At 52.9% G+C, this 272,727-nt stretch overlaps 20 protein-coding genes and 2 long non-coding RNA genes across 50 annotated transcripts in view; 12 read left to right on the top strand and 10 right to left on the bottom strand.

Moving 5' to 3' along the window:
- Positions 1-1,857: 1,857 nt before the first annotated feature.
- camkmt (calmodulin-lysine N-methyltransferase) lies at positions 1,858-36,243 on the bottom strand. Its single transcript, XM_052080667.1, has 11 exons — positions 36,015-36,243; positions 35,180-35,349; positions 35,038-35,102; positions 10,694-10,754; positions 9,822-9,873; positions 8,610-8,673; positions 6,944-7,010; positions 6,705-6,779; positions 5,252-5,315; positions 4,440-4,571; positions 1,858-2,045 (listed from the first exon to the last, which is right to left on the bottom strand). The coding sequence occupies exons 1-11, from the start codon at positions 36,096-36,098 to the stop codon at positions 1,962-1,964; spliced, it is 918 nt and encodes a 305-aa protein (XP_051936627.1). The 5' UTR covers positions 36,099-36,243; the 3' UTR covers positions 1,858-1,961.
- An 81-nt stretch (positions 36,244-36,324) lies between these two features.
- Positions 36,325-42,100, top strand: prepl (prolyl endopeptidase like). Its single transcript, XM_052080620.1, has 15 exons — positions 36,325-36,563; positions 36,669-36,788; positions 36,883-36,949; positions 37,233-37,380; positions 37,465-37,526; positions 37,616-37,742; positions 38,100-38,316; positions 38,573-38,764; positions 38,837-39,055; positions 39,270-39,438; positions 39,507-39,724; positions 40,094-40,243; positions 40,441-40,543; positions 41,084-41,166; positions 41,265-42,100. The coding sequence occupies exons 1-15, from the start codon at positions 36,456-36,458 to the stop codon at positions 41,340-41,342; spliced, it is 2,061 nt and encodes a 686-aa protein (XP_051936580.1). The 5' UTR covers positions 36,325-36,455; the 3' UTR covers positions 41,343-42,100.
- On the bottom strand, positions 41,381-45,976 carry slc3a1 (solute carrier family 3 member 1). Its single transcript, XM_052080631.1, has 10 exons — positions 45,370-45,976; positions 45,090-45,269; positions 44,861-45,006; positions 44,565-44,690; positions 43,870-43,989; positions 42,986-43,110; positions 42,670-42,871; positions 42,411-42,593; positions 41,946-42,071; positions 41,381-41,862 (listed from the first exon to the last, which is right to left on the bottom strand). The coding sequence occupies exons 1-10, from the start codon at positions 45,710-45,712 to the stop codon at positions 41,431-41,433; spliced, it is 1,983 nt and encodes a 660-aa protein (XP_051936591.1). The 5' UTR covers positions 45,713-45,976; the 3' UTR covers positions 41,381-41,430.
- Positions 45,977-46,815: 839 nt separating this feature from the next.
- On the top strand, positions 46,816-47,127 carry LOC127610493 (uncharacterized). Its single transcript, XR_007964875.1, has 2 exons — positions 46,816-46,911; positions 47,018-47,127. It is a non-coding gene; the product is annotated as an uncharacterized LOC127610493 (long non-coding RNA).
- A 680-nt stretch (positions 47,128-47,807) lies between these two features.
- On the bottom strand, positions 47,808-54,606 carry ppm1ba (protein phosphatase, Mg2+/Mn2+ dependent, 1Ba). Of its 5 annotated transcripts, XM_052080659.1 has the most exons (7): positions 54,224-54,606; positions 51,370-52,278; positions 51,169-51,286; positions 50,466-50,580; positions 49,714-49,771; positions 48,698-48,714; positions 47,808-48,228 (listed from the first exon to the last, which is right to left on the bottom strand). In XM_052080659.1, coding segments are annotated over exons 2-7 (1,197 nt in total). In that variant the 5' UTR covers positions 52,258-52,278; positions 54,224-54,606; the 3' UTR covers positions 47,808-48,227. The 5 variants fall into 5 exon arrangements, with proteins under 5 accessions (XP_051936619.1, XP_051936616.1, XP_051936620.1 ...); XM_052080656.1 differs by lacking the exon at positions 48,698-48,714 and having other exon boundaries at positions 54,224-54,605; XM_052080657.1 differs by lacking the exon at positions 47,808-48,228 and having other exon boundaries at positions 48,235-48,714.
- Positions 54,607-65,381: 10,775 nt separating this feature from the next.
- Positions 65,382-67,338, top strand: znhit2 (zinc finger, HIT-type containing 2). Its single transcript, XM_052080645.1, has 2 exons — positions 65,382-65,460; positions 65,650-67,338. The coding sequence occupies exon 2, from the start codon at positions 65,704-65,706 to the stop codon at positions 67,240-67,242; it is 1,539 nt and encodes a 512-aa protein (XP_051936605.1). The 5' UTR covers positions 65,382-65,460; positions 65,650-65,703; the 3' UTR covers positions 67,243-67,338.
- A 409-nt stretch (positions 67,339-67,747) lies between these two features.
- lrpprc (leucine-rich pentatricopeptide repeat containing) lies at positions 67,748-109,044 on the top strand. Its single transcript, XM_052080604.1, has 38 exons — positions 67,748-67,959; positions 69,110-69,312; positions 69,456-69,578; positions 69,838-69,959; positions 70,111-70,169; positions 70,626-70,712; positions 71,041-71,167; positions 71,244-71,388; positions 71,472-71,629; positions 71,981-72,086; positions 72,166-72,273; positions 77,397-77,515; positions 77,868-77,958; positions 78,935-79,004; positions 80,906-80,933; positions 81,010-81,067; positions 81,691-81,797; positions 82,496-82,573; positions 83,006-83,056; positions 83,150-83,263; positions 83,991-84,121; positions 84,384-84,469; positions 88,411-88,618; positions 93,023-93,147; positions 93,641-93,747; positions 96,273-96,341; positions 96,420-96,510; positions 96,733-96,875; positions 98,954-99,077; positions 99,679-99,805; positions 101,895-101,983; positions 102,063-102,267; positions 103,373-103,500; positions 103,579-103,694; positions 105,035-105,109; positions 105,708-105,792; positions 107,179-107,321; positions 108,826-109,044. The coding sequence occupies exons 1-38, from the start codon at positions 67,781-67,783 to the stop codon at positions 108,892-108,894; spliced, it is 4,254 nt and encodes a 1,417-aa protein (XP_051936564.1). The 5' UTR covers positions 67,748-67,780; the 3' UTR covers positions 108,895-109,044.
- Positions 109,045-109,599: 555 nt separating this feature from the next.
- Positions 109,600-115,797, bottom strand: abcg8 (ATP-binding cassette, sub-family G (WHITE), member 8). Its single transcript, XM_052080630.1, has 13 exons — positions 115,684-115,797; positions 115,334-115,438; positions 115,097-115,244; positions 114,385-114,623; positions 113,515-113,647; positions 113,164-113,433; positions 112,923-113,088; positions 112,121-112,225; positions 111,852-112,051; positions 111,487-111,563; positions 110,596-110,863; positions 110,388-110,515; positions 109,600-110,290 (listed from the first exon to the last, which is right to left on the bottom strand). The coding sequence occupies exons 1-13, from the start codon at positions 115,726-115,728 to the stop codon at positions 110,153-110,155; spliced, it is 2,022 nt and encodes a 673-aa protein (XP_051936590.1). The 5' UTR covers positions 115,729-115,797; the 3' UTR covers positions 109,600-110,152.
- On the top strand, positions 110,728-121,508 carry abcg5 (ATP-binding cassette, sub-family G (WHITE), member 5). 3 transcript variants are annotated; one of them, XM_052080619.1, is made up of 15 exons: positions 110,728-110,847; positions 115,975-116,163; positions 116,785-116,906; positions 117,023-117,159; positions 117,965-118,063; positions 118,199-118,331; positions 118,693-118,832; positions 119,028-119,157; positions 119,235-119,448; positions 119,580-119,785; positions 120,041-120,179; positions 120,252-120,325; positions 120,390-120,501; positions 120,734-120,846; positions 120,919-121,508. In XM_052080619.1, exons 2-15 carry the CDS (start codon positions 116,015-116,017, stop codon positions 121,101-121,103), a joined length of 1,953 nt encoding a protein of 650 aa, XP_051936579.1. In that variant the 5' UTR covers positions 110,728-110,847; positions 115,975-116,014; the 3' UTR covers positions 121,104-121,508. The 3 variants fall into 3 exon arrangements, with proteins under 3 accessions (XP_051936579.1, XP_051936577.1, XP_051936578.1); XM_052080617.1 differs by lacking the exon at positions 110,728-110,847 and having other exon boundaries at positions 115,727-116,163; XM_052080618.1 differs by lacking the exon at positions 110,728-110,847 and having other exon boundaries at positions 115,727-116,163; positions 120,737-120,846.
- Positions 121,509-121,544: 36 nt separating this feature from the next.
- dync2li1 (dynein, cytoplasmic 2, light intermediate chain 1) lies at positions 121,545-124,608 on the bottom strand. Of its 3 annotated transcripts, none has more exons than XM_052080662.1 (13): positions 124,293-124,602; positions 124,059-124,188; positions 123,919-123,953; positions 123,771-123,840; positions 123,474-123,562; positions 123,205-123,403; positions 123,063-123,131; positions 122,875-122,952; positions 122,706-122,785; positions 122,414-122,484; positions 122,222-122,319; positions 122,063-122,155; positions 121,545-121,646 (listed from the first exon to the last, which is right to left on the bottom strand). In XM_052080662.1, the coding sequence occupies exons 1-13, from the start codon at positions 124,307-124,309 to the stop codon at positions 121,584-121,586; spliced, it is 1,092 nt and encodes a 363-aa protein (XP_051936622.1). In that variant the 5' UTR covers positions 124,310-124,602; the 3' UTR covers positions 121,545-121,583. The 3 variants fall into 3 exon arrangements, with proteins under 3 accessions (XP_051936622.1, XP_051936621.1, XP_051936623.1); XM_052080661.1 differs by having other exon boundaries at positions 124,059-124,191; positions 124,293-124,599; XM_052080663.1 differs by lacking the exon at positions 123,063-123,131 and having other exon boundaries at positions 124,059-124,191; positions 124,293-124,608.
- Positions 124,609-125,088: 480 nt separating this feature from the next.
- On the bottom strand, positions 125,089-126,056 carry lyrm7 (LYR motif containing 7). 2 transcript variants are annotated; one of them, XM_052080679.1, is made up of 5 exons: positions 126,003-126,056; positions 125,830-125,902; positions 125,597-125,667; positions 125,439-125,501; positions 125,089-125,334 (listed from the first exon to the last, which is right to left on the bottom strand). In XM_052080679.1, the coding sequence occupies exons 1-5, from the start codon at positions 126,018-126,020 to the stop codon at positions 125,305-125,307; spliced, it is 255 nt and encodes an 84-aa protein (XP_051936639.1). In that variant the 5' UTR covers positions 126,021-126,056; the 3' UTR covers positions 125,089-125,304. The 2 variants fall into 2 exon arrangements, with proteins under 2 accessions (XP_051936639.1, XP_051936638.1); XM_052080678.1 differs by having other exon boundaries at positions 125,439-125,520; positions 126,003-126,045.
- A 55-nt stretch (positions 126,057-126,111) lies between these two features.
- On the top strand, positions 126,112-127,320 carry hint1 (histidine triad nucleotide binding protein 1). Its single transcript, XM_052080677.1, has 3 exons — positions 126,112-126,278; positions 126,876-126,980; positions 127,072-127,320. The coding sequence occupies exons 1-3, from the start codon at positions 126,168-126,170 to the stop codon at positions 127,234-127,236; spliced, it is 381 nt and encodes a 126-aa protein (XP_051936637.1). The 5' UTR covers positions 126,112-126,167; the 3' UTR covers positions 127,237-127,320.
- Positions 127,321-129,276: 1,956 nt separating this feature from the next.
- On the bottom strand, positions 129,277-145,419 carry cep170aa (centrosomal protein 170Aa). Its single transcript, XM_052080682.1, has 21 exons — positions 145,291-145,419; positions 140,354-140,491; positions 139,082-139,171; positions 138,585-138,666; positions 138,439-138,494; positions 138,143-138,353; positions 137,948-138,070; positions 136,624-136,770; positions 136,220-136,519; positions 134,694-135,032; positions 134,245-134,531; positions 134,021-134,113; positions 133,762-133,849; positions 132,095-133,561; positions 131,089-131,359; positions 130,567-130,777; positions 130,239-130,406; positions 130,073-130,161; positions 129,908-130,001; positions 129,768-129,819; positions 129,277-129,547 (listed from the first exon to the last, which is right to left on the bottom strand). Exons 2-21 carry the CDS (start codon positions 140,456-140,458, stop codon positions 129,306-129,308), a joined length of 4,515 nt encoding a protein of 1,504 aa, XP_051936642.1. The 5' UTR covers positions 140,459-140,491; positions 145,291-145,419; the 3' UTR covers positions 129,277-129,305.
- Positions 145,420-146,408: 989 nt separating this feature from the next.
- rtkn2 (rhotekin 2) lies at positions 146,409-150,473 on the top strand. The gene is made up of 12 exons (XM_052080634.1): positions 146,409-146,601; positions 147,132-147,331; positions 147,488-147,534; positions 147,621-147,674; positions 147,772-147,889; positions 148,269-148,457; positions 148,629-148,723; positions 148,924-149,030; positions 149,129-149,266; positions 149,447-149,615; positions 149,698-149,808; positions 149,873-150,473. Exons 1-12 carry the CDS (start codon positions 146,467-146,469, stop codon positions 150,451-150,453), a joined length of 1,944 nt encoding a protein of 647 aa, XP_051936594.1. The 5' UTR covers positions 146,409-146,466; the 3' UTR covers positions 150,454-150,473.
- Positions 150,474-153,478: 3,005 nt separating this feature from the next.
- On the bottom strand, positions 153,479-179,277 carry arid5b (AT-rich interaction domain 5B). 2 transcript variants are annotated; one of them, XM_052080608.1, is made up of 11 exons: positions 179,005-179,277; positions 178,635-178,726; positions 178,085-178,342; positions 169,958-170,192; positions 161,040-161,270; positions 159,151-159,275; positions 158,761-159,061; positions 157,686-157,738; positions 157,503-157,600; positions 155,292-155,457; positions 153,479-155,184 (listed from the first exon to the last, which is right to left on the bottom strand). In XM_052080608.1, exons 2-11 carry the CDS (start codon positions 178,653-178,655, stop codon positions 153,622-153,624), a joined length of 3,051 nt encoding a protein of 1,016 aa, XP_051936568.1. In that variant the 5' UTR covers positions 178,656-178,726; positions 179,005-179,277; the 3' UTR covers positions 153,479-153,621. The 2 variants fall into 2 exon arrangements, with proteins under 2 accessions (XP_051936568.1, XP_051936569.1); XM_052080609.1 differs by having other exon boundaries at positions 178,635-179,277.
- Positions 179,278-184,208: 4,931 nt separating this feature from the next.
- LOC127610492 (uncharacterized) lies at positions 184,209-187,103 on the bottom strand. The gene is made up of 2 exons (XR_007964874.1): positions 186,956-187,103; positions 184,209-184,477 (listed from the first exon to the last, which is right to left on the bottom strand). It is a non-coding gene; the product is annotated as an uncharacterized LOC127610492 (long non-coding RNA).
- On the top strand, positions 184,313-189,352 carry LOC127610466 (transmembrane protein 26-like). Its single transcript, XM_052080665.1, has 6 exons — positions 184,313-184,509; positions 185,123-185,219; positions 185,473-185,565; positions 187,082-187,281; positions 187,395-187,474; positions 187,774-189,352. The coding sequence occupies exons 1-6, from the start codon at positions 184,313-184,315 to the stop codon at positions 188,067-188,069; spliced, it is 963 nt and encodes a 320-aa protein (XP_051936625.1). The 3' UTR covers positions 188,070-189,352.
- A 1,461-nt stretch (positions 189,353-190,813) lies between these two features.
- Positions 190,814-195,237, top strand: perp (p53 apoptosis effector related to pmp22). The gene is made up of 3 exons (XM_052080673.1): positions 190,814-191,126; positions 192,450-192,590; positions 193,790-195,237. The coding sequence occupies exons 1-3, from the start codon at positions 190,922-190,924 to the stop codon at positions 193,999-194,001; spliced, it is 558 nt and encodes a 185-aa protein (XP_051936633.1). The 5' UTR covers positions 190,814-190,921; the 3' UTR covers positions 194,002-195,237.
- A 2,833-nt stretch (positions 195,238-198,070) lies between these two features.
- Positions 198,071-211,448, top strand: tnfaip3 (tumor necrosis factor, alpha-induced protein 3). 2 transcript variants are annotated; one of them, XR_007964850.1, is made up of 10 exons: positions 198,071-198,401; positions 199,776-200,143; positions 202,648-202,838; positions 202,936-203,077; positions 203,621-203,791; positions 203,974-204,154; positions 204,394-205,295; positions 205,935-206,209; positions 206,763-207,337; positions 207,421-211,448. XR_007964850.1 is itself a non-coding variant. In XM_052080616.1 (9 exons), exons 2-9 carry the CDS (start codon positions 199,837-199,839, stop codon positions 207,051-207,053), a joined length of 2,460 nt encoding a protein of 819 aa, XP_051936576.1. In that variant the 5' UTR covers positions 198,071-198,401; positions 199,776-199,836; the 3' UTR covers positions 207,054-211,448. The 2 variants fall into 2 exon arrangements, 1 of the variants encoding a protein (XP_051936576.1); XM_052080616.1 differs by having other exon boundaries at positions 206,763-211,448.
- Positions 211,449-212,475: 1,027 nt separating this feature from the next.
- sdccag8 (SHH signaling and ciliogenesis regulator sdccag8) lies at positions 212,476-236,024 on the top strand. Of its 9 annotated transcripts, XM_052080621.1 has the most exons (18): positions 212,476-212,688; positions 213,126-213,296; positions 213,840-213,907; positions 214,074-214,145; positions 214,267-214,395; positions 214,654-214,728; positions 215,424-215,488; positions 215,571-215,768; positions 216,025-216,163; positions 216,734-216,886; positions 217,356-217,490; positions 218,111-218,227; positions 219,118-219,260; positions 228,935-229,062; positions 230,876-230,984; positions 232,341-232,472; positions 234,988-235,032; positions 235,882-236,024. In XM_052080621.1, the coding sequence occupies exons 1-18, from the start codon at positions 212,622-212,624 to the stop codon at positions 235,964-235,966; spliced, it is 2,031 nt and encodes a 676-aa protein (XP_051936581.1). In that variant the 5' UTR covers positions 212,476-212,621; the 3' UTR covers positions 235,967-236,024. The 9 variants fall into 9 exon arrangements, 8 of the variants coding, with proteins under 8 accessions (XP_051936581.1, XP_051936584.1, XP_051936583.1 ...); XM_052080624.1 differs by lacking the exon at positions 232,341-232,472; XM_052080623.1 differs by lacking the exon at positions 214,654-214,728.
- Positions 236,025-236,735: 711 nt separating this feature from the next.
- On the bottom strand, positions 236,736-259,371 carry LOC127610458 (RAC-gamma serine/threonine-protein kinase-like). Of its 7 annotated transcripts, XR_007964858.1 has the most exons (16): positions 258,992-259,371; positions 257,110-257,437; positions 248,371-248,496; positions 247,220-247,331; positions 246,046-246,190; positions 245,766-245,897; positions 245,302-245,367; positions 244,685-244,753; positions 242,950-243,072; positions 242,726-242,854; positions 240,310-240,524; positions 240,027-240,114; positions 239,854-239,956; positions 239,084-239,632; positions 238,686-238,813; positions 238,433-238,613 (listed from the first exon to the last, which is right to left on the bottom strand). XR_007964858.1 is itself a non-coding variant. In XM_052080648.1 (14 exons), exons 2-14 carry the CDS (start codon positions 257,153-257,155, stop codon positions 239,547-239,549), a joined length of 1,440 nt encoding a protein of 479 aa, XP_051936608.1. In that variant the 5' UTR covers positions 257,156-257,437; positions 258,992-259,371; the 3' UTR covers positions 238,433-239,546. The 7 variants fall into 7 exon arrangements, 1 of the variants encoding a protein (XP_051936608.1); XR_007964853.1 differs by adding an exon at positions 236,736-236,862 and having other exon boundaries at positions 238,504-239,632; XR_007964855.1 differs by lacking the exon at positions 238,686-238,813 and having other exon boundaries at positions 238,433-238,643.
- A 7,987-nt stretch (positions 259,372-267,358) lies between these two features.
- Positions 267,359-272,727, top strand: part of zbtb18 (zinc finger and BTB domain containing 18) — an 8,851-nt gene continuing 3,482 nt past the window's right edge. The window contains exons 1-3 of one of the 4 annotated variants that reach the window (XM_052080642.1): positions 267,361-267,856; positions 269,904-270,012; positions 272,366-272,727. The exon at positions 272,366-272,727 is cut by the window's right edge and continues 3,482 nt beyond it. In XM_052080642.1, coding sequence (XP_051936602.1) covers positions 269,997-270,012; positions 272,366-272,727 — 378 coding nt within the window. In that variant the 5' untranslated portion in view covers positions 267,361-267,856; positions 269,904-269,996. Of the gene's footprint in view, positions 267,857-269,645; positions 270,013-270,609; positions 271,305-272,365 lie in introns of those variants that run through there. The other 3 variants (XM_052080643.1, XM_052080644.1, XM_052080641.1) reach the window with 3 other exon arrangements.

The following is a 272,727-nucleotide window of genomic DNA, read 5'->3' on the forward strand; positions in this document are numbered from 1 at the left end:
GAAAGAAAAGGAAAAATGCTTTCAGGGACATTTCGGCATTCCACTCCGTGAGCACAAACAAACGGAACCAAAAAGCCATTCGGAGGGGAAAGGATGCTGCTTGTGCTGTTGTGTGTGTGTGTGTCGGGGGGGGGGGGGTGATGCGGAGGGCAGATAAGAGGAAGTAGGCAAGCAGACCTGAGCAAGTGTCAGTTGGAAGCCCGAAAAGGTTGAAAAGGTTGAAAAGGGGCCGCTTTCATGCTTTGGCTTGATTTCTTTCACATTTCAGGATTTCAGATGTGTCAACGTTTTGGTAGCAATTCCGGATCGTTATTTTTTTGGGGGGGGGAGGGGGGGGTCTAAAGAGCAGATGGACCTAATCAAGGTACCCATCGGCAAAAGCAAAATCTGAAGCTTCTCCTTTGACTTTGGTCTTCTCTTCTCTCTCTCTGCCCCCCCACACCCCCCCACTCCCTCCATCTTGACACAGCGCACTGAGCCTAATCGCGGATAATTGGGTGGGCGTGGCGATGGGCCGGCCCTGCCTTTGTTCGCAAAGGGCAAGTGGTCAAGTTAATGGGGCCCTTGTGTCGAGTCGGGGAGCGCTCTGTCTCCCTTTTCTTTTTTCCTCCCAACCCCACCCCCCAAAACCCCCCCGCGTTCGATCACTCACTCGGCCACTCCATCGCTGGCTTTCGCTTGCATTTATTGACTCGCGTTTCTTCCTACTCGCAGTCGGTCTGGCCATTTCGGGCCTCTCTCCGCTCGGTCGGGTCCGGAGGGAGGAGAGTGCGCGCGGAGCTCTTTCAAATGTTAAAAGACGGATCAGGAGGCCTCGCCGTAGCTCCTCCCCCGCCCCACCCCCCTGACAAGTCGCCCTCCTCCTTCCTCCTCCTCCTCCTCACTGATAAACACAAGAGTGAGGCTGCAGGATTAGCTGCACTCCCTCCCTTCTTGATCCCTCTCTCTTTTATTCCCGCCGAGTGGAAGACGGTTGACTGGGCTTGATACGTGCGTGTGTGGGTGTGTGTGTGTGTGTGTGTGTGTGTGTGTTAGCTTGTCTGGCAGCGGCTTAGCCAGCAGGAGGCCATTGTGTCGGAAAGGCGGGCCGCAGCCAATCGGGGGGCCCGATGAAACTTTATTACATCTGTAAGCATTTAACGCCTTAATTCTTGACAAAAAGAACAAACGCGAGGTGCTGACACGGCGCTTTTGCCACTAGGGCGGCGCTGCACAATGACCGACGCTCGCTCGTGGGCTGCAAGTCAAATGTGACAATTGCGAAGGTGGGTGGGACAAAAAAAAAAAAAAAAAAGACTGCAATGCTCTGAGTATGTGTTGCGAGTTGTTTTTATTAAGTGACAAAATGAGATATGGCGCTGAGGGTCAAGAGTGAAAAAGTGCAAAAAGTGCACACGCAGACGTGAGAAAAGGCGCGTCCACGATGCGGGCTTCCGCGTGAATGGCGGCCCCCCCCCCCCGCGCTCATTCCAGGTTCAAACGCCTTCAAGAAATGGGATGAAAACAAGGAGCTCTTGCAAATGGCAGAAGAAATACAAGATGCAACAATTTGGGACACGGCAAGTTTCCACCCGACACGATTCTGCCGCTTTACCTCACGCCACCTCTGCGAAGAAGGCATTTTGGGGGGGGGGGCGATTCATCCATTTCCATCTTCACACACACACACACGCACTGGTTGGTTCAGCAGCGTACAGCTATGACGTTGTTGCAACTTTCGCTATTTCCTGCGTCACGACTGCATTAAGTCGGCCTGTAGTGTGAAAAATCAAAAATTATAATAATAATAATTAGCGAGCTGCGCATTATGAGGAGATTGGCTTCCTTCAAGTTGAGGGAAATTAAAAAAGTTCTCGTGCCGGGTGGAATCTTTTCCGCGTCCGAAAGGAAGAGACGGATTTTCACTTGCCTGGCGATAGAGCGGAAGCCGAGGCTCGGCGGGGGGGGGCGGCCGTCTTTCGCTAAGCCTGAGCTCCTTTACTCAAGGTGATGAGCAGAGGGTAGTGGAGGTTCTCGTCGTAGGCCTCTTTGCCTTCTTGCAGCATCTGAGCGCGGACACAAGACACAAGCGGCGCCGTCAGGCCACAAGCCCGCCCCCCCTTTTCACTCGCCCTCCTTTTTTTCTGCTACTTTTGTTCAGGGTGGCCTTTGCCGCTTGCCGTCATTTGCAGGCCTGAAAAATTGCCGTCGCCCGTTTGCTATTCCGAGAGGCGTTCTGCAGCTTCTGTGCCTTTCCGGGAGTAATTGCCAATTGTTTTATTTTGGGAGAGGATGACATCAATCTTTTGTTTTTTTTGGGGGGGGGGTCGGGGGGGTCGCTACTTGCTGCAAAGTTGTTCAATGTCCTTTTCAGAAGTGGCCCGTAAGTGGCTACTTTTGGGCGCTGGGCTAGCTTGCAAGCTACCCGCTCATCCGGGCACCTGCTGAGGCTGACCACTTGCTTCACTCAATAACGCCCCCCCCCCATCCTTATATAGAGAGAAGAATCGAGCAGGGGGGGAGAGCCTTCAGCCACAAGGGCTAATGGGCGTGGAAGGGCAGCTGCCTGTGTAACCAGCCCGCCCCCGCCCCGCCGGAAGAGCACCGTGTTGAGCAGCTTTCACAATTAAATGCCGGCGGGCGGAAGGAGCCAAGGGGGAGGGAGGGAAGGAAAACAGGTGAGGGAGGGGGCCAGGATGGCTGAGAGCTGGCAGAGGTGAAAAGTTTAACAAGCAAAGCTGTTCCTCCTGATCGCAGGCTGCCTAATCAGCGTCATGGGTGGCTGCCCAAATCGCCTCCCCGACTCTCCCCGCTTTTCTCTCCGACCCCCCCCCCCCCTGCCCTTTTCTGCCCCTTCTGCAAGGTGCAAGTCATTTCTTTCAGTGCCACTTCTGTGCCCCCTCCCGCTCTCTTGTGCGGCCTCGTCATTTCGACGTCTCCTCTCGGCACAGCGGGGAGGAAGCGGAAAAGGCGGGACTACGGACGAGGGCGTGGGGGGGGGGGGGGGGGTTGGTCTCTATTCAAAGCAAAAGTCATGTTTCGACCAAACGCTACCGCTCGGTTCAATGGGGCACGCAGCCGTTACGGCTGCACGTTTGGTACGCCGAGAGAAGGTTGCCCCCCCCCCCCCCCCCACTTCCCCGTGACTTTTCCTTCTTGGATCACTTGCTATTTTGGTCTCTAAACCGCCAGGCTGGTCGGGAGCGACTGCAGAATTTTCGGCTTGCTCCCGTTCGTTTCGAAAACGAGGTGCGAGCAAAACGAATTCTGCGACGGAATGACGCGGATGCAAAAAGGCGTCGCCGTGAATCAACAGGTGCGCCGGGATAGAGGAAACGTGCGCCGGAGTAAACGGCAGCCTGAGTTAAGCGGCGGCTGCGGCAACTACTCCTGCTCCTGCAAAAGACGGGAAGGGGAGGGAGGAGGGGGGGGGGGGGACAGGCGCTCCTGAGCGAGAGGGAGAAATTAAAATTCATGACTCTCTCTTCACAAGCATTGCAGTAACAAGATTAAGATGGCGGCTGTGAAAATAGCGGCGGCATTATCAGGCCGCTTGCAGTCCCCGCAGCTGCTTGCCTCTGTGGTCGGCGAGCGCGGGGATAAGAGGATAAGGCAGCAAGCGGGCCCGCTTGCCGCCCTGTCGCGCACGCACCGGCACACACGCGCCAGCGCTTACAATTTGGAGGCTTACTTTTGCCACTAACGACGCCAGCTTGCGGCCCGCCGCCGTCGCAAAACGTGCATTCAAAAATGGAAAAAATGAAAAAAAAAACCCACCAAGATAAGGCCACGAGGAATTTCCCAGGAGGGATGAAAATGAAGAGCCGCCACGTTGGGGAAGGTGAAGCAAAGTCAGCCAACGGCGCAGGCGTCGGGGCTGCCGCTGCCACTTTTTCGGCAGTTTTGCTTTGACTTCTTCCACAGAATCGAGCTTTTGGTTCTTTGATTGTCCGAAGCCGACGTGACGCGCAAATCCCACTGAGTGTGTGTGTGTGTGCGCGTGTGTGTGTGTATTCCGCTGCAGGTTGTGAGATTGTCCCGTTTTGTTTCTTGGCCCTCCCACTGCAAGTAAACACGTCAAGGAAAGGAAAGGAAAGCTAATCTCAAGTGCAAATGAGGAGCAGCAGCTGCTCATTGGCGTGCGTGCGTGCGTGCGTGTTTTACCCGGCGTATGTTTGGGCGTGATATCATCGCGTGGCACGTTTGCGTGTCACGTCTGGCCAATACGCCTTCAAAGTCATGTCTGGTCTGTGCGAGCTGGTGATATCACTTTTTCGCCGTGTGTCCAAGTGTGTAGGGATGGTCAGTCGCACGCACACACACACGCGCGCGCGCACGATTGGAGAATACATATGTCCACGGCGCACGCATTCTTTTCATTCAGTTATCACAAGATAGGCAGAGGAGACTTCATCACCTTCAGACACTCCAACTTGTCCTCACTTTTGAGGCCGTCGTACCTTGAGATGGACGTCCCACACCTGCGCGTCGTACCGCCGGCGCTGATCCACCAGGAGGCCCGCCCGCCCGGCCAGCCCGCAGAAGCTGGCGAGGGTGTCGCCTCGCTGCGGGGCCAGCACCAAGGCCACGCCCTGGACGGGAAGAAGAGCGTCAACGGCGAGTTCCGGCGGCGCGCGCGGACTTTTCATTTGCTCAAGGCGGCAAATCCGAGCGCCCAAAAGCACGTGGCCTGCGGCGGGATGAGAATCGGCACGCTTTTTGACAAGCGAGCGCTTGCGCGGCCAATCCGCGGCGACCATTTGCAGCTAATTGAAGCCCGGCTGTCGGCGGAAGGCTTGAAAGGAAACGTCTTTGCGTGTGATCTTCCCTGCGGTCGCTCTTCAACTTTCAAGTGTAATTGGCGCGGCGTTTTTCGTCTTCCTTCTCCTTTGCATCCGCGGCGTTTGTATTTGAATCTCTCCCTTTTCTCCAACTTCCCCGCGCCGGCCCGGGCCTCTGTACTTGAAACGCCTCAGATGAAGAGAAATCTCAAGCGTATCTCTTGCGACCTTTTGCCACCAGAACAAGCCGGTGGCCCCCCCCATAGAGCGCGGTCTTATCGCGGTGGCGAAAAGGGAGAAGTCAGCGGGGTTGCTAGCATGAAGGGGAGGCCGGGAGGCGGAGCCGCGCAGATCAGAGCGCCCGCCCGAGCATGAAAGCGCCACACGATATGAAGCCCGTCGCACGATTAATATGCGGCGAGGCCTAATTAGGGCCGAGGAGAGCGCAGAGCTGATTTGGAGGAATCGACGGCAGACGCGGGCGCACTTACGTTGGGGCGCAGTAAGCTCCTTATGGCACCCGCCAGGCTGCTTCGGTATTGCTCCAGAAACAAACTGAAAGAGGGAGAGGATCTGATGATCAGTATGTTCATTTTCTAGACAAATCCATTGGCAGGATGACACAGCCCCCCCCCCCATTTGTTGAATTTCTTTCGGAGGTGCACTCTGATCCTCCGAGCATGCTGCCATTTTTTTTTTCATGCTTGCAGCGCACCAATTGCAGCGGCCATCGAAAAACACAACATCAAGTCCGTGTGTGTGCACTCCATTGAAATCATGTCTACATTTTTTTTTTTAAACCCTCCGAAGCAAAAACGCCCCCGCCCCCACCCCTAAAAAAAAAAAAAACTAACCATCATCTAGCCAAATGAATGTGACTAAAATGCAACAATACAGATTTGGCATAATCCGGCACATCCCACCGCAGGATGCCACTGCAATCTGGACCCTACCCCCCCCCCCCCCCCACCCCCCACCCGTCCCATACCTTTGGTTGAAACATTACATTAGTGTTTCCGGGCGGGACAGCAACGCGGCACGAATAGCGCTCAGCGAGCGGCGGCTCTTACGCAAAACCAGGATGTGCGCAAGCCGGAGTCACGCCAAGTTTATTATTGTTGCCGGGGCAGACGGGGGGCAGGGGGGGGGGTGGCTCGAGCTGGATTCGCCTTGAAAGGTGACAAGTTTGCGTTTGCTTTAGTTTGCCGCGCGGATCCACTGGCAGAGGAAGAGCGGGCGGCGAACAACAACAAGGAAGCGAGCGAGCTCGGGCGGAGGCGCCACTGCCGCCTCCGACACGCACGCACGCTACAGTGCAAGGGAAGGACGGCGGGTCACTGGGGGGCCACCGGACAAAATGACTCATTATTGCCCTTTACTAAAAAAAAAAAAAAAAAACAGCGTTGGGGAGGGATGAAGCAAAACCAGATTTGTCACACGGCCTCAAGAAGCGGGCGTTGTCAAATATAGCGGCCCCGCCCCTCGAAGACCACCCTATTGTCTCCCGGGCGGGACACGCGGACACCGGGCGGTCCCGGTCAAAGTGCACGGCCGGCTATCTTTGTCGCCCTTCGGCCGGAGGAAGCCGGTGACGTCGTCGGAGGATCCGAAAAAGGGAGCTCCGCCTTTGGACGAACCGCAAGGGAAGCGTCGGGAGGGAGGGGGCGGGACCGACAGGGCGGCAACTTCAAAGTCTTTGGCCTTTCCAATTGCTCATACGAATCGTATCGTTTATGTCGGGCGAAAAGCTGACGCGACTTCACGATCCGTTTGAAGCTTCGGTGAGAGCAGATCTCATCCGCCCCTCCGACTCTTGCCGCATCGTCTGGTGCCCGCGCCCGCAATGATTTGCAAAGGTGAAAAGCAAGCAATTTGGTGTCAAACGGAGGCGGACGAGCGCGGCGGCGGCGGCGGCGGCGGCGTGTGAAGGTGTGAGGAACCTACCAGTCGGCGCAGATGACGACGTCGAAATGGCCTTGGAACGCGGCCACATGCGGCTCCCGCTCCCACCTCAGCACCCTGCGGCACAACCGGGTCAAAGGTCAAGAGCGTCTTGCAAACGGACACTTTTCTGCCTCTTTTCAATGTCGCTTTGTCAAACGCGTTGCGACGAGATCATTTGGGTGGGTAGCGGCAAAGGCGAGGCGCCCCGGTTGGCTGGTCTCACTCCAAAGTCTCCTCACCTGGTCGAGACGCGCGTCGAGCCAAACTTGCCCGCTCGCTGGTTTCTCTCGACGATCCCTCGCACGTCTGACGAGCAGCAGTCAAGGACGCTTCGGAAACGGGGAGCAAACCGCGTCGGCATCCGACGCTCGTTGACGCTCTCCTTCCAAACGTTCATTTTCAAGCCCGAGGAATGGCCGCCGTTTTTGAAGTCGTGCACCAGCGGGCGTACTTGTTGTCTGTGTCGTTTGCTCCAAAGCAGGCCGTCAAGCAACGTCGTTTTGGCTCCGCCCCATCGCGCCGTCTTTCCAGCGGCTCCGCGGCCGACGCCGACGGGGAGGCCAAACGCGGGGAGCCCCGGACCGCCCCCCCCATCGCCGGATCAATCGAAAAGCTTTTAACCCGCACGTGCGCGGCGATGGATGCGGACTTGCCTCTAAATCCAGCGGCTTGTGGAGTGGCGCCGCCATTCAATTAGGATTTGCTTGTCTTTAAAGCCCACAATGGGACAAATCCCATCCACAAAGATGCCGCGCGACCACGCGAGAGCCGCGCGAAGGCGCGAAGACAGCATCAGAAAGAAAAGGAAGGAAAAAGACGAAAGGAAGGCCTCCTCCTACAGCGGCGCCCTGACTTCCCAACGCGACGCCTTCCCTTGCCTTCACATCGGCCTTTGCTAGCGCTTTGCTAACGTCTCATTTTCTCATTTTCTCTGGCGCGCCAAAACATCTCGGGAATGAAAATACGGACGTAAACGTTTCAAACCAATCCGGCGGGCTGGAATGAGGGCGTGGCGGTCGCGAGTTACGGCTCCAGCGTACGCCACCCGAGGCCGGGCTGGCCTTTGAAAGAGCGGCGCCCCACCTGCGCCTCGCCGTGTCGTGCACGCCCATGACGGCGGCTTACTGTAATCCCATCACCGGCGCACCACTGGGGGAGAGGTCGGCGCGCGTGCACCCGCACACACAGTCACCCGGAGTGCGTGTGTGGGGGGGGGGGGGGCAGCTTTTGCGACAGCAACACGTGCGGCCATCTTTTCAGAGCCGCGGAGGATCGACCGTCAATCGCGCTGGCGGGAATCTTTCCATCTGTTTTTCCAGATGATCGATCGTTGAAGGTCGCGCGCACGCTACGAATGAGGTCAAAGCTCGATGACGCTCCTCACATCTGCCGCCATCGTGGCCTCAAAGGGCAACCGTTCGCATGAGAGCACAAAGCCCGCGGACCATTTCCGGGTGTGTTTCTGTTCTGCCGAAACAAAGCGGGCGGGTCAATGGTGCATTGTTGCCGCCATTGTTATTGTTTTGTTCTTCGTGCGATTGTCGCCGGCCGAGACACGGAAAGGTATTGTAAGCACGGCTAAATGTGGAAGGGCCGTACGGGTGAAAATGCGCATTTTTGCACATTTCCTGCTTTTGTGGCGGCGGCAAAAGCGGCTTTGCTTGTTTGCTTTGCTCCGGCCAAACGTGAAGGCCACAGCGGAAAGGCAACAGGAATGATGACCACGCCGGCGGCCGGCCCGCTCGCACTTGCTGGGAAAGGTCGCCGAGACGCATGGACGAACGACGGGCCTCCGAGTCGAGACAAACCGGCAAGTGCGGAATTTAGGCGCGATTCAGTGGCAACGCCCACCCCCCAAAAATGAGTCCGGATTGGCATCAAAAGAGCAGCTGGAGCAAAGGATACTGTCGACGCACTGCTCGTTGCCGTCCGACAGCAGCACTTCCTTGGCGTCAGCACACGCGGCCACCTGAAATCACCGGGGCAACGTCAGAGCACCACATGGACGCCAGAAACCCTGCGATGCCCCCCCACTTCCCCCCCGCCCCCCCATCTTTCCCCACTTCTATCTTCAGCCCATTTCTATGTCTGCATTATTTTAATCATTCAATCAAATCAGTCAATACTTTTATCACGCTGGCTAGCGGTGGGGGCCGCTATCTTGCTATCATTCTGTTCCGTAATTGCATTGTGACAGGAGGGGGGGGGGGGGGGGCGGGGGGGCGGGGGGGGGGGGGGTGGATGATGGCAAGCGCTGAGCCTTTTCATTTGACGGCGGCTGTTTATCGGGCCGAGCCATCGCTCCCGCTCGCCGCTGTCACTCTGCGCTCGGCTCGCCGGGCCTGCCTGATGCCCTTCACGTAACTTTGCGGCGGCGCCTGCGAGAGGCGTCGGAGGAGGGAGATGACAAAAAAAAAAAAAAATGGAAGGGAGGCAAGGCGGAGAGTGGAGAGTGCGCACGTGTGTGTGTGTGTGTGAGACAGATGTAGATAAAGAGGTGTGTGCTTAAGTCTAAAAGGCCTTTTTGCGTTCTCTCTCCTGCTTCCTGAATACATCACTCACTTTTGTGTCAGGCTGTCACTTCGGCTGCGCGCGTTTTGCTTTGCATGCATACAAAGCCCAGGCGGCCTTATCTGGCCGCGCTGGCACGCCGACAAGAAAGAAAAGTCATATGTGAAGCATGCGGGGAGACACACACACACGCACATGCTCACGGCCCGCAGGGTGTGTGTGTTTCGCATTTCTCAGCATCCGCACCACTGCAGGAAGCGACCTGCGGGCTCAGCTGCGGAACGATCCGGAATCCGAGCAAGAGGGGCGGAACCGCGAGCCACGGCCGTCATCCGCCGGCAAATTTTCCCCGATTGCGATAGCCATCGCATTTGCCAATCTTCCGATTGCTCACTCACGATGAATGGTGGACTCATCCGGCGAGTATTTCCCATCGGTGAACCGACAAATTCAATTCGGAGGAAGAAAACGCTCCACATTTGCCACGAGGTGTTACGGAGAGCGCGAAGGGACACTGCGGGGGCACGCGGGCTGCAAGGAGCATTTTGCGAGGGCCCATTTGATTGGCCACCCCCCCCTGCCGACGGGCGCCCGCACGGGTCTTACCATGAGTCCAGCCAGACAGGTCATGCCTCCTCCTAACTCGCAAACGGCGCCCCTGAGAGGACAGAGAGGGGAAGACATTCACTTTGTTGACAAGGCGACGTTGGCAGCTTGATCGACGGCCTTTCATCCGCCCCCCCCCCCCCTCCTCCACCATCTCAGGCCTTGTCCACTTTCATCCCGGCCACCTTCATCGCTGCCTCCTTTTTTTTTTTTTCTCACTTTCTGTCTCAATGACCTTCACTTTGCCGCCCGATAATCTATAGCTGTCTTTTCCATGAGCGCCCCCCACACCCCGCCCAGCCCAGCACCTGCAAAAAACAGGATATCAAAGGGTGATGCTCCACCTGCCATCATCTGTCATAAGTCATATGAAACTTGGGTGCTCAAGGGCCACCACTTTGGATTTGATTTATTGGCAAAAATCAAAACCTTTTTTTTTTTTTTTTTTTTGCTATTTACCAAAAAGCAGTGAAGCAATCCGTTTGTGAGCTAGCTGAATTGTAAACAACAAAGGGCATTTTGATGATGTCATTTTAGCAAAGCATATTTGCGGGCAGGCGTGAATGCTAAGCGGCTAAACAAACCAAGAGGGGCGGGGGGCATGTGTGGCCCCCCAGGCCTTCATTTACACGCCTTCCTTCCTGTTGTACAACGACTTGGCCGGTAAATGGAGGAAATCAAAAAATAAAAGATTGGACCAAGGGATAAAAAAGGAATAACTTAAGATTTAGACGCAGCAAAAAAAACAAAAAAACAAGTCACCGTTTATTGGAGGTGACGTGCGAGCTAATTTTTTTTTTTTTTTTGGTACACTGGTCCATCCATTCATGCATTCATGTATTCATTGTGCGACATATTGGTGGCAAACTTACGTGAACATGTGGCGGTTGCGCAGGCAGTAATGAGCCATGGCCTCCTCGGATGGCCACACACCTGGGAACACACACACACGCACACACACACACACACACACACACACACACACACACACACACACACACACACACACACACACACACACACACACACACACGCGCACACACACAGCAAGAGTCAGCCAAAGCAAAGCGATGACGGCTTCCAATAAGACGTAAACCGACAGGATACATGGTTTGTTTTCCAGCGCGCCTTTTCCTGCCGGCTTCCGCTTTGCCTCGTCATCCAAGTCTTATTCTTTGCACGTCTGTCTGTCTGTCTGTCAGTCTGTCCTAAATCCATGCGGCGCACTCCCGCTCTCATTATGCACGTGTGTGTGTGTGAGAGAGACAGGAGGTCCACTGGGTGATAATCACAGAATGCAGGCCTATCTGGCTTATCACCGAGCTTCAGCCCTTCTCCTTCTGCTGTGCATGTAACACACACTTGGAGGCTCCGCTCAGATGCGCCATGTCAGTCACTCTCACGTATGCACACACACACACACGCTCATACCTTGGCACTAGAAGAAGCAAACATTCATTTGAATAAAAATTTCGCTTTCTGGCTTCGAAGGAGTCGCTTTGGCTTCAGTACCTCGGTGCATTGGCGTCTTTGTGTGTGTGTGCGTGTGTGTGTGTGTGTGAGAAGTAGTGTGAGAGGAGAACAAGATGTGAACGCTTGCTGCCGCTTGAAAAGTGAGCGAATGAAGAAGAAGAGAGCAAAAGGCAGCAAGGGAGGGCAGGGCGTCTGCTGGAGAGGGGAGCCGCTCAATAGAATAAGCGGCTTACCAACGCTTGCATCTTCAAGTCATGTGCCGGACAGCGGCGAGCGCGGGGGTGTGTGTGCGTGTGTGTGTGTGTGTGCGTGTGCGCATCATCCCCGCTTGCCAAGATGAGCCGGAGCAAGCGGGATTTAATAACGCCTATCGATAAAGTGTCCCGAACGTGCGACGTGTGGAGATACGTCCGAGCAGCTCGAAGGCGCTGACATTTGGAAAGGCGCCGGCGCCTTTCTGGCCTTGGAGCGGCGGCGCATCGATCGGCGCGCAAATGTGTCGCCGCTCTCGCCGTTGATATGCAAAGGCCACTCCCGTGGCAAAGATTTTTCTTTTGGCTCCCCGTTTTTCAAGGGCCCAACTCAAAGATGGCGACTTGTTTTTTTTTTTTAGCTCCACCCGGTGTCCCAGACATCCTCTCGGGCGAGGGAATTAGCCGCTAAGCGAAGGCCGTGCGGGGGATCCCGGCGCAATTGAAGGGACCACCGGCAGAAATAAGGCGGATTCTAAGCCCCCGCCGCTCAGGACGTAGGTAACGCGCCTCCCCAGAAGTATCGGCGGCTCGTTTCGACACCTCGTATCCCATCCCTGCGTTCACTATTAAAATAGTCATTCAATGACATTTTACAATGAATGCAATCCAAATGTAATCCGAGCGACTGTCGTGATTTTAAAATCGCTCAATAAAGGAAAGGGGAGAGAGTGAAATAAGCAAGATATTCAATGAGAACAACCGCAAAAGAGATGAAGGAGCACATTCAAAATGGCAATCAAAGATACCACGAGTTGAAAATCAAACGACGACAAGAGGAAATGATGAGACGGCCGCTTCGTCATCATCAAAACGTCGCTCGCAAAGACGTTCGACGGCTCCAACGGGAACGAGCGGGGGGCAGTTCCAACGGTAGACAAGGGCCCGGCGCGGGCGAGACGGTGTCAAGATGGGGTTAAGTGTCGCTTAGCGCACCCGCACTTTCATGTGGTTCCCGCCGGCGCGCGCGCAGGCGCAGGCACAGGCACATATCCGCCGTCTCGGTCTCGGGGCCCGCGCGACTCCCCGCCGCTCATCCGACGGCACATTAAGCGAGGCCTCAGATCATTCCTAAGCCTCCTCGCCGGCCGATCCAATATGGGATAAGGCTGCGGGCTGGCCATGATCAACTCACAATCTGTCCTCTCACACGCCGACTTTAGTTGCAGGCCGGGATTACCCCGGGCACGCCTGCGCGGGGGGTCGGGGGGGGGGTGCACTTCACGAGACGGCCAAGTGTGTGCCGAGGCGTCAAAAGAAAAAAAATAAATGAAGCGGTGCACTCGCGTACAGTAGGCGGGGTCAAACGAAAGAAGGTCCGGGGATGGTCGGGGACGGGCGGGGGGGGCCCCGCCGGTGCGTCGGATGGAAATATTTTTGCAATTTTGCAATCCAACATGCGCAGGAACATTCCAACAGGCCATTTGAATTTGATGAACGGGTGTGCTTGGCTTTTGTTTGGAGGGCTGCCTCGTATCGCATGAACCTTTTTGGCGACGGCGTGCTAAGTGCAGTGTGAAAAGGCCCTTGACATCCACGGTATGTGGCCACGACTTGGGGGCTGGGGGGGGGGGGGGGGTGTTCCGCTGCCATGTCAGCTTTGCGGCCCTTTACATGGTCGCGTTCAGACGCCACGGGCTAATACGACCGGCACGAGGGCGGCGGTGTTTTTCTTTGCTGATGTCAGAAGGCCAAAGGAGAGCCGGGGGGGGCTCTGGGATCTGCATCTTAAGCCCACCACCGCAAACAATCTTGGCATCCACGCGCATCTATGTGTGTGTGTGTGTGTTGTATTCATAAGTAAAGAGGTGGGGGGAGTCACTGCCTTCAGGCCGCTCGTTTCCCCAGAGAGGTGCTGATTGGGAGGGGGGGGGGGGGGGGGGATATGAGGGCAAGCATCCTCGGGTGCTTTGGAGCTTTATCGGAGCCGAAATGACTTTTAGCGCTCCGTTTTGGAGCGCAAAGCTGGCAGCCATGTCTCCCGACACGCTGTCACCTTCCTGTGCCTTAATCCCTCCTCTTGCCCCCCCCTCACCCCGGCCTCCTTCCATTGTCACTTTGAAAGCCACTTTGGTCTGACCGTTCGCAACTGCTGTCTTGGGACGCGCAGCCGTTGCGCAGACAAAGTTGCACGTCCCGGTTGGGATTTTTCTTGGGCGGTGGAGCGGCGGAGCGCCAAAGCACCCGCGTGGAATAAAGTCGGAACGGGGCAAGAAGTGCGACATCATCTTCCTCCGTCTGGCGGTCATTGTTAACCCCCCCCCCCCCCCCCACCACCACCACCACCATTTAAAAACAGCAAATTCAGTCCTACTGAGTTGTCAAAAGTCGTCCAAAATCTCCCTTTTGTCATCCCCTCCTCCCGTTCTGGTGTGCCGCAGGGCTTCAGAGACACTTTCAGTCCGAAACGGCAGAGAAAGCGGCCCAATTTCTAGCCAAAGGCTACCTTCCTTAAAAAGAGATTGAGAGTGAAAATGTCTTGGCCACGCGGCGAGATTAGGCATCCCGGTGGCGGGGAAGAGAAAAGGGCCGCGTGAATAGCCGACGGACAGATATCATCCATTCATTCATTTGAAAGAGTGTGCCTTGCGCATGCACGCGAGGTGTGCGTTTGCATTGTGGCCCTCGCCGACACTTGGACACAAAATAAACACAGCTCCATCTCCCAGCCCGCCATTGCCGAGCCGGTGTCAAGATAAGTCACGGCGGGCCGGTTGGCGGGCGAGCGCGTCGCGGCCGCCGCACAATAGAGGAAGAAATGAAGACGTGGCAGATTGGCGGCGGGCGCACTTTGCGCCGCCTCGCGACTGGATTCCGAGCGGTCGGTGGCAAATTGGACGCCGTGTTTATGACTTTGAAAACAGGACGGCTTTCTGCTCCGAATGTGGACATTTGACGGGATTACGATTCAAACTCCTTTTGAATGGGATCCATTTCCCTGAGCGCACAATAGAGATGGATTGATAGATGCGGACCCTCAAGCTTCCCGGCTGAATGTGGGACAGACGCCACCCGAGGGGCGAGACCAGCAATTTAGAGATACTGGCGCACTCACACAGTACCTGTCCAACCATCCATTGATCCCCGCAATCACCGCATCACTTCACGTATTCGTTGTTTCCACAACGCATTGGAGGAAACCCGCAAAAACGTCCGTCACCATACCTGGCAACTTTTCGGAGCGCTAAACTACCCCCAAAAAATCCTTATAACATACCAAAGCATTTGATATGTCAAAATAACTGCAGAAAAAACCTCACGAAATGTTCAATGATATTTCTTGTAGATCTCCATAATACAATGTGCGATACGGATACGGATATGATTTGTGCGATACGGCCATATACGTAAGATTCAGTGCAAAATCCGAATGAGCGACGGCTAAACCGTACGAGTTGTGACAGGTATGCATGGGGCGCGACGTCGGCACGTAAGTGGGCCGGGGCTCGATCGGCCAGCGGATCCGTCGGGCTCTTAACCCGCGGCGACGGGTCCTGAGCCGTAACAGATGCCCGGCTAAGTGCCTGATTAAAACTTAATGTGCAGAAGGAGCCACGCGAAAGCGCGTGTGTGTGTGTGTGTGTGTGTGGCACGAGAGGAGATGGGCGCCAGCCCCTCCAGCGAGCGAGGGGCCGTGCCAGCTGCTTCCCCTCCCCAGAGACGGAGCCCCGGAGCTGGGCAGCGAGGCGGCATCGTCGGTGGAGCACTCGACCGGGGTGCCGCTGCGCACTGGCAACATGCAAGCCTTTTTCCTTTTTCTTTTCCTTGATAGCCCCCATGTCCCCCATCACATCTCCAGACTCGCTCGCTCTTATTTCCCGGCCGGCCCGTACCCGACAAGCTCCGGGCACGTCCACCCGTGAGCCGCCAGCGCTTCTGCGGGTCAACGAGCCAACGGCCCGAAATGGCAGAAGATCTCATCCGCCGCCGCATGGGTCGGTGGCATCCGACATCGTTCTGCCGCAGCCGATTATGCCGTCGATGCGGCGGGCGGACGAGAAGAGCGCACCATTGACCGGGCCGGATCGATATCGGCTAATAAGCACGTCGGCGGAGAGGAGAAAAGAGCAAGCCATCGACCCGGCCGGAAAGGGACGCGGGCGGACGAGGCGAGGGGGGGGACGGGGAGCTCTGATCCAATTGGGCCGGCGGCGGCGGCGGGCGTAAGTGGCGTGATTGCCGCGTTATTGCCGGTTTAATGTTGGGCAATCAGAAGCCTAGTGGTGGAGATATCAACAAACATCCATCAAATTGGCCCTTCTTCATCTTGATAGCACCTCCTCCGCCCGACCCCGACAAACGATGCCACGCCACAAAGAGAGAACAACAAAAAGAACGAAATACAAAGAGCCCAGACGAGCGGGCCCGCTTGCATTCGCGACGCAAAAGGCGCTCCTTGGCTTCCTTTGGCTTTTGTTTGTGCCGCCGAGAGAACAGAAGACAGCGTTTTGCATCACGATCGCCCCCCCCCCCTGCCAGACGAGCGCCCCGTTGTTGATGCTGATATAATAACGAAGGCGGGTGTCGCCGCGCCGATTCACCGCCATTTGGAATTTTGCGTAAATCACCGTGTATTGTTCTTTTCTTTCCGCGCACCTTTCTCGTCGCCGCCGCCGCTCCACTTTCCTCCCGGAACTCCCGGAGGTGTCATTTTCTCTCGCTCAAATTACCCTCCTTCCCCCCAAAGCGCCACGATTGCCGGCGTCGTACCGATGGCGGCGGCGGCAACTTTTGGAGTGTCAACAACGCGGCGCCAGACGGTCCAAATGACAGAGCGAGCGCGACAAAGCGCTTGGAGCGGCAATTGCGTTTGTTTCTTTCTCAAACGGGGCGGCGCCGCGTGCGTTCCTCTGGCTCAAACCCGCAGAGCTTTTGGCGGGAACTTACGGGTGCGACCCTCCGCCCGCGTTCCGGAAATACTCAGCCAAACCCAATTGGGCAATCTATTCTCCGTTTTAGAGATCTCTACTGTATATATACACGCACATATACCCCCCCCCCATCACCACCACCACCAGCACCACCACACACGCACCCACGCAAAATTTGGTGAAAGCAAGCTGTGCTTATCTGGTGGGAGAAACGGGTTGGGTACGTCATGCAATGTGTGTGTGTGTGTGTGTGTGTGTGTGTGTGTGTGTGTTGGGTGGAAGCCAAAGTGCCTCGAGAGAGCGGAGCGAGTGAACTCCCCGAAAGCCACCGTAGCATGCGCCATATGTCCAACACGCAAAGCCCAGCATGCCTAACGCGCTATTTCCATGTTGATGAAATGGCAACCTGTTACCGTGGCAACGGCGATGATTGACAAGCGAGGGGAGAGGTTGGCCGAAAAGGAAAAAAGGGGAAACAAGTGCAGCAAATGCATCTGGTCAAACCCAGCGCCTGCACAACAGTAGATCGAGGACAAGCATTCTCCTTGCATACGGCCTGCGGTGGGGGGGGTGGGGGGGGGGCCTTTGGAAGACTAAAAACAAACAGACAAACAGAGAAATGACTTGCGGCGGACGGAAAGGTGTCGATGACATCTGAGCCTTGACCTTTGCTGTCAAGAAGCGGCGGAGCGCCACATGCGGTTGGGGTTGTTTTTTATTTTTCACTTTGACAAGCTCGACAAACATCCGTCCGTCTTTAACCGTTTTACGAAAGGTGAAAACCCGGTGAGAAAACAAATGTTTAATGTTGTGAGTCCTCAAAATTGGATTTATGGCTCACGCACGCACGCACGCAATGCACGCAACGCACATGCGAATGAGGAAGAGCCAGGAGCTCATCCACTGACGTGACGACGCTGGAAGTGTAAACAGGACCCGGGGAAAAACAGCTGCGTGATTGCCGTCGACGGGAGATAAGGCCCGCGCCGCCCCAATTGCGTCGTCCCGACTCCCGCACTTTGTTTGCCTTTGATTCCGCGCGCAAATTGGACTAATGTGCCGATGAATCGCTCCGGAGAAGCGGGCGTCGGCGGCGCCCGATGGGGCTTCCGAGTACTGCGCGACCAAACAAAATGCTCCGAGCCGGCCCTAAATCAACACCGCGCAAGCGCTCCGTCATCGGTATGAGACCGAGCGGCGCGTTTCGTCGAGCGTGCCGTTCCGAGAGCAAAATCATCATTTTGGGGCACTCCAGAGTGCTCCACATCCGAGGCGCCCGAGTCGAAGAAATGGGGTCACGCCGGCGCACGACGTAACCGCCGCCGAAACAACGAGGCTATTCACGCTAATGCGGTTTGCGCGTCGACGCGACGGGAAAACAAAGGGCGGACTTTGAAACGACGGAAGCGCGCACGTGCGTTCTGGCCAGTCGGCCGCGGGCGACCTTTTAATCCGCGCGCAGACAGTAAACGGCTTGATGCGATTGTGAGAGGGCAAAGCGGGGGGCCGAAGGGGCAACCGGCAAGAAGCTTGGCCGCCGCACGTTTGGTGGCGGCGTCAATAAGGGACGGCCAAAGCCTTGGAACGCCATCCCGACTCATTTTCTTGGAAATGCCACTCGAGTGACATTTCAAAAGGCTTCCGTTGTCTCCAAAATGGACGCCGGCGCGCCAAGTGGCCAAATCTGCCCATGCGCGACTTGGACGGCCGATGACCCGGCGTCCCGACGCGAATGGCAAGAATCTCGGCTAACGCGAAGCAAAGCTGCGCCGCTCGGGCCTCAATGGCGAGTCACGGAAGACGTATTTGGCGACATTTGCGCCGGACGTGCGCTCCTCTGACACAAACAAACAAACAAACGCAGCGAGGCACGGCGGGGCGCCGGCGCAATGTTTCTCCCCGCCCGCTTCCGCCGGGCCACTTATCTGCCTACCGCGGAGAAAATCGAGACGGATAGCGGCGCGCAGATGAGCCCCGCCGCACGAGCGCGTGTCCACGTATCCCGACGCGCTTTTCCCGTGTGCGCTTGCCTCTCTTTTTCCACTTATCTTCACACGCAACCCCCCCCCCCCCCCCCCCCCCCCCCGTCCCCGAGCGCAAAGGCGTGAGATGCGAGGAGTGGCGTCCGACGGCGAGGAAGATGCGCGAGCGGCGGCAATATTCCGCCTTTGGCGTGGCGCCCGCTCTCGACCCGGCCCGCCATTGACGGCCTCGATCCAGATCGCGCGGCGTCAACGCCTTTTCATGCTGCCGAGCTTTCCACGTCACGGCGACCGGAAGAGAAGCCGCCCGTCCTCGCGACATTTCTTTCTTGTTCTTAAAAAGGGCCCCAATTTAAGCTAAGTTAGCGTGAGCCGTTCTACAGGATGACATATGAGCTCCTTATGCGGCAGGTGCATGATTGCTTATTCCCCCCAAAGCGGAGCAACTCGTCTTTTCGTGGGACAAAGAGCGCAAAGCGCCGTTGCGCCAGACGAGCGCACCTGGGAGAAAGAAAGCGGGAGCGGCCGCGGGTCAGCCGTCCACCTGTCCGCTCAACGCTCGTCAGAATAGCCCCATTGAGTCGGGCGAATGGGCGGCGGCCCCGCACAAAACCGGCGACTCGGCCGGAGCCCATTACGCCGGCTGAATAGGCGCGCGGAGGCGTGAATGGGTGCAGAGGGAGACGGCAAAACGGGGGAGGATAAGCGTGGGGGAGGCGGCGCCACGCGACGCGACGGGTGGAGGTGATCTCGCAATCGAGGGAGAGAAAGACGCCATTGTGCAATCTTATCTGGCCGACGGCGCACTCGCACCTCACTAAACCACGTCCGATTGAAGGTCTCTCGGGCATCGCGATGAGCTCGGCCCCGCCCGGATGCGCCGGTCAATGGGAACGCGGCGGGGCCTTTCACGCCCGCATTCAAATTCGGCCTTCCTCCAGGCGTCTCGATTCCTCTCTCGGCTCATCCGTACGCCGCTCATCTTTTTCCGACTGCCATCAGAAGACAAGGCGCCATGTAAACCGGGCTACCGACGTTCATTAGCGTTAGCATTAAGCTAGCGGAATTAGCGTTACCATTAAGATAGCGGAATTAGCGTTAGCATTACGCTAGCGGAATTAATTAGCATTAGAATTAAGCTAGCGGAATTAGCGTTAGCATTAAGCTAGCGGAATTAGCGTTAGCATTAAGCTAGCGGAATTAGCGTTAGCATTAAGGTAGCGGAATTAGCGTTAGCATAAAGCTAGCGGAATTAGCGTTACCATTAAGATAGCGGAATTAGCGTTAGCATTACGCTAGCGGAATTAATTAGCATTAGAATTAAGCTAGCGGAATTAGCGTTAGCATTAAGCTAGCGGAATTAGCGTTAGCATTAAGCTAGCGGAATTAGCGTTAGCATTAAGATAGCGGAATTAGCGTTAGCATTAAGGTAGCGGAATTAGCGTTAGCATAAAGCTAGCGGAATTAGCGTTAGCATTACGCTAGCGGAATTAATTAGCGTTAGAATTAAGCTAGCGGAATTAGCGTTAGCATAGAAGCAAAACAAGTTTGCGCAGGGGGGCAGGGGGGGGGCTGACTCGCTACACTTCAGTGGCCACGGTGAAAACTTTTCGCCCGCTCACATAAACACGCCGGCGGGCCTGTATAAATACAAACGGACATTCTGGTGTAAATGAAGCCCAGAGTTATGAAAGACTCTTCAGTTGACTTGAAAATAAACTTGCCTTCTCTCGCCGTTAACGCTTCTCGTCTCCCCTCGTTTTTGCCTCGCCACCTCGGGGCTACTACACTCTTCATCTCTTGTCATCTTTCTTTTTTCTTTTTCGCCTCTCCCGCTACCACCCCGCGCTGCCTCGCCCCACCGCAGGGCCACTCCAGTCTAAATGGAGAGATTAGTCTAAAGTGGGTGCTGTCACGGAGATCAACCCGAGACGGAGTCCGATCCGGAGCGACCCGAGCCGACAGCGGACCGGCTCGGCGCGAGGGATGCTATTAAATGGAATATTTCTGACAGCCGGCTCGCGGCGGCGGCCTCTGGCGCGCGGCTCCCCCGCGCCGGCCCGGCGTTGAAGCGAGGTGAAGCCGAGTAACAGCCGGCGCGGCGCTTTAACCTAATAAATGGCCACATATGATCACAAATAAATACGGCGGCTTAGGCGAGGAGGCTTTGGAGTCCCCCACCTGTCTGCGGCACGCACGTACAGGAAACGGGACCGCGGCAAAAAGGCCCGCGGAGGGGCGGCGGCGGCCGGCTGACAAAAGCCATTTCATCATCACGCGTTCACCTCATCGACACGTTAATCGACCACAATAGCTTCCTAATCGCGTAATCCGAAGAAATGAGGCACCTTTAAATTGCGATTGCACAGCTGGAACGGGAGGGCGGGAGCGTTTGGGCTTTGGGCATTAGCGCTTACGCTGCTAAACGTCAACGCAAGTAAGCCTTTGATCCCATTTTCACAATTCTAATGATGATTAACAGCTAGCCAGTGCGGCGTCGTAGCGACGTTTACGTGGAAAATTCAGCGTGTGTGAAATGTTTTGGACATAGAGAGATATAAAAACACGGAGACGTCAATGTTAGCCAAACGGCATCGGGGCCAAAATGTTTTGGATGAAAAATGGACGGATTCATCGTCTTCAATGTGTTTCCACAAAGGCGATAGCAATCGGATTCTTGTCCTTTGGCTACACATTAGAGATCAGATTTTTTTTTTGTTGCCCTTTTACATCTGGGAACCGAAGCTCAGAGAGGGAATGCTCGCCTAGCTTACACAAGCCAAGTGTTGACGCGCACCATCGATGCCGAGCGCTCCGTCCGCTCTGATTTTTGCACGTATTGTTTGTGGAGTGATGGGAGCACTCGAGCGGCGTGCCGTGGGCTGTGCATTGTGTGGAAAGCGCAGCAAAAAAAAAAAAAAAAACCCCAAAACCTGGGCTCCTGTTTACACCTCTTTGCAAATGAAAGTGACTCCTCCCCACTCGAGCGGCACTAACAACGCGGCTGAAACGGCTTCACGCGTGCGCCGCGCGCCTCGACGCCGCCGCCGCCGCAACATGAATAACTCGAGTGTTTTGTTATAGCGAATGCCACCTCGCATTAAGGTCGCGTTACAAACAGCAATTGACCTCGGAGTGCCGGCGTTGACGCGTTTGCGCCTGCAACCAGACCCTTCAGTTGGACGAGGTGGGATTAAAAGCGCCCAGAGAGAACCCATCACGTATGCATTGGAAAGAAGAAGAGGGGGGGGGGGGAGAAAAAAAATCCTCCTCACTGCAATTATTCAAGAGCGGCTGTCGGGCAGGAAGCGGCGAAGAGCCAAGCGGGAGGAGGATTAAGGCCGGGTTAGGCCGGCGAGGGCCGCCGATGAATAAGAACGACTCGCCGCGCGTTTGCGGTCGTCGCAAAGGACGGCGTCATGCGTGATGGCGAGCGCAAAAGGCTCCGGCAGAAAACAGCCGTCGGGGAATCAAAACCATGCGAGGGCACCGAAGACGCCGAGTGTGCGCTTGCCCCCCCAATAAAAACATTGCCCGCTTCTTTCACAACAAGTCCGCCAAACATGTTTGCACTCGTTGGGCCTCGGCGGAGGTCTGCGTTTCCATCGCGCGTCGTTCTCCTCGCCGCTAAGAGGGGCCAAATGGAGCGCAAGTCAATGGAGGAAGTTGTCCGCATGCCGACAATGCGGCAAAGACCTTGAATGTACATGAGGCATTCAGACACGGGGGGGGGGGGGGGGGGGGGGGGAGAAGTGGAAGAAGAGGAAGTTGAAGAAAGGGACAAAGGTTTCATATCAGAAAATCCACAATGAGACGGAGTTTCGTAGAGATGCGCCACCTTTCACGATCAAGCGTTTGCCAAAAGATTTGCGTGGCGGTATTTCGAGCGCCGTCTTTCAAAGAGCCGATGACTATTATCCGCCGAGGTTCCAGGCGGGCCGACCCGGGCCAGTTCTACGCGGATTCATTGTCGCGGGCGGATCGGCGGCGCATTGTCGTCGACGCAGAGAGGGAATATTGTGCGCGGCGGTCACAGGTCGGCCATACAAAAGCGCGCGCCAGAAGTGCGCGTCTCCGCAACGCGGCCCCCGCCCGCGCAAACATCCTCAGCGCTTTTCACAAAAATGCGCACCGGGTCACGGGTGATTTCCAAACACTTCCCTTCTTTCAGCGCGGGGACAAATACGAGACGGAAGGCTAAAAAAACACCAGCGCTGGAGTCTCGCTCGCCGGAGCTTTGGGAAGCGTGATGCTCGGATCCGCGCTCGATTGAAAAAGATTCACCGGATCGACCATGGGGAGAAAAGATGACGGAAAACACGGCTTCGGCGGGGGCGGCCCGGCCGAGAGCGGCCGAGCGCGACGCCGCGGGCCGTCCCCGCTATTCGGACGGACGTTTCCGGTCCTTGCCATCGGGTCCACACGAGTGTCCTAAAATGGGCGGGGCGCGCGATGAGCTAGCTTAAGCGGCGGCGTGAGATGACGCCGTCATGTGGCAAGTAAAGGCCCAATGGTCCAAATGGGAATCTTTTCTCGTTAACGGGATTGCGCTCGCTGCGGGCCTCGCCTCCGAACATGTGGGGGGGGGGGCCGTGCCCGCGCCCAGGCTAAAAGCCCGACTTAGTCCTCGTGAATATTGCATGGCGCTAATGTTTCGCAGCCCAGTGCAGATTGGCAACATCTCGTCTCACGGGTGGGCCGCGGGAGCGAAGACGAGGACGGCGGGGGGAAGAAGAGCGGCGAGGTGGACTCGTCCGTTTGCCGCCGCCACTTGAGATCGAGGACGCGGTGGAACATGCGCCGGCGACGGCACACGTGTCGCTCGGCCACGTCAAGGCAATCGTGCGGTAAGCGTCGCCTCGCGCGATACAAAGAAAGGCAACAAGTCAAAGTGGTTCGGGGAGTCTCCAAAAAAAAAAAAAAAAAAGGGATCCACGACATAATATGAAAAAAGGCGCAGTGCAGTATTGTAGTACTCTCCCCCCAGCCCCCCCCCCACCCCCGTTCGACATGCCGTTCTAGCATCAATGGAGGTCTTCGCACAGACTTAACAGCGACACATCAGATAGCGAGCGAGAGAACGCGAGCGACGGATAAGACGAGAAATATTAGGGGGTGTACCCGCCCCCCCCCCATGTTTTTCCCATTTTGCCAAATGGACAAATGCCCAAAAATGCATTTTTCGGCAAAGACTGGCATCCCTTCTTTCTCCGTCGCGCGGAAACGCAAATGACGAAGCGTGCAAAGCCGCCCCCCGTTTCTTCCGAGTGACGCGCACGCGTGCTGCGGCGCGTCAACCAAAACAGTTTGCCGTTGTCGAAATGGGACGGCGGGATCTTGACAACGTCGATTCGGAGGCCGCGGAGAGCGCCCGAATCAAGCGGCCACGCGCAGCAGGGGGGAGGTCCTCATCAGCGCAAGGTGCGTTTGTTTTACCCGCACACAAATCACATCAAGTGATTAGATGGCGGCAAGTCCCCGCGGCGACACCTTTGGGGGACGGCAGAACAAGACGATAACGTGGGGAGATTCCCTCGGCAAATCACACAAAAGGCACTCGGGCAAATCACGTATGCACAAATGCCAGCGTGCCGGGATCTCAATCACACACACACACACACACACACAATGAGAGAGGGACGCCACCGGGAAATCAGCAACCAATCAGAATAATTTGACTGGGATGATGACAGGTCTGTCCACAGGACAATCTGAAGCCGCTGTCACCCAGAGAGCAGCTTTATCACCCCCCGCCCCGCCCTCCCTCCCCAAACACACACACACATATGCAATCTCACACACATTACTGCGTCTACGCGTCCTCACTTGTCACCTTCCTGACGAGCGCATGCGCGCGCAGCCGCTCAATTTCCTCATTTCGATATCGAATCCAACGAGACGTCAGTCATACGGGCAAAGGCGTCGGTCTCCTCAACCGCCGCAGCGGGTGGGGGGCGTTTGGGAGAGCCAAGGTGGCGGAAAATACCGCGAGACGAGAGTGGACTCTAGTGGACGCCGTCACTGGCGCGCCAACGGCTTCGTTGTGCGTTTTTCTACGCGAGCCGTTTCACGGACGGCGAATGAACTGCAACAACGTGCAAAAACAAAACATTGATGATGACGACGATCAGATTTGGAAAAAGTATTCCCGGAAGCGGAAGCAAATCCCAACGCAAAGCGGCGTTTATTTGCGACAAGGGAATTGTCATGAAACGCGCGAGACAACAAAAGTGGGCCAGGCCTGGAAAGTGAGAAGATGTCGAGAAAAGCCAATCGCAGTTGTCGATTTTCATCAAGAAATCAATTGGATTGACGTCTTGAAACGCGCGATATGGCCGTTCCACTCGCGCCGACTTCCGATGGCCGCGGCGGCTAAAACATAATCCGAGAGCGGGCGAGGGAACGGCGGCCGTTTTGGGGCGGCGGCCGAAGGGGCTTACGCTTTGCTCCCGCAGCGCTTTGAAGCAACGCTAAGATGTTGTCGAGCGGGAACGTTATTGACGTTTCTACGGCAACCCGGCGGCTCCAGCGGAGGATTATGTCGCCGCGCGAGGACGGGAGAGCGGCCGCAGACGACGACGATGGTGGTGGTGGCGGAATGGAAGGAAAAGGTTTTTTTTTCTCTTGAAACGCTCCTCAATCGAAGGGGGGGCAGGGGGGGGGGTGAGAGCCACTGGAGCGCAACTGTCTCCAAAATCGGGCTCAAATGTTTTCCTTCCCTCCATGGCCAAAAGATGGCGACAAAGGACAACTTGTGTCCAAATGAAGCGCCTCACTTCACTTGAATAGCGCAACATGGAAGAAAGACGCGGCGAGATGGAGTCCTTTTCGTGCTTCGGCTTCATCTTGGCCAAAACAAAACAAAAAAAAGCTGATTGGTCCATTTTTTGGCGCATAACAGAATATCGTTCCGAAAAAAATCTGTGAATCGCGAGTAGGACCCAAGGAATTAATTGCTGTGATTTTTTTTTCTTTCCTCAAATGTGCTTGACTATAACAGACAGAACCCCCCCCCCCACCCCCCCTGTCCAGGTGCACGAACTGAGTGAGTTTTGGGGCTCGTCGAGGCCTCCCGAAAGACAAGTCGTACGTGAATTTTTCGGCGGCCAAGTGTCCACACAAAGCTCGTCCTTTCAAATGTTTGCTAGCCCGGTGAGTCTCTCTCACCAGCCAGCAAGGGGGGGGGGGGGGCTAAAAATAGGCACACGTTCTGGGCTTGCCTCGCTCGCTGTCCCGCATCAATCAAATCTACTCCCCAATGATCATCTGTTTAAGGCAGATTATCTGAGGGAAAGCAATCTATCGAATTACAATAGCACCACTTTATCCACCTCGCCAGGCATCATAACCCCCCCCCCCCCCCCCACACCCCGCCCGCATGCGCATGCGCGCGACTTCCACAGAACAATGTCCGGCGCATGTTTTTGGCCCCGCGCGCACAAGGACAGAGGAAGCAAAGCCTCGTCTCTTGTCAAAAGCGGCAGCCAAATCGTTTGCGGTTGATTTTTGAGTGGGCCTTTCGATAATTGCATGCTATCTGTGCGGTTGCGCTCTGGTGCGAAGGGGCCGGGGGGGGGGCAACAAACAAGAAATTAAATAGCTCTCAAAGAAGCACGCATAACATACTTGTGAAATGCAACAACAAGAAAAAATGTCATTCGTTTGTTGTTCAATTCAAACAATGACAAAATACATCCTCATTATTTTTGAAAAGTCATTTTTGTGATACGACTTTCGTGATGCTCATCATATTTATATAGCGCCAGCCTTGCGGCGCAATGGTTTGAACTGACCGTGGCAATATCAATATTAAACAGCAATGCCCCCCCCCCCCACCCGTCCCTCAAAACAGCACTTTTCTTCTTCTCAGAAAAATACGACACTTGATATTTGGTGGAGTATTGCGCCGCCGGTGTATTATTTTGCACATTTGTACACCGTATGAGATGACCTATATATGCATCAGTTCATTTTTTTTCAACTTGATTTCTAAACTCTACATCCGGATGTAAAGTTTTCAACCCTCACCTGGTCAAGACCCGACAAGACGCAACCCGTCGCCGTTAGCCGCCGCCGTTAGCACCGAAGCGGCGATCGCGGGGGGCGACGAGCCGCGCGACGCTGACAACCGCTCTCAAAATGGCTTCGTGCGGCGGCGGTCCCGGCGGGAAAGCCTCGCGGCTAATCTGGGCTGCGACAACAAGACGCGGAAAGCGAGATTAGCCGCGCTGAGACGTTAAGTCGCGCGGGAGTGCGCCTGCCTGCCTGCCCGCCCGGCTCGCGCAGACACCGACTTCTTCTGACGAGTAATTAAAAGAATTTCCGCCGCCGTTGCCAACTCCACTTAATAATACAAATACGCAGTGCTGCCCGTGTGTGTGTGTGTGTGTGTGTGTGTATACTCCTCAGCCGCGGGGGCCTGCCATGTGCTGCAGGCACTCTCGCTGAACAATCAAAACAGCTCAATTTAGGCTTTATCTGCAGCTCAAGCATGCAAATAAACACACACACACACACACACAGGAATGAGACAAAAAGGACAAAGTGGCAAGAAGAAGAAGAGGAGGAGGAAGAGGAGGAGGAGAAGAGCGGCATCAGCAGCAGCGTGTGCGCGTGGCTGATGATGCCAGCAGTTTGGAAGGACGGGTAAACTCGGCGACGCGGCTGCACATGATCAATATCTTCCGCCTCTTAAACGGCCCCTCTCTCTCACTCTCTCTCCCTCACTCTCTCACACACACACACGCACGCGCTTTGCCACCTAGGAATTCGAAGGCTTGGAGGTATCGACTGGGGCGGGGGTGCGGTAGCCGAGCGAGAGGCAATCCATAACGAGGGGTCAATCAATTAAGAGCGTACATCACGAGGCGAACGCATCGAGGGCGACCGTGTGTAATCAAGTGTCCTTTTTTTTTTTTCTTTCATGGACATCACATTCATTAGAGGAGAAGTGAACGGATCCCAAAATGGAGGACAGGTGACGACGGCTAAACGCTGCAGCGCACAGATAACCAAGTCGACTGTTCAACGCTATTAACATGCAGCCGGCGTCGGAAGCCCGAGCCGGCGTTCTTCTTCCTCGACAGACGCGGGGCGGTCAAACGCCAGCCTCCGCTGCCACCCGAAGGCCACGCGCGGCACTGCGGTGTCAAAAGTGCAGCCGCCTCGGAGCCGCGCGGGCCTCGCCCTTTCTCCACACATTTCTTGATGAATGTGGCGGAAGCGCGGCGGATTCGTGGTGAGCATGTCGTGTCTCGCAGTTGGGAGGTCTCACTTTTGCATGCTTTGCCCCGACGTGCGCGCTTCGCCTTTCCCTCCCGCGTTACAAAACGAGCATGTTGGGTTTCATGGCAGAAGACCAACTAGACCGACGGTTTTGGGTTTACATTTGCTGAGCACGTCATGGGCTTGCAATCCCCCCCCCCCCCCCCCCCCCCCAAAAGAGCCACCGTTTCCTTGCTCTCAGTTGATGCGGCCTTCCTCTGCCATCTAGTGTCGCAACGGCTTCAACTGCTCCTCCGCCATCTGCTTTTTTACGGTCCCAAACGAAACGGGGGCGCTACCCTGCGGGCCACCGCTTCCATCAAGTGACAGAAAGTCGGAAGGGAGTCAAAGGCCCGCGACACCGCGCGCAAAGAGAGATTTCCAAGAGCCAATCGGTATGATGGCATCGTTCCGAGGCGATTTTCCACAGCTAACTGCTCATTTCTAAATAACGGACGAGCCGAGCACTCGGCGTTGGGGCGTCCGCGCGACGACTGCGCCGACGAGCGACTTGCGCGCGACGACTGCGCCAACCGAGGCCGCGAGCCGGTTTGAAAACAACCTTTGCCAAGAGCAGCCGCGAGCTCCGATCAACAAAAAGAAAGAAAGAAATAACAATGGGAATCATGGTATTCGCCCAGCCGATCGACTATGGGGCCCGGAAAAGACAGCGGCCGCGCGTGCGGCTCTCGTGTAAATTGCAATCTGTGGAGTCGATTCTTTTCCGGAGGCGGCCGCAATCTTTTGTCAAGCCAATGTTCTCCATAGCCCGCCTGAGGGCGCACGGCGCTCCCAATTTCGTCGGCGCAGCTGGAGTCTTTTCAACCAGACTGTTCGCGGCGAATAGCGTCGCCGACAACTGGGAGAGCGCAGTTCAAACTCAAAAGAAAAAAAAAAACCTTACAAACTCACCAAGGCGCAGACAAGCGAGCGTAATGGCGGCAAAAAAAAAAAAAAAGCCCACGGGCGGGTGTAATGACAGGCTCCTAACAACAGACAGACTAGCGCCACCGACTTTGCGTTGGGTTTGGGAGGCCAGAAAGAACCCGAAGCATCCCGACAGCGTTTCTCCACCAGATGGCGCCCCGGCCGCATTCGATCCGCACGCTCGGCCGCTTTCCCGAGTCTTTTTCTCACCCCGGCCAGAGGGAGGACTGCACATCACGTTTTCCGAAGAAGGTTTCGCCGCGGCGTCACGGCGGACAAAGACGGCCGAACGGACAAACAAAGCCCGTCACCCCAACAACAAAAGACGCTGTCGTGTGTAACCTCCCCGAGCTTTGCTTCCGTACAAACGCCAAGCGCGGCTTTGTTAGCGACACGCTCCTTCCTGTTATTGTCTTCCGATTGTTTGGCTGCACTCTGGGGCCTTTGGTTTTTTTTTTTTTTTTTTGGAACTCAATAAAGACGACCTTGTGTCTGCAATTTGCCGTCTAATGGGGGGAAAAAGGAAAAAAATCACAGGAAATAAGGGAGGGGGGAGCTTCATTTCACCTTTCGGATAGTTTGTCAAGCTTGAATCGAATCGCTACTCGGGTTTACGTCGGGGGGTCGGCAAAGCAAGACAACGGAAGCGCTGCGGTTTTCTCCCGTCATCTTGACATAACCATCGGCAGTTTGCCAACGAACAGAATCCAGGGGGGGATCGATTGAGTTGAAAGATTGCCGTTGCGCACCGTGAATCGGTTTGGGGTAAACACCGGGCAGCGAAAACAGCGCGCGAGACTGCGAAAGAGGACGCTAACGGCGGAGAGAGCGGCTGCGGACGCAACGCTCGTTGGTCAAGCGGAATTATTGGAATGGCAATCGGGGCCGAGCCGCGCCGCAACGCTCCTTTTGGCCGACCGGGAGCTTCGCTTCATCAAAAGCGCTTCAACCTATTTGAGAGCAAACAAAGCCGCACTGCTTTACTGGACTCATAGTGCGTGCGGCGTGCGAATACTCCTTTTCGACGCTCTCTGGACATTGCGTGTGTGTGTGTGTGTGTGTGTGTGTGTGTGTGTGTGTGTGTGTGTGTGTGTCCTGGTGCGGCTAATGGTCCCTGGAGGCAGGCCAAGGTCCATCAGCAGACAGCAGGCATTAGTGTCCAGCCCGAGTATTGATGGAGCGTCGGCGCTCAACGGCGGCCCCTCCCTACTGCCACCGAGCGGGAGGGGCGCGTGCGCAATAGCTCTGCGTGTGTCCTCACGAGTGGCAAATGTGCACCAAGTGGCGAGCGCAGTCCCACCTGGTGGGACATCACCAATCGGCGTGTGATAACCGCTGTAGCCCTTTCCAAGAAAATGGCCGCCAACTAGGATGTCCGCACTGCCTCCTGTGGACACTTATGGACGGAAAAACACAAACGCGTCTTCGAATGTAAACGTGTCCATTCCAAATACGCCGATACAATCTGCCAATCTTGCCGATTGGTCGTTTCGACCGAGCGTCGGACGATTTCAGCCTTCCGGCAACATTTGCTCGCCCGCGCTGTACGTTTCCCTCCTAAGCAAAGTCGCGGCGGCAGTTGACGTGCCGCGGTTCCACGTCACCGAGGACTTTTCATTATTTGCTGGGGAAAATCTGCTCGTCGTGATGGTGAAATTCAAGTTATCAAGGCGTTTCGTTGTCAGCACAACGGGCACGTGGAAAATGAAAGACGTGAAATTGGGACTGTGTGAAATGTTGTCAACAGGCTACGCTGCAGAGAGGTCCCGTTGGACAAATGAAAGACAAAATGCTGAAGAGGGGCCATATAGCTGTGCGGGTGTGCGTGTGTGTGCGTGTGAAGGATAGCACATCTGACATTGATCTCACACACACCAGGCTAGCACTTAACACTTGGACTGTAGCAACTAATATACTCACCCCCGCTATTACAGCCCCACTGGAGGCACAGCATGTGTGTGTGTGTGTGTGTGGGGGTGTGCCGGCGACTCCCAAAGCCATGCCGCTACAGCTCAGACAGACAGACACACAAGCTAACGCGGCTAAAAGTGTGATGATAAGTGTCCTCTGCGAGATTTGTGCACTTTTGAATGCGCCGGCGGCTGGCCACAGTCGCTAACCGCTAGTTGGGCGGCAGAATGCGCCGGCGACTCGCTAACTGCTGGTTTGGCGACACACGCTTCACGCCACCTCCATTGACCACCGCGGCTCCATTTGGACTCCTATTTGGGAGCGTATCACTTTCAAGTTTCAAAGATGGATGTCGACAAATAAATAGCAGCTAGTCGGAGTCATTTACACCTGCCTGCTTGCTGGCTTGCTTGCTCGTGGGGCATTTTGCCTCCAGTTTTGGCGCATAAATTGCGCCAAAACTACCAATTTTGGATAACTCGACTGTTAAAAACTTGAGGTAGCTCTTCATTGGTTGGCGTTTTTTTCCCCGCGTCGCTTCTCCACGACATGCGAGCGCACGCAGGTGTGCCTTGTTTACATCGCAGCTCAGAGGATGCCCATACCTTATATGGTCATCGTCACGCCGTGAGATTTGCATCCAAGCACAGGAGGTGCGAAGGCCGGGTGAGGCTCTCGCACACACGCGTGCCGCGGCCAAATGTACCCCCCCGCCGCCGCCCCCACTCAATGAAAGAGGTGCAATTAGAGCATCCCACTCCAATTAAGCAGCTCTCTAAACAAATCCGCATTAGGCCCTCCATTGTGGCCGCGCTCAAAAACAGCCACTTGGGAAAACAGCATAAAAGCTTCAAAAGTGTTTCTTCTCCGGGAGGTGTGAGCGCACGCACACCCGTGTCTTCGTACACCGGCACAGAATCCGCGATTGTCGCGGCGACGGCAGTCACCGGTGAGCGGCGGAGCGACCCGCCGCAAGAGGGCAACGGGAGGCATAAATCATCATAAATCTGTTTCTGTTGATTGAAAAACATAAACACTTTGTTTTGCATTTGCTTGCCTTCGCGTAGCCAAAGCGAACGGAGCCACCGACTTCAATCCGAGTAAGCCACTGAGCCATTTGGCGTCGCGCTAATACGTCTCGCGCCGCAAACAAGTTGGACGCTGAAGGATCACGGACACGTCAACTATTTATGGAGGCTTAGTCCGCGGACTGCGCGCATAACAAATATTTGCTCTCGTTCAAAAGCAACAGGAAGGCGATTAAGCGGGGCTAATGTCGGGGTTGGCTGACTTAAACGGAGAAAAATCCAATCGTCGTAGCCGTCCGGAGGGGGGGGGCCGGCTTTGCTTTTAAGGGAGGTGGGAACGACCTCTTCTTATTACTCTTGCTTTTCCGCCACACCTAATTCCACGCTGAGCGGATTTTCTATGAGGTCTGAGAAAAGGAAGGAGACATGCTTGCTGTTCAAGTATGTCCTTGTAATTAGCCCAGTATTAGTGGCGCTCACAATACAACGGCACTGAGAAGGGAAGCCCCCCCCCCCTTTAACGCTCGACTCATTTCCTGAGCCCGCTCCCCGCTGCTTGCTGGTGCTAGCGCACGCACGCGCATATGCGCACACGCCCACAGACAAGCTCAACTTGCGTATCCCATCAACTCTAATGGTGGGGGGGGGGGGCGGGGGGGTCTCCGGGGCAAAGCTACACCCAAGCGCTCCCCTTCAATCCCTGTTGTGCTTAAAGCTGCATGGTGGTTTAGTGCAGGGACTTTTTCAGTGTGTGTGGGTGGGGGGGGGGGGGCTGTGGGGGGGTTTCAGGGCGTCAGATTGCATTGAGCGCTAAAACATCCCAGAGTGCATGAGGACAACCCGGCGACGACAGGCGAATCCTTGCCCCTCGTCGCTTTGGGCCTCCGGAGAAAAATCAATTACTTTCAATTAAGTCAAGCGGCCCGACTCTTTCTCAACGTGCCCCCGAGCCTTCGACGCCGCCGCGCTCCACAGATTCACTTCAAGCGCGCGATGCCGCGCTCGCCGACGCACGCGGGCGGCAAAGTCATCGCGGAGGCTTGGACAATGTCCGCTCAATCGCCAGGTGAGGTGAAGTGGGGGATTTTGTAAATGGCCTCTTCCTGATGGCAAACTTGGAGATTCGAACGTAAAGCAAAGTTGAAAGCGCCCTCTTAGCTCCTTGCCAACAGGAATCGGAATGAACGTCGGCGGCGGGCGTTGACACCTTCCACGCGGGAAGAGCGGACTGCACGAGCACAAGCGCATCGGTGAATTCCAGTGAGCGATTGCGACCCGGTCACGGTCGGGCATGTGATCTTTGACTGGAGTCACCCCAAAGCCCCCGCCGCCGACCTCTTAGCCAAAAGCCTCGCAAAGTCAACATGGGCTCAGCGCCTCAAACACTCACGCAAAAATAAAAACAAAGACCCACACGGGGTGTATTCTTAGCGGTCCGAAGCCTCGGGGGAAGAGTGACGCGTCGGCCCCGGTCAGAGTGTGCGGGCAGGGGTGGGGAAGGTGCGGCGGCTCCAAAACGCACGTCGACGGCGCGGCGGCGGAATCGAGCGGAACGGAGGCGTCGCGCTCTCCGTCGCCCGCCGCTCGCGCTGGTGAAACCATCGACTGCGGCCTATTGTCGGCTAAGACGTCACGCATTGTTCACGTCTGCGCTCGGCGGCGGCGCAAACACAAAAGCGCGAAGGGGAGAGAAAGAGAGCGACGGGGTCGTGTCGGCGGGGGGCAGCAATTTAAAGCCCAGTCGGCGTTTTAGGGCCGGCGGGCCTAATCCGGCCGGCCTTTGGAGTCGGCTATTGAACGGGACGCGGGGACCCCCAAGGATCCGGGCTGGTCCGCACCTCAGGGCTGACGGATTAGCGGGACGGCGACGGGAAGGTGGCCGAGGTACGCCAGGTGCGTCGGTGCGGGGGTGGGGGCGGGGGGGCGGCGGCGCGTCGGTAGCCCCGCGTGGACTTGGAAGGGCTCCTCTCCCGTTTCCAGCAGGAACGCAAGCGTACCCCGGGGGCTGCCACGGGGTCACCTCTGCTCCTTTCAGAGCCTCCTCTCAACCAGCTCTAATTGATCTCACGCATTGCTAGTCCCAAACATGGGATGGAGAGCGGGGGAGGGGAGGAGGGGGGGGGGGGCGGCTCATTGTCTGAGGAACTTGCTCTCCTCCACGCAAACGCACAGTGAGGCGTGAGCGGCGTCCGAAGCGCGCTGCGGTTGCGCCCGGCCGAGACGGCTCCCCGCTTCTGTTGATCGGATCGCAAAAGGCTTCATGGCGTTCCGATTGCGAGAAACGGAGACGGCAACAAAGCTTGGCAATTTCGGCTCAGGTAGACAGCATCGGAGGACAAAAATTCTTTTGCGGTGGAGCGCCGCCCTTATGTCATTTGGGTTGATTTGTCGGGCCAGATTCTGGCACCAACTAGGTCTTGGAAAAAAAAAAAAAAACCTACGTTCACCCGATTGGCTCTCAATCAGTCCAACTGGTGTCGGGGTCTCATGTTTTTGCCGCCTCTCCAAGGAGCGTCCCTCCCCGAGTTTTACAGCTGCGATTTTCGGGACTCTCTGACCGGTCGGTTGCCTTAAATGCGAAGTGTGCTCTCAAGAAAGTTTGTTTTCCTAAGATGATCTGCAAATGACATGCCCATTATGGCGCAAGCATGCAGAGTTCAAGAAAGACGGGCCGACGGCCTCCGGCCCCCGCCCGCAGGCTTCCTCTCCCCCGCCCCCGCCCAAGAGATACTCTCATCTCCGGCTGCACTGGTCCACCGGTTGAGTCGGGAACTCACTTCCCCATCTGGCCAAGCGTGCCTCCAGCTGGGAGGAAGCCGAAACGCGGGGGAACACTGAAGAAAGCGGACGCGCACTGGAACAAGCGCCATCATCATCATCATCATCATCAACCGAGGCACGATGAGGACCTTCGTCTTTTTATTGGACGCCATGGTCTCCCTGGCCGAGTGTACGCGTGTAAGTGAGTGCGGTCGCCGTGACGGTGAAGTGGGGGAAGTGGCCTGGAGCCACGGCCTTCACCTTTGACCCGGACCCCCGCGGCGCCATCTGGCCGGTTATGGCGAACCTCTCATCGTTGACATGGCTTGCTTTTCAAGCACGGTTGGGCACAGAAGGAGGCTCTCGATGAACGGCGAGTGCGACCGGCCAACTCGGGCTTCCGCGTCCAGAGCGCACCACTTGGATTACTGTTTTGGGTTTTTCAAATGAATGAACAGTGAAAGTTTGTAAATGGCTCTAGTGTCCCTTGGATCTGGTGAAACTCGGTGGTCATACACCAAATCCGATTGCATCGCTTGATGGACCCGTTCCGGCCCGCGGGCCGTATGTCTGACACCCCCGAGGGCGCATATGTCACACAATTCGAGAGCAATATCCACCGCAAGTATGAACAGCACTTTCATACAATAATAATCAACACAATTCTAATCCCTCCAATCAAAAGTGACTTTTTAGGAGGGCAAAAAAGGAGGACACGCGGGCGAGTGAGGAAGTCAAAGGGTACTCACAGACATTGCCGGTGTTGTCGAAGCTGTTGAGCACTTGGCTAACTCGCAGCGGGCCCGGGTTGTCCCTAAAATATGGAATGGAATTACAGCACGCTCGCGTTCCAATCGCGACGTGCGCCGACGTGGACTCAAGAGCGCCTACCTGAGAAAGACGCCGTACTCGGGAAAGAAAACGCTTCTGTATTCCGCCCATTGCTCATCTGAGGAATCGTGCGACGCCGGCCTCGTCCGGCTGAAGAGCTCAAAGGTGGCGAACCTGCGGACGGATGCCCGTTTGACCTCCGGGTTGTCCGACTGCTTCCCGCGCAAAACCTGAGGAGGAGGAGGAAACGGTGAATGGCGTGAGCGTTTCGGCTTAGCCCAGTAGCGAAGGAAAGCCGCTATTAGCGCATCCTCTTGGAAAATAATGTCATTTCTAATCTGGAAATCTGGACCTGGAGGGTGAAAATCAAAGGGTAAGCAGAGCTGCATTGAGCTTTGGCAGACTCGGTTAAACGGGTCTGCGTACTAATTGGAAAACGTGATTTGTCGGCTTGGTGATGAAATGCTGCCTCCACGAGGGCAAACGGACACCAAGTTGGATTAAAGGGGCTCGCGTGTGCATCTCAGGTCTCAGCCCCCGTTAGGGACTCTCGGCGCAGCCACGGCGCCCGCAGTTGATTTTGCCCATCGTCATGTGGAGTGGGATGAGGGCCGCCCAATCCAAACGGGCTCGTTTCATCAACGAGTCAATTGAACAATTGAAACCATTCTTTATCCTTGGGGTATAATCGACGAACCGGGGAATTGTTTTCGATTGTACAGAAGGTAATCATCGAAGAATGTCACGTTTCAGCAGGAACGGCGGCTCAAAAGAATCACGGACCTATCATGCTAATTCTCCTTCCGTTCCACTCGGCTCCAATCACACACCTGGTCTTAAAATCCCCTGTTAATGGTTTTGGCAGCGTTGAGACATTTTGAAAGGGCGCCGTTACCTGTCTGAGGAGGCTCCACCTGGCTCGGGCGACACCATCGTGAGACGTTTGGGAATTAGCAGCACAAGACGAGCCCTCGTTCATGTTTCTCCCCTCAAAGCGCCGTTGGAACGTGTCCAGATCACTAAAGCAGTGATTTTCTTTCGTTTTTTGAACAATACAAAGTACACCGACGCGAATACGACGGGCTGCACTGGCGTGACCCGTTCAAGATTCCCAACCTCACACCACTTCCGTACACTTTGGACACTTGAGACATACGAGTAGTGTTCAGAGCGGTCGAGCTCGATTTTAAGATGGAAACAAGCCACCCATCAACTCTGGTATCGACTAACTACGTCTGAATTTTTTTGTTACGTCATTCACCGCAGCCTTTGTTTAGGGAAGCGCGGACGCCGATAAACTTCCTTCGAGACGACGCGTGAAATGTAAAGCAACGTAATGGCTGTCGCCGCCGCACTCCGTTTAGCTGCACGTTCTGTGACATTTCGCTCCCGATTGCAGGATGTTTTTGTCACGAGGCGTGTCCGTTGTCGTTACTACACGAAAGTAAGTGTGGCCAAAAAACGGGATGCTTCGTTTCTGCCCGCTCTGAAACCGGAAAAGTCCGCAATGGTTCTCTTTGGACATGTTGAAACAGTTGTCACTTTTCAGAAAATACACTCGGACCGTTTCGGTCGCGACCTTGAGCGGTACAAGGACTTGAAGGCGCGTTTCAAGAGACACCTGAAGGCAACGTACGGCAGGTTCTCAGACCTACCCGACCACTCAGTGGTAGTTAATCGATGCGGAAGTGTATCGCCACCCCACTTGAATGTCTCCAAGTGTCTAAGATGTTGCGCGATGGATTCGATCTTTCTTGACACAGGTGTACGGTCGTCACCATGTTTACTTTGTGGAAAGAAACGGCATCTACAGAATGGAAAAGACCAAAAGTAAGCAACGTTCAGTAACAGTTGACGTCATTTTGCGGTTGTCGCCAATTGATGCACAATTCCGCAATTTCAGAGGATCCAAAGTACCCGGAGAAACTTGGTCAAAGATGGATTCGGTTCAGCATTTCAACATTTACATATCGTTTCTGTCTAATGCCTTGCTATTTTTGCTGAATAAGATTGAAATGTTGTCTTGACTTCTCTCATTTTATTTTGCTCACTGATCCGAAATGGCCGTCGCATTCCGTGTCCATTGCGGATAAAACCAGCATTTTGCTCGCAGGCGAGTCAGAACCAGAGCCGGTTCACGACCTGGGATGCGTCGCGACGGGCGAGGAGACGCAAGCGTGGACGGTGCAGAGAATACGCCTTTCCCCACAGGAGAAGCATCTCGCCGCCACTCTGAAGACGCGGAGCACAGAAACAACAAGGTCAGTACCGGAGAAGAGAATCCCGACACGTTTGTCCGTTTCCTTTCCAATGAATGCGTGAGGTCACGTGACATCCAAAAGCAGGTGCGTGGTGGTGAAGCTGGGCCAAAGACGCGGACTCACGCTGGACAACGTCGTTAGCTTCGGTACATTTTGAAAACAAAACTTCTGAAAGCGGCTTGGATAAGTCCAACGATGGCAGCGAACGTCTGACCTGATGTTTGTGTCTGGAAAGAGTGGGCCACGGACGAGGTGTTGTTTTACACCACCCGGGAAGGTCTGAAATGCCGCAACGTCTACCGTCTGGACCTCACGCAAAACGGAAGCACGATACGCTCCGTGTATGAGGAATCGCAGCCGGAGTGAGTATCAAGAAGCATTCGAGGGTGACGTTTATGGCCACTCTTTAAAAGTCATCCCCATGTTAGTCGCTTATTTGCACTTTTCTTTTTTTTTTAACCGTCAGGCCATTGCTCGAATGGAAAAGTAGTGCTTAGACACGATCTTGTGGCATTTAGGCTCATTTTCAGAGAAGCGTCAATTCCCCGCAAATTTTGGACAATTTCATTCAGAGGTGTACTCACCGTTGATTTAGCCATGAAGGCCGCTGTAGGTGGCTTTACGTCGTTCGACGCTGCGGCACACTTGCAAAAATGTTGATCCGAAGGTCACAATACGGGATGCCAAGTGTGCCCGACCCCCCCCCCTTTTAATTTCAGTATTTTCGTGGAGGTGTCTCGCTCAAGAGACGGCCGTGTGCTGAGCATCGCCTGCAGCGGCAGGAGCAGCTCCGAGGTGTTGCTCGTGGACGTCTCCGACCCCCGTCTGGAACCCGTCCTGGTTCAGGAGCGCCAGCCGCAGCTCTTGTACTACGTGGAACACTGGAGGCGCAACGCCATCATCCTCGCCAACACGGGGCCCGGACGGGAATATCAGGTAGAGAGAAGCTCCACGCAAGCATCCGTCCGTCCGTTTCCGGAGCCGCTTCTCCTCACGAGGGTCGCGGGGCGCGCCCGAGCCCGTCCCGACTGTCTCGGGGGCAGTAGGCATTTCCAATATAAAAATGGGGGTAAAAAAAGCACGAGTCCAAGAAAAATGCAAATGAAGGACGAACCCAAGGTATCTCCGCAGGAACGAGCTCATCAACAATATGGATGGCCCCCTTGACCTTATTCGCAAAACCCCCATTCAGGTGGTGAAGGCCCCCATGTCCGAGCCCTCCATGATGTCGTGGGACGCCATCTTCACCCCGCGTCCCGGCACCGTGCTCAAAGACATGGACGTGGTGGGGGACCACTGCGTATTGGTCGCCGCGACGACCAGCGACCAGCTGGAGCTGATCGTCGTTCCGCTCTCCCGACCGAGGGCAGCCTATACTCTGCAGGTCAAAAAAAAAAAATTCAAACAAAATGTTTGGTGCCATAGTCCACTCACTCCCTGACTGTTCCGCTTGCAGCTGCCCTCCTGGGCATGCGCGGTTGAAAGCCAGCATCCGGGCGTTGCAGAGCCATGCGGCACAGTGGACTTGCTGATCTCCTCTCCGGTTCGTCCCCCGGTATCCTACCGGCTTGGCCTGCGGGAAGGCCTCCTTTCATCGGGCGCGGGAGACGGGCCCGCTCCCTTTCCAGCCGACCGGGGGAATGCCGTCACCGCGCGCTTGAAGGCCCGCAGCCAGGTGCCAACACTCAAACCTTCAGTGTTCAGTGTGACGTTTTATTCAGCAGTTTCATATTAGCGGTATTTTTTGGGGAGGTGGCGATTGCCTAATGCATTATTGATACGGCATTTTGTAATTTCCTTTCTCAATTCTTTTCAATATCTACATTTGTTAATCGTAGTCCAAAACACGTTGACATTGGCATTGAGAATGGCATCCATCCCCGCTGCAGGACGGAACCTTGGTGCCGGTGACGCTGCTTCGCGGCGGGCCGTGCACAAAAGACACGCCTCTGCTGGTACACGTCTACGGAGCTTACGGCCGGGACGTCGACATGCGTTTCCGCCCGGAGAAAAGCTTTCTGCTGGAGCAGGGCTGGGCTCTGGCCTACTGCCATATAAGGTAGCATCCGCCGCCGCGGCTCACCGCCCGATTGAAGGCTTTACTTGAGTTTTTTCGATGTGGCGTGGAGGGGGAGGAGAGCGCGGGCTGGCGTGGCACAGACAAGCTCAGGTGGAGGGGAAGCGCAGGAGCGTGGAAGACCTTCAAGCCTGCCTCGCTCACCTCTTCGCCTCGGGGGTCTCCGGCCCTCGGAGGACCGTCCTGACCGCCCGCAGCGCCGGAGCCGTGCCGGTGGGGGCGCTGTGCAACCGACGCTCGGACATGATGCTGGCGGTCACGCTACAGGTACGCGTCACGCGTGGACTCCAGAGAGTGCTGCCCGACGGCGGCGGAGGACTCCAGTTGACACGCAAGTCGACAATAAGCGGCAGTTTGTCGAATATCGAACGAGTCCTCGGAAAAAGAGGCTGCGAGCTGCTCCGTGCCGCTCCCGGTTGGAGTTTGCGCTATACTCTGATACTGCTTGGCATGTTGTGGCGCAACACTAGACTACGCTGAAGGCAGACGACTCTAAAGTCCAACTTTTGTGTACACCGTAAAAAAAAAAAAAAAACAACAACAACAACAAATGACGTTGAAAAATCTGCTGTGGGGCGGGGCCGCAAATGCAGAGGAGTCCTTTTCACACACTGGTGTTTTCCCCGCCTTTGACAGAGTCCTTTCCTGGATGTACTGGCAACAATGGAGGACCCCAAACTGCCCCTGACGCTGGAGGACAGGGAGGAGTGGGGGGACCCCCTGGGAAACCCGCAACACAGGCTCACCATCGCCTCCTATTGCCCAGTTTGCAACATTACTTCTCAGGTAAAGAAGCGCACAGCTTGAAGTTGACTTTTTTTTGTACAATCGGTTGATAAGGGAAAACAAAAGAGGTAAAAAAATGAGTCTAGTTTCACCCCCCCCCCCTCCCCCACACACACACATACATTCTGGAGAGTGTTCACTCGATTTTGAAGGCGAGGCGTTTTAATGCTTCTCCTTGTTTCCCGACCCTCCTTTAGCGTTACCCGTCGATGCTGCTCACGGCCTACGCCGACGACCAAAGGACGCCTCTGGCGGGCGTCCTGAAGTACGCGGAGAAGCTGAAGGAAGCGGCCAAAGCAGGTACATTCCGCTAACGTGTTGGGTCGCCGCAAACGGTCCCGTTCGCATTCGCCAAGCGTCGGCCGTCCGTCACGCGAGTCGTTTTGGTTCATGACCGACGTGAAGCGGAGGTCACCTTGCGCTCCGGCGCGTGCTCGCTAATTGCACTCGTTCGTTCCCCCACAGAGGCCCCCCCCCCCTCGCTTCTAATCGGACCTCATCACATCACTCGGTCCCGGTCGTTCACCCGCCCGCAGCGGCGTCTGCGCGCATAATCTCGGCTCTCCGGAGTCTATTTGATAAAGTGCTGATGTCGCGGGGGCCGGGCGGCGGGGGCCCATTAGCATGCTTAAGAGATAGTGTATCGGAGCCAGAGATTAGACGCCGCGGACCGGGGAGCTGTCAAGGTCAAGACCGCGCTTGTGAAACAGCCGCGACCGCCGAGATGGGGAGGCGAGGGTCAGGGCACTCGCATCGTCCACATTCAAAGAGGATGGACGACGAGTCGAGCGAGCGGCGGAGAAATTCCTTCACCTTGGCTTTTGTCTCACTTTCTTCCAGACCCGGAAGCTAATATTGTGGTGAATGTCCAACCCGGAGCCAACCATGGGGGACCCGATGACTGGGAGTCCGTGCTGGAGGAGGTAAACGCCAAAACCGAGGCTGCAACGCGGGGGGCGGGGTCTCACCTTCGCGCCGATGTCCACCAAGGACAAAACGCTGTCTTTCCTGCCTAACGCAGGAAGCCCTCCAGCTGGCGTTTCTCTACAAGGAGCTGGATGTGGCACCGCCCGGCGCTCGCCGCAGGAGGAACAAATAAAGCTGCGAGCACGACAAAAAAGGGAACAACAAGCCACGTGACTGCAGTGTGGGTTTCTTATTGAGCATCGCGCAGCCCAGCGCATCGCTTAGCAGGTGTAGAGAATGTCCAAGGCGCCAAAATAGCAAGCCTTCTCTGAGATGTGGCACAGGTCCGGGTGCTTGGCGTGAAAGCGAGCGTGTGAGGAAAACTCCAGCATCAAACCCTCTCCCGCCTCGGTGGCGATCCGAGACTTGCCGACCGCTTCGCCGTCGACGGCCCGCTCGGTGCTCATCGCGACCCGCAAGCGCTCGGGCAGCTCGGCGACCGCCGAGAGGTCGGTGACGGCCGCCCGGCTGCCCAAGTTCAGCACCAGGAGGAAGGCGCGCTCCAGCCCGTCCAGCTCGCGCAAGTATGTGAAGACGCCGCGGTCGGCGCCGACGTGGCAGAACCAGCCCCGTTGCAGGGCCGGCTCCCGCTGCCGCAGCCCGCTCAGACGGCGGTACTGAGACAGCGCCGAGCCTTCGTCTCCCTTCTGGACCTGGACACGGAGAAGACGCGTGGGAAGCGGTCGGCGCGCGTGCCGCGGAAAAGGGGAGGCGGTCGGGAGGGGCCGCCGCGTACCTCCACGTTGACGCGGCGGTAGTCGGGATGCACGGGCAACCACGTCACGTTGGTGCGGTCGTTGAAGCCCACGTTGGCGTCGGCGCTCCACTGCATGGGGGAGCGCTGAGGGGCTCCGCTCACGCTCTGCGCCAAATAAAAGGGTCAAAGCGGGACTCCGAGTTTGGAACAAGCCTCACTGGTGGCATTTTAATCTCGTTCTCTGCTCCTTTCCCAGCGCTCAGTTTTCCTTGTTTCATCGCGGTTCACGTTGCCATGGCGATTGGAGGAAAAAAATACGATTGGGATCGCGTAGTGCGGCACAAAAGGGGCGACCGAGTTGAAAATCTGTTCTCATTTTCAACAGATGCGGCGCCCCCAGTGGCACTGGCGGGTTTTGCGCGGGCATGAGCAGAGTGCGGTATCGAGACGACGAGCGCAAATGTCGTATGGCATCGCAAAGGGATGAAGCGGAGCGTGTCTTACCTCGTCGTAGCCGCCCGCCGAGTCGTCCGGCCGACCGTCGGTCACGTTGATGTTCTCCATGCCGATCTCCTCGCCGTAGTAGGTGATCGGCGTCCCGGGAAGCGTCAGCAAGAGCATGTTGATGAGCCGCGCGTAGCGCCGACCCAGCGCCGAGGCCACGCGAGGCGCGTGGCGGCTCCCGACCTGACCCGGGGGGGGGAGGGGGGGGGCGACGGGCCACGTCAGCGAGGCGACATCATAAGGCGGCCGTGCGACTCACCAGCCAATTGGGCCAGCGTCCCGCCGGCATGTTGGCCATCCAAAGATCCACCAGATGTTTGAGCCGCGAGGCGCTGCCGTTGTGAGGCAAGTCCAGAAGGTACAAGTTCAAGGGGAAGTCGCTCTCTTTCACCAGGGGGGTCCCGTAGTACATCATGGTCTTTTCCACCTCGCTGCCATCGTGTGACTCGGTCACCATTAACCTAAAGGCCGCATGTGGGGGTCGAAAATGGGACGCTGGCATTTCCTGGGCTACGGTTCCCTTTCCAACAACGAACTAACTGCAATGGGGGTGGGGGGGGGGGGGGGCGCCATACCTGTGTCTGCCCGGCTCTCGGCTGAAGACGTCCATACGAGCCCTCCACTCCCTCAGCAGATCATGCAGGCCAAGCTGCGTGGTGGTGAAGTCGTGGTGGAGGTCTCGCTCGGAAGTCGCCCCCTCCTGCAAGAGGGCGGAGCATCCTGCTCAGTCGTCTACCGTACCGACCCCCGGACGACCATTCAAGAGCCATCTTTTCTTTTCGTTTTCTCTTACGTTCATCTTCGGGGCCCTAAGTCCCGTATTATATTGAGGTTCGCGTCTTAGGTGTTATTATGTTGCCATAAATCCAGCAGGATAAAATCCCACAAAGGTGGGCAGGACATATTGGTGGAGGACGGTGGCCGACACTGGAGTTCTATTCCTAACGCCCAACTATTTTTTTTTTAATATGAATATTTTATTGGATCTCATGAAATGTTCAAGGATATCTGTAACACGTGTGCAGTATGTGTGCGGTGTGTACGCGTCTTCTTTTAAAACACACAAAAATCAATCATTAAGGAAACTCGTTGAGGTTCTGCTGAGACAGCGGTTGGAACCGAGAATAAAGCGGCCTGCTATCACGTGTAAGATCTCATCGCGGCCCGCCTCCGATTGGCCAAATCGTTTGATTTGACAATAAATACACGTGCGCGCAGGAGTGCCTGTTGCGTTTGGAAATAGCATCAACTCCTCATTGCGTGCGACCGGGGAGCCATCACACTCCAGTGCCGTGCAGCTTGCCCCCCCACCCCCACCCGCCCCCACGAGTAGAGATTTGAGCGTAATCCTGCCTGCGGTCTAATGGTGCCGCCTCAGGAGTTCATCTGCTGAAATCGCCACGGCAACGCAAAAAAGGCCTTTGTACTTTTGCGCACAACGGCTGGCAGTTCGACTCACGGGGGGCATATTGGGGTCCACCTGGGGCTCGTCCCGCAGGTGCGCGGCCTCCAGCAGGTGCTTGACCGCCCCCAGCCGGAAGCCGTCCACTCCCTTGTCCAGCCAGAATTGGATGATATCCTGTGGAGAAAAAAAACAAAAAACAAGGACACTTGCACTTTGAGCCTCGTAAAAAGCGCACAAGCTCAAGTTAATGTGGAATAGCATGCGGATGTCTCAGCAGTTGACAACGGCGGCGGCGAAAGAGGTTGCTAAAATGTTTGGCGAAATTGCCCACCGCGACCTCCGAAGGGCAAGTCAAGTCCAAACGTTTCTTGACAATACGTTGCACAACGGCTCCTCGGCAGGGGGTCCCCATTAACGTCGCGTTTGTGGAAATTTGAATCGAGCCGAAAAAGCCACCTCGTTATTTGGCGGTCTACGGGGGCGGCCATTTTGCCTCGTGGCGCCGCCCGCCGTCGACTGCAAATGACACGGCGGAGGAGCGCTGCGGCTCACTTGCTTTTTGGGTTTGCAATTAGTTTTCCCGCTCGCTATGACAGTTTTACTCGGGCGCCATCTTGCGATGTCGGCATTGAGGTGAGGGAAGAAGCGTCACACGTCATCCGGCCCAAATGGAGACGCTGCGGCACCTCGACGTCAATTCGTCACAGCGACGACACCCCCGACGCGTGCGTGCGCAGCGGCGGTCTTACGAGCATCTCCTGACGGACGCGAGGGTTTCGAAAGTTCAGGTCGGGCTGCTCCTTGAGGAACTGGTGCAGGTAACACTGGCCTCGCACCGCGTCGTACGTCCACGACGAGTTCCCAAACACGCTCACCTGGAGGAAGGGAAGCAGAGTTTCAAAGCGATGCTGACCTTTTCTTCTACGTGCCCCCGCCAGTCCCCCGACTCGAATCGAGCAAATGAATCCAAGCGTTTTCATCTGGTCTCGGGGCGCCGCTGGCAACTCGGATATTTCCACTTTTCGCTTGCGCGACGGGACCCCACCCAGTTATTGGGCTTGGGTTGGGCGGCACCACAGTCAGCCCAGACGTAGTAGTCGGCGTAGTGCGGATCTCTGGCGCGGCTCAGGTTGAACCAGCGGTGCTTATCGCTGGTGTGATTGGGAACCAAGTCCACGATGAGCTTCAAACCTGGCGGGAGCAGAGACGGTCACGCGGCGCCAAGCGGGCCAGCGACCGCCGCCGTCTGTGCGGCAAGCGGGCGAGGGCGTCACCTAATTTGTGCATCTCGGCCAAAAGGTCGTCAAAGTCCTGCATGGTGCCAAAAAGCGGGTCGACGGCCCGGAAATCTTCGGCGCCGTAGCCCGCGTCCTTCGTGGGAGAGCGGTAGAAAGTACTCAGCCAAACCGACTTGATGTTCAGGTACTGGAAATGGCCGAGCTTCTCCCGCACGCCTGTCGGGGGGGCACGTGCGCAAACGATCAAAGGAAAAGCCGACGCCCCTTCCCGACGAAGCGGCTCGGATCTCGGTTCGGAGCGGAGCGGCCGACTCACCTCTCAGGTCTCCCAGGCCATCCCCGTCCGAGTCCTTGAAGGAAGGGAGGTAGACCTGGTAGAGCGGGGACACCTGCCACCAGCCCAGGCAGCGGGGCGACAGCGCCACCAGGCTGATGGTGACGGCCACCAGCGACAGCACGCACGCCACCATCAGCCAGAAGAGGATCTCCCGCGGGACTCGGTAGCGGGGCCGCGACGAGTAAAGCAGCAGCACCTCCTTGGGCATGCCGGCGTACGGCTTGATCTGCGCGTACTCCTCGGCGGGGGGGTCCGCCGTCTCCTCCGCTTTCTTGCCAACTTCCTCGTCCTGAAAGTCCGGATTGACGATGGCCATCTCCATGTCGTCGGGTGACTTTTAGCGTTTGAACGCGCCGGCCGTGTTGCGTCTCTCTTGATGTGTGCGTGAAGTGTGGAGGTCAGGGTTCTTTCCGTTGTTTTTATTGGTCGCCGCACGCATGCGCGCACTGACATCCCCACCTGTGGAATGTGAGCGTTAGAGATTAGTTTGGTCAGTGATTGCAGAAGGCTTCTGAGCAAAGGAAGTCGGCCCTTTGGAATGACCCGCATTTATGCATCAACTGCTCACAGGAGGCATCATGGTTTGGGGCTGCTTACTGCCTCAGGGCCTGGACAGATTGCTTTCAGCCAAGGAAAAATGAATTCCCATTTTGCAGAAGAACTTACGTGTTCATCAATTTAAGCTCAACAGAAGAAGCTACTACGAGTTATGGAGCGGCCCGGTCAGAGTCCCGCCCTCAAGCCAATAAGAGACAGCCGGTCACACCAACAGCCCAAGAGAAACAGCTTTTGCTCTTTCCAAAGCCGTTTCTCTGGTTCTCTGCAAAATTCCTCCTGACCTTTGTGCAGCTCTGATCTGCAACGACAGGAAACGTTCGGTTGAGGTTAGCGCCGCCAAAGGAGGGTCGACCGGTTATGAATTCAACCCCGCACGACGAATGCTTACGTAGTTCAAGCAGACCGTGTTTGTCTCTTGCCGTGTCACAAAAAGCTGGCTTTCTCCACTTTTGGTCAGAAGTTGGCTGTTTTGGAGAAAGAACAAAAAAAGGCAAAGGCTGCTCCCTCTACCTGGTTTTAAACAAATCTTTTTATTGACGTTTCCGCTCAAAATGACAGATAATACAGAAGGACTCGTCAACTTTGCCGTCGTCATATCGGCCGGCTGCGGAAGGTGGCAACAAGGGGAGCGAGCTCGTGCTCGTTTATCTCCCTGCCCGAAACCTGGAAATCGACACGCGGGCGTCTTTGGGGCCATTTCTGACCGGCGCGGCCAGATGGAGCGACATACTTTGAAAACGATCACGCATTCATCCCAAGATTCACGTCAACACAAATAATGCGCACAAACAGAAAAACAACAACAGCAACATTGCAACGTCATCCCATGTTGGAATCGTGACCGGGAACAAAAATTCCTCTGAGTGGAATTTGTTTTCACATCTGCAAAACAAAAACGTTCTCAATCATTCAGTTGAATACTATGCAAATAGTGCCTTGTTATGTTGGGGGGGGGGGGGGGGGGTAGTACAACCTAAAATTTTGAAAAATGTTTCCTTTTAAAAACATTTTCAGTAACTCTCCGATGAAAAGCACGTATGCCGTCTCCAAATTCTCAGTCGTTTTCTAGCTGGGAAAAACAAAGACATGGGCGGGTGGGGGGCATAAGTTGGAAATGGGTTTCTCTTTGGATGACAGCATTTGGAATGTGTCAAGTACTGCAAATGGTGAAAAAATAAATACATTAAAAAAAGATTAGCAGTCATCTGATTTGTAAGCAATTTCTCTACAGTGTAGTGTTACGATGCAATGTTGGTTTCCTCCAAAACTCCTCAGTGTCGGGCATGGTACGCAGCTTAACTTTGAACCCCCCCCCAAAAAAAAACCTCTATAAAGCACCAATTCAAAGTGGCTTTGGGGAGGTCAACTAAGTAATTTATTAACATGACAACTCACATAAAAAAAAGGCAAGTGGCAGCACAAGCAGGATGGAGCATGTGTCAAAAAAGGCGCGGGCGGATCGCTCTTGGCCTGGCACGGCCGTGCCCCCTTTGGAACGTTGTGGCGACGGAACGCCGTGCGCGACCTTGTGCGTGTGTGTCCAAAACCAAGTGGCGCGGCGCCACTTTTGCACTCAGGCAAATTGCATATCAGGCCACAAGGCGGAGTTTGAAGAAGGAAAAAAAAACACCCTCCAAATCGAAGTAGATCATTGGAAACGTTGGATGTCGAAACTCTTCTTGACAACACTAATCGGATGTAAGACAACAAAGTGTGTCGGGTCCATCAACATCAGCCAAGTGGCGAGCTGAGGAAGCACGTGAAAAAAGGATTGACCACAAAAGGAAAGCACACCTGACTGTCCGTTTGGACTGCAGGGGAAAATTTGGACCACACCCCCCCCGGCCCCAACACACACACACACACACACACACACACACACACACACAACCTGGTTCAGGTGTGGCAGTCTTTGGACTTAGTGGCGGAAACAAAAAAATTGTAATCAAGGGATTTCAAAGTCCAGGAAGCGGTTTTCAGGCAAACCAAAGCTTAGCGTTTCAACCATCAGTCCGGTCCGGAGTAGCCAGGAGCTTCGGAAGTCGTTGACCGACACGCTGGGCTTCTCACTTCTTTCACGGTTCGTGAGAGTGGCGGAAGGCAGGGGCCTTAACTGGCACAAATCCAAAGGTGCTGCCATCATCAGCTTCCTATTTTCAACCGCAGGTTTTCTTCCTGTGAATTTGTAGTGGTAGAAAATGTGAAGAAACTGAAGATGGGCGGGGGCGGGGGGGGGGAGATCAGGAACTTCTACCAGTGACACTCCAGGTTGGCGCCACTCTGGAGGAGGACGGCCACAAAGAGAGAGGGGAGGAGAAAACAAAAGGAGGAGAGAAAGAATTCACATTAGGGACAGAAGGAGGAAAAGAGAGACTTTTGGTTATCAGACGCTGAGCAACCTGGACGCTAAATTCAAAGGAAAGCCAGCGGGTCACACTTGCAACAGAAGAGCTGGAAAGGACGCCGCTCTCGGTGACAGTAAGTGAGGGACAGGGACTGCCTCCGCTGTTGTATGCGTGCGTGCGGTTGAAGAGCCCGCCAGGAGGGCTGGAGGCGTGGGGGTGGGGGTCATGCATGCGCACAAAACGTAAGGGCAAAAGGGGGACAGTCCATTGTAGGCACACAACGCATGCTAGCGTTAAGTGGACACGGATGGAAGACGTGGCCGGTGGGCATGCCCGCAAGAGGTAGCGCGCGTGGAGGGAGGGGTGAGGGCCAGTCGGAGGGAAAAGGGCCAAGCGTCACTTACCAAATGAAACAGGACGGCTGCGTTAAGCAGAGGGTGAACACAATTAGACGCTTGACATCCCGCTACGGCTCCATGCGCGCCGCACGCTTACAGTGACCGTCGGGATTCTTTTCCCGCTCTCAACGCCACGCAATGACCGCCAATCAATGACCTCATTCACAAACAAGCTCTCGTGTTCATCGCGTCGTCATTTGCCCGGAAAAAAAAAAGAACTATGCAACTTCCAATATTTGTATCCTTTATTTCCCTTTTGTGCGGGTGTTGCCAGTGCACACTGTTGACACACGTGAAGTTATTTTCATACAAGTCTGACATGTCCGCATGCGGGTGGTTTCATTGCGTTCCGTCAATATCAACTTGGGCATGTCAGACGCGGCTCATTTGGAACGGACAGAGAAATTGATTGATGAGAGGAATGAATTCAATTGGAACTGGACACAGTGCCTCTGTGCCTTTGTGTGTGTGTGTGTGCACGCACTGAACACAGTTTCTCCTCCAAAGTAGATAACCGAGGAAGGCCCAAATGTTGGCGCTCGGCATGTGTGAATTGACAAATGGAGCAGGTGTACCTAACGCGGTGGCGACCAAGTACAAAAGTGACCCCATCTGGTCAGACGACGCACTGGGATTCATGTCAACCGTTTAGAAGCGGGAAGAAAAACGGACTCGCTTGTCCTGCCGTTTGTGATGGCGCACAACCAAAAAGTGAGAACTTTGCACAAGGGCAACAAAAAAATGTGGACCCAAACATTTGGAAGCATTTGAGTGGAATGCTGAGGCAAATGTGTGTGTGTGTGTGTGGGGGGGGGGGGGGGGGGGGATTAGCGCTCCGGCTTACGATGATGTGACAACAATGGCGGCACAACAACTCACTTCAAAACGACACACACTAAGGGGGCGCGACCCTTCCGAGTGGAAACCGCCAACGGTCCCCGCACGCACCTGCGGCGCTCTCATTTTGACTTGTCAAATAATGATGACGCTACAAAGTCTCGGATAGCGCGGCGGATACTGACCCCTTCTTCTTCTCTGTAGGGACATAGACTGTTGTAGACGGCTTCGATAACGCTTTGTCTGCAAGAAGAACAGTGGAATGAAAGCAAAACGTCAGGCCGCTGGCAAACGTCATGAAGACCACCGTGGCGGCCACAATTTCATTTCCGATACTTGAGTCAAATGCTGTTATGGAAAACGTCAATTAGTAACCGATGGCATGTGGCGACGTTTAAAGGGGATATGTTAGGACATTAAAAAAAATAAAATCCCCAGGTCTCTGAAATTCAAAAACACGTCGAGAATCCAACGTCAACCTGCTTCAAAGCAGTCGATTGACTTTTCTCCATACGTACTCCGGAACCAATACAAAGTACGGCTTTGTCTCCGTGGCAGCTGTGGCGAACTTCGGCTGTTGCGACGAGACAATTGACGAGTTTAAAGGCATCATTTCTATTTTCACTGGCGGCGCTCAATCAACTCGTCTATTCGCGCTCCGCGCACAGCACGTGCCGCATATGACGCGCCAAGCCCAAGCGCGGCCCGACCCGCAGCGGCCAAACTAGCGGCTAATTGTCTCAATTGGCCGTGTTATACGACACGCCGGCAACGCTCGAAAAGGTAGCAAACACCAAAAGTACTTTGTCGTGTCACTTCCCTCCAAGACTGAACCATCGGAGCAATTTCAAAAGTCCATTTCCCATCCATAATATGCCCCCGTAAAGCGGTGGCGCGTTGAAGATAAAAGCCATTGGGGTGGCGGAGGGGCTCTTACTTGCTGGCGAGGCCTCCCCCCGGCGGCAGCGCCGGCATGCCGCCGTCAGCGGACAGGTTCCTCATCACCGTCGCCAGGTCGGGAAAGCCCTCGTCGGCCGCCCGCGACAGCATGGCTGAAAACCACAGCGGAGAGAGCGTTACGCCGCGGAGGGGGGGGGGGCTAATCATGAGCACACCGTGTCAAAATGTGAAGAGGAGACCAATGCAAGTTAGTTACTGGTGGCAAGTTGCCACTACAACATTCCTGTCCCCTTTTTTTTGGGGGGGGGGGGGGGGTTGCTCTAAAAGTAGGATATGGCCGAAGAAGGCTTAGATTAGCACGATGCTGAGTGACTTGATTCCACTCCGAGGTGCCAATAGATCCATTCGGTGAAGGTCTATTTGTAGGAATCGAGCAGAATGTCAAAGAGCCCTCGTTGCCGGGGAGAAGAGCTTCCAAGCAAACGAGCAAAATAAAAAGGCGTTACAAATGAGGGGGAGGCCAAGACACGGCGCGTCTGAGCCAAGGAGAGGAGAAAAGCATGTCGGAGGGACGCGAGGGGGAACAAGCTCGCTGGAATGGAAAAGGAGGTCACGACGGTGTCAATCTTCCGCGGTCGGCGCGCTGCGACCGCCTTTGACAATAGAAGGCGGCCAAGTCGGGTCGAGGGCGACAAGCCGGAAAGATCCGAGGGGAATACGACGCGGCCGTTCAAGCCCACCTTCCACGCGAGACTCCAGGTAGCGGTTGAGCTCGCCGTCCCTCCTCACGGCTTCCTCGGACACCTCGGGGGTGTTGGGCAAACATACGAGGACGACGCTCATGTTATCCCGGCTCCCCTAAGGCGGAGGGGAGGAAAGAGGAAGCGGATCAAAGTCGGGCGAAGGCACGCAAAGGCACGCGCGCGCACTCGGGACCGAACCTTGTGCAGGCAGGTGTCCACCACCTCGTTGCAGATTCGCTCCAGGTCGTCCGACACCTCCAGCCTGGATTTGACAAACTCGCACAGCTCCTCGTTGGACATGACGTCCCAGATGCCGTCGCAGGCCAGGATGACAAACTGGTCCCGCTCGGGGGTCCGGAGCATCTCGCAAACCTCGGGCTCGGGGCTGACCAGCTGCTCGGTGGGGCCCCTGCCCACCACGCACTTGTAGTCGTAGTCCCCCAGGGCCCGGGAGACGGCCAGCGAGCCGTTGACCCTCTGGATCATGACGGATCCGCCGGCGTTCTGGATGCGCTCCCTCTCGCGCGGGTTGCAAGGCTTGTGGTCGTGCGTGGAGAAGCACACTTGGGAGTCGCGGTACAAGACGGCGCGCGAGTCGCCGCAGTTCATGAAAAAGAAATGCTCGGGCGACAGGAGGACGCCCACGGCCGTGGAGCCGCTTCGGTCCATGCCGTTGCGCAGGTCCGAGAAGCCGCGCATGTGCTCGTCGATGCCCAGGAAGCCCGCCCGGATGCCGGCTTTCACCGCCTCCACCGTGGGGGCGCCTTCCGCCGCGGGGGCCTCGGCGGCGCTCTCCGAACCGGCCGGCGAGCTCCGCTGCCCCGGGGCCCCGAAACTGGCGCCCATGATGTGCTCCAGAAGGTGCTTGGCGCAGTAGTTGGCCACCCTGGAGCCCGCGTGGCCGTCGTAGACGGCGAAAAAGGACCAGTCCGTCAGGCCGGGCGCCGGCAGGCCCAGCGCCGCCGTGTGGGCGTCCTCCATCTCCACTCGCCAGCCCTGCATGGAGCTCAGCCCGTAGCGGATGCCGTTGCCTTCGCCGTGGGCGTTGTGCTTCTCCATTTTGGGCTTGTCCAGGAAGGCACCCATGGCGGAGACCCGCGCCTGCCTCTGGAAAAAGGGCGCACGAGACAAGAGGGCGGTGAAACAACCGACCGGGAACTCGCATTTCAAGATACCGACCGGGAGACTTCATGTTCGCTGCAGAGTTTTGGGATGCAGCAGCTAGCGAGCAGCTTCGGCGACTTTTCATCGTTAACAATTTGGAATCGGATATAAGGAAAAAGGAAAGGCGGTCAAGTCTGGCCTGGGACAAACTGGAAACTTTTTGCAACCGTGTACACGCTCATCCTCCCTCCATTGCCGCCGCTACGCTCCAGCCCACCAAGACCGAGGAGGGCCGGCGGACTCAGACAAGCGGGGCCGTTTTAACGAGCTAAGTCGATTTAGCGGTTAGTTAGCTGCTGGAGGATGCGCGCAGGCCGGGATCAGCCCGTCAAACACGGACTGTCCGACAAGCTCGGACGTCGCCGATGCTTACTGCCATTAAAAGTACATTATGTGAAAAGTCCTGCAAATTGGACTTTAGCCAGCTTGAGATAGTGAGAGACGGAGAGAGAATGCTTTTACAAGCAAGGAGGACTCGCCAGGGATATCATAAATGGCCCCTGGTTGATGACTCATCACAAGTCCAAGCTGCATCAGAAGCGGTCGACTTCCTGGAAGAGCAGCGCTTGGAATGAAATAAAATAGTGTTGCATTGCAATAAGTGATGGAGGTGTAGCTATCCTGGTTGCTCAGTGTAGTTTGGCTCAAGAGAGAACATATCCGAACAACGCCGGGAACCCCCATCAAATTGCCGTTGGCCAACTCACAATTTCTTCCGTAGAACTGATTCCATTTGTAACGAACAACCAGCTCCTTCCCATTCGCATACAGCGGCCTATTTTGCCGCGTTTTCTTTCAGCTCTCCGAGATGTTCTCTGACTGCCACTACTTCGAAGGTGTCAAGTTTGCGTCGGAGAAGTCAGGGTTAGCCACAATCTAATCTGTGGCCAGAATCAACCAAGCAGTCGTTTGTCTCAATAAATGCATTTGAAAAGGTTGTACGTCTCACTTGTAAAATACAAATGAAAAGAGTCGTGTTAGGAAGCTTTACAAGGTGGGGGAGGGGCATCCTTTATTAGAATATTTTACATGGGTGATGTTCATCGCTAACCTCACGCCAAAATTACTCCACGGTAGACAATATAGATTTAGCTCCCCCCCCCCCCCCCTTCCATCCTTCGCTATTTGGTACACCACCGGCAGGTGGATAAAAAAAAAACAAGGTTGGATGCCAACCACACTGGTCGATAAATGTGCAACCGATTTTCAAAGAACACACTTGAATGTTCATGATTTTGAAGACTCCATTACTATATACTTGCCATTTTTTGTTGTTGTCATTCAAATTTGGCAGGGGCTGAAACCACTCTCCTGTGTGGTGTGTCAAATTCTCAAGCCCTTTATTTTCACTTTATATCGATGCTTTCAATTGGCATCATTTCCCAGTGGGGGCATTTGTGGAGGATTGGACGGTGTTCCTGCATAAGACAGCGTGTGCGCGCGTGTTCTCGTACTAAGCTAACGTGGAACCCCTGCTATCAAGGCAGCCATTCAAACGAGCCCCTGCTAACTATATTATTGCCTTTGCCACCAATAACGTGAGGTTATAGAGACCACAGACGAAACCGAATGCAAACACATTAAAGGCCCCTTCAACGCGGCCGCAGACTTGGCAGTGGTCGGCTCCAAACTGCATCCAATTCATATCAAGGTGCCAACACGAACACGGTTGAAAGCTAGGGATGTAACGACCCGAGTCCACAAAGTGAACAATCTCACTTGAAAGCCGCTAGCAGTGAGCAGAATGCTTCTATTGGAAGGCTAATTAAGCCCAGGCTGGAACGGACAATAATTAAGACGAGGCTCACTTGACAGTCGTCAAATTGCACACACAACACTAGCCGTTGTTACGTTTGTATCAGGAAGGGTGACCCGGCCGCGTACTTACTGTTAAAAGACGTTGAGCCTCTTTCGAGTCCTTGTTTGTGTGGCTCCAGAGGCGGGTTGCGTTTAAGGAGCTGGGCTTGTTGTGATAGGCTTAGCGGCTCTTGAAACGTTAGCGCCTGTTGTCCATCGGCCGCTAGCACGGGATTGAAAGCTAGCCAGTCAGGTGCCCTCTCCGCCCGTCTCCGCGTGGGCGTTTCGCTTTCAAAGTCATGTTTGGAACGAGTGTCAACTAAGTGAGTGCCGGCGGATTTTCGGTTAGCGAGGGACACACTTGTTTAGAGAGCACGTAAGCGCGAAGCTAATGTTGGCTAAAGCTAAGTTATATGTATGAAGCTCATGACGTTCTTTTCGACGTCCACGGGAGGGCGGAGCCACACGCTCACCTCACGTCTCTGATTGCTCAAGCACTGATTTGAGATTGCGTTTCAATTGGTCGCAAGAGGTGTCGCTCACGTGTTCTCTCGCGTCCTGTAAACACTCGATCCTTGGCTTGGTTGGACGAGTGGGTGTGTGGACACAGAATTAGGTACACGTTTACAATTCGAAACATTTGTCGATGTGCGCGTTCTGTGTCACATATAACGTAGACTGCCGACGTATCTATTATATATGCAGTAAACGGTGTCTTAATATAACAATTTGGAAAGTCGTTTACGTCGCACTTTCCCACAGAGTACTTAAAACGTGTTTTACTAGTTCTAGAATAGAGACCATACATTCACCTTTACAAACACCTTTATTTTTTTACAGTTAATAGAAGACAAATCACAACTCGAAAGGAAATACACGAACATTACAAAATAAATAATATAGCAAATATAAAACCTTGAAAACGTGCATATTTATGTCTGTGTACTCTATGTACTGTACTCCTGTATACATGTGGAGATAGATAGATAGATAGATAGATAGATAGATAGATAGATAGATAGATAGATAGATAGATAGATAGATAGATAGATAGATAGATAGATAGATAGATAGATAGATAGATCGATCGATCGATCGATCGATCGATAGATAGATAGATAGATAGATAGATAGATAGATAGATAGATAGATAGATAGATAGATAGATAGATAGATAGATAGATAGATCATCAAGTACTCAACCCACAGGACCACGAGGCTGCTTTCCTGAAGCCGTTCAACTCAGCTAGAGTTCAGTAGTCCGACATCAGAGACCACATCATACTCTGCCCACCTTTGTTCTCAGATCCCCGTTTAATTGTTGGAACACGCTGCACTAAACTTCGTTTTCTGCACCTGATTGTGTAGATGTACATCATGTTGTGGGTAGTTCCCTAAATGTACATGTATAAAGGTTTCTGCTGTTACATTATTTAGATGACATTATATTCCATGTTCTATTTCAGTTGGCCTGCAATACTTGGGAGATAAGTGAGATCCCTCATCAGAAGGCTTTCGAGCTATTCTTAGCTGACCGGGAAGGAAGGTATAAGGTGATCTCTCTGTATGAGCCAGATGACTGACAGATAACAAGCACGCATAAAATAAAATAATGTCCGCTGCAGCAATACCGTTACGCTCCCCGTTCGGGGTCATAAACGCTCACTTATGTGATGCTCAGATCATTGACTGACATCACCGTGTGGTGATCATTGAAGAGGTTTTTCATGTTGGCGCCTGTGTGTGTTGTTTGCAACGCTAAGTAGGTCATCAATAATAGAGGATGGGCCTTGAGTATATGGCGTAAAGTTAAGAATGGGCCAGACATTTATTTCACACACCATAATAACTCAAGAATTTCAAAATAAACCTTTCGCAACCGCAAACCGTCAAACAAGTGTGATTGCTTGTAATCCAAGTTTGCTTTGCGCAAATGAAGAGTTCCGTATTTTCATCCGCGTCGGGGCCACCAATAGCAAAAATTGCTCTTTGGATTTAGTTTTCTCTGTGTTTTATCAATACACTTCTTCAAATACACCCTGCTCCTCCCTCCTGCCTGCTTTTTGGGGTCCACCACCACCTTTTGCTACGTGACAGAATACAACTAATAATTACCTAATGACCAACAGGTGTGCAACTGCAGGGGGAGCCCTACAGCGCCACTGGTTGGTCCCAAACCAAATCATGACACCACGAACCATACTTGTATCATTTGTGTGCACATTTTGAGCATGACGTCTCTGATCCACTGGTTAAAGGACACTTTGATTCTCTCCTCTTTCATCTCAAACTGCTTCAAACAACAAAGCGTGTGACGGAAAAGTGGTTAGGACTGCACGACTGTCTGTGTTTTATGTTATGTGTTGTGTTTATTTTACTTTATGTCAAGTGTTTTGTTAAGCGCTTTGTTACAGCTGCCGCTGTTGTGAAAGCACTCTATAAATCGGCATGTATTGTATTTGTGTTTTGGCAGTAAACAGTCTGCTTGGATTAGTCCAATCTCCGCCACTGCGTTATTAAGATACAACATATACAAATCCTGTATGCTGTACTCGCCGTGCTGCTTTAATTAACCACCGTGTGCGGAAGCAGGCGGCAAGATCAATTTTCTTGATGATGTTTCCCTAAAACAATCGAGTGGCTCAACAGAGAGTCAAGTGCTCTTTCTTTGTTTATTGCGCAGTCTGTTTGTGTGTGTGTGTGTGTGTGTGTGTGTGTGTGTGTGTGTGTGAGAGGGAGAAACCCGCAGGCGGTCGTGAGGCTTCCCTTCCACTCGGGCCTAATCACCGAGCAATCACGCCGCCTCACCTTGCCCTTTCGCTCTTCAAGCACAAGAGCTCTTGAAAAGCTGATTTCCTGCCTCCTCGGAGGGCGCGCCTTGCTTTTGTCTGCCGAGGAGACGGGTTGAAACGATAATTGTTGGCAAATTGTGCACGCAGATTTATAACGCTCATTTGATTTGCATGACATTTTTCCAGGTTTTTTTTTTTTTGTACTTGCTCACTTGACTCTTTTAATGAGTGTGTGTGTGTGGGGGGGGCAAATCTACTTCTTGGTTATATGGTTGAAAAGTGAGGTAGCATACATTTGAATGCATGTTATGGGAAGGGGGCAAGATGCTCCACCTTCTTCATGGAATTGGAGTCATTAACTAAGTGTTTACTGAATATCAAGGAGCTCTCTCTCGCTCGGTCGCTCTAATTTCAGGCATGTCCAGCTCCTCCTCCTCACTAGCGCCACCTCTGAAGCAGCATTAGAACGATCCGGATTATTTGAATCAGGTGTGTTGCTTAGGACTGACTTTGGACACCCCTGCTCTAATTTCACACGAGCATTCACACCAACACCCTTTGCATGGCTTGGAGCACAGTGAACAACATCAGACATGCACACGGAGCCCAAAACCAGTTTCACAGCTGTCCAAAACATGGGATCGTAACACCTTACATAATGATAGGTTCCAAATTTCCAAAATTCAAGCCCCCTATATGTCCAAGGAAATATCGAATAGAGACTTAGGACACAAATAAAATCAGCCCAAGTTTATAACGTGAGCACACAGTTTATTTGAAGCATTATTAAGTCCCACTTCGATCTGTAGCAAGATGGTCCTACATTCTCCTCACTGAAATCATGCAAAACGTGTCATTTAATGAAACACTTTCAACAATTTCCAATCACCTGACCTGTGAAACACGCGAGAGAGCCTCATGTAAGGGGTTCGTAACCTCCGCCCTAGTTTGGACTTCCCGAATGGAGTGGCCTGAGTGTTGCCTCGAGCGTCAGCGGTGGTGAGTAACCCATTCGAGTGGATTGGCAAGGCGATCGTTTCTGACAACACCAATCACCAATGGGTGCCAGACCTAGCGACCCGCCGACTACATCCCTCCAGTGGGCATCTGATGTCCGTTCAGTGTCAATATGACATGAAAATCCGAATGTCATGGAACATTGATATCACATGACAGCTGCGTACCCCAGGACCGGCCGGGTCTAGACAGGGGCAAATCAACGATGTGACCCCCCCCCCCCCACACACACACACACACAATACATGATATTTCACATATTTTTATGATCTCCTGCCTCTCTCCTCCGCTCCACTTGTTCCTGTCTTAATTTCTCGCTTGCCCCCGCAAATGTAGAACGTATCAAGCTGTTTCTCGACTCGGCTCCATGTCCCCTTTTTCGCTCTGCTCAGTGCTCGGCGTTATCGGCCTGCTGCCGGCCTCACTGAGTGGGACGGCCGTTTTCCAATCAGCCTTCAGTATGCAAATGAGCCAGTGTCAGCATTCTCCCAGCAGTCAGCTGCAAATGCGAAGCAAATGAACGTGGTTTAAACTTTTGTGGAGTGGCCTACATCATTGCGAACAACATAATGAAAGCAAGAGTTCGTATTTGTCTTGAAAATCTTTATTTGTTCAGTCAAGCACAAAAAGCAAAACCATATACAGCGTAAGCTTATGTTAAATTAGTAGTTATTTTCATTTTATATTTGAGCATTATATTCCTTTATGTTATATAGTAGTTACCTAAATTATATTCTGTTTAATAATTCTTATGTTGCTTGCGTCTGATTGGCTGAAGAGAAGCAGGAAGTGTTTTCGTTACCGGAAAAGGTTGCGTTCGTACTTACTCACCCATCCTATTCGAGCCACCTAATGACAAACATTTTAACCTACCTACCTACCTGTTTATCCAAACCATACAGTATATCCTAACACCTGGCTTAAAATATGCACTTTGTACTCTTTTGCGGCGGAGTGTAACTAAACGCCCTCGGCTCCTACCGAAGGAAGCACGGTCATAGCACCGTCCCCGGCAGTGTCACTTCGCGGGTTCACCGGCATCGTCTTGTGTCATCATCGCGGTCACAGGATGGCCGGTTGCTCGAACAGTGGGGCCACACTACCACCTACAGCCAGAGGGCGGTACTGCAACTCGGCTTTAGCGAATAAAGGAGTCCAAAGGTGCTTCTTCTTCGTGACTGGGCAAAGAAGTTGGAAGCAGGAGTAGGCCAGCCTCTGTGCTCCAGGGCCACATTTAATTTTTGAAACGGACAGATGGGGGCCGGTTCATTCGTAGATTTTTTTTACATTTTGATTGGGAACAATTGAATCTAAATGTTTATTTTATTTTAATCGCTTATATCGTTTAATGATTCAGCTTTGTTGAATTGAGTATTTTACGACATTGCAGTCACAATGTCTGATCCGATCATTTTGAGATCGTAGAATTTGTTCAAAATCAAGCAGTTTCAATGGACTAATTTGAAGAAAAAGTAACTGTTGGCAACAAATAGTACAAGATTCTTGATCGTGCAAACTTCAGTGAAGATCCTTTACCTCTCGAGTTGGTTCCAACTCTCTCGCTGTACCAAGTGGCTTCGACCATGTTTGCGTCCAAAGTTGAAGAGGGACCAGAGCGGCGCTCTGCACAACCTCTCGTGACAAGAACAACCTGAATGGCAAGTCAGATGGCAATAAAGGGCATCGATCGGCTGACTGCCTGAGCCCCGCCGGCCAAGGTGACCCGGGGAATGCCGGCGCTCTACAAGCAATTGGTCCCCTAACGATATCGGGAGGAACGCTTCAGCCGGAAGAAAGCATTCACCAAAGCAAGGGCGATCTTCTCCCTGAGCAGGCGAGAGGAGAAGGCCAGCCAGCGATTCTTCCTCTTGCTCCTCATCCTCACGCTTGTGGTCATGCTCTGTTTGCCCCAGCTTGAGCTGGCAGTGTTTGGTCCGTCGTACTCGAGGGAAGGAATGTTCATTTTGCTCAGTAATGACATGCTCAAGAGCGACTTTGCCTTTTGAGTCCTTCAAAGTTCATGGTAAATAAAGACTTACTGACAAAGCTGGCCACCAACCTAACATCACTTGCGGTGACTCACCCGCTCACCTACTGATCGACTGACCTAGCTTGCTACCTACCTACCACACCTTAGTACCGACCTCTGTATCCAACCCACCTACCTATGTAACTACCTCACCTACTTAGCAAGCCAACCAACCAACCCACCGAACTACCAAGTCACGTCTCTGCCTCCCTATCTCACTTCTCTAGCGACATACTGTAACTATCCACCACCTGCTGACCTAACAACCCACTGGCCTACATATCTCCATAGCAACTAACCTACCATGCTTGCAGTATACCGAAGCACTCCGACCAATCATCTTACATGCCTCCCTACCTAACTACCGGTAATCCGCCTACTCTCTAGCTCCCGGCCGACTGACCCACCAGCCCACCCGCCGACCCCCTGACCAATGCACCAATGTGTTTGCGGATGAATTACATGAAGTTCTCCATGTTGATGTGTGATGATTGGGCAGTTCAGTCAGTTTATTGAAAATAAATTATTCATGTGAAGCATAAGTTGACTCTGAAGCGTGTGTGTGTGTGTTGTGAACTCAGTACGCTGTGATCTAACTGCAGCTGACAGGCAGGTTTGAGGCCTCTCTCCAGGGTCCACCGTGAGTGTGTGCGCACGTGTGTGTGCGTCTAATTAGAAGCTCAGTACGAAAGGCAGCAGGTCTCTTGCAAGTGCTTGTGTGCATATGTCAAGTCGGGCTCTCTGTCATATAAAGAGCTAAACAAGCACCCGCTTGTGGTTGTTTTGCCTCCCTACATATAAAATGAGTCCAATATGCGGCCTCGTCACTTATTCATCTCTCGGCCACCTCCGGGGCCCGCGCTAAGTCGAAACGACAGCTCCGTCGGGCCTGACGGAGACCCGCCGACCTGAAGGAAGTTAGCCGGACAGAATGGTCCAAAACAGATCAATGATACGCGCATTGGTTTTGAGAAAACCCAACAAAGGAGTCCTACCTACCTATCGACCTACCCCAGCGGTGACCCACCTACCGGCCTTTCGGTGACCAACCAAACTCAACTCAGCTATATTTCTCCAGCACTATAAAGCAAACAATACATAAAGATTGGTGAGCCAATTACTTCAAACGCGTGTGGCACAATAGTTTTGCTTACAAACGACATCCTTTCCATCTTTTCATTTTAAAAAAGGATCAAAAAAGCAAAAGTGATGTGTGTGGTACGCGCTACTGGAAAAGGAAAAGGGGCAGGGGAGGGATGGGGGGGTTGGATGCCAGTTACTTTACAGCATGTCTGACAGCCATCATATGATCCTGAGACAGCGTGACAGCTGTCTTCACACCCCTTCTGCTTACACACACACACACACACACACACACACACACACCATTTTTGTAGCTACACGCATCGACAGCAGGCCAGAGGATGAAGACAAGAGCGATGGACAGATTGGAGGAGCAGACATAGGTTAGGGACGGAGCTGCTGGAGGCCAGACAGGAGACAGATACGCAGATGGACAAGACACCGAGGGGCTGGTGGACGTCAGAAAGTCAGCTGACAATCAGGAGGATGGCCTCCCAAAGGAAGAGCACACGAGGTTGTTGAGCATGAACTGAGGAGAGACCAATTGGCGCTCGCTTGCAAGCGGCTTAAGGTCGCCGGTCGGCGCCCCCTATGGTGCCGACGTAATCTACCCACGGATGTCAGATAAAAACCCAGTTGCACTTTGGTCCTGACCAGATCCGGAGTGACCCCTGAAGATGGCCAAAAGCAAGTTTTGGGGAGTGATGCTGACCAAAATGTTGCAAGACCAAGGAATCAAGCCCACTGGAACACCCAACTCGACGACTTCGAGGCCCAAAACCTTGATGGCAGGCGGTTTCCTCTGATGCCAGGCGACATTCCACGCCCTGGCGCACACCAGCTGGCATATGCTAACTAACGATACGAAGTCTCGAGCTATTTGCCGCTCGGTCCGTGAGCTCACGCGCTACCATGACGGCCGTGCGTCTGTACTCTCGTTTGTTTGGGCTTGGCCGAGCACATCCGTTCGTTCCGTGGCGGCGGATGTGTTGAATGCACAACTCCATTGGAGCAGATTATTTGGGAAGCTTAGGATGCGCTACCCGCACACCCCCCCCCCCCTTGCCCCCCAAGCTCTTGCTGTGCTTTGGGTGATGTGTCCCCATGCACTAGCGTCAACATCACAGCCAGGACTGGAGCGCTGTCAAATACGCTAACGCACAACCTTTTTGAGGCGACACTAACACAGCAAGAGTGTGTGATGACTGCGACCAAAAAAACGCCGCCCGCCTGCACCTCTTCTCCCGAAATGCCAAAAGCTTCCCCGTTCCCCCTGAAAATGTGACGCGGTTACCCTATTGTGAGGCTGCACCGTGTGATCTTTTCGCGTAGGATATCAGAAGCACTCGCCAAAGATGTTCTGCCATATTTTACCTTGCAGTCATTTTCTATTTTCCACCAGCTAGCCTTCTATTCTATTCTTTTCTCTTTTTTCAACGCGTGTATAAAAAGCGGAGTTTGCAATTTGTCAAAGGCTAAAAGGCAGGAATCTCAATGACTTGGCGGGACATGAAAATGTTGGGTTTTCGCAGCAAATTGGAAAAGCACATGCTGCGTGAAGCCGGCCGAGGTAGCTTTTAAAGTCCCGGCAGACGCAGGACAGATCAGCGCACGCTTCTCTGCGCCATTTGGAGCATCCGGCCCACTCGCCAGTAGCGCGAAGCTGCGATCTTCACACGTATGACACCTCCGTCCACCGAGGCCCAGTCGGTCGCCGCGCATAACAGCCTTCCTGCTGTTGGGCCGCCGTCACATTCTCACTTCCTGATGCGTCGAGACAGACACCCGATCTCTGGGACACGGATCCACTTTTCTCCTTTGCTTCCTCTTTGCGTGTATGCGGGGAGAGGGAGGGCCCGAGGTTCGGCGGTCGGAGGTACACTGGTACTCCGGTGCTCTCGGGTCGTCTCCCGCGGGAATGCTGTGATGGAAGAAGCGACGGAGGGAAGGCACGCATGACAAGATGTAGAGGAAACACTTGTATTGAAACAGATATCTTAAAAACAAAACAGGTTTTTCAATGTAAAACTGCCAACTTTTTTTTAATTTAGCCCCTCACTGAGGTTTTTTTTTGTGTGGGTGGGTTAGGGGGTCATCCTTGTTTTAACCAGAATGCACACATTTGCAACAATTGTTGAATTCTTGGCCATGTTGCCAAAATGCAAACCGTTCTTTAAAAGAATCGTAACCGATACGATGCTTCGAGGCCACTTGTTGCGAAGCAGAATCATTTGTGCCCCAAATAAGTCATTTGCATCTTGCAGCCACACCCATGAGGCTGTTTAAATGGAAAACGAGTGGTCGTGCAGTCACGTGAAGTTACATCATTTGAAGGAAAACAAACAAACAAAAGAAAACAAAAAGGAGAACGATTTATTCTGTTAAAAAAATCAGCCATGAAGCAGTGAAACTACCACCAATGTCCTGGGGAAACCCTGCACAGTTCCAGTGTCTTTTTATGTGTTTCAGCTGAATTCACTTTCGTGTCTTTTCCTTTGCCTTGCTCTTTGGTAAATTCAAGGTTAAGCCCCTTCCACTATGAAGAAGATCTCCCCACCCCCCACACTTTCCAAACAACATTTTACCAAGTGTGTCGCTTGGGTCGGACGTGCTATTCCCAAAGCTTTCAAGGGCTGCACCTGTGAAAAGTACAGCTGGACACCCAACGCGTGATCATTTGCGTCGCCTTTCCATTGTGTTGAATGGAAAGAGCCGTCTGTATGCTGAAGGGCCATCGGACGGTGGAACGCGCCCAGCAAACGCTGACGCCATGCTCCGCCCACATCCCATCGGAGGTCCACAGCGCCCGTCCGTGCACGCTGCCCCTAAGTGGGGCTAATTTCAGTCGGAGTTGGTCATTTTGTAGGGCCTAGAATACATGTATTTTGAGTTTGAGGCCATGTTGAAAGTCAACTAGATCTTCAGAAGGATAAGCAGCAATCCAAATTGGGTGTCCCTCATCTTCTGGCCGATCAGCACACATCGCATCATCCGTTTTCCATGTGCTTTTTGCATTTTCTGCCAGTTTGGGTCACTGAGAGGCCAGCGCTCTTTCCACCTGTGTTTCAGCACATCTCACGCTACTATGCACGGGTGCATGAGGGGGGCGCTTGGCAGGTGGCAAGCGCGGCCAATGTGTTTACATGTGCTGAGCTTGTCAATGGAGGGAAGGAGCACCGGGAGGTTGTGCATGCATGAAGGCAGGAAGGGCAAAATATTAAGTGAATAATGGATCCGGGTGTTTGAATTATTGACGGTGTGCATTGATGCTTTCATGACAGGGGGTTGGGGGAGGGAGGGGGGTTGAGCTGACATTCCAGGCTTCATTCATGAAAAAGGGCGGCAAATGGGAGTGACTACTGCACACGCTACCGTCCTCCATCCATCCATTTTGTAATCCACTTCTCCTCATTAGGGTCGCAGGTGTGCTGGAGCCTCTCCCAGCCGTCTTCGGGGCACACCCTGAACCGCATGCTAGCCAATCGCGGGGCGCACACGTAGACAAACAAACATTCGCCCTGACACTCACACTTTGGGACAATCTTAGTGTGTTTATCTTTTAATAATCTTTTAGAGACATCCAATATTTGCAATATCTACAAACACATGTAGACACATGTAGCCTCACTGAAATGTGTTGACAACTTATTGCGCTATCTGCCAGTAACCACGCTTCTGCATCCCAGTAAGATGCAATGTCACAGGACATTTCAAAGAGGGACAAATGGGACACAAGAAGGCAGCAGTGTGCCCAGGAATGTTTGCACAGCTGCCAGGGGCAGGGCAAGCGGGGGCAAAGACAGCATGGCACACGTCAACCTTTGCCCCCTTTGTCGTATTCTGTCTTCCGCCCGCAGGGGGTGTTAGGCATCACGAGGACCCGTTTGCCCAGTGAGGGGTGGACAACCATGTGACATCCCCCCACCTGCTTGACCTTTACTGCGGTTGACTCCCCCGGCAGGAGTCCATCACCTCCAAGCAAAGAGCCCTGTGGGAGATGTGGACACAAAGAGGATAAACATGGACAGAGATAGAACTGCGTGAGACAGACTGAATATGTTTCAAAGTGTGCTTATTACTCTAAAACTAGAGGCCACATTTTAACGCGATCCCGATATGCATGGTGCAGTCATTCTGAATAGACCAAACCCATTGCGAATTGTGACGTAATCAACGCCCATTCCCGCGAAATGTTTATAGTTGCTTATAACATGACTTTAAACCCGAGATGAACGGTTTTCTTTTTATTTTTTGTAGGACTATACGCTGTACTACCTACTACAGTACATGTTCGCGGGGCAACAGAAGGGTGACTGTTGCTTTAAGAAAACGTCATCAAAATCCGACATGGCGGCTCGCTGATTCACTGCGACAGTACAGCACAGACGTGTTTGCTAATACAACTTGGTAAGTGAAAGATCCACTTTAAGTGCCCCGAGTGGGTGTAGAAATGTCACAAACGGCATGAAACGCGTTTATGCTTTGATTTGTAGCACTCGCCGAGTTTGCAACTGGCGTTAATGATTTTTAAATGCTTCTTTTTGACTTGGTTACGCGGCACCTGATCTAGTATGTCTCCTTTGTTTTATATCGCAGGTTTTCGGTTCGAGCGGTTCGGACGCCGCTTTCTCCTTCTCTGTTTTGACTGCAATGAATCCAATAATTAGACGGACACTTCCTCGGTCAGTGAGGACTCTTCTGACAGACATCGGTCCAAAGGACGAGTGGCCGGAGGAAGCGGAGGATGCCTCGGCGGCCAGCAGAGATGGCATCCTGCTCCCCGGAAGAGGGGCATCTTCTGGACAGGAGGAATTTATCACTCAGGCTTCGGCTGATGGAAAGATCTCCAAAGTGTGCATGCTGTGCAACTGCAAGCCTGCGTGTTACACTTGCCCTAGGTGCAACTTGCATTACTGCGGCGTGGCTTGCTACCGCAGCCCAGATCACTCGGTGTGCTCAGAGGAGTTCTACAAGGAGGCTGTCTTTGAGGAGTTGAAAAACATGGCGGCAACAGACCAAGAGGGAAAGAAGAAAATGCATGAGATTCTTCTCGGACTGAGACAAAAGGCTCAAGTGACAAATGGAGGAATAGAAAGCGTGTTAAGAGAAGCCGAGATGGAGCAAGACGACGGTGTTGAGGCTGTGGAGCTGCTGTCCAAATTAGCTGAGCTTCAGGAATCGGGAGAAGATAGTATGGGGGAGATCGAGAACTTCACGAGAACCTTGGAAGATCAGGAAGCAGATGAGGAGCCGTCGGAAAGCGTGGGCCAAAATCTGTCGGAGCTTGACCTCGACAAGCTCTCAGAAGAGGAGCTGTGGGCGCTCCTTGACAACGGGGAAAAGGAGAAGTTCACCGGTTTGCTTAGGCAGGGCGCTCTGAGCCGGTTGATCCCCGTGTGGAGGCCTTGGTGGGAGGAACACGACGAGGCAGGGAGAACACTGGTGGAGTTGCTGGAGGAGGGAGTTCAGAATCCAGACCAACAAGTGAATAAGAGCAAGGATAAAACGCCAAGCTCTGCGGTCTCTGGTGTTCCTGCGATTTTTGCAAAAATCCCCAAACTGAGTTCCTTGTGTCCAAATCCATCTCCATTGGTCTGCTACAGTGTGATCAACGCTCTCTATTGCTATACTTTCACATTGCAGCTCCTCAATGGTGACGCTGACTCGCTCCTCTTTGAGTTCTGTGACACCATGCTCGCGTTGTCTGAGGCCCTGAGCTCCAGCAAGGTTTTCAACTCCGTTAAAGAGGCCATACACAGCGGAGAGACACTCATCTTAAGAGGAGGGTATCTCAACAAGCAAGAATCGCACGCCACAGACTTGGCGGTCGAAGCCACCGCTCACGTCCTGACGGGTAGAGACAAAGAGGACGCCACGGGATACATCCTGGCGGCCTTGAGTCAAATACGATCGGCGCTCTCTCGAGCCAGAGCCTCTCTCTCAAAGAAGGGAGAAGAAGGAGCAAAGAGACAGAAATACTTCCTGGCTTCCAAGAAGTGTGAATTCCTTCAGGCTTGGACTCTGGATCATTCGTGTCATACTCGTGGGTTGGCTTTGGAGCTGTGGAACGAGCACAGTCAGCGAGCGAGGCGAAGGAAAAGTGTGGAGGAAACAAAGATGCTAGTTGCGGAGAGCTTTAAAAAAGAAAAGAGGAAAGTTCATGGTACGTTGATACAGGAGTTAAATTAGCGGCTTTTCTAAAGGTTTGTGATATAATAAACAAAAAAAGTGTGAATAATTGTATGCTTGTATGGATGAATAAAGTGCATAACTGGTGAACCCTTATTTGTTTTGTGGCATCCCTTGTTCTAATTTTATAACGATCTAAGTTTAATTTCAGTTTGTATAATTTTTTTAAGAATGGCTTGAAAGTACATTTTACTGACATAAGTGAAACATGTCATACGGATCCGGTAACCACAGGAAAATGCTAATCATTTGGCAAAGTTCATTTCGCTTGTGTATGTGATACAGTACTGTATTCACATTTTTTGAGATGGTGAATTTGTTTTTTTTCTACAATACGATACAATAATGAATGATTTAATTCTGTATTTAGTGAATATATAAAATATTTGAGTTGTTCAGCTGTAAAAATCTCCTGAAATAAATTGGCGTTTTCCATACTGCTTCCATGGCAAGTTCAACTCGCGTTCCAAATATCGTGATGCTTTGGTGACGTAAAACGGAAGTCTCGCTTGTCTTTGCTTCCCGCGACACAGCAAACATGGCCGCGCTCTTGAGATCTGCCCGGTTCCTCAAGTTTTCGCCTTCGGGCATACTACAAATCGCGGGGACCAGAAGAACCGGACCGCCGCCCAGTCGGCTTTTTAGCGGAAGAATTGGTGTCGGCAGGACGGGACTTGTGACCCGACAGACGCACCCGAGTGTGGACAACGCGTCCAGGTAAACCGCTAGCTTGGGTACGCGTGAACCACGCGCCTTAGCCGGATGCGCGTATGTCATTGAGGTTCAATGACAACTACAAAACAAGCATGATTCGTACTTTTCCTGAGAAATATGTTCTTGTAATAATGTTACGATAAAAGTTTTTCTTGTTACTGTTGCTCACGTGGCTTAGTATCAAGTAAATCTAAAGGCACCCTGTTGGGTAATCGGGTTAACATACGTAACAAAAATTTTGGTCCCTCGGAATAATTTTTTTGGTGGACGTTTACACTCGCATAGTAGTTATTACCATCGTTTTTAGATTGCGTATGAACCGATGTAATATAGGGTTTAATTTCCACAGACTAATTATCATTGATGTTGCTTATGTCACGCAGCATCCATGAAGCCAAAAAAACCGCCAGTGGAAAGTCACTGATGTGCCGATCACAATTACGTTCATATTGTCTCCACGAGGAGGAGAGTTTTTCACCCAGTGACGGAGGATAGGTTAAATAAAGGCTAGATTTGAAGGCCTGTGTCCTAGTGGTTACCATGTCTGCCTCACAGTTTTGAGAAGTGGGCCTTTCTCTGCAGTTTGCGCCCACATTCCCAAAGCATGCATGCTCGGTTAATTGAATGCTTTAAAGTGGAGTTTCTTCACCTTTGTTCACCAAGGCACACATCTGACATTAGCTCAATCAAATGACACACCACCAAATGAAAATGTCACAAATTTACGTCATGTCAGGAGATACTGTTTGTCTTGTCTGAATTTGCTTAAAAAATGTACTTATGGTGCACAGAGTGAAGTCTGCCTGTCTGGTTCACCATTCTGTTACATGAACTTCACTATGACCTGAATACTATTGCCAACTAGAGGAAAAGTATGTAATTTTTATTCTGGTCACTCTACGTCCCTGGCATAGATAGATGAACAAAGATACATTGTTTTGTAGGAATTCCAGTGTTTGGACCAGGTAAGTGAACTGTCATAATTTCCCACTGCACAACTGACAAGCTCTCACGGGACAGAAATGTGCCGCAGCTGATCGGTATCACTGCTTTAAATTGTCCATTGGTGGGAATGGAAGTGTTACTGATTGTTGTGTGTCATATTCTTGACCGCTGAATGTAATTGTTGCTTTCCTCCACTCACCCCCTTCAGTCATGCGCGGCCACATGCAGCGGGATGCGTCCGCAGCTACGCAGTGGCCGCGGAGAAGAAGGAGGAACTTAGCGCGGCCGTGCGCACCAAACAGGCCCAGCAGTTCGACTGGGCCTTGGCCAAGCTGGACAGTTCGGTGAGGAGGACCGGTCGCATCACCAGGACTTTGCTGCTGCGCATCTTCCACGACATCTCCAGGGCGGGTAGCTATGGCAGACATACACACCTGCAATCTAAGAGTTGGATCAAATACAAAGAAGTGCAAGTAGAAAGTTGGACCGTTTTGCTTCTTTATATTCACTCCAAAAACGCATGTTGCCTTTTCCATGCCTCCGTTTGGTTGCAGGTTATCCGAGTGGTAACCAGGCCCTGCTACTGCTGCGGAGCTGCGGCTCTCTGCTGCCAGAAATGGGCCTGGACGAGCGCACCGAGTTGGCTCACCGCGTCTGGGAGAAGCTGCAGGAGCTGGGTGAGTGAGAGGAATCGCACAATGGACTTTTTTGCTGAAATCTCAATACATTGGAACGACGACCCGACCGTTCCATTTAATTGGCCGATATTATCGCTTAAAATGAGCAAAAATCAGCCAGGTTATTTATTTATTTATTTATTGCTTCTTTTAAATTTTGTTTTTTATGTTTTACCTATTTATCTACACATGACATTCTGACTAACCTTGCTCCCCCTGCCCGTTCCCAAATTATCGGATTATCTCATTATTCCCCAAGGTGCGCAATATGACGTGAGTCACTACAACGCCTTGCTGAAGGTGTACCTGCAGAATGAGTTCAAGTTCTCGCCTACTGACTTCCTGGCCAAGATGGAGGCCGCCAATGTCCTGCCGAACCGAGTAAGACGAAAGCACGGAAAAAACCACTGACATGATGGATGTTGTTGTCGCCGCTAGCATAATAAGGACATTTTAAAAAAATTCTTGCACATTTTCCAACATACTTTTAATGCACACAGCTGTTCTTAAGTTTGGTCCTTTGTGTTTATAGGTTACGTACCAGAGACTCATCGCGGCCTACTGCCAAAATGGAGACATCGAAGGTGCCAGGTGAGCTTGTGGATGTGCCAAGGGGCTCACTCAAGGGGCCATTTTTTGGAAAATTCATTGCTGGGCATCAGCAGTGGCTGTCTGCAACAGCCAAGTCAATCCTCTGTTCAATGTGCTCGAGGGAGCCCTTCTGATGTGTTTTTTTTTCCCCCAGATTGTGACATCAGAGTGGGTTAGTTAATATATGAACAGCCCCCTACATCAAACATCTTTGCCCATGATTTGGCACAACTAGGCTATGTGACGAAGTGCTCTTTTCAAAGTGTCTAAAACACCAAAGCCAAAAATGAAGCAGAGCTGTCGCCGTGCTGGGCCTCGTGGTGGAGGGCTGTAGGGTGGTCAAAAACAGGCTCCTCGCACCTGTTATCAACTCAAGCCTTTGGAATTGTTGAGGATATTTTGTGTACGTATTTCAGAATCGCCAACCATGAATTGTTTTGCTCGCTTCATTGCCAGCACCATTCTGGGTTTCATGAAGAGCAAAGACCTCCCCATCACCGAAGCTGTTTTCGACGCGCTGATAACGGGGCACGCGCGGGCAGGGTGAGTGCTGCTCCTCTTGTCATTGTAATTATCCAATATTGTCAGAAACAAACAAAAAAAAAACTAAATGAAATAATTGCTTTTATGTCATTGTTACCACAACTTGCAAATGAAGTGAAACAAACCCTTGTACGTGTTGATGTGTGGAACAACAACATTTCTGTTGACTTGAAATGAAACGGTTTGACTGGCAAGATCACAAAACGCTCTTGTGCGCATGGGAAAATGGGCTCCAAACGTGGTGTGTGTGTGTGTGTGTGTGTGTGTGTGTGTGTGTGTGTGTGTGTGTGTGTGTGTGTGTGTGTGTGTGTGTGTGTGTGTGTAACAGCGACATCGAGAGCGCAAAGAACATCCCATCAGTCATGCGGGGAGCTGGAATGGAGCCGGGTCCCGACACGTTTGTGTCACTGTTGAACGCCTACGCCGAGAAGGGAGACATGGACAGTCTGAAGAAGGTGCGTCTGTCTGTCTTGAAATCGAACACCCTACCCTTGAGTATTTGAATCGATAAGGATGCCCGGTCCGCATCAGACGCTGGAGGAGGCGGAGAGCGCCGACTGCAGTCTGATGGACCGAGATGTCATGGATGTGATCTTCACGCTGGCCAAGGCCGGGCATCAGCAGCACATCCCCGAAATGGTGGCGCTCCTGAGGCACGAGAGGGGTTACGTCCCAGGTGCGCCTGCGATATACCACGCCGCGCGCATCTTTCAACGGGTATCTCGGCAAGTGCATCTTCAAATGCTTCTCACCTTGCAGATGCCATGAACTTGTGTCTGAGCCTCATCACGCGGGGCCACCACGATACGGCCTTCCTCATCCTGAGGACGTTTCCCAGCCTGCAGGCGGACGACGTCAACGCCGACTCGGCCAACCTGGGAAACTTCTTCCTCAGACACTGCATCAACATGGACACGGTGCTTGACATCCCTCGCTCACTGAGCCGGCTCATAGGATGTTGGCACCGGTCACCCTTTTGAAACTAAGCTCCCTTCTTCTTCTTCAAATTGGACCATTTTTTGCAAAGTACCCTGTCCAGACACTCTTGTCACATCTCGGATCCTGTTAGTGTGGCGCAGTAAAATGACGCTAATACATTTGACCTGGTGACCAAGCGGTGGCAGAAATGAACGGCTAATGACATGAACTTTTTGCATCCTTTTCGCTCTCCAAATGATCATGGAAAGTCGCTCATTGTCGGGCGCCTGCGCTCTGAATGCTCCCGTCGCACGTCGTGACCCGTTTTGTTGTTTGCGTTTGCATTACAGCCACTGGAGAAGATCAGCCGCTACTGCAAAGAGCTGCAGGACGCCCAGCTGCACGCCTCGCCGCTCCCCTTCACGCTGTCGTGCGCCCTGGAAGCCAAGAAGACCCGTACGACGCCGAAAACTCGATAGCTTGTGAAACGCCAGACCGCGGTCACGTCGTTAAGGGCTGCTTTCTTTTCTTGCAGATGTGTCTCTGGAGCTGATGAAGACGATGAAAGAACACAACTTGCCCATCAGACCTCATTACTTCTGGCCCCTGCTGGCACAGCACACGAAGGACAACAACGTAGCCGGTAACACGCACACGCGTGCACATGCACTCATGTAGGGAAGACATGAACATTGTAAATGCTCTCTTTTTATTGATCGTTTAGGTATTAACAGTCACACACAACACACACACATGAATAATCACAGTGACTTCTATATGCACATGCACACTCAAATGAGTAGAAATGTGACAATATTCCTCCCGCCCCCAAATGACCACCTGTCAGAATTCTGCATCTGGTTGGAAGGGCCACTTAAACCTGAAATGGGATCCCTTTCGAAATGTTTTTTTTTCCACCCATCTGTGGTATCTTTCCATATCGATGTCCCCTTTCCTCTGGGTTGTTTCATGTACATTGAATCTCGACATTTTGGCAAAAAGCTATTGCTTGGGTTGCGTTTTTTAAAGTGACTTTGTCTGCTAGTTGTAGCATTCAAGGAAGCGCTGCAATGACAAAAATAGACGGCGAGCTGCCAAACGTCTGTCTGTCCGTCCCATCTGAAAAGCAACCATTTGTGTTGTTTTTTGCAATGTGGACGGGGGGGAATATGAGAGGTATTTTCTAGCAGAAAGAGCTTTTAAAAGGAGCGCTTCACCTCAAATATTAATGGCACCACCCCCCCGAACCGGGACGGATTTCAACGGACCGGGGCAGCCGAGGGCAAAGAGGTCTGATCCCCCTCCCGCGTGAGAGCGTTTGAGCGAGAGGAGATGAAGCAAACACGCGCGCTCTCTGGAGGGCTCGGGCAAGAGATGGCAAAGTTTTTTTTTTTTCCCCAGGAGCCCCCAACTTCCCAATCACAAAAAACAACAACACGCTTGACTTTGAGGAAATGTCATCGGTGTGAAACTGTTGGTGGCTTTGTTGAAGCCCTCTGATCTTTGTGGCAACCTGGATCGTGGACTTGACCGCCACCTACAGGGCATCAGATGTTTGCGGCAGTTCTGAGACCTCGCTGGGTCTTCTCTGTGAGTTCACTGAAGGATGGGCATTTCAGCCCCCCCCCCCTCGAGTTTGGTTATTTTAAAGCCAAATTTCTAGGGCTCCTGTCAGGGAATTTGCCCCAGTCTGAAACAGGTACGCTAGACGGATGGACAACGCCAACTTGGGAAGGTTTCTTGCCCGCGACGTTTACCTGCCAGAGAAAGGCATCAAAGTTTGCTTATCGTTTTTGACGATTCGCCATGTGAAAAGTGGGCGCCAAGTCCGTTCGTTGATGGCCGATTTTTCTTTTCAGGCTGCTTCACTTCACCTCTTTGTACATTTTCATTTGATACACGACGGTATGATATTTTTGCCGGTGACCGCGAGCTTTAGATGAAAAATTTTCACCCTCCTTGATTGTGAGAAACATTGTCAAAGCGTCATCAAAGTTTCTCGCCTTTTATTCCCGCTGACCGTTTTAATGGCTCGCTCCTTTTGGAGACGATTCCTGCTGCCACTTGACGGCTATTCCCCGGCCCAGCCTCGTGTTTTTGTCCAGCAGGAGCTCGGAGGACAAAGAGGGGAGGAAAAGGAGTCGGGTTGGAATCGTCTCGGTGACAGATAGCCGACCGACATTGTCAGAATCCACCGCTCGTTAGCGGACTTGCTGTCAAACGCGCATCGGTGGCTTGGCTTTTAAGTGCTTGATGTTTGCCAAGCGCCATCCTGCCTCTCTCTTTGGGTTTTTTTAGAGCGATTAATAAATGATGCATTTTGCCACTGTCAGCTAATTGACAGGGACGCGGCATCAACTCCTCTTGTGCGGTCGAGACGGCTCGTCAATGTGAGTCTTTGGGGCCTGACTTGGTGGCGTAGAAAAGAAGGAGGCATGATTTGAAACCACACACGAGTATGCGCGCGTGCACAGGCCTAACCGCAGCTTCTGAGGAGACGCGCAAACGCCAGGACGACGTCCATTTAGTTGTCACGGTGTAAAACGGAAGGAGGCAAAGTGGAGAAACTGCTCTTTCGTTCACTCGCTGGTCTGCCTTAACCCTCATGAATGATGCAGCCGCTTCCCCTCCGCTCGCTCTCACACACTCCCTAGTTGCAGGAGGTGTGTGTGTGTGTGTGTGTGGACAGAGAGGGTCTTACAGAGGGAGGAAGCGGAGGGCGGGGCGGGGGGGGGGGGGTCTTTGCAGGTGATGTGACTGATGCAGAGTGACTTGATTTCATGTAAATGCGAGCGCTCTGAGGGAATTCACTTTGGATTACGCGCCCCACTGTGCACGCTCCATGAAATATTAAGCGCCGTGTCACTTTTTGTCCACAGGTGTCACTAGCGGGCAGAGCGGTCCGAAGCTGCGGAATTGGGAGGGGAGCGCAAAAGGACAGCGCGGGGTGGGGGTGGGGGGTGCATTTTGATCAAGTGTGGATTTAGCGGAAGCATATGCCGACCCGCACTGCCCACCTGCCACCAGCTAGTCATGGCTTGTCAGCACTCGCCACTTTTGATCACTTCTGACACGGTAGAACAAGGGGTGGGGGTGAGGATTCTGCTGAGGAAAAAAAAGAGGGGGAGGTAATATTTTGTGCTAGTGTTGTGCGGTCTGCACCTGCCTGCTGAGGCGGCCTCACCTTGAACTCTCTGATGCTGTCCATCCAAATTTCTCACAGTCACGTTTCCGCTCAGGTCGTGGTTGGAAGAAAGCTTTGTCGCTGTACTTGATCAGAGTTTTCCGATATCTGCACTTAAGTATTTATTCTTCAGCCGACTTTTTTCCTTTTTACTCTCTTCATCTGAAAACAGATCAAGCTATTTTCTATTCCTTAGAGTAGGCTTGATACTATTTTTTTTTATCCCCCAACCGGCAAAACAAATGGTGAAATCTTCTGGTTGAGATCTTGATTGATTGAGATCGTAGGGGGGAAAAATAGGGACGGCTGCGATGGTGAGAAATACGAAACGGTGAATGTTGGTGACGGCAGTGGGTTTTTTTTAATGACATTTTGCTGTCATAAAAGTGGACACAGTGAGGTTGCCTCCTCTAAAACGTGACAAATAATCCCCACCCACATCACCCTTCTTCTCAGGATTCCTGAAAGTAAATTAAAAGTGGAAAGTGCAGATGTTTTGTTTTCTTGTCGTTATCGAACGGGTCTTGTATTTTTGTACATTTTCAGACTTGGTACTTTTTGGACCCTTGTGTAGGCACAGGAGGTGGACATGTGAAGGTCGCGGCAGGGATTCAAACCCGGAACCTCACGGTGTTGCCTTAATAGTAGTCTGTGATCCCCAAGCTCCTGTCAAGAATGTGCCATTTGCTTGCGCGCTTGTTGTTTTCTGCAGTCTTGACCTCGCTGCAAGATCAAGCGCCCCCTTTGTAGAGTCACAGCCATAGAGAAGGGGGGCGCAGGGGTTCGAAGAGGAGAAGTGACAGGTACTCGTGTCCAAGGTCGGGGGCAGAGATGACAGCGAGCGGTTGGCTCCGCCGCTCCTCTCAGGGCTCGGCGCGCACTTCTCATCTTTTGACAGTTAACCTGCAGACATGAAGCTGACGCTGATATCTTGTGACCGCTGCCATCCTTAACTCACTACTTTGATACTTCTCGCCCGGATTTGTGTCAGCCTTCACGCTAACAGACCTGGACCCCCTCACCGCACTTCGCCCCCCCCCCCCCCCCCCCCCCCCCCGCCTCTTCTGGACTCGCGTCTAAGCCCTGTGCAAAAACCAAAGTTGTTCGGACAAGGCCCGAAGCTGAGCGCGTGTGTCACTTGCATGAGATCTAGATGCCACGTGAGCTTGCGCTATGTTTCGCATGTGGTCATAATCTGCCCCCACTCCCGTGTAACTTCCAGGTCTTGTCACCCATACTTTTACAGCAATTTGCTTGTGGAACTGTTTTCATCTAATGGAATGGAAGCTTTGTGTTTGTTTTTAAATTTGAAAGGAGTTTGCAATTTTCAAACCGCTAGCAGGATTTGAATGTAGCCTCACCTCAGTTGGTCTTCAGTGGATACGAATATCTCCTGTTCAATTTTCCACAGTGGCTTGTGTGTGGACTTGGCGCCCCCCAACCCCCGCCCCAGGTCTCCATTCACTTGTTTGCTGTTTGTCTGTTGCAGCGGAATTGACGATGGATTATTCAGCAGCTACTGCTTCTCTTTCATAAAAAGAAATAATTAAATAAGCAGCGGGGAAAAGCGATGAGAGGGGGGATAAGAACGGACGAGCCGATGGCTGAATGGAGCGATAGTCCATTGAGAAGGAGGAAGATTGCTTGTTTTTCTTGGAAAAGGGAGTGAGTGAGAGAGAAGAAGATGGATAGCGAGAGGACCCCATGAATGAGCGATATGGAGCGGAGGGGCATAAATTGACGGCGCTGGTTCAGGTAGCCGTACCTGCTATCAGGCGGACACAGGTTTTAATGGCGTGTAAAAGCCTGCGACTCCTCTATTATTTAGCTAAAGAGCGAGACCGCCAGGTGAGCACGTACATCCCGGGAGGATACGGAAACGGAGCTCCAGATACCAGTGTGTGTGTGTGTGTGTGTGTGTGTGTTTTGTCAAATCTGAGTGGCGAGCAGAAATACACACGGCATGTTGAGGTGTGCCAATTCTAGCACTTTTAGGTAGTTTGCAGAAGGCCGCATGGGAGGTTGCCATGTGCCGGACGCGGCCGTATAGCTGCGGGGATATTTCCGTCTCAAAACTGCACTTAAAAGTGAATGTATGTGTACACGCGGAATGTGTTTGAGCACTCGTTTTAGATCACGCGGGCACCCTCGCTGACATGTGCAAAGCGCTGCTGCTGTTGCTGCCTCTTTCGTACTTCTGTGGGGGTGGGGGGGGCGGGCTGTTCCATATGCATGTGGCTGTTTAGGCCTGAATTCCCTTGGGCAGGACCTCAGGGCTCTGCTGGAGAGCAGGGCAACACTCGCAAAAGTCCACTTCAGGCCAAGTGTGCGTCTTATGCATTCCACTCTAGTCCAAGGTGGAGCAGTTGGCATCCATGAGCGTTTTGTTGAGGGGGGAGGGACGGATATGTTTTTCACCGTAGTGCTAAGAGTATTGTGCGTAGGAGTCTGCTGATTGCTAAGCTGCACTTTTCTGCAGCTTCCACAGCTCCAGGCTTGCGCTTTCGTGTGCGCAAGACGTGAAAGCGTTCCTCATTTGTTTGTCGATAAAGTTGATGTAGGATTTTCTGTGTGTTTTGAAGGTGTGGTGGAGGTGATGAAGGGCATGCAGGCGCTCGGTGTCACCCTGGACCTCGACACCGTATCCACCTACATCCATCCGGTCTTCTCCAGCGTCGAGGCTGCTCGACAGGCTCTCGAGGTACTGTGCGTGTGGAGATAGTGTTACCCCCTCCCCCGCTATACCACCGTTCCTTGTTTGCACTCCTGCTACATTACAATTTTTTTTAGGAGGGGGGGCAGGGATTTTACAGCACAGGTACTGGCAAGATGGAATTTACAGTTGTGCGCCTTGTGTGTAGTACCACGCTGAGCCACGACATGCTAAGTGTCACATAGCTGTAGTGCTGCCGCAATTGACAGCGAGAGGACGACACACCATAGTTTGCCCTTTGAATATTTGCTTTATACATGACCCAGTGCGTCTTGTGCGGCAGTTGAACAGTAAGAACTTTTGTACTCTCTTGAATGATTTGAATATTTGCATATTTCAGGATGCAGGCATTTCACTGCAATCAGAGGGCTTCTTAACTTCGGAGATTCGATTGGTGGCCACAAGCAACTTGGCTCAACTCTATACCTTGTGTATGTACACACACACACACACACATTCTGCCATGTTTATTCCTCCCATTACGAACAAGCATGGCCTGCATCTTGATCACCCGTCATTATAAAATTTGCTGCTAAGCCTGCGGGCTAATTGGCCCAGTGCGCGCACGCGCTCACACACACTCGCATACTCTTTGGCGTTCATCGGGCTTTTAAAGAGATTAGTGTTTGTGAATATGTAAAGAGCAAAGGACAAGAGGCGCCTCCACTGGGCAGAGGAGTGTGGCGTAAAGGCGGCCCGCTTAAATAATAGATGACGCTTGCCGTGTTTCTCGTTTTAGCTGGTTTTCGTCTCCTTTCCTCATTTTCGCATTTGTGGTCGGCTCTGTGTCCCGTTTTACGCATTTACTGCTAACTGTCAAGTGACATGTATGGGTAGACTTCAGATTTGTTTAGTTGAATTAAAAAAAAAAAAACTAACACTCACAGTGCCATTTCGAGCGGCTATCCACGCAAAAACCAAGACTGAGCCACAAACACTTTTTGCCATCTGAAATGATGATGTTAGCCTTCACATATGCTCTGTGTGCTGCGCGCGCAAGCATGTCTGTCTGCCTATCAACGCGTGGATTTGAAGTGGTGAAGGTCAGGAGTGAAGCAGGGAGCTGAGCGTGTCAAAGAGACACTTTGGAGTTTGAAGGGGGCTAACGACTTTCTGCTATTTCACCTACAAGTTGACCACCTTCAACTTGACGAATCCAACCTGATCCATGCCCGCTCTCCCTATTTCTGAATAAATCAATAAATATTCGAAATAGAATAATTAAAAAAACGTCCGCAAACTCATCAACCCATGCGCAATTCCCTCATCCAGTTCTTCTGTTGGAAAAGTAAGGACTCCATTTTTCATCCAAGTAGAGTTAAATGTCTATTTGCCGACAAATCAACACCGCGGATTAAACAAACGGCCTCCTACATGTATTCATCTCCGCTTTCCTGTCTTTTCCAGTGTCGGACCCTTCCCACCCCCCACTGGAGCTTGGGATTTTCCGCGGCAGCCTCATCCAGGGCTTCAGAAAGTCAGTCAATTAACCTGTTGTGCGCTCTGGCTGTTTCTCCTCCATTTCCATATTTTGCCACGCGACTGTGGACTCATGTTTTAGGGAGGCCTGTAGCACTCTTGGAGGTCACAGCGGCATACGTTTTGCATACGACATGTGCTGCCTATCACACCATCGACGGAGCCTGGGCGTGTATGCGTGCGTGCAGCTGCGGGGAGAAACGCAGCATACGCACCCGGCTGCCTCATGCATATGGAGGCTTCATCCGCTGGCCCTCGGCCCAAAGCACCGTGGGAGATATGCAAATGGGCAGAGGCCCACAGCTGCCCTTACCCTCTAAGTCCCCCCCGCCCCTACCAAATAGCCTGAACCAGCCCCGCGGTCTCCCTCCATTTCATCCTAGCACGCAAAGAAGCCTCGACCCCAGTCACACTGGCGGGCTCCGCTTGAAACGGGGTCTTTATGAATATTTAGCGTTTTAACGCGACGTTGTTGCACACCAATAGTGCTCCCCTACCCTCTTTGCTAATTCATGCAGAGCCAGGCTGGAGGTGAGTCGCAGCAAAGTGCCGACTTGTCCGCCGGGACCCAAACAAACCAAAAGCAAACTTCACCAAGTTCAGCTAAATTTCATTTTCGGCCAGTTTAACCGAGAGGCCCTTGAGAACTGTGTTCAAAATCACAAAATTTCATTTATGACTCCGTTCAATAATACAGGTCAGATCCATACCAGCACAAATATTTAGTTAAAAATAATAATAAAATAATATTCATAATAATAATACAATTCACATAAACTTTTTCTAGCCAGGGAATTGATGGAAACTTTTTTTTTTATTGTGAAGTCACATTTGTGTTAGTATTTACTTGACAAGAGTGTATATATATATATTTTTTGTCATATTCCATATTCGTGGCGGCCTGGTAGTCAACATTTTCGCACGTCCACCTCGGGGTGCAGAGTTCCGGAGCCCGGAATCAAACTCCGGCCTCCTGTGTGGCGTTTGCACGTTCTCCCCGTGCCTGCGTGAGTTTCCTCCCACATTCCAAAAATGTGCACAGCAGGTTGATGGAACACTCGAAATTGCCCTTAGGTATGAGCGCAGATGGTCGTTGGTCTATGTATGCCCTGCGATTGCGTGGCAGCCAGTTGAGACGGCCGTGATATTTTCATCCATTTTGGAGTTTGGTTCTATTCCTCACCTCTTCTTCCGTCAAGACACACACACACTCACACACACACACACTTGTGCACTCCATAAGCCTCCCTGACAGGGTAGTAATTGGGACGTGCATGTGTGTGTTTTTGTGTGTGCGCTCACCCCATTGTGTTGCGGGGACCTGTCAAAGACAAGGTCAAGGGATAATTTAATCATTAAAGACCTCTCCTCTTCTCCTCTCTCCTCCTCTCCGGCTCGCTGACAGCACCAGAGATGTCGCGCGTCATCATTTAGCGCGTGTGTTTCTTTTGTGGTTTGACGCGCTTTTGTCCCGCTGTCTCGTCTTTCTTATCCTGTGGGCCGGAGGGCGTCGAGCCTCATCTGCGCCTCGCGCGTGGCCTTTAGTGTCATACTTGTCACTTTTGTTGCCATGGTGATGTGACTGCAATTTGCTAGCCGCGCAGTCAACAAATGGAGTCGATTAAAACAACTGCTTATCAGTGCGTTGCGATTGAAATGTTATTTGGCGGTCAGAAAGGCACGACCAAGCAGATTCTTCTCAGGATGACGTTTATGTGGCGTTGAAAAAATGAAGAAAGACACCAGTGACTTAAATGAAGCTATTTCCTCAGTAGACTCGCGTCATCTTTTTTCTTATGCTCCAAGAGATAAAAGTATCTCAACTTGCTGGTGTGTGTTTGAAATGGCAGCATGTGGAATGAGAGCTAATGCCTTGTCCTCCACTGCCCCCTACTGCAGGTCTGATGACATGGAGAGTATGGTGAAGGTAATGAGCTCCAGTGCAAACTAGCCGAGCCTTTAGTTCTGATGGAGATCTAACGGCTCTTTGTTTCTTCCAACAGATAACCAAGCTCTTGTATGAAGACGAACGCTTCAGCAAAGCACACACCAAACCGGCAGGTAAACTCTTGGCGCATGTCGGCGTTCACCTTTACGGCGTCGGCGGTTTGCAGCTATAATTCAACTGACATAAAAATGGTGTGTGTGTGCATGCATGCATGCGTGTGTTAGAGTGAAAGAAATGCGCTTGTCCGCCATAGGCGGAAACACAGCCTGACCGCTGACACAGCACTGAGTTGTGACCGTGTGTGTGGCCAGCATGTAAAACGCGTGAAATGTCTGCTGGAAAACGCACATTTGTGAGGCGTTAATGTCACTGTGCGCGTGCGCATGTGAGAGCGAGGCCTAGACCCAGTCCCCCCCGCCAATGCTGGAACTGGTGTGCTGGTGCAAGCGATGGAGATTGCTATCCATGTCACATCCCGTTAGACAACATCTGCGAGCCTTGCTTTGTATGCGAGTGGGGCGAGTGGGCCCGTGTTCACATCCGCATGTGTCGAAGTTAGCCACTGCTGTCAGCGCCAGCCAGCCATGGCACGCGCCGCGACCCCAAAGCAGCCTCTGTCAGCACGACCGCCACGAAAATATAAACTCACAAATGGAGGCACTGACTGATGTGGTGGCAAATGAAATGTATTCCCTGGGCTGCTACTCAATGGGCGCGTGTGTGTTTTCTCATCCAGACACAGTCGCCTACTTCCTGTACAATCTGATGGACAGCATGTCAGAGAGCAATATGCAAGCGCAGGAAGACAAACTGAGGAAGTACTTCAACCAGCTGAAGGCGCAGGTACACACCTGCACCCACGTGTAAGACATAAAATGTGAACCTTTTTAGAAAAAAAAAATATTGGTGGGAAAAAATGCTTGGATATGAGGTACTGAAAATCATGATTTAAAAAAAAACAAAATTATTACACAAAAAAATGTATTGACACATACAAGAAAATAATTCTGATAAAAAAATCATCATCACCTCCCTGTCTTTAAACTCACTTTGACTTTATTTCCAGTGCAGCCAGATTACCCGCTGCGTGCAAACTCTGAGCTGAGACTTCCAGACGTGTTCCGATAGATTAGTTCATGTTTCACAAGCTGCCTCTTAGCAATTCGGCTCCGTCTGCAATCCCGATATAAATCGTACAGTAATCCACACCGTAAACATCTTGCCCTTAACATCTGCAGATTTAAAAAAAGCGTCTCGAGATACTTGGTCTGCTTCCAATGTCATTTCATTTTTGTTCCCCTTGTCATCTGCCCCAAGAGCATTTAAATCCACCTTTTAATTTCCATCCTCATTCATCCTTTAATTTAAATGCAAACTCTGTGGCAGCCCCGAATTGGCCCTCCGTGGCTGAAGTCAATTAAAGCTGGACCAAATGTAACCACTTCTTACTTCTGGCTTCATTAATCTTCACCTCTTTTGCCCCTTCCTTGAACACACGTGCTTTTAGCTTGATCAGTTGGTCGTTTGTTTTGATTTGACAGAACATCGTCATCTCTGCAAATATCTACAGAGGCATCAGAAACCTGCTGGAGGCCTGCCACGCTCCAGAGCTCATCAAGGTACAAACGCACAGCACTTGATCACCGAGCCGCTGAATGGCGCCGCCGTTCGCGAGTGTGCTGATCCGCATCGGCGCATTCGCCACACAAACATTGACTGAGCGGTCGGGTATGTGCCGCTACTCGGAAGTCAGCTAGCGCTGTTGACGCTAATTTGCTCAACCCAATGCGGCTCTCCTCACCGTCTGTCATGGGGGGAGGGGGGCAGAATTTGGTGCGGGGGTGTTACTAACTCCCTGTTACATCACAGTGGGGCAAAAGGACTTACCGGTACTCATGGTCATATTTTGGGGGGCAGGGGGGAGCAATTGACTTCCTAGTGTTTTTCCACACTTGGTGGGCGCTCGAGTGAGCAATCCGTTTGTATGCAAAGAATTAAAAAAGGAAGTCTGACCCGACTCTGCATATTGACCTGGTGCGTCTTTATGTCAGGATGTGATCGCGCTGGTGGACCCAAACGAGCAAACGGGACCCCGCCTGAATGTAAGTGGGACAACCGTGTTTGGCTTTTGATTGATTGATTTTGTTTTCATCTCTTTCTGAGTAGAGTTAACCTTTGTGTTTGCTAACCGACAGGAACTTGAGGGGAAAGTGCCTTTTCTGGAGGCGAAACTGGCCGAGCTCAAAGCGGAAAACAAACCTCTGGCTTTGACGCTGAAGCAGGTCATCCAGGCTCTCTCGGCTGAGGAGGTACACTGCTTTAGAGTTCTTTTTTTGACATCACTTTTTGATGCCGGCAACATGACACCAATGGTGGACGTCTAACCAACAGTTGGCCGGAAAAAATACGTTGCGAAATGTGAACACAAAGGAAGACGGCATATACCATACCATGTGCAAACTAAAAGAGGAGGCAAATGTTGTACACTTTTCGGAAAAACACAAGAATATTCAGAATACAAATATGATGAAAGAAAAACAAGACTTCATCAAAAGTATCGCAAAGTACACAAGAATATCAAAAAAATAGAGAACAGCCTTTCGATGAAAAATGGCCCGTGGAAGTCATTCTCAAGATGATCAAGAAGACATTCATGTCTTCACGGCAGAACTTGATTGCGGTGCTAGTCATTTTTTTATTCAAAGAACTTTTTCTCCGTTTTAATCACGACTAATAAAGTGCTGCACCCCTCTTCAAGATTGTCGTCATCCTTCTCACTGCTTTTTGCGTTGATTAGCTGGATGAAATCGCACAGTTGGCAGCCGTTCGGTGGAGCCGTGTGGTCCATTCTGCCTCCTCAGCCTTTGAAGGGCCTCCACTTAGTGTTTGAATAGATTTTTAAAAAATGTATTTATTTTTGGGGGGGGGGGCTTTTCAAGGTAATTAATGATGCAAAATGCATTGCATTGTGCTGCGAAGGTCTGCTGTATTTTTAATGGTTGGGCTCTCCTCTTAAAAGCCTCCACCTCTTTGCAGAACCTGCAGCGCGCCCTCGAGCTGAAGCGGCAACACCAGGACGAGATGAGCCTCGGGGCCTACGCCGTTCTCATCAACCTGTGCTGCCGCCACAACGATGCGGAGGAGGCGCTCAACCTGAAGAGGGAAATGTGCGTCAAGCGGGATACGCGCGCGCCACGCACGCACACACATGACGCCGCAACCATTAAAGTTGAACTTGATCGCTATCGGGAGAGACGTTAATGCAAGGTCCGGCCGGCCCGCTCTGTCGACTGCGTCAAACGCAGGAAAGCCCCCGTCCCCAGCTTCCCGTTTCTTCCATCCGTCACCTGCTTCCCACAGCTGACTACAATACGACGAGCAGAATACATGAATCCCCAATGTCCGTCTCTCTCCGTTCTCCTTCCTCAGGAGCCGTCAGGATTCATCCGTGGCGCTTGATAGCAGTAAATACATCGCACTTGTCAAGGTGCTCGCCAAGAATGGCCGAGTGGAAGGTAAGCTTGTCGCCAGTGAGTTCTCTGTCCCAGTCATTTGGTTACTCCCGACTTCCGCATCCTTGCACTGACACGTTGAACAGTCGCCCTTCGTTTTCAAACCGTCGCAGCTCTTTTCTCACCAGACTGATAAAAGTAGTGATGTTGAGTTGCATCGCAGGTGCAAAACCAGTCAAAGCAAGAAGTGGATTGTATCCAACACCAGATCTTGGATTTAAGATTGAAGTGTTGTCACAACCCCCCCGGGTACAGTTGTCAACCAGGGTTAGCGGGAATGTCCTTCATGTCAGAAGAAGATAAAATAGCATACGTAGCCGCCGTCACTGCATGAGCAAGAAAAATAATTCAAAAAGTTCCAAAGATTGCAGTTGCCTTGCACTGCAGGAAATGTACAGGTTTTGAAAGCTATCTTGAGTTGAGGTTTTTTGGGAGGGCGGGATAGTCTAAAAATGCAAAAACAACAAAAAGTATACAAAATATTTGGCCCCAAAAATCGGATGGATCATTTGAGTTTGACAACCGGTGTGTATTTGACAAGAATATCAAACAAAAATGCGGCAATCGTGAATGAAAAATGCAAATAAAAAATAAAATAAAATGCATAGAGAAAAATGCAAACATATTACACGTATAAAACCTGGAGCAACACATAAAAAAAATTAACATCCTAAGATATTAGACAACACAACATACACAAATATTAAAATAAATGTACATAAATAATTTGGTGAAATACAAAGATACAAGTATTGCATATTGGACAAGAAAACAAATTTTCTCCTTGAATTGATTCAGCCTAACTTCAGTGACGATTGTTTTGTCAGTTAGATTTTTTTTATTTTTTATTTTTAATCTGGCGCAATGTATGGCGTGTGCCCCATCAAGTCATGGTCATTTCTTGTCACTACCGTATAGGATTTGTAACATTTAAACACCAAAGAGACCCTTGCTGTTGTCTGGTCAGTCTTGCTAGTCACGAGTGCTCTATGGAAAAATGGGAAAAGTGTGCGAGTGCCTGTGCGCGCCTGTGCGCCCGTGTGTGTGTGTGTGTGTCTCACCGGTCCGCCTGCCTCCCTCAAAGCATACAAATGAGCCAAGCATTTTCACAATGCTACGGTGAATTTCCTTCTGCTCATCGAGGAGCCAATTACCATCAGTGCTGCCGCTTTGCTTTTTATTTTTTTCTCTCTCTCTCTTTTTGTTCACACAATGACAGCCAAATGTTTCCCGTGTCTGTCCTCTGTCCTCCCTCCCCGCACGGCCGTTTGACATCTCTAGATACACGCGCGCGCGCACGCACACAATTGTGCACGCACCCCTGCATCAGAGAGAAATGAGAGGGGGAAAATTACAGGACTCTGTGCATTTTTGTGGAATTATTGAAATCCGCCTTGATGCTCATGGCAGATCATGTCCACCAAAGTGCCTGAGTGGTGTGTACACTCACACACACACACACACACACACACACACATTTGCATGTGAATTCAAGCAAAAGGTATTTGTTGGGCGCGACAGTTGGAGTGTTCGTCTGCGCGTGGCGGCTTGTGCATAGGCCGCGCTAAAGCGTTGGCCATTAGCCTGAGTGCGCGCAACGGGTGAGACGCTTGTCGCCCACATTAGCACACTTGGCTAACCTTGATGTTAGCAGCCCCCCTCACCCCCGCTCAAGCACCGGCGGGCTTCCCGGCTCGCAGCGCACACACCGGGCCCCAGATGACGATCATGTTGACCGGCGTGGTTTCTATCACGGCACCTCTTTTGCTGTCGTTCCACTCGTGCCTGTTAACATCTTCACTTTTGACTTTCCTCCTCATCTAATCAACGAACTTACGTCTGCTGCGTCTTGGCATCTGCTTCAAGCCTCTTTGTCTGACGATTGTATTTTACATCCGGATGCCTCGTTCATCTAAGCGGCCGTTATGGCCGTTGCTCATTAAGGCATGCGCGTGTAAGTGTGTGCGTACGCGCGCCTGCGGTCACGGGTGGATCGCGGGAAGCTGGTGGATCGAAAAATAGAGCCTCGGTCAAAAATGGTTGGGCAAAAAAAGCATTTCATCATGAAGGCTTTTGATTGAGCTAACACAGATACATACAGCATGGGTTGCCTTCATGATGAGGCTTTTCATTTTTCGCGGCTCCAGACATATGTAGCCGACCCCGCCAGAGATGAAAGTACATAAGACGGAACGAGCATGTTTTGTGACTTTTTTTTGCCGGACCTAACTGCCATCAAGCCTTGAATTTCGCATTTCATAAACAACCGTCAATGGGCCGTAGGTTAGAAAACGATTCATGCCTTTCCGACGTTTTAGTCGATCTTTAGCCTTCAACTCTGTCAAGCATGCAGTCTACTGCCAATAGAGGAGTTGGGAGGTAGTCCCCCTCCCAAACGACTCCAAGAGGTTATGGTGAAAAGCTCACAAAATAGGAGACACTGCCTCAGTCTTCCGCTTGTCTTGCCTTTCTCGATTTAACTACACCTCTTCATCACCACTTGTCTCTCTGACCTGCCCTTGGCCTTCACTCGGTCTGTCCTTCTTTTCCGCCAGGCGCTGCCAGTCGGCCGTCTTTGTCTCTTTTCGCCCGCTCCCGCGTCAGGGAGCATTAGATGAACCACCGGACTGTGTGATGTCAGTTTGCCCGTCCTCCTCCCCGTCTCCCGATGCTCGCTCGCTCGCGTGCACGTGTGAGTGGTCCGTCTCACTTTGCCGGCCCAGATGCTTGGCCGAGCTGATGGTTATGCATACTGGCGAGACGGACGGGCGGGTAAAAGCAACGGCGGATGCCCGCCCGCCGGGAAGCGCGGGGTGGCTTGAACGCTGGATGGACCGCTCCATTTGGCCCGATCAGCTCCGAGCCATTGGCCTGGGTGATTAGCGGCTGTGTCACGGGGTGATGGAGAGCGCCGATCGGAGACCGCGGACTTTAGTTGGGGGGTGAGAACTGAGGGAGTTGATCCACCAGCAACACGCGCGTGACCGTGGAAATGAAAGGTGACATCCAAGGGAAGGGCTAGAGTTTCCGTCTCGCTTATCCCCAATGCATTATAATTGCCATTTTCTACACACATATGTATATGTATATGTGTGTGTGTATCCTCCCCCTTGCCCCCCCAAAAAACGGAGAAACCGCCTGATAAGACAAACAGCCAGCAGGTGATTATGTTGCCAGTTTCACTGTCAATGTTAAATCTGGTCCTGTTCACACATGTCGACCAAACTGAGAATTTTGCTGTATCTTGACGTGCTAAACAACGCTGTATTCCCAGTTCAGATGCCCGGCATTGCGTTTTCGTGTTCAGCCACATCTGCGTACGGGAATCCTCACAGATATTCGGCGCACGTTGGCGTCATGGCCCTCGGTCACGGTGTATAGATGAGTATCTGGTTTGGAAAGCGGCTGTATCGCTATCAACCCATTAGCAGCTGTCTAAATAGATGGTAAACGCATCTTAATGACTTTATCCTCGTAATACGCACGCATGTGTGCGCACTCCCCTGTTCGGCCCCCCCGCCCCCTCCTGTATTGGCCAGATGGGTGCGCGGCGAGGAAAATAGCCCCGCATTTCCATGCAAAATGGACGGGCCCCTCATCCCGTTTCCAGAGGTCTCGGCGCCGCGTGCCTATAATTTAGCCCGCCCCCACCCCTTCTCCGCCTGGCCACGGCGAAAAGATGGCCTTCGTCGTAGGGGTCCCCTAATAGTGGTCTCGTTTCGAAAACCGCACGTAGCAATTAGAGCGGAGTTGGCATTATCCCGGGTTGCATTCGCATCCCCTGCTGCGAGCAAAATGCTGTTTTGATATGGATTTGTTTTCCCTGCGTGGAATTAGCTAAGAGGGCCTCTTAGGAAAGCATTTGCGCACCCCACTTTTCCTTTGTTTCGAATCGCACGTGTTCACGTGTTGCTCTTTGTGTCGTCTGGCGGCTCGCTCTCCAGAGGCCGTGGACATCCTGAAGGAGATGAGAGAAAAGGACGCGGTGCTGAACGACGGCCACGTCACCATGTTCTTCCACACCCTCAGCGCCGCGGTGGCCAATGGCGGCCCCCCCGTGGTCCAGCGCCTTCAAGACACCATCTTCACGCTGGGACTGGCCAAGCCCAGCGCCAATCTCTGCGCGCCGCTGGTCAGCGCCTACTTGAACAGGTAACGCCAACTCGGCCTTTGCTCGCAGCCCGCGGTGGCGTGTTGGATGCGCGCGAGTGCGTACCTGGGCCCGCCGCTCATCCCTCCCCGTGATCATAGCCGAGGTGACGTTCCGGTTCAGCGCCTCAGGCGGATGAGAGGATGTGGAAATTGCTCATTTGCGTAGGTTTTTGTGTTCCCGAGTCCATGTGGCTTTGTTGTTTTGGACTCGGCAGCTGCAACCTCTCCCATGAGTCCCCGCCCCTGCTTGCCCACCCACTGCTATATTCCCAAGGTTTGTGTTGTTTGCGCGCACGGCCTTCTCTCTCGATGTCAAATGCAGATCGGTGTTATCAAACATTGGCCGCGGGGTCACTCGTATTGGCCCGCCTCTTCGGCTTCGCCTCATGCGCACGTGTGTGCGTGCGCGCGTCCGTGTGCTCTATTTGTCAGAGGAGCTTCTAAGTGGAGCAACTCATTAGCATGTTAATGATGTACAGAGCGCTAATTGCCAGATTTACCCCAGCCGCGCCGTTCGGGGACTCGCAAACACACAGACGCCGTACACGTACTTACATCGCGTGTTTGATTTGGAAGTAGTACTTTGCAGGTGCTCCCCCGCCACTGTTAATCTTTGAAGTAATTTCGGCACAAGCAGTTGCCCGGTTCACTTGTTAATGGCTGCCTTGGCGAGATTAGTGGGCTAATTTACTCCCGGGTCATCAGCAGTAACCCAAAACAAACGCACGCCGACGGCTCTCATTCGACGCGCAGCAACAGAACGCAGGTAGCGTTTCATTCTCGTTGTTGTTTTTTGCACGTGGTCCTCTGGATATGAGTTCCGTTCCCACGGCTTCTGGTACCTCCCGTTCTATTTCTTGGCTTAGGTGGTCAGAGCAGGTTGTGCCCTGTGTGTCGCATTCCACTAAATGTTTTATTTCACCACAGTATCGTTAGGATCTGTAAATCCTGAACTAGTTTGAATTTTCCACTGGCAGGCTTCAACCAAACAATTGGCGTCCAGACCCCACATAGGCTACTTGGAATTCTTCAGACATATTTCCCATCCAATGTTCCATTCAAAAGTTGTGAAAAATATCATATCATCCCCCACGCCCCCTTGTGTCGGTGGTTGGCAATGCAAGGTAAGCTCATCATCTTTTCGCGGTCCGATCCAGCGCCAAACATTTGGCTCAACCTTCCCCGATGGGGGGAAGTCCACTTCCTATCTTCTGTTGTTTTCATTCCGTCACTCGACGGACAAGCCGATTGTCGGGACGAGGCGAAGGGAGCGCGTCGATACAAAAAAGACAAAGCATCGGTCCCGCCCGCGCCAGTCTCATCCGCCGCGTCGCCGCTTAATGACTTAATGAACACTTGTGCGGCAGATTAGCCCTTGACAAGCCCATCATATGCGCCGCCCCGTTAACCTTCCCGCCCGTCTTCTGCGCATTGTCTGAGCTAACCCGCTTCCACTCTGTTTGGCAGCCGGAGCCGGGCGCCACTTGTTCTGGAAGTGACGAGCGACAGAAAATGCCAATGAGCGGGGAGAGGGCAGGACGCGGACAGGAATGATAATCATCCGAGTTGGAGACGCTCTCGCTGCGACTAATGTATACTTTTTAGGTTGGCAAGCACGCCAGCATCTCTCCTCGAGCGATACCGTGACAACATTTTCGTAGTCATTCCGGAGCAAATGTCGGATTTGGAATCATTTGTTGCACATTCCAAACGCCGTCATAAAAATTTGCCCCAGCAATAGTTTGGAGTCGATGTTTTAACTTGACAGAGGATTGCCAGGTTGTGGCAGCCTAGGCCGAATTTGGACGTTTCTTTTATTTTATTGATTTATCGTCCGAAGCTGGATTTATGTCAGAATTTCACGTGTCCGTCATTGTCAGGAAAAGCCTGCTAGAACAGCTGATCAGACTCACTTGAAAACGGTGGCAGGTGGGGGCGCGTTTGAATGTGATTTGTTTGCGTTGAACACCGCCACTGTCCCGAGTTGATCCAGGGTGTGCACATCTGTGCAGCCGCATCATCTCCAACGCGTCTCATTTCCCCTCAGGAATTGTAGTAAGTTGTGTCACGTTATTGGTGGAAAATGTTTTGAAAGGAGCTCTCTTGGTCTCCCTTCCTGTTGGGCGAATTTGCTCTGCACTTCTGTAGCACGGGCTTTGGAAGAGCCTTCTTTCCTGAGGCGCCAACCGTCATTTTTTTGACAACAATCTCTTTGATGGCATGTCTCTCTGCAAATGTCCCTAACAGCAGGCTGGTGGTGTCATGATCAACAGCTCATTTGTCTTCTCCAGACAAGCACCCGTCGTCTCCGGTGCGAGGACAGCGGCTTGATCACTGGCCTGCCCGTCGTCTTTGTTGCGCAAAAGAGGGCAGCGGAGCAAGGATGAGGCACAATTAGCTTTCTTGTCTAATCCTTCAGGTTTCCACCAGCAACCTCGTGTGTATGTGTGTGTGTGAGACCTCAGCAAGTAGCTGACATGCAAAGCTAAGGACAATAACAGGGCTGTGCTATGGTAAATTGTAATGCAAAATGACATTTAAATTGTAAGGGAGGCAGAAGGGGTGGTGGACGATCCATCATTTGACCTGCTTAGCTCTTTTTTTTTTTTTTTTTTTCCGGGAGGGGGGAGGGAGTAATTGCAAGGCCGGGCCAAGCGACGGCTCTTTTTTGGAGGTTTCCTATCAAATGATGGCAGTGAGGCGAGCCCCTCGAGGAGAAAGAAAAGGAGCGCGTGGCCAAAATGTCGGCGCCGTATTGTTCGATCGCTCGTGAGTGACATTGCTGAAGAGAGTTGTCCTCCTTCATCTCCCTCATCAGACATGCACTCGCCGTTGCCTCTCCAGTGGTGGCACAGAAGGTGAATTCAAGGCCGTACCTGCTTGCTCTCTGGTTTATTTACGAAATGGCGCACGCACAAATCAACCTACATCACTGTATCGTTTGAACGTTTCTCCTCACTTGCCATCCAGGCACTTTCCACGTTGACCTCTGTGTGATTGACATGGTAATTACCCAATCAACAGAGTGACAGCGGTGCTGTCACGGCAGTGCCGATCGAAGTGAAGCGGTTCGACCCCCCCGTTCCCTCCCTCCCTCCCTCCCTCCCTGCCTCCCTTCCTCCCTCAGCTTGTCTTCGGCTCTGCCGCCGCGCCGTTTCTTGATCAGACCATCCATCGGGCAAACTTGTCCCATCTGCTGGTTGTGAGTCCGCATGCCAGGCCGTGAGTTGAGTCGGGAAACGAAGGCATTTTTGAAACACTAGCCACATTTTTGATGAGGGAAAACAAGCCTCCGATTCACAAGATTGATTGAACTTGAATGATGTGTCTGGTTTATTTGAATGACGTTATATTTTTTAGACTGAACGATTTAACTGTGTTGCTTTGTTTTACTAATGTGAATTACAGTGCACGTGGGCTCCTCCTGAAATTTCCCCCGAAAGCCGAATATTCCCAAACTTTTCGAGATGAGCGTATTGAGCCGTTACAGCTCCGTCTCGCGAGCGAGCCGCCGCGGATGCCAAAGGTTAACGACTGCCAAATCAAAGTGGAAGTAAAACGGAGCGACAGACTTATTTTCGCTCGCGCAGCCATGACATCCGCCGCCTCAACTGCTGCCTGCTGTCTTCACCGTTCACCTGTCGGTCGATCGCCGCCCTCCGTCGCCGTCTTTTATGTTCCGTCGTCCTCATCGTATGTGAGAAAAAGCCAAGTTTGCTTCACACCTTTGTCTATGAGTCGAGCGCATCAAGAATAGAAGAGAATGGCTTCTGTAAACGGATATGGGACGATACGCTTTACGGTTGTTTGAATGGGTGCAAATAGTTCTTCTGCCGAGGCTGTGACATCACGCGCGAAAGGTGAATATTTTCGCTTTCCTCTGTGATGAGAGCTTTAATGCTGGTTTTGAGATGAAGACGTTTCAATTCAATTTCCATTGCCATCCTGTTAGAAATCAAGTTTTTGAATTCCAACAAATCAAAGGTTGTGCCGGCGGGAGCAGACGTTACAGCGAAGGTTTAAAAAAAAAAAGCGATGGTGGCAATGACAAGAGAAGCAAAAGCTACGTCAAGAGCAGTTGGAGAAAAGCCGGGAAGCTCAAGAGCGGCCCTTTTGTCTACTTTCAAGCCAGTCCGGAGAGACATTAGCCCCCTGCTCAGCGGTGCACCATTGTGTGAGAATGATGTATTGAGGCCAAAAGGCCTCGTCACCTGTAGTTGTGCTGTCACGCATTAAACGGCCCCGTATTGTTGCGGCGGGTCATTGCGCTTGAATGGCGGGGCGCGGGGTTAATGCTCTGTATTTTCTCCCCATACATGCTCAACCGATTGCGCGGCTAACACCCTCGTTCTCTCCCTCTCTCTCTCTTTTCCTTTGTGTGTGTTTTGGATGGCACGCCGACAGTAATGACCTGTCGGGCGCTCTCGACGCAGCGCTGGACTGTCAGAAGCGCTACGGCCACCTGCCACGCATCCACGACATCATCGTCAGCCTGGTGGAAAAGGGAGATACGGAGCTCCTGCAAAAAGGTGTCCAGGCAACATTTTCTAGGAACCTCCCTGACCATCATTCAGGACATTGAAGAACTTTGAACGTGACCTTTGTTCAAGTCGCTCGTTCCATCGTTGGTCTTTCTTTTTCAATTCGAAAGCACCCAGCTGGCAGTAACAAAAACAAAGTGTTCAGTGTCCTGTACAGGGATAATCGGTGTCTAACGTGAATGGGCGGGAGTGGTGGCTGTTGAAAATGAAATCTCCAAACGCTAGTGTGAGCGAGATACTTCAGCCGGGACTTCCAGAAGTCGCTCAATCATTACGCCCCGTACTTTGACATAAATCGACCAGACACCCAACTTGTGTTTATTTGAGCAGCTCAAAATATGCTCCAGAGTTTCTGTCTCTGCGGAATACACTGTCAGCCACAGGACAGCGAGAGTGTGGCAAAAAAAAAAAGAGCAAGAGAGCACCATTGTTTTGTTTTGTTTTTGAAATAACCTTCAGCACTCTTGTCATCCTCCCTCAGCCATGGACGTGGTGAGCCAAGAGCGCGGCGAGATGACCATGCTTTACGACCTGTTCTTCGCCTTCTTGCAGACGGCTCGCTACCGGGAGGCGCGCAAGATCATTGAGGTAGGAAAGTAAAAAATGTCTTTCCTGTTTGAGGGATTGTTTTTTTTTTTGTAGGCCCCATTATGACCTAGATATACATGTTGCATCCACATTTATGCAACCGTGTCCTGTCAGAAAGCTGAGAGATTAGTGTAAAAGAGAGGAAAGGCGGGCCGATGAGAAGCGAGTGACACGCGGATGAACTTGCGTGCTTACAAACTGGGTATCGGCACAGGGAGATTGACGAATAAACAGATCAGGACATGAGACATCGGAGGGAACAAGGCCATTATGTTGTCTCAACAGATTGAAGAATGTCCCCGCTCGTGTGCACTAAAAGAGGGATTTGGGCCTCTTGAGGATTTCCCCAGCCTTTGAAGCGCTATTGACATGCTATTGTGTCTATACAGCCCTTATCCTACTTACAACAGCGTGAGCTCCATGCCAAAGGGGCGAGTGTGTGAGAGAGCCAGAGTGGCAAAGCCTTATTACAGATTGCAGATGAACATACAAACTGTCAAGGATGTTGGTGACAGACATCGCTTTGAACCCTCAGAGATGGCTCCCCCAACCCTCCATATGTCAGGCTCAAGGTTCATCACATTCCCTCAGAGGGTATTGAAATATGCTGCACCGGAAAGAATCAAGTGAATAGGTGGCCGCTCATTGAAGAAGGGAGTACAAGCAGCTTGACAATATATATTAAAACATTCATTCTTTGAGTTGTGCTGGATGTTCTTGTTGGTGTTAAATAAGTCATTGGTAACAAGTGGTCAGGTAACTGAAAATATGAATATACGTATTTGAACGTAGCTCATGAAGTAATCGGCACACAACAATACGCAACTGTCTGCTACCATAACCATTCACAAAAAGGTTTCGAAATCTCTGGTCAAGCAAACGCAGCTCTCGGCTGTCATCTATCATATCTTTAATACTTGAGGCGATAATGGATAGTTGGGTTGCACTCATTAAAACGGAAAAAGCACAAAACGTGCGGCGAAGCACAGATAAGCGGCGACGTCGACGCAGAGCGTGTCAAGTGGCGGTCCCGGTGAGTGGTGGCTCTCTTCGAGCTGTGTTTGGTATAATTGCCAGCTGATTAATCACAGCTAATTAAATGTAATGATAGAGAGAGGTGGCCAATTTTGTGCTAAATGCTCACGGTTAGGTAGCGGATGGTCATTATTGTGGCGTGTGCATGGGTGCGTGCGCGTGGTCGGGGTTAGGGAGCATCGGCAAAGAGCGGCGAGTCATTATGTGTTTTTATGCAAGCTCGTGTGATGCTGCGGGTGCTTAAAATGGTCACTGTGACAAGCGGAAATTAAAACATTACAACAGGAAGCAAAGATGGAGAGCTACTGTGAGGTGTAGGGGAGCCGAGAGTTCTTTCCTTAGACGGAGACGCATTTCGCACAATTTGAACTCAACATGTGGATGCGAACAGAACCAAAAAAAAAAAAGTTGCCTTTTCAAAATTAATTACAGATTAGACCCGAGGGCCTGCGGGATTCCAAACGAGGTTGTGTGCGTGTGCCTGTGTGTGTGCGTGTGTGTGTTTGCACGTGGAGACCGACAAATAAAATAAAAAGGAATTGAAAAGAGCACTTGCACTGGGCTTTGGTCTCTAAGAAGATTAGACGGTCTGAGGGAGAGAGTGAGTGCGACACATTTTAATTTGTCCCTTTGGCTGCTCGGGTAAGCGCATAATGCTTCTGCCTGGGACGGATGGACGGATGGATGGGGCGGGGGGCGCAGAAGGAGGAGAAGGAGCAAGGCAGATTTGCAGGAAGAGGCTGGGATTGAGAGAGATTGGGAGAGGAAGCAGCAGTAAGGGATGAAGCCTGCCAATCTTTTCTGGATGCTGCTCCCATCAAAAAGGGCCAGCAGGAATTGAGCACCGTTGATCCCCTTCCTCCCTCGCTCCCTCATTCAGATTAATTTCCTGTCTTTTTTTTTTTTTTAAACCCCCCCTGCTCTCAGATTACCACTGAGAGAGGAGAGGGCGGTCTCTCAATCCTAGTCTTATTTGGATTTTATTCAGGCCCCAGGGGACCGATGAAATCCTGATCGCTGTTCTGTCGTAATAATCACCTTGTCACTACTCCACATATCAAAGTCAATCTGCGCTACGCCGACACCGAGATCAATCTACGTCAATCCGTCGGACCGTGTCGTCCTGCTCCCAAAACGCAACGCTTTGTTTCAAATATGATTTCACGTCCACATTTGAAAGCTGCCTCAAAAAGCTTGGGGACCACTGATATAAAGCACATCTAAATCCTATTAATAACTCCATGGCATTTCGGGTCATGAGTATTCTATGTTGAAGAAAACAAAATGCAATTATATACTTCTTGAACCTTGCCTGAATGAAACACCTTGAAATTGGACCGTTATTTCATTCCCTTACGTTTGTTTTCTAATCATCTTAAGGAGATTGTTTTTTTGGAGGCGCTCCGTTTGCTAAAAATGGATCACTGCTCTGGTCACCATAAAAGTGCATCACTACAGTTTTTTTAACCCCCCCACCCCTCCGTTCATAGACTCCTGGTTTGAGGGCGAGGCCAGGGCGTCTGCAGTGGTATGCTGAGAAATGCATTACCAACCAACAGGTAACGCAATCACCACCGCACCGGAGCACAGATTCCGTGCAAAATGATGATGAAACTCGAAATGTTTTTGCCCCCGAGATGGAGGTCTTGGAGCAGATGGTGGATATGACCTCCAAGTTATTTGAGTGCGACCGTGATGAGATGTACAGTTACCTCCTCCGTCTCTGCAGTAAGTCCCTCTTTTATTTGTTGTGGTTGGGGACCGAAGCAGAATCGCGTGGCGTGATCACAGCCGATTGTCAACAAATTGCCTCCACGACAGCATAGACAAGGATGAGTCCGTTGATCAGATTCGTGTCTTGATTACCCTCGTGTTAACATGACCCTCTTCCGCCAAGGCCAGCACTCCCCTCTTTCAAATTGAATTCTTTCATTCCTGCCCCTCCACTAGAGGAGACTAACGACTGGAAGAAGGCGGAGGCCGTGTGGACCAAGATCCAGGAGGAGAACGTCATTCCCCGGGAGAGGACGTTGCGCATGCTGGCCGACGTCCTCAAGAATAACGGCCAGGAGGTTCCCTTCGAGGTGCCCCGGGTAAAATCGACACTGCTTCCAGACTTCTGTGTTCTTTGCATGTGTGTCACTGGCAAAGTTTTCGGTTCATCACTGCAATTTTAATATCACCCAGAGACTACCCAAGAAAATATAAAATGCACTCAAAAAAAATCCCAAACTACCTGTTCCTATGGTAGTTTTAGATGTTTCAATCACAAATTAACAGTTTTGGGAAAGCCAAGTTCAATTTCACAGGCAACACCCTAGCACCACATTTGTTGAATCAAGAAATCACGTCAAATTGAATAAATGAAATCTTTGTGTGTGATAAATATGCAAAGAGCACCGAAACGAGGAAGGGTGCAAAGACTGTTTCACGACATGATATGCTGTAGCCTGCGCACGGCGCTAACTGTATTAAGGAAATTATTCAGAAGAATAATAGCCAGAAGGCTCCTGGTGGGGAAGGGAGGCGACGCAGTAGAGAATTCTTGAGATTCCTCGGAGCATTGGAGGAATTGAAAACACGCCTGCGGTCTAATGTGACACATGAACACCAAGTTGAACACACATTGTACTGTAAATGGAAAAAGACAACTACTTTCAGATGGAGTCTCTCACATGGTGCCCCTGCTGCATTTAGTTGTGGTTTTGAACATGTTTTGTGCTCGAGATTTAGCACAAAATATGTGGCCAGGGATTTTGCCGTGAATTACTGTAGTCAGTGACCCGGCTCTCCACCTTTTCTGAGTCAATTCAATTTTGTGGTGACGACTGCAATGGCACGCCATGGAGCGCAGACCCCCCGCCCAAGTGGAAAAACGTCATTGAAAAAGTCTCGACCGGATGACAACTAGCGTAAAGACGGCCAGAAATATCGAACACCACACAAGTAATTGACACAATGGTTGAGAAGTGTCTATGGAATCCTCAAGATGGCAGGAAAGCACGACTGTTTTCTGATCGATGCTCCTCGGCTAACCTCAGGAGTCCATGGCACCAAGATGCCAGAAAATGGCCGCCTTTGGGCTGACCACAAAAACGCAGACTAGGTGAGTTTCCCAGGAGATAACCCGGCGTAGGGCTGCAAACTTTTGTCAATTTGTGAATGGCCAATTGCAACTACACACGCATTCATGAGATGGGGATGGGGGGGTCACTGCCCTGTCTTTTGTCCCCCGATGCAAGTGGACTGTAACATTGAAAAGTGTCCATTGATTTGTTTCAGACCGCAGGCGTATTGCAAGTACTTATCTTACAAAACGTGTCCTCATACCGATGCGCGTCACAATCACTCATTTCAATATCCAACCGTCAAGTTGAATAATTAGCGGCCAGCTAACTGAATCACTGAAAGAGCATGTTGACCTCACCCCCTCTTGTCTGTATCAAGAGAGCCCCTTAAAATGTGAGGGGATGTGCCTAAACCCTCTTAGGAATTGCTCCGCATGCCCCTAACACCCCGTTTCTTTTTTTTTTTTAAACCTCTGTTCATTACATGAAGCGGCGCAAACAGGATTGCAGCGTGGTCAATCAGAGCGGCCGGCTGGCGAAAGGAATTACAGCTGCATGTGTGGGTGCAAATCTGTAATGCCCAACTAATTAAGCCAGCAGCTAAATGCCACCATATGGCTCGCTGGCTTGCTCTTACGTGTGCGGGAAAGCTGTCAAAGACCAAATTAAGACGCTTTAGGACGACAAGCCACGAGAGGGCTGGCTTTTCCATTTGCTGAATGGTTTTCCCCCTCTCTCCACCTTGCACTCCAAGCTTTGACGAAACGGGAAGCGATCGCCGTTGCCCCGAGCGATGAACTAGATGACCCCAAGGGGCACTCCAGTTGACGTCCCCGCTCGCCACTCTACTAACATGAACGCATCTCTTTGCCTATCCCCACCCCCGCCCGGTGTCAGCCCTAATTTGCCCCCAGCCAATACAGCTTAACCCCCTCCCCTCGCTGCTACACGGGTGATCGAGCATCAGGGGACCCTGGCATGGCCGCTCCACATCTCTCTCACACAAACACACATGCAGAATATGTGCAGCAACTTGTGAGAGCCAGGGCAGTGTTTTGATGGAGACATCAGTCTGAGTTTGATCTCGTGTGTGTCTTTTACAGACTTGGTACGAAGAAGCTGCCAACACGCAGCAGGTCAAACCAGAAACACCCCGCAGAGGTGCGGGAAATGACCCCCAGTATCAAATCCGACTTCTGGCCCTCTGCAAGAAGGGAAAAGCCGACGGTAAGATGCCGGAGGTCGAGATCCTCCAGTTGCTGACCAATTTGTTGAATTTGGCCAAATGTTAGTAGCAGAATGCTGGGTCAGCAAAAATGGCTCTCTGCAAAAGGTCTTGATAGGTCCAGGCACCATTGTTGCTCAGATAGGTGGGGAAGTAGATGCACGACAGCCATGCAATTCCCAAAAGGACATTTGAATTCAGAGGAAATCTGCTGGAAGGATTTCACAACTTGGAACCGACTCGTTTCAACCAAACATGGCAGAAATGTCCATTGCAGTAGTTGAATTCAAAAAGGGAACCTTTCATCAAGATTGATTAAAAGCATGTGAAAAATGCCTTTCAGATGGCAAATTCCTGCATCATTTCCACACGAAAACCACTTTAAGTAGTTTGTTATTGACTATTCAATCAACAAAATGATGCCAAATCGTGAAATATTTTAGGCCGTGGTGACTGACTGAAATTTCCCATGCTATTCGGCTAAGTTTTCCTCAACTCGTCTATGTTCTCCTCTGCGAACTCCCTCCAAACTGAAATCGTCCGAGTTGGCTCCAACTTCACCGGTGCAGCCCATGATAAGTCTGCTCTTGCGCTCGCTTCCAGAGGCCTACAGGATGCTGAGGGAAGCGGACAAACGGGGCGTGGCTTTGGGCGCCGCCTCGTACGACCACGTGATCCGCTCCCTGCTGGCCGGAGGAGCTTTGGAGGACGCCGTGGCGCTCAAGGATGCGTAAGTCGCCTCACCGTCACATGTGCCAAAAGCGTCGGCGGGCAATTCGATGCGTCTGCCAGTCAGTCGGAAACTGCCCACTGAGCGTTTCCACTGATGGGAAATGTTGCGCTTTCCTCTTGTTGTCGTTGCCCTGATGTTTGTTCCAAAGCTACCATAGGAACAGCTAGTTTGGGAAGTTTTATTTTTTGGTGCGTTGGAGCTTGTAGAGCGATATAGGGAATCAGAGTCGAGTGCTGCCAATCTGCCTTTTTGTTCTTTGTCCTTCAGAGGAAAACAAGCGAGCACTTACTGTGCAATGCTATCACTAATTTGTACAGGAACAGAAAAAAAAAATACATCTCCGTCTGTGTTTTTATCAGCCTACATGATTCTGCCTCCCGTGTTATGAGAAATAATCGCCACGCTTTAAGACCTGCGCAATACGAGCGATAACCCATCTCTGCTCTTGTTTGAACTAGTTTACGGCCCCCCCTGCGCTGCGTGAAAGCGCGCTTGTGTTTTTTCACATTTTATCTGCGCTCGCGCCCAGGAGTGAAATGAGCCGAGAGGCCAGTCGGTGCTGGGGAAGATGATAATGGCGAGAAAGAAGGAGATAAAAAAAAAAAAAAAAAGCTAAGTGGCGGGTGGGGGGGAGAAAAGGCGAGGACGTCTAGATTTAATCACGCAGGAGGTTAATGAAGACGCTATAGGCATTAATTCTTTGTGCGTTTGTTTCGAGGTAATCTGGACAGAATTGAGTAGCGAATGGGGTGGGTTGGGGGGGGCGTTTGTGGCCAGATTAAGGGATTGAGGGTGTGGTGATGATGCATTCATTGGCTGAAGTGCAAATATGCCTGGAAGGAGAAGCTCTCAGGGAAAGTGTGCGTGCGCCAGAGAGCCTCTTGAGCTTCTCTCCCACCTGATAAGCGTAATGCAGACCCCACCGCAGCGACCCCGTTCCCGCTGTGACCCTGTCGCAAGCGGCTCCCGCGCCCCACCCCCGGTGTCGCCGTGGTGATAAGGACCGCCTCGCCGGATGCTCAATTGAGCGTGCGGATTAATCTGCTTGTGGGGCTCTAAAAAGAAGTCAAAAGAAGGAAGAGTCTGATTGAGGCTTCGGTGGCAAAGAAATCAGGACAACATGCCTATGGGATGAGAGCAGATGATGGAGGTGGGGGGGGCATTGATCAGATGCAGAATCACACTCCGACCACATGCGGTCCACGTGCACCGTGGCGCACGCGGAGCAAGACGTCTCCGGCATCCATCAAGCCGTTCACGTCTTCGCTGTATTATTGCCGGGGTGACGTAAGAGGCTCAGACATGGCATCCTTCGTGGAACTTGCATTGTCTCTACTTGGTCCACAGGATCTCCCCCCCACACCCCAAATGCGATGCCTCCTTATTAACCGTCTCGCCTCGGCTTAGGGGGGAAAAAAAATAGATTTGCTTTCATTGCTGACAAATCCCTGTCCCTCGGTCATGTTGAAAGCTAACAGGCCTCTCGCTTGAGCTCACCAGGGTACGCTTTGGAGCGATAAAGCTCCATCTGGAGGGTACTTGCCACTATCTTGGACGACGACGTTATTTCTTCCCTGTCCCACGTGTACATGATGATTTTTCTTTTCCATTGGCCCGTGTAACAATGTGTTTAGGACCAACCCGTTATTTACTGTAGCATTGCAGAGACTAAAAGCAAAGGATTAATTTCCCCCCCTGCCCGAGCCTCGAGGATCCACTTTTTTTTCCTTTTTTTCATCAATGTACTTGATGAAATTATTATATATCGTTAGATTTAGCGATTTTGGTCACTATAATTGTGACGGTACATTTTCGTACCGTTTTATTACAAGTCCGCCTGTATAACCCCAAAGTTGTGGCAAAACCACATTTTATTCCGGTGAAGTTGGGATGTTGTGTTCAAGGTCACTAAAAACAGTCGACAATGATTTGCAAATCATGATCAACCGATACTTAAGTGAATAGACGACAAAGACCGGAGATAGTTGATGTCCAAACTGATCAACTTTATTGTGCTTTATTGGTGGGTGGCTTGCTTTTGAGTCTTTGGAAATGGTCACATACAGCAACCTATCAACTATTTCAGTGCCCAGTCTCGATTTCCAAGCTTCCAGCTGAGTGACATTGCCACCAATTTGCTGGTGGTCACACAGAGCAAGCGAGGCCAGACCGAAGGTAAAGACCATGCACATGCGCACACACACACAAAGTCTTGCCAAACACGACACGGGATCTGGTTTTCCCGTCCCCTCAGATGCCGTGGAGACATTCAAGTCGATGCTGCGTCAGGACCACGTGCCCTCGCAGCTCGCCGTCACCAGGCTGGTGCAGGCCCTCGGCAGCCAAGGCGACGTGGCGGGAATTACCGAAGTGCAGTCGCTCATGGAGGGTCTCGGCACCAGTCTCAACCTGTCCACCATGTTGTTCACCAACAACAAGGCCCTGGCTCACATCAAACGGTAAGTCCTTACTGGGTTCTTTTGAATATCACGACTACTCGGCGGGATTCCGAATTGAGAGACTCGAGATCCAGGCCCGGGCCAGAAATAGGATCCCTTTCCTTAATTTTGACAGACTTTTCAGGGAACCCCTGGCATAGTCACGGTGGTGGGGAAAATCTCCCCGCTAAGAATATTGCTCATCAATTAGCCGGTCGTCGCGCAGGCTGTCGCAGGCGTCGTCGGTCTGTTGAAAAACTTGAAAAACAAACTTTGTTTCTGCCAATGAGTTTGTAAAGAACAAGGCACAAGTTGGTTGACACAAAGAGCAACAGTTTTAACACATGAGCGCGCTGACAAGACCTGTTAGGACACGCTCGTAGCATAAAAGCTTAGCAAGCAGGCAGGGCGTCCGGAGCAAATGGGAGACACGGGCATGGTCGGATGATTCCCGGCTTCTTTTTAATGTCTTGAAAACAGCCGCCCTCCACCGTCGTCGCGTCGCCTCTCAAACGAGAGCGGCCGAAATATAAGAAGGCGTTGCGCATCGAGCTTTCATGGCGCCACTCGCCGCATTAGCGCGACGGGCGTCCCCGCGCCAACCCGAGAGCGCGAGAAACGGCAAGACGGCCTCACGCCCGGTTGGCCATCGTTGCTCGGCCCTGTCGGCTTGAACCTTGACCTCCGGGAGCGGCGCCCTGAGCCGCTCTGACACGTGGCGTCCCCGCTCTGCCGGAGTCAAGCTGACTGGTTAAGAGCCCGGGTGGGGAAGCGAGCGGGGCCGGAAAGCGGAGAGAACCGCATTTACTGCCCCCCACCCCCTTCCCCCGCTGAATTATTCAGACGGTCCCGGTTGCAACAATCAGGGTGGATATGTTCACCCACCTCTGGACACTTGCGCATCGGCGCGTGCGCATGCCGCCGCAGTTAAATATTCATCGCATAGGCAAGCGTGGAACAGTTAAGTGTAGTCGCCGAGGCCGGGTTGCCAGATTGAGTTGGCTGATATTTGTCCGGCTTTCACTTTGCGTGCGCCAAACATTTCACCGAGCGAACAAAGCGGAGGAAAGTTTACACGGTCAAGAAAAAAGGCTGACTGTCTCTCTGACCCGACTTTTGTCCTCAGGGGCGATTTGGAGTCAGCGGTCGAGATGCTCGAGGAAGTTTACACCGGTGCGGACGGCAAAAGCCCCAGTATGGCCTTCGTGTTCCGGAGGATTTTGGAGGAAAAGGACGACGAAGCCTTCGACAGGTGTAAGCCAAGACGCGCGCGGTGACATTTTGTGATTGGGCAAAAACGCCGTTGACCAAAAGGTTCCCGTTGCCTTGCAGTGAGCGCCATGGCTGAGCGGCTCGCCAACCACTTTGCCTGTTACAGGCCGGCTTCCGATCTCTTCCTAAACCTTCTGGATTTGGACAAAGTAGAGGAAGCCAAGTTGATGCTGGCCGTAAGTCTTTGTGAACGCGCATGCCTGCCGGCCTTTGAAATGTCCTAGTGCGTACCGGCCGTCAATGAACCGTCAATAATCCTGGGGCTCAATTGCTCTACTGTCCGGGAGCTCGCTCTTTCTCTCTGGAGATCCACAAGGAGCTGTCCTGTGTCTCCTGTCACTGTTTGGACCCCTTGGGCGTGTCTAATCTGTTCGCCCTGGAGCCCCTCAAGACACAATCTGGAATATGGCGGTCTTTGTTGACGCCAGTCTCGAGACTGAAGTCTGTTCCTTAGTTTCTTTCACTTCTTGACTCTTTCCAGGGCTGTGTTATTCTTTGCATCCCAGATCACTTTCGACACTCGATTTCTCATGTTCCTTGTTGCATCTCGATCCTTCTGCCGATCATCTGCTACGCCGGCGACTCCCTCGCCGGCCTTCCTTGACACTCCCCAGTTTAAGGCCTTTGTGCTTTCTCTGTGTAAAGCCAATAAGAATCATTCACCGCAGAAACAAAATGGCAAGTGGTGATGATTTCTTTTTCCCAACTCCTTCATGCTTCTGGCCAGTCGTCAAACCCTTGTGATGGCCGGATGCGTTCGCCACCACGGGTTTTGACTAATTTATCCGACCTTTTTCAATTGCGTCCCGCATCCCACGGAGTCTGGCGCTCTGCGGTCGACTGACTCGGGCTTCTACTTCACTTATTTACACGCAGTGCCTGAGTTAAAGCTCGACGGCTTTGCGGCGAGCTCTGGGAAATGAAAATGTAGACGCTAGATGAGACGGTGAGAGAATGGCCAAGAAAGAGGCGATAGGCGGGCGGTAAATGGGAGAGGCTTGCTGCCGCTTCACGGCCATTACTTCTCGCTGGCTGGCTGGGTGATCACCCCTCTCAGTCGTTTGCTTGCATGTGTCACTTAAGTGCACACTAATGAAAACGCATGTTGCCGCTGCACGTCATCACTATTTCAGCAGGAATAGAGCAGCTTTTTAAAAAAAATTTTAGTTTAAGTCAACAACGCAGTTTTTTGCGACTAAATTATCATTATCATCATGATCACAATTTTCACCTCCTCAGTATAGTCATGCAATAGAACTTGTAAAATGAAATCAATCTCACCATGTCTGCAGCCCCCCCATTTTTCTGACATTTGGGGCGATTATCCTTTTCAGTAATTAAACAGCCATGTCTGGCATGATGGTCTTGAATGAATGAATGAGATGCATTCCTCCCTCATCACTATTTAACAAACTATGGATTACATGACAGCATGAAACACTGTAATGCCGTTCGTCCCCATTTAAAATGCCACATTTGTCTCCCCTGAAGCCATATTTTCTGTCTCTTCTTGCAGAGGGTCAACGCCTTGGCTGAGCAGAAGGAAGCGCTGGTGTCCTACGTGGCACGAGCGTCTCAGCGGCCAGGACAGGTCCAGTCACGTTTTTGGGTTTTGGTTGTTGCTGGGTTTTTTTTTTTTTTTAAAGCAGCTTTTACCCCTAGTGTTGTCTTGCGGGTCAAAATGTTTAGCTGAAGAAAAAAAAATATAGATATACCTTCAACTGTCTTTTTCCATCTCGAAATGTTCTGACTTTTCCAAAATGGACCCATTGGCATTTTTTGTTTTTGTTTGTTTCCTTATGGGCGGTCCAGCAAAAATCCTTTCAAAATCGTATTACTTTAGTGTCATAAAAGACTGACTCATCCATTTGTAAATATTGAAACATTTTGCTCTTAATGAAATTTAGCACGTGTGGCTCATCCCACCTCAAGTCAAGTCAAGCTTTATTGTCAAATATGCTCGTTGTGCAACATACGGCAACAGATGAAATGACTTTCCTCTCAACCGCGGTGCAAACACGCAGTGCATTGAAACACACACACAGCTAAAAATAAGGGCAGCAAAACTGAACTGCATAAAAAAAGCATAGACGTCAATCTCAACAAATAAAAACAATAAATAACAATGTATTACTAAATTAATAAAAAAGCACCTGATGTGACAATTGTTCTTGTGTGCGATTTGGTAGGTGGGCAAAATCAAGACCTTGCAGAGCCTGATCCCGGACTTTGCCGAGAAGGAAGTGCTCTACCCTTACTTGATGAAGTGCCACGGTAAGAGCCGCGCCACGACACCGGCCGGGCCCGCGTGCTCAGCCTACCGTAGTTGGTGTGGCTGAATTAACAATGCATACAGGTTTTGGCCATCATTTGTACACCGTTTCTTTTCTAGGGTGATGTACGGTGCGTTTCAATTGTCCATAAAATCGTGATAAGTACACTTGTCTAGAACATTACAGTACTGTATACCCATTCAAGGAGACAAAAAAAGGGAATGTAGATCAATTTATCACAAGAACTTTATTGACCTTGTTTTTTAGTCTAACACAAAAGATTTGACGTGCATGAATTTTTGCCCCCAATTAAAAAATAGACACATGAGAACGCCACTGCCACCTACTGTCGTGGATGTCCAATTAGACTTTATTCTAGTGTTGGGGGGGCCCCCACTGCAGGGGGCCGGCCCTACCCGCCCCTCGCCGCAATGGGAGAAGGACTGATTTAAGTTCTTAAAATTGGTCAGGATAAACACTTGATTTGCATTTCTTGGTCCCCCACCCCTGCGAATGGTGAGCGCTCATTTCAACGTATGCGCGTGCGGGGGCACGGTGTCAGAAAACATGCTGGCCTTTTTGAAGAAGACATGCCCGCTAATGAGTTAGCTGTCCTGCCTAGCCTAGCGTGCTAATCGCGACACGACCTGCCACTCAGCACTTCTCTTGTCTTCCGCCGGCCTTTGAACTATAATCCCGAACACCCCCCAAGCCGCCCCGTTATCACGGCAAAGACGAGCGCACATGACTATTTCATTCGCATTAGCCGGCTGCTCAAACGCGAGGTGCTCCGAGGGGACTTGCTTTGGCGCACTTGGGCTCGCTTTCTCTCTTGCTTAATCGACGTAACCTGGTTATTTTCCCTTTTGGTAGGAAAGAAGTGGCGGAACACAAGCGCAGCGCATTATTGGATGCGGCGCTAAATTTTACGCTGCGTGACAAAAGGAGCCGTTTGCGCATCCGAGTGATTTTTTAATGTCCGTAAAAAAAGGGCATGTCGACTGGCGCGGGGTTTACAGGGTTCTTCGATGCTTCCGATTGTTTCTCATACTTTGTTCAAGGTTCATAAAGTGCCGCAAATGTGGCTAAAGTGCTTTTAAAGTGCTTGAACTTGGAGCAAGCAAGGTCTGCTAATGGGTTTTCCTTCCAAGTTTTGTCTCCCCCGTTAAGTAGATTTTGAATTCATTTTGATAGACTACTTGAATTGCAATCAAGTCCTTCTTCATATCGGCGGGGCGCGGCTGTAAGTTGCTCTAAAAGTTGGCAAATTCGTCTTGGAAGTTGATTTGGACTTGAGGGCACCTTTCCAGTGTTCTGAAAAGTCACGAAAGGCGCAGCGTTTCCATCTCAAATGTGTTTCTTTGTCGCGCATCGGATCCTGCGGCAGTCGCGGACAAGGACCTGGCGTCGGCCAAGGCGCTGTACGAGCGCGCGCTGGAGGAGGGGCTGGTCATGGACGAGCTGTCACTCAAGCGGCTGGCCGTCTTGCACCGCGACGCGGGAGAAACGCCGCCTTTCCCAGAGCCCCCCGTGAGTGCCGCCGCCGCTAATTTGATGAAAAAGTGAAAGATGTTCTTTTAAGGAATCATTTTCCGAATTCGTTGAAATAAATGAATGAATAGATGGTGGGAATGAGTCACTTTGCAAATCAAACATGCTCTTGAGCTTCTTCGATTGGTCATTTTAACTGCAGGCAGGCCACACGTTTCAAAAACCCCCTGACCCCGATAAAGCCCGCGACGTACGTAAATGTTGTGCCTCTCTACCAAATGACGTCTATTTTCAAGTCGGATTTGGTATTCGATCAGACGAGCGTGTTTTCAAACTTCACACTCATCAAACATTTGAGCGCATCAGCTACTTTGAGTTGAAAAGCACCCGACATAATTCAGCAAAATATATATGTTCCGATTCAAAAGTGGAGGTATTTATGCAAGAAAATGTTTCAAACGTCATTTCCACGCAGAAGCGATTGAGCTTTGAGTGCCGTTTGGCTTTTTTCTGCTACTCGGGAGCCTTTGAGCACTTGTCAAATGACGTCAGTGGGCGCGGGCCTATTTTGGGCAGACATTTTGTATCGACACACACTTTAGAGGGCTCTTGTGTTGCCGCCGAGACCCCCGGAGGCGGGCGCACCGGCGGCCTGACTCACCTGCGGGACCAAGTTAAGAGAGGCTCTTGTATAATTCAACATCTGCCACATCAGGAGAGTGAAGTGATGCTCGGCCTTCGGGACGCGGGCGGACCCGAGCGCCGTCGTAAAAACTCCACAGCGGCGCTCGAGCGGCACTTTGCGACCCCCGCCGGCTTGACGCCATGATCGAAAGCCTCCCTGATCTTCGCCCCTTTTTTAAGGGGTCGGTCCTGTCTGGTCTTCCCCACTTTATAACCGTGACGATTGGGGGCGGAGCTCGGAGCTCGGAGCTTGAAGCGTCGCCGCGAACGAGAATAAAAAGCATTTTCCTTCCTGACGGAACTTCACTCGCGACAATTCAAATGACTGTCAAGTAGGGTGGGATGCCATTTTCCCAAACCTCACTTGACTTGGCTGTTTAATTTGACTCCTCCCGGGCCTCGGAGGTGCAACTGTGCAAAGTCTTGAAAAAACAGGCTGGTGGATTCATGTAATTTCAGTGTGCTACGTTGCTTTGGCCTTTGTTCACGGAACAAATTAAGTTCTTCAGTCAAGGTACTGCTGTACTTTCCGTAAAAGCCTTTATCCAGCCAAACAAGAAATGCGCGTGTGCATGCACACACGCACACACACAAAACACCTGGCGTGGATCAAAACAGCGATTAATTAACCGAGAGGAGGCTTTCTCTGTGTGCAGACCTTACGTGTGTGTGTGCGCCCGCGTGCGTCAAATCCCTTCTTTGTGTATTAATGGGGATTTAAAGATGAAACGAGACAAGCTGTTTGGAGAGCGCAAGCTATTTAAGCGCACCCAGGAGGGGCGCACTCTTTCACAAAGGCCAAAACGGCACCCGAGTGTCATTTTGGGTTTCACGCCGACCTCTCTTTCTTCTTCTGCAGGAGTCGTTCAAGTTCTACGCCGACAAACTGAAAGAGAGGACAGTCAACGCTCAACCCGTCAACGAATAAAGACCCAACTTCCCCCCGACCCCCAGTTAGATGTTTTGTTTTTTTCTTTTTCCATACATGATGTGAGTGGTGTTCCGCTGTCCTCTGCTATCAGTAGGACTGTGGTAACCGTGTACAGAAGTATTTATGCTAATAAATGTTCGGGATCCATGTGTTGCATTATCAGTGCTGTGCAACGCAAAACACAAAACTATATCCTCTATATGTGTGTGTGTGTGTATATACAGTATACACACACACACACACACACACACACACACACACACACACACACACACACACACATATATATATATATATATATATATATATATATATATATATATATATAAATCTAATCACGTCGGGTTTGTAAAATATGAGGGCTACTGTGCCTCATGACTCAGCATTTCAAATAACTCAAGTCAGATGAGTAAATGCAGTCATTCTGCTAGTCAGCAGCCCATTTTCATCAGAGATGGCTTCATGTGACCCTCACCGTCTGCTTGAGGCCGATTAACTTTTTTCTTGCACGTTGGTTTTGAGAGATATTTGCATTGACCTATCAAAGCTTGCGTGATGTGGATTTTTTTTCCACCAACGGTAAAAAAAAAACGTTTTGCTGTAATGCATATTACGATTTTTAAATGTGCTTGAGGAAGTACAAGGGCAGATTTGGTGTCGGTGCAAAACCATCAGAAAAGTTGACTTGCATCTCTTTAAAAAAAGAGAGAAAATGTGGAGCAGTGTAATTCTACTTCCAACTATTACAAAAGAATTCCATTGTTAAGAGAAATAAAATTTGCGTCGAGTCAAAACTCAGCGGGAATTTTAGTATTTGTACTTCTGTCTTTGTTACTAATCAGCGGCGGTTGTTTTAAAGTGCTCGAGAAATAGAGTACACATATAAAACAACCAGTCTACAAGTACAATATTTTTTATTTAGGGAAGAATTATCTTCAAGGCCTTTTCCTTCAGTGACTTGATACTGATACGCACACACACACACAGAGTTCATAGGCATCCACAGAAAATGAAACATGCAAAAATCGAACGTGACTTCAACGTTACTGCGGTGCTCTGCTGCCATCGAGCGGCAGACTGCGGTACGCCAACATGTGGTTCGACTGGCCAAAAAAAAAGGGTAATCGCGTCACTTTTTCCACCATAGTTTCTTGTTTTTGTGAAAAGCATAATATGTGATTATTTCCCACAGCTGGCTTGCGTGGCGTCGAAATTTGCCAAATGTAAAACCGTCGCGAGCTGTGATGAATCACATTCACCAGTCAAGACTGGACTTCTGCTTGATGAATTTGAGGCAGATGTAGTAGAGCGCCATGAAGACCAAGCACACGGCCAGCAGCACCAGGTAGCACGAGTACAGAGGGTACTGGTTCATGTTCATCACTTCCACGACCTGACCACACACACACACACAGGTGCGTACAAAAATAGACGATTTATTTGAACGAATGATGAATTCCCTTGGACATTTGTAGATCTGTCGCACTTACGTGTATACCGTCCACGTCCAGGGTGAAGTTGCCGATGGTGACGGGGTATTTGTTTCCTCTGAACTGCACTAGCAGAAGCCCCTGGAAGCCCCAACGCATGAAGGAGGTGCGAGAGAGCCACGACGCCACTGCGAGACGTAGGAAGCCAATTTTACAATACAATCCAAACGTCCACCGGGACGCTCCCGACTCGGCAGCCTCGGCTCACCCAGCCACATGTTCTCCAGGCTGATGACGAAGCCCCCGGTCAGGTAGAAGACGGTGAAGAGCGCGTTGCCCATGAAGGCCGAGGTCTGCAGAGTGGGCAGCGCGGCGGCCACGAAGAGCGCCATGGCGCGGCTGCAGTACACCATCAGCCACACCAGCAGGAAGTTGAGCAGGAAGCGGTCCGGCGCCTCGTTCAGGCCCGCCAGCCAGTAGATTGGCAGAGCGTAGACCAACGTGAACACGCAGTGCTCAGGTAACTCCCCCAGAACCTGCGGACACAGCCGAAGCCAAACGTGAGCAAAACAATTGGATTCCTTTTGAGTTCTGCAGGGCGCAATGCACAAAATGCTTAGCTCTGTCTGCCCGAGTTGCTATCTTGCCAAATGGCGGCATGTTAGCATTGCATCCCAAAAATATCAGGGGCGAGTCGGCGGCTTTTCGTAGCTTTTTAATCAATTCTCATTCATTCGCGGCGGACTCCTGAGTCATCCAGGATAAATCCCTAAATCCCCTAGTGCACCGCTCTCAAAGGCAAGGCGCGGGGGCCAAATCTGGACCGCCATATCTTTTTATGTGGCTCGTGAAATCCCATTTAACATGCCAACTTCCATGATGCTTTCTAAATTCTCACATGTAATAAATAAGAGAGCGAGTCAAAGCATTTTCTTGTTACCAAACCCCTCATGATAGTAACTTGAACAAGTATTGAATCTACGGTCATTCTTGACTCCTTTAGATGGTTTCAGTCATAACGGCCCTCCAAGGTCAACAAAAATGAGTTTGACAGCCCTGCCCTAGTGGTTGGGATTACGCAATGTTTCAAACAGGTTAACCCGCTGTGGGTGCGAGGTGGAGCAAGGCTGCACCCTGCTGCTGATTTTGTGTACTGTACCTTAGCAAAGAAGTAGGAGGTCACCGAGTACATGCCATCTTCCAGCTCGTGGTAGAGCATGGCTCTCTCCGCGTGACCTACAAGTGACATTTGCTCAGATCTCGAGGCATGTTAGACTTCAGTTAGCGCCACCGATCTAATAGCTGAGTCGTATTATTCTCGGTGTGAAGTCTTGGCCGGCAAATGAATCCTCCACAGAGTGGGTGGTGGACCTTGGTCTCGAGACTTGCTGGCTCCTCAATCAAATGATTATCTGCACTTTATCAAAGTCCATCATCTTTGATTACCGATATGACTCGCCAGAGGACGAGGAATGACCTTGACCTATCAACTCAATTGGGCGTTTGATACGAACGGACGCTCACATTTCGCTATGACGTCCAGCACCACGGCGAAGGGCGTGAGCGCTCCGATCATGTAGAGCAGGGCCACCGTGTCCTGAATGGACAGGGGCTGCTCTCCGGCGCCGTAGTACAGGAAGCCCACCAGCAGGGACATCAGCAGAGCCTCCAGGCCGTGCACCAGCAGGGTGACCAGGTCTCGGTAGTCATTGTACATGTGGCGCCTGGCAGATGAGGAGATGGTTGGCCCCACGAGGCGTCTCACTGCTTTGCCGCCTCTTTCCTGCTCTCACCTGATGAGGATGGAAAACTGCTGGAGCCGTCCCGGCGGTCGCTCCCTTCCCTTGGAGGTGACCACGACCTGGTCCTCTTGCGTCTCGTCGGGCGGCGGAGAGCTGCTGTCGATGAGATGCCGGCATGTCAGCCGCTGACACGCTAACGTGCGGCCAGACGGCAACCTCATTGCAAGATAGCGGTACGCAGTCGAGCGGTGGCCCGGACTCTCAAGGATTTGACGTCTCACCCTGTAGACGGCCGCTATTTCTCACGGTTGTTGATCGAGCGCGAACATTTGCAATCTTAGCGTTTGGGATGCTAACCGGGTGTAAGATGGCACCGAAATCAGTAAGGCGGATCGATATTTGACTTTTGCCCGGCACTTGGGTACGTTTCAGCAAATACAATCATGCTAACCGTTAGCGTGCCGACATACAAAGACCTGCATACGAAAATCGTATGAATCTGGATTTTTCGGTCGGGGGACTATTTTTGAAGAAATGCTGACACATAATTGTCGAGCAAGATAGCAAGATCATTCCTAATGAGAGTTGATCGGGTGCAAGCGGGCAGAATGCTGACGAAAAATAGTAACTTCGGTGTGGAAAGCACCGAGGCCGATCATTTAGGCTCCTGACTCGTTTTAGGATCTTTACTCTGGTCCTGTCGGTAGGTAATATCAAATGGGAACATTTGATATGTCGACATATGATGAGATAAGCAGGGTACAACATGCTCCGGCCGTAAGATAAGGAGGATGGCATCTTGCCCTGCCATCAGGTGCTCTTTTTAATGACGGTTGTTAAAATGCTAACTCACTAAGTACAAAGCAACCTCTCAGGGTGCGCCACGCCCGTCCCGCCGTTCCACATGTGGTCATCGGTGTCCCGGACCTTTTCCGAAAATTGCTCCGCCAACACCCGGGCCCGCTCCAGACACTGGGCCTCTTGCTCCGGACTACGGCGGTCTATGCTGATCAGGTCCACTGGCGCGCAAAGGCAGGGAGGCTTGTCAGAGACGTTGTATGCGCTTACGGGGCAGAGAAGCCTCGAGGTCCTACCGTAGAAGTCAGACGGATTGCAGTAGCGCGGGCAGGGGTGGCCCAGCGCCGTGAAGTACGGTACCATGTCCCTGGCGGCACCGCAGTACACGGCCGAGCCCGAGGAGAGTAAGACCACCAGGTCAAAGAGCCGGAAGATGTCCGAGCGAGGCTGGTGGACCGACAGCAGAACCAGACGGTTCCCCTTGGCCAGGCGGGACAGCGTGATTACCAGATTGTGGGCCGTGAAGCTGTCCAGACCTGACGTGGGCTCGTCCAGAATCAAGATACCTGGAAACGTAAATGCTTGCTTTGGGGATTGGTCTAATAGCTGAGCCAGGTCCGGGAAGGGACGAGGGAGGGGGTTCTTACCCGGGTTCCAGAGGAGTTGGACTGCAATGCTGACCCGCCTCCGCTCCCCTCCGGACACCCCCCTCACGTAGTCATTTCCCACCCTGGTGTGAGCGCACTGTCTCAGTCGCAGCTCAGCGATGACATCGTCCACCTGAGAGGAAACACGGCCACGACCTGGTCAGACCGCAATGGACCTTTTGAGATCCGTTGACATCCACCTGACCCGGTCAGATTTGGGCTTGGATCCACCATTGTCAGAAGTCAAGGCTATCAGAGCAAATGATTTTTGGAACCCCACTAACTACTCCCAGGATGGACGATTGTCACAAGTTGTCAAGACTACCAGACCAACTACTCTGAGGCCGCTTGTAGGAACTTCAGCCTCTGCTCGACTAAGTCGGACTTGAATGGACCATTGTCCCAAGTTTGCCAGGGGTGTCAGACTCACAGCTAGGGAATCTCTTTCAGAAACTACATGCTCTTCCTTACCTGGTCTGACTTGGATGGACCATAGTCCACGGGTGTCAAGGGTCCGGTGACCGAGAACTCTGGAGCCCGTTTTACAGACCGCACACACTGCTTGACCGAGTTGGACTTGGATGGACCGTTGTCCAAAGTTGTCGAGGGTACCATATTGACCTATTCCGGCACCGGTTTCTGACACCAAACCCTCTTTCTGGTCTGCCCCAGTTGTCAAACGGTATCGAGTTTCCAAGACAAACTACACAGGGACAGGTTTTTGGAATCCGACCACCGACAGTAACTGGCGGAGCCGTGGGGTCAGGTTTCACAGTTCATCTGTTATGTTTAGGCGAGGTGAGGCAGCTTTATTTGTGTGCTTCATTCACACAAACAAAAACACGCGGTCCAGTCGGTCGACTGCCTTACCCTCTGGTCGCGCTGGGCCTGCGTGAAGTGCGTGGGCAGCCTGAGTTTGGCCACAAAGGCGAGGGTCTCGCGCACGGTGAGGTGAGGAAGGAGGCGGTCGTCCTGGCGCACGTGCGCGATGCTCTTCTTTACCAGCTGAGCCGTGTTGGGGCGACCGTTGATCAGAATCTGGCCGGATGTCACGCAGCCGCCCTCGTCGCGACACGTGATGATGTCCAGCAGCGAGGTTTTGCCGCAACCTGCGCCGGCGCAACCACAAGGATTTCTGTCAGGAGTAGTGGCAATGGTCGTACTCGCGTACAATACAAGGCTTTACGTTGGCTCCTGCTCAGCCGCAGAAGATATTCTATTTTTTTTCCAAAGAAATTGGGATGCCGATCTATCGATCACTGTATGTTTGGGTCCCGATTGAGGATAAACCCGGGAGAGCTCTCCAGACTCGGGTCAGTAAGTGGAGCCCAGAGTTCAAAGCAAACATGGTGAAGGCGCATTTAGCTGCTGTGCTGCGCACAAACGGAATACGCTGCCAACAGAAGTGAAGCCAGCCCGGCGTGGAAATATCTTTGTTTCAATCAGGTCCTGGGATCATCATCATCTTTCTTCTTGTCATTTTAGAAACCTACTTTGATTTATTGTCAAAGTTTGGAATGTTTTTGCAAGCTGGTTTTGCCAGCGCAGCGCAGGTGCGTTTGGTGTCTATTTTGCGTTTTACCCGAGCTCCCAATGACGGCCAGCATCTGGCCGCTGCGGACGCGCAGGCTGAGTTTGTCGATGGCTGTCCGCTTGTGGCCTTTCGCGGCCCAGGGCAGCTTGAGCGCCGACAGCCTCTCATACCAGGGAATCTGCGCCGCCGTGTCCACCTGGGATCAACGCACACTCAGTGGCTCGGAGGCCCGGGCGGAGGCCGCACGCGTGCGGCGGTGCCAGGAGGCCACGTTGAAGTCGTCACCTCGTAGCGCAGGTCGTTGACTTCCAGCCGGTTGGGCTCACCGCCGTACGTGAAGTAGAGGCCGCTGTCCTCCTCCGTCGAGAAGGGCCCGGCGTCGGCGTGCGGCTGCAAAGCAATCCGAGCATACGCTATGACGTTTGGCCCTCTGGACTTTCCTGCGCTCCGATCGGACGGCCGCGGCCAAACATCTCCGAATGTCGTCTCGACTCGGATTCCTTCCTTGTTCCGAGCTCACTATTCCATTTGCAAACGCTTCCGACGATACGCGCGAGCGAGTCAACTGCGCGCAACGGCGAACCGACCTGAAACGGCCACAAAACAAACATGAAAGGAGGATGTCCGCGACTGACCTGCGAGGGTCCGTCGGCGCGAGTCAGGCTACTGTTTGGCTCCATGATGACGCAACTTGATGTTTGTCCGGTCCGACGGTCGGGGCGCCCCCTGCGCGCCCCTCTTCTTGCCGATGTCCTTCCCTCGCTCCTCCCCTCTGCCCTGCCACAAACGTCTCCTGCGAAACGATGTGCCGTCGCCTCGGCGGCTTCCGGGACGCGCCGCTCGCTTCTGCCCGTCCGCTTTATACGAGCCCGGAGCAAAGTTCCCCGCGATAAGCCCGTGGCGTGTTTATGGCTTTGCGCTGTTAGCGTGCGGGGGAGCTGCAGCTCGGGTGGACGCGGCTTGAAGATGAGCGGACAGGACTCGGCGCCGCAGGAGCGTCCCGGCGGGGACGGACGGTCCTTCCGCTTTGCGCCGGAGGCCAAGGGGGACGGCGCGGACGAGGCGGCCGGGCCCGCGTGCTGCCTCAGTGCCAGCAACATCAGCTACGCGGTCAGGTGAGCGCCGGCGCGACCGCGGTCCGGTCGGAAGGCCGGCCCCCGGTTGCCTCAAACCCGCCGCTGAGCCGGTCTGACAGCGGGGAGAGGTCTCCATTCCTCCACCTTTTTTTGCTTGTCCAACTCGGGCTCAGTCACTTGACCATACGCGTTTTATTTTCGTAGACGCCGCGCACGCGCTTGTGCGTATCTTGATTTTCGCGCAGTTTCAGGGAGCGAGAGGAGCCGTCTCCCTTGGCCGTGAATCTGGTCGGCCGTGTGCACGCCCACAACGGCGCACGCAAACGCCTGTTTAGGAAATAGCAAAAGAAAGAAAATGCCACGCAGCCACAGTTGGTGCTCAGAATCAAAATATGTTCCCTTGTATGATTCATGTACTGCATACATTTATGGTCTGCAGCTAAGGTTATCTGTTTTTTTTTTTTTTACTCATTATCGGACATCAGATTTTTTTTTTTTGCCAAATTGGAGTTGGCATCAGGCTTAAAAAACCCAAAACCAAGTCCCTATCAGAGGTCTTGAGTCTTAAGTCCACTTCTGTGCCCGTTAAGTGGCAACCATTTTGTTGTTCAGCCTCGGCGCGGGATTTGAGGTGTGAGGAGCACTTTTGTTTCCCTGCAGCGAGCGCGTCGGCCCCTGGTGGGACTTGCCCTCCTACACCAAGCGACGGACTCGACAGATCCTCAACGACGTCTCCTTCCACGTGGACAGCGGGGAGATTATGGGCATCCTGGGAAACTCAGGTGGGCCGCCGGCTCGGGCGCCATTTGTTGCTGGGCGGCCATTTTTTGCAATGTTCATCAATTCCAAGAAGCAAAATGGCGTCACCTTTCGGCTGCCGCGTTTGCGTGCGGCGCAGGTTCCGGAAAGACCACGTTGTTGGACGCCATCTCGGGAAGGATCGGCAACTCGGGAACCCTGTCGGGCCAAGTCTTTGTCAACGGCACCAAGCTGGCGAGAGAAGAGTTCCGGGACTGCTTCTCCTACGTGCTGCAGGTGACACACGCAACATGACGGCCTGTTGCCATTTGGGTTCGCAAACTCCAGGAACAAAGTTTGTTAGTACGTGGGCAAACTTTTTTTCTTTTTATTTTTTTGCTCCTCCATCGCCTCCTCATGCTCCTAATCCATCAGCCAGAGGTGCTCAAGTGTATCCAAGAGCCGAATTAAAAACAGCCCCTTTCAAATTATCTCCCGGCCGGCTGATAAGGTGCTTCTTGGTCCACTTTCAAGCTTGTCATTAACTTTGGCTGCTAAGCCGCGGATGAGGAGTCGATATGAGCGCCTGATATCAAAGTCATTCACATGAGAGACTCTGCCGAGGATTGCGATTGGACGGCGCGTTAATTGAGGCGGGCGTGAGGTTCAAGCGGCGCCCGCGTGCGTGCGTGCGTGTCAGACACACGTGTGGGTTGTTTTTCTTGCTTAAAGACACAAAAGTACAACAAAATACATTTCAAGAGCCAAGTTGAGTTTGAGTTGATATTTTTATACTTCAATCAAAGCGTGCATCGCAGCACGCTATTTTCCTCTCAACAAACAACACTTTAGATCCATCTGTTCCGTAGATTGGGATGCATTTATTTTTACGGAGCGTCTGGACGCTTTTCATGCATCCGCATGTCGTCATGGTGACGACAACATCATCGGCGGGTTTTCCCCCTGGCACCAACAGTCACATTGATCACCGCGGGAGATTGAGCCTGCCCTTTATTGACCATGCGTCCGTCCACAGAGACCAACAGAGAGAAAAAAAATCTCTCTCTGAGAAATACTCTCTTGGTTTCGTTTGTGCTACCAGAGCGACAACCTGCTGAGTTTTCTGACCGTGGAGGAGACTTTGACCTACACGGCGCAGCTGGCTCTCAGGAAGCACTCGGCCGAAGGCATCCAAAACAAGGTGGGAGCGAACGCGGGCGCACTTTCCAAAGAGGGACGCAATCTGACCCTTTTTCGGAGAAATGCTCATCCTCGATTTCAAATGTGAAGTCAGTGGAAAGGCGCCGGGTAAAGATAAGATGCGATGGGATTGCAGGTGTCGGCGGCGATGGCCGAGCTGAGCCTGAGTCACGTGGCCGGCAGCGTGATCGGCGGCCGCGTGTTCCCGGGAATCTCCGCGGGCGAGAGGAGGAGGGTCTCCATCGCTAGCCAGCTCCTTCAGGACCCCCGTAAGTCCGACGCCAACGAGCCGGATCAAGCCCAACGTCACGTTTGCTGTCATCCAAGCGCAATGAGCGCGTCGGCTTTGCTTTTTCGCGTCTGCGTAACTCCTCTGGGGACGAAGGCCCTCGTCCTCAGCGTCCTCGGCGCCCTCAGCGTTCAGGATGAGAATGAGTGAGGGGTTCCTGTTGGCTTCCCCCGCAATCAAGCAGAAAATGAATTAATCTCCGTTTAATTGCAGCTTGAGAGCCAATCTTTGAATTGTCTTCACGAGTCTAACAAAGTTCCACATAAGCGGGCGCTTATCCGCCCCCCCCGGGCAGGCGACTTTTCGAGTTTCAAGCCGGCGCCTCGTGTCGTCGCGGGCAGGGGTCATCCTGCTGGACGAGCCCACCACGGGCCTGGACAGCACCACGGCCAATCGGATCGTGGCGCTGCTGGCCCGGCTGGCCCGCAGGAACCGCATCGTCATCGTCACCATCCACCAGCCTCGCTCCGAACTCTTCACGGTAACAAAATGCACCCGGACCGCCCGCGCCGGCCGTCGTGGTGATTGCATCACACTGTGCTGCGCTACTTTGCAAAATCAAAACAAAAATGCCTTAAGCCTGTGTAACTATGATTTCATCTCGTTTGAAAATGAAGAAAATGACCTTGGACAAGGTCATTTTCTTCCAAGGTCATTTTCTCGTGCGTGTTTGCAGGTGTTCAGCAGCATCGCCTTGATGAGCCGCGGCGAGTTAGTTTTCTGCGGCCAACCCGACGAGATGGTGGACTTCTTCGGCCGATGCGGCTACGAGTGTCCGGAATACTGCAACCCCTTCGACATCTACGGTACCGGTCCCGCGCGCGCCCGCTCGCTCGTGCCAGACAAGCGCACGCCGGCTGACGCGCCGTCCCTCGCGCAACAGTGGACTTGACGTCGGTGGACACACGCAGCGGCGAGCGCGAGGCGGCCACCTTCGGCCGCATGCGCGACGTCGCCCGCGCCTTCCGCAAGTCGGCCGTCTTTGAGCGCACGCTGGCCAGGACGCGGCGGAGCCTGCTCGCCCGCCCCAAGGCCGCCGTCCCCTTCAAGAGCAAGGAGTCGCCCGCGGGCGCCGCCAAGCTGGCCGTGCTCCTCAGGTCTCGTGCTCGCTCGGACCGCTTTGTCAGCCCAACCTTGTCCATTGTCCAATGATTGAGTGCGAGGCAGCCTCCATACTTTTTGAAAGCGCCCGATGTCGTGACGATTTGTCCAATTGGATTTTGCCCAGGCGGACCGTGCGCAACCTGTCGAGAGACCGAATGGGGGTCCTGATGCGCCTGTCTCAGAACTTGATCTACGGCCTCTTCGTGGCCTTCTTCGTCATGCGTTTGGACGCCGACGTGGCCAAAGGCGCCGTGCAGGACCGCATCGGCATCATCTACCAATGCGTCGGCGCCTCGCCCTACACCGGAATGCTCAACGCCGTGGCCCTCTGTGAGTCGCCCCACCGCATTCTGAGTTGCTACTCGTAGTCGTACGTTGGGTGGGGCTACGACCAATTTCGAAATGCTCAGAAATCAAAATGGCTGCTCTGTATGGAAACAACACGGCGCCGTCTCTATGCGAGTATCGCCGAATCATTTTGCACGCACGTTGGTCAGCGGCAGCGTTGGCGGCGCCCGGTGACGCAAATGTCGTCGCTGCACCGTATTGAGACGGGTCTCTTGCGGATCTGCCGCGCCGCCGCAGTTCCCGCCTTGCGAGCCATCGGCGACCAGGAGAGCCAAGACGGCTTGTACAGCAAGTGGCAGATGTTCCTGGCCTACGTCTTCCACATCCTGCCCTTCAGCGCCGTCAGCGTGCTGCTCTTCGCCTCCTTCCTCTACTGGTAGGCCGCCGCGCCGCGAACGCGCAGACGGACGCGAGGTCGTGACGTGCCGATCCGTTTCCCCTTTCACAGGACGGTGGGGATGCACGCCGAGACGTGGCGCTTCGCCTGCTTCACCGCGGCCGTGATGGTCCCTCACATCACAGGTGGGCGCGCGGCCGGCCGCCCCTCGCCCCCGAGCGCCTCGTCACCTCGTTGTGCGTCTTGCAGGCGAGCTGCTGACGGTGGTCCTGCTGGGGGTGGTCCAGGACCCCAACATGGTCAACACCGGAGTGGCCCTGCTCAACATCGCCGGGATCCTGCTGGGCTCCGGATTCCTACGGTAGATCCGTTTTTAAGGCTCCGACTTGTGGGGGGCGAGCGTGCGTGCTGGGGTTTTTTTTTTTTGTGGGGGGGGGAATTTTCTAGTGGCGTACGCGGCATCTTTGGCACGTTTCCCAGTCGTCGTCTGTTGCGGGCCGTGCTATTTTCCGTCGCCAGGGGGCGCATTTTGACGGCGCGCGCAAGGGACTCCCGCAAGAACCGCTTTCTTCTCTGTGTCGCCCGGAGAACAGTAGCACGGCGCAAATGCCCGCCGTGTTCCAGTGGCTGAGCTACCTGACGTTCCAGAAGTACAGCTGCGAGCTGCTCATCGTCACCGAGTTCCACGGCCTTCGCTTCACGTGCAGTAAGCTCCCGTTTGACATTTGGGCCGACGCGGGCTTTTGGCCGGCGCGCGTCACCGCCCGCTTGTCCGCAGACCAGTCGGGTCCCGCGGCGGAACGCTGCCTGATCACGGAGGGAGACCAAATCGTGGAGCGAGGCTACCCGGGCGCCGTGTCGCGCTACACGCTGGACTTTGTGCTGCTCTACTCCTTCCTGCCCGCCCTCCTGCTGCTGGGCGTGGTCAGCTTCAGGATCCGAGACAGGCTGGTGCTCCACTGACGCCGCGCACCATCTCAAGTCGAAGGTCGGATGCGCTCGGAGCGCTTTCGTGCCTCCCCGTCCATGTACGATGCCGCCGCCTGTCCGATTGTCATCGCCGGATTGAGGCCAAACCACGGGGGCGCCTCATGTGTGGACCACTGGACCATTAAATCCATTGGCTTCTCCGCAGCGCCCGTCGCCTTCTTTTCTGGCCACATTATAGCAAGAAGTCCGCGAGAAGCGCTGCGTGCACATTTCGTCGCTCACCGTGCCATTTTTCATTTGGGACGGGCTTTAAATTTGGGGGTTTAAACTAGAGTTAGGGTTTCCAACGAGGGTTAAGGTTTCATCGGCCGACAAACCGCCCCGCGTTGGTCTTTTCAAGATACGGCATGATCAAATAGCAACAATTTCCTTTTTTTTAATTTTCTCAGTAATTGTACAAAATATGCCGAGCGCATTTTCTCTCGGGGAAATGCGATGACACGGTCCGTCTGGCTACGTGTCCAGTTGGAGGCCTTTCCAGGACTTTGCTGCCTCCTTCTTGTAATCCTCCAACTCCTGCACACAGAAAATACGTTTTTAAACGCCACCATATGGATATTCCTATGAATTCTCATTTCAGGTTGTAGAAAACAAATGGATGGACGATTTATTTTTTATTTCGGGTTGATATTCATTGATTTTTGGGGATCGATTGATTGATTAAAAGTAAAATTGATTGATTTTACTTTTCCTACTGTTGCGCAACTAAAGCCGGTTTGAATTTTGCCAGTGCTGCTATTGGTCACGGACTTCATCCAACGACATACCGGGGGAGCGGAAGTCAAGGTCAGCGTCACGTGACTCCCGAGAGGAAACCTCGCCGTGATCATGCTCGTTCGTACAGTTCGGCAATTGTAGGAGTGCTTTTGTCACTTTATGATTGATTTTCATAAGAACGCGGTAGGGCAAACTGTCGCCACGTGCGTCTTGACCTGGTCTTTCTGCGCCCGCATGGCGTCGATCTGCAGCTCGGCGTACTGCGGATCCTTGGCCGGATCCTTGACTTCTTTCTTCTCGCCGGTGTTCTGCACACGTCAAAATGAAACGGGATCAAAATACGGCCGGCGATAGGACGCCGATCAAAAGCTGACCTCTGGAGGGAAGATGCGCTCAAAGACTTTCTTCCAGAGGTCTTTGGGATTCTTGGCGTGCAGGGAAGTCATGTCCACGTCCGTCGCGGGAGGAGAGCCTACCACATTTTCCACGTCAAACCATACAAATGTCGCCAGGGCAATGCTGCGGGGTAGTTCAGGCGCGTGGCCGCCAGAGGGCGCCGGGCTCACCGATTTGGCTGAGGGAGTCGGAACCTGCTGGAATGAGGAGGGGCTTGCTCGAGTCACACGACAGCGTTCTCCTAAAAAGGGACGGCACAAGAAATCCCATCAGAATAATAATTTATTTTCATAAATATCTAAAAATTATTCTCTGTATTCTTTACGTCATATTATTGCCACTTAGTCAAGTGGCTTTCAATGTATTTTAAATAACATCGAAACTTTCAATCTGAAAGTCACATGATAACTTATTTATGATGGTAGTTTTTAACCACAAGATGGTTCCGCGTGCCACGTTCACCCTGTGTCCACGTTGAAGGCCAGGTGGGAGAAGAAGCTTTTGGTCTTGGACATGAGGCTCTCTGACTTGATGCTGCTGAACTGACAGCCAATAAAAACCAGCAAAGAAGAAGAAATGAAGCACGACGGCGGTGTGAACGTGAAGTCGCGGATGTGACAGGTCATCTTACAATAAGCGAGGCGGCGTGGTAGTGGGCAACAAAACGCAACGTCTTGCAAACCACTTTCCTCTTGTCTGATGCCAATTCCTGCAAAGGCACATGCTTTTTTTCAAAAGAAATTTGACGTGACTTGTTTCCAAAGAACGTTTTTTTAATACAATTTTGGGTGTATGTTTGCGTGTGTGTGTGTGTTTTACCTGAAAAAGGTCATATTTGCTGCCGATGATGAGCAGAGGAACTGGAAAGGGGCTAATCAGCTCTCGGTCCTGTTCAATCATCATGACGGGTGTGTGTCATGGGTGTGATGCATAACAAATATTGCAAGATGTGTGGACTTACAGGGAAGTCTTTGGGCAGGACGCGTGCGGCGAAGGCCATGGACGGCGAGTGCTTGGAGCCCGCCCGGCTCTTGTTGACAAGTCGTGCCTGAGAAGCGGCTTGTTCCACGTGGGCCTGCGCCACCTGTAGCAAGGTCTCCATGGTGGCCCACAGGGCGGCTGGAGCGGACAGATCCAACACCAAGACCACGGACAGGGACCTGCAGGGCATAGACGAATGAACAAATCAACGCAGGTAGATTTTAGCTGTCCATTGTACACCTGAATTACCCAATGCTGGCAGCGGTGATGGGGATCTGCACCAGATCTGACAAGGAAGTCCCGCCTCCCAGCTCCCACAGGTGGGCGATGTCTTTGGGCTGGACACATTAAATGTCAGTGGACACAGTCACAGTAGAATAATGGGGAGAAATGCAATGTCAGGTTTCAATGCGATAGCTAATTCAGATTTGAAAGTCACCAGGCGGGCATATTAGCACTGTATTTAATCTGTTGTGATAGCGCTCTATGAATAAAGATGTATTGTAATGTATTATTTGGGTTTTGGTTTGTTTTTTTTGTACACACCGTGTTGTGGCCTGTGGCTCTCCTGCCAAATGTGTACTCCAGAGCCAGAGTGGGCTTTGCTGGTTCATCCCTGGTGTGTACACAACACTTTAGCTTTAGCAGCATCTCTAATCAAAGGTGTTCACAACAACTGTATTGAATTACTCGCCTGTCCAGGCATCGGAGCAAAATAGACGTTTTGCCCTGTAGTGACGAAAGATAAACATGTCACATTTAGCCGAAGAGAAAACAAACTCGGTTCTAGTACATGTAAAGTAAGACCACCAGCCCCTCCTCCCGCAGACATACCCCAGCCTTGCTTCCCATGAGAAACACGGTCCTCTCCCCGCCCGCTTCTGCTCCAGCACATGCGTCCTCTCCTGCGCTTCTCTCCCGACTCTGGACCTCGGCGGTGGCCAAGTCCCACAACTTGTCCGTGCTGCTAAGCGTGACACAAACAAACGTCGCGTCACTTTATGTCCAATCTGTTGTATCGTAATCACCGCAAAACGAGCTAATATAAATAAACTACCATTCCATTACCATGCTTTTGCCATCATTGGTCGAAAGCTAACATGTCACGGCGAAACAGCAACATGACGCCTCGCAGAAGGGTCGTCACAGCAACGCGCGCATGTTGATGACGTATTCTGTGCGAACCTCCCACGAGTAATAAGGAACTGTATCGGACATTTTATGAAAGAAAATGTACAACTTTGGTTTCTTCTAGACTGATAAACACATTTGCCTTTTTACAGCCGTCAACACGGAAGTAGTTCTAGTGAGTCATTCGGTACAAATATATGCTCCGTGTGGGTACCACGGACATATATAATAGACTAACAACAGGTCCCTTGTGGGTGAAGCCAAAGGGCAGCCATCTTACGTTGCTGGCGCAACTGTTTGGTTTTCGCTGGGAAACAATTATCAGTGCGTGATTTACGCCAGGATCTATGAAATGAGTAATAAATTCTCTATAAAAGACCCAAACAAACGTCACTTTTTGCATCAACAAATCAGCACTTATGTCATACAGGGCTAATGTTACATATTAGCTGATATATTACAAAAAGAACACAGGGGGAATGAGAAATAATATTTTAGCTCAAGCTATTACAATAATATATATTTTTGTATTTTTCTAGATTTGGAGGCCAATATTTAATATCTTTTAAAAATGAATGGGGTTTTGCACTTTTGTTCATTAAAAAAGATTATTTTCCAATGTATATATAAATTTTTCTCCAACCACTGTTTTAGTCCAATGCTTTACTGTGCCAAATGTTCCGCAAGTTGAATGCTAAGGCATAGGGGGGAAAAAAAATCAAGATTGAAAAACTAAAATTTGAATATCATTTAATTGCACATGACACATGAAATTGCAACCTTCCATGTAGTAGCCATATCCTTGTTTGGCAGATCTTAATCCAAATGAAATGTGACGGATGGATGGATGATCAGAAGTCTCTCAACACGAGTCTCTTTCCTTGTTGGGTCATCCACCAGATGCTCCGTCACGATTTTTTCCTGGGCTGATCACAATAGGGAACGTTTTCTAATAAAAGATCCTCCCTGGGTCGAAGCACTGTGAGAAAAATTCAAATAAAAATAATCAGCAACATCTTTGGCAATGCAAAGACTCCGTTAACGTTTGTCATGTGACAATTGTGTGTGAAAACAGGGACTCACAGAGTCTCTCGGTGCCAAGATGCTCCATTTGAAGTACACCTTCTCGTAGGACTGTTTCCACATCTGAGCCCATTTTGATCATCTGCAACATCACAACAAATTTTCAATGGTCTCCAAACTCCTCCAACAGAGTGGTCATTTGACTTTAGGCACTTCACCTTCTCAATGTTTTCTTGTGACGATTCATGTTTGTTTTTACGGAACTCCTCGTTGATTTTTAATTTTGCAGCTGCCCGAAAGAACAAAAGTTAGGAATTGGATACCGCAGAGCTTTACATTGGCTCCACGTTATTCAAAGCATGATGTGAAACATCGGTGTTAAGTAAACAAACTATGGGGACCATTAACAACTACTGTACTGTAAAGCCTAACAGATTCGGAGCAGCAAGACCTGCCAGTGCTCTCTCGTCATCTTTGAATACAGCCATCCTCGTTCTGTGCAGCGACTTGAAGACGCGTAACACCTGCACGAACATCAAACACGCGTGTTAGCCGAACTAAAAATGACAAATTCATTTTGGTGAGAGTAAAGTCGAAAACACTGTGTTAATGTTTGCTGCTCACCTTCACGCGAGTGCCCATCTTCCTGACTCGTTCGCACTTATTTCCGCCTTCTGAGTGTTACGGACCAATCAGAGCAGACCTTCCGGTGACGTTCCGCAGCTGTCAGCGGGCTCTCCGACGCCCCAATTGGAACGCCGGTGCGCGTCAGTTTGCGACAGCGCCAACATGGCTGACGAAACGGCGAAAGCACAGTTGGCCCGACCTGGCGGAGACACAATATTTGGAAAAATCATACGCAAGGAAATCCCTGCAAAACTCATCTACGAGGACGATCAGGTAGACTTTTTTGAGCCAGCCCTAAGGCGCACCCGAGGCACTTTTATACTGCGCCGAGGCACAAACTCAGAGAATGCTAATGCTAACTTCCTGCAGCCTCTGCGCACACACACAACCAATATTGGCTCAGATTTCTGGCTAGAATGTGTCTTGCCAAGCAGAACACACGCCGTGTGTGCGCATATTGAATGTTTTCATAAACATGAAGATCAAAGCCAGCCAAGTTCATATTTTATCTTACTTGTTCGGAGTCTAATTTGTAACAACAATACATCCTGCTCTATACTGTAACAAAGCGCTTACTGTTTTTCAAACATTTTTATCAGTTCATGTTACCCCCCCCCCCACGTTTGTTTTGGTCAATATGTAGATTTAAAAAAATCATACAAATTCTATTTTACCATAATTTTTAAACATTTACCTTTTTGTTAAACGTTTTCAGATATCGTTTTTGTCATATCGTACCTCCCTCCCCCATTTGGCGGAAAATTCTAATTATATTTCATTGGTCTATTATTTTGGCATGTTTCGATTTGTTTTGTTAGTGGTTTGTAAACACTCCATATTTATTCCTAGTGTATATTTCTTCTGTTACAGTGTGTGGCCTTCCCCGATATCTCCCCCCAAGCGCCCACTCACCTCCTGGTGGTCCCCAAGAAGCCAATCGTCCAGCTGTCCAAAGCGGAGGACGCCGATGCTGCAGTAAGGATTAGCTTTAGCGCATGTATGACAAGATGGAATGCTCGTGTTGTTGTTTGACCCTGTGGAACCCATCCCCCACTTCCCCTGGCAGCTCCTGGGCCACTTGCTGATCGTGGCCAAGAAATGCGCCGCGGAGGCGGGCCTGGCCAAAGGCTACAGGATCGTCATCAACGACGGTCCCGACGGCGGCCAGTCGGTCTACCACATCCACGTTCACGTCCTGGGTGGCCGCGGCATGCAGTGGCCCCCTGGCTGACCGCTTCCACGTCTTATGTCCTGTGGATGAAGTCAAAGTAAATGTGGTCGTTCAACAGTGGTAATAAAATGTGATCCACTTGCAGTGAATGTTTTCTTGATTTAGAAGACATCTGCTTCTCACCGCTGGGGTCAACTCAGTTTAGTCATATTACTTTGGATTTTTTTTTTTTATTTTCTCTGGCTGTACTGTAGTTTTGGCACACTTGTACAAAACTTCGTAACATCCATATTGCTGCTGCGCAGCCACGGGCCAGGTGGGGGCATGTTTGCATGACACTGCGGTGATCGTTGTCATTAGACAATTTCAAGCTTGCAGTACAACGGTTTCAAATTTGAATTGTCGTTCTGAAAGTATTTGGCATCTCAAAAAAGTAATGTGATTGCCTCTTCGGGTTCTCATGTTCACATCTGGTGCATGAAGCAGTAAAAAATATTTTCATCTTTTTTAGAATAGCCATTGACTATATTTGTATTTTTCCTTCATCTTAATAGTGTATTCAATCTTACAAAAACATCCCAAATGATTGACGTACAAGTCCCTTGAAAAGAAAAAAAAAGTAAGACCCGCAATGAGAGTCGGCATTTGCACAATCCAAAAGAAGGCGAGCCCAACACCGAAAAGTGGATGGCTCTTGTTTTATTGACACTACAATTGCCGGTTGAACAAATATAAAATACATAAAACATCCACAAAAATATTAAAAAATAAATAAAATTGCTTTGTTTTCTCTTTACAAACAAAATAACGAACCGGACAACAGGGAGAATTACAAACAAATGAAAACGTACTAGTACCAATACCAAATATTCGCTTCAAATGTTTTACTTAGAAAAAAGAAGAAAAAAAAGGGCTGCGGAATTTAAAGTGAAACCTCGAGACCAAAAAAAAAAAAAATCTTTTTTTCCCCTTCAGTTTCTGCATGACATCTCATCGCAGTGGAGCACTTCTGGGCCGCAAAGCTTCTCCGTGCAACCACTCGATTTTATAAGATGAGAAGCAATTCGGAAAGTGGTTTAAGACCTTAAAGTGGATCAGTGTGGAGAAAACTGCTACAAAATCTTCGTCGACCCCTTGAACACAACAACAACGTCCGTTTGGACACAACGTGAAGCAACCAGAAAAGAGGGACGGAGCAGACGGGCCTGAACACAAATGCCCAGCGGCTTCTTTGACACAAATAACCATTAAAATGGCTACAAAACAACATCGGTATCCAAATCGTATAAAACAGGAAGTTAAAAGCCACCCCCCCCCCAAAAAAAAATTGAAATGGAAGTACAAAAAGTCCAATTGCATAGCAAACACTTTCAGTGGTGCTACAAGCTTCGGGGCACCGCATCACACAGGCCTAATCAAGATAAGGCAGCAAGAACAAAAGTTAATTAGCCGAGCTGCGCCTGAGCTCATTCACTTTGGTCGGTGGTGATTTAATTGGGATTATTATTCTTTTGGGGGACCGGAAATAGGCTCCACACTCGCGATATGCAACTAGCAGGGAGACCAGGCTCGGTTCTTTGCATGCTACTCCAAGTCCGATGACTGGGCTAGTTTAGAAAAAAAAAAGAAAAATAATCTTGGATGGGAGGACTGTCAAGTGTCGCATTGTGTACAAAACTGCATGGGTTGACTTGTGAAAGAAAAGGAGCATTTCCTGTACAAAGTGTCGGCATTTCAATGTCTCGTTAAGGCCGCGGCTGTTTTCAATACTCGAGTGCAAAAGCAAAGTGGTGAAATATGCATTCCGTTTGCCTGAAAAGTTTCTGGGGGAGGCCCGTTGGAGGGACGACGTTTTTCCAGGCAGCACCTGAGCGACCCGACGCTTCACAAACCAGGAGGACGAGAGCAAATGCTGGCATTCACGCGTTGGCCGCATTCCATCATTGCTTCTTGTCGTTTTCAGTCGACGACACAAAAGCTCTTCTCGTTTCTCACATTTTGTGGCCAACTTTTTCCAGTTCATATTTTTCAGCTGAGCCTAAAATGGAGGATGGATTATTAAAAGAAAAAGAAAATCCTTGTCATTTTTTGCCAGCCAATTTCGGAATATGGCAGCGCTTATTTTTGGCTCACTTCTGCACAAGGGCCTCCTTGCCGCCGGGCCGCACGCGGCCGAAAGGCGGCGCGCCGACGGAGGCTACGCCGAGACCCGCCGAGCCGTCGGACGGCGGAAGGATCTCGGGCGGGAGCTGCCGGGGTCCCGTGTCGGAGGAGGGCGGGGGTGCGGGTTTGACGCCTTCGGCCCCGGCGGGCGAGACGGCGCCGGCTGCCGCGTCCAATGCCCCGGCTGGGTCTAACATCAGATTGATCACTGGGACACGCGGGCACAGACACGCGCAGGATGAGGATCAGCCGGTTGGCGAGCAAGCGCGGGACACAATATGAGGGAGGAGCAACAAAGTTCCTTCCTGAGGACGCTTTCAACTTGGGTGAGATTTCTCATTTTCATTTCTTTGGTTGAAATTTCAAACCCGCTAGCAGGAAGGAACGCGTGTCGTGGCGCGTCGCGTGCGTGCGAGCGGCGTCTTTACCTTCCAGCTGCTTCTCGACTCTTCTGAGCTCAAGTAGCACGCAGGAGATCTCCTGCACAAAGCGACAACAACGACACCATCACTCGCCTTCCCCCGAGACCCGCCGCATTGCTTGCGAAATGCCCAAGACGCTCGAGTACATTGCCGGAGGACTTCAAGAGTGGCGCGTCGCTTTCGGATTTCAGTTTCCTTTCGATGTCCTCCCAGTTCCTGTCCCGGTCCTTCAACAAGAGCCTGGACAGCAACGACAGCATCAGGCCCAAATCCGACGCAGTGGAAAAGGACAATCGTGAGAGTATAATGACCGGATTTTTGCCGCCGTTCTATCGGTCGACTGCCTGATCTTGGTGGACAGCTGAAAGACCGAGTGGATCAGGAGGCTGTCCAAAACCGCCTGCAAGGACACGCCCATACAAAGCGTCAACACGCCGTGCGTGCGCAGGTGGTTGGGGATGCGGGGTTCTCACTCACCTCCTCTCGGTTCCACGTGCGTCTCCTGAGCGCCCGGGGCTCGTGGCTCTCGGGGGCGCGGGGGCGGAGCTCGGCCGGCTTGCCGTTGATCTCCGGCGTCTGGGCGCCGTCGATGACGGGAGGGACCTTGCCGTATTTCAGGCTCTCGTCAAACACGCGATCCACCAGCTGACCGTGTCAAGAAGAAGCAGACGCTTTGACTTCACATAAATTCAAAACGGCAGATGAAAAAATGGGACATTCAACAAAATGGCACACTTTCAATTTGGGAGACGTGGTTTTTTTTTAATGAAACGTAGCACAGCGCAGCGTGATGAAATCGGCGTACCTGTCTCACGCTGTCCTGCAAGCGGGGCGGCGGCGGGCGCGGCTCCTCGCGGGCGTCGACGGCCGAGCCCGGCGTGGTGGCGGCCGTGCTGGGCGGCGTGTCGGACGAGCTGACCGAGTCGATCTTGCCGGCCACGTCGTGGATCTCGCGCGCCAAGGTGGCCAGGTCCTTAGCCAGGTCCTGGCTGATCCTGCGCACACAGGGGAACAACCTGGTAACCGGCAGACAAGGTGGTTTAGAACAGCGGCAACCACAAGCGGCGCTCAGTTCCGAGTAGGGCTGAACCATTCATAACATTCATCCGATTCCCCCCCACCCCCCCGGCTCCCAGCCTCAACTTAGATGACAAAAACATTTCTGGATCATAAATTGGATATGGCTTCATTGATTGCTTGTTTAGTTCAATACAAGCACATGAGATGCCGACTTGGGAAATGGTTTTTGTTATTCAATTGCAATAACGAGTGAAATCAGGGGTGCGGGGGGGTTCAGCCCTACTTTTGAGCATTTGCAGATCAATACCTGGCGATTTCCTCGCTGTGCGCCGTCCAGTCTCTGATATACTCGTCTTGTTCCTTCATGCGGTGTTTCAGCACCACCGCGCCCACCCCCGGCAGCGACCCGGAGCCGGCGGCGGGGGCGGGCCGGGCGGCGCGGGCCGGCGCGGCGTGGTGCGGCCGCGCGTGGGGGCGCCCTCCTCCGTGCTTCCAAGAGTGGCGGCCAGAGCCCGCCTCTTCCTCCGAGGTGGACGCGTACTCGGGGGGCAGGCGTCTCCAGCGGTTGCTGCTGGCCACTGGCAAGGCGGAAACGGGACGCTTTAGTCTCACCTCGGTTATCGTCTCCAGAAATGAGTCGACTCGCGTCCTACAACTACGTTCGACTTCTCAGTCTGTGCCGTTCTCATTCCTCTTGGAACATTAAGAATGGAGAGCAGCTGCGTGAAGCAAAGTGTTGTTAAAAAAGCTGCAAAAAGCTGCCTGCAGCACAATGAAGGGTGCCTAGAACGCAAAATTCCACTAGGGGGAGCCATATTCCGAAGGCGGTGACTCGTTTCATGACTTCAATGTTGAAGTGGCAAAAGTGCAAGGGGAGCAATTTGAGCCTTGATCGCAGTTGCACACCACGCAAGAACCCGGGTCGGCATCACATTTGAGTGGCGACTTTGCGGGTGTCAAAAGCCTCGGCAGGAACGAGACTGTCAGTGGCGCCGAGTGGCGTATGGGCACCTGGTGAAGTTGTATGGCTTCTCGCAGCTGCTAAGCTACTCCTCACCCGTGTCTTTTACAATCCGATTCAAAGTCTTCAAAAAAGTCTGGCTCCTTACAGAAGCTGTTCCTGCGGATGCCACCCAGATCTTCACGCACGACACTCTGCTAACAAGATTCTACAGTGGCAGTACAGTAGCAGCGAGTTTTTCATCGGGCCCCCGGACGAGAGCTCTCCAGACCATGAAAAGCGGAAAGGAGTCGACATGCTTCACGACGTGGCGAGCGCGAGCGCAGACAGACAAACGGTCTCGGTTCCTCACCCGTGGGAGAGCAGTAGCCGCCCGTAGCCGTCTTGGTTCTGGCCTCGTTCAGCTTGGACACGCTGTTGGCCCTCATTCTGGGAGCCAGCTTGCCGTCGGCGGCCGCCGACGAGCGCAGGCCCAGACGCAGCGCCGTCTCGGCCGAGAGGCGCGGCGAGGCGGCGGAGACGCGCGCCGCGCCGCACTCCGAGTCGCTGCGCGCCGAGACGGAGCCCGTCCGGTGGCGGCGCGGCTGCGCCAGCATGTCCAGACGCGACGGCCCCCCGCGGCCCGACGGAGGCTTGGAGGTGGAGCTGGTGGTGGACACCTCGGACGCCACCGACGCTCGGTCCGCGTCGGCCACGTCCGTGTCCGAGGTGTCCCCCAGTCGCGCTCGGCGCAGGAGGGAGGCCCGGGTGGGCCGCGGCTTCGGTGGCGCCGCCGCCTGCTTGCTCAGGAAGGACGACGCGGCGGCCTGCAGACCCCGGCCCGGCTTGGAGGAAGCGCCCCCGCCGCCGGCGCTCTTGGCGGATCTCCCCTCGTATCCCGAGTACGTCTCCTGGTCCGAGGAGAGGATGTCGGAGATGGGAAAGGAAGAAGTGTGCTCGTCGTCGGTCAGATCCAGGGACGCCTGGCGGCCCGCCGAAGAAGAAGGCTGAAGCGAGCGGCGCGGCGCTTCGCCGCTTCTGCCTTTGGTCTTCCTCTCCAAGCGGTCTCGCGCGCCGGCGGGGACGGCGGACTTGGAGGCGGCGCCGACGTCGCTCTTCTCCCGCCGCGCGCCGCCGAGCGAGCGCCGCTTCTTCCCCTCGGCCTCGTTGGCCCCGCGACTGGCGGCGCTGGCCGTGTCCACGTCCGACTCCGGCGAGACGGAACCTGTCCGAGGGCGGGGGCCGTGGCCGGAGACCCGGCCGCTGGCTCGAGGGCTTTTGGGCTCCAGCTTCTTCTCATCCCTCAGTTTGGCCTCCAGGAAGGCCATGACGGCTTCGGTGTCCTTGAGGAGCGTGGCCGTGTCCACGCTCCCCACCGAGTCGCTGCGGCCGCGGCCCCCGCCGATGCGTGGGATGAGCTCGGCGGGGACGCTGCGGCTGGGCTTCTCCATGGTGAAGCTGCCTTGACGCACCAGGGCCTTGCCGGGCGCGTCCCCGCCCCCACCCCCGCCCCCGCCCCCGCCCTCTTCTCCCTCCTCCTCCTTCCTCATGTCGGAGCCCTTCCCGCGCGCGGCGGCCCGGCAACAAGAGGAGGCGGCTCTCGGTTGGCCGTGGCCGCTCGCGCCGCCGTTCTCCCCGGGAGGCGGCCGAGACTCCCCGTCGCCCTTGTTCTCCTTCTCCTGGGCTTCCGTGTCCTGCTTTTCTCCGATCTCGGACCTCACCGTCTGAGATTTGGCGCCGTCTGCCGGGAGAGGGGGGAGGGTCCTGCGCTTGCGCTCGCTGAGACCCGTCGAGGCTTCATCTCGGTTGAGGGGCGTGCCGGACCTGGACGACTCGCATCCTGAAAGGGTGGAAGGCACTTGCCGTTCAGTCGGTTCATTCGAGACGCGGGGGACATCGACGGTATCTGCAGTCACCGTTGACGTCTCAATTGTTGAAAAGTGCGCATGGGTGACGTCAGAGTCGAGCCGAGTTGCGCGCGGGCGACTTAAGGCAGACCCGAGTCAAGCCATCGACTCCGGCGTGTGGGCGCCTACGTACCTCTTTGTTTGTCCAAGAAAGTCGCGGTCTCGGCACCGGAACCTTCCGGGTCGGTCCGGGTGTGGCTGAGAGAGACCCGGTCGGAGTCCTTCAAGAGAGAAGAGGGCGCGAGTGTCAGTCAGGAAGCAACTTGTGACGCGCCTCAAGAGCGCGCCGAACGCGAGAGCTGCGTCGAAACAAAGCCCGTGACACACAAAAGGCTCGTTTGCATGGCGGCGAGGACGCGGCGAGCCCATAAAAGCATCGCTTCTCTCCTTACCTCCTTGCCAGTCTCGCTTTTCTTTTCTTTTGCTCTCGCCTCCCCTTGGAGCTCTGCTACGGAGGAGTCTGGCTTCTGCCCCAGCCCAAATACCTGCAAACATAAACGTCGGGGTCACGCGTCAAGCGAGCCCATCCAAACGGGGAGCAAAATCCACGTCGGGAGTGAGCGTCAAAAGCCAGCCATGACCCCTCGCCAAGAAGGCCGCGAGGCGACTTCCCTGCCTTGTCAATCATGCGGCGGGCCTCCTCCTCCTGCTCCTCCAGCTCGCCGTTTTCCAGCTCGATGGTGTAGGTGCCGTTGTCGCTGTGGTCGTCGCCGGCCTCCCCGCCGGCCGCCGGCCCCGCGACCGAGGCGTCCTCGCCGGGGCTGGCGGGGCTCCCGGTGGCCGGGCCCGTGCCGACGGAGCTCCGCCCCGCGCCGGGGTCTTCCGACCTCTGCTTGAGGAGCAGGCGGGCCGCCGTGGGGGCGCCGGCGGCCACCGTGGCCGAGATCGGCGCCGGGACTTTCCCTGCGGCAAATCCAAACCGCGGATGAGAAAGCATCGGGCATGGAAAGCATGGAAAAGCGTCGCGCGGCCACCAAGCGCAATGTCGTCTTGATCAAATGATCTCAAATTTCTGTGAGGTGTAAAAATAGAAACGGCGGATGTTCGGGGTTGTTTTTTTTTTACCTGAGTCGGAGGCGGTGCCGGCGGAGGTGGAAATGCTGAAGACCTTGGGCTGGGAGGGGGGCTGCGGACACAGCCCCTCGCCGCCGGCTCCTCCCAGCGGCGGCGCAGTTTGGGAAAAGGAATACGAGCGCCGCTTGCGGGGGTTCTCCTCGTCGTAGAGCTCGATCATGAAGGCCGTGCGGCCGCCTCCCCGAGAGCCGCTCGCCGCGTTCCGGTCGGCCGCTGCCGCTCCGGCGTGGGCGGCCTTCAGACGTTCGTGGAGGGCGTGACGGCGGCTGGCGAAGCGCAGGCCCGGCCCGTTCTCGGAGTCGCTCTGAGTGCCGTCTTCGTGTTTGCTTCCTACGAGGATGAGACGCGACACTTCAACATCAGCAGACGCTCACTCTCCCCGTTGCCGTTCACTGCGGCGCTCCTGACCAGGCAGCGTAGACTAAAAACCAACTGTGAAAGGGCAAAAATGAACAAAAGGTAAAGCAGATGAGCAGAGGAACAAACGCCTCCATTGTTTTGTCCCCCGACGCAGACAAAGAAGCTGTGAGTGGAGAACAAAGACGTCACTTAGGAGACGCCGGCGCCCTGCGCCGCTTGTCACCATTTCAGTCGCGGCGGCCTCTGCAACTGCGATGCAAATCCACTTGGACGCCGTGGCAAGCGCGCTTTTTCCTGCGCCGTGGGAAAACACACCACCGAGAAAGACAAGCTGGGAAGGTTTTCCGAGGACCTTGGCTCTCCGTGCATCATACATGTCAAGTGGCAGTGGGGCCAAATGGGCCAAATGGGCCTTTCCTCTCTTGGTCGTCTGCTCTTGTTGGTGTGCCGTTATTTTGGGGCTTCCGTCAGCCCCTTTTGCCACCGAGCAATTCTGACATTCACCGCTTGATAGTCGGACTCACCGAGGCACCGATGTTAAGACAAAGGACGCATTTCGGCCGGGTTTGTGCGCACACAGCAAGCGCGTGACAAGTGATTGACAGGTGCCCTAAATGACTTACTTGCGCGCGCTCCCGCGTCCGACCCCGGTGGAAGTGCCGTCCTAGGTCCGTGTGGGTCGTTGCTCCTTTGCCTCTTCAGGCTCCCTTTCCACGGCGGAGCAGCCCGGGCGACTAACCTCGCTCTACTTTCTCTCCTCGGCCAATCGGCGCGGGCGTTCTTGTGGCCGTCAGCACTGCGGGGAGGTGCGTTCGCCGCCCGCTTAGCCCCCCCAGCCCCCCGACAGCAGCAGGCAGGCCTTCATACGCGCCCCCCTCTCCGCCTTCATTAGGCCGATCGGACTTGGCCTGATTTGCAGACAAATGTCGCCTCCGCTTAAGCGGCTTCCCAATATTAAGACATGTGGCGCCCCCCCCCCCAAGTCAGCAAGCAGACATCAGCACCAATGGGAGGAGACTCGCCGTCAGCCACCTGACACGCATGTAGTCCAACCTCTCCCTGACATTCAACGAGCATCCACTCAAGCCATTTTCATCAGCCCCCCCCCCCCCCCCACCCCCCAGGTGGGTGCGATGGGCGCCATTGGAGTTGCTCACCTTTCAGCCTTTTGAGATGCACGGGCACGTCACTCTTGTTGCTCTTGCCGTCCTCCTCCGCGGACTCGCCGCGGATCAGCGCCGGGTCGTTCTGCGCCAGCCAATCGGCCACCTTGCTCTCCGACGCCATCATGGCCGCCTGCAAGGCGCTCAGGTCCCCGCCGCCCGCCCCCGCGCCGCCGCTCCTCTTGGCGCGCGACCGCTGCTGGCCGGGCACCGCCTTGGAGACGTGGTCTTTGATGGTGACCCGCCCGGGGGACGTGCTGTCAAACTCGATGGTGAAGGAGGCGTGGCCTTGAGCTGTCGAGCACACGCGGTTTTTGCGTTTTCCCTTCCGGCGTCGGAAGCTCGGGCTTCCTTTCGATGCCGATATTTTGGATTTTTTGGGACATGCGCGGCTTCACCTGCGCCGCCGCGAGAGGCGGTCCCCTCCGTGTCCTTGGTGGGTATCTCGTGGATACCGTTGGTGGCGACGTGATGATTTTCCTTGGTGGGGATTTCCATGTAGCCCGGCTGGTGGCCATCCTCGCCGCGACGAGCCTCTTTGCCCTCTGCGGATTTGCAAAAAAGACGCCGGCGAGTCGAGTTGTCGGCCCGACGAGAAACGGCTCCCGTGTCGAGCGTCAAATCGCTGCGCAGCCTTTCAGATACATCATGGCTGCGTGTGCACTGCGCACGGGCCGATCATTATCTTCAGAACATCCAAACAAAGTGCGGCTACGCACAATAAGCAAAATAAGCCGTCAGGGTCCCTCGAACCTCGAAGGGATGGCAAGACGATCCGCGACGCGCACGCTAAATGACGGGGCCCGCCCGCTTCTTGCCCAGGAGCAGTTATGGCACCTCAATCAAATGAAACGGTCGAGTATAAATAACGAGTCGGGTCGTTCGGGCAAAGGCGACGCGTGTTGATGGTGCGCTGCGGCTTTTGGCAGCGTAAGCCTCTTTGTGGGGATGACTGCAACTTGGACTTTATGTCCCCCCCCCCCCCACTCTTGATGCCAGTCGAGAAATAATTTGCAGAAGTAAGCCTAGAAATCTTTCAGTGGCGTGGTCCTAAACACAGGCCATTGACAGAGGAATTTGAAAAGGCCGTGCTGAACATCAACTAAAGGCACGCATTCGCAATCGCTCTCCCCGTTTTCTCTTCACTCGGCCTCCAAGGCGGCTTCGGTCTATCGGAGCAAAGCCAACTGAGCAAGTTGTGACGGGTTTCAAACACGCCTCATTTTGAAGTCTGCCAACCTCGCCTACTTGTGGCGCAGACGTCGCCCATCCCGTTCTTCCGTGCCGCTCGTCCGCAAACAGCAGCAGAAATATCCAAACTGCAGATGGTGGCAAGAAAAGCCATCCGCCGGCCGAGGATGCCGGCGCGAGTATCCATCCAGATGTGATGAGAGATTTAAGGCCCCCCCACCCCTCGCCCACCAAACCGGGCTGGCCAAACTGATTTGGTATTGCTAAGCTTCTTTGACCACGGGCGCAGTCCTTAATCCCGCCCCCCATCCCCCGGCGACGCGGCCTCAGCGAACGTGAGCCATCACACGGACGGACGGCCGGCCATCTTTAGCGACTTCTGTGAAACAACGACGGCTTTATGTGCACTTGAGTGTACATCACCACGGCGCGCGCAAACACGTCGTCCGTCCGAGACCGCAAACGTGCCACTTTTGGTCACGTCAGCTGCGATATTTCAAATGGAAGGCTTGACTCGCGGACACGTCCTACCTGTCAGCGGCTGCTTTTTTTGGTTTCGCCGCTGGAAGGAGTTCTCGTCGTCGGCGTCCCCGTAGCCCCACCACGCCGGCTGGCCGTACAGGGGGGTCCCGCGAGGCAGCGTCGCCACATCTCCTGGAGACAGCACGGCCGCGCGCTTTAATAGACCGGCTGTGGAATGTGCAAACACATCTCTCTGGTGCTCACCTCCAACTTTTTCTTCCGCTTTGTGAGTGTCCACCATTTTGGGTGTGGGGGGGAGCCCGTCTGCGGTCGTTTGGCCAGGCCTGGGGCCACCGCCGCCGTCGCCGGGAGACTTTTGCGTCTTTGACGGCGTCTTACTGGGGGGCTTGCATGCAGCGCTTTCACCTTTGGACGGCTTCTTGCTCAGCTGGAGGCCACTGGTGAATTTTTCATGCTGCAAAGGGGAGACGACGGGTCACCGCGAAAGCTCTTTTGCGCGGGGGGGGGGGAGGGGGGGGGGGTCAAAAAAGGGCTCTCACCTTGAGAGCCTCCTCAGGCACGGTGAGCTGACCCCTCTCCACCGTGAACCAGTTGGTATGTGAGAGAGCCCGGTTAAGGAAACGAGCGAGCGAGCATTTCTCCGGGGGCTCACGAAATGACGGAGCGCGCGCGGGTGGCTGAAGGATATCATATCCGAACCTCAGTTTGTCCTCCAACTTGAGGGTGACGTACACCTGCTCTTGAATGCGGACGTCGTTGACAAAGGTCTGCGGGGAGAACAAGGCGGACGTCAGAGCCCTCCACAAATCTCCCGAGTCAGCAGCCGCAAAGTTCACGCTTACACGATCAGACAATTGTCAGTCTTGGGTGAGCAGAACATAGAGGGGCTGGTAAAAAGTCGACACGGCGCTGTTCAAACGCTAGCTCCATATGATGGGGCACAAAAGCCCCAAAACTGTTCCCACCATTCGTTTGATGTGGGAGCAAATAGCAAAATACACTGGCCCCGGCACTCTCTCCTTGCAAAGCAGTGCATTGTCGCCATCTTGTGGCATCTCTAGGCAATCCATCGATAGCAGAGAGGCTTTCAGTCTCCGTAAACCAAGACGTCATCCCGCAGCACGCCGCGATTCTTTCATTTGTATTCTTGGGGCCTCGGCACGTTTGGTTGGAAACACTCACCCCGTTCAGGCTGCCCAGGTCCTTGACCTTGTGTTCGTCTGAGCCTGCCTCGTAGTTGATGACGGCGTGCTGCTTGTCCACACTGCGCGACTGCAAAGCACAAAGAAGCTCACAGGTGAGGGCTGGGGGCTGGGGGGGGGGGAATATGGTTCCCGATCATGCCATGACATGACCGCAGAAAGGAAATGATATCGGACAAAGTGTTTGAAGGTCACGTCATCTGGGGAAGGCTGCGAAGAATGCCGGCATTCTCATTATTCCTCAAGCACGTCGGGGTCAAATGGAGAAATGCATTCTGGTGGCATTTGGAGAGCGGACCGAAAATGAAGCAAGGCCCGGCGGCCTCCAACACCCACCCGCGCCTTTCTTGGACGCATCCGTTCTCCTTGTGCGATGGAAAGGTTTCGAGATGCCCAAGAAAGAAGAAGCGCCTCTCGCCGGCCGACCGCAACGCAGTTGACTTTAGCGGACTTTTAGTCGGGGCGGTCACATGGACGACGACAAGAAACGTGTCCGCCATTACGGGCCAAATGAAGGTCCGGGAGAGAGAAAAAGAAGAACAAAAAATCCCAGCCCATCTAAGCTAGCGCAGAGCAGGACGGAAATGGGGCAGAGAGACATGGAGAGCAATTTCTTGCATGCCGTCGCATCAGAGAAATGATGGCAGGAAGGCACCGGGACAGCCTTCAGGCCAGCTGGGGAAAGAAACACGGCGGGCTGTTTTCTTCCATCTGCCGACAAGGATCCCTTTTCGTTGCCTTCCGTGGGATTGCGCAAACTACTCAAGCCATTTTGGTGAAAGTGGGCGTAGGCTCGGTCGAGGCAAGGAAGAAGCCTTCCTCTTTTTTTTTTTTTTTTTTTTACAGTGTGATGACATTTTTCACTGGTGTCAGATTATCCTGCAATACTTTTGTTTGCATTTTCCTTGAACGCTCTAGTGCGTGTGTATTTTTTCCATCTCCACTTCCAACGATAAAATGTAAAAAGCGCAAGTCTAAAATGAGGATGGCAGAGAGCGCGGCGGCCAGAAAATCAATGGAATCCACTTTCTATGACTAGCGCAATGACCACAAGTATTCATAAGCCCCGCGGGCAAGAGAGTCTCTCTTGCGGCTCCACGGACCTCGACTGCGTGCGCTTGCCGACACCTTTTGTGGTTGCGCTTGCGCTTAGCTGGAGCGTCCAAAATCCCTGTGCGCGTGAAAAGGGAGCGAGCTCGAGCCGACGTACGCCCTCGCGCTTCGGAGAAGGCGGCGGCGGCGGCGTCCTCACCTGGAGCATGAGCTCGCAGTCGTCCCGCCCGACGAAGATCATCTCGCGGGGCAGTCGGTGGCGAGTCCCCCCGCTGCTCACCAGGAACCAGGAGGTGACGCTCATGTCTGCGCCGCCGCGACCGCTTGCGCTACACACCTACGGGGAGGGTGACAACAGGGGGGCAAGATAAGCCACTTTACAAGGAATGCCTGCGCGGAGACAGCTACCGGGCACCCGACGAGGCGTAGACTCAAGGGCCACCATTCGGCATATTTGATTGGGCAGAAAGGGGGATGGGGGGGCTGAGATTTCAGGTATGTGAAGGGCATGTGTGGGAAGGCCAAAGCGGCGGCGGCGCGGCTCTCGTGCACGGGCTCAAATTCAAAGCCGCGCTCATCCGCATGGCGCTCGGCAGAAAGCGAAGCAGCGGCGCCGCAATCCGACGCCCCGCTGAGTGGCCCGCTGACTCCGAGTCGGCCCGGGTGACGCATCCTGCCGCTCTCTCTCTCTCTCTCTCCTCCTCTCACCCTGATCACTGCCAGATGTGGGCGGGGAAAGCCGTGGCGGAATGTTGGCCGGCCTTCCAGTTATCCCCCCCCCCCCCTTTCACATGAGCTGGAAAGGAGGTCAAACAAAATCTCGCCACATGCGAGAACCCACAAGGCCGTTTGGGCAATCGTCATCTTTGACGAGTCCTAGATTTGCCCGCCCCCCCCTACTTCCTTTCCTTTTTGAGAGATCACTCCTCATACGGTGCATGTTCTTTTCTGGTGGGCGAGTCCGGAAGATAAAAGGCATTGACGGGAGACGTCCCACACGTCACTCGCCGCAATGAAAATGACAAGGAGAAGAGATTGGAGCTCGCGCTGGGCCCGAGAGCAGCCCATATGGGTCTCGCCTTTTACCAGCAGTTTCAAGGACACGCATAGCAAATCGCTCCGCGCACTCGACTTTAGCTTCTGCAGGTGCACCTCACAAAAGCGCTTTTGGTACAGTGGTGCTCCACCTCCATTTTGTGCAGCCGTGTCAGCAAAGTCATATGTTGGCGAGAATGAAGAAGAATGGCCATCTCGTGCTTTCGGCAGGAATCCCCCATCCCAGAGAGAGACACACACACGCACACACGCACGGCGGGGAGTGAAAGGGCGGGATTATTCCAAGATGACTGAATTCTTTGTGTATAGAAGCTGAAGAGTCAAGAAGTAAGAAGAGCGCTTCCTGTCGAGGGGGACGCTCATCTGTGTGGAGCTTTTCCGCTTTGGATCTGAATGGCAAACCAACCGCTCAAGTCAATCTTGTGACAAAAGACGCGTTGAATAAAAGGCTTCTGGGCTCCGACACATCTGTGGCGCAGCACCGCGATGGAAGAAAGAAAGAAAGGACAAGTCACCGTTACAATCACACGCAAGAAACCGAGTACCGCATTTTCACAATCACAGGGCACCCTGAAAACTCTCCGATCGTCTCCGAAAAAGAACGCCTCATCGCGCGGGTCGCCTTGCCCGCGCACCGAGTTCTTGCAGAACTGATTTAGAATCCTCGAGAAAAGCCCAACTCAACAATGTCGGTGGCTGAAGCAAGAAGCCCAACGCTTTGAAAAAGACAAAGACTTTGGTCCATGTCCACCTCAAGGCGCCGCTTCAAAGCAATTCAAAGGTGAAGCCGATCGAAGGGCACCTACCAGGGAAAATACTGCCCCCCGGGACCAGTTTCCGAGATGTGAAAGAATGGACAAAGGGATTGTCTTTGTGAGCGCTGATGTTCCGAGAGCAAAAAAAAAAAAAAAAAAAAACAGAGACTAGCCCAGGCCCCGAGGGGCTGCATGCGCCGCATCAAAAGACTCAACAGTCTGCGGCCAGGGGGGGCGGACGGACGGCGAGTCAAGACTTGGGCACAAAGAAAGCATCGCTACAATGGAGAGCCTTGAAATGATGGCTGACCTGTCCAGGAAGAGCCTGGCTATGCTAGCTGGCCATTTTCAGGGCCACCCGATATTTGACGGAGAGTTTCGTGACTGGCGCAGGAGCTGGCGCTTGACTGGGCGCGCGCTTCATTCCATTGGGCAGTGGCAGCGGCTCAACGGATCCTTGAATGACGCCGGCGTCAACGGGAGACATCAAGACGCGGCGGGCGAACAGAACCATGCCGGGAGACAAAGCGCTCCGGTGTCAGTGTTGCCAGCACCCGTTTCCGCCGCCGTCGCCGCGCCGGCTGTAAAAGCCAATGCGCCGCGTGCTCAGTGACCTCGCTGCACCTCATGACCCACCGATGGAAATATGCCCCTTGGCCCACTCTTTACTGGCGGCGAAATTGAGGTTTAGGCGCAAAATGTACTTTTGGTTAACCTGTCAGAGTCGCCGTTGTCCCTTTAGAATTTGACAAACGCAGCAGCAGTCGCGCCAAAGGTCCTCGAACTGAGCGGCCAAAGCGACACCATTTTGACCCACTTTCGCTTCAAAGTAACACGACGCGCATACATGCGGCCTCCTTTGAGGTGTGGCCAAATGTTTGGGCTGACAGCCCAAAAAGAGCTGCAAAATATTACCCGGCATTAAGATAAGATAAGAAACCCTTTATTACTGGGGCCGCGTGACATTTGTTGAACAAGAACAGCGGAAATATCTCAATGCTCATCTGGCAGCGTTCGGCCAACAAATGAGGCGGCCGCTTTCCTTTCAGAGCGTGCGATCGCTTGGGTCAAAGTTCACGGCCGTAATGGCGTAAAACTCAGCGGCAGACCCAAAAAAGAAAATCGGCACACACACGCTGCAGGGCAACGTCAACATGAGCGCAACAATCCTCACAATACGACTACAACCGCTGCATGAATAAGAGATCAATATCTGGAACGGAAAAAAAAAAAGGCGTGTGTCACACCCAGAAACAGATGTGAGGGTCACTTTTGTTTTTCATGGAGTTAAATGCAGGAAAGAGGAGCGGAGGAACGCCCACAATGTTCCATAACAAGGGCGCTCCAAATATTGAACACGGCTGACTTTCCAGTTCATCAGCGTTGTGGAACAAAATTGCGTTCTTGAAAAACCTTCTTGAGCATTTCGACTCGGGCAGAAGTGAGAGTCGCCGTTGCTATTTTTAGTCGAGGAGAAGCTTATCAACGACATCGGTTCTACCTCGGGCCAAAAGACATTAGCATACAGAGTGGAAACCTCCAAAACAGAGTCCATATTTTGAGGACAAACAAAAAAAAACAACCTTCAAACTAGACATGCAACTCTAAACCGTGGCCGTGTGTGAGACTTGAGCTTGGTGAGCATCTCCTACTTTGGGGCTTCCACTGTATTGTGACGCTCAAAAACAGACATCAGCGTCATCATCAGAAGAAAACTAAAGTCACTTCCTAAACTTCCTTTCACGCACAATGGCCGTGGGCAGGCCACACAACAACAAAGTCCTCCACTCGGTGCCAAAAACGCTTTCTTAAGGAGCTCACAAATTGTTATAAAGCGACGCATCCGCGTGAACTTCAGCTACGAGTGGTCTTTGGAGCTATCGCCTCCACTCTTGTGCGATCAGATTTCCACGGGAAAGATGCAAGAACTGTGACGCTGCTTTAGGTTTTGTCGGCGCCACCCGGCCTACCACAGGCCACATTTGCAGAGGAAAGGAAGAGGAGGGGAAAAAAGAACGGGAAGGGGAGGGAGACATTGAGAAGAAAGTGGGACTGGACGGTACTAGCTCAACATTCTGTGCTAGACATTTGTTCTTTGGCATTTTGCTAGTGGGTGCAGAACGTGGTTTTCATCACACTACGGCAAACCTCCATTTTCAGGGTGATTTGGCTGCACCTCGATCCTTTTTCATCCACTGGAACTCTGCACTTATGTGATTTTTTTTTTTAAAGGCACCTTTGGACCCATGATTGTTTTTGGGAGGAAGACTCTCATCTTTCTGTCTAATGGCGCAGAGAATGGCCAAAAGAGCAAGTGCTACGTTCACAAAACTTTATAAAAGTTCAGTTTGACGATGGCCCAGCCTGAGCCCAGAAGACAACGACGTCATCTGACCGATTTGGAGAGCTACGGGGAGAATATTGCAGATTCTAGATCAAAACGCTTAGCCTAAGTGACATGGCGGGGGGGAGGGAGAGATACATACTGTATATATTGAATGTGTTCACTCCCCATCGACGTCATATTTACACACTACACGATGACAAGCATCACAAATGAGACACCGTGCGACTCTTGAGTGCATATCGTGACAACAAATATGAACACGAAGAGGAGCGGGTGCGTGCGGGCCAGTTACAGCAGCTTTGCTCCACAAAAACAAACCCACCCCGCCAATATAAACGGATTGGGGGCGGGGGTTATCGCCAGACAACATCTTCCCGTTAAAATAGATTACATGTAAGAGGAAATGGGGACGCTATCGCGTGTCACATCGCACAAAGCATGAGCGATACGCCCCGACCGTTCTTGAAAGTCCATCCATCCATCCACAGATAAACCGGGGAAGTGCAAATCTTGGCCGTTGTTTTGTGTGAAGCGTTGCGAGAGACGATGCTTTCTTTTGGCCTGGCCATCGACACCACAGTGCGTATGGGGTCAGCCATCGCGCGGGGCTCCGTGTTTAGCTAATCCATTGTTTGCTTGCTTGCTCAAACCACCCACCCACCCCCCAGCAAGACAAAAGTCAGCATCTGCCGTGATTTATCTATTTTAAGGAGGGTAGAATTGATTCAAGACGCGTAACTTGTCGGAGGCTTTGCTAATGAAATCGACGTCCATGGGTGAGCATCTGCGAGGCGACTTTCCTTGTCGTCCTCCGCCGATTTTCGCTGTGGTCAACTTCACGTGCGCCTCGGTACTAGACTCACAATAGGACGCCTATTTGTTTCCATTTAAAGGCTAAAAGTGGGACGTTCTGGTTCGCGATATGGCTTTGCCGTCCCGCTATGTGTGTTTGGTTGCGAGAGTGGAGCCCAGCCCTACCGTTGCTGCCGCAGTCACGCCCGGCTCCGGCCTCTTCTCCCGCGGTTGCTACTCGCTAGTGAGCCGGCAACGACCACAGAGGGCCGTCCTGCAGATTTCACCAAATTTCAACACGTTCCGGGTATGGCTTTTCAAAATGAAAGTACACTGAACGAAACAGCACAAAGGATCCGGTCGCCGTGTCGGATTGTATTCGCGACGCTTTTGTTTTATTGTGAAAACATCAACTTAATCGTTTCTTGTTTGTTACGTTGAACTTGACACGGCTCTTCCGTCGTCTTCAGCGAGCGCCTGCGTCGACACTTCTCGCCGTGGCAGGGATGCTTCCAACTCAAACCAGAAGTTCCGCCAGACAGAACCGCGTGGGCGGGTTTCCTGCTCCATTGGCCACGTTTAAAACCCTCGTAGTACAGTATTGCATCTCCGACTGTGAAGCCCCGCCGCTTTCTAATTTGATCAAAATAACCAGTAAACATGTAGACAGTTTTCGTATGGGTGGCTCTACGTTAAGAATGGGCAAAAGGAGAGATGGACTTCGTTTGAACGTATAACAAAACGTATCAGTAGTGATCCACGAGTCACCACTCAATAACATATTACGATACGTTACACGCAATTGTGACTTTTCACAACTCTGTACAATTGCGTATTACATTTATATTTTAAAAGATGAAACTCAAATCACGTCCGTTTTGTTTGACGGTGACGGAATCACGTTAGCCAATTGTAAGCGTCGTAGCACTCGGTGTATAACGGACGTTCACGTGCCGGCCGGAGGGCGGAGTGCTTTGTTTGCATTCAATGTGTCACGTTAAACTCCAGTTTTTGGGGCAAATTTGTTTTGCGGTATACCGTAGCGGTGTTCAAAAGAGCTATCCAGCTACTTGGACATTCACGTCTTCATTTCCTTATGATGCCCGTCAGCTCGACTGTACCGACATTACAATCAACAAATTCGATACTTGAACATAAAAACTCGAAAATGCTTACATTTATCTATGGCAACAATACATCAACGTGGTCCTCACGTGTCTGTAATGAATAAACACTCTTTCGTTTGAGTATAACCGGTGATCCGGTAGACCGTGCGGAGAAATCGAACGTACCCGTCGAATTTGAAGTCGGGGGGGAGGGGCGTGTTCGCGCTCTCCGAGCAGCGAATGAACAAACCACAACATGGACAACCTGCGGGACGTTCAAAATTCTAAACGAAACTCAAATCCCACCCGCGTCATGTCGGGTAGCTCCGCGGTGGCCATGGAGATTAAAAGGAAGAAAATAGGACAGAGCGTATTATTCCAGGAAGCAGAGGTAAGAAAGAATGCAGTATTGTCCAATTCCTTCTGTTTGATTGGACGGACACAGGTTGACTGGACCGAAGTCAAAGGAAACAAAACGAGCGCCTGCTATTTGAATCGCGAACAACATCGCCCCGACATAAAATGGTGGTTGAGCTCCAGTCACTCCCAAGGAGGAATTTGGTTCGTTCGTTAAACTCACAAATCCAACACCGTTGGAAGACGCCCATGTGAACTAACTCAGAGCGAGCCGAGCGTATTCATCGCCCGTCTTGGACATTCTGTAATGTAATAACACGGTAACAAAGCTCTTGACATGACACCGAAGGATTACACGATGTCCAGCGAGGCTTGTGTTGGCGAACACTCTAGCGAATGCTTGAATAAACTCGCGCTCTCTCGCTATTACGCATATATGAATGCGAATGTTATTTTATTGTCAAACGTTCTATGAAGCGCCCTTTTTTCCCTGTTGTGAATGCGCTAGATAAATAAAGGCGTCTTGTTGTTGAACTTTGGCCTTTTTTATGGTTCTCCCGCCAGAACAGCGACGTTCAAGCGAAGCTGGACTTTGAGGTGCGGATGCGAGAGGGCGCCTACAAGCTGCTGCGGGCCTGCAGTAAGACGGAAGCGATGCTCAGCGCCTCCAAGAACCTGCTGACCTGCAACGCCAGGATCAAGGCGTACATGGGCCACATGCGGGAGACAGAGGACAAGCGCAATCTGACGGGAGAGCTCAGCGGGTACCGGATGCACCTTGCAATCATCTCCATTTGGTCTTTAGTGGGGTTGGCCATTTGCTCCGACTCTGGACGCCGAGTGACCCTCTGCAATCGCTGAAGCGTTTTCTTGCCTTTATTGTCATATTCATTTTCAAATGTCTTTTTCTTTTTCTTCAGCGATTCAGATGCGCGCGTGCCATGTGGAGCCACACTCGCTCTGTCTGGTGAGTTGACTTTCTCGCCTTTTTGTTTGTCAAAGAACGCTCGATTTCAGGCCGATTCCTAAAATGGAGGCTCGCCTCTGTCGCAGGACTTCGTATTCCGCTCATGTGGAAGGATCAGGATCACTTCAACAAGAGGGGAAGTGAGTGGCTTCTGCTTCTTTGATTGCCTTTCCTACTTGGAATGGGTTTGGGTTTTTTTTTTCGTCCCTAACTTTCTGCGCCCCCGCTGCGGCGCAGGCTCGCGGCGGGTGGCCGTCTTCTGCCTCATGCAGATGGGCTGCCAGGTGCTGGACACCAAGATGGCGCTGGTGGACAGATCGGTGACGGACGTCTGCTTTGAAGAAGTCGCCGTCTTGTAAGCGCGCCGTTGTCGCCGCCTGCAAATGGATGTTTGGTGTCAGTTTTGGTGGTGGTGGGGGGGGGGGGGCGAAGGGTCCCATTTCCCATCACAATTTGCTCATTGTGAAACGGTTGCCGCAGCCAACCGGATCGATTCCCAGACGGTGCGGCGTCAGAGATGGGGCGGACTGCCACAAATTGCCCAATTTCACTGACATGGGACTGAAAATGTCCTTGGAGGAAGATAGCTTTGTTCCTCGGCCAATGCCAGCCATCTTTCGAGATAGCAGCGGGCGCCGCGGAGGACCATGGCTTTTTGTTCGGCCGCGAGAGATTTGTCCCGAAAGTCTTATTTCTCGCCTGCAAAGTTTCCGTTGCGCCTCATGTCGCGGCAGTGAAGACGCACCTCCCGGCTTCACGCTGCGGGTGGAGCTGTGGAGCTGCGCCGCGGAGGACGAGCTGGCCCCGGTCAACACGCCGCGGAAGCTGGCAAAGAAGCTGCGGAATTCCTTGGGCAAGAAGTGGCGCCCTCTGCCGGACACTCCCGACCCCGACGACTTCCTCCAGTCCAACCCGCTGCCGGCGTACGTATGGCCTTCCCGCGCGCACACCCTCTCGCCGAGCGAGACAAGCGACGGAAAGAACTTCCGAGCTCGTTGGGTCTGGCTGATCGCAAGCGCTGCGCTTATCCAAAGCCAACCGGGGGATTGTGGCTGCCCGGAAGCGCGACGCCGTGCGTTTGTTGTCTGTTGCAGAGGTGCCGAGTTCCATCTGCTGGCCTACTCCACCATGACGCTGGCCGCCGCCGAATGCGCCTTTCAGTCCCACTCGCTGGTCGTCCTCCAAAACTGTAAGAAATGCATTTCTATGATCGATGTTTGTCCCACGAGCGACCAGTGCTAGGTCGCTCGTGCTTGTGGATTTGGTTCCCGCCCCCGGCCGGCCCTCCTCACGTCCACATGAAAAAATTGATTGCGCGCGGCCGCAAATGAACTCGGGTTGCAACCGAGCGTCCGCTCAGAGACTTTTGCCGGCTTTGCTCGCCCTCAGCCGATCGGTCGTCGTGGCTTCCCCTTTACGGCAACCTGTGCTGCCGCTTGGCGGCCCGGCCGGCGTGCATGACGCGACGCGCCATGGCCGGATACCTCCACCGCAAGGTAACCGCCGCCGCATTTTGGATTCTGCGCGCCGTTTCTTTCCGTTGGGCGCCCCGGCGGGCGTACGACGTGAATGCAAATAGTTTTTGTCTTGGCAGCCGAGCGCGGAGGGCCCCGAGCCCCGCCGCCTCTTCTGCGTGCTGAGCGCCGCCACCTTGTGGTGCTACTCGGGCCCGGAGGAACCCGAGGAGCCGGACGCCCGAGCGCGGCCGGCGCTGCGCCTGCCCGTCAATAAGGTGGGCCGCTCACCTTGGCCGTGGACACGTTTGTTGACTGAAAATTGGGGAAAAAAATGAAAATTGGTTCGGGGGGGTCTGGATGCCATAAAACCTCCCAAAACCCAGACGCAAGAAATTGTCATGAGCGGGCCGGAAAAGCCAAGTTTGCGGTTCATTCCTTTCGCCCCCCCTTTTCAGGACACCCGCATCCAAGTGATGGAAAAGCAGTCTGGGGGGAAGAAGTTTCGGAGCCTGTCCATCATCAACCCTTCGCCGGAGGGAACCCGCAGCCAGGTCTTCACGGCCGACCCCCCGGAGCAGCTGGACCAGTGGCAGGAAGCGCTGCACCAGCACCTCTACGATCAAAGTCAGCCCCCGTTGGGTCCCTTCCAAAATGGAGGCGGGGCATCGGCGCGCTCCCACGCCCGTCTTGTCCTTGTCCTCCGCAGGTCGGTGGCCGCACTGCTGCGAGCGGCCCGCGAGCGTCGAGGCGGCGGCGTCGCCGCGGAAACCCTCCCTCTTCCTCACCAAGCCGGCCGACCGCGTGTACAACGAGCTCAGTGAGTGGCGCCCGCGTCCGTTCTTTCGAGGGACGCCAGTCTTGAGCGGCTGTGCTCCTCGCAGGCATCCATTCTCCGGGCAAGTGTGAGAGTGTCACCGACATCATCCGCAGCGAGATCCGAAAGTCCGACGGCCGCTTCCCCATGGGTGAGCGGGAGGCCCGGGAGCCTCCCAATTGGGCCGCTCTCTTTGACGGCTCGCCCTCCTTTGAATGGCGGCGGAAGACGGCGGCCGCCGTTCTGTCCCGGAGTCAAACTCGCAGCTCGCCTTCAAGCCCCGAACCGCGTTGCAGTGCCACGCCTGACAGCGGCAAGAAACGGCGTGCGCCGCTTCCTCCCGCCGTGCCTCCTCCCGCTCACGTCCCTCGACCCGAGAGACCTCCTCGTCCTCCTCCTCCCACCCCTCCGCACCCGCAAAAGGAGAACACTTTGCGGGCCAAGTCCAAAACCGGAAGGCGGTCCCTGGATGCCAAATTCTCCGCCATCGTCCAGCAGTTGCAGCGCAACGGCAAATACGGAGGCGGCCTTCCGGCGGCCGGCCGCAAGAGGGCGCCGCTCGCCGTCGGCGGCGTCGCCGTGCCGGGGGGCCGTCCGAGGGAGTCGTCCCGGGAGAGGAGCCGCCTCAAAGCCGGCCTGGAAAGCTGAACTGCAATTCGTCCTGCGGGATGCCATTTTAGTTTTGTCCCGTTTACGAAAGGAGAGGCGGGACGGACCGCGCTTCACACAAACATGTGAAGTGCTCGACAGCGGACAGCGTTTCACTTTTTAAAGGGGGAGGAACAGAAATGCAACAGCAGAAATTCTGGAACAAGCAGGGAGAAGCTGCGCATCCGTGTTTTACACAGAAAACACCCCCCCCCCCCAACGACAGAAAAAGGAATGACCAATCTGCAAATCCATGTGTGCCATAGTATGCGGGGGGTCCACTTTCAAATGGATGTCAAGTCATTGATTTAGATTTTTAGTGTGCATTATTTGTACTTGAAATTCATTTGGCAGTGATTATAGTGGAAAAAGTCCAATTGTTGAGTGCGCTCTTCCATTGACGGGCCAGAAGCAATTTCTGTTCAATGACATGAATGAATAAATACTTGAGCACTACAATAGTCGAGGACAAGTCTTAATTGAGCAGCAGAAAACACTTTGAAGGCGCAGCACAAATACCAAAGAAAAATTGTGGACATGAAGAAGAAAATCCGTTGATTTGATTATTTACGACAGGCTCATTCATCTGCCCTTTTTTTTTGGGGGGGGGGGGTCAGTGAATCAGATCAACAAAGAACCAAAAAAGGACATTGTTTCAAATTGACAGTTACCTGTTGGTCAAGGGGCTGAGGCTGGGTTTTCCGCGGCTGCGCATCTTCATTGATCCCGGGACGTTTTGACGTTGGTTGTGTCTGTTGGTTGGGGGGTCAAGAAGAAAAAAGAAGACATTCACAGCCGCTTGTCTGCACTGAACGGAATTGCTTCATGTGCCACTTACCATGTTAGAACGGGATACTTTGAGATTTTTTTTTCTTTTTTTCCTCCTGCCAAAGGATCAGTGGAAATGCTCGTTTCAGCCACAGGGCGGCGACAAAAGTCCTTTTTCACCTGTCACTCACAAAGAGCCACAATCACAAAGATCCACTCGTCGAACTTCATCAATTAACAATCATGGACGCAGCCCATTCACACACCCACACGGAAGCCTTTTAGATAGTAAAATATTTTAATTAAATATACAGGAGGTCATAGCATCAAAAAAGTTTCTTTTTTTTTGTCTCTGCCAGCTGGCTGATTGGTAAACATATGGCTACTGTATCAAAAACACTTTTTTGAGGATGCACAAACAAAAAGGAAAGAAAAAGTGAAAAAAGAAGAACAACTAATGCTTAATTGCAAAACGTAGTGTTTGTTAGAGGCTAGATTGTGTGTGTGTGTGTTTTTTTTTCCACGCGTACGCACCGATAGATATCGCCTTTGATGCTATTTACAGATTATACCAGTTGGGATAGGATCAGCGCCACTCTCGCCTGAGCGCGGCGCGCTATCTACAGTGCTATTTATTTACACACACACGAAGACAAGATGGCGACAAAGACAAAAGAAAAGGAAAAGGTCAAATTGATTGATCCCGTGTACGGATTTGGTCCCCCCCCCCTTCAGCCAGTGCTGCTTGATTGTGAGAAACAACACAAAGATATTCAACATCGTGATGAAGCGCCATGTCCTCGCAGGCATTTTCTACTCGCTGCTGCCAGTAAAGTACTACTTGTCAAGTGCTCCACGTCAACTTGCGGCGCGCAATTTTGTCGAGCGGCACGCGGCTCTGCTTCCATGTCGGTTGAAGAATACTCCATGTCCATCTTTACAACCGCGAGCACGACTACGCTCTGTGCGTGCGCTGGCCGGACAAACGAGGGCACCGCTAGCGCAAGCGTTTAACCTTAGTGGCAATTGCAAGACTCGTATGGCCTCGGCTCAACTCGCACACAACCGTCGAGGCTCCAATTCAACGTGCCGATTTCGGGCAGCGTAGCCACGAACGCGGCGACGCCAATTTCACACACACGTTTCGGGGAATATGAACTCATGTCAAGGGGTCGTAAGTGTAACTGTGACGGTTGTGATCGTAACCGTCACAGTCAAATGTTGGATCTCGGCGCAGGATTTCCAAACGCCTGCAATCTCCCGCCATTTAGTGGTTTGAACATTAACGGCAGAGATGGCCAAAAGGCACAAGTAGATCATCTGAAGTGACCACATTCTCATTAAAAAAAAAAAAACCCAGAGTGGATCGTTTTCTTCTTCAGCGTGTTTGGACTTCTAAAGTAAAAGTCATTTTCAAGTCATGAATACAAAAGGCGATGAAATAAGCCGAGCGTTCCGCAGCAGGCGGCTGCTTCACGACGCTCGTGCGACGCCCCCCTCCCCCCCAAAAAATATCCCACGACTAATAATCCAAACGGTTGGCCACATTCATTCATGCGAAATGAATTTGGACATGTCCTGCCCCACAGCACCTCAAGTGGCTCCTTTTGCCAATGCGCTCTAGCGCACGGTGCCAATGGAGTCGCTACAGACGCTTTTCCCTGCGACTACAAGCCCCGCCCCAAACCAGACGAAGCGCTTCGTCGCTGGCTCAGTAGACTCGGTGGTAAAAACGCCAATTGCGGCGACGCATTCTCAGCGTGGCTGCGTGTTTATTTTCGCCGGTTTCAAGTTGCCGCTACTCGAGCGGCCGTTGTCGCTTTGTCCGTCTTTCCGTCCTTGTCCATTTTTCTCACTTGACGGCGGTTCTCGTTTCCCAACGGCACTCGATTCGTTTCCTGCGCCGCCAAAGCGCAAACCGCGACCTTACGACCGTACGGCGCAGCGGAAGGGCGTGGACAAAAGCGGCGACGACCAATTTCGGCGACTCCCGGTTCGGCAAGTTCTCGTCGTAGTGTTTCAAGCGACGCGGTTTTAGCCCTCGGACGCAGGAAGCCAAAACTCCCGCCGACGGAGAGCCCCAAGCCAAAGTGAGCACATTCGCGTCAGAATTGTGCAAATAAGGACACAAACAAAAAGAGACGGACAGTGGTGATAAAAAATACGGAACAGTGCAAAGGATGTGAACCAACGTCTCAACTCAGACCAAAAAGCCAACAAAAAAGATCCATCTGCATGGAGATGGACCTGGATCTGGATCTGGATCTGGATCTGGATCTGGATACAGATCGATAGAAATGCAATTTGTGCGTCTGTCTCGCAAAAGAGTTTGACAATCGGTCCGGGCCCATCCGGCGACGGGGCCGCCGCCTTTGCTCGGCGACGGGGGGGTGGCGGCCCTCACAGTCTGGTGCTGGGGTGTACCGAGGACAGCTGCGGCGGAGGGAGGGTGGAAAGCGGGTACAAGTGGTGCAGCAGGTCCCCGTAGAGGGCCGCCCCGCCCGGGTGCCTGAAGAAGTGGTGCGGGCCCGCCGCCGAGGCCAGAAGCTGCCCGTGGAGCAGCGCCGAGTGGAAGGCCAGGGGGGGCACCAGGGGCGACGCGGCCGACTGGCTCTTCAGGTACTGCAGGCCCGGGTGGCGCCCGAGTCCGTCCCGCGACAGCGGGCCGCCGGGCGGGTACATGCCGGCGTAGAGGGGGGCGGCCCGGGGCGGCGGGTAGGCGCCGGCCGGGTGGCCCCCGGGGAGGCACCCGTCCGTCAGGTGCGCGGCGCGGGCCGGCTCGGCCGCCTGCAGCTCCTCGGGGTCGCCGCGTCGGACGGCGGGCGCCGGGTGGAGGGGCGCCACCGCGCGGACCTTCCTCTCGGCCGGCTCCCCCCCGCCCCCCGCCTCGCCGAGGCTTCGTTTGCCGGGCCGGACCGGCCCGGGCGGGGACGGCTCGGGCGAGGATTCGCCAGCGGCGACGGGCGGCGAGATGCTCACGGGGGGGACCCTGCAGGCCTTGGGGTAGGGGAGGCCGCAGGCCAAGGCTTGCCGGCAGAGCCGTTTGGACAGCGTCAAATCCCGGGGCTGGTCCTGGTCCTCGCCGCTCTGGCCTTCCCGCTCGGGGCCAACAAAGCCCCGCCCCGCCTCGTCGGCGTAGGCGCTCAGCTGGCAGTTCTCCGTTTGCCTGTACAGGCCGTGCAGGTGCAGCGACGAGTAGCGGTCGCCGGCGAAGCCCCGCGCCCGCAGGAGCTTTTCCGAGGCGCTCTCCTGCGTCCTGGGCAGATACGGCTGCCAGGGGGCGCCGACGTGAGGTTGCAGGACGCGGCCGCCACTCCTCTCCGCCACCGCCGCCGGGGGCGGCCTGCTGCTCTGCGCGTGGCGGATGACCGACGGCCGCGACATCACAGGCGCCGCCTCGGGGACGCCGTCCGACTCGTGCCGCCACCGAGCTTCCCGCTCGCCTGCGTCCGCGTCTCGCTCGGGCGCGAGGGCGAGGGCCGGCCGAGCCAACGACGCCGCCACGGTGAAGGACGCCGACTCGCACGCTTGGGAGAGGAGCTTCTTTTTGGCCAGTGGAGACATGACGCCTCGGGCGACTTTGCGGTCGGCGGCCATCTGCGTCCGAATGGCGCCGTGGTCGTCCTTCCCCGCCGAGGGATCGGCGCTCCAGTCCGGGGAGCGCCTGTCCCGTTTGCACGCTCTCCCGCCGCGGCTCTCCGACTCCGGCGGCGCCACGTAGGAGCTTTGGGCCGCCTCCGTCTCGCCGCCCATCCGTCTCCACTCGGGCCAAAGCGCCACGACGAGGGGCCGGGGGGCCGGCGGGGCTTCTCCGGGGCCGCCCTCTTTGCGGCCCGGCGTCCGCCCGCCGTACGACTCTTCTTTCCTCAGCGTCAAGTGAAGCTCCTCCTCTCGGACGACGACGGCCTCCTCTGCGGCCAGCGCTTCCGGCTCGCCGGCCGCTTCGCCTTTCGCCGCGGGGTCCTGCGGGCGCAAACCACCATCGCCGTCAATACATCATCGTCACGGTGACGGCCGGAGCGGCGGAGAAAGCGCCACGAGATGGCGGGCGGACGTCCGCCGCAACCAACCTGTGACGGGGGCCGGCCCCCGGCCGCCTCGCCGCGCTCCTTCCGGGCCGCCCGCTTGCCCTTGGCTTTCTTGGCCGACGGCGCCTTCTCCTGGCTGCGGGGCTTGGCCGGCGGGAGGGGCTTGTCCTGCTCGCCTCTCAGGTGCCTCTCGTACGGGAGCAGAAGCCTGCGGGGGGGGGCGGACAGAAGGAAGGTCGTGGTCGCCATTTCACCCGAATGGAGGCCGTCGCGGCGAACGGTGACGCGCGAGTCTAAAGGGCGGCTTTTGAAGAGAAGCTTTTGGGGGAAGAAGTCATCCTGATTGGAATGACGCAACATGACGGGAAATGCGCTTGCGCGCGAACGCCAAAGAATGCGCGCGCGTTCGCCGACACACATTGCGCCGCTTCTTATTTGAACCTTGAGAGAAGAATCAACGCTCGGCTTTATTTATTATGGGGTGGAGGGGTCGGATTCAAGGCTTCAGCTGGTGTGCGGCTGCTCCTGAAGGATGCCCCCACCAAAGGCGCCCCCACTCGCGCAAATGTGTCTGTCGCGGTGGAGAGAGGGTGCTCGGGGGACACCGCGCCTCATCGTCTCCTCCGTTGGGAAGGAAGTCGGCCTTTTCGAGAAGCCGCAAAACAGTTCATCCGCCAGGCTGAGATGTTTTGCTTGCCCCCCCCCACCCCTGGCCCAAAAAAGAAAGACTGAGTGACTATGTGGGAATTTTCATGTGCTTGTTCGCTCTTTGAACAACAAGCAAAAAAAAAAGCAGGCAAAGGACATTTGATCCAGCTGCTGCGGCGGCCTGCCAACAGAGGAAATGCGAGCGTGACGTCAAAGCCGCAGCCAGCCCAGGCGGCGCAATGGCAGCGCAATGGCAGCGCAAGGGCACATTTGGTCATTTGTCTTATTCTCAAGTGTCCTTAGGTGTCTTGAAAGGAGCTTAGAAAGAAAATGGATTGTAAGTAGTCGTATTCGGCCGGAGAAGCAACCGCTGAAAAGAAAACTCAAACTAAAACTAAAACTAAAGAACAGCAGTTCCTGCTCCAAATCAAAAAGACATTTTTGTCGCGCCCCTCCCCCCAAAAAGTGGCACTTTGCACCGAAGCCGCTTGGACAGCGTGTGGGAATGACAGCGGCTGCTTTGAAGGAATGTCAAAATGGGATGAAAGGGGGGGCGGTGGGGGTGCTGAGTGAGAAATGTGTCTAAATCCTCACAAATGGAAAAGTCCAACATGCTATTCTGGTCAGAGAGAAAAAAAAGCCCCCAAAAAGTCAATGCCAGGAAGTTCCCAACGTTGTGGGAAGGATTTTTTTCTTCGAGCTGGCCTCCAAAACGGCCCCCATAAACGTCCGTCAACTTTTTGACCCCCAATGCAAATGCGCTTGGCATCTGGGCTGGCTGCTCGTGACGGCTTCAAGGGGGGAAACGCCTTTGTCGCGCCGCCATTTGCTCCATTTTGGGCGTGGCTTGCTCAAGTGGAGAGATTTGTCCCGCTTTTGCTTTGTGCTTGTTTTCATTTGTCATTTGTTGATCTGCTCCCAATTTTCATTTGCTCTCTTTTGTTGTCCTTTGACTGCGCTCGAAAAAAAGAGGATGCGTTTCCAAAAAAGCATGGGGGTGGGGGGGAAACAGCTCGGGAGAGGTTCATGTCAACTCGGGTCAAGCGATGAAGGCCCCGTTTGTTTTCGTACGCGGTGTAACATGAAGCTTCCTTTGGACATTTTCCCCAAGGGGCCAAAGTCTTCTGGAAACTCGTCTGACGGTTGCCGAGGCGTCAAATCCAACTGCCGGTTCAAGGTGAGGACGCACGAGCAAAGAACGCTCGGCAAAAACAAGGCGCAACTTTACCGGCAAGGCGCCGCCCTGGTCTGCGTGTCGGAATCCAACAAGTCACCAAATATGAGGGAAAAGCCCCCGGGCTGCCCCGCTTCCGCACCCTCCCCGCGCCATCTGCGCCCCAAATTCATTCGAGCTTCTGAAACGCGTGAAGATCACAAGAGCGACCGCGTGGCGGCGGCAGAGACAAAAGGAACAGAGGACACCCCCCCCCCAAAAAAAAAACGGAAGACAGAAAAGGACAATTTAAAAACAGCGAAATCCAACGCGCAGCACACATTGCGCCTCCGCGACAGAACGTCGTTCGTCCCCTCCCCCGAATCTGCGCACATGTCCATCTGCAGGCCCCCTGCGCTTCAATCAACTCTTCGCGACTCGGCGCCACTCACCTCTCGTAGTGGCGGCGCGTGCAGGTGGCGGCGCTGGTGCTGCTCGGGTTGCCGCCCAGTTCGTCGTACACGTGCTTCCACTGCCGCCGCGCCGTGATCTGCGGGGAGGCGTGAGGTCATGTCACCCGGGGCGGGGGGGACGGGAAGGGAAATCTGACAAGAAGGACGGATGGGGGCACTTACCAGTTCATATCCTCCCAGCTTTTGCGCGGCTTGGAACATGGTCCAAAGGTTGACTGCAAAGGGGGGGGGGGGCAGACAAACAAGGACAAGTCAGCAACTCTGTCTCCTGACAATAACAATAAAACTTGGTGGCCATTTTTAAATAAAGAACATTTCTTTTTTTTAAAACAGGAGTGCATGAGCACTCTTGATGGGGCCATCATCAAATCCGAGCGCAAAGGAAAAACAAGGTGGCAAGCAAACGCCGGCGCTTACCATTTGAAGCAGTCGCCGTCACAACAACCTCATTCGGTGCACAATTTTGGGGTGGTCTCCCTTTTTTATTCTTTCCAAAAAGCTTTTTTCCCCGGCGTGGCCGTAAGTGGCGCATTTTCAGCTGCCGATTGGATGAAAGCGCGACTGGCGGAGTCGGGTCCGCTTTTCAAAACTCGATCGATTTGCCAGCACAAAGGAGCGAGCAGGCGCACGCGATGGCGTTACAAGTGTTGCGTAACGGGCTTCTAAAAATAGCCTCCTTGGTGGCCGCCCGCCCGCGTCGGAAAAAGCTCAACCGCAATTTCGTTGCTCAACATTTGGATTTGCTTGCCGCAACATCGTGGCCTCGCATCGCCAATAAATCGCGCAGGAAAAAAGGAGAGCGAGAGAGAGAGAAAAGAAACGAGGGGGGGGCTGGGGGTGACTCCATCCAAACTCAATCTGTGCTTACACAAAGCCTTGCATTTTCCTATCTGTGCCTTTGACAGCATTGATTCGCCCCCCCCCCTAATTTCCTTGTTTCCTCCTACTTGTCCCAAATAACAAAGGCAGAAGGCCAACCTTTGCGCGACGGACGACTTGAGCAGCTCGTTCTATGGAGCGCCTGCAATGACCTCGCTGGGCCGGGGGGGGCGCCGAGCGACAAAGCGCGCGGCAAATTTCCAGCTTCATTGGTCACCCGGCGGGCGTTTCTGCCTCGCGGCCTTCAAAACTGTGAAATTGCGGCCGTCCGTTCGCCTCTTTGCCCCGACGGCTCGGCTTCATCTAAGCCGCCGCGACGCCGGCGCGAGGAGGTGAAAAGCGAGCGTCGGGGACTCACTCTGCTTGAAGCCCAGGAAGGGGATCCTCTCGATGGGCGTGTCCCTCTTCTTCATGAACTTGTAGAGCTCCACCAGGAAGGCCTGCTCGTCCTCTCGGCTCTCCTCGCACGAGGACGCCGCCGCCTCGGCCGCTTCCGCCGCCTCCTCCGCCTCCTCCTCGTCCTCCTCCTCGTCGTCCTCTTCCTCCTCCTCCTCCTCCTCCTCCGGGGAAGCCGTCGAGGAGAAGGAATCCTCCGCCGCGTCCTTCTCCTTCCCGCCGGCTTTGTTTTTGGGGGCGGAGCTCAACGTTCGGCAGCTGGCCTTGACCCGGGAGGACCAGAGGGACGGCGGTGGGGTCGTACAAGAACGACACGCGGACCCAAAACGACGGACAACGGTGCTTTGTCTACCTTGGAGGAACTTTTGGTCTCCGGGCCGTTGGCGTCGCGGGCGGCGAGCGGCGCGCGGGCCGCCGAGTCCCTCCGCTGCGAGCCCGACAACTTCTTCTTGCGGGGTCGCCCCTTCAGGTTGGGAGCTGAGGACGGCGGCGGGACAACAAAGATGAAAGCATCCCAATTTGCAACCGAGAGAGCGGGGGGGGGGGGGGGGGGCATGCTACCCACTTGTCCACCGGTGAGACTTTGCATCAAGTGGTAGATGTTTTATTATTATTATTATGATTATCCCAATTAGATGTTTTTTTTTATACGATATATAGCAAAGCAAAAGCCTCGCAAGCTAGCAATGAATAGAAATGCAAATGAAAAGAAAGAAGTCAAACGCGGGTGTATTTATAGCAGCAGCAGCAGCAGCAGCACTGCATCACTTTGCCAAAACGCCGCAGCCTCCTCGCTAGAGGAAGTCCAATTAGAGAGGACAAATCCTCATTTGGCCGCTCCCGCAGAAACACAACTTCCGCATTTGGTCAAATGTAGACACGCATCTCGCTCATGTCGCTCTGCCACCTTTCAAGTTTTAGTCGTCAATCTTCTTCAATGCTAACACGCTAAGCGCACGCAGGCGGGCGGCAGTTGAAATGAAGGCGATTGAGCAGAGCGCGCGCTTCCTCGTGAATTTCTCGCCCCCATTATGAAAGTCATTTGGGAGGGCGAGCCACAGAAAAATCTTTGGAAAAAAAAAAAAAAAAAAAAAAAGCAGTTGTGTGTTCTTAATTCATTAGTTGCGCGCTGTTGTGCCCGCTCCCCCTCCCCCCGGGCCGATGGGGGGATAACATTACGCTTTCATCAGATGAAATGAAGCAAAACTGCTGTTCCAGGAAGGGCCAATTAAGGCCTTCAAAGAACTTTATTACTGCAACGGATTAAAAAAAAAAAGGAAAAAAATTAATCATTCTCATCTGATTCATTGGTGCTCTGCGTGTGTGTGTGTGCAGGCGGGGGAGGGCTTGCGAAGGCACATGCGTTCCCTTTGCAAGGAAGCTTGTTCCAAGCGGAACGGGAAGGAAAAGCGCCGCGCTACGGCATTGGCGTCTCACGCGTGCCGGCCAAACACCTCAAGCGGATGCCTCGAACGGGCACGGCCAGCGTGTGATGCGCGACCCCCTCCACCTGTGCTGCGTCGCCCCCAAGGAGCTCGCGACCACAACAAAGCCCTCCAATGTTACATAACGCGCCGCCTTTGCTCAGACGGGATGGCCTTCAAAACATCATCGAGGGCGTCAGACTGCGGCGAGGATTTCAATTTGAGGGGGGGGGGGGGCTACAGAGCAGCTTGAAGGCTTATCCCACTCATTACTGGCGGAGAATGAGAGAGAGAGAGACATCTCAGCATTGCCCCGGAAACAAATGATCAACACATGAATAGAAGGCCACGTATTGGCCACTGGAAGGGATTGCGGCCGCCCCACGAGCCCGCTCGATCGCACCATTTTTCTCCCTTTTTCTTTTTCTCTCTGCTTCCGTCGCCTGCTGCAGAAAAGAGCAAAGTCGATGATGTCCCAGCTGGGGGCCATTACTCCAGCGCCGCTATTTATCCCAATCAAAGCGGACGCGCAGCCGGGAAATGGCGGCTTGCCTCCGTGGAAAGCTCATAGAAGAAGAAGCCAGATGCCCTCGGGGGGTGGGGGGGGGGGGGGGGGCCTTGGCAGCGTGATGGAAATGGCGCCGCTCGTCAAGCGCAAACAGGTGAGTGGAGAGAAAGCTATGATTTTCAGATCAATTTTTCCAATCAAAGGGGCTCCTGGAAAGGCCGGTTGCCATTTGCCGAACGCCACGCGCGTGGAGAAGGTTTTGGCCAAAGGCAAAGAAGGTTTGTCGGCGACGCTCGGGCCGCAACTCACCAAAGCGGTCGCAGACGCTCTCGTTGCGCAGCAGCGCGGGATGCTCGAAGGTGTCGCGGCAGTAGAGGACGCGCGTGTCGGCGCCCGGCGCCGCCACGCCGCCCAGCGCCAGCACCGTGCGGTCCAGCAGCAGCGAGCCGGGCTGCCCCCGCAGCCGCAGCAGCACCGAGCGGTAGCGGCAGTACTGCGGGTAGCTGAGGACCAGCACCTTCCCGCCGTCCTCCTCCTGACCTGTACCGAGCCACAAAAGGCAACGCCACAACATTAGCGGCATCCTTTCCCAAAAATCATCGTCCGTCATCAAATGAAAAATACCGAATGGTGCCAGTGGTCACTGCGCTCCGGCACGCCCGTTAGCTTAGCGCCTGTCCTTTCTCGGCCCTCGAACGCACTTTGGCTCCGGCGCACAGTTCGGAACGACATCCAAGTCGTCACGGAGGTGAAAAAAGGAAGCGCGCTAACCTCGTGGCAATGAGATGGACGAGCGGCTGCCGAGGTAAGCCGGTAAGCGAGTGTCAAGCCGACTTTTTTTCTTTTTTTTAAACCTTCATTTACAATAACAGAAAGTGAGAAAGTGAGGAAAAGACTTCCACAATAATCCTTTTGTGCTGTCTAATATGCAACACAGCATATGCAAGCAATGTTTGATATTTCGCGCAGCTCGAGTGGAAAGCGTGATGTCATTCTCGGTCCCGGAGGTATTTTGACAAAAGCCAGAAAGGCATCTGCAAAGTTTGGAAAATGATCCAGGGCGGAATTGTAGGGAGGGGAGGGGCCACGCCGACAAATTCCCCCGTCTTGATGATTTAGGCATGTTATACACAGAAAAAGCCGTCCGCGACGAAGAAAAGGATTCCTTTTCACATTTGGGCCACATTTACACAACATGATTCAAGTTGTTCAATTCTGATTTACTACGGAAAAAAAAAAGTCCGACATACGCGGTAGCTGACGGCAAGAGCACAATGAAGAGTGCTGATGGACAGGCTTCGTTAACGAGGGCGCCGCCATTTTGGCCGAGCGCCCAACATCTCACCGTATTCAACATGACCAGCCTTTTGACCAACACAGTACATAGATACATAGATATACACAGTATACGTACACACACACATAAGGCATTAGATGCTCAGCTGTATGCGCATCACCCCGCAAACACGCCTATCATGAGCAGAACAGTCAGAACATTTCGTATTTGTAATTGTTGAAAATAATTGAAACCGGCTGGGCTTTTTTTTTTTCATTTTTAAACGTGAACCGTTTTGTTAAGAGCATGAAGCAGGATGTATTGGACTGCATTGTAAAAGGCGGACGGCGGCCTCCGCAGAGGGACTCAAGCAGATCCATGCATCCGTTTCGGTCCTATTCCGTAAACACGAGCGACCTTCTTGCAAAAAAACGACGACCTTCCACTTGAAGCATTCCGATTTGCGAGTAACATCACGCCCACCGTCTCCGACCGCCAATGCAAATGACGTAGCGCTGCGAGAAAGCGCGAAGGGGGAACGACGGCCAAGCAGCACTGCGCCGGCACTGCGCCGGCACCCGCGTGCAGGAAATATTGCCACAGTTTCCACCGGCAGGTGCGCATTTATTCTTCCCCCAAATGTCACGGCTTCGATTGTCTCTCTCGCTCGCTCGTTCTGTGGCCCGCATTGCACTTGATTATCTTCAATTTGCACAGAGCGCCGCGGGGCTTTAATGAGCACACAAAGACATGTGCCCAGGCCCTTTGGAAATGTCCCCTCTTGGTCCTTGCGACGCAACGTTTGCCAATTCAAGGCCGGGCCGTGCGTTTGTCTCGGCGTCCTAATTGGGCGCGGCCTCATAAATGGCGGCGCTGCTCCATGGCGCACTCGAGCGTCAAACGTTGTCACGCAACTGCATGGTGGGACGTTGTCGAGCGTTGACGCCTCCTACAGGGAAGGCGCCACGGGAAACGGCCTTTTTCGTTGCTCCGATGCCAAGCGTCAACCCCGCCCGCCGCCCGTCCATCGAGTTTGAAAAGAAGCGGCCTCTCCACACCGCCGTTCTTTCGCGGTACGTCCCCGTGGAATTTGCCCACCGGACGACGCCGTCTGAAGCAGTGACGTGTTCGCGCCGCAAGGTAAGCGGAGCTGCGGTGAGATGCGCCCGCCGTGAAAAACAGAGAGCGGTCTCCGCGTGACAAATGGACGCTTGCGAAAGACGGCTCAGGTCACAATTGATCGCAGTTCGTATTTGAGCAGAAATTCTCCATTGAGTGACGGATGGCGCTTTGTTTACAGCGGCGCGGCGCGGCGCTCTCAATCGGCGGAACGTTCCGGCACATTTTGTCTCGTGGCAGATTGGAGCAGCGTTGACTCATGCAAATTTCATGAATCCGTGTCATCGTTTATGTAACGACGCCTTTGCGGGAGCAGTTGCCGTGAACGGCCCCCGGGCCTCTTTCCACGTGCTGTCGCTGACAGATGCCGTGCACCCCCCCCCCCCCCCCCCGGTCGCCTTTCAAGAACAGCAAAGCCCAAAGCCAGAAATCATGTGGCTATGTGGCGTACCTGCGAGCGCGAGGATGACGAGCGTGAGTCACGCGGGTGTCACATGGGATGGGAGGGGGCTCCATGCAAAGCGGGAGCGCTCACCCATTGGGCCGCTCTCACCCATGTGCCCAGACCACCGCGGAATAGTCCATTGCTGGCACTTTGGCTTTACGCTGTGCGTTTCAAGCCACATTCTTCTCATCCAATTCAAATGTGCATCTTTGAGAGAGAGAGGGGGGGGGGGGGGGACTCGCAATCAGATTCCAGCTTCCCATTGAACTGCTTTCACATCAAGTTTCCTTCAGAAGTGCAAAGCTTGCCAACGGTGCATGTTTCTTCGATCGCGAAATATTCACGACTAAAATAACCATTTCCAATTGAAAGACAGAAAATTTTTTTTTTTTTTGGAATCATCATTCAAACAAATGGTAAATCTCTCAGGTAGGGGTCAAAATATTTTCATCTTGAATAACTCAAATATATGCAATGCTAATAATACCCCGCGCTACTAAACTAAACTAACTCCATGTTTTTTTGTTTTTTTTGGTCAATTAGGCGGTGAACAACCGGTTAGCACGTCCGGCTGACGGTGGGTTGGAATCCGGAGCCACGCAGATGTAGCTTGAGCATCCGCAAAATTTCTGTTGGGATGTGCCTTGAGCCCGCTTGCCGCCGTTATGCCGCGATGAATAAATCAAGAAGACGGCGTCTCGCTCTCCTTTGTTTTTCCGTCGATGGCCGCGCTTGCGTGAAATTGTGCATTTCTCTCCCCACAACACAGCGACATGTGTGGCTAATGACTTTCAGGAGCTTTGCATGAGGAGGAATAATTGGATGGCGCGCGCAAACGTTTGCCGCGTCTATGGAGCCGTTTCTGTTACGGGCTCATTCGGTTGTCTTTTATGAACACGCTGCCTTCATGTCACGGCAGCGTGCGCGGCTGCCGATGACAGAAGCAAACGCGGCTCACGTGGCTTATGACTAGCGCTCTGCTCTTCCGCTATTTGGTGATCAAGTGAGAGGACAAAGGTTTGATCAAAAGGAAACTCGCGTTAGCGTCAAACAGCATTTGGGCACCAGGAACAACAGCTGTGATTACGTGACATCATAGCGTGTACCACACGACGCAAACTCCCTTGCAAAAGGTCCGCTTGGCAGAGGCGTGCGCGTAAACAAAGACGTGGAGTGCCACGCGTGGTCAGCGCGTCGAGGTTTACGGTGAGGACCCGCGCCTGCCATTCAGCATTTATTTGAGGCGAGGCCTTTATCTCGACAGTACGCCACGTCAACACGCTAAGCGCTTTCACGTCCCAACCGTGCGGCTAATTGACTATTTTTGCGGCCGCGGCACCCGGGCAAGGGCGCACGCGGGGCGCCGGCGCTTGCTTATATCGAATGCACTCGTCCTGATGCTAATGGCGTGCGTCCGACGAGAGCCCTCCATGCGTGTGGGCTCCCGTTCGTAATTGCGGCAAAGCGCTATAGTGCTCTCCTTTGTTTTGGCACGGGCGGGAGGAGGAGTAGAAAAAAAAAAGGAAATGTTTTTTTTGGGGGGGGGCGCAGTTTACATGGCAAAGGAGCGGCAATTCACCTCGGTTGGCCGTGTAAAACACCGACATGAAACGCGACGTGTCGGCCGGGGAGAGAAGAAGAGAGGCGCTTTTCCTCCAGTTGATTTATGCCATTTCATTACATGAAACACCCCCCAACCCCCCCCCCCCCCCCCCCCCCCCCCCCGAGCGGGCCAGGATCCCTCGCAACCGGCGCTGGCGGCGGCTCTAATGCGCCTGGCGGCGGGCCAGCCCGATGCCGCCTCGCTTTATTGATTGCCAGATTGAAAAGTTTGCGTTTAATAGGCCCTGTAATACATGGAGGAGTTATTCGGCGGGGCTTTGCTTGTCAGAAAGAAAAAAGAAAAAAAAAGAAAACAACACTCCAGGGCTCCTTTTCTGGGTGGTTTGACAGAGGAAAAAGGAAAACGCGGCCGCGTCGGACCAACGCAACTTGCTTTTGACGAGCTCGGGAGGGACCAAAATGTGCCTTTGGAGTCACTTTGCGTGTAGTCATTGCGTCGACCTTTTTGTTGTTTGGTTTTGTGTGTGTGTGTGTCCCCCCCCCCCCCCCCCGCAGGACGACTGCCGAGTTTGAATCCTCTTCTAGCACGGCCACTTGGACGGGAGGAAAAAGGAGCCGTGAGCTAGCACGAGGGGCAAAGCCAATGACTGGCCACATCCGGCGACAAAATGACGCAATTGGCGCTCCAATTTTCAGATGAACCTGAAAGCCGCGTTTTACAACACAAGAAACTCTGGACTTTTCCTCCACGCTCAATTTTTTTTCTCTTCATCTTCCAGTACCCTTTTTCAGCACTTGGCTCTTCAACAACATGCTGGCATGTCTGCGGAATTCTACACAATAAAAAGTCACGGCGCAATTTTTTTTATCCCAGAAAGCAGATGCAGCCTTATTAACCGTTCAATCTGTGCCCCCGTTAGCCGGCAAAATCTCAATGCGAAATGTCACGCGCGCCAAAAGCCGCGGTCAGCCGTTGAAATATTCATGGGGCTTTTCTATATGGAAGGAGAGAGTTGAAAAGATTTGCCTGCCCATGTGAGTCAGAGCCCCCCCCCCCCAAAAAAAAAACCAGCGTTTGCAAGAACAACAAATGTCATGAATGCGTCGTGGATTTACGCAGGCAGCAGATAAGCGTATGGCGGAGGCGGCTTTGCGGCTCCGTGTCTATTTGAGGAGGCGTCGATAGCTCTTCCCTTTTTCTCTTCTCTCCATCCGCACGCCATTCCAGACCCGACTAATGGAGAGACGAGAGATGCGCAACCGCGAGTTGAGGCCTCGCTTAATGGAGACGGACGGAAGGAGCATTTTCCTTTCACGGGAGGCCAGCCGCACTCATTGTTTAAGCGTCCCCCCCCCACCCCTCCCACCTTCCCCCCTCCTCTTCCGTGGAAAAAAAAATAGCACATGATGACACATTCCAGAAATCAAAATAAATTATTAACCGACATCGCAGTGCAGCGACGCTGAATTTGATTAGGATGCGAGGAAACATCTCTTTCGCTCCGTCGTCCCTGCGCACGCCCCCCCCCCCCCTTTTTCCTCGATTCAAATTCAAAGCATGCTCGTACATCTAATAGATTTTTCCACCCCGGCACACAATTTACTGCTTACGGATTTAGAATTGGCTGGCTTCCGGCCAGCAGTCAGAAGGGAATTAATGATATGAGAGGGGGGGGCCAGGGGGGACTGCTCGTAATGAAGATTATAATGAAGATGCTGCCATGCGATAATGGCAGCGATATCAAAGACGACGAGGTGTATGATCAAGAAAGATTTGGGGATAGCAGCAGTGGCATCCATGTACGCTGCTGAAAAAGGTCGTGAGGAAGAAAAAAAAAGCTCGGGCTCGCTCGCATACGAATTCAAGCAAAACCATCCGGCGAATCGAAACGCTCGTTTGAAAGTCACGAATAGAGCCGGCCTGGCTCATGCGTCGTCATGCGTAGCGAACCACCCGTCCTCTCCACAAAGCTTCATGGCCACGGCCACGCGCGCGCACTTGTGGAAACACATTTGAAGCCACGCAAAAGGTCCAAGCGCAAAAGCCATTGACAACATTGGATGTTTTGGAGCCTCAGGGGGGGGCGGCACTCGGGCGCGTTCAGCGAAAAATTTGCTCCCTTTGAGATGATGCCATCTGGTCGGCGTGTTATGTGTCCAAATGGATGACCAAATTGTTCATCGCATAAATCAATTGAAAAAAAGAAGACTGTGTCTCTTCGAGCGTGACGTGCTCAAAGTGATCTTCATCACTCACCAAACATGGCGGCGTTTCTTGAGGTCAAATTCTGCTCAACACCAGCTCGGTGACAGCAATCGGATGGAAAAATGATTTGCTCAACGGACAAGCAAAGTGCAATCATTCTTCTTACGAGCACTTCAACACTTGGGGGGGTGTTTGGAATTGGGGAGAAAAAAAAATATTAACAGCAAGAGGCATCGTTTGAGCACGCAGCTCATTGGCCGCCGCAGTTTGCCCATCCCTTTCAAAGCCAAACCGGCCCCCCGTTTCTTTTTTGGGAGCCGCGTGTGCATTTTGCGACGCCCGCGGCCAATCAAAGGCGCTGCGCCGCGTCTTCATGATGACAAAGCTGAATTGTAAAAAAATGAGAAATCAACAAACAAACGCAGCCAGCGAGATGGAGTCACAGCGCGTGCTGGAAATAATGCGGCAATCTGCTATGATGTCATGCCCGCAGCAGATGGGGGACACGCCCGCGGCAAGAAAAATGCTAATAGGAATCTGCAAATGCTGGCTTGCGTTGTTTTCCCCACCGCTCGCTCTCTCTCGCTCTTTTTCACATCATCAATGGCGTTGAAAAGACGTCGTTTCATCTGCACAAAAATGCCTTTTTTTCTCGTCGCAGTCATTTTGCCATTCCAATCGACTCTGTTTGAAATGAAAACAAACTCTTTCACGCCTCCCATCATCAGATGACGATGACTACGCACGCGCGGGCCGCTGCTGCATCCAGGCCATCTTTTCATCCCGCGTCCAATGCGTAGGTCAGCCATTTTTAAGCGGCGTGAGCTCGGCCGGCGCACGTCCTCGGCCGCGATTCACCCAAATTGACACCGCGAGTCCCCGTGCATAAGAGCGACGTGGCGCTCCGTTAATATCACGCGGCAAACGGATCCATGAAAAATGGCAGAGAATGGACGTTGTAAACGCGGGCCGGCAGAGGAAGCCTTGTCCCCCGCTGCCGCCGCCGCCGCTATGGCATCCATCAAGCCGTCTGTGGGCTTGAAAGGTGGAGTGCAAAAAGTGAAGGCTGGAGCATGTTTGGAGTTGACTATTACGGCGTGTGTCTTCACGCCCATGCGTCGACACAATTTCCTGTTTGCTTGTGTGAGCCTGCCCGCGATGGCGCAACACTGAAGGCGAAACCGGGCCCCAGGACACACATGACCTCATATCTTCCAAACAAGATAACAACAACAAGAAAAAATGGGTTGCTCTGTGGGCCGCAGCTATTTGGGTTTTTTTTTTTTTGCTATTGCGCACCTCGCTCGAGCCGCTGTCTCAGCAGGTACAACTTTGCTGACGTTCCACCTCGTACGCCGTACGAGCAGAAAGCAATTTCGGCAGCCGGCAATAAATAGAAAAAACAAGAGAGAGAGCGAATCAGGCCGGTTCTCCGGGGAGAGATACAGGGGCAGCATGTAAAGTTGGCCGCTAAGCCGTCCCCGCTGGATTGGACTGTAAAAAAAGAAACCTTTTTACTGACGACACCAAAAAGAGCCGGCGTGACTCGATTCAACGAAGGGCATCGGACATGTCGTCAGCGCTGCGGCGGTTGGACGAGTGGACGTTTCAAAGGTGTTACTCAAGCAGCCCGAATGAAATCCACTCGGGAAACGTTGGATACACAAAGGTGTGCTGCTTTGATCTTTTCATGCCCCGTTTTCACGTATGGTGACGCCGCCTTTTAGCACCCTCGTCGCCCAGATCAGAAAGCAAAACCAGTTCTTTCACCTGACTAAATGTCCACGTCGCTACATGACTACGGAACGAGGCCGCTAAAGTCCCAGTTGGCGGCTTGCCGGGCGGGAAAACGGAGGCCACGGCGTCGGGGCGAGAAAAGAAAACGCAGTCCCCCCCAACGACAACAGGGGGCGCCATCGCTGCCGGATCCGCTTGCGGCGGCGGGACGAGAACGCGCCCGTTCCTCACGCGCAGAATGACAAACAGCGAATGCATCATTCGGGTGGTCACGCGGCGCAACGGCGTCAAACGTCACCACGGTCAACGCGCTCCTGCTCTGCGCCACAGCAATATTTTTTCAGCCGAGGTCGGCGGCGGGCCACATTGAATATTTTGATGCAAAAAGCCAGCTGTTGTGGTGGTGGCGGCGGCGGTGGCCGTGTGTGTGTTTTTTTTTTTTTTTTGGTCCCTCTCCAATCTCACTCGTTTCCCCACAAAGACAAATGTTGGAGCGTCCAAGAGGTCGTCAGTAAGCCCGACACGAAGGCAAACGCAATCAAATGCCGAGACCCTTTTCATAACAACTGAGTGACCGTCAGAGTCGGGAATTGCCACTTCCATGCGAATAACCAGGAGCGTAGTTAGCCTGGCTTAGCGCAAAACTATCTCAAAGGTGCAATTGCATAACTACAATGGCAACACGTCTTTTGCCACTTGCAGAGCATTGTAGTCTAGTTTAAAACATAAAGCGAATGGGCGCACACGTGCGCTAATCATCTGGCAAAGAATCACATTGCGCTATCTGCTAATAGTAGCCCACTTGAGCATAGCATCACTTAGTCCAGGGAACCCATTGGAGACCCGAGACGGCGGGCCGGTGAAATGCGGCGGCCACTCACCGAGGTTGGCCCGCTCCCGCTGGACGTCCTTGAAGTTGAGCCCGCTGGTGAGCGTGCTCCGGCGGTAGCGATGGAGGGCCTCGCGGCGCCCGTTGGTACCCAGCTGGCGGAGCGCCGAGGCCTGGAGGGGCTCCGCCTTCAGACCGTGGGCCCATCCCGAGAAGTCCGGCAGCGTCCACTTGACCAGGTCCCGGAGGCGCACGATCACCTTTTCGGACACGGCGATCACCTCGTGCTGGGGGCGGCAAAACAACATTTGAAAAACAAGTCGGGCAAATGGCGCGCGAGACGAGCGAGCGCCATGTCGGCCTTACGTTCTGGCGGTGATTTGCAACCTTAACTGAGCCAAGGCTCACCACAAAAGGCAATTGTCTCGTTCCACCGAACGCATATTTGCCAATCGTGTGAAATGTCGAGGAAATTGTCTCGCCGATGAGTTGAACGCCAAGGTCAAACAAGGAGCGCCCTTTGTTCAGAGTATGTGACGCATTGCGCCATCTATCGCGCCATGAACGTACGTTTCCTGCCGCCGTCTTCAAATAACGTTTGACATCTTTTAGGGAGTAAAACCTGGGCTTTGGTGATTTTTTTTTTTGGGCCTTCTACTTGGAGAGCTGGGATTCTTTTGAGGTGGCGCTTGGTTTGAGAGCCTGCTGCTACGGAGAACATCAAAATGCGCAGGTAGGCCTGGCGGGCTCCGCCTCCTACGCGACGTGGGGACTCAAATGTGTTTGGCTTGATTTCATTACGCAAAGAAGCGCGGCTTCGTTTGAAGGCCTCATAATGGCGGCCACGCTTGGGACTGACAAAAGAGTCCAGCGGAAGGCGGCGATTACCACAAGTCTGGAGGACAGATGTGCTGGGGGTGGGGGGGGGCAGAGAAATGCAACACACATCGCAGCGCAGCCCGATTCCTCCATTCGGGCTGCGAGGCAAAAGCAATAACAAATAAATACATGTGTCGGGGGGATGAGGGGGGGGGGTGTACCCATGTATGTGCAAGCTGCATTTTAATGTGCCTCAATGGACTTTTGTGGCGACGGCGCCCAAAACATTTTGCGTTACAACGTTTAGCGCTTGCTTCGGCGTGCTAGGAAGTCGGCCGGTAGACACGTGCTTCCGGAAGTAGGCGCACTTGGCATTTCATTGGCAACACGTAGCTCGGTGGCGGTTGGCGCCATTGGCATGTCAATAGGTTAGGGAGGGGGTTGGCTTCGCTGGAGAAGGCGGGTGGCTCCGGAGACAATAGCTAGCTTGCCAAGAAGATTCCTCGTTTGCTGGCACGAACATCTGTCTTCCCCAACATTTTCTGGCCCGCCTTTGCTGGGTCAGGTCTTACGGGCATGCGTATTTCAGTTGCCCGAGGTAGTCCGCCGTCGAGTTTGGAGCCTGGAAACCTTTCCGCTTTCTGACATCCTCCCTCATATTTCCGTCAAAGCGAAAAGGGCCCGCTGTCAAAACAAAGTCGGCGGCGCTCTCCCCAAGCGCTCCGTCCAAACAATTCCCCGTATTCAGTTCTCACATGAAGCCGCGTTGCAAATCCCGGCCCCCTTTTGCAGCCGCTATTGCCTTATAAAGGAAAGGGGGAGAGGAGGGCCGGCCTGATCCAGCTGCCGTGCCCCCATCGCTGGCTAAGTCCAAACATCAAAGCTGGCTCGTTTTGCTTCTCCTTTCGCCCGTCTTCTCATGAGCTGTCCGGCGCTGGCGTTTGGCCGCGGTTGCGAGTCGCAATGAGTTTTTATTTTGGCTGACGGAGGAGCGGCCTTGTCGTGAAGCACGACATCAAGACTTCTTTCCGCTAGGAGAGTCCCGCTTTCACGAGGGCTGGACCGACGCGGATTTGAGTCGAGGCCGAAAATGAGTGAGAAGCGACCACTGAAACGAAATACAAATGTCCGTCGTCTCCTGCCGTCGTGAGAAATGACCGCCGCCCCCGGACAAAACGGCTTCCTTGTACTCTTAGGACTCGATTGTCATAAACGTGCGCTTCCTTGAGAAAATTGCACAAGGAGCCACTGAATCCATCTGGAAAAGAAGGTCGGGCCAGTCAATCCCGCCGACCTATTTTTTGTCGGACCGGGAAACATTTCACAAGGCGAGAGTATTCGGTGACCAAAGGCCACCGGCGAGTGGCTTCCTCGGGGAAAACGGAGGCCGTTTCGGATTTCCGCCATCTGCGGCGTTGCCATCGGGTTGTAAATCAGCGCAAAGACAAGACGACACCCCGTTTTACTGTCGTGCATCAAAAGGGGATTGATTTGGAAAATAAAGGTTTGGCCGCCAAAATCCAGGACGAAGCGCATCTTGGAAGATCGACAAGAACAAGAACAAGAACAACAACGCTCGGTGGTCCACTTCCGAAAAGACGTCGCACACAAATGCGACTTGGGGCGTCTGATCAACACTCGGGCCAATTTTGCAAACCTTTCGCTCGTCCTGCTCAAGTGGAGATTTCAAATCGAATCCAGAAGGTACAAGATGTGTTCCCAGAGGCAGCCTCTCACTTGGAGGCCGTCTTTTCTCCCGTAGACATGCGCACCAGGTGCGGTCACGCTGCGGAGGTTCGAGCCCGCTGAACTTTGCAGAGGTCACGGCAGGAATTTAGCAGGCCGAGGGTCATTAGCAATCCAGTCATGGTGACACCGACAAGGAGACGGACGGACACAGAACGAGAGAGAGAGAGTGTGTGTGTGTGTGTGTGTGAAACACAATCCGAGTTGATTATCTCCTCATCCACATGAGCGCCCTTGGCTCATCTGGCCCAAAACAAACTTTTCTTGGGATTTAACAAAGGAAAAAAAAAAAAACGGGGGAGGAGGGAGGTGGAGATTCTTCTCATCCACTCCACTCCCATCAAATGGTGAATGTTTGTCAGTCAAGCGACTCTCTTGGCAAATGCCGCTTGAATTCTCATCACATCTGCTCTTCAAACTCATCCGAGTGTCACCCAAAGGCCACTGGATTCTCTTCAAGTTCAACTAGGACACTTTTTGGTGGGCCACTTGCACCGAGGACCACTTGGTAGCCGCCTGAGCCCGCCTGGCATCTTTCCGTCCGACGTCTTTGTGACAAACGGGGGGTGGGGGGCGGGGGGGGGGGGGGTGAAACAACAAATCAGAGCTTCCCAAGGACACCTTTGCCGCTCCAGATGGAATCTAGCCAAATAATGCGGTTCAATGGAGCGCCTCTTCCAGAGTCATTGCATGCCAAACGCGGTGAGCAGCTGAGCCGTGGAGCCACACACACAAACGCACGTCTTGAAGGGGCGGGGGGGGGGGGCAGATAAAGATAATAAAAGGAGCAGCAAATGAATACAATCTCACATCCTTACAAGCATTGTGGAACACGTGCGTGGAGGGGGGGGGGGGGGGGCGGGTAGGACGTTTGCCACGGCAATCAATACAAAAGCGCTGCTGCAGTCACGGGCCTGTCAGTGTGTGTCGGCTTCGAGAGCGAGAGAGAGAAGGAGGTCAGAAGAACTCAAAGATTGAAAATGCACGGATGGAGACGACCGGACTACCACCATTGCTTCGCCGACTGTGGACTAAAGTAAAAATAAAAGGCATCATTTCAAAAAAAAAAAAAAAAAAAATGAAACCCCAAAATGTCAGTGACATTGATAAGCTCTCATTGTTTCTGGACACAGTGTATGAAGGCCCAAAACTTGTATTTAAAAAAATGTTCCATACCATTCTTACATGATTGTGAATATTTATGATTCATTGTCGTTCGTATTGATGTATTATGCTCAAGTGCTTTTTCAACAATATTTGGGAGCAACATTTTGCCGTGGGCGAGCCGGCCCGCTCCCCGTTCTCCATCCGACGCCTTTTTCTTGCGTGCGCGTGTACCTTCTCGGTGGTCTGGGTCACGCTCATCCGCAAAGGTGCAACAGAACTGCGACTTGGACCAGTTCTTATTGGCGCGTGGCCCACTTGTATGATCACGCATGCTCGTGACCGGCGCTCACTGAATTGTTGCCATTTTTTTTCATTTCTTTTTTGCCAGCGGCAATGAATGCGGGCAACTGACCTCCAACCCTGCGTCTGAGGAGTCATAATCATCATTAAAAAAACAACCCACACTGCGTTTGGTCATAAAAGCGACGCCGTAAAAGAGCACAAAAAGGAGAGTCGAGCGAAACAAACGCAGAGGAAGTGACATCACGGCCGACTCCATTTTCAAGTCCCGTGCACAAATGCAGAGAAGAAGGCAAGCAAAACAAACAACCAATCATCGGAATCCAAGTTTCGAGAGAGGGCAGTCCATTCCGTTATGACCCTCCACCCCCCTGCAACTTATTGACAGATGCGTCAGCTGTCTGGAGACTTTGGACCCGGACCGCTGTGGCCTCGATCCTCGAGACCGGAACCACAGCAGAAAGCAGCTTTAGAGCAGGCGCCGTCAGAAAATCCTGCGACCATTTGGCAGATGTTAGCATGTAGAAGCGCTCTCGTTTGCTTGCTTTTCTTTGTTTGGGGAAGCCATGATGATGGCCGTGCTTGAGTCGCGGACCAAAGCGCGAGCCACCCGATCCCAGCAAAAACCCGGCGTCATTTTTTTCCCAAAGAAGTGATCTTTGCCATCTAAAGCCACTTTTTCAACTTGAAGTGTCTCTCTTGTGCGAGGCGCAGGACGGCGCTCAGTAAAGTCCAGTCTAACACCCCCCCCCCCAAAAAAAACATGCACTTCCTGCAAGACACCATGCTGTCAAGCCGATGCCCGCGTGGGGGGTCAGCGTGCAAATCTCAGACGGCCTCGGGTTGCACGTTTACACGAGCCGGCTAAAAATGTCATTCCTCCCACTGCCGTCGTCACATTTTCCCCCACACGGATAGGCTGAGAAAAAAAAAAAGAAAGAAAAAAAGCAGAGCATTTGTTTTTGTTCCCCCAACTCATGACGTTATTTTGGTCACGTAACTCATTTCCCAGCAACTGGAAAGTGAGCGCTCCATACTTGTATTGCAACTTCATGACCGACTTTGTTTTGGTTTTTTGCCCCCCCCCCCGGGATTTTTCTGAGAGATGACTTCACCCGCATGGCGCATCTGACACGATTTTTGTGCCCGGATGGCAACTTAGCAGCAAACGTGCGATTGCAGACGCCCCCGGACGGACGAACGGACGCCACATCAGTTGTGGCGGCCACGTGAAAAGAGCGGGAATGTGTCCCCGACATGTGGAAGCGCCGCAACTCATTGCAATATCACATCTGCTTTCCACTACTTTTCTCGGACATCCTCCTTAAAATCCCCCCCTCCCCCCAGACAATTGCAGGCCATTAACACGCCCTCGTGAAGACCAAACCTGAGTAATGTGAGCTTGCGAGGAGCTGAAAATGTAATCTCCCCCCCCCCCCCCCGCCCCCGAGCAGTGTTGACATTTTCCCACAGTGGCAAAATTCAACAGCCCTCCCCCCCTTCCCCACTCATGTTTGTTTTTGGGATCACACGTCGCATCTGTAAACACTCGCCGCCGACTCCGATTAGCGTCAAGGCGCGAAGTCGGCGCTTTGCCAAGGTCGCCAAGGTCGCCAAGGCCCCCTGCGCTTTTTCCAGATTGATCCTTGCGTTGTAATCCGGCTGACGGTAAAGTGGCATCCCTTCCCGTGAATGCACTTCAACCCCCCCGCCCCCCCCAACCCACACACAGACACACAAGCGCATACACGCACGCCTAAATGCTGGTGAAAGCAAGAAGGCCACGTGATGCGAGCCGCTGCATAATTCAGGCAAAGGCCTCCAGAGGAGGGAGGAAATTGCTTTTTGGCATGCCACGGCATGGCATCGCATCGTCTGCTTGTTTGCCCCGTCATCGGTTTTCCCTTAAAGAGGAGGAGGATCCTTTTCTCTTTTCTTGCCTTCCCGTCAAATGCACAGGCTTGGCCGATAAGATGGTTGACAAACACGCGCACGCACGTGGCAAGGAACGTAAACCGGGCTGACTTCTCGCCGGGAGCCGCGCAAAGCGGGCAAAAAGACAGAATGGCTACTTGTGTGCATGATGGCGACGGCCAAGCGGGAAATGCAATTCATGCAATCCAGCGCCTCGCGCTTGCCAAAAAAAAGCCCTCCCTGCTTTCGTCATCCATGTCCTTCAGGTCACATTTCCCACAATTGGCGTTGCCAGTTAGATTTTGCCCATTTCATCCAATCAAAGAAAACGAGATTTGAGATTTGAGGACAACTTCTCTCTCTTTTTTTTATCCAATCAGTGGATGATGAAGTAGCTAACATCAAAACGTCTGTCGACGACCAGAGGTCGCCGGAGGATTTTCCATCCCACTGACCGTAAGCAGGACTTTGTTGTTTTTTGGGGTTCTGGCGACAGTCCGAGCACGGCAAAGATTCTTCCCGTAATCTTACCGGTCTCGGTCCCCCCGTGGCGGGCGGCGGCCATATTGCGCAAGTGTGCCCTCGAAGCGATGGCGGCCAATCGGACGTTTGGAGGGGAGACGCTACCCGGGGCTCATCGGAGCGACAAAGATGGCTCGCGTAAGCTGCGGCAGGGGTGGGGGGGCTGGGGGGCCCATAAATAGCCATGTTTCTCATGAAAGGGAAATGCGATCGGCGCGCTTATTACTCAAGAGGAAAGAATGCAAGTAAACCTTGAGCGGAAGACTTCCAGCACAAACACGGCTTTCTTTGTGCAACGCGCACGCTCGAGCGAGACGAGAGAAGCGGCGGCGAGAGGAGGAGGAGGAGGAGGAGCAGCAGGAATGTGCACGCAGAGGAGCTCCATTAAAGTGCTGTTGCAATACGAGAGCCAAAACAAAAACATCAGTACAGTCGTGTGGGGGGAGGGGGCCGCTGCTTACGTCAACCTTTGGAGATTTGCGCCCACGCCACAAAAAGACGCTCCGCGTGGGCCAAACTCGCACGGCCCGCTACACAATTGGGGGCAAATCCAGGGTGCCAATTCTGTTTTGGCTAAACGGTCGCTTCCCTTCCCCGTTCGGCGGCCGGGGCGCTACCCGAATGCCGATGACATAAGTCTCAACTTTCTGCAGCGCGACTTTTCAGGCGCAGATCGACTTGGACGCTGGAGGTGAACATGTTTGGAGCCCTGTCCAAGCGCTCATCGGCCTCTGGGGGCTGATTCATCTTTCCTGAAAGCGGCCCGATTATCTTTGGCCAAATCCAAACATCTGCTTTGACCGTGGCCGAAAACCGTCACCGAGCCGCTTTCAAAGACGACGTTGTGTCATCCTGCCCATTTTTTTGTTGACTGTTTCAACGATCGGTACGCTGGTCTTGAACATACAAATACAAGCGCATGGCCGCAAGAATCCCTCAAAGAATCAAGTGCAAAACGATTCCAAACTTTCCATTCATGAACAAAATAAAAGCGGCTGCCTGTTTTTCCAGGCGTGACTCGGGCCCATCTCAGGCCCATTTCAATGCTAGTGATGCGCTTGTGAAAGTGGGTGACGATCGGTGGTGGCTTTCTGACAGCAATCCGCGTTAAGCTTTCTTTTTTTTTTTTTTTTTTTTAAAGACGGTCCCCCCAAGATCCCGCTCGCTATTGAAGAATCCGCAACGTGGATTTCATCGTCAGGCGGCGAGAACGCGATATATGACGACGGACGACTGTACCGTACAAGTGTCGTCGCTATTTGACGTCGACGCTCCTACATACGCCCGAAGACACTCAACGGCGCCAAATCAAAACAACAGAGCCGTTACCACGGCCCCGACGTACGCCACAAAGTTGGACGTGAAACAGACGGACGGCGCCGAAGACGTCACGGGCAGCGATCGCTTCGACGTCTCCCTTGTGCGGGCGCGCGCAGGTTATTGACAGGACAACTCCGCGTTCCGACTTACGTCCAACGGTACGTCGGTCGCGAGCTCGCATCCGCGCCATCTGCGTAAACCATGGAGCGCATTCACATCTATTGTGCAATTTCCGCCCGACTGACGTCCGCAGAACGGCCCGACGCGGGATGGATTCCCACGCGGGGCAACGGCGAGGAAAAACGGCGACTCATTAATGCACTCGATATGCCAGGGATCGGAATGGAGAAGGGGAGGAGGAAGAAGAAGAAGAGGAGGAGGAGAGTAGAGGGGGGGGGGGGGTCGGAGACAATTAAGGCCACCGCTAATGAATAAACATTCGCCCCCTTACCTCTCCGTGGGAGACGCCGCGTCCCTGGGGAGTGTCCTCGGGTAGGAAATAAAGTTTGGAGCTGGACAAAAGTTGTCTGCTCGTCCTCTCCTCCCAGAGAAGCTGCAGCTCGGCGACGCACACGGGCTCGTCCGGCTTGCAGCGCACCAAGAAAAAGTCCCCCAGCGACAGGATCCGAGCCTCCGCGTCCCGGCTCGTGAATTTGAAGGCTTTGTAAAAAATGTAGGGTCCGTGTAAGCCGCAAGACGAGCCCACCCACTGCGGAGAGAACACAAAAGCGACCAGGGGGCAGCGGAATCAACGAGTGGCTCCACAAACATGTCATTCGCGCTCGCTCGTCGTCGTCGTCGTCTGTTTATTTTGCCCGCATCATGCTAAGCTATTAATAGCCGTTGAACGGACGGCGACGTTCAACGCCGAACAGATGAGAAATGGCCAAGTTTGGCGGCGGGCGAGTGCGGTGGACGGGGGCGACCGCGCGGCCAAGGCGAAAAGCCGAAGGGCTTCGAGGCGGAGGCGGCGGCGGCGGCGGCGGCGACGGTTTTATTACCTTGAGTGAGTTCGGCTCCATCGCGACGTTCTGAATTGATTCAAGTCAACACGCTCCCCAAACTTGCTGGCTTGAATGGATCGCCGCAGGTCCTGCAAGGTGCCCGCAGCGACACACTTCAAGATAGCACCCGTTGGACTTTCGACAACCGTTTGGAATGTCTTCTTTACACTTCGCGCGAGGCGTTTCGACCGATTTGCCATGTCGGCTTCATTTCCTGCCGCGTTGTTGCAAATTACGCTCAATTTCCAAGCTTGTTAGTCACTCGTACGTCAAGCCAGGCGCCGTATCACGCCCAAATCGAGACGATTCGCAATGCATCCGAACAATCCCACCACGATTCTGCTTGTTCTCACTAAATGTGACTCACCGCAATCCATCCGCCTCGAAAACCGGAGTTGACGTCGCTTGTGCGCCGTCTTTGCAGCGCCCACCGTGTATGTGCCTTCCAGGACTTGTGTAAAAGACACCGAGTATGAAAGCCCATTTCTCACATAATGACACGCGCGTGCGCGAGCGCGCGCGCACACAGGCTGTAGATGCCGACAAGAAACACTGTTACATGAAAGTTAATAGGCCCATCAAATGGTTCCTCAAAAGGCAATGAGAGACTCGTGATGTTCCGCCTTTCTTTTGCCCCCCCCCTCCATTGGATTGGATTGTACTGGCAGGAAATAAACAGCTTCATATTTCCGGCAATTGGTGTGAGTCAGAAAACCTTCACCTCCCGGTTGGTTAACCGGGCTACGATAACTAATGTATCGTTCCTTCCAAATCGGATTATCTGTCCTTTGACATTTATATAACCCAGTGTGAGGCGTGTCACGTTTGTTTGATCACAACGGGATGATGTATTGGTTGTTTACACGGCAATACTCACTGTGTCCACAGGGCGGCGATGTTTGCACACGCATCCGGGCAAACACCGGCCCTCGGCAATGTGGATTATGCAATACAGTTTTTTTTCCATCTCAGTCAATTGACCCAACATGCAGGATTGTGATGGGTGGATGGATAGAGAGTCACATATCGTCGGAGCATCACTGATACGATATGCAATTGGTGCGTCACTCCTTTGAAGCCAGGGTTAGGATTTCGAATCAAGCACAAGCTAGCGCTGGCTCGACTTGCGTGCTATGTTTGGGAATTTTGGAAGAGGAAAGGGGAGCCTCAATCCCTGCCAAGTGAATGAGAAAGTAGCGGCCTTTCAATGCAACCACACATGGGACTCTTACCTCAGGCTCATACATTGCTAACGAGCCGGCTTTATTCGTGCGCTTCTATTTTGATTTGTTTGGAGGGCCGCACTTTGGGAAAGGAGCAGGATCTCACGCCAGAGTTAAGGACTCAAATTGAGCCTTTTGCTTTCCATTTAGCAGCGCGGCGGTCCGCTGGTCAGCGCGTCGACCTCGCAGTGCAGAGGTCGTGGGTTCCATTCATGCTCCGGCCTCCCTGTGTGGAGGTTGCATGTTCTCCCCGTGCCTGCGTGGGTTCAAGAACCACAACAAGGAGACCTCGTCGCTTAACCTGAAATGAATTGCCCGAACCCGTTTGTGGAAAGCAAGCCGAGAGGAAAGAGAGCGAAAAGCAATCACCCAAAAAAGAGAAAGGGGAGCCAAAAAGCCAGCGGCCAAAACACCTGTTTGCAGCTGCTTTGAGAACACGGTGAGGAGCAAGGAGAGGGGGGGGGGGGGGGCAAAAGACCGAGCGCTTGGGGAATGTGCACATCAAACAAGGAGACGAGAGGGAAAAGCCCAAAACATATTTGCCATCTCAAGACACCGTTGCGACGATGGCGGGATAACAAGCGGGGGGGAGGCGGGGGGCATAATCCAACAATCCCTTTTCAAAGCATATTTTCAAAGATGACTCAGTGGCTGCGTCGCACACGTAATCTCCTCTGCGCATTAACCATTGATCTCCCTTTATGAGGCAATTTAGTCATCGCTCGGGGTTGCTATGGCGACGCCAGCCGTACTCGCAGGCAACCAAATGACCTTATGCAAAAAGCCGCTCGCCGTTTGGGACCGCGTTGCCGCGGCGAGGTTAATCCCCGCGCCGCTTCTGCTGGGGACAAATGAAGAATGTGTTCACATCCATGTAAAACATCTGTGGGCTGTTTAACGCACATGAGCCAAGAATAGGGGGCAGGGGGGGGGGCAGCTGAGCACCGCATAACAGCCTCTTGTTTTGAATGCAGAATCCACAGCACTTTTCCAGCTTCCAGTGGGGGGAAGACAGAAAGGAAAATGAAGGCAAGGTTGTTTGACGGCAAATCTCCTCATTGTCTGAGATTCCACCGTGGAAAAGCTCCTCGGCGGAGCTCGGCCGCTCGCAGCTGTCGACACAGAGAACGAAGGAGAGAGAATGAGTCACCTCGTAGCCGTTTCAAGTGCAATTTCTTGCATTGCGAATGCCTGACACGTGTGACCGCGCGCGGGCCAGCCGGCGGTTTTGGGAACAAGCGCTTATTTGAGACACCTGCTTCACTTTTCACCCCGGCAACGTGAGCCTTTATCGGAGAGAACAAAATAAGAAAAGACGACGGCCAGAACATCAACTGCGGATTGATGAGGGAACGTGGGCATGAAAGTCATCGAGGGGCAAAAAAAGCAATCCCCAAAAGACAGCGGCTTTCGGAGGTCGTTTCAGAACAGGACGGAATGTCGTCAAAAGCAACGGTTCAACATTCATCCAATGACTTCTGGCTTGGCTCGAAGATCTTCAAGGAAACAATTCCTCCACTTTGCCACATCCAATATGGCTGCGGCTCTGAGGCATTCTACTGTCGCCTGTGTTTGTAAATGTTATCAAGAGCATCGAAAATGTGAACCAAAGGAAGTGCAGGGTATTCATAATTGGGCCCGCTGATTGCTGCGTTCATTTTTCGAAGCGAAGAAGCTTTTTTATTTACCTTTACAGGTTTCGACCTGAACTGGCCCCTTTTTCAGAGGTTTTCAGCTGGGCGCTCTGATGTTCCTAAAAAGAACAACAACAACAAAATAATTGTGCATACAAGGCAGACCGCATGAAGATCATGAACCAAATATTTGGGTTCCCGCCCGCCCCAATGCATTTCAAGAGCAGCCCTCAAGTCAGGGCAGCTCGGCATTTGATCAACGCTGTTGGCTCGCTGGCGTTGACGTCACTCAAATTCCAATCCAGCCAGCAAATAAACGGCTCCGGCAGCTTTTCTTTGCCCGAATACGGAAAGAATGGAAAGGGATCCTTTTGAGAACAATGTGACTTATGCTCACCCGCAATAAACTTGGAACTGAGCCTTTTTGGTTTTGGGTTTTTTTTGTCTGGAAAATCCGTGGGAGGTTACGCCACTTCATTACGTGCTGTTGAGCGCCACCTGTTGAGACAACAAGAAGGCCTCATCATCATCGTCATGACACAGGAATTGACCTTTTTTTGCTACTGTTTTCCCTACTGCCGCCAAATATCTTTGTACCATGCCGGTGGAGATCCGAGAGAGAAAAAGAAAAGATGATGATGCACATATCGGAACAAAGACAGGAAAAGCCTGTCTCCCTTGCAAGGTCACGGGCCAGCCTGTTGTTTCCCCTCGCCACCGTTGGCAGGCTGGCTGGGCCCACTTATTTCAGAACAGGTCTGCCTGAGCACAGTGTGTGTGTGTGTGTGTGTGTGTGCGCCCGGGCGGACTTTGCATAGTGAGAGACTTCCTGCACAGGCGAGATAATGAGATATGTGATTAGAATGTCTGATAAGGTTTTTATGTGACTGCGGAGACAATGTGCAAGCTGCTTGGTTTATGCAAGCTTGTACAAGTAGTGAAAGTGAAGGCACACACACACACAATCAATTTCACGTGTTGTGTTGAACAGGAAATTGTCACGATCTGCCCGAAGCGATAATGATCGCTCCGTGCAGAACGAAAAAATAGAGGATTGGATCCCCGGAAAACAGACAACGAAAGAATTTTCTCAAAGCAAAGAGTGTCTTTAATGACAAAAACAGAAAGAGCCCGACAGGGAAAAAAACGGAAACACAAAACGCTGGTCAAATAAGGACCAGGGAAGAAATAAGGAAACAACTGAAAACGCTCGCTGAAAAACAAAGTGCGAGGAGCTACTGATTAGGCAATATCTAAGTATTCAATTTAGTGACTAACGCGAATGGCAAGAGTAAAGGCCGCAAGGCAAGAAGGCAACGAGTAATCTACAAATAGAGGAGTTAGCACGAGAGATCAATGGCACGGTGAGGAATTCTCCGGCAGTGGGAGAACTGCCGGAGTCTCATTAATATAGGAGGGTAATCAGCCCGAAATTACGGACAGGTGCGCAGATGGCGGGTGAGAAAACCCGCCACCTGCTGGCGGACACGCGACGTGACAGAAATGACATAACGTCCAGCACAATCAGGTCATTTGTTGAACACTAAAGAAGGACAGCGTTGAGGGACTTGCTTTTTTTATGACTGCTGTTCTTGATTAAAAAAAATGTTTCTTTTCCGAGTCCACCACAAGATTTGTGTGACCCCTGGTCGATCAAAAAGTTTGTCGCAATAGTGTGACACTCTCTTAACAATCAGTTGCTTTTCTGACAGTTTGCCATTAAATAGAGAGTGGTTAACTTTTTTCTTTTTTAAAATAAAAAGGTCGTACTTTTGACTGAAAATCGTTATATCACATAACGTTGGACTTTTTGTTTTGAATAGCGTGATATCGTGGGGTATTATTCTTTTTTATTGAAAAAAATGTCACGTCTTTCTTCTTATTCTACCTTTGGACTGAAAGCTCTGACTCGGTAACAGTCAACGTTTGTTCAAGTGTATTATAAAGACATTTTTACTTCAAAAACCGTGCGCTATTTTGTGACGTTGAACTTCTCCCAAATTCTTGAAGGACAAAATGCACTTTGAAGAGCGATTGGGTTTCCCTTCGACACTGCGTCGGAGTGCCGGGTGGGAACCGCTGGTGGCAAGCGGTCGCCCTCTAGCGGCAGCAAACAGAATCACTCCCTAAGAGCAGTTGAGTTGGATGTGCAACTCCTTCGAACAGTGGATTCGCGTTGACTCTTGAAGAAATGCTTATTAAACAACAACAACAAAAGCTTTTGTTGGACTACATTTTTATTTCACATTGTCGCGGCGTCTACATTTTAACGTGAACGTCATTTCAATGTTCTTTTCCTTCTATTCAGCAGACGTACCAATGAAAACGTTTCAAAACATTCTCTCGAGCCGTTGAGGCGTCTCCAAAGTTTTGTCTGGTCGCGTAGTCTCGTAATTCAGCTTTTGTCTTGCTATTTACTTCTTTAATGTATTGATTGTTCATCATAAGCCTCCGGCGACGATGTCATTAATTTCACGTCGGTCATGAGAGTGAAAACGACGCGAGTATTCCATTATCGAAATGAAGTGCGCATCGTGCGGAGATCTCTGGCGCCCTCTTGCGGGCGTTGCTCTTTGCAATTGGCGTCGCAAGAATCCGCGTCGCGTTCTTCTAAAGCGAATGGCTTCACGCGGCGGCCCCCTCCCCGCTCCAACTCCCACTCCCGCTCGAGGGTGGAGCTGCAACTTTGAGACCACTTTTTTGGGGGGGTGGAGGGTGTCGATGTTGGTGCGAGCGCCGCAAATTTCATCGCGCATATGTCGAGTTGATCGGTGGGGAGTGCGGAGCGTAGCGGCTGGAGGAGGCGGGGAGGCAAAAGATGATGCTGAGCGTGTTGAAGTTGACGTGCGCCATTGCGACCAGGGCGCTCTTTGTCTTGGTGTCGCTGGCGGGCGTGTGGCGGGTGACGTGGGTGAAGGGCGACCACATCTTCTGGCTGCTCACGCTGCTCTTCGCGCCGCTTCTGCTGGAGATGGTCGTCACGCTGAAGAGGAGGAAAGGGCAAGATTACAAATGGTAAAAGAAGCGCGCGGCAGCTCCCGCCTCACTTTGCCCCGCAAGCGAGGCTCCGGTCTTCTGCCGCTATTGTTAATCGGGACAATGTGGACTGGGTGGTCCCCCCCGCCGCCCTAAATAGAAATCCCGCAATCGAAAAACAACATCTTTGTCGTTCCTTAGTCGCGTGGAAGCATGGTGTTGACAAACAGGCCAGCTCCAAATGCAAGTACAGTACTGTATAGTATAGCCGGGGGGGTGGGGGGGCGGTTACGATCGGAGCCGGCCGGCCGGCCGAGATGACCGTCGCCGTTTTGGATTTCGGATTGAGGCGCAGTTGTTCCCACGTGAGAGACTCGCGATGACACCCATCCATCATTGAAATGTTAAGATGCGCGCAGCAAAAGAGGAAAGGGAGAGCAACTCCTTTTGCTACGTTAACAATAGGCCTTTTTCGCATGAAAACAGGGGAAGGGGGGGGACCTTTTCCCGTCAGCGTTTCCCCTGAGCTCGTTCAAGACAGGATGTCCAAAAGTGGACTGAAGTCGACCTCCGACGCGAAATGTACAAATGGGTCTCGGAGACCGGTTCCTTCCCGGCATTCTCATGGAGACTTTTGCATGTTCCCTTTCAGGTTTTCCCCTCCCATCTTCCTCTTTCTCATCAGTATCATTCCCTCCATTTGGATCCTGGAGCTGCACTACCAGCAGGACAAAGCCGGCGACCCTCAGGTACAAGCGTCGCCTCAATCAGAGAGCCCGTCGACTTATTTTGGGAAGCCGCTCGGCTCACCCCGCCGTCGTTGAAAACGCAAACATTTTGGAAAAGAGGACGTCTGCACCCGCTCTCGTCTGCTTTTTGACGCCGCGATCGGGTGTTTTCTGAAATGCGGCCCAATGCGGGACCGGACTTGCGATGCCGCGTGGCTCCCGGATGAACGTGACCTCCGACGTAGCTCTTAGCAGAGGCTCTCCTTGGTTGCAGTGCAAGAAGCTCGACTCCTGGGAAAACGTGAAGCGAGTCATCACCCTGAATGAGACCACGGGGGACAACCTCACGTACCAAAACTACCTGGAGGTAAAGCCGACTTCCCCCGGTGGATTATTAGCCCGCCGTGACGTGTCGCCAGGTTATTTTCTGATTGATGGGAAAACAGGGTCTGTCACGTTTGCGAGGTGGCGGAGGACCCCAAAAAGCAGGCAGGAGGGAGGAGCAGGCTGAACTTGACCAATTGTATTCAAACAGAGAAAAATAAATCCTAAACAAACTAAATCCAAAGTAGCAAACAAAAATCATGACTAAAGCTAAAACATAACAATGAAGTAAAGATGACTGAAACAAGCATGACAGTAGCAAGAGCAAACAATGAGCCGACACCGAGTGTTCGGGTTGGGAGTCCTTTTAAAGCACTCATTACCTAATGACCAACAGGTGTGCAGCTGTAGGGAGAACCCTGCAGTGCCACCTGCTGGTCACAAACCCAATCATGACAGGGTCAGTGGTCAGAGGCATGCCCCAGATAAAGCCGTTTGCTGTCACCCGTCTGGATAGTCTCAAAAAAAAACAAAAACCTCTGCACACGTGATTTATGTCAGCAGTTGACTCACTCGGTAGATTTAGTCTGGAATCATCATCCATTTCTGAAAATTTGAGGTTTGTCAAGCGCTACTCCCATTTCCAAATCAGTCGGGCGATCGGATCATCCGAAGCTCCCGTTTGGCGTTTGCTCCCCCAAAGTGTTTGTTCAGCATTTCGTCAGCAAGCCGCCGGCGTTCTCCGCAGACCGCGGATCCAAGCGCGTCCTAAATTTAGGGCCGCAAAACGGGTGGGCTCAGCGGCCGCTGCGCTGGCGACGCCTTTTCCCCAAATCAAAAGAGCCGTGGGCTGTAAAAGGCAACTTTCTGATGTGAGCTCTTGGTGCAGTCAAGCTTTAAAATCTCAGACAAATTGGCTTCGCAGTATGGGGAGAATAAACACGGCAGGAACATTGCACAAAGACGCCAGTGTTGACGTCACGCATGCGGTCTCCGAGACCGACCGTTGGGGCGGCTGAGACAAAGAGCCTTCTCAGCAGTACTGGCCGCAAAAAAGTCAGCAAAAGTTGAATGGCGCCATCAAGGCACGAATGGACGCAAGCGCAGCTTCAATGGCGCAAAAACGCAAGGTGCCGTTGGAAACGGGACACGGCACGTCCAAACCAGGTTTTCCGTCCTGCGACCGACGGCAGAGCGATCGCCAAGAGAAAATTTGCACAAAGGAGAAGAGAAGTGGTTTGATAAGCGGCCCCTGGGGAACTCCACAAGGCAAACTATCCGCTCCCGTAATGGTTTTATGACCGCCACTACGGCATTGGAAATGCGAATGTGCGAGATGGCCGCAAAAGAGAGCCGCCTGCTACCTTTGGCTTTTCAGGGTGGGGGTCGGCCCTCCAATAACATCCGGCGGGGTCTCGTAACAGCGCTCTAACCCGGTGAGCTGCGTGCTACAAGAGCCCAAGCCGAGTGTAAACACATCCAGATGTCCACTTGGGGAGAAGCAAGCTTTTGTGGGCGTGGGTGTGGGTGTTTTTCTTCATGGTTTCCGCCTTTTCCAGAACATCAACCAGGCGCTGTGCTCCAACGAGTGGATCCTCGCTCTTCATCAGATCCTGCTGGTTCTCCTCATCGTGGGAAAGTGGCTCCTGCCCTTGGGGGGCGGCGTCACCAGAGACGAACTCTCTCAGCTCCTTCTGATCTTCGTCGGCACGGCGGCGGACATCCTGGAATTCACCAGTGAGACGCTGTCGGATGTCAAGTGCGTGCCGAGCCGCGGCCTTTCCGACCCTGGTCAATATGAGAGCAATCGGTGCCAACTGCCGGGTATGACCCGTGTCGACCCGTGTGTCACCCGTGTGTCGTCCTTTCCAGAGAGAACAGTCCTCAGTTGGTCTATATCATCTTGGCCGTATGGACGTGGAGCATGTTGCAGTTCCCGCTCCATTTGGCTGGTGAGTAACTAAATCCAAAATCGAGAAGAATAACGACAAAGAATGAAGACGCGTCGGCTCGGCCCAGGGCAGTCCTCGGTTTGAGTCGACCGGCGGATCTCCGTCGGGCGCTCGGCTCTCTCGGCGGCGGAGTGAGATGGCGAGGTCGCCGACGTGACACCCGCACGTCACCGCGTGCGCCTGCGTTTTCAAAGTCAAAGCGATTGGACAGCTGCGTGTAGTCGGGGAATGAATTGCGCTCGTGTCTTCCCGTGGGCGTCGAAGGAGAGCCTTGACATTTTCCTGCTTGTTTGCGACAGTGGTGAATTCCAAGTCGGACTCGTCGGACGAGCGGGAGGTACGCCAGGTGTCCCTCCTGACCAAGCACAGCACGGACATTTGGGGCATCGTGGAGGCCTTGTTTATCCAGGACGGCCCCTTCCTGACGGTGCGGCTCACGGTCATGACCTACTTCGACGTCTTCCACCAGATGCTGGTCTTCTTCGCCATCAAGAACTTCCTGGTGGTCATTTTGAACGTCTACAGGCTCGCCGTCATCTGCCAGGACTTCAGACTTTCTCGGAGCGGCGGCGGCACGGCCGGCGCCACCCCGTAACGAGGTGGAATCGAAACATCGGGGCCGACGGGGAAACCCTGAGTGATCCTCAAATATTTTGATTTTGGACAAGGATACCTTTTGCCTCGTGTCCCTCAAAATCAGTTCATCGGGAATAGTTGCCTTTTCAACTTGGGTGTACGTGCTACGTCGCTCTCTCGCTAAGCTCACAGGACAGTCGATCAGTTCTCATGGAGGACCGGACTGGAGTAACCGCGGCGGTGCTAAAGCCGAACAGGAAAAGAGGAAGCGGGACATGGAAAAAAAAAAAAGAGAGGGTGTCGGTAGGTTTCTGGATGCGTTTGAAAAGTGTGTTAGCAGACTACTCAACTCAACTGTAGAAAGCACCAAACAGTCAAACTAAGATCAAGTCTGAAACAAAAAAAGCCAAATAAGAATAGAGTCCTCAACCCCTAAAACGACTTTTGACTTCCCATCCCAATTCTTGCAGTCTGAGCGTGAGGTGGGATGACGTGGGAAAACGCCTGGTCTGTGCCGAAGTGCTGACGGGATGGCGAGATTGGAGGAACTTAGTCAGGAAAGTGAAAGAGCGCAGCGCGCTCGCGTGCAAACGCTGGCTAATGATGGGACAGGATTTGCTTTCATGCTGACTCAGACTGTTTGTTCCTGTGTTTTGCTCGACAGTAACACGCTTTTCTAGCATTGAGGTCGTTTTTTGAACTGCTATAAAAGAGGCCATAAAAGTCTCCTGGGAGTATCCCATAGCGAACACAGTCATGCACTGTGAACTGCGCGTCTTGGGGGACAAGCGCATACGTCCGTAAGGGATTTATTTTCATTCCATTTCTGTTGTCATTGTTTAAAAACACTACTTTTTCTTTTTTATGCTCCTTTAAATGAGCCTCAAAAAGGAATCTGTGCCTTTGTCCAGATTTTTCTATGAATTTTTACATCAAAATTAAAATATTCGTGCGATACCAGTAATCGTTCAAATGATTAGATGTGCCTTTCCAGCACGACATGTGGTTTGTTTCATGTCCATCCACCGCGATTTCAAACGTGAATGACGTCACTTATTCGAGGCGGTGTCAGCTCCCGTGCAAAAACAGACAAATGTCGCCTCCCCGTGGACACTAGAGTAGGAACACGTTACTCGTGAGGCAATCCGCTCATGAGTTCGTGAATCATTACCTGACACTTTTGTGGAGAGAAGTAAGAGAATGTGTTTACTAGCCCATAAATACATCACACTTACTACACAGGACATCAAAGGTCACCAAAATACCTTGACAAGTTTGTATCTTTACGTGGATAAATAAATGGAGACGAAAACGAGAAAAAGGCTGAAGCACACTGCGGAGTTGACAGGCTCATGCTTCGGGCGACCATCACAAGTGACAGAAGACAAGCTTGACGTTATACTCTGACCTCAAATGCCAGTCAAGATTCCGCCACAGGGCGAGACTCGCTTTCCCCTCAGCCACCCCCGCGTCGCCCCCATTACAGCGGACAACCCGAAATATTGCAAGTTAATTCAATTTATTTTGAGTTTATTAAAAATAAAGAAGACGACATACGGCATATTTATATTAGGCCCTGAAGATTCAACGATAGATAGTTGCAGAATGCGGAATAATGCTGCTCCCAGAATGCACCGCGATAGATGTGACGTCATGACGTGTTTACTGTCGCCTTCCCCTTGAATTTTTATTTCTGTTCCTCCACATTAGTTTTTTTGAATCGAGATAATTTCAAGACACACAGAAGGGGAAAATAGTGTTCAAACACACGGTCATGTGTTTAATGGTTCACTTAGCAGTCCTCGTTGACTTTATTAGGCCCGACGCGACTCGATAATGGTTACTCTCTGATCGTTTAGCCTGCTAGCTTGTCAAAGGAAATGTCTTCCCGGTTAAAACTTGTTGCCTAGGCAACCGCAGACGGACGTGCACCGTAAATACTACACGTACCAGAATGCACCGCGATAGCTCGCCACGACGTCCTTTTCGAGTCCAATGTTTGCTTCACGAGATTACGTTCATCTTTAATTCGAAGTAACCGTATTACTTCGCTTATCCTCACGAGGGTTGCGAGCGTCCAAAGTAAAATCCGTTCACATTATAGTTTGTATTTTAGCCGCGCTCACCGCGTATGCCGTTTATGCAATGGACAAATGTTTTATACCTGTCATTGTAAATGTATATAATTCCCTAAATCATATTTGGCGTTTTTGAAAACCAAGAAAAAGAATCCAACAAGAAGACAGTTGCCTTGGGTCAACCATTAGTAACAAGCACATTGTTATTATTATTGTTGTTGTTGTTGTTGTTGTGACAATAAGTGAAAAATGACCGGTGAAGATATTGGGGGAAACAACCGAGTGGCCTGAATGTTGTTGTTCTGCATTTACTCACCTCAACTCAAGTGTATTTCTCGAGCACTTTAAAACAACCATTGCTGTATACAAATGTCATACACACAACAATAAAACAACAGAGACGGTAGAAAGCACCAAACCGTAAGACTACGGACGCCACTTGGCACGACCGTGACCACCAGCACCGTGGGATCGAACGGCGTTGCTGACATCCGTGCGTGACGACGTAACATGACCCAATCCCTTCCGAAGAACTCAACTGGGTTGGGCTTTCTTTGCGAGGCAGACAAGTCCAGCCCTGTACGTCCCAAACCGGGTTGACGGCTGCATTGCAAACTCGGGTGGGGCGTTTTCTCCCCCACCCTCTCCCTCCCCTCCTCTCCCACATAGACGGGAAGGAAAAAAAAGCCAGCCAGCCAGCCAGCAGCGCCGCACACCACCACAAGCAGGCAACCGCGCAAGACCGCTCGAGGCTCCCGTTTTGCTCGCTTCCTCGACTCGACCGACGCTCGCCATGTTCCGCTGCGGGATCGCCTACCCGCGCTGCAGGTGGATCGTGCCCCTGCTGCTGCTCTTCGCCATCATCTTCGACATCGTCGCCATCGCCGCCACGTCGGGCTGGGTGACGGACGAGGAGGGCAAGACGCACTACGCCAGCATGTGGGAGCAGTACCACGGACGCAACGACCAGTGGGAGAGCAAGTCCCTTATGGAGTTCTGTAAGTTGGCGGCGGCGACGCGGGCGTACTTGGGCGGAAAATGCGGCACCTCGCGCGGAGAATTCACTTCAGAATGAGGAGGGCTAGGGAGGCCTAAACTTTGGAATCCTCTGACACCCCCCCCCCCCCCCCCCCAAGCGGCGGTAAATAATTTCGGGTTGGTCGTTGATGACGTCACGCCAAGGCGAGTACAATTCGGAGAATCGGGGAGAAGTTCAACAGACCCGCTGGTCGCTGTTGGACGCCAAACGGGAGCGTTGCGGTTTGTGAGAAGAGCCAACCTGTCCAACACGTCTCGTCCGCGTGCGCGTGCGTGTGCGAGACGTGCCCCGGGCTCGGTATCCAGGCATGAGCACAAACTCACACGTCGCCGCCAATGAATAATTGAAGGTGTTGGCTGATCCGTGCACCAACGACAAAGTCGACGGAACGCAAGGCTTGGCCCGAATGTCTGCTGCACTTACAGCGAAGCGGCTTGATTCCACACCGAATTTTCTTTCACCGTTCATGTGAAAACAAGGCACCTATTCAACTTGCGTGTTTTGTTTTTTAAAGTGACCGCAAAGAGTTGCGTTTCCCACATGGCAATGCAATGACCGGATTGCAAAGTGCGTCTGTTCGATAGCAAAATACGGGCCTAAAATCTGACACCAAACATTTTTGGGGTGAATCTGTTCTCAGGAAGCAGTCTGTCACAAGCAAACAGAATATCATTTTCCTGAAACTTGTTTCTGAGCTTAATTGGTCAGTATTTGGAATAGCTTTTAAGAGTAGTCATTTTTCAAAAAAAGTTTTTATAACGTGTACATTTTTGTATTTGTTAATACCATATATGTCAACAAATACTCATCTGTGTACGTACTGTAGTTGATAGTTCACATTAAAAAATGTGATTAAAAAAAAGGTTAAAAATGTGCACACAGCATGAGGATATCATAACAATCAATAAATACAGTCTTTTAGGTGTACATGCAATTTTCTAAAAAAAAAAAAAAAAAAAAGTGTACCGTACTGTACTTTGACACTAGCTTCCGCAAAGCACGCTTGGAGAGTTTTGCCCTTCTCTTCCACACGTGTTCCATCTGGAGTGCGTCACGTGGTGCCGCAGAAGGCGAGCGTGCTGTCGTGGGGTGTGGCGGACCTTGCTTGGTATCAGCCAGGCCCATAAATCATCATCGCAACCATTGGAGCTCCACAAACTCACAATGTCGCAGGCGTAACTAACGTTACCGTACATGCGGCGTGACTTTAGAAGATGTCGTTTTTTTGTTGGTTTTTTTTTTGGTCCTCACGAGACTCTGTGTTTGTGTGTTGCACGTGCAGCGTGGGCGCAGGCGGTGGCCGCCCTGATGATCCTGGGCCTCCTCATCCTCATCGGCGCCTTCATCCTGTCCTGCGTGGCGCTGTGCTGCACGCTCAACGTCACGCTGCTGCCCGTCATCGGAGTCATGCTCATTGTCGTCGGTAAGAAACGCGCGGCCGCCTTTGAAAGAGGCCGCCAAAAACAAATAAGGTACCGCGGCGACCCAAATGTCCGCACTTATTTGGCGTCCAAATTCAGGGGGGGGGAAGTGTGAAGCGATGAGAGATCGGGCCGAGTCAACCGGAACCGCGTGAAAGTGAATCGAGTCGGTTTTTGTCAGGCTGCGTGTTTTGGGGGAGTTTGAGTGAAGTCGTGGTGAGCGTTTGGGGCCGCGTTACCACGGAAAAAGGCTCCCGACGGTCAAAAAGCGCCCCTCCCCACACTATTCTACGCTGCGTGCCGTTACCCGGGGGACCGAGGCGTCACGCCTTGCGGACGGCAAAGGCTTTGGCCCGCCGACCGCCGCCGTTTCACGCGCAGACGTGAGCGACATTCCCCTTTGTTGGAAGCCTTTGCAAAAGACTTCCGCCAGCGTTGGCTCACGTCGGGCTTTGCTGTGGGAGTGCTGACCAACAAAAGGTCACGCAGAGGAGTGACAGCGGGGAGCGCTAAGCGTTGCCGCTTTCTGTAAGCCGGTGGGAGGGGGCCAGTCCCAAAGTTTGGGAAGAGGAGCCAGAATGGCACCCGGCGGTGACGTCACCTTCTTCTGAAGGACACAAAAATGGCCGACTTTTCTTGAAGTGACGGGACTTCGGTGCCTCCACCGAGTGGAGCTCGTCGGCCATTTTGCGCCGGCCATCGTTTGTGACGGGAAGCGGCGGCTTGTTATTCCCGCTCGCGATGACGCCGCGGCTCTGCTTATTGTCCGCCTCATCGAATCACAAGTGACTCAGGCGTCAGTCGTGGAAAGGAACGCCCTGAGAAACAATCCTGTACAGTTGCCTCCTGCCGCTTTTCAACTCCTGACTTCCTCAAATGCTAATTAGGTGGGGGGGGGGGTTCTCTCCTCGAGTCAAAACTCATCCCCGATGGGTGTCGACGCCTTTTTCTCAAGAAGGCGCAACAGGCAGCCCGCGAGTCCGAATATGATTGCTTCGTTGTGACTCTGCGCCAAGTTGCCGATGAGGAATATTCCGCTGCAAGCGTGTGTGGCTTTGGCGTGAAAGTATTTTCCTCACAGTGTCGTCAGCCGCGCCCCGGGCCCACGCTCGGCCAAAGCGCTTTCGGTCACTCGCGTGACAAAGTCGAGGTCGCGGCAAAGCCGTGCGCCTTTGAATAAATGTTGAATTTGTCTGTGCAGTGGTGCTGCAGGTGATTGCCCTGATCATCTACCCGGTCAAGTTCAACGAGCAGATCTTCGAGGGCCACTACTACTACACGTGGGCGTACGGCTTCGGCTGGGGCGCCACCCTGCTGTGCATCGGCTGCGCCGTGCTCTTCTGCTGCCTGCCGCGCTACGAGGACGAGCTCACCGGCCTGGCCAAGACCAAGTACATCTACACGTCCGCCTGAAGCCCCCCCCACGACCCCCTGGCCCCGCCCTCCCCAACCCCCAGAAGCGCGTCTTCCTCCGCCTTGGAACATTTGTACACTTTCACCCCAATTGAAGATGCGGGTCGCATCGGCGTCGGCGGTTGCGGCCGTTTTGTCCTTCTCCGTACGAAACCTCACCCAAGTGCCTGCGCATCAATGGCAACGGAGTGGCAGCAATTGTTGCGGCATTTTTCATCTGGACTCCATGACTTGGACTCTTTGATCCCCATCCACCGCTCCGGGATCCAAAATGCTTCGGCGGTCATTCTGAAGTGTTTGTTCCCGGGTCATCCATCCGCAACTCTCCAACAATCCGGAGCGTTGCTTCGGGGGGCGTGGATGGAAAAAAGGGGTCCCCAGCCTGACGATAAAATGTGCTTCAATGTCATCCTTGCGCCTTTCTTCTTGGCATTTCTAATGCTCAGTTCTAAAAAAAATTATTATTTTTTTTTTTGCCTGCACGCTCTTCATTTTGTATTAATTATTTCTCGTCAAGAGGCTCGAGGGGGGATTAACTTTGCTTTGCATTAGAGGTGATTTCATTGTGCTAAAATCGAATGTAATTTGTGACATTTCAGTCTTTAGAGAAATTAGGATTTGAAAAAGATATCAGAGTGTGTGTGTAAGCTGACATTATTGTGACATTAACAACAAGGGAGGGTTGTTGTTGTTGTTGGTTTAAAGGGAGCAGTATGTACTCCAAATGTTCAGAGTTTGTTTGTTTTTTTTCGAAACCGGTGTTTTGGGGTTTTAGCAAAGGAGGGAACTAGCATTATTCAGCGTGAAAAACACCCAAACTCTTGGTCTGATGTGCCTTACCTACTCAAATGTCTGATTTTTGCATCAAAATACTGTACAAGACCTCCTCGTTTGATGTATTGAGTGAATTAACAACAAAAAGAGCAGATTCCAGTCAGAAAGTCGTGTCAAAAAAAAAACAACAACGGCTGACACGGCATTACTGACAGGCTCAACCAAAAGTCTGATCAATATTTGAAAATGAGAATTGATCATGGCAGGTTGCGTGCGTGTGTGTGTGTGTTGTCCTACTACTGTTTTAAGACTTTTTCATTCGTTCCTGTGGGTATGTCACGGGTGCTGTCGTTAACGAGTTGCCCCTCATTGTTCTTCTGCTGTAGTTAGTGTGAAGCGAGTCTCTTCTTTTTTTTTGTAGTTTGTGTATTTTTATGCAATAAACTCTTTGTTTTGACTAAATCAACTTGTTTCTCCGGTGAGTAAAACACCACACCTCAAATAGATGGCTAGCAGGTGGCGCGTGCCACTTGAGACGCCACGTTGGGAAAGAAAGCCACCTCGATCCATTCGCTCTACAACAGAAGCCGAAACACAATGTGGACTCTCGGAGCAATAGAGTCTTTATTCACAATACTTAGATTGTATTTCAAATCATGCTCCTCTATTTGTGTATACTGTTACAAAAACGCTTTGTACTCTGCAGCCAATTAAAAACAAAAGCAGAATTCAGAACCATTTTGATTTCAAATAAATATGAAGGGGAAAGATATCAAAGTAAGCAGATTGAGATCGTGAGAATTATAAAGAAACAGGAGGATTTTTTTTAATCACCCGATGAGCTGAATACAGTTAGTATTTATTATACTACTGTATATATATATATATATATATATATATATATATATACATTTTTTTATGCAACAGTTGATGCCATAAAACTGTCTGTAAAAATAATGATCAAAAATGTTTGAGATGAGAAAAACGTCCAAGCTCCAGAGAGGATTTTGTTGAAGGATCTGATGAAATCCCAGACCTCTGTTATGTTGACGTTTTTTTGGTGGAGATAAGGAGCCTCTGAGAGGGACGCCACACCAAGTGCGAATCAGCTGAACTGACAGAAATGATAAACAACAGGCAGAGAACATTAACCTTCAAGCTAAACAACTGCCGGAAATGCCGAGCTCAATGCTCAACGACAGACAGCCGCAGTACTGCGAAGCAAAGCCCTGAACCGAGAACGGGGCCGCTAACCTTAAAGCTAAAGGGGGGAAAAAAGGCAGGAATGTGAAGCTTCATCCTAAACGACTGGCAATCAATGCTAACCAAAATGGTAAACAATTGACAGTCGTGCCAAGCTCGATGCTAAACAAGTGACAGGAATGGGATTTCAGTGTGACACGATGGACAGGCACAAATGGTAAACTTGAGGAAAACAACTGACGGGAATGCTTAGCTAAACGCTAAAGCCCACACTCGCACTCCGACCGGCAGTCAAAGTGGGCTGTGTGCAAACAGGTTGCTGAACTTTGTCCTCGCTTTCTCAACGCACACAACCGCAGTGATAAGCAGCCAGTGACTCACACCCACCGGGCCCCACCCTGGGAAGGGCCTCTGTGAGGAATCTGACTTGTCCCAAGCCCAGCGTTTCCGTGCGTGTCTGTTGTGTACTGAGTGACAGCTTCATGACGCTATGACTCTGGTGTGAAATAATAGCAGGCAGGCGGGAGAAGGTGTTTTTACGTAGAGTCGATGTTGAAGTGAAACCAAAGACTCAAACCCGGAAGTTGCGGAGGGTGGCAACTTCTCCTGATGGCCTCCTTCGCTCAACCCCCCTCACTCCCAAGCCTTAAGTCGACTTCCTGCGACTGCAACAACTTTGAAAATCAATACATCAAAATACATCGACGCTGAAAAGCGAATCAGCTCTCACGTTCACTTAGGTTTCCAATGTGTTTGTAAATTGAGGGGTTCGTTGTTTTACAGTGGATGGCTCTTCTTTACGAAATCCATTAATGCAGTTTATAAGGAGAAAGAAAAGTGGAAAAAAACCTCTTCGCCTCCGAACGGATGAACGAGAACATCCCTTCCAGTCACGAAAACACTTCCTGCTTCTCTTTAGCCAATCAGACGCAAGCAACATAAGACTGTTTCAGAAAGTATTCAACAGAATATAATTGAAGTAGCTAACATAAAAGAATATAATGCTCAAATATAAAATGAAAATAATTGATAATTTAACATAAGCTTACATGTTGATGAAATTCACGCCGTATTATAAAGGTTCCCTTGCATCGCGGATTTTCATCGCTTGAGGGTCGGTTCACTTCCACAACTTTTACGTTGAGATCATCGTGGAAGCGACAATGGTTGAATTCCGCAGAGCAAAACAGGAATGACCAGTCCTGTTTGAAGGAAGTCACACTACGTCATCTACTGGCAAAGGCCATGTGCTGCACTCAACTGCCGTTCTGAATCTGATGCTCATTTTTAATGGACCTTGTCAGCCATCTAATGAATGATTGTTTATCAAAACAAAACAATACATAAAAAATAGATATATACTGTATATAAAACAACAACAACACGTTCTCCTGGCAGCATTTTCTACTTGTGCTACTCGAGGTGCCAGATGTCAGGTATGGAAGATAATGATGATGAAATTGTGTCAAGTGACGTTTTGCATGGTGTGTTTAATTCGAGTAGGGTTTGGTTTCGATACACCTTGGGGTGCTTTCCAGTTAAGAGTTGTCCCGAAGGTGCCCCCCCCCCACACACACTGTTTGTCCCTGACACCTCATAGCAGGGCTTCTCAACTTTTTACACCAATTCCAGTGCTGTTATTCCTTTATTTTGTGTTGTTATTTGTATCTTATTTTACTAGTCTTGGTTGCCTTCCGTTTGATTTTGTTTATTGTTACTACTATTTAGCTTTCATATTTTTAGTCATTTCATTTTTTTGCTAAATACTTGTATTTTTCCTTCTTTGTACAGTTGACGTGAACCCTAATATTCTGTATCTAAATACACACACACATTTCTATGCTGTTTGAAAAAACGAAAGTGAAAAAAGAAACTAGAATATTCAAAAACTGTGTGGAAACAATAAGAAACGATAAAGAGGATGACATAAAACTCTTGAAAACTGAAAATAGGATCATAAAATTCCACAAATGATTATTTGCATTATTGTCATTATTGTTGTCGTTATTTCGCGTAGTTATCTTTGCACAATCAAGACGGCTGCACCCTGGAGCCCCCCCTGGCGGCTCCCAGGCTAATAGCCCTCAGGGCTGAGGGAGGGTGACTTGCGTGAGGGAGGGGGAAAAATGGGTGGACGGAAAGTCCCCGCGTGGAAATCCCCTTGACTTGGGCTTTTTCTCCCCTCCGCTCTCTTTCTTTTTTTTCACACATGGTTTTAAACGCTCTCGTCGGCGTCCACGCGTGCACTCGTCGTGAACGAGAAGGCTCGTCAAAGTGCGAGCGGTACCCCCCGCCTTCCCCGCCCTCCCAAAAAGATTACCGCGCCGAGAGGAGAAGCTCGAATGGCGCCGAGCGAGAGGACGAGGCCGCCGAGCATCCGGCGGCTTTTGTTGTAGCGCCAGCCCGCCGCGCACGTCGGACAGGTAAGCGGGGCCCGACGACGCGTCTCCTCGGCTCGGCTCGGCTCGGGCTCGGCAGGCGAGTCCGAGGAGGAGGCGGCGCCGGTGGCGGCGGTGCGGGGGCCTCCTCGAGTCGGCGGAGGAAGCGAGCGGCTCACGACAGCCATTGTTTACAAAGACGTCATCCTCCTCCGGCCAGCGGGCCGTCGCGGGGGCCGTTTAGCCGGGACACGGCCGCCTCTGAGCGGACGCTATTCGGAGGCCTCGTCGGGCTGTATTGTTGTCGTTGGGCATTACGTCAGCACGTGTCCTAATGTGTGTTGTATGTTTGGACCCCCCCCCGCCCCTCTTCCTCAAATCCCTTCCACCTTTACTCCTGCACCTGCTACTGTTGGAGACGTGAACCAAACCGCTATGGCACAGGTGTCAAACTCAAGGCGCAGGGGCCAAATTGTCGCCCCTGCCCCTCAGGCACCCATTTTACCTTTGAGAAATCAAAAATGGACCTAAAAGTACTGACGCAATGATGATCTTGTCATGGCTGACTCACAAGTTGACTTTGTCATTGTGAAACGCGGGCCTCTTTAGTTGCACACAAAGCTTTTATTATTATTCTGTCGTAAGGTTGGCAACAGGTGCCTTGCGGGTTTATTGTACCTTCTGCCGTCCAATAGTTATGTGACAACAACATTACCCCCCCTCCCAGCTAGAACAATATCATTGGACAGAACAAAACGGCGTGGAAATATCAAGTGGGAGTGACTCCGATTGGCATCAAAGCTATCTCAGCAGTGCGACCTCCGTCAGCCCGTTGTTGGTTTGGCACCTTTGCGGGCAACGGGCGGCTGGTTCGTCCCGCTGGATGGCCCTCCTGACAATTCATTTATGCTGATTCTGATATCGGGCAGATTGAAATTCTGGTAACAGATTCATGATCAGTAGATGTAATGAATGCAATGACGTTTTTTGGTTAGTAATTTACTCGGAAAACATTTTGACTGCTTTATGATACTTGGTCCTTAGCTATTTGTTACAACAGAGAGAAATATTGCCAGATAGGGGTGGGGGGGTCATTTTTCAATGACATCGTCTTAGTCTGATATTGTAATGTGTGTCACAAAATTATAAATCAAGTGAAAATTCTGCCGATTTTTGACAATTTTCAAAGAAATTGTGTGTGTGTGTGTCTTTTCTTTTGGTTGAGACCAAGCAGAAAACAAGGATCTCATATTCTGGATTTGATTTGATTTGATTTAGCGGAGTGCCAATTGTGTTTGCGGTGCTTTCCCAAGACGGCTATCAATGGAAAAGAGCATCAAAGGGTTGGGGGTGTGGGGGGAATCTGCGGCCGCGGTTTCCCGGCAGACTCGTTGACCCCGCCGTCTCCCTCTGTTGCAGTTTCCGCCTCGTACCGCCGCCGCCGCCGCTCGGCCCCCGCCGGTCCCCGACCCTCGCCGCCATGTCGCAGGGCCAGAACTTCCTCCCCAAGTTCCTGTTCGTGTCCAACCTGCTGAAGGCGGTGAAGATCCGCCAGCGGGTGCCCAACGACGTGCTGAAGCCGGCGGCCAGCGGCGGCCTCATGCACCACCTGCGCGGCATGCACCGCTACACGCTGGAGATGATCGCCATGAACCACTTCCCGCAGGCCTTCCGCGAGGTGGTGCAGGCCGCCATCTTGGACCGGGCCATGCAGGCCTCGTTGGAGCAGGAGAAGAAGCTCAACTGGTGCCGGGAGGTGAAGAAGATGGTCCCTCTGCGCACCAACGGTAAAACAAACACTCGTCTTTGAAAAAAGGGCCTTTGCTCTGGTTGCCAATTCTCCAACAACCGCCGGCCCTTCCTTCTGCGGTACATTAGGCAAATGAAGGCATTTGAAAGGGACCCCGATTTGGTTCTGGTTCTGGCTCTGGTTCTGGTTGCCTGCAACCACAGCAAGGGTGCGCGAAAAGTTCTTCAGTGTGATTCTTTGCGTAAATATTGTTGTTGTTGACGCTGACGTAGGTGTTATTGAACAGGACCCGATCGAAACAAGAACTTGTCGTTAAAATCAATACCAACTACATGGCAGGCCGCGTAAATCAAGACCCTCGTGACATCCTCGTTGCGGTGACGGTCTCACAAAGTCACTGACAAAAACAAAAAAAATCCAACGCCTACTTTGACATTTGCTCCAATGAGCCTCGACCAGAAGCGGCTCCCCTCCAACAAAAACGGGCGATGCTAAACTGCCGTTAATTGGAAGATTCCCAATGAGGAGGGCTTGTGCGGGGGGCCGCTACATTGCGCGTCGCGGCTTTGCTAGGAGGCCGCATCGGCCCAAAGTGGCGCAGGAGGAAGCGGAAATAATCTCCCCTATTATCGCAAGCGCCACGATGACAGCCGCGAGGAGGAAGCAGTCCAGAGTGCTGACTCAGAAGCGACTGTCACACATTGGCTCACATGGGCTCAGTTCCTCTTCAGAAAGCACCCTGAAGTTGACTCAAACTTTCCTGGCGCTCCGCTGCCGGCGACGGCCACATACTCTGCCCTGGCGTGTGCTGATGATGTCATCAAAGTGAGACCCACCGTCATACGCCAGAGCCAAAAGCTCGCCTCACTCTCAAGGACCCGGACGTGTCATTCAGCAGAGGACACACACACACACACACACGCACGCATTAAATGTCTGCTACTGAGTCACGGGCACTTGAGGCACGTTCGCACACACACAGTCCGTCAACCAAGAGCCACCTGGAGAAGGTCATAAGAATGGCAGCGATTTGCGTGGGCCATACTGGTTTCCGAGTCCATTGCCCCCGTTTCCCCGAAAAGAGCTCTTCTAATTCAAGCTTCACGCAAATGTCAGCGCCACGCTCCGCCCGCATTGGATGACGTCGACAACAACAGCTCGGCAGTCGAGCGTGGCCGCACGAGAAGCCTTGGAAAATGGCTGCTGGTCAACCAGATCGTGTGAAACTAGTTGACAGAGACAAAATGAAAGAAAAGGATGCTCTTGTAACTTAAAAGAATAGTTGAATAGACTGTTGTTGTTCTTCTCGATATGATTTGAGTCGTAATGGCCCTCCGAGGGAAATGCTAGCTAAAATGTGGCCTCTGATGAAAATGAGTTTGACGCCCCTGATTTAAACTCTTCCCATTCTCGTCTTAGTTGGTGAAGATTTTTTTTCCCCTTCAACTTTTCTCTTCAGTTTGTTTGCTTGTGAAATTGTGTCGAGTTTGTGATGCAGTCGCCTTGCTCATTCCTACTCGATGTGAATGGCGCTAGCAGTGGAAAATCCGGGACTAGCTAAGTGCTGCGTTTGATGAGCCAGCATGAAGATTATGAAGAGCGCAAGCTGGGAAATTCTTCTTGAGTGTGGCAACAACAACCAAATTTCACAATGCCAGAAAGACCCAAGGAGGCTTTTAAGTCAGCGCAACCATGTCGTTGGGTTGCGCCTGCAAGTACTGTACCGAGGCCTCGCAATCAATCAATCAATCAATCAATCAATCCATAAAGCAACGCATCTTTACGAATGAGATAACAGGTCAGTCAGCGTGCCCGTGAGCGCGTGACAATTGATTGACACTTAGCGCGTCATGCTTTGCGTCTTTGAGTGGTTGTTATTCCTCTGGCGAGATGCCTTCTTGGTTGTCAAATCAGAGGCACAAGATGGCAGCGACCCCGCTGCTGCAGGGGCCCATGCGCCCTGTTTGACACCACTCAATACAACAGAGGTTCAGTTCCCTTCACGCGGCTTCTCGTGGTTGACCTCTCAAGGAGAAGCTCGGCTCAGTTGCTGCTTTCAGACGTGTCAGCGTCATATCAGCGCATCATCAAGCCCACAGCGCGGAAAATCCCCACACTCCTCCTTCCGGGTGTGTGTGTGTGTGTGTGTGTGTGTTATGTAGACACCATCTACTGTAATTATCAGTGGCCTTTGGTTCTGATTGCGCACATTGCCCTGGTTAAATTGCCTTTTATGTTGCCTCCCTAAGAAGGTTTGGTACATTTGTCCTAAACTTGATGGGAGGTGACGGGGAGGGGGGGCTTCCTTTAATTCAAAAAGGATGTCACAAGAAATAAAGTAGCAACTTTTATGCGCAAATCTGTCATTTTTAGCAGAATGTCTAAAAATGACAAGATCAAAGTTAAAATGTCAAAAAATTGGAGAAAAAAAACGTATGAATGAAGTCAAAATTGTCGATCGATTGTTAGGGGACAACTATGAAATAGTAAATAAAAGCCCCTCCAATGTTTTTTTTTTTTTTTTTGTGCGTGTTTGTGAAGGAGATGGCAACTGTTTGCTCCACGCCGCCTCCCAGTACATGCTGGGCGTCCAGGACACGGACCTGGTCCTCCGGAAAGCCCTCCACGGAGTCCTGAAGGAGACGGACACCGGCGTCTTTCGGGCACGCTTCCAGGCCCAGCTTCTGCACTCCCAAGAGTTCACCCAGACGGGCCTCCGCTACACCACCACGGTAACCAGGCGCGCGCTTACGGCGCCCCCGCGTGTAGCCGTCGTTCATCTCGATCCATAAATCCATAAATTGCCTCGGCGTGTCGCACGCTTTCCAGAACTGGGAGGACGAGTGGGACAAGATCGTCAACATGGCCTCTCCCGTCTCCACTAGCAACGGCCTGCAGTTTGACTCGCTGGAGGACATTCACATCTTCGTCCTGTCCAACATCCTGCGCAGACCCATCATCGTCATTTCAGGTACACGCAACAAATTCATCCAAACCACTCCGTTCGGCCTTTGCGGATTACCGTGACCCGGATGACTGACAATCAACAGACATGGGGCGGGGGAGGGAGAGTGGGGGGTATTTTTGATGTCATGGTCGGAAGAATACCACTTGGGCACTTATGCTAGTAGGCTAACAACACTTGTGAAAAAGAATTGACACAACAAGGAGAAAAAGTATTTCCAATGTCCTAAACATCAGGTGAACAACACCACAATGTAAGTATGGAAATGCCCCCAATGAGTCTCGAGAAATTTACTCGGGAAACATCACATTTTGGGACTAGAATCTCAATTTGCTCTTTGCATCCAAAGTCTGCATTTTCAACTGGAATTTTCAAACTGTAAAGTTTCAAGCGGGTCGGGGGCATCATGGTGTAACAATCAAGTCCAAATATTCTGAAAGAGAACACGTTCAAAAAGGACAACGTCCCATTGGCAAGAAAACGACAATGACTATTTGGAGAATCAAGTCTGAAGGTTTTGAACTGAACAGTGATTTTCTTCACCGACAGACCAGGTGCTGCGGAGCATGAAATCGGGTTCCACCATCTCCCCCCTCAACGTGGGCGGGATTTACCTCCCGCTGCACTGGCCGCCGGCCGAGTGCTACAAGTACCCCATCGTGCTGGGCTACGACTCGCAGCACTTTGCGCCCCTCGTCACCATCAAAGACAGCGGCCCCGGTAAGCCTCGGTCGCCGTGAATCTTACTCATCCCCGCCAGCCCGTTAAAAAAAAAAAAAGGGTCGCCAGTCGCTGTTGAGAGGCTCGCGCTCAACTCCGTTCCCCCCCCCGACACAATCAGAGTAGCCTATTAAGAGCCAAGCTTGGATTTGTAACGTCTTGACTTGGTTTCCCCGCGGAAGAAATCCGAGCCGTGCCGCTGATCAATCCCGGACGAGGAGGCTTTGAGGAGCTGAAGGTGCACTTCCTGATGGAGAAGGAGCAGCGGCTGAAGGAGAGCCTCCTCAAAGACTACCTGCTGCTCATCGAGATCCCCGTCATCGGATTGGGATGCGACGCCACGCGCATCATCAACGCCGCACGGTACTTTGCTTTCGGAAATGGCTTGGCAGATCTTTTTTCTCGCGCATGATCACGTGACAACAAAAGACAAAATCCGTATCGGTCAGGCCGAAGTACTAAAAGGAAGCCAAAAGAAAGTGGGAAATCTGCCATTTATTTAGTGGGAGCGCAGATGGCGAAGCGCGGACAAAGACTTTCAAAACGATGATATATCTGCTAGGCATCAGGTTGTAAGCGCGGTGTGGTCTGTGGTCCAAAAGGTTGGATGAGGGCAACCTGCCGGAGGACATGAACCTGATGGAGGACTACCTGCAGCTGGTCAACCACGAGTACCAGCGCTGGCAGGAGGACAAGGAGCAGGCGTGGGCGGCCCAGCCCCAGCGCCCGCCGCCCTTCTCCGTCTCGCAGCTGTCGCTCATCGAGATCCGCTGCGCAACGCCGCGCTGCACCTTCTACGTGTCAGTGGACACGCAGCCGCACTGCCACGAGTGCTTCGAGAAACGCCAGGCCAGCGCCGGCCGGATAGAAGGTCCGGCGCACGGCAAGGGCGGCGGCGTTTTGGACGGCGGCCAGGGCAGCTCCAGGGGGGGCTGCAGCGGCAGCCCGCCCTCGTCCTCGTCCGGCCGGGCGGCGGCTCCGTCGGGCCCGGACTCGGCCCCGCCGCCCACCGCGCCCAGCCTCAGCCTGTACAGCGAAACGCACGCCATGAAGTGCAAAAGCCCCGGCTGCCTCTTCACCCTCAGCGTGGAGCACGCCGGGCTGTGCGAGCGCTGCTTCAACTCCAGGCAGAACCCGGACGCCGCGGCCCCCCGCGCCCTCGCCGCGCAGGATCCCGGCGGACGCAACCGCTGGGGGGTGGAAGCCGAGCGCTGCGGCGCGTGCAGGCAGGAAGCTTTTCGGATATTCAACGGGCTGTGCGCGCCCTGCGCGCAGATGCGGCCGGCTCCCCAAGCGGGGGAGCCGCGGCCCGGCCGGCCCGGGACCGAGGCCCCGTCCGCGGCCCGGGGCCGGGGGCCCGGGGACCCCGAGCGGCCGGCCCGCGGCTCCGCCTGGCAGGCCCCGCTCGCCCGCCCCTGCAAGAGATCCGGTTGCCAGTTCTTCGGCACGCCCGAGAAGTTGGGCTTCTGCACCATTTGCTACGTTGACTATCAGACCAACCACCGTAAGTTCTTTTTCCTCATCATTCCCTCCTTCTTTCCATTGTCAATTGGCGATCCGAATGTCATTATTATTTACGGTTATTTGGTCATTTGTCGAATTATTGGGGGGGAGATTGAAAGAAAAAAAATCGGACTACAAAGGCTACCTCCCAAAAAGTTCCCAATGAAGATATTTTTTAGAGTATGATGGTAAAGTAAAAAAAAAAAGGTCAAAATATGAGACCAAAGATGCAATCTATTCCCACAGAGAAAAGGTCATTTGTCGAGGATCATGCCCAAATACACTGCAAGCCCGATACATTTGATGAGCTTAAAGTCCAAATTCACAAGAAGACACGGCTTCATCTTTCAGGAGTTAACTCTCCATCAACAACAACAAAAAGTCAACATTTACCTTCAGATGTTGATTGCAGAGATAGAAATGGAAAAGAGTCACACTTGGGCAGGCCTGGCACAAATCCTGCCGGCACTGAAGGAATGTGACTTGACCAAAGCGGTTTCTCTGCAGTCTCTTTTGTGAGGGGGGGGGGGCTCTTTTTCATCATGCCACTGTATGCCTTTCCTTGGGTTGACGTGACCCGGAGGTTGGATAGCGAGCATCGCTCACCTCCCGCGTGTCGTGGTCTCTTTTCCCGTCACAGACCTGACACCTCCCGCCCCGGTCCCGGTCCCGGTCCTGATCCCGGCCCCGGTCCCGATCCTGACCCCGGCACCGGACCCAGCCCCGGCCCCGGCGCAGGGCCGGCACGGCGCGGAGGCGGGCTTCCAGAACGCGGCGCGGTGTCGCGGGCCAGGCTGTGGCGCGCTGGGCAAGGCCATGCTGGAGGGCTACTGCGACAAGTGCTACGTCAAAGAGCAAAGCGCACGGCTCAACCAGGCCACGCATCGCGCGCCCCGCTCCCCTCCACCCGTGGCGGTAGGTGCCGCTTCCTCTCATTCGGATCGCGCCGATGTCATGAACGTGGATATTCATCGGAGGCCCCGAACGCGGCATATCTTCACCGCATATAATACCGCATCATATTTGTATATGTCCAGCTATGCAATTGGGGGGCAAACATTCTAGCTGCAATCAGTTTCTCTTTTATGGTGGTGATTTGGATGGCAGCATTTTCAGATTGCATCATTCGACAACTTCCTCCAACGCCCGTGTGAGCATGCGATCGTCTGCTTTGCCATTTTTTTCATGAATGTTTGTTGGTCTTCCTTGATTGACCGCTCGGTAAATGTCATTTCATAAATAGATTTTGCATGTACTTTTATCTACGACTGAGGAGTACCTCAGTTCCCCCAAGTAGCGTCGGACCGTTGGTATCGTGGACCAGACTTCAGATGCGTCCTACCAGTCAATCTGGATGAGAACATTTCGTTAGCCGTATAACGGCGGGAATTCGGATGGGCCTCTTTGTGCAGTCGCTGTTGATTTTAGTGAGCTGACCTTCTGCCCTTTGTCGCGTTTGCCCCGATAGCGCGAGCGAGCCACCAAACCCCGATCCACGCAGCAGTCGCAGACGCAGACGCAGACGCAGACGCAGTGCCGGCGCAGCGGCTGCAGCAACGTGTCCCCGGGCTGCACGGACCTCTGCCCCGAGTGCCACACGCGGGGGGGCCAGGGCCGAGACGCCGGCCGGCGGGCGCAGGCGCCCAAGGAGAAGTCCAAGCAGCGCTGCCGGACGCAGGGCTGCGACCACTACGCCAACCAAGAGAAGCAGGGCTACTGCAACGAGTGCCACCACTTCAAACAGATCTACCGCGGATGAGCGCCGCCCCGCCGTCCCGACCGCTCGCTGGCTAGTGACTAACCCCGTGACCTTGGGGCCTGAAAATCACCCCCGTCCCCCCCCTCCCTGTTCAACACCCTTTCCTCCCCCGTGTAGAATGTGAAGACCGAGTGCGTGCGCACGCGGGGTGGGGGGGGATAAGCGAACGCGTGAGTGCGCGTGGCGGAGCGTGCGCGCGGTCGACATGGCTTCCGCCATACCTCTTTGTGCAGTCGAGACCATTCGACGAGCTGCGGCCGCACGTGTACAAAATGTATTTCAAGGTACCTGCCCACTCGTGCCGGACGCAATGATTGTATGCTTGTACGTCGAACGAAAGCATCCGCTTCTTTTTTTGTTTTTTTAGACTAGTGATTCCCAACCTCGTGTGAGCTGGGGCGCATTCATTTGGAAATGTCGCCACTCCGAACAGTCCCGGAAAGGGATATGCCGCAGCGTGAGATGGTGGCAAAGCACTACTTTTGCTTCAACCTTGTTCCGTGGCATAAGATTTAATAGGAACGCAATCAAAGTTCCAAACGCCAAATCGGTGAGTTTTGTCTGCAAACGGGCCAAGCCGCGAGTCTCGTACATGCGGATGTGCCCCGCCATTGCGACCGCCAAATGAAGCGTAGTGCAAACGCCCTCGAAAAGCAGCGGCCGGCGTTGTTTGAGTTTGAAACCAAAGAGATTGGCAGGCACGCGGCAAAGACCACCCATGACGACTTTTTGGGGCACCGTGGCGTGGCATCTTGGGCTGCGACGGAAAGATCCGATTTGTAGTCAGCGACGTTTGGTGGAATCGGATGAAACGGGAAGGTGCCGCGGCATCACCCCGGTTGGGAATCGCTCTTGTCCACCGCAGCCAAGGGTTTCGAGCCCTCGTCTGTCTGTCTGTCTTAGCATTTGTTCTCCAGGGTACGACCAACCAAAATCCCCCCCCAGCCCCCACTTGAAATCCTTCAGAAAAAAGAAGCGAGCTCTTACAATCAACCCGGTGTGAGTGCTCCTTTGAGGGAACCGCACCTTTGTAGATGCAACTGACAGTTATGCCCAACAAATCGATGGGTGTCCAAACCAACATGGGATGGGGATGGGGGTGGGGGGGTGGGGGAGATATAGAAGCACCGTATATCTTCCAGCCACTGAGGTCTCAGAAATGCACTTTTATTTTTTTAAGGCAAGGCTGAGCAGGGTAGAGACTTGCCAAAAGGTGGCTGGTCTCCTTTGTCCGACGTGACATTGAAGCGGCGGGGCTCCGTTTTCCTGAGCTGACGTCGCCTTCATTTGGGCCGAAGCGCAACGCGGTGTCTTTTGTGATATTTACAAAAAAAGACAACAAAGCGGGATTCTCACAAAAAGCAATTTGCCGTCCTAAAGAGGAAAGTCGTCATCTCATTTTTCAAAATTGTTATTTTCCAAGACAAAACAAAAGCATTGCTCTTGGAAGAGTGTGACTTTACTCCCGAAAATACATTGTGGGGTGGGGTGGGGGGGTGGGGGGCTTCCGACTCTTCCCTCCTATTACGACTTTTTCTCCTTCTTTTCCTTTGACAATTCTTAACGTGGCTCAACTCGAATACTTGGCCTCGTCTCACCAGCTCCTTTTCCACCTCCTTTGCTTTCGGGCCACGTCATCGCGCCGCATACGCATGGAAAACATCCTTATTTTTGAAAGTTGCCATGTGTGCGTGGACTCAAGTCTCTGTAGTGTCATCTTGCGAGACAGACGGGGCAGGCGCCCGCCGGTTGTGGTGCCGCACGCAACGCGGTCGGGCGTTGACGCCGTACCTTTCGCAAGCCCCGCTCACAACAGATCAGTTGCCTTGGATGTTGTTTTTTGCCTCTTTGCCGACCGCTTCGGCACCTTCACGCAGACCACATGCACAGGAGCGCGCATGCGCACGCACGGACCGTTGAATTGCCTCCTCGGTCCGGCGCAAAGTATCTGAATGTGTTTTTGCCCCAGTCACGTATCGGGGCTGATCCTCCGCAAGTTTTTGCCTTTACGACGGACCGGGGGAGCCTGATCCCCGCCTGATCAGCGCTCCCGCTATTCTTCTTCTTCTTCTGATATCAACCCTCCTGTTATGTCACTGGTCACTCACAGCCAAAAGTTCTTTCGGATCCCGATTTTGACAAGTCGAGGACTAAAGATGGATTGAAACCGCTCCGGCAGTTGCTCATTGTTTTGGAAGCAAATTTGCTGCCGTGACAGAAAAAGTTTGTTTTGCGCGATGAATCTTTCCAAGTGTCACGTTTCAATGCGATGCGTTTCATGTTGTGAGAAGTTCCGCACTTGACAAATGATCACGTTTGAATTGGGCTGACGTTATCACTTGTCAACGTGATCGTTTTTACGCCACTCGTAAAAACTCTCCATGCGTATAAATCATACACGAGACGTGGCCTTAGCTTTCTTTGGTAGATTTTTTTTTTTTTTTTTTTTACATTGCTGCAGAAGTGCGGCAAAGTGGCCTCGACACTACCTTTTACTTGAAGAGAGACCAACAGGGCTCCGTCAGTGACGTGCACCTGTCTCACGTCGTCTCGTTTTGAACTTCTCGCGTTAACAACGTGAATCTCATCGTGTTCAAATGGGAAATTGATCACATTATCATATTTCTGTGTGTGGTCTAGCAGCGGTGCACTTCCACGGTAATGAGATGTCGTTTCATGTGACAATTCCCCCCACCAAAAAAAAAAAAACTTTCTTATCACCTTCTGTGATAATGACACAGGAATTGACCCAGGAAGAAACAAGCTTGCTTTTTCCTGAGCTTGGCAACTAACAGGAGGGTTGAAGTGCATTTGTGAATATGGATCTGGGTTCGTGCTGCGGGACCTTCCGACCTGATGCCTCACCTCTCAACACACACTCAAAACACACGTGTGCGTCTCAAAACTGACATTCCTCTTTTATTTTTTTACTTGGGGATTTTTGTGGGTTTCAGTTCCAGATGTATTTTAATACTAGCTTTGGGTTCCTTTTTTGGTGGAGTTTTATTTGCCAAAATAATGTACACGTGCCATCAAGCGCCAAACGGTTGTTGTTATACCTCCTTAAAAATGGCCGCCTCGGACAAGCTAGACATTTCTTTGATACAGTGGAACGCCCACCCATCAAACGCCCTAAAACTTGAACAATCTGAGTTTGTAATCAGTTTTTTCTTGCACTGGAGGGTGATCTTTCCTTCTTGTAAGGCCTTAAAATATTTGTGAATGCGACCGCGACTAATAAATAGCTGAAAATATGACGCTAGGAAGCCCCACAACCAAAAATAGCATTCCATTAAGAATTAAAAGGTTTTTTCTCCACAAAATGGCCCTAAAAGTCTTAAATTTGACTCCCCAAATAAGTGACATTGCGAGAATAATCACACTTTTTCAAGTTTCTTAAATTTGACTCTAAATAAATCAATTAGAATGAACATTCATAATCAGGTTTTTACCAAGCAGATGCTCCTTTTGCTAGCAAAGTGACTGTTATGAAAATGACCAGAGAAGCTTTCAAGTGATCAGAGTGGCCTTGAGTTTGTTCCCGTTCATGAAATTTGAGTCACGATCAGAATTTGTAAATCCCACAATGGCTCATGGCTGGGACTAAAGAGACCCCCTAAAACAAACAAACGGCCCACTCTTCTCCCCTGTCTGTTTGACGTTTGCCAGTCGTCTGAGCAATTTGAACTTGATTTCACTTTCAGACCACAATGACACAATGTGCACGTGATAACTCGTACCCTGAAATGGACCACAATTTGCTTACAAACTCTAGCATCTTCAAAGGCTACCTCGTTTTATTTAACTTTAGAATGCGGACATTGTCTTATATGATTGACGTGTCCGAGATCGTCTTAAAATTGACCTTTTGCAATCATTTCTTCAAGCTAACATTGATAGCATTGAAGCTAACGGTTAGCAGGAAAATAACCACAGGAGTTTAAAGATTGTGGCAGTTATGGCACATTTTCCTCATGTCCGGGCCTCAAAATTGGACCGCCGGGGGTTTAAATATTGAAGTATCATTGTTGTATGGCGGCTACAGTGGGATGAAGTGGCTTCCCATGGTTTCTTAGTGGAGGAAAAACATTTTTGGATTGGTTTGTGTTTGACGTGGGAAGTTGCACTGTATCTGCCTCAAATAAGAGCCGGGCGTACATTATGTCCTTCCGTGTGCGGGCCAAGACTGCCTTCACGTTCAAGTGTAGTGTGCATACACTATTGATCTCCGTGCGCTTTCACTCCGGACCCACCTTAATCCAAACGGCGTCAGAAAAAGAAAAAACAAAAAAAAGGAGCTACGCTTCGGGACATGGAACAAGTCATGCAAGTTTTTATTTGTGGGACAGTTCCACAATGGGGTATTACACGGAGAGACAAAAAAAGAAAAGACAAGCCTGGTTTTGTTTGTTCAAGTATTTATTCATATCAAGATATCTGTATTGTGTGATTCAATAATTATTTATATGTTGTCCTGAAATGAATTATTTTTTATGGAGAAATCAGAATTCTGTCTACTTGTGTTTTTTAATCCGCGGCCTCATTGTTGCACTCTTCTTGCGTCAAGCTTTTAAGAAACAACAGTCACGAATAGCAATACAGTTGTGGTTCTCAAGCTTTTTACACCAAAGACCACCTCAGCGAATTTGTAGCTGTCCAAGTTCCATGCTAATGACCAACAGTGGCCTAGCAGGCTCCGTTGCGCATCAAAAATGAGGCAACAGTAATAAAAAGTACATTTCATACCATTGTAAGTAACATGATTCAGAATCTGAATGATGCGCTGTTAGGACTTTCACAATGCAATTAATGATTCAATTAAAATGCACTGGACATATTAAAAAATTGACATAATTTCAACTGTCTTCAAACAGCTAGAAAAGATTGAACGCAAATATACACTTGTGAAAGACATCTGAACTCTACGCAATGGAATGAGAAAAAGATAGTTTAAGCCAAATCACATATGGAAACTTGGACTCTGATTCTCATGTACCACAAGAATGGGTCTATCCACATACTACTAGTGGTCCTTGTGCCACATATTTGACGGAAAACTGAAAACCTCTCTCTCTCTCTCTCTCTCTCTCTCTCTCTCTCTCTCTCTCTCTCTCTCTCTCTCTCTCTCTCTCTCTCTCTCTCTCTCTCTCTCTCTCTCTCTCTCTCTATATATATATATATATATATATAGTGTGTGTATGTATGTATGAATAATGGTGATAGACAGAGATATCGTCTATCACCATAGACCATATCACCATGAAGTCCGATTCTGCAAACCGTATTTGGGTTTTACACTATGAATACTGACTACAACTCCCAGCATTCCGTCGAAGTCACTCACTTTGAAGGGTTGTCTTGTTTTGTATCACTTCTCAGGCGTTGTCTTACTGTGCCCGGGCGGTGACGTGATTAAAGTTACACCGCCTTTTTTGGGACGCGAGAGTCGGGAAAACAATCACTCCAACTTTACTGTTGCTACGCGCGGCTTTAAATTGTTACTACTTGTGGCTTCGGTAGCATTTTAATCACAAAATTCAACCCCCGAGTGTCATTAAAGTGCTATAAATGAAACATTTCGAATCGGACGAAGAGGAAGCAGAGCGTCCGAATGGTTACCAGAAACAGCTGAGGCGTGAGTGGACGCTGTTTTGTGTGTGTGGGTCCTCGCTAATGTGGCTAATTCTAGTTAGCATTCACATTAGCAACGCGTTCAAGATTGAACAGATTTGCCTCGAGGCATCTTTCCGTTTACCGAGTCTGTGGGGTTTTTTTTTGTCTAATTTAAACATCAAATCGTCTCGTAGTCATTTAATCGACTCACGTTTAGTCCCAGTTCTAAGATAAAGCCACAAGTTGCCGTTTTGGGCTGACAGGACATTGGACATAACAACTAGGTACTCCCACATTGCTTTTTAAAAATGGGATGCAGTACAAAAAACAAACATAAAATTCCCCACAGGATTGTAGCTATGTGCTTTGTGATACCAGCGAACCCATGTCACAAATGATAACAAGCGCGATAGAAAATGGAAGATTAGATAATAATGAACATCTGCTTGTGCGTTTCAGAGCGGGCCAACCAAAGCCTACAGCAGCTCAGCGACGCTCTGGAGCAGCTCCACCACGATGACGATGAGGAAGATGAGCCGATCAGATGCGGCGGTGGCAGTGATGGCACCCTCGCCTGCGCATTGGAGAAGGACCGGCCTGTGTGGTGCCAGAAGAAACAAAGCGAAGCAGGTGACGCAAAAATAATTATTGCAATGACAGTGACCGCAGCACTTCCGCAAATATCAACCACTCAAAAAGGTTGATAATTGCCGTTAGGTGCCATTTCATGGTGACATAGCACTTTTTTCTGAATTAGACAAGACTATGGTTAGACTGAAATATCAAGCTCATCACATCACAGTTCCTTGACACAAAGATGCCCGAAGATGGTGCCAAAGCAAATATTCTTTGTGTTAACATGGATTTGGCCTCAGCACCAAAACGTTGGAAGCTACTGGAAAACTCATACAAAACAAAAGAGAATGAAACGCTGTATATTAATCACCAACATTTCCAACCTAAATTGATTTTTTTCCCTTTTTTCTTTTTTTTTTTGTTGGTATTTTTAAATTGGAAAGTCTGCAAGCTTAATGCTCATACAAAGCAAAACACCATAGAGAGGCTAATGGGAATTAGCAGCGATGTTACGGTAATTAAAAGTGTAAAAGTTCAAGGCTTGTAATCACTTTTGTGTGTGTGTGTGTGTGTGTGTGTGTGTGTGCTGCCGCACAGTCAATCAGCTGAAGAGCCTCCTGTTGAAGCAGGGCAAGGATATGCCTGCTCCCCTCTCTCTTTCAAAGGTGGAGGAAACATGTCATACCATGTTTTGTGTGTGTGTGCGCGCGTGTATATATATATATGTGTATATATATATATATATATATATATATATATATATATATATATATAAAACATTATATATATTTGCAGTCTTTTTACGATTACACGACCACTTGTTGTTGTCAGGACCTGGTCCCAGTGACTCACAACCCGCCAGACTACATCCAACACCTGGAGGCTGAAGTCCGATTCTGCAAAGTTTGTATCAAAATCCCATTTGTGTGTTCAGCTGGCTTAGTTTTATGATGTAATGTGCGCGCGCGTGTGTGTTTGCGTTTGCCTGTGTGTGTGTGTGTGTGTGTGTCTGTCTGAGTGACAGGAGGAGCAGCAGGAGCTCAAACGGCGCATCCGAGTGGTGGTGGTGGAGAATGAGAAACTGCGTGCGGAGCTCAAAACCAAACATGTCGATGTGTCTCCAAAGAACCACCACATACCTTCAAACTGCACGGTAAAGCACACACACACATCTATTTCTCTCCCTCTCTCTCTCTCTCTCTCTCTCAGGTCTGTATGTAAATCTAAAAGGAAGAATCAAAGAATTCCAGCCCACTCAACATCCTCTTGTCACATTCTGACTGAAATTGCTTGATTTTTGGGGTGTGGTTCGAAATGAATGGGGCCAACTTCAGAAGAGCTGACTTGTAGACGCATTTTAATCCGAAGCGTGCCGACATCCTTTCATAGCCGGCGGTCCTTGTGTTTTTAGGTGCATGAAAATATGGCAGGTGACAGTCCCGGTCCCCAGGGAGAAGAGAAACACACAGCATGGAAACATGAGCTGGTTTGTCCTCCAGCGCCCAGTTCCCCTGCTCCTCCTCTCACATCTCCGTGCTGTTCACCATTTTCACATGTGCATTTTATTGCTAGACGCACACAGTTTCGCGACACTCGCTAGGTAATGCGATGCCATACGAGATAAATGCATCTTATATTTCATTCTAATCTGATGTGTTGGAAACTTAGAAGGTGCAGCCTTATTAAAATTAAATTCCATCTATATTTAGTATAATGATGACCTTTTCAGCTTTTGTTCACGGAGGCCGGCGTCCCAGTACATTGCAGTATTTTACACATCAAATGCACCACTACTGTTACCAACGATTGGAAATTTTATTATATCTATTTCCACGTGTGTGTGTGTGTGTGTGTGTAAAACACAAACATGCATCGTTAAATTTCATAGTTCAATCGAAATTGTTTTCTACAAAGTATATTGTGTGTCATTTCAAAGAAACACATTTCAAAATATTTTTGGGATGTTTATAACGTTTAATTTATGTATTCTTGAAAATGAACACAAATGTGTGTTTCAGTTCATAATGTTAGCCAAGTTAATTTACCGTGTATGTTTTAATTTAGCAACATGAGATTTGCTTATTATTTTTACTATTTCAGATTGTTATGGAGCATTAATTTTATTTTTTAAACCACACACACACACAGACCCACTAAATGTTGCGTGTGTGTGTGTGTCAGGAAGAATTGAAGTTGATGCATCAGGCCCAGATCGAAAGACTTGAGGCTCAGGTCATCTCTCACAGGTTGGCCCGGGATTTTTTTCTTGTCACTTACCGGTAAGTCTCCCGCCTTGCCGTCATCCTCCTGTGGCTCTTGCACCCCCAGGCGGGACCTTGCACTCAGTCAGAAGGAGTGCGAGGAACTGACCGGCCATCTGAGACGTAGCGAGAAGGAGGCAGCGGCGCTGCGGGCTGACGCCGCGCGGCGTGTGGCCGCCTCGTGTCCGAAGTGCGCGCAGGAGGCGGCGCTCTCGGCCGGCGCTCCCGCCGCCGCGCACGGCCAGGTTGTGGACCGGCTCGCCAAGTGAGTCAAGTCGGCGCGGTACGGTGTGCCCTGCTGTATTGATTGCTGGACTTGCCAAAAATTCTCCTGAAGAAAGAATATAGTCGCTTGACAATTGAGCTGTGACAAACGATTATTTGAATAATCGATATTAGGGTGATATTTTGAATTGATTGTTTTAATCTCCTGTGATGAACCTGGTTCAACTGTACACGTCTATCATTTGTGTTCCCATTTATACGCTACATACATGTGCCGCTACGCTTTTGGGTGGCAGGGAGCGGGACGAGCTGCTGGCGGCTCTGAGCGCGGCGCGCTCCGCTCGGCAGGAGGTCCAGCATCGGGAGTGGTCGGCCTGTCTCCAAGTCAAAGGCGCCGTTGAGATGGCCGAGGAGGCCCACCTGCACAGAGCCGAGGTCGGATTTTCACAGCCCACGTGGGCTGGGCCAAATGGCTGTAAGATGGAATCCCAACATTTTTTTCACAAAAGTCTATTTCCCCTTCGCCTACAAGAAAAAGGCCATATATTCAAAACAAGCGTTGCTTTTATTGTCTCTCTTTGTGTTTTCCCCCCTTTGCCGTTTATGTTGGAGTAAATGGTACTGCAAATACAGGCCGCGCCCTTTTATGAAGAGTGACAACCGTTTTATATTTAATTGACCCACCCCCCCCAAAAAAAAAGCCTGGTACTGTAGTTTAAAACATCATCGTACCACATCTTAAACCTAAAATGCACCAATATCATTTCAGGCTGATCTCCTAAATGGCTTACAGATAGATTGAATCAAATAAAAGGTATCGTAAGTGCGCGCATGCATGCGGTAAAGACTCTCTGGAACTTCCACAAAGTTCCCAGTCAAACAAGCAGAACAGGGACAGAAGTCTCAAGTGAGGATCAATCCGAAAATGGAACCACTTGCTATCTGGTCGCCTCACTGTCAACGACGATGTGGCCTTCTGACTACTCTTTGCGTGCCTCGGTGCAGGCGGAGGTGCGGTGCCAGCAGCTGTCCAGGGAGCTCGCCCGGCAGACGGCGCAGCGGCAACGTGACGCGCAGGCCCTCAAGGACAAAGTGGCCGAGGCCAGGGAGGAAGGACGCGGCGAGGGGCGCAGGCAGAAGGAGGAGCTGGCGAATACCGTAAACGCAACCGTACCGCAACCTTTAGGTAGAGCCGCGCGATTCGGCGGCATGAGTAAACCTGTGCGTAGAGAATGATGGCATGGAGATTTGAATGATGAGCTGGATTTCATCATTTGATGCTGTCATTTGTGACCCACTTTATTCTCAAAAGACCTAAAAAAAAATAATTATGTTACTGTAACAACTTTTTTTTCTTTTCAAAAATAGGCCACTTTTGAATTCCTACGGCATTCAACACATGTATGATTCACCTTGAGATTGTATGGGGGAAAAATGTCCACCTGCCAAGGTCTCTGAACCCAAATGGTTTGGAACCTGCTCAACCCCCCAATCCCATGTCCAAACTGAAATGGCGAGATGCGGGCAAATGGAAGCGCATTCCAAGTGTCCATCGCTCCATGCGTTTCACCAAAGGTTTTGCCGGTGTGTTTGTGTGTGTGTGTGCGCGTGCGGTGCGGTGCATCAGGTGGCCTGGCTGTCCCAACGCGCCGCCGAGCTGGAGGGCCACCTCGACAGAGTCCAAGTCGACGAGCGCTCGCTGACCGATCAGCTGGCAGATGCGCGGCGACAACTTGCCGGTGTGGAAGAGGAGAACAGCAAAGTACGCGCATTTCTTGATACCGTCTCAGCTTGGGAATTCTTTGATGCAAGATGACCACAGGCTCATTTCAATGCTCCCGACTCCTCTTTGGTTCCGAACGGCCAGTCTTGTCTCGTACGGTAATCCTCCTCCATTCCACTGGATGGCAGCAAAACTACAGCGATGGTCTTCTCCGTATTCCGTCCAAGCCTCAACCGCCTTCACCAGATTTTCTCGTGTCCGGTTCTGCGTCAGTCACGACGAAGACCGGTCCTAATTGGGTCATTCCTCAAAGTCAAATGAATTAAGGCATTCTAGCCTCGCCTACATTGGCTCAAACCATCACATGGACAGAAATTCAGCACGGGCTTCAAAATTTGTATCGTCTATCAGCTAACGCAAACGTGAGACACTTGGCTTCATCGAATGACATTAGCAATAGTAGCGCGTGAATACAACATTTGATGATCTGAATAAGGCCCGCAAAAGAAAGATACGTGCTTTTTGGGTGTGCGTGTGGGAATTTTAAACAATCAAGTGTGGATGTTCATAAAGTCTTCTTTCAAAGACAAAATGGATGTGGCGTTCCAAATGAAACCGGTCTTCCAGAAAATTTGAATTGTCATTTGCGTGGGCTTCAGGTGTGCGCCGAGCTCCGGTGTCAACTCAGCGGTGCCCAGCTCAAGAAAGATGAGGCCGAGCGAGAACTGCACCACCTCGAGGCCAAGACCAACAGGCAGCTGGAGAGTTCCACACAGGTCGCTTACAATTTCACTTGCAGATTCATAACCATAAATTGGAATAACCTGGAAAACAAAGTCATTGATTTCAGTATTGCCCCCCCCCCCCAAAAAAAAAACAACCAACTCCTAAACAGGGTATCTCCCCAAAATGCTCAATTCTTGGCGGCCCCTACTCGGATATTTATTCTTACTTTTATACTACTTTTTTTGATTACTCACAAATTCCGCGACATGATCTGAAATGTCCTTTTTTTTCATTACTTTAACTTGTTAGACTTGAATCTATACCAGTGAAGTCAGAAATGGCCGGTCAAAAATGGAATGCATTTTTGGGGGGGATACCTCGTATTATGACGTAGACGACGGCGTGAAATAATTCATGATCTTCAATGAAATATATACACCGGTGGAGCTTCGATCTAACGGAAATGGGGAAAGAAATCTGAATATCGCCTAAGAAACAACCAAAGTGATTTTAAGATAGGAGCCGTGTGGAAATTGGCCTTCCGAAAAGTATTTTTCTCCATTTTGAATGAATCCGTCGTGTGGGATTTTTCCCTTTTGAATCGAAAGGCTGAAATGAATGACATTTTCTCCCATATTCTGCTGTATTTTGGCACACCCGTGCACTTTATGCGCATGGCTGCACATAAATGAGAAGTGGCCGCCAAAAATGTTAGTATCAATGAAAATTGCTGGTATGGCAAAGGCTGGCGTGCACCTGGAGACAAGCGCGCAGGTACCCGCCGAGCCAAACCCAGCGCTTCTTTCTTATTCTATTCCGGTTGACCGAGCTGCAAATAAACAAGAATAAAGCCGAAGCCCGTCGACTCGAGGTCACGCGAGATGCGTGTGCGCCGCCGCGCGAGCACTGCTTGTTTTCAGCATGTCTCTCCGCGGGACAGGAAGTGGAAAAGCTGAGCTCAGAGCTGGTTGGCTGCCGGCAGCGCCTGGAGGCGGTCCAGAGGGACGGCGGCCAATGGCGGGCCGAAGCCCTGAGCCTGGCCGAACAGCTGGCGAGCGCCCAGCGCCAACTGCACCTCACCAGGTTAGCGCCTAATCCCGTTCCGCATGCCAACGCGCTCGCGGCGCCGCCCTCTGCCTCGGCCTGGGTCCGCTTCGGACCCCGCGCGCCAACTGTAACGGCGCCGGGTAGCGGCTAATCCTATTGAACAAAAGCGCCAGCGTGCGCCCGAACACGCGTGGGCGACCGCTGAGCTGTGGTCCCGGGACCAACTGGACCCCACCAGGTCACCTCTAATCCGGTTAGGCATGCCACAACATAATGCGCGCGCATACACACAAACACACACACACTCTGGCTTGCTCACTCTGTGCCACCGGGCCCACGCCCAGCCAGCGCCAGCAGCACCAAACTGCTACTTGAGCCTTTTCTCCTCTGCCTGGCATACGCACCGAGTGCCCCCCAGCTCCACCCGTGGCTTTCTCGCTAGGCACGGCCGGCTCCCCTTGTTCCTTCTCTTCCTTCCATCTCCTGGCCTTTCTTCTCTCCTCTATTTCCGGGGCTTTTCCTGGCTCAAATTGTGGCAGAGGTGCTATAATATGTGAAATATTTTCCAGCGATGGCTGTTTGAAAGTGCTCAATAAATACAGTTGAGTTGAGTTGAGTTGAGAGAGATGTCTGAAAATACAAGATAAAAATACAACTCTAGTTGTCACTTTGCTGTTCAGCTCCTTGGAGAGCAATCGAGGGTTACAGAGACGGTCAAACAAAGTTCACCTCCAAGGTCACGGTGTAGTTTGCTCTGAACTGAAATCTGAAAGCCTGCTCCGGTACTGGAAATGTTTTTGGAGGATTGTTTCATCGCAGGTTTTTGTTGTCGACGGTTTTTACAGCCGGAGGCGTCCAGAAATGAGACGGAGCCTGTACTTGCATTTCGCCCATCTTGTTCCCCTCCCCTTCCGACAGATGTGAACGTGCTGCCCCGCGGCGCTGGCCGCGTGCATGCCTGTGTCCACTCTGATCTGTGTTTAAGTGTGTTTGTCTGTCATTTGTCTGCCAGCGTTAACACGCACGCACGCCGGCTGGCCGGCTGGCGAGCCGTCGTGCCTTTCGGACTCTGCGTGTGCCTTTTCGAAGCGGTTGCGCACAACGGCACGGAGACGTTGAGCCGGTCCAGAGTGACCGCCGGCGCAAACGGTCACGTCGCTCTGTGTTGTTGCGCGCGGTGGAGTTTTATGGCAGCGCAGATGTGCGCTGTGTTGTCGGCCAGCTGTTGACTTGGCCGAGGAGGCGGCCATTCCGATTCCGTTTTGCTCATGAGCCTCGAAAGCCAGTGGCCGAGGGGCTTACCTCGTTACTGTCTGCAGTATCAGAATCTTTGAACCTGAGACATGCACGTGCTTTTCAGTCCGTCGCAATATGCTCAAAAAGTTTTCCGAAATACAATGAGAGAAGTGTTCGGATTCATTCCATGCATATGAAAACGCTTTGCAAAAAGACCGTTCCTACCTCGTCTTTACATTTACGGCCGGAATTAAGAAAGAAAAAGTGGACTCGATCTCCTTCTGTCCCCCCGCCGGCCTTTGGTGCGGGAGGCTCGCTGTTGCGCGTGCTGCGCCATCCCAGCAAGTGAGGCTCCCGTTTGACCCCCCCCCCCCCCCCCCCCCCCCCCGACAGAGGGAAAGGAGCGCTTTGATTGCCTCCTTGCTTTCATTCGGTCCGCCTTGTGGCGCCTCTTGGATTCCCGCCGCCTTTCAGTTCCGATTCGTTTGCGCAAAGCGTATTTGTTTGCGTGTGCGCTTGTGGTAGCGCGCGGGCACACACAGACACAGGCGCGCCCGCAACCGGGAGTCCCTCGGCGGCTGGCGCGCTCCAGGATTGGATCATCAGCCAGCTGTGAGTTGGACAGCCCAGGATCTGTCCTAATCCCCGTCACTCTGTTCACATCCACACGCACATGCGCATGCTGCGGCCCCATCCCAGCACAGGGCTTTACCAAGTTTGGATTCATTGTTTGCTCCCTTCTTTCCCTCTTCCCTTCCTCCTCCGCCTCTTCTTTATGTCGTTGCTCCCGAAGGTGACTCGAGTGCAAAGTGGCCCTGGTGGCCATCTCGAGCCAGGCACGTGCGTGGTGGCGCCCCGGTCCGCGCTCCCATTTTTTGGGGGACAGTGTCTGCAAGGCCCCTCCCGGTTGTCCATCATCTCCGGGAAATCAGGAATACATAATCATGAGCGTGCTTGCTTGGAGATCAGCAAGTGTACTCATTGGACACTTTGTTCAACAAATCGTACTTTTTTTGGGGGGGGGGGGGGGCAGGAAGCGAGTCAAAGCTATTTGTTTCATCAAAGTACCACGCCTTTTGTAGCCCGCGCAAGTAAAGCGCGGTAGAAACGGCAGGAGTGGAGATTTGATCCCGGCTAACAAACAAACTGGCTGCCGTAGGCCCACGTTTTGAACGCGTCTTCATTGAAATGATCTTCAATGTTCCTGTTGGTTTAGTCTTGGCCTCTTTCAAAATGGTTGTGCATTCAGCATGCACTTCTTGGCTTTTCTCCAATGTCTCCGTTTCGGGTTGTGTTCACATGCGGTACCGCATACCGTGGCCATGACGCCATCCTCTTAGTCATGCAAAATAACATTGTCTTGTCTGGTCCCACCCAAACGGGTCCGGTCAGACATAGTGGAATCTGAAAGCTTGGCCAAGGTGCGCTTGGGAGTCATTTTGGTTCTTTTTACCGTATACTTACTGCGACAGCCTCGCGCTCCCGTGCAAAAAATCGCCGCCCTCGCCCACAGCTCACACGCACGCTCAGCGATGCCACACGCCGCCCTACCTCCTACTTCAGATGTTGGAAATATGGGCCCCGCCTCCTCAAGGCTCATATCTGAAAACACAGGCGTGACCGTACTTTGCTGGACGGTTATTTGCTGGACAATATTTTCCAAAATGGAATCAGATGTCCCCTTTGTCACTTGCGATGAAAGGGCTCCCCATTTGGTGGCCGAAAAAGTGCATTTCCAGCCAGGTCATTTTGCGGACGCCCGATGACAGAACGAGCAAGACGGCGGGCCTGAGCTCCTCCCCGTGTTTGTCCCTCGACCTTGAGCGCGCAGCGAGACGGGAGGAAACTTTCCCCAAACTCCATTAAACATGTCACGCTGCTGCTGCCCACCCCCACCCCCCTAACCCGTGCTCCTCCGCCTCATCTGTCGCGGCACGGCGGCGAGGTCTGCGTAGGCGGAGACGAGAAAGCGGCGCGGGTGAGCGTGAGAGGGCGGAGAAGTGTAAATGAGGAAGGTGAAGGCAGCAGATGTCGCGTCCTGCCAGAGGCTCACTCCAAGCGGGCCGCGGCCAAAATCCGCAACCGACAAAACTGCTGCGGAGCGCGCTCGGCGGGGGGGCTCTTGTCCAATCACGGCCCGGCAAAACAGAGCGGCGGCACGCACGCGCGCACACTGGAAGAGGACACTGGTGCTGTCATTTGTCAGCAGACGCACGAGGCCACGTTTCCAACATGTGAACCCAGTTGTAAAAATGCTCGCGACCCCAGACAAGACGACACGAAGAAAACAACTCCCCACGCGAGCGGATTGGACATTTGGAGTACTCGGCCTTTGCTGGCTTTGATATCGAGGGAGGAAAAAGGCTCCACGTTTTGGCTATGTTGTGAGGCCACCTTCGCGGGTGCTGCTATCAGGGCGGCACAGCGCGGGGCGTCGCATGCAAGGAAGCGGCCTCTCCGAGTGCACGCGGGTGGCTCATTGACATCTGGCGTGCCGCTCGACTCCTCGGCGCCCGGTGCAGCCGTGTTCCCTTCGTGTCAACTTTAAGTGTTGATACCTTTGGGCGACACCTGCGCGCGCCGGCTTTGTTGCGTGCGCGCGCGCGCGTCTGTGTGACGGCAGCCGAGCCGTGCCAGGTAGCGGCCTCGCTGCGCGCGCGCGCGCGTCTGGTCGGCAGCCATGTTGCCGGGTAGCAGATGGCGCCGCGGTTGGCAGGGGAGGGGCTGCTTAGCACAACTAATCAGACAGTTACGGATAGGGCAGCCGGGAGGGCTGTCGGCCAGCCGCGCTCTGCTATGATGTTGACAGCGGTGGGCCCGCTGGCCTCGTGACGACTCCCCGCGGCGCTCCTCTCGCCGTCGGAGCGGCCTCGTGCCCTCGCCCCGCTCCTCCTGTCTTCGCCCTGGTTCGCCGGCTCTCTTCAGCATTTGTCACCTGCTTTTTCCGCTAAACAAATGCTTTTGGAAGCGGCCGCCATAACCCAAATGTTGGATGGAAGTCAGCGGAAACGGGAGGCTTGTTTCAGACCTTTAATGCATCCGACCGCCCCAGTCACAAAGGGTGCAACACAAAGAAGGCCTGGGCGGCCTCGGCCTATTGGGCGGGCTCGGCGTTCCCCACCGTAAGGTTCGCCAGCTGATCTGCAATTTCGTCCTCCGGCTGCTTGGGGGCCTGCAAAATGGCATCGATTTGTCCATTCAGACTTGACATTCACACCTAAGTCAGCGACACAAAGTGCTCCGCCAAGCGGCTCCCGAAAGAGAACGGCACCGGCCCCCGCCGGCCCGTTTGGGAAAGCCACGTCCCTCAAGGATACTTTGCACTTGACACGGAAATAGCCGCAAGGTCGCTTACCTGCGGGAGGATTTTCTTCAGTTCCCCAATGTAGTAGTCAGAGTCCTCTTTGAGCCTCTTCCAAGGTTGGAAGGGCTCCACAAAATGTTTCCAGCAGTACTCAAAGTCTAGATGGGAGAGAACGACCGGGAAAAAGGAGACGGCGATCAGTCAGTCAGTCTGCTTCGACGTCAGCTCAGTCGTGATGAAAGTTTGGAAGAAATCAATGGTCTCTATTTTTTTTGCCCTTTCCCCCCCAAATGACCTTTTTCAGCCATGATGCCGATGGACACGTTGGCCGCGTGTAGCGATCGCAGGCCCTCACGATAGGACTTCTCGTCTTTATAGTAGAGGCGCGAGGCCAAGATGTTGAGCTTCACCTTGGGTTTGTTTTGCTCGACAAATTGGACGAGCTTCTTGGAGCAGTCGGCGCAGGGAGACCAAGACAAGTAACACGTGACCTGGTAGTTGAGTTTCAGATCCAAAGCTGTCAGGTCTTCCACTAGCAGAACCTGCACGAGAGAGAGGCTTGCTTTTTTTTGTTGTTGTTGCTTTTGCTCTTGTTCCTTATTCATCCGAGCAGGACGGGTCTGCATACGCACCTCCGCATGCTTTTCGTTGGGTACATTTTTGAGATGTTTAAAGACGGGGTCTTTAGCTTCTTCTTCCAGCACGTAGCACAAGTGCGTCTCATTGAGGCCCTTCGCCAGGCGCGAATTTTTGTATTGGGTCTTAAAGCCGTCCTTTGTCATCAGCTCACTGAGGCAAAGGGTAAAGGAGAGATGGTGAATTGACGGGCCGCAATAGGAGGCCCAAAGAAAGGGTCCATTGTAGCCTTGGAAGCAAGGCGCGAACGTGTAGAAGGACTTACCCTCCCTCTGCCATTTTGCCGCGCGAAGCTTTCACGGTTGTCGCAAGGCTGCCTGCCACCTTCTGACCTCGGCTCTGCCTTCAGCGGCGTTTTCTACTCTGAGATCTTGCCCGGCCGGCTTGACTGGAGCTTGCCCAACCGGGCGCATGGTTGAGTGTGCGCCAGTTTCCTCGTTCTCGCTTGGGCCGGCCGGCCGCGCCTTTCCGCGTCGTTTGAGGTGAGCCCTCTCGCCGCCGCCTCTGATCAGGGAGCCGAGGCCCTTCCTTATCTTGCCCTTTTCTCTTGCTTTCGGCGCGATGCCCTGGGCACTTGAGACCGCGGGGGCCGCACGAGGTCACGCGGGCGAGGTGGGAGTCGGTGCGCCAGAGCGGCAATCGCGGGGGCGGGCGGACGGGCCCTCTTCAGAAAACGGCGGGACCGCCATCTCTCCCGGGAGCAGTCTTGTCTTTTTCGCACTTTGTCGCGTCTGCGCCTGTTGCGCCGTGAATGAAGTCGAAATCAGTCAGGACTTGACTTGCAAAGCGTCAAAGTGATGTTCCCCCCCCTCGATGGAGCGTGTCGACAAAGCGGCAGAACATGGCCCCTCCCGGAGCGTCTCGCCATCGTCGGCCAAACGGCGCCGTCATCTGTGGGTCCTTTGCGCGACGACGTGAAATGGACAGAACTCGGACCGGGGCACCTCGGGCGAGACGGAGGCAAATCTGTCGGCGGCAACTGTTCTCCGAGCGGCCAAGTGTGCCCCGGGACGCTGGCCTACATACGCCGGCGCGCTTCTGCCGCGCCGCCCGCCAGCCAACCTCGCGGCCCCCGCGCCTCCTCTGCGCCATCCATCCGCCGCGGCGCTGCGTCACGCCCTTCTTTCTGGAATTCATGAGCCCGGTTGGGGGTTTCGACCCTCCTGCGCGGCCTTTGCACGTCGCGTCGGTCAAAGTCCCCCCCGGTGCCAACGTGAGTGTCGGCGCTTGTCCGCGTGGCCGGGGTCCGGTCCGGGGCGTGCGGCCGAGGTGGGCTTCGGCTCGCCCGTGACCCCAATGAGGATCGGCCATATGGAAAATAGATCAAAATCATTTTCCAGTCTTCCTCTCTGAGGCCTTTTTTTTTCAGGGGGTTGGGAGGGCTGCGGTGTGGCGGGGCTCATAGTAGTCAAGTCGCTTTTGAACTGCCTTCAACACATTTGCGGGCTCGTGCCAGAGCTCGGTATTGCGATGCGGCTCGGTGGGAAGGGGGAGCGGGGCCTGGGGGGGGGGGGCGGGGTGAGCGCCTCCTCGAGGAGGAAAAGAGGCTCGGGCCGCCGCCCGTAAACAAAGTTGACTCTCCGACAGATGGATTGAATGACGGAGCGCCAAGCCGCGCTGGCAGCGCTGCGGCGAGCGAGCGAGCGAAGGAGGGAGGGAGGGAGAGAAAGGGAGGAGGCGGCCAACAGGAGAGGAGGTGTGAACAGGTGCGCGGCCGCTGAAGGAAGAGCCGGCAGATGGAGGGAGACGCAGCCAGTTTAGTTGCAGGAAGCGGGAGGGGCGGGAGGAGGGAGACAGATGAAGCGGGTCTGCGGGCGACATCAGGCCGCCTCTGTCTGTCATATGTCGCCGTGACCCGCGGCCCTGCTCACAAGCAAAGGCAAAGCAATTTGTTCCACGCCGCGTCAATAAATGATGCCGAATCTGTCTCTCCACTTGGCCGCCGCGCTTCCCGTCGTCTTCTTTTCATGCGCTCGGCGGCCAGAACCGCCCCGGAACCTTGGCGGCCGATACCGACGCCCTCTAAACGCGCGCTGTCCGTCAACAACGCTCGCCTTCAAATGTTTTTCAGACGCCCGCCCGAGTGCTTCCATTTCAGCGCTCGCCCGTACCGAGTACCAATAATTTGTCTCGTCGTCGGGATGCTCAAAAGGGAAAAAGAACCGAAGATGAGGTCGGCGGAAAACTCTTGACTCAAATGACGCCCCGTCGGAAGCGGGTCAACCAGACGGCCGGGCGACGGGAAGCGGGCGCTCCTTGACGCCGACGTTAGCGCGTTAGCGCGGCGTGACGCAAAGGGGGCCCGAGGGCCGCTTTGGTTGCGTTTTCAGAAGCGTTATCACGCGTCGGGAAGATGGCCTTGTTTTGTTGTTCATTGGTTGCAACATTGTTGGGTTTATTTTCAGTGAATGATGAGAAGTCTTTTTTTGACACGGCCGGTATCCGCAATCCATCGCGTGGCTTTTGACAAGGTGTTCAAAGGGCAGTTTTTTTCTTTGCGTTGAGAAAAAAAGTGCAGCCGTGCCAGATGAGGGCCACATTTTGTGCCCGGGCGGAGTGGCCGCGGGCCGATCTCTTGGCGTCCTTTGACAAACGGCTTGGCGCGAGTGCCGCCCGAGCCCGCAGTGGCCGCGTGTCGCTGTGACTTTGCGCAAAGTATTGCAAAAGCGTCATTGCGCCGGTGGCTCTTTGTACAAACACGGCGCCGTACGAGCCAGCGTCTCCTCCAAGCCGACCATCTGACTCCAATTTGTGCCGCTCCTCTCGTAAAGCAGCATTTGGCGCTTCTGGCGCGGGACGTCGCCGGCACCGCGGGGCGCCGCAAACTCTGGGTCGGGCCGAGCCGGGCCGCCCCCCCTTCCCCCCCCCTCTCATCTAATGGCCGACAGCTTGAATAGTGCCCACTTACGCCGGCCCCCGCCCGCTCTCTCTTTACCCAGCAGCCTCGGCACCTGGTCGCTCAGCCGCTAACATCCTGGCTTTGGCCTTTGGCCCGCCTGCTAATTGATGCTCGTCCAGAGTTGTGTGTGTGTGTGTGTGTGTGTGTGTGTGTGTGTCGGCATCGGGGCTCGCCACATTATGGAACGGGCGCGGCGCTTCCTCTCCAGCCTCCAAAGTCGAGGCTCTTTGCTGGTTCCATGCTAATGAGCTGCTGCTCGGATCGGGATCCGAACCCGAGCAGATGAGGCGGGGTGACCCGGCTTGTCCTCCGGCGACGTGGCGTGTTACGACTGTTGCGTAAGCCGACGGCGCTGCTTTTAACTTCATGGGTGAGCCGCCAAAACGATTTCTATGGCCCAGTTGAAGCGCGAGACTCCACCAACGGCATCCGTCTCGCGGCACGCGGCCGCTCGGAGAAACGTGGCGCCTCCCCCGTTTGATTTTGAGGGCGCGGGGAGGTACCCATCCCGCGCAAGGTCATCCTCCTCCGCCGCTGGAGTTGAGGCCCAAATGTCCTCTGGTGACTGGCTTTCACAAACTGCGGCGCTCCGCAAGTTGCGCCAAAGTTGTTTTGCGAGCAAGAGGCGTCGGCGGCGCTCTGTCTGCTCGCTTTTCTCGTCGTGTTCCGCCGACTGCTGGAACGTTCTGGCGCGGCGTCCGATGCTAATTGGTGGCTAAACAGGTCTGGTGTGAGGCCCCCCCCCCCCCTCCTCCTCTTCAATCGCGCGCACGCATGGACAGAAGCACAAAAGTACCCCCCCGGCCCCCGCCTGGAACCTCTTGCAGGACCAAATGGCTGGCAGCGCCCGGCCGCCGTCTCCCGCTGAGCCCCGGTGTGCGCTTTGGTGGCTCAGGCTGCTGTTCAAACCCAGCGGGTGTTCCGCTCACCCACTCAGACGCCGCCGCCCGCTTTCACACCCCAGACAGCAGGACAGCAGGAGAAGGCGCGCACGCGGGCAGGATGGAACAGACAGACGCGGTCACTTTAGAGATGCGGGCCAAGCGCTGCAGGGGAGAAAAGTTTTCACTCGAGCTGGAGAATTCTCTCTTCATTAGCGCCTCTTTGGACTTCAGGAAGAGGCGCCTTTATTTGTCGCCGCTCGCGCTCTCTCCCCGTCTTTGTAGTTTTTCCCGTTCTTCTGGTCTTTTGTGCGCGTCTGGCGTTGGCACGCCGCCCCACTCGCTTGTGTCGGAAAGTTTGCTTTCGGATGCGCCGCGCTTCTTTTTTTTTTTTTTGTTCCCGTCGGTCGTGTCCATGCGATCGGGGGGGATGAATTCAATCATAAGGAAACAATTGTTTTCTATAAAAGATGCTTTACAAGGTTAAGACCAAAATAATAATAAATGAATCAAATCAAGAGAGAGACAGTTGAGTGGTGTGTTGCCATCGTTCTCCGCGGTCGACGACGCTGCGCTCGACGGAGCGGCGGCCCCGCCACGGCTCCAAAATGGCCGCTCAAGTCTCCTTTGAATGGCCGCGCTTCCGCCTCGCGCCCTGATTGTGCATTTTGTTGGATACGCGCGGCGCTTCGCCCTCCGGCTTCCCACGGGAGTCGTTACGTTGTAACGAGCGCGCTGGTCTGTGCACCCCCAGAGAGGCCGGCGAGACGGCGGCCGCGGCTCACCGGGACGAGATGGCCCGCGCGGCTCAGGCGGGGCGTCGGCGCCAGGCCCAGATGACGGCGACGCTGGGGCGGACGGAGGAGTGGCACCGGCAGAGAGGTGAGCGATTCCCGCGCCCCCGAAGCCGCCACCGTTCGTGGATGGCGCGCCTGCCTGGCGGTCCGGCAATCCGGGTTCCCCGCGAATGCGGGGATGCCGGGATTGGTCGCAGTTCGCCGCGAGCCTAACGAGGGTCGGCGCGCCGGAAGCGGACGTGGCGCCGCGGAAGCTGACCCAAACGGGTCAGAGCGCCCGCCGCGGACAGCCGTCGGACCATCTGGATCCTCCTTGTCGGCGACAAGTAATGGAGGGCGGCCGGCGGGGAGCGAGCGTCGGACCCATTACCTTTCGGCTGAAAAATCGTCCTCCCACCCCTAATGCGGACGCGCGCGGCTGCCTGCCTCTTGGTGACCTTACGGTCGCAGTTTGTAAACCCCCCCCCCCAAAAAAAAGAAGACGGGTCTATCGTGGTGATTTTCAAAGAGGAACGCTTTCATTTATCCCAAGAGAATCGCAATTGTCATTTGGCCACGGAAAAGTTTTGGGAAGAAGAAAGCAAGCGTTTGACTCGGCAGCCACGCCACCATGGAAAAGTCATCAAAAGAAATGAGCACATTGGACTTTATAAAAAAAAAGCTTTACACTCAAGAAATTGTGGATGAGGAAAGAGAAAAAACGCAAGGGGGGGGGGGTGAGGCCCAAATCCAAATCGCTGAGCAAGGCAGCACGGCATGGACGTTGCAAGAAGCAAAGGACATTTTCACAGGAAAGATTTTAGGAAAGGCAAAAATAACATCAAGCAAAATGGTACAAGAATAGTGAAAGTGAAAGCCCTCCCGCCCCCCTCCCCAAAAAAAAGATGACGCTAAACTGGTAGCGTTGAAAATGTTGGCCGCCATCAAGTTGCGGTTGCCACAAGAATCGTCCAGCGGCCACGCGACTGCGACTCCTCCTCTTGACCGGCGCCTTCCTTTGCAGCGAGGAGGCCCGCCGCCACTTGCAACCCAAGGACAGGCCCCCCCCCCCCCCCCACCCGACAGCACGTCAAAACAAAGGCTTTGTTTCTTGGCACGTGGCGGCGGCACACATGTTGTCTAAAGAGAGCTGACATCAGAGCGCAGCAGGAAACAAACGCCCGGGGAGGGGGCATGGCGGACGTCCTTTTGCCGCTCGCATCGCCTCCTCTCGCCGCCCCCGCGCGCCAGCGCCATCGGGAGCTTTTTTTTTTTTTTTTTTTTTGCTCTCCCTCCATCCATCCATTTTTAAAAAAAATACGTGCATACAGAGCTGTGTCGAGATGACATCAGACATCCCCCCCCCCCTCCCTCCTTCGCTCCCCCTCCCCCACCGTGGCTTTGCCTGTTGTTTGTTTCCAGTGCCAGTTCTGCCGGGCGTTCTGTGTCCCAGGGTTGTTTTTGGCCTGCGCGCGGCCAGACGCATTCAAAGCCTGCTCGCCTAATTAGCATTCTTCGGCGCAACTTTTTTCGCACTCGGGCCAAAACTTTCCTGCGCGTGTGCGACTGTGCGCGCTCCAGATGAAGTTAGGCCAGCGTCGGGACCGACTCGCCGCCTTTGCCGCCTTTTGACGACGGAAGTCCAATAGAAGTCGTCGTAGGATGAGAATAAAGTTGCCATTTTAGGAGAAGAAAACGTCCAAGACGGGGCGGAAAATTTGCACCCGCCGCCGCCCCCCCGAGCGCGTCGTCGCGAGTTTTGCCACGAGAGCGAGCAGATGTTGAGGGGGTGCGCGACGCCCGCTTTCCGAGGGAGGACCGGCGTGAGCGCCTGCCCTTGGACCGCCCCCTCGCGCCCGAACGAATGCACTTTTGCCTCCGCGTTCTCACGGCCGTCTTTTGTTTGTTTGCGTCGGCAGTGGGCGAGCTGGACGGGCTGCTGTCTTCCCAGGACGGGCTCATCAAGAAGCTGACGGAGGAGTGCCGCACGCTGGGGGCCGCCCTGGAGGAGCTGACGGCCAACAAAAGGTCACCGCCGTATGACACCCCCCCAAAACCAAACAAACGAAAAGAAAGGCTAGCCGCGCAAATTCCCGCTCCCCGTTCGGGACAGGCGAGTGCCGGAACCTGCCGATGGTTCCGGATGCTTCTGCAAGCGAATACGCGGGCCACTTACTCGGCACTACTACAGCAAGCTTTGACTTGGCCGTCTGGGTCATCTGCCGTCATCAAAAGAAACGAATGGGCTTTTCCCTTCGGCCCCCCTCCCCCATCCAATCACCCCAAATATGCCACGGCGAGAGCGGCGCCAAGTGCCCAAAGACTCCAGGTTAGGCGAGTAGCGGCCAACGAAGAGGCCGAGCCGTCGTCTCAAATCGCAGAGTTGGATTTTTCGTGCGGGCGGCCGGAGGGCGCGCTCCGCGTCCCCCCCCCCCCCCTCCCCCTCCCTTCCCGCCGAACCTGTTTTCCTGCGAAACCTGATGCGAGTGTAGTCACAGCAGGCCCGCCTGCCTCTCCATCTGCCACGCGGAGGATCGTGCCCGTTGCGGTTGGCGCCGGCGCGCCGGTCCGTGTACGACAGTGACCCTGGGCCCGGCCTCCCGTCAGCTGTTGGAGCTGCGCTGCGCATTAGTCACATGACGGCCTCCCATCTGGCCCCGACAGACCGCCCGCGCTGGCCCGCGCTGGCCGCGCGCGCCCGACAATGCCGCAAAACTCATCCGACGCCTCCCATGCGCTTTGGTTTCTGCCATTTCTCTCACACTCACTGCCCCCCCCCCCCATGCGCGTTGGCCTCTGGCTGTTTGAGCTCCTGGAGTCCAAGCCAAGTGTAGCGGTTAAAGTCCTGCTGGACTTTGAACGGTGACATTGCACCCCCCACCCCGTCCCACCCCCCACATAGACTGAGAGACGCTAGACTCCGTGCCGCTGAAGCAGAAAATGAACTACGGGTGCCCCGGAGGTTCAGGTGCGCCTCTCCCGCTTTTTGTCCCCGCATAGCAAGCCGCGCGTGCTTTTACAAGTCGGCCGCCGATTTGTCGGCGCCTACGCGACCGCATAGTTTGCCTTTCATGCCCGACGTTGTTGGAAGTCGCCCGGCGAGACGCACAAAATGTCGGCTCAACAAGCGGATGACATATACCCTCCGCGGGTGGCCTTTCTTTGTCACCTATTGAAACAACGGGGAAACTTTTTCACGGTCAAAAGGGGGGGTGTGGGGGGGGGGGGGGGGTCACCTCCCATGTGACAAGCAAAGTTTTGAGGAGAGCAAAAGCTGTCATTTTTTGCAAATTGAGTCAGCCAATGGTATCGAAGAAAAGTGTCTCTTTTTTTGGAAGGGGGACGACTTGAAATGTTCTTTTTTGTTTGTTTGTTTTCACGCAGGCGGGAAGTGGAGCGGCTGAGCGCGGCCAATCGGCACCTTGGGGGCGCCCTGAGCAAGGCCACGGCGCGCTGCTCCGACATGGAGAGGCAGTGCGTCCGCCACGGACGCGTGCACCGTAGCATGAAGAACAGGTACGCGCGCCGGAAAGCGCGGGTGCTGAAATTGGAAGAAGAAAAAGGCCAGTTTGCGCCGGGCTGAAAACGCCGACGCGGCGGATGCCTCCAGATTGGGCTTTGGCCGCTTGGCGCGTCGCCGGCGTCCGCCCACGTGGGCCGGAGCGCGCGTGGGCGGCGCCGTCCCACCCTCACCTGGACGCAGATGGCCCCCCCAAGTTGCGGACGGTTGAAGTTGAAGGCGACGCTTGGCCGAGGCCACCGAGCTCCCGGCGCAGGCGGAAAAATCTGCCTGCCCGAAACAAAGCCGGAATCTCGCGCGCAGATGAATGGAGCTGCCTCCGCTTGAAATTTGCGATTGGCGGCGAAGCAACGAATCCATGGCCAAGTTGCGTTTTCCTCTTGAGAGGCTGTTTGCAACCGGCGCCGAGTGGCGATCCCCGGCCGTCACGACCTTGTTAGAGCCCCCCGCCCCCCCACCCCAGCTCCTGATGCTGCATCATCAGGAGCTCACGGGAGGAAGGACGGCCGCCAATGTCGCCGCCTTGCAGAAGTGCGCGCAAAGGCTTGCCGTCGGGCGCCGACGTCAGCAGGTCACGCTCGTCGCCGTCTTCCATTTCCCCGGCCGCCGTGCCGCTTCCAGGCCTTTCCGGGCAGCGAGCGAGCGCGCCTCGTCCTCATCCCCGATGCAATCCCCCCCCCCCAGCCCCCCTTGTCTCTCCACCCCTCGCCGCAATCTGTGCCGCGAAGAGCAAAACATTTGGAAAATCAGCTTGATGTATTTTTAGCGGGCCAAGCCGGCTGCCAAACGACCCAGGGGTTGTTGTTGTTGTTTTTTGTTTTTTAAGGGCACCCTTCATGACTTATTTGAGTCTTTCCGTGTTGTTTACGTGGAGGAGGAGCCGAGGCTGCCCGCAAATCAACACGGCAAATGTGCTTGCAACACATCTGGCCCAGTCGCGTGACAAATCTTGCATCATTTTGTGCTGTGATGGTGCTCAAATGCTTCCTGTCAAACTCAAAAGGCAACTATTCCAGGATGGAGCCCCCCCCCCCTCCCTCTCCCTCCACGCACACACACACAAAGTCGAGCATTCCTGACCAAGCTGAAGTCGAAACGCAAGCAAAGTGGATGGCGGCTCGGCGTTGGTGTGCCTTTTCCTGGTGATGAGACGTGGCCGCTCCCCTCTCCCTCCCTCGTCTCCTTCTGACCCCCCCGGCCCGCCGCCGGCCTCGAGTCCGTCTCACCGCTCCAGAGATGATCCGCGAGACTCGAGTGTGGAAAAGGCGCAGATGTGCGTGCGGATGCACGGGCCGCAGCGGGCCATCTGGCCTCCGCCGGCGAGGGCGGCAGATTGCTTGGCGGAACAAATGGTGACGGCGGCCGCGGGAAGAAGGAACAGGCTTGCCGCCGCCGCGGCCCCCAGGCCGCGCGGGCTGCTTCATCTGGCCGCCCGCGATGTGCCCCCAAAAACCTTTCGCTTTTGCAGAGGACAAGAATGAGACATGATTTTCTGCGTGTCGCTTCAAGGATCGTTTGAAAGATGGTTTTTTTTGGGGGGTGGGGGGGGGCAATACAGCGGTTGTGCGGGCAAGGCTGCCGTTGGAGCAAAGCCCGCCTTTTCAAGTACTGCAGGGTGGAAAAAGTTGGCCTGACTGCGCTTGCGTGCGCAAATTCCTTCCCGCCTTTTTTCAGCATATTGCCGAGGCGACGATCTGCTTTTGCAACAACACCTTGGTGACTTTTGTTGCGCGTGCCTGTTTTCCCCCTTCGAGCCCCCCCCCCCCCCCCCCCCGCTCCCACCTGTAAATAAACACGGCCGCAACCCAACACTTTTTATCCACGCGATCGCTGCGGGCGACCACTCACGCGTGCCACTGACGCACGCGCGGGCGGTGTGCCGTCAACACCGTCAGGGGAAATTATTGCAGAGAGCCCCCCCGGCTAAACCTGCTTGGATTTTTTTTGACCGCTGTCACACGCGTTCAAAGAGAAGCGCAGCCAGAGAGCGTGTGCGTCCTCTTGAATGAGCGTGCCCGTGGATGGAGGAGCTGCGGTGCACGTGCGCGCGCATCCACCCCGATACACGCGTCTTTGTGTGTGTGTGTGTGTGTGTGTGTGTGTGTGTGTGTGTGTGTGTGTGTGTGTGTGTGTGTGTGTGTGTGTGTGTGAGAGAGAGAGCGCAGTCAAGAGGTGGCGTCAAACATCAGCTCACACGGAAGCACGTCAGGTCGCGCTTGATTTCCGGTTCTGTGGAGCCGTCGCCCATTTAGAAGCAAACGTGGGTGTGGTGATTTGCTTTGGAATGTGTTCAGCAACAAAACAAAAGTTCAAGTAGGACATATTTTTTGGGGGGCGGGGCTGTAAATATGTAGTCAAAGGGAAAGTTTGAAAAAAAAACCAGTCTTGAAGAAAACGCCCAAAAGCAAACAAAATTGACCCCCAAACGATTTCAATATTGACTCGTGTTGCCTTGGCCAACGTACGTCGCGTGTCAGTCAATAATTGTGTGTGTGTGTGTGTGTTTTGTAGGCTCCAACAGTTGGACCGGCACTGTCAGAGTAGCGCCCGGCAGGTGTGTGAGCTGCTGGCCAAACACAACCACGTGACGATGCAGCACACACCACAACCAGGCCACAACTAACACGCGCGCGCGTCTCTCGGCGCGTGGGCGTTTTCATTACGTGCAGGAACAGAATGCATGTACTTTTCATAAAGCTGCTTTTCCAAAGTGTCGTTCGATGTATTTTTTCGATGTTCGGACACATTCTACCGGGTTCCGTTTTATGAGTTCCAAAACTGTCCTCGTGACATTTACCTTTTTGGAAAGTTGTTTTGTATGACACTGACATCTTTTCTATCCTAACCCAAAAAGGGAAACTGCTTTTATGAATTGAAATAATCCTTCGAAGTCCCCCTCGCAGACTCGAGGCTTCTTAATTTTCGTTTCCTTTCCATGAATTGCGCACTGGTTTATTGCTTGTCTTTTTCAGCCTGATGCAAAGAGGCTTGCTTCGGATTTCTCGGTTTGGGGGCGCACTGGCAAGTTCCGCTGGGGGAAAAAAACCACTAGAGGGCAGAAGTTCGACAAACACTTGCATGTATCTGGTCGTATTTTTATTTTTTATTTTTTTTTTTGGGGGGGGGGGGGGCATTGCTTCTGACTCGATTGGGCCTTCCAGAAGCACATCATATACGTCTCAGAGACGCGGAAATTAGAAAAGGGAGGCGTTTTTTTGTTTCAAATCAAGTCTGACAGCAGGATGAACGCCCCCAAAAATGACATCCAATAAATCAATCCCAAAACAAATTCAAGTGATGATAATAAATAGCGTGACATCCATTTCGTCTCTGGCCACTGCATCAAAGGTTTTTGTCGCCCCATTATTGAAACGAATCTCGAACCCCCCCGCCCCCCTTTCTGAGCGAATGCAGAAGGCTTCGGTGGCGTGTGAGCAAGACAGACAAACGCCAAAGGGGCGGCTGCGACGTGGAAGACGCAAACACGTGACAAGCGAATGCGATGCATAGATGTGAATGATAAAAGTAAATTGCACATTTGTTGAAGGAAATGGGGTAGAGGGATGCGTTCATCCTTTCATTCATCTTCCGAGCCGCTTGATCCTCACTAGTGTCGCGGGGGGTGCTGGAGCGAAGGTGCTTCATGAAATGTTTTGTAAAATTAAATTTCAACATTTTCCAACTGTTCTTGTGCTTCTCTATACCAAAACAAAGGAAAGACGTGTTGTTTTGGTTGTTTATAGCAAAGTGTGTTAACATTTTAATGGTCCGGCCCACTTGACATCTACCGAGGCCGTATGTGGCCCACCATGTGAAATGAGTTTGACACCAGTGATGTATAGTAAGGCATTTTTAGCCGGGAAAAAAAATCGAATCGTCGAAAAACGCCTTACTATACATGGTCGGGGTTTTTTTCGTCAAAAAACGTCTTCCTATATACATGGTCGTTTTTTTGGGAAAAAAACGACTTCCTATACATGGTGGGGGGGGGGGGGGGGGTTCAGCTAAAAACGCCTTACTATACATGGTCGTTTTTTTTTCGTCTCAAAACGCCTTACTATACATGGACGTTTTTTTGGGTCAAAAAACGCCTTACTATACATGGTTCAAATTCAGTATAAACCGTTTAAAAGTTATTCACGTTTAGTTTTTGGTGGCTAATATTCCGCCCCACAGCGTCACACCATTATTATTATTATTGTAAGAAATTTCAGGGGTTATTTTTACTGAGAATTCATTGTTCATGACATGTACAAATGTTTGTTTTCCTAACACACTGTCCATTCTTGTTTCGTTACAGTTGTTACAGCCGCCGTGAGACCTAACGGCCTAACATCTTGGGCCTCAGACCAGGAAATTGATGTCGCAATCAAAAGACGGCTCCATCTGGCTCCCGATCGGGATGGTGACAGGAAGGAGAGCATGAGAAGAAAAGAGGACATGGAGAGCGCAACAATTTGATGGACAGAAAAATACCGTTCAAGAGTACGCTGCATCCCAAGTTGGACTTTGCGTTCACAGTTAAAGAAAGAAAAGTGCATGAGTGTATGTGGAGTAATATGTGAGGTTCACAAATTATGACAATAAACATCTTTTTAGAACAGTCGTTTTTGAGACTTTTTTTTTAATGCGGGTCCAATATGGCTCATGAAAGATGTGGCTTAGTTGAGGTTGAATTCAGGCTGATATCGGGAACCCGTTCTGGCCCAGCGTCGGGCCGGAGCGGGGGCCAGATGTGGTTTTACAATGCGGATGGCAGACGAGGGCCACCGCAGGAGCGTCATTCGTTGAGGTATGTGGGCCGAGCGTACGTGCCGTGTCTGCCCCGGAGCTGGGCCGGACCAATTTTGCTGACTGGGAGAGTCAGAGAGAAATCGAGAGATCGCTATCATGCGTGTGTGTGTGCATAAGCTGTTTAAGGCATATACTAGGGACACCCTGTCCAACAGAGTGGTGCATAATTCATGAAGGCCACTCCTAAATCCAAAGCTGGATGGCACAACATTTCTTGAAATTCAATGAAAAGAAGACAGAGGCGATATTGTTTGGTCCCAGTGGCCCTTGTACATTCCATCCTGTAGACTTGGGCCCCCTGTCTCCTTATCTGAAATCAACGGTCTCAAACTTGGGCCTGAAACTGGACAGTGATTTCAAACTCATTCCGTTGTTCAATCCGGCTTCTTTCACCTTAGACAGCTGGCCAAAATAAGAGCTCTCCTCTCACATGAACACTTGGAGACAGGAATGGACGCCTTTGTCACGTCCCGGCTGGATGACTGCAATGCCCTTTACTTTGGAGTCAGCCAGTCCTCCGTGAAGCGCCTTCAGCTGCTCCAGAATGCCGCTGCTCGCCTCTTGACTGCTACTCAATATAACTCCCACTCTGGCATCCCTTCGCTGGCTCCCCATTCATTTTCGAGTTCTTTTCAAGATCCTCCTCTTTGTTTTCAAATCTCTGCATAATCTGGCGCCACCTTAGCTCTCTGAGCTCATCGGCCCCTACAGCCCTGCCCGGCGCCTCGGGTCTGTGGACCGGACATTATTAGAAGTAACTAAAGGAACTGAAGTGAGGGCTCAGAGGGGATGGAGCCTTTTCTGTTGCTGGTCCCTCTCTCCCACTGAACATTGGGCAAGCCTCCTCGCTGGCCATCTTCAAAGGCCTCCTCCAAACTCACTTGTATTCTTTGGCATTCCACTCAGCATGACTTAGATTTGTTCTTGGTTTTACTGTTTGGTGCTTTCTACCGCCTTTATGACCGATTCGTCTTAGTGTTTACTGTGCATGTTCAATTGCTCCACGTACAGCACTTTGTACGCAGCCATGGCTGTTTGAAAGTGCACCACAAATACTCTTGACTTGACTTGACTTGACGGCAGATATTGCACACCACGGTGTCATGGTACGTTCCATTTCCCGTTCAACAGTGAGGATGCCATTTTCCCATCAGTTTCGATGTCGAGGCCGCAGCCCTCGAGGTGCATTTGTCACGGTTTGTGCAAATGAATCGAAAACTTCCACTCTCTGACCTGACAACGTCTCTCGGTAAAACAAAAACGCCCCCCGCGCTCTCCGGCAACCTGTCACGGTCACGGTCATCTCAGCCCGGGAAAGCGTCGGTCATCCTCGTGGAGGTGCCCTGCTTCGACAAACAACAGGGCTGTTGAGTCTGAAATGAAAGAAGACAACAAGTCACAGGGAGTCTGCAAACCTGTTTTGGGGGCTGGGTCACGTGATGACGAGAGTCGGGGTGTCGGCGGAAGGCCATCTTGCCCAACGCGCCGGCCCCCTCAGATCCATGGCAACTCTTTTGGATTTTTGGGACACCTTTCGGGGTTTCTGGGATGGATCGAGGGGATTGAGCTCATATCCCCAGGGAAGCATTGCTTTGCCTTTTGGACAATTTTTGCCAAATCAGCCTTTTGGAGACCGAACAACAACCAAAACCAATTCCCACGTCTCTTTTTACTTCCACTAGTTCTCTGAAAATTGATTCAGAGAGGGCGGGGGAGGGGGGACTTGTTTGGTGTCAGGATAGCCACCATCAAAACAAACCAACCAATAAATAAATGAACAAAGAAATAGAATGCTTCTTTTACGGTCACCGACTGGCGATAGATGTGTTGAGCGGCCGTCCGGTTGAAGAGGACGAGGACGAGTTGGCGTAGCAGCAACGACGACTGGGAGATGCCACCCGAGTCAACTCCCGCCCACCGGGCCCGCTCAGTCCATCCCGGAATACGGTTGACGTGTGCCAAAAATAAAAAATAAAAAAGAGCCTGAGATTACAATCGAGCGTGCGCGCGCGTGCGTTACGGGGACGGCCGAGTTCGGGACCAATTGGGGCGGAGCGCAGCCGTCACATCACATTAGCGGCTAACCCGCCTTCATACCTTCCGCTCCCTTCGTGAAGCGTGAATGAGACAAAATGGCGGAGGGGTGGCAAAATCCTTCCCGGAGCGGATTCCGAGAGCTTCCCGCTTTTCTCTTTTTGGGCGTCCCGCGCCGAGGACCTCGTCGAGCGGCCGTGATGATGTCACAGCGGGGGGCGGGGTGAGAGGGCGCGCCCCGTTCATTCCCGCCCGCTGGCCGAGTAGGAGAACTGCGGGAAGTGCGGTCGTCTGTCGTTGTCCAGACAGTCCGCGCCGTCCTCCTCGACTGGCAAGGACACGGCAAAGACACCGAGGCAAGCCACCGGTTATGCGGTTCGCAAAATGGATGGATGAGGTCATCGCGTGTCGCAAGTGGTGGGGAAACGAAGCTTCTCCGGTCATACGGATGCTTCACGAAGCGCCTTTGAAGCTTCCTTTTCCCATCACGATCGGCGATCCCGACGCGCCAGCCAACGACGCAAAGTTTCGTCGCGGCACGAGACTCACATTTCTCAGGCGGCGTCACCGTGATGGTCTGCGCCGTGAACTCCTCGTCAAAGTACCTGGTGTCCTTCTCCGACGTCACCTGAGGCTTGAACGGAGGAAGCGTCTGCGGCGGGAGGACGGCGTCAAGGTCCCCGCGTCCGCTCGGGCGTGGCACGCCGGCCCGGATTCCGCACCTTTTTGTCGTACACGTGCCGCCAGTCGACGGCGGAAAAGAAAGCGTGCCTCATGATGTCTTTGGCGTCGTCGGGTCCGCCGCCGAGCCTGGCTCCGGCCAAAAAGAAAGAAAAGCGGCCGTTTGGCAAGCGCGACGCCATCCGGCGAGTCCCGGTGAACTCGGAGCGAGCGCGAGGCAAAGTCGGGAGCAAAGTCTGGTCGCCCGGCGTTTTCCATCAATCCCCCGGCCGGACAACGGTCGCCTCGTCGTTTCGGCTTCCCCGGCGGCCGCAAAGCACAAACCGTTTGTTGGGGTCCTTGACCAGGAGGCCCGAAAGCAGCGACTTGGCGTCGGCCGAGAGCGTGCGCGGGAACTTGATGTCCTCCATCAGGATGAGCTCAAAGAGCTTCTCGTGGTCCTGGTTGTAGAAGGGCAGCCGGCCGCACATCATCTCGTAGGTCACCACGCCCAGGCCCCACCAGTCCACCGCTCGCCCGTAGTCGTTGTCCTCCAGCACCTGCGCGCAAAAGACCCGCAATCTCGTTCAATGCGAGTTTGGGCCCCCGCCCCCCCTGAAGAAAAGAAGAGAACAAAAGAAAAGAAGCCCGAGCCCCTCGCGCGTCCCCGTTCTCTTTGTTTTCATGGGGAGGGTTTTTTTTTTCCCACATTTGGCAGCAAGAGGCGCAGCTGACTTCTGAGCGGCGACTTCAGCTCGACGGCCTGCGAGCCCGCGTGAAAAGCGGTCGGTTATCGGCGGTCTTCCCGAAAAGCGTTGGCCGTGCGGCGGGCGACGTGGCGCAAGATGGAGGCAAAATGCCATTTGACGCCGCATTTTCTTGCTCTTTTTACGAGACATCTGCTCGGCATTCCGCAGAGCGGTGCATTTATTTTATTGGCATGGAAGAGCCCGCGGTTCCAAAGAAGAAGAAGAAGAACAAGCGGACAGATGAGCCGGGAGATAAAGTCAATATGGCGCCGAGCAAGGTGGCTGCGGGGGAGCATTAAAACAAGAAGGAAGGAAAGAAGGAAAAAAAAAATCCGGGACGGGACGGGACGGCAAAAGCGGGCGGCGGGTCTTCGGAGGAGGAAAAGGACGTCCCCGGATGGAGAAGGCGGGACTCCATCAAAGCGGCCTCGCGCACTTGGCCCGCTCCCGCCTCGTCCATCTGCGCCGCCTTCATCCGGTAATCGCGAGCGAGGCCCCAGTCCTTCAGGTGCTCATTAACGTCGCAGGTGACGCGTGCGTGCGTGGTGAGCGTCCAGAGGGGCATATGCCGGACAAAGACGTCTTGTCAGCGTTAAGAATCATGGCGCGGGAGCGGGCCGACAGCCGCTGCCTCGTGACGTCAGCTCGGCAGATTGGCTCGCTTTCCTATTCGCTCCAGAGTTGCTTGGTCAAATACCGAGCTGCTATAGACATTTATTATTTCCCCCCCCCCCACCCCACCCAAAATAATAATATAATAATAATAATACAGCGGTGTTTTTCAAGCACGCGTTTGAATGTCATGATGAGATCCGCCGCCGCCGCCCGTTAACGGCTTTTCTCCTCAAAGAAGCGGCGAGCCCACCGACGCAGGAAGTGTCCAAATGACAATGGCGCAACCCCGAGATATTTCCTCCGTCTTCTCATCTCCGTCTGTCTGGAGCCCCCACCGGCGAGCCCCCGACTCCCCCCACTCTCTGTTTAATCCCAGCTACTTTGCATCTCTGGAACTTGGCTCCGAGCACATTGTGTTATTTTTACACGCGGGCGGGCGAGCGGAGCAGAACAGAGCGTGCGTGCGTGCGGGCGGGCGGGCGGGCGGCGGCGGCGTCGATTTCCAGCTTTTTTCCGAGCACCTTCCTCCAACCTCGCCCATCTGCCGCCATCTGCCTCACTTTAGCCCGCACTTTCGAGCGCAACACACACACGCGCAGGCGTGTAAACGCGCATCCTGTGAAAAATAACTAGCAGCCTCCAATCAGCTTTTGGCACACAAAGGAAAACAAAAAAAAAAGCAAAAGGCAGAAAATGCGGCGCCAAATTGTCCTCGCTACTTTTTCAAGTGGGATGCGCGCCGCCGCCGCGCCGCCGCGCCGCTCCCCTGCCGCCTCGGTCCCCGCATCGCTTGCCACGGTGATCCGCTGGCCTTGGCGCTGGATGGACGCTGGCTCAAAGAAAGCGCGAGCGCTTCACTTCGCGCTCTTTCCAATTTAGCCGCCGCCGCCGCCTTTAAAATGTGTCCTGGTCGCTGGCTCCATACGACACAAGGTATGGAAAATGCCTGGACGAAACGGGGAGGCCGGAAAAAATTCATCGGACAACATGAACAGTCATTTTTGGCTATCAAGATCTTTTTTTGTTGTTAATTGAATTCCAACATGCGGCTCAACGAATGAGGTTAGCGCCTGCGCCCGATAGTGCGGAGCTAGCATGTTTGATTGCGGCCCGCCTGGGTGGAGTTTGCATGTTGCCCCGCGTGGCTTTTCTCTGGGTCCTCCGGCAGGCTGACGGAACACTTCAAATTGACCCCAAGGTGCGATTGTGAGCGTGACTGATTTTTTTCACCGGCTTTTTATGTTTTACAATTTCCAACTCTGCCCTTGGCCTTGACTTCAAGTTTGTGTTTTCGTGGCAAAAGAAAGCCCTTCAGGCCGACAAGTGCAGCATACGCTTGGCAAAGCTGCCCCGCGGTTGGCTCTCACGAGATCGTGCGGGTGCGCCGCCAACGATACCTCGGGCGCCAGGTACTCGGGCGTGCCGCAGAAGGTCTTCATGGTGGCCGCGTCCGTGATGCCTTCCTTGCACAGGCCGAAGTCGGTGATCTTGATGTGGCCGTCTTTATCCAGCATCAGGTTCTCCAGCTGGGAGGAGCGTGTGGAGCAAAGACTGCAGCTATTTTTCCAAGGTTGCAACTTTTTGTGGGAAAAATGCGAGCGGATTGCGGCGATTGACTGACCTTGAGGTCGCGGTACACGATCTTGGCCGAGTGCAGGTAGTCCAGCGCCGAGACGATCTCGGCGCCGTAGAAGCGCGTGCGCTCCTCGGAGAACACCCGCTCTCTGGATAAGTGGAAAAACAGCTGTGGGGAAAAGGCGGGTGGGAGGGGAGTGGGGGGGGAAGGGGTGGCGCGGCAATAATTACTGATTTATTGGAGGAAATTAGCACTACACAAACTGTCTGCCCGCACCATATTGAGATGATAGATGGCGGAGGGGAGGGCGAGCGCGTCAAGTGGAAAAGGGGAAGGGGGGGGGGGGCGGGCGGATGGAGGCACTCAGCAGCTGGCACCTCGTCTACAGCCGACCCCCCCCAACCCACCTCAGGCGAGGCTGACGAAGCGCTGGCGTGGATTTGGGCAACGGGGGCCAAACGGAGGGTTTAATCCGTACGCCAGTTAAGTTAAAGGGAGGCGGCACATCACCCCCACCCCCACTCCCCCCAGCCTCCAGCGTGACGCTCATTAGCGCGCTATCTGCCGCCCTGCGACTCGGAGCCGCCGTTTTCATTCACTGCATCCTGCTCGCTTGCTGGCAACAAACTCGCTTGCATCATTTAGAAAGACAAAGCGCCATTTTCTGGAGAAATGCAACTTCTTCCCACTTTATTAGAAATGTTTTAGACGTTTTCTTCCTTCCAAAAATAAAAATACTACTCACCTAATCAAAGTGTTTTCATCAAATAATAGGACTTTATTCCTGTAAAAACATCGGATTGTGACCTTTTAAAAAAAAAAAGCAAAAATGACGACTTATTTTAATAATGACGACGAAATATAAGATTTGATTCTCAGAACAGTACGGTTTGCCCCCCCCCCCCTCCTCCCAAAGGACAGCCAAAAGATGTTTTCCCTCCCAAGATTATTCATGGCAAATGATAAAATCCACACAGTCTCTCCCTTCCGTGTCCGAGGCGCGGCCCACACACAGCGCGGCACAGGCCACGGGGCATGAATTCATTGCTCAGGGAGGTTTGCATATGGCCGCCGGAGTGCCGCAAGGAGCGCTAACGCGACAGGTGGGCCTTCCTCTGCGCACCGGGCATCCGCGGCGGCTTTGTCATCGCCAATGGCGTTTTGCCAGCGCCGGCTCGACTCGCCGGCATCTCGGCAGGTGACGGCCGCGCGCTTAGCGAATGAGGCGGGCTTGCAAATGGGGCCCGTGACAAGGCTGAAAAATGGGCAAAGCTGGGGGGGGGGGGTGGAGGGGGGGTGTCCAAACTCATTTTGTCTGCGACTGTCATTCTGGCTGCTGGAGGCCCCGCAGGTGAGTCGCCCACGTGACGAGCCAACTGGCTGGCAAATGGACTCAACGCTCTCCTTTAATTGCTCAGCGTCTTAGCCTTGCGCGCCGCCCGCCCCCGCCACTCCGAGAGAAAGGGGCCGGGCTCTGGCACGCCAATTGCAAAACGTGCTGGCTGACTGACTGACAAATAAATAGATAGCGTAAATGCCGTACATCGAGAGAGAGAGAGACAGGGAGAGAGTTTCTTTTCTTTTTTTTCCTTTCTGTTTTCTTGGGGGAGGGGGGGGGGTGTTCCCTTATCATTATTATTGAACAAATAACGGCAACAAAGCTGGGACGAGATCAATCCGAGGCTGCTGAAACTTAATTTCAGCGACATTTTAAATATGTAGAGATGGAAAAAGCTGAAAATACCCCCACCCATCCCCCCCCCTCGGGTGCGCGTCGTACCTCTCCGCCGTTCACATACTCCATGACGAAACAGAGGCGGTCTTTTGTCTGGAAGGAATACTTCAATGACTGAAAGGAAGACAAGAAAGAGACGTTGTGAAAGCACGACGGGCTGCGGGCGCCGCGCGTTGCCTCCGCCTCGCCGTTTCTTCTGCCACAAAGGAGACGCTCGCGCCTGACTTTGACCTACTGGAATGTCGTCGCTCGAAAACAGCGGGCGCAACAAACAAAACTCGCCGAGCGCCCGTCGCTTCGTCTCCACCTGTGATCGTGTGACGAGTGTGCGCTTTGAAGGACGGAGGCGCTCGACAAAAGAACAGTTGGGCTCCGCGTCTCTTTGCGGCCGCAGATGTGACGGCGCGATGCGGAGCAGACGGGCCGCCGCAGAACTTTGCGGGAGCTGATGTGTCGGCGCACCAAACACCAAACGGCTAACAGATGCGTCCATTATTGTCCCGCAATTTGGCGCCGGCCGCGTAATTAGCCTCCAGAGACCGGGCTAGCTATAGGATCAATACGCTGCCTAGCTAGCGCGTGCGCGCCACCGTCGTAGCGCGTTTGCATGTGCGCCTGCGGCACGAGCCAGCCTGGCCCTGCGTACGCGCGCACGCACTTACGGTGAGAAAGGGGTGTCTGGTGTTTTTCAGGACTCGGCTCTCGGTCAGCGTGTGCGCCACCTCGTCCTGTCGACGTGACACAAAAACAGCGTGACAAAAGCGTGGCGATTGTTCAAAACCGCGCTTCGTTTGCCAAAAGTAAGATCGCGACAGTCTTAGCTTAGCTTAGCTTAGCGGTTAGCGGGAGTTCTCCCTGCCGTTTCCTGACCTGGTCCTCGTTCAAGTGGACCCCCCCCAAATAAAGCTTGCGGCTTTGTACTCGGCCATGCAGTTCCACTCAGACCTGGTCACATGGACATTGTCCAGGTTGGGAGATCGCACATGGGCGGCGTGGGCCAAACGACCACAGAGACCGCCGCACGTTGGCGGCGGCCGACGGGAATCAGAAGCCGCCGGTTTGATTCCGACTCTCAATCAAAAGCGTTCTCGGGCTGGTTGCGAGCGAGTGGCCCCGAGGGACTGACCTTGGCGATGATGACTTCCTTCTTTAAAATCTTCATGGCGTAGTATTTGCCGCTGGCCTTCTCCCGCACCAGAATCACTTTGCCAAACGTTCCCTTTCCGAGCAGCTTCAGGTAGTCAAAGTCGCTCATCGTCTGGGTGAAACCAGAACAAGTTGAAGGCTGAGTGGAAAAGCGGGGGCTCATTTGGGGGAAGGAGTCAAGTGGCCGGCGCCGGCTTCAAACACAAACGCCCGACTCCCGCAACACTTTGCCGGGCAAATCTTTCCCGGCAAAATGCTACCTTGCGTTTGTGCTGCGCGGCGGAGACGTCCATCTCCTCCTCGGCCGCGCTGTCGGCGTTGCGAGCGGGGCTGCGCCGGATCCTCTCCTCCTCTTGCTTCTGCAGCTTGTCCGCCACCGTCTGAATGGCCGCCGTCCACTCGTCCCTGCCGGCGAGAAAAACGAAACGAAACGGAAATGGCCGCCGAGCCAACCACGATGTTTCAAAGGAGTTAACTGGGTGGTTAAGAGTTCTTTCCCGGCTGAACTTTGCGCAAAGCGCCGCCTTGCGGGGCGAGGCCGGAGCAAGGAGCGAATTATGCCGACGGGAAGAACGAAAGCTCTTTGAGTCCCAAATGATTGAAGCGGGAGGCGCGTGGCCATATGTCGCCGGCGGGGATTTGGAAGAACATCTAACTGGGCCCAAACGCCGCTTCCGACTTGACGCTTCAAGATCTGAACGCCTTTGGAGGGCAAAGACTCGCCGGCGTAGCTCCACAGCGAGGGGAAACGCTTCTGCCGCTCGACAACGACGGAGCGCTCGGCGGGCCGCCTCGCCGTGCGGCCGGATGAAAAGCAAGGGAAAGTCTCTCAAGGTCACCCAGCTCGCTCGCTCGCTTGACTAAAATGAGTTTTTTTCCCCCTTTTTTTTGTTTTTTTTGCTAATGAGAGATAATGCGGCCGTCTACAGTCGGGCGTCTCGCCAGCGCGCCGGCGTCTGGAGCGCCGCCAGTGCGCTGCGGCGGATACAGCGGAAAGCGCAGAGATACCTCGGAGGACGCTTTTGGCGCGGCGCAGCTGGATGGGATGTCTACACCTGACTTTTATCGTTACCATATTCTTTTGTGTTAATTACCGTTGGTTTATTTGATGGACGAGGCGCCCAGCTATTAGCAAGCGGCGCCGCGTGCGCGCACATGCGCGCGGGCGCTGAAAAGGATGCAGAGGAGCATCTGTGGTCTTGTGGGCAAAGCTGTTCATTTTCTGGAGATAAACACCTCAGCTCCTTAGAAAGCAAGCGAGCAGCTGGAGAATTTATGCCGACGCCACTTGAAAGGTCTCCTCCCGCCGCCGGCGCGCCGTACTTCTGCGCGCGCCCAGTCCTAGCCGCACCCTCCATCAAAGCCATGCGACGTCGTCAACTGGCATACTTTCTTTCCTAAGGGAAAAGTCCAAGCGCGCGTGGGCCGACCGACCTCTCGTCGGGGGTGTCCACGTGGAAGGTCCTCTCGATGACGGTGGTCCACTGGAGGCAGCGTATGATGAAGGTGTTGGGCTTGGGCCTCTCCGTCTTCATCAGTTGGCATTCTGCGGGCGAGACGCAAGGCTTCTTCCTGAGCAAAGCGCACGGCTGCAAATACCGATTCAAATCCGCTGGGGGGGGACGAGGGGGCTCAGAGATACGCGCGGGTCGGTTGGCGACGGTGACCGCGACATCGCTCGTCCGGACCGGCGGACGTTAAAGCGCCTACGTCGGTTGAGTTGAAAGCACGCGAGGGGGGCGGTCAAAGCATTTGGGCCCGCCTCTTTTCATTTGATTGACACGGGCGCGCCAGAGGCGCATTCGATTGGCGCTTTTCACAGCTGGCTCCAAAAAAAAGGTCATTTGGCTTGGAAATGTGGAAGGAAAGCGTCAAGTCGCACTTGACGACGCCCGACGCTCAATGGCCGAGACGCAGTGTGAAAAAGGCCGTGGGCAGAAGACGGCGACTTTGAGGCGAGCGCGTTGGTTCCATGAGCGCAGATGCGGCCGCTCTTTGAAAGAAAAAACTAAAAAAAGCCACTAACATCCACCGCCGAGGATTCCAAAGGCGGCCGCTTTGCCGCGCCAAAGGATATTATGTGCCGCGGCACACGCGCATCTGGTGAATTTCGCAAGAATGGCACGCCGGGCGCCGTTGGGCAGCGCAATCGGCCATTTGTACACAAAGGCAGAAGCGTGCGCGCACACGGCCAGATGGGGCGCCGACAAGGCCTCCATTGTGACGTCCTCGGCCGGCCCCCTTTGGCTTGCGGGGAGGCGCGGCCGAAATGTACACCAGAAGGTCAATAGCGAGGCCACGCGGGTCCGCCGCACAGCGCACACCTGACCTGAGCTGCCGCGCCGCCAGAAAACAAGGTCAGCGGGCCCCCCCCCACCTCCACGCGGACGCTGCGGGTGGAAACTGGCTTTTGCCGGCGGATGCCGAGACGCGTGCGTGCGCGTGATGCGGCGGGGAATCGGCCCGTAGCGTCTCCTCAGCTTTATCTGAGCGCGTCTGCTGTTCGCTCGCATGCCGATTGGGCAACAGATGTGGCCGGGCCCGACATACATCCCAAAAGTGCCAAGGGGACGTCAATCACATACTTGCCACGGAGAAGTTGTTCAGCGGGTAGGGCGGGTCGGCGTCCTGAGGTTTCTCCTTGTAGCCCACGAAGGAGCCGTCCGTCTTGAGCAGGAAGTAACGCGGCCGCCAGTTCTTGATGTATTCGCCTGCGGGCACGGAAGGAAAAAGGTTTTGGTGAGGGCGAGAGGCGGGTCAGACTTTGCGTTCACGCCCGCGCAGATCCCAATCAGGCCTCGCCAAAGCCAAGGCGGCAGAGTGCCGTCGCTTGGTTTTGCTTTTTGCTGCAAAGAGACAAATGGCGGCGGAGGGGACAGCGCCCGTCAACTTTGCGGGGCCGCAATAGGTTCTGCGTTTCAGCTTTGACGGGGCCCGTTCTATTTGCGGCGTCCATTTCAAGCCGCATTGACAGCAGGCCACGCTCATTAGCACCTCGCCGAAAAACACCTGCTCCGCCCAAGGCAGCGTCTGACTGCGGGCCCCGCCGCTACCTCCGACTTCTGTCGGGAGTGGAGGTGTGCTGGGTGTGCTTTCTACACGTGTGTGTGTGTGTGTGTGTGTGTGTGTGTAGCAGCTGATTAGAGTCTGGGCGCAGATAGCAATATGCGTCCGGGTGCCAAGGCGTCGTCGTGATTACCAAATCACACGTTTCCCCCTCAATTGGTCTTTATTTTTCTCTCTTTCTAACAACTTCGCCCACTCGCCCCCCCCCCCCCCCATCCCTCCCGCGCACATTTCCTCCTCCTGTCCTTTACAGAAGCGAAGCATATTCTTTGGATCGCTCGCTAGCGATAAACACGAGAAGCGAAGGAAAACAGAAAAGGTGGCAAAGAGAGGCTGGCGTTGCTTTGGACCACAGCAGACTGTCTTCTCCAAGCGCAAACAAGGCCTTTTGCTCATCCTTGTCACCCTTCTGTGCAAGAACAAAGGCAACAATGACGATGCCGTGGCTCACCCCAAATCAAGAAATACCGTACAGTCAAAAGATTGCCTATATTCTAAACCTCGATCCACCCCGCAAGATCATTTCAAAGTTAGACTGTGAAAAAGAGTCTAACAAAAAAGAGACGGGACGCGCTCCTCCACGCACCCGTTTGCGGGCTGACTGCGTGACGACTTTCCCCACAAAAGGAGAGAAAAGTCAAAGCGCTCACAGGCCCAATCAAAGTGTCGACGGGCCGGCTGGTCCGAGTCCCGTCTTTTCTCGGAGTCGCTTCGCGTCCAAGCCGGCGACGCCTGGACGCCGGCCACTCCATCGCTCAGCTGCTCGGCACCGCTGAAAACATTTCGGCCCGCCGACGGGCCAGTGTGCGCGCGTGTGGGCGCGTATAATGAGAAGAGCCGGGTGGGTGGGGGGCAGCCAGGGGTGGCACAGACGGCAAGGGGAGATGGACAGTTGTCCGCGCGAGGCTTCCAAAAGTGGCGGCGGCGGCGCGAAGCCCATCCAACGGCGTTCCGTCGAAGCAATCCCGCCTTGGCCCGGCCTGTGACGAGCCCGCCGAAGCTCTGCCGCTCTGGACAGCTTGTCCGGGGAGCCGCGTGTCTCTCGTTTGGACCGCTGCAGAAGGAAGGGGGGGGGGGGCTGGGGGGGGGACAACAGCCGGTTTCCTTCCCACACCATCGCCTCGCTCGAGTTCCGTTTAGTTTTAGCCGCGCGAGCTCCCTTCTCCCGCAAGACCAATTAGTCCGTCCTCAAACTATACGGCGGCGGCGGAGACAACGAGACTCTTTTGTTTCTTGGAACAGCGGGATATCGCCATAAAGGACAGCGCTGTCATCTGACGGATCCAAGAAAGGAGAGAGGGAAAAGAGCCCCCCCCCCCACCAAGACTTAATTGGCACAGGAAAAGACATTCAACTTTGGCGCACTCCAGCGTGCTTGCGTGTTGCCTTTAAGAGGCGGGGCCAGGCGGGGCCAGGCGGAGCAGCGCATGCACTCAAGTCCGTGGCCCGCAGCGGCCCCTGCGCAAGTGGCTTTGATGGCGTTGATGGCGCTTGCGTGCGACGTCGGCCACGTTCAAGGTGCCCTCCGAAAAAAAAAAAAAAAAAAAAAACATTTGAACACTAATCCAACGCAAATAGCGTGGAAAAAGATAAGGCAACAGCGTGCCCGGAAAGGGGCCGGGTGACCGCCGAGGGAGCAAAACATTTCAACCCATCAACAGTATTTGGAGAGTCGGCCTTTTTTCCATCTTTTGGGGATCGTAATCGTGCAACCCGAGTGGGGATGTTAACGAGGAACCGCGAGCGAGCGAGGGAGGGCTGCATTTCGGAAGAAGAATGGCATTTTTGGAAGCACAATGGACGGATGCTTGAAGTTCTTCTTTCTTTCTGCAGCCATTTGGGTGGGGCTCCCCACATTTCAATGGAACGGCTTTGGCACCTTTCTGCCTTCTCCCGCCAATCCACAAAGGAGCCAAGTCCCAATTTGAAACGGATACACGTGCTCTTTTGGGGACGGGTCGGGCGCTTCTGCCCATGGCGCGGGCCGTCTACTGGACTAGTTGACGTTCCCCGGAAGGCGAGGGTGGCGCGAGGCTCGCCGGCCCGTTGGTCTCCAGCGGCGGCAGCTTGCCGTCTCCGCGCTGGCAGACCGGAGATGAATCGGATGCGACTGTGCCCGTTCCAAGCTTTCTGATTGGACAATTAGGACAACACGCTGGCTAAGTGTCACTCAATTAGCGGGGCCGATTAAGCATTCATCTGGGCGCGCCTGCCTGCCTGCCTGCGTGCCTGCGTGAGGAGGCCAACTGCATTCGGGGTAGGTAGAAACCACAAAGCTGAACTTGAGCCAGAAGAAGAGAGACAACTATTCCCCTCCATCTTGCACTCCTTCAGGACAGGGAGGGGGGGGGGGGGCAAAAACCCTTGACGGGGTAAACGAGCACAAAACTACGCGAGCTATTCAGCCCCAAACAGGGATTTCGTTTAAGGCCAGGTGGGAGCCCGCAAGCCCGAGAGCGCGCGCTGCACTCCATAGCATCGACAGCGTGGCCTCCTTCAGTGCGTGTGTATTTATCCTAGTGGCCAAGCGCGACAACCCCCGCCCCCGCCCTCACGGCGGCAGTTCGAACTCCAGCCCGCTCAGACGTCTTAGGGCGATTCTGGGCTCTGGGGCGCAAATCCACTTAGAGCGCATTAGTGTCATGAGCGCATCGGGGCCGCGGCCGCGGCCGCTGCGGAGGACGCCGCTTTCACAGCGGCAAAGCCACAGATCGCGGAGCGTTACGGGCGCAGCCGGGTTTGCCGTCACGCGACCGCGGCAGGCGAGGCTCTATTGCGCGGTCGGCCGAATCCCCGACACCCTCCCTCAGTCCCAGGTCCCCGGCGGGAGCCCGCTTGTCCCTTGGGGGCGGCACCCACTCCAGCTGCACGCCGGGACGGAAAGAGGCGAAGCTCTGGTGCCCCGCTGCCACCCCCCCCCCCCCCCCCGACCCCCCTCCAATCCCAGCTGGTCGTCAGAGAGCTCACTCGACAGAGTCGGCCCTCGTTGTCATGTTTCTTTAGCAATTGCAGTACGCCAAGCGTCCAGTAGATGGTGGTGGCTCCCTGGAGCACAGCATCTAACCGCTGAAAGCTCCACTCCGGATCTCACTCGCGACATTAGGGTGTGCGGGTGTGTGTGTGTGTGTGTGTGTGTTTGCGCATGTGGTTGGAGCAGAGTCCGGCGCTTCCTAAAGCACATTTGGGATTAGCGCGGGGTTAGCATATTAGCAAATTGGCCGCGGGAGGGGCTGGCGGCTCGGCGCCACCTGTGCCACTTCTACCCCCCCCCCCCCCGCGAGGCCGAGTTGGATTGACTGCGTTGTGGTTGTGGTTGTCTAAGTAGGGATGAAACCCTTTCCAGATGACCCATCAACACCGAGAAATCCTCCATCAAACCATTCGGATTGCCATTTCGACTACGTACGTCTCGTTTGGACTTCCTTTTAATACTTTTGCCAGATTTGTTTTCATTTTTCGTCGACTACGCTTGTATTTTTTGGGGGGGGGCTGATATTGATATTGATACTGGCCCCACATCGTATTTGATTTAATCTTTTTGAAATGGTCATCCATATTTTGGTCATTTCCGTCTCATATTTTGTCATACGTTTTACACATTTCCACACAGGACGTGTTGTCTTTTTGCATTTAGTTTTTTTTTCATTCAATGTTTTTATTATTTTGGTATTCTGAGATGTGGGGATTTTTTTCCATTTCCTCATTTGCATTCTGTTGTCATGTTTTGTCAGTCTTCCATTTACAAACACGTTAGTATTTTGCCATCTATTTATATTTGGTCCGTTTCTCAGTGTTTTTTCTAAGACCTGTCCAATATCTGTTCATTTTCAAGTCTTATTTTAAAAAGGTGTGACTGGGAGGGAAAAAAAAACTTGAGCACGCGCTGTGAATATCATAGCTGCGGGAATAAAAGGGGAAAAATAAGGCTAGAATGTGCAAGCTTAATGGTGCGTGAACACATGTTGCCAAATGGCAAATGTGGCGCTGCCTGCGTTGATAATGTGCGCGTGTGTCTAATGTGAGAAGCGCTTGTCCGCACGCACGCACGCACGCTCGCACGCACTTTGTGCTCTTTTCCATCTTCGAGCTTTCTGTCCTGAAATCAAAACGCACGCCGCAAAGTCACCGAAAACACGAATGCGGAACTACGTCTCATGATGGGGAAGAAAGTTTAAAAAAAATAGAAAGAAGGAAGGGCGCCGTATGGTGGCAGTGAACGCTTGGCCATTTAAAAAAAAGAATAAAGCCGAAAGAGATTTTTCTTTTTAAAGGAGCAAAAACGCGCTCTGTTATTTGAGTCCAAAATTGTAGCGCCCTACCTCATGTTGTTATTCAGTGGCTAACACTTCCATTACCTTGAAGAAGAAAAATAAGATGCCCCCAGCAAGCCCCCCCCCCCCCGCTTCTGCAATCACAGCTTTATTTTGGGACTAATACTGTCCTGTATTTATTCAGCGGTGAGGTTTTTTTTTTCTTTTCGTCCGCTCGTGCGCGCGACCGCTCATCTCCTCGAACACGATGGGAACCGTCCCGCGTCACCAAAGCGCGACCCGAAACCGGCGAACTTGCGTGCCGATTACAACAGGCGAGAGGCACACTGGCGCTTTTCGGGGCTGGCGCAGTGACGCGCGAGCACCGAAGAAAACGGAGGAATGGCCTCGACGCGGCTTTTGAGATGGCGGCGGGTTGACAAGGGACGTTGCGGCACAATGACGACGCTGAACGTCAGACGGGAAGGCGGCATCAGAACTAACACAGCTGTCCAACTGTTGCCTACAACTCGGTGCAAGTGCGCGCGCGCGCGTGTGTGCGTGTGTGCGTGTGTGTGTGCTCATTCATCTTTCAAAGAATCCGGGTGGGACCTTAACCAGCCCGGCCGGCCCTTGCCAATTGAGCAGCGGTGAACAGGTGCAAAGCTGTGTGCGTGTGTGTGTGTGTGTGTGTGTGTGTGTTGCCATTATTCCAGAGTGGCCGTCTCTGTATTATTCATTGAGAAATGCCGGGCTGGGGGCCTTGGGCAGCAGCTGGCGTTACGCGTGCATGCGTGCGCGCAACTTAAGACCCAGTGATCTTTTGTAAAGACACCCCCCACGCCCCACGCCCCCGCCCCACCCCAGCCCTTCTTTCGAAAAGCATTGTGCTGTTCGTCGCCGTGTCTGTCTGTAAAGCTACAAACACACACAACCTACCTCTGTACACACACACACACACACACGCACACACACTTGAGCAAAAAAGCCAAGCGCAGCAGGCCCGAATAAACAATCAAGTAGTATTAACAGGCACACACACACACACGCGCGCATCCAGCCAATGGCGGCGCGACAGCGAGTGCTCTCCAGCTCACTAACTGCTGCCTTCCCTCCTTTGGGCCAGGCGCGCCGTCTGCCTCCCTGTCTGTCTGTGCCCCCCCCCCCCCCCAATACCGAGTCACTTCCGTCCACGGACATACGACGTGCTTTTACTCTGATGGATGAACGCGGGCAAATCGCCACCGCCCCGGCCGGCTGTTATTACCTTCTTGATTTTGCTTCCTTATTTCTTCCCCCCCCCCCCCTCTCACACTCATCGGTCACGCTCCATTATGCATAACTGGTAGGCCAGGGAGATCACAATCGCATTTGTTTTGCCTCATCTGCTGCCAAAACAAATGGAACGACGACGACGACGACAACAAGGAAAATGACATTCGAAGCCCCGGCCCCCACTGCTGGAACACGGCGGCACCCCTCGGGCACCCCTCTGGCACCCCTCGTTTTCGTGAGGTTGGCGGTAATTGGCTAAATTTTTTCGAGCGCATTCTTTCAGTTGACAAAATGACTCCCCAGCCTTTGTCACTGGGTTGGAGTCAAATCAGACCAAATCCCAACACCGCCGGGTCTCCTCCGATATGGCAAAGGCAGAGATTGTCAAATCATACTCCATCTCGTTTGGAAAAGGCTCGTCCGCTCATTGGAGCATCGTGCGGATGCCGCGGACGGATTGTTCACATTTGGGCGATTTCAGAACAATTGGCGCTCGGGCGCAGGAAACTCCGACCGGCGGCTCGCGCTGATCCCGTCCAGAGACGGATTACAGGTGGGAGGGCTGTGAATAGACGGGCCGTCCCTTTATGCAGGCTCAAGCGCAAAGTCGGCTCGAGCGTCCCACCGCCGCGACGGCGCCAAGCAAACGCAACGGCCTCCGGGGGCCGCTTGGGTCCTCAAACTCCAAACGATACGATGGAAAGCATCGCCGTCACGAGGCCGAAAATTCCTCCTCCGACGTTTACGGTTGCCGTAAAGCGGCACGCGGCTAATCTGCCGGCCTAAATCGCGTGGGGGGGCCAATGGAGCGAGCGACTCCGACCTGCCTCCTCTAATCAGTCCAAAGCCCCGGCGACAAGGCCGACAATACCTCCACAATCATGTTAGACGACACGCTGTCCTTTTTTTTTTTGCTCCAATTGCTGCGGTGGCTCAAGTGGCCAAAAAAAATGCGCTTTACGTGAAGCTTTCTTAATACAGGCCCCTGTCAATCAAACCTGGGGTTTGACCCTTGCCCTTTTGGTCATGTTGTGTACTCAAAGGATAAAGGGGCGCGGGGCGGAAGGCGACCGGTCAGCACATCCGCCTCAGAGTAGCGGAGGCGTGGATTCCGGCCGCGGCCTCCCTGCGCGGGGTTTCTCCGGGTACTTGCCTGGCACATTCCAAAAAACATGCAAAGGTTAAGGAAACGCGTGTGGGCGCGGCGGTTGTTCTTGAAGAGCGCGCGGTGTCCGCGTGTGGACGTGAGGATCCAGCTCATGCGGCGAGAGGCCTTTTGATGGCCGGAAGTCAGCCCCTCCCTCGCCCGGCTGCGCAACGGGGCTGGCCTACATTCCCCACAAGCCCGCCATCTTGTCACGCGTCCCGTCACTTCCTGTGCGACAGTTCGCCTCGTAAGTTCCAAGGGGCTCCCGTCGCATCACGGGACGGCCACGCTGGTGGAAATCTCAACGTCAAATGTGCAATTCGAGCCAAAATGTATTCTGCAAGAATATAAGTCATCGAGCTTCACGTGGATCTGTGGCTGAAAAGCTAAGCCTGGAGAGTCTCCGTCGCGCAAAGGGACATCCGGTCGACAGAGACCGTCTCGATTCACTTATCGCAACACTGACCGCGCCTTTGTTTTCACAATAGTGGTCATTTGACACTAAAGTTGCGTCCAATCCAATCCAATCTAATATGGCTGGTGTCGGACGGAGCCGTCTCTATACGGCTTGCTCTTTTTATGGCTGCGCAAACATGCCGCTCTTTTGCCCTCTTGAAATGCCAGGCTTTTGGAGAGGCGAGGATTTTGCCAACAAGATGCATCGTTGGCTGGAAAAAGCAAAGCGGGGAGAGTCTTGGTCAGCAAGATACACACACACACACACACACGTGTGTGGTCACCGAATAGGACTTTCAAGTATTCACTGCTTTATTTTGTTTCCTCTTGGTCTATTATGATGACACAAATACGGCGATATCTGCATAAAAAAAAAATATATGTATATATATATATATATATATATATATATATATATATATATATCTGCAGTATATCTAACACATGAATGGTATGTGCGACACCTTGCTTACGGCAACGTCGCTTACAGTCAGCGAGGTGGTTTATGTGCGAGAGGTCACCCGGTGGCTGGCGGTTGGCCAAAGGCTAATTTTGAGGCGTTCCAAAAAAGAAAGGAATGAAAATAAAAATAAAAACCGTGCAAGCGCCGGGGAAAAAACCACACAAACGTCCAAAACGTCGGACAGTGAGCGTGTCGCTCATTGAAAGGAGAAGTAGCATCTTTGCACCGTGGCCTGCGTCGCCCTCGCTATGCTCATTTGCCTGCCGTTCGAATTGGGCGAAGCCATCAAGGGGACGCGGGGTCACCGCAGCCCCGGCCGAGCCCACTTGACACCCCTCTCAACTTGTGTCGGGACTCTTTTGGGACAATGGACGCTACGGAGCAGCTGTGGGACCGCCTCTGGACACGACTAACTTGATGTCAGACGGCCGCCCGTGACGGATGCGGCAAGCGGCGTGAACGCAGGCTGAGGCGCCGGCAGACAGAGAACCTCGGCCGAGCCCACGCAAGTGGAGAGCGCCGGCGCGCGCGAGCTAGCGTAAGCCGCAGACATCCGTGCGCTCGCGTGCTCCAATCACAAAGCGGCGCGGCCGGCGAGGCCCGGCTGGAGAGATGACGTTGGCGGAGAGCAGGAAGAAGAGGAAGGGAGGCCGGCGGACGTACTCACCACGTTTCTGAAGCCATCCCTCTCTGACGACGCTCACATCGCTCATGGTTCCTCCACGCCGAGTGCGTTGTCGCTACACGCCGGCTCGGCAGAGAGCGCCGGCGGGAGGAGGGGGGGGGCGTCACCCTCCCTCCCTTCCTCCCTTTGCCGTTCACGCAGTCTTGCTCCCGCCGCAAAATCTCAGAATCTGCGTGTTCTTGTTGTGGCTTATCTGGCTCCCTCCCTCCCTCCGTGCTCCTTCTTCTTCTTCTTCTTCTCGTCCTGCGTCACTGCCGCCTCCTCCCCCGTCCCCGCTCCAGACCTTCCTCCTCACCGGCAGTGACTCAGCCTGGAATAAAAAAAAGACGTTTGATATCCTCTGCTATTCAATCATTTCCAAACTGAGAATGATTGGTCATCACGCGCCGCCGACACCGGCGCAATGGCAAGTAGGCTCCAAGTCGCCCGCTCGTCGTCTGAGAGCGCGATGCTAAAGTCAACGAGGAGCCAATCCCAACCATGACAGCAAAAGAGCACGCCGCCTTTTCAATGTCCCCATGCCAGACGGCCAACGGTTTCACTTGAATGCGAATATTAGCTGCTTGCGTTCGGGAGCTCCAAAAAGCTTCCCAATACTCATGCGGCGTGTCATAGCGGCGACAAATTGCTTGTGTGTTCGACATACTTGGCCAATAAAGATCGTTCAGATTCCGATTCTGAAGAACCGCAGTTTCGGGGTACATTCAGGCATCACAAATCATTTCTCCAAAAACGCACGGATGGAAAGAGGAGCTTGAAATAAGAATCAACTATTCAATTGCAATCACTATTACAGCGGGAGGGGGGGGGGGGGGGGACAATGACAATTGGAAGCTCACGCCAGGCAAGATTGATCAAGGAAATTCCATTCTGGGATGGACATGCCTTTTTCCATTGGCGGCTGAGTGAAAGCCCAGCGAGCGACTGGTGGGGGACGGCAACCTGGGGGTCCAAACCGTTCTGCTTTTTTGGGGGGGGGGATGTTGCCAAGAAAGGTCCTGATTGCAATTGTAATTGCATTGCTAGCAGCTGATCAGCTGCTCAAGGGACATTCAGTGGCCAACTCAATCGAATGCTGGCCATCCATACCGAACATTTGAAATGTCCCGTGACTCGCTTTCCTTTCTCATCTCGGCGACATCCTTCCATCAGCTTTGCAAGATGCCCTTTTTCAGACCGCCGCAATCGATTCGATGGGAAAATTGGCTTCGCTCTGATCGAGAGCGCGGCGTCACTCATCATCCATCATCCGTTATCATGATTGGTAGGATCCCCGCCCGCTAATGCCGTCGGCCGCACACAACGGAACGGCCAATATATGGGCAATTTGACGCGGACTAACGGTGGCAGTTATCTCGAATTCAGCTCAGTCGGGACGGCTCCCTTTTCACATCTCTTACGCTTTTGAAGCAGGTGAAGTGAAGATGCAGACAGACATCTGGCGTTGGACATCTAGTCAGAATCAAGTCAGACCGTCGACCGGCTCCACGGTCGATGATGCGGCTAGCAAAAGTGATGTTATTTGTCCCGGGCGAAATGACGTCGCAGATATCTCCAACTCCATTTTCACAAGGCGTTGTCGGTTCCGCAAATCACAAATAAATTCCTACGATTCACATATGTCAAGACGTTGTCAGCGTAGCCGCAATTTATTTGGCTCTGTGGCGCTCGGGAGGTATGGGCAAGCCTGCGGTCATGACACTCCATTTTACAAGGCTAACCTTGCTTGAGACCCGTCAGGATGTTCAAATCCCGGCCCGGAACGCAACGTTAACGTTAAGATGACGAGCCCGACGTGAATACGCAGCCATGTTGTGACGCCGGCGAACCGCATCGTAGCCGCCTCGCTGGCTAGCTGCTTTACCTGAAGCAGCAGGTGCAGTCTCGATCCTTCTTGAGCTCGTCTCTGTCGTCTTTAACAAGTCCCCCCGGTGGTGTCCGTCTTGAGAGCGTCCCGAATGCGGGGGTGGGAAGGGGGGCGGGGGTGGGGGATGCCGCATCAACGTCTTGTTTGGACTTTCCGGGGAAGCTCCTGACGTCACGCGGAGAACCCCCCTTCCCCCGCTTTCGTTCTTCCCTCTCGCGCCCTCCTTTTGCCGTCGCCCACGTCACACGATGATGACGCCCAATGACTCTTCGGCGGTGAAGCGTCCGCGGCGGCGTTGGCGTTTTCCGAAGAGGGCTCGCTCACCGGTGACCCGCTCGAGCTCACCTTCTTCATCTCATCCTCAACATCCCGATTCTCGCGAGATCTCGTGCCGCTACGGCTCAGCCGGTTGCAACCTGTGGAGTATCGACGCATCTGAGCGACTGATACTGTAGTTGTTCTTTCTTTTTCTCCCCCCCCCCCTCTTTTTTAAAGATAAATAGGCCAACTATTACATTACATTGCACGTCACGCAAGCAAATCAGTGAATAATGAAATCTTTCAAAAGATGACACGGCGGGAGCAAGGGGGTTTCGGTGCTCAAGTACACTTCAGCACAGTCACAGTGTTGAGGATCGAGCCCATAACCTCGCGGTCGGGACGGCGATAGAGCGGTCATCGCTCTATCACGCCACGCCACCCATGCGCGCGCACGCAGCCACACAGTGGCGGCTTCAGGCCAACACCGTAAACCGAACGCCCGCTCCTTGTCGACAATAACACCCCCGCCCTTTCATCCCCCCCCCCCCCCCACCACCACCACACAGACACGCACAGGACATATTTTGCGGCTGCATGCTGACACGCGCGCGCATCCCGACCTCAACTCCAGCCCCAGCTCCCAAAGCTCAAGGAAGCATAAGCCGCCCCCTTCAGCCCGTCACTCGGGGTGGCTTTGAAGAGAAGAGGGGTCAGCCCGGCCCAGGAGACCCGCAGAGAGGTAAGGACAGCTGCGGTCGGACGGACCGCGCGTGGGAGGTGAGGTGGGGGTCGGGGGGGGGTACGCAGGCACGCGTGTCTATCTATATACACGCACACATGCGCACACACACGCATGCACACAAGAGACGGGACAAGAGCAGCTGCAGTCGGAATGTTCAAGGTGCGCTGTGCGGCGGCGGCGCTCGGCAGCCGGCACGGTCCAACATGCGTACGTGGGCTTCTTCCGGGTCACCTCCTGTGCACCGGCCCGGCTAATGGAAGCGGCGCGCAAGCAAATGACCGCAGACGCGACACGCCCAAAGCGGTCACGCCAACGCTGAGCGACGTGGAGAAACGGCGGCAGAAGGAAAGGGTTCCTTTTTCCAGGTGAATGACTTTTTCGAAAACTTTTCCTACTGAACGGTATACTGTTCATTGAGAGCTCTCAACTCCTCTCTTAGCTCATCAGTACGGCACTCATTGTGAAGTGGTCCTACCCAGAGGAAAAAGAACGTATGACTTGAAGCACGCAAATGCCATTTAGCATTCTCATTTTCCTTTGTATAATGATGCCGAGCGAGCCGTTGTGTGTGTAAAAAGTGATGTGGCCGCCCTTGACTCTTTTGCATGATCGACGTGGACTTTTTCTCTCTCTCAATTGTGTACTGTCGCAGTTGACCTGGTTAGTTGTGGAGTCATTCTTCTTCCCTTTGGTGTTAGTTAGCACATGTGTTTCTTTGTGCAATGCGTGCGCGTGTGTACCTTCTGCTCCTGTGCAGACAGGTTGTGCACCCCCCACCTCTACCGTCCCATGCCCCAATACACCCCCGCCCCCCATTGCACGGCCCCCAGATTGTAGCAGTCTGCTTTCTCAGGTCGTTCAGCTGCCGTAAGCCGAAAATAAATACGTTCCTAAATAAATAAAGACACGAGGTGCTTGGGGCCAGAAGAGGCAACGCACATGTGTATTTTTATGCTGCAATGAGTGCAATTCTATGGGTTTTATTGCTACATGTGTTATTGTGCCCCCCGTCCCCGTCCCTGTAGTATCTGTAATCATGGGACATATGTCCAAAGGAGAAGCACTTGGGCGAGAAAAGCACCTCGTTCAAACAACAACGCCATTCCGAGACATTTCCATTCATGTTGCATGGCGGGATGTCGTACGCTTAAGTCAAGCTTGACATGATGTAGCAAAAAAAAGTAGCCCGAGTCACGACACACGGTCAAGAATAGCGCTTATGCACTCTTTGTCATTATGATGATGTCATACTGAACTCATTCCAAATGATAACAATAGAAAAGTAGAAAAAGTGCAAATATTTGGCCGAATTTCACAACTTCAAAACATGGATTAGTTTGTTGATTAGTATGTCACTGTCGCCGTCACAGCCCCATTTTGTTTCGCAGACGGTCTGCGTTGGCGCGGCTCGATGGAAGGCTTGTGGAGCCGACGATGAGGGGAGAGGAGGGAGCGTCGCCGCTTGGAATTGAAGCGGATTTACATGGGACACAAGAGGTGAACCAACCTTTTTATTTTTTTTCGTCAACGGACGCTACGGCTACTTGCTTGTTGATTTAAAAACTTAGCTTGTAGCTGACGCGTGCGCATTTTAAGCACGACGTCTCTGATCCACTGGTGAAAGGACACTTGGATTCTTGGCTCTTTTTTCTCCAGCTGCTTCAAACAAGGAAAGCTTCTCCAGGTCCAGTGGTTAAGATCGCATGACTTGTTATTTTATGCTAACTGTTTTGTTAGGGCTGCAGCTGCTGTGAAAGCGTCGATATGACTAAAGATGCACCGTATTGTGTTGTCAGTCGTCGCAGCATAAACCGCTCCAGGCCACTAGGGGGCACCCTGTTAGCTTCCGCAGCGGGCGGCAGCTCGCTTCTGCGACCCACGTGCGGAGGAAAAACCAACAACGGGTTCGGATTATTTATCGAACATCTGGAAGGGAAAGGCTCGGGCCCGGCCTTCCCCCGAGGCTCACTTCTGGAATAACTCGTATCGGAAGTGCCGCTCCAGCCAAGAAGAAGACCGAGAGCGAGACGTCTCCGGAGGGAGCGCGCAGGAATTGTCGCGGCCGCCGCCAAGTGAGGCTGACGGCGGCACATCTGTCCACATCTGGATGCGCAGAACGTGTTTGGCTTTGCGGCAACTGGCACAGCCACACACGGAGGCGCCAAAGCTTCTTTTTTTTTTTCGATCCTGACACTTCATGCTCACGCTCCTCCGCTTCCTTCTTTGACACAACCATCCTCCTTCACGTGCACACACACACACACAGACACGCAGATCCATTAACACCCAATGTGTGCAAATATGCCGGTGGCTCCCCCGAGGAGGCTGGCCAGGAATTGTCGTCTTGCTTTCAGACAAACATCTGTCCAGAGGAAGACAAGGAGGAGGACAAACGCGTCTCTTTTCGCTCGCAATCCCCCAGCGTGCCATTGCGGCACGTCACGTGGTGGGGAAGTCGTCACAAAGAAACTAGGACATTACATTTTGGGTAAACAACTCGACTCAAATTTTCGCAAGGAAGTGCTAAAAACCATCGTGCAGCAAACACGTCAGTGGCAACGAAACGCAAACAAATGATACACGGCAATGAGGGCTTCTTCTTTTCACTTTTTCACCTGCAAGTGAATAGAATAGAAAGTATTCATTGCCGTTGTATGGGGCATCCAAACTCCAAATTTGGGTTGCGGCGGACCACCCTGTGAATCACAAATAACCGTCTGATTGATGAACGTAGTGAGAACCCTCACTAGCGTAGCTTCTTCCCGGAGCCTTCACCGATTCAAAGATTGTTTCTTGAGATAAAAACATTTTTGGGGTGGTATATCCCCAACCCTACTTTGGGTTGGAAAAAAAGGTGCAAATAGAATGGCTGTCAATGATCCTTTTGCAAAAAGTGGGCCAGGCTGCTCCCACTTTTATACCTTTAAAATTGTTTGTGATCTAAAAATGCACATTTCGGTGACTTTTTTGGTGACTTGTTGACAAAAAAAGAGGCAGTCCTGTAATCACACATGAGGTCATTCAGTCGAAAAACAAATGTCATCTGTCAACTTTAGCAAATCAGATCATGCTCTTTTTTTTTTTTTGGAGGGGGAGGGGGGGGGTGCGGGGACAAAACACTACATGATCACTCACGGCGGTGTCCAGTTGTTGTTTACCCGGTCAGGCCGGCTGAAAGGTGACACACAGGGGACGGACGCCACGTGTTAGCCCGGCGTCAGCTCACCATATGGGGCGGGAGGACGAGAGCTAAGCCCTGTGCAAGTCCCAACACATGGATCTCGCAAACACGGGCAGATGCCACCTCTGTGGTGCGCGCACACACACACACACACACACACACAAAAAAGAAGCCAAATCTACCCCAACATTCTAACGACATGATGATGGAGCTATTTACTGGTTGATGGCAGCCCAACATGTTGTTGTGTTATTTTGCTCTCCCAAACTAAGATCAGCTTCATTCGGCCCACCGTGCGGACATTTGCAAACAAAATGCACTCCTGTTGATCGAGTCCCACGGCGTCCGTTCCCGAAGCTACAAAAACGCCCACAAAGCCTTGCGAAGCTTTGACTTGAAAATTAAAAGCGAGCACATGAGCTATCGACGTTGGTACAATCAAAATAAGAATTTGAATTTTTAGTCAAAAGTGAAATTCGATATATTTGTTTTTTTTTATAATTGGGTCGTTAAATGTTCAACATAAATTGAATTGAATAGAACTTTCTTGTCAAATGTGCTGTAGGTATGTGTAACATACAGCCCAGATGAAATTTCTTCTCTCTCAACATAAAACGAGAGGAGCCGCTGCGGGTGTCCGCGCCGCCATCATAAATAAATCTCATCAAAGCAGAATACGATATTTGAATTTCAAATAAGATTAAACAATTTGATTTTCAAATCACGTTTGGCGAGCATATTTGATTCTGTTCCATTCAATTGATATAGACAACATTTAAAAGGTAGATTTTGCCCACGTTTCACTTCCTCGCATTGCAGTTGGAGTGAAAATTCTTGCCATGTATCCAAATTAAATTGCATCCTGTCTCACGCCCTTTGAAAATCAGAAAAAAAACCCGTTAACAACTCAACACAAAAACAAGCGGCAATTTAGCAGCGCTGAATATTAATAACGCTGCTGAAAAAAAAAAAAAAAAAACAATAAGTGTGCCGCGGGCTTACAAGGCTAACATCTGGACAGTTTGGCAGGCGAATTGAGGCGCTGAGAAGCCTCTTCGATGCTGCTCCAGATGCGCGCACACACGCACACACAGTGAGAAGCATCCATACATGCACATGTGCAAACACAAATACAGATGTGCACAGAGGGTCACCACAGATGCACACCCGCACGCACACAAAGCAATATCTCAGCCCCAGATGGAGACGGCGCGAGTGGCAGCTGAGGTGTGGCATTGTTGGCACAGGTAGCATGTTGTCAACAGCTGGCGCAGGTTAGGCATTCCTGGGAATTGGAGCCACAAGGCAAATGTTCCCGCTCGCCGGCTCCGGGGGGGGGTACGCTGGTGGTGGCGGCTGACTGGCACAACAACATCACCCCCACAATGGGCAGCGGTGGCAAAACACTCCATACTTCAAAATGTGTCTGTGACATGCTCATAGGTTGACATCGGAGTGCGTGTGTGCGCGTGTGTGCGCGTGTGTGTGTGTATTAGCCATCTTACCACCCAGGGACTAATTTCCTCCTCGGACAGCCACAGCTGCTGGCCGCCATCTCCTCTGACATCTGGAGCGGAGAGGGACAGGCGAGCAGGCAGGCAGACGGCTCGAGACACAGAGGATTGACTTGTACATCACATCTCTCCGATCTCGCGCCCACACTTGGTGTCTGATGTGACCGCCCTGAAAATATCTCCGTCCTCACCGTTTTGTACGATACGCCACCCACATCCTATTTTATATCTCGAAATCGCGCTAACTCGCGCAACGGATGTCGTTGTCATTTCAACACGTGGATGATAGTCACAGTTGCGAGTTAAAACACGAGAACCGACAAAAAGGAAGTGAGAAGATGAGAGCATCGGCCGGGAAGACAGACTGGAAGGGAGCAAAAGAGCAGAAGAAAGAGGAAGACTTGCCCTCTTGACATTTTGCCTTGCTTTATTGCCAGGACAGAGCTGCGAGCGATATCAACACAACACCATCCTGAAATCAGATTCAATCGCCAAATTGGGACGCGAAGAAAGCGCAAGTGAATGACGCCATCATTTTACGATAGGGATCAAGTCTCTGCTGTTCGCGGCCGGCATGCTAGCCGCTAGCCGCTAGCAACGAGCTCTCTTCTTTTTCAGTGATGTGGACAACGGCTAATTTGTCATTCATTCTCCATCTTTAAAGGAAGAGGATGTGCTTTCAATTGCACTTTGAGGTCTGTTTCATTCACACGCCATCACTGGACAGATGTACACCCCCCACCCCCCAAGACACACACACACACGCACACACAGCTTGGAGGTGTCATTAACCAATTTAGCTTCCAGATGTCCATCATGGAGCCACAGCCAAAGTTGCACAGCTCCATGTGGGCTTCACACAAATCCACACACAGGTGCAAACATCCCCCACACGCACGCTGCCAAGTTTCACTGTGTGGATGCTGAGGCAGAAAAGGAAGCGCTCACTGAGCGTGTGATGTACAGAAAGCAGACGAGATGTTTGATTGACAAGCGCACATCTTGATGAAAACTTGCTGGCTTTTCTTTTTTTTTTTTTTTTTTCATTTTTCTGAACATTCCTAAAAATGAGTCTCGGTACCATCTGGGAGACAGGCCAGTTAAACACGCAGTTGGTCTTCCTGGTGACTCACACACACACAGACTCGCTCAGAGTGGATCTAAAAAGTCTACACACCCCTGTTCAAATGCACATTTTTCTTGTGTGTGTGAGATCAAGAAAAATGAGACCAAGATGATTCTTTTGCAAACCACGAAAGTGACCTCTAACCCGTGTCCAACTCAAGAGAAAAATCCGATCAAGCAGGCGAGCACACAAACAGCCACGAATATATGCTTGCAACAATTGTATCCATTCCCAAGTAAGCCAAAGGTGATACGAGTGATGGGGGCGGTGAGGCTTGACCAGGACGATCTCGCCATTCTACGAGTGGGCTCAAGTGACATGCACATGAAGACGTGCGCCTAAAGTTGGATATCCTTCACATTGAAGAAATGCTCAACGGCTTTCAACGCGGCGACTGGCGAGCTCTCCGCGGGATCTACAGCGACCTTCGGAGGTGGAAAGCTGTACTGCAGGCTAAAGCGGGCCCGGAAGACGAATCTTGTGATCCACTCAAGTTCGCGATCTGTCTTATTTCAGGTCGTTCGACCTCCGGGGGCTAAAGAATGAATCCTTTGGGGAGTTCCCAGTTGGTCCGTGTACGCTCGCCTCCCCGCATGTGTGCCTGCGTGAGCGAGCGCGCGCGCGCACACACACAAGGGCCCCATTGTCCCACCGAGCCGTGAAAGTGGAGCCCCGGAAAAGTGACGGGCAAAAACAGGGTCAGCATTCATTTGCATTTGAACGAGTGCTGTGGCTATGACACCGCATCGTGTCAATTCATTAGCCGCCTATTATTGACGCCAATTAGTTTACTAGGACGCCTTTCGCCCACGCAGGTCCTGCTGGCCGGAATTTCCGCCAAGGTGCCTGTCCCAGTGACCCATTAAAAAGAGACGTTTTTTTCAAAATCATCTTTTCAGCACCTTTTCGTGTTCGCGGTTGGACTTTTACTAGTTCAAGGCCACCTCAGGGTTATGAACACGAAAAAGGATTTTAATTTCTCTCTCTCTCATTAAACTTCTTGGAAGGTCCGTATCCTAAAAGGACAAACAAAGAGAGAGACGATAAAACCTTGCTTTTTACGAGGCCGTGATCCACGTTTGGTTATTTCATAAATAGAATGGCCTCACTGGAACGTGGTATGAGTTAACCGTGTGATTCGCCCGAGTTGTTGTTCAACAATATTGGCGTTATTCTTGTAACGTATGTTGTTTCCACAATGCACTTGCTCCCGCGTCACTGCGGTTGGACTACACTACCCACGATGCACCTCGAAGCGACAGCGCTCCTTCCGCCTTCTCCACCTGTCTGTATGTCTTCTTTTTTACAATTCTATGTAGAACGACAGAGAATCGGGTGAGGAATACTGACGTTGTTCCTTTTTTGCGTCCGTTTGAACTGAACCAAACACATATTATGACCGCATTCACCTTCAGTACGAATAATCCTGTGAGTAAAACCTCTATGAATCAATATCAATTGATAAGCGTGGATAATATTTCGAATGAGTTATGACAGTATGTGATGTTTTTTTTGACACTGTCCTGCCGCTGTGGTTTCCTCGAGGTGTTCCCACGGCGCTCGCTGCACCTGCTCGCCGCGGCCGGACTACAGTACCCACGAGGCCCCGCGTCTCTCCCTCGCTCCCGTCCGCCCGTCCTCCCCTCACGCGGTCGTCCAACCGAGCAGTCGGTTCGGCCGAGCCGCTTCTCCCCCCGCGCCCCTTCTCGGTGCGCGTCTTGTCGCCAGGTCGGAGTCAACCTCTGCCGACCGACGATATACGAAGACGAAGAACAAGAAGACATCGCACCCCCACCGCTCCCGCTCCTTGTCGAGCCTCCACCATTGGCTCCCAGCCTTGCCAGTCAAGTCCCAGCCCGAGTTGTGTGCGGGGAGCAAACAGCAACAGCTCGGAAACATCTGGCCGCCGCAGAGTCCCTCTCCCCTTGCCCCGGCTCGACAAGCCCGTTTATGGGAGGCGACGCCAAGTCGTCGTGAGGGGGCAAGCGAGGGAAGCCGCTGAGGAGGATTCGGCGGAGGACGTCGGAGCGTGCTGCCTGTAAGTGGCGCTCGGTCGCTCGAGTGAGTGGAGAGGGGCTGAGGGAGCGAGTGAAAAGTAGCTTCCTTCCGCCTAGCATGACCGCGTCGCGTTAGCTCGCTCCTTTTCGCAGCCGTTGTCATAGCAGCGGGGCCTAACGGCGGGCGGGCGGGAAGGCGGCGAGGCGGCAAAGTCCTTCCTCTGGCGGACGCGGCGCCCGCTCCGCACGCCGGCTTTCTTTCCACGCTCGCCTCCACTTCTTAGCTAGCTTCCAAGGGGGGGGGGGGCTCGGTGTGCGCGCGTGCCTCCTTCGACGCGGGCGTCTTCTTCCTCGCCGATGGAAAAGGCGCAGAAAGAGCAACTCGCTCCAAAACACGACTACTGGGCTCGCTGCGACTTTATTACCCTGACTTGAAAGACGACGGCCGCCCGCGGCGTTCATTCGAGTCAATTCGTTCAAGTTTCTCCTGATCAATCGGCGACGTTTTCGTGTTCGGACTTGCTCTAGCCGTCCGTCTTTATACCAGGGCTTCTCAAAAGGAAAGTTGCAAGGTGCCAAAGTTCCGAACTGTAGTAGGTGCAATAGCTACCAAGTGTCCCCAAGCCCCCAAATCCCATTGGGATGACAGATTGGCCGCCATAACCCCAAATATCAGGATGTGTCTTTTTAGATTCAGTGTTTGGTTTTATTCCAGAGAAACCTGTGGCTGATGGAAATGAATTTGAAACACAAAAAAACTGACCCGACCCCAGCCCAGAAGTTCCCAAGCGTGAGGCGGCCTCGCGAAAGTCTCGTCGGCTGTGCTCCCGGGCCATGCAAAATGTGTCCCAAAAAAATCCAATCTCACATTTGGTCCAAACCAAAGTGGATTTTTTTTTGGGGGGGGCTGATGCAGATTGTGAGATTAGGCAGATTAAAAAAGCAAACATTCATTGTTTGGCCCATTCATGAAAAGCAAGGAGGAAAAGAACGTGCCGCCACGCTTGCAACAGTCAAGCTGTGAATTGTATTTTGTCTTTTGCTCTTTGACTTTGCAAGAGAGACAAAAATGGGCCCTTTGTATTTGCGTCATTCTCTTTGTGATTTGAAAGGACCCAGTTCACGTTTGCTGATGGAAAATGGCCGCGAGCGGCAAGCCGCACATGTTTTGCCAGCAAACTCCTTCCTCAGCCGTGGAAACGTTTCCTTTCCCACATCGGAAACGCAAGACAAAGGCTGATTTGGAATCCTCTCCCGAAACGCGTCGCCCTTCGACATTGTCGAGAAGGCTTTGAAATCCACACGCGCGCCTTCACTGACGCCATAAGTGGCGCTCATCCCTTAAAGAGTGTTTGTTCCTTCGTGTGGTAGCTTGTCCGACCGATGTGGGGGGGGGGGGGGTTCCGCCGCTCGTCTCGATTCTTTGAGCCGAGCGGCGGAGCGTGAAAAAGTGTAAAACAATCTCAGCTGCGTGCGTGTGTCGCTCGCCAATGCGCCTTTTGTCTCCGAGGGAGCCGCCAGAACGACTTGGGAACTTTTCCCGGCTTTCTTTTCGGGCACATTGGGAACAAACCCAAACCAAAATGCGTACTGCCGCCGCTGTTCGTGGCTGCCCTTTTCCAGAAAGAGAAAGAAAGGGGGGCAGGGGGGCTGGGGGGGGCGACCAAGTTGTTGCTTGAAATGAAAGAGGAGTCTGGTGGCAGGAGTGGAGAGGAGGCAGCATATGGCTGTAGAAAGAGCACAGCTGGAGGTAGCATCTCCATCTGAGGATGATGTCAGAGCAGCTGACAGGCTGCCATCCACCCACCACCCCCCCCCCCTCCCCCCTCCCTGGCCCTTTATTGTGAGGCAGCCTGGGAGAGTTTGAGTGTGTGCGTGCGCGCGTGTGTGTGTGTGTGGCAGTTAGTAGCAGGCAAGAAGAGGTGGGAGGTGATATGCGGTTCCCCCTCCAACATCGCCGCCACTTTGCATCTGTCGGTCGCACTTTCAACACAGCGAGCTGCCGCTGCCGCTGCCGCTTCTTTCTCATTTGGCCCTTCTTCCTCCCGCTCGCGCGCGTTCGCCGGCTCGCCCGCTACCAACTCGCAGGCGAGGCGAGAGAAGGCGAGAAGGGAAGGACGCCAGCCGGCGCGCCAGCCGCACGGCCGCGGCTCCCCGGCCACGCTGGACATCGTCGAGTGGATGCGCAGCGCCGCAGGTACCGTCCCCGACCGTTTGCGTTTGCGGGGCTTCGGCAGCGCTCGCGCTCGCGCTCCATTTTCAAACGCCGCTTTACTTTCTGATGGACTTTGCGTCTTTGAAATGCGGCGTCGGGTCTCGCTGCATTTCGACGCCGCCGGCGCTCACGTATTTCAAATGTTCACGTTGGCACTTTGGACGAGAAGCGAGATGATTTAAAAAACAAAAAAAAAGAAAACAGCCAAACTTGACAAGCGACTTCAGACATTTGAAATGTTGTGGCTTGGGCACTTGGCGTTGCTCGGTGCGCCCGAGAAAGGAAGACGGGACGGAAGCGGCATCATTTGTTTGTTCGCCGACGGCGGCGTAGCAGATGGCTGGCTCGGCGTTGGGAGCATTTCAAAGGTTCCGCTTCCTCGCCGCCTTTTCCTATCGGACATGTCGTGGCACTTTTTTTCTCGGGGTCCGGTGCGGGAACGCCGGCGCGGTTGGAGGCGTTCGAATGGCCGGCGCCCGAAGCCGAGCGTGGGCTTCCCCGGCCCATTTTACAAGAAAAGCGGCGCTCTGAAACGTCAAAGGCGCGTTTCTTGCGATCCGCGGAGGTGCCTGGAAAACGCCGGCGCTGGCGTCCCGGGGATCCTAATTTAGAAGTTTGGGCTTTGCGCTGTCCGAATTGGCTAGACAGCTGTAATCGCACTCGCTGCCCGTCGTAATCTCTTTATCTGGCTAGCAGCTGCCATATGGCCCCCGTCAGCTGGATCAGATGTGGATAAGCCCCCCCCGCCACCCCCGCCCTCCCCCGACCGCCTTCCTTGCTGTTCGGGCCGGGACCGGTCCATGCCTGCGTCTTTATTTTTAGGCATCTTAAGGATTAGGATTGATGCTGTGACGAGCGGGGCACTTACAGTGATTGTCTTGTAAATCTTCTTCTTCTTCTTCTTCTTCTTCCTCGGCGTCTTCTGGGCAGAGGAGGAGGAGGAGGAGGAGGATGTGCAAAGGGTTTTCTCGTAAGACCGCGTCTCGGGAGCATGTGGAGAGGAGGGGCTAGTTCACCCTTGTCCTCATAAGCCCCCCCCCCCTCACCCCCACTCCCTCCCCCCATTACACACACCCTCCCCTGCCCCTCATTAAAAGTCGCGCACACACCGCACACACACTCGTCCATTCTTAGCGAGGCTTCATTCAAATGAGGCCATTTGAGCGTTCGGGCTAACGAGCGGCGCGAGAAAAGCCAGCGAGCGGGCGGGCGGGCGGGCGGCAAGCAGGCAGGCATGTATTTTCTCAGGCGGCACAAAGCGACGTGGCTAACAGGTGGGTCTTTGTAAGATGGTGGTGGTGGTGTGTGTGCGGGGGGGGGCACGGTTGAGTTTTGTCAAGCCGTGCGCGGAGGTGGCGGTTAGGTGGGTGTGTTTGTTGTGCAAAGCCGCTTAGCTAAAAGGGCCGCGGCGGGCCAGGCCAAAGTGGATTCATAAAAATAACCCGCGTAGGAGCAGCGGCGGCGGACCGCGGCGCAGAAAAGATGAGGCGGCGCAAATATTCCGGCACGCCGCAAAGGAATGCGCACCTGACCCGGGATGGCTTTCCTCCCTCACACACGCAAAAGTCCCCAAAATGGCATGCGGGCATCGCAATCAATTCTGTTATTGTCAGAAATAATTCATTTCTCTTTGAAAAAAAAATGTATGAAAAAAAATGTATTGATGTGACGAATTAAAAAAAGAAAATAAAAATAGCAGTGGTGAAATGTTGGACTTGGCGCGTGGCGTGCCGATATCATGCCGGCGTCGCTTTTGGAATTGAAGCGCACGCTTGCGTTTGGTGAGACGCACCTTGACGAGACCTCCGATTGTCAGGGACGACATTTTCCCGCGATTCAAGTCAATTGATTAGATCAGCGGCCTGGCGTTTTCCCTTTTTGTCTCTAAACGACATGAGAGTCGAGTCGCTCCCGTCTGAGCAGACGACCGGAGCGCGCTCGGAGCTTTTACACTTTCCCAATTGATCATCTGAACTCAATTCCATTTTCAAATGTATTGACAAGCAGTTTATGGAAGACGCTGATTTGATTTGGGTTTTTTTTTTCTTTTAGAATTACTGACAGAAATCCTAAAGGAAAAAAACTCCTTTTTTGGTGCCACCCGAGTGTCAAATAGACAATTGCGTAATGTGCTTTGATGACGTAAATTGCACTTTTGGAATTTGCCCAGCGAAAGGAATGACATTTCTTTCCTCATTTTTCGAGACGAAGCCGGCCTGCGGTAGACGACGGGCGCGTTTGATTTTCGTCCGCGTGGGAAGGAAACGGCCGCGGCCGGTTCCTCGAGGAGCAAAAGAAAGAGCAAAAAGGAGTTTTGCCTTGTGCGTGTGCGCAGGTTATGAGGACAGCAGGATGGAGTTCCCCGAGCACAGCCGGCATCTGCTGCGGTGTCTGAGCGAGCAGCGGCACCAGGGCTTCCTGTGCGACTCCACCGTGCTGGTGGGCGAGGCGCAGTTCCGCGCGCACCGCGCCGTGCTGGCCTCGTGCAGCATGTACTTCCACCTCTTCTACAAGGACCAGCTGGACAAGCGCGACGTGGTGCAGCTCAACAGCGACATCGTGACGGCGCCGGCCTTCTCGCTGCTGCTGGAGTTCATGTACGAGGGCAAGCTGCGCTTCCAGGACCTGCCCGTGGAGGACGTGCTGGCCGCCGCGTCCTACCTGCACATGTACGACATCGTCAAGGTCTGCAAGAAG

The sequence above is a fragment of the Hippocampus zosterae genome, chromosome 11, assembly GCF_025434085.1.
Source record: "Hippocampus zosterae strain Florida chromosome 11, ASM2543408v3, whole genome shotgun sequence".
NCBI lineage: Eukaryota > Metazoa > Chordata > Actinopteri > Syngnathiformes > Syngnathidae > Hippocampus > Hippocampus zosterae.

Coding starts and splice junctions, on each gene's coding strand:
- LOC127610466 (XM_052080665.1), top strand. CDS start 184,313: ATGATGCTGAGCGTGTTGAAGTTGACGTGCGCCATTGCGACCAGGGCG. Junction 184,510..185,122: donor AAAGGGCAAGATTACAAATG/GTAAAAGAAGCG, acceptor GTTCCCTTTCAG/GTTTTCCCCTCCCATCTTCC. Junction 187,475..187,773: donor GTTCCCGCTCCATTTGGCTG/GTGAGTAACTAA, acceptor TGTTTGCGACAG/TGGTGAATTCCAAGTCGGAC.
- dync2li1 (XM_052080661.1), bottom strand. Junction 122,320..122,413: donor CGACTCCCTCAGCCAAATCG/GTGAGCCCGGCG, acceptor AAAATGTGGTAG/GCTCTCCTCCCGCGACGGAC. Junction 121,647..122,062: donor TGCGGGCGCAGAAAGACCAG/GTCAAGACGCAC, acceptor TTCTGTGTGCAG/GAGTTGGAGGATTACAAGAA.
- abcg8 (XM_052080630.1), bottom strand. CDS start 115,728: ATGGAGCCAAACAGTAGCCTGACTCGCGCCGACGGACCCTCGCAG. Junction 114,624..115,096: donor GGCCGTCATTGGGAGCTCGG/GTAAAACGCAAA, acceptor GCGCCGGCGCAG/GTTGCGGCAAAACCTCGCTG. Junction 113,648..114,384: donor AGGCCCAGCGCGACCAGAGG/GTAAGGCAGTCG, acceptor GTTTCCTCTCAG/GTGGACGATGTCATCGCTGA.
- slc3a1 (XM_052080631.1), bottom strand. CDS start 45,712: ATGGAGATGGCCATCGTCAATCCGGACTTTCAGGACGAGGAAGTTGGC. Junction 45,007..45,089: donor GGCCGAGATGCACAAATTAG/GTGACGCCCTCG, acceptor TGCTCCCGCCAG/GTTTGAAGCTCATCGTGGAC. Junction 43,990..44,564: donor GCGTCCGTCAGGAGATGCTC/GTAAGACCGCCG, acceptor TTTTCTCCACAG/GATATCATCCAATTCTGGCT.
- sdccag8 (XM_052080621.1), top strand. CDS start 212,622: ATGAAACATTTCGAATCGGACGAAGAGGAAGCAGAGCGTCCGAATGGT. Junction 214,396..214,653: donor ACATACCTTCAAACTGCACG/GTAAAGCACACA, acceptor TTGTGTTTTTAG/GTGCATGAAAATATGGCAGG. Junction 219,261..228,934: donor CGCCAACTGCACCTCACCAG/GTTAGCGCCTAA, acceptor GTGCACCCCCAG/AGAGGCCGGCGAGACGGCGG.
- lyrm7 (XM_052080678.1), bottom strand. Junction 125,668..125,829: donor TGACGAGAGAGCACTGGCAG/GTCTTGCTGCTC, acceptor TCTTTCGGGCAG/CTGCAAAATTAAAAATCAAC. Junction 125,335..125,438: donor TCTTGGCACCGAGAGACTCT/GTGAGTCCCTGT, acceptor TTTTTCTCACAG/TGCTTCGACCCAGGGAGGAT.
- prepl (XM_052080620.1), top strand. CDS start 36,456: ATGGCTGTCGCCGCCGCACTCCGTTTAGCTGCACGTTCTGTGACATTT. Junction 37,381..37,464: donor CGGAGCACAGAAACAACAAG/GTCAGTACCGGA, acceptor ATCCAAAAGCAG/GTGCGTGGTGGTGAAGCTGG. Junction 40,544..41,083: donor GAAGGAAGCGGCCAAAGCAG/GTACATTCCGCT, acceptor ACTTTCTTCCAG/ACCCGGAAGCTAATATTGTG.
- abcg5 (XM_052080617.1), top strand. CDS start 115,727: ATGATGACGCAACTTGATGTTTGTCCGGTCCGACGGTCGGGGCGCCCC. Junction 118,064..118,198: donor CCGAAGGCATCCAAAACAAG/GTGGGAGCGAAC, acceptor ATGGGATTGCAG/GTGTCGGCGGCGATGGCCGA. Junction 120,326..120,389: donor GATGGTCCCTCACATCACAG/GTGGGCGCGCGG, acceptor TGCGTCTTGCAG/GCGAGCTGCTGACGGTGGTC.
- cep170aa (XM_052080682.1), bottom strand. CDS start 140,458: ATGAGCGTCACCTCCTGGTTCCTGGTGAGCAGCGGGGGGACTCGCCAC. Junction 138,667..139,081: donor ACCTGGGCAGCCTGAACGGG/GTGAGTGTTTCC, acceptor TTCTCCCCGCAG/ACCTTTGTCAACGACGTCCG. Junction 136,520..136,623: donor CGCCTCTCGCGGCGGCGCAG/GTGAAGCCGCGC, acceptor TGTGCTCGACAG/CTCAAGGCCACGCCTCCTTC.
- perp (XM_052080673.1), top strand. CDS start 190,922: ATGTTCCGCTGCGGGATCGCCTACCCGCGCTGCAGGTGGATCGTGCCC. Junction 191,127..192,449: donor CAAGTCCCTTATGGAGTTCT/GTAAGTTGGCGG, acceptor TTGCACGTGCAG/CGTGGGCGCAGGCGGTGGCC. Junction 192,591..193,789: donor AGTCATGCTCATTGTCGTCG/GTAAGAAACGCG, acceptor TTGTCTGTGCAG/TGGTGCTGCAGGTGATTGCC.
- hint1 (XM_052080677.1), top strand. CDS start 126,168: ATGGCTGACGAAACGGCGAAAGCACAGTTGGCCCGACCTGGCGGAGAC. Junction 126,279..126,875: donor TCATCTACGAGGACGATCAG/GTAGACTTTTTT, acceptor CTTCTGTTACAG/TGTGTGGCCTTCCCCGATAT. Junction 126,981..127,071: donor CGGAGGACGCCGATGCTGCA/GTAAGGATTAGC, acceptor TTCCCCTGGCAG/CTCCTGGGCCACTTGCTGAT.
- arid5b (XM_052080608.1), bottom strand. CDS start 178,655: ATGGAGCCGAACTCACTCAAG. Junction 170,193..178,084: donor GCGGCGTCTCCCACGGAGAG/GTAAGGGGGCGA, acceptor TGCCGCCCCCAG/CACGAGGTGATCGCCGTGTC. Junction 157,739..158,760: donor CTTCCTGGGCTTCAAGCAGA/GTGAGTCCCCGA, acceptor CCCCCTTTGCAG/TCAACCTTTGGACCATGTTC.
- tnfaip3 (XM_052080616.1), top strand. CDS start 199,837: ATGTCGCAGGGCCAGAACTTCCTCCCCAAGTTCCTGTTCGTGTCCAAC. Junction 200,144..202,647: donor GGTCCCTCTGCGCACCAACG/GTAAAACAAACA, acceptor GTGTTTGTGAAG/GAGATGGCAACTGTTTGCTC. Junction 202,839..202,935: donor GCCTCCGCTACACCACCACG/GTAACCAGGCGC, acceptor CACGCTTTCCAG/AACTGGGAGGACGAGTGGGA.
- rtkn2 (XM_052080634.1), top strand. CDS start 146,467: ATGGACAACCTGCGGGACGTTCAAAATTCTAAACGAAACTCAAATCCC. Junction 147,890..148,268: donor TTTGAAGAAGTCGCCGTCTT/GTAAGCGCGCCG, acceptor ATGTCGCGGCAG/TGAAGACGCACCTCCCGGCT. Junction 148,724..148,923: donor GCTGGTCGTCCTCCAAAACT/GTAAGAAATGCA, acceptor GCTCGCCCTCAG/CCGATCGGTCGTCGTGGCTT.
- LOC127610458 (XM_052080648.1), bottom strand. CDS start 257,155: ATGAGCGATGTGAGCGTCGTCAGAGAGGGATGGCTTCAGAAACGTG. Junction 248,497..257,109: donor GGGATGGCTTCAGAAACGTG/GTGAGTACGTCC, acceptor CCGTGCCCGCAG/GCGAATACATCAAGAACTGG. Junction 242,855..242,949: donor TCGTGTACCGCGACCTCAAG/GTCAGTCAATCG, acceptor CGCTCCTCCCAG/CTGGAGAACCTGATGCTGGA.
- lrpprc (XM_052080604.1), top strand. CDS start 67,781: ATGGCCGCGCTCTTGAGATCTGCCCGGTTCCTCAAGTTTTCGCCTTCG. Junction 67,960..69,109: donor AGTGTGGACAACGCGTCCAG/GTAAACCGCTAG, acceptor CACCCCCTTCAG/TCATGCGCGGCCACATGCAG. Junction 107,322..108,825: donor CGCCTTTCCCAGAGCCCCCC/GTGAGTGCCGCC, acceptor CTTCTTCTGCAG/GAGTCGTTCAAGTTCTACGC.
- camkmt (XM_052080667.1), bottom strand. CDS start 36,098: ATGAACGAGGGCTCGTCTTGTGCTGCTAATTCCCAAACGTCTCACGAT. Junction 10,755..35,037: donor CGACAACACCGGCAATGTCT/GTGAGTACCCTT, acceptor GTGTGTTCCCAG/GTGTGTGGCCATCCGAGGAG. Junction 9,874..10,693: donor CGCAACCGCCACATGTTCAC/GTAAGTTTGCCA, acceptor CTGTCCTCTCAG/GGGCGCCGTTTGCGAGTTAG.
- znhit2 (XM_052080645.1), top strand. CDS start 65,704: ATGAATCCAATAATTAGACGGACACTTCCTCGGTCAGTGAGGACTCTT.
- ppm1ba (XM_052080655.1), bottom strand. CDS start 52,257: ATGGGTGCCTTCCTGGACAAGCCCAAAATGGAGAAGCACAACGCCCAC. Junction 51,287..51,369: donor TGGACACCTGCCTGCACAAG/GTTCGGTCCCGA, acceptor CCTCCGCCTTAG/GGGAGCCGGGATAACATGAG. Junction 49,772..50,465: donor GGGGGAGGCCTCGCCAGCAA/GTAAGAGCCCCT, acceptor TTCTTCTTGCAG/ACAAAGCGTTATCGAAGCCG.